The sequence below is a fragment of the Artibeus jamaicensis genome, unplaced genomic scaffold (assembly GCF_021234435.1).
Source record: "Artibeus jamaicensis isolate MK-2021 breed Jamaican fruit bat unplaced genomic scaffold, CSHL_Jam_final scaffold_369, whole genome shotgun sequence".
NCBI lineage: Eukaryota > Metazoa > Chordata > Mammalia > Chiroptera > Phyllostomidae > Artibeus > Artibeus jamaicensis.
The window spans coordinates 13,467,465-13,711,257 of NW_026522042.1; the positions used below are offsets into that span (position 1 = coordinate 13,467,465).

The 243,793-nt window shown below is 43.2% G+C and overlaps 2 protein-coding genes across 4 annotated transcripts; both read left to right on the forward strand.

The window, feature by feature from the left end:
- The first annotated feature begins 78,069 nt into the window (after positions 1 to 78,069).
- ZFR (zinc finger RNA binding protein) lies at positions 78,070 to 163,156 on the forward strand. 2 transcript variants are annotated; one of them, XM_037128957.2, is made up of 20 exons: positions 78,070 to 78,191; positions 78,489 to 78,588; positions 103,724 to 104,006; positions 108,842 to 108,986; positions 110,860 to 111,078; positions 117,064 to 117,311; positions 120,121 to 120,312; positions 121,048 to 121,339; positions 123,460 to 123,653; positions 125,281 to 125,400; positions 126,281 to 126,426; positions 130,857 to 131,019; positions 132,024 to 132,229; positions 132,939 to 133,089; positions 134,793 to 134,934; positions 139,746 to 139,843; positions 140,709 to 140,804; positions 158,034 to 158,145; positions 158,251 to 158,348; positions 161,556 to 163,156. In XM_037128957.2, exons 1-20 carry the CDS (start codon positions 78,155 to 78,157, stop codon positions 161,733 to 161,735), a joined length of 3,222 nt encoding a protein of 1,073 aa, XP_036984852.1. In that variant the 5' UTR covers positions 78,070 to 78,154; the 3' UTR covers positions 161,736 to 163,156. The 2 variants fall into 2 exon arrangements, with proteins under 2 accessions (XP_036984852.1, XP_036984853.1); XM_037128958.2 differs by lacking the exons at positions 139,746 to 139,843; positions 158,034 to 158,145; positions 158,251 to 158,348; positions 161,556 to 163,156 and having other exon boundaries at positions 140,709 to 140,795.
- Positions 163,157 to 186,037: 22,881 nt separating this feature from the next.
- On the forward strand, positions 186,038 to 241,837 carry MTMR12 (myotubularin related protein 12). Of its 2 annotated transcripts, none has more exons than XM_053657317.1 (16): positions 186,038 to 186,253; positions 204,179 to 204,239; positions 206,917 to 207,059; positions 208,005 to 208,077; positions 208,903 to 209,033; positions 210,504 to 210,597; positions 213,782 to 213,911; positions 220,293 to 220,368; positions 226,066 to 226,172; positions 226,849 to 226,973; positions 228,509 to 228,587; positions 229,759 to 229,829; positions 231,998 to 232,170; positions 234,210 to 234,377; positions 235,244 to 235,405; positions 238,608 to 241,837. In XM_053657317.1, the coding sequence occupies exons 1-16, from the start codon at positions 186,173 to 186,175 to the stop codon at positions 239,175 to 239,177; spliced, it is 2,244 nt and encodes a 747-aa protein (XP_053513292.1). In that variant the 5' UTR covers positions 186,038 to 186,172; the 3' UTR covers positions 239,178 to 241,837. The 2 variants fall into 2 exon arrangements, with proteins under 2 accessions (XP_053513292.1, XP_053513293.1); XM_053657318.1 differs by lacking the exon at positions 186,038 to 186,253 and adding an exon at positions 186,309 to 186,344.
- The last annotated feature ends 1,956 nt before the right edge of the window (positions 241,838 to 243,793 follow it).

Here is a 243,793-nt window from a genome sequence, read left to right on the forward strand (position 1 = left end):
GCGGCTCGGTGAGCTGCAGCGATGGCCAATGGAGAGAGGAAGAGGGTTCCTGCAGGTGAGAAGGATGAGGCAGCTGCCGCTCTCCCTTCCTGCCTCCCCCCGAATTCTCTCACAGAGGGGCAGGTGGAGGGGGGTCCCCCAGCCTCACAGCATGTCCCTAGCATTCCTTTGTCCTTTTAACACACAGCCAGGATTGTTGTCACATTATTATTATTGTTGTTATTGTTTATGTCTTTTTATTATTCTGGTGTGAGAAAGTCTGATTTCTGGAGCTTACACGTGGATGTCTATGATTACACACACACACACACACACACACACACACACACATTAAATTAGGAGAGCGACTGTTGCATAAACAAGGACTCAACAGGAAATGCCAATAAACTCAATAAGTATTGAATGAGTCCTATGAGCCAGATGCTCTCTGCCATTTTGAGACAGAGATTATTCATTCAAAAAATAATTAAAGTGTTAATTCGGTATGAGCTTTTTCGGGGGGTGGTAAAAATGTTCTGGAGTTAGTGATGATTGCCACGGGACTTCGTAAACATAGTAAAAACCACTGAGCGATACTTTAAAAGGGTGAATCCTATGGTGTGTGAATTATATCTCAATTTTTGACAATGCAATTAAAGAGTGGCTAGTATATACCAGACACCCTGTGCCAGGCACTGGGTGGAAAATAGCTCACCCTTTTGAGCCTCCTACTGTGTGTGGGATCCTCTGCTGTCTTTCTCACTCATTCTCATTAATCTTCATAACCTGCCCAGAGGCAGGGAGTGCTTGCAGCCCATGACACAGCTGAGGAGACAGATTTAGAAAGTCTTTTACTTAAAACCACACATCTGAAAATGCGAAACCGCCATTTTGCAGGCTACTTTTGTATTCAAATGTTAGTTTCTCACAGGTCCATCTAATACTAGCTGCATCTGTTCCATTCCCCAACTGCACGCATCAGGACGCCACTCCAGTGAGCTTGGGCAGCGAAGAGCTGTAAGACGGTGAGGGCCTAGTTCCCTGGTTGGCAGTGTGCACCAGAACAGCTTCCCATGAACGAGATACACGCTTCTACTGTGGGAAGCCACAGGTAATTCGAGTTCCACGTGGTATACAGCGCCCAGCGGTGTATCCTCATGTACCAGATCTACTGGACTTCAGAGACTGGGATCCTACCCCCGGGTAACTTGCCTTTTTCAAGTTGATTAGAACTTGGAGATAGAAACAGGTACGATGTACTAGGATACTGAAATCAAAGATGAGTTCCATGTGGAACAAAGTGAGTCATAGGGTTACTGAAAAGGAGAACACCAGAAGCAGTGGTTTAATGAAACAAGGAGCCTATTCCTCTCACAAAGCAGGAGGCCTGGAGGCCTGCAGCCAGGGCTGGAACACAGGCTTCGTGATTCCATTAGAGACCCATGATACGTTGACCCTTCCACTCTCCATCCCTAGCATGTGGCACTCTGAGAAGAAAGGGCAAGTCAGAGGACAAAGGTGCCTGCCAGTCAAATCAACCTGCTTTTTAAGAGCTTTCTCTGAAATTCCTTCCCAGAAATGACAACCTGGCAAAAACTGTCAGTGTCTGCCTACAGCTTCAAAGGAGACTGTGAAACATGATTATTTTTTAGGTCACATTTACCACCCTACAAAAATCAGAGTTCTGTTAGTAACAGAAAGTGGAAAATGAACATGAGGAAGGCAACTAGGAGGACTGTGTTCCTCCTGCAGGAAAACAACTCATCAGCGAATGTCTACGACAGGGTCAGCCAGAATTCGAACCCAGGTTTGATTGCTCCAGAGCTAGTTCTCCCACCCCCAGGCCACACTGACTTCTCCATGGACTGTGGTCTAGAAAAGCACTCACGCTGTTTACCATGATACATGGAGAGTGTGTTTCCTGTTGCTTCTACAACAAATCACCACAGACTCGGTGGCTTAAAACAACACAGTTGACTTCTCTTAAAATTTTGAATTCTCTGGGTCTGGAATCAGTCTCGCTGAGCTAAAGTTGGGCAAGGCTGCTTCCTTCTGGGGGCTCTGAGGAGGGAATCTGTTTCCTTGCCTCCTCTGTCTCTAGCTTCTAGATACAACCCACATTCCTTGGCTCATGACCTCTCTGGGAATCACTCCAACCCCTTACTTCCATCACATCTCCTAGTCTGTAGTCAAATTTCTCTCTGCCTTTCTCCTATAAGGATGCCTGTGATCACAGAACCTATCTGGATGATCCAGGAGAACCTCCTCATCTCAAGATCCTTAACTACAAAGCCCCTTTTGCCATGTACAGGTTCCAGTGATGAAAACACGGATCTCTCTGGTGGCTACTGTTTAGCCTAACACAAAAAATAACTTAGAAATTAGTAAGAGCAAGAAAAAATGGATGACAACATTTGTTTTTCGGTAAGGGACAAACCGAGAACCAGAGGGATTCAAAAGGTCAAGTGAGAAACAATGCTTGGATAGTCAGAAAGAGAAGTATATGGATTTGGACATGGAAAGATAATGCAGACATTATAGGAAACTAAGTAAAATAATCCGGGACTAAGAATAGGCTGGGTCAGAGCTGGAAGGAAGAATTTGAGCCACAGACACCTTGTTAGGTTTCTCTACAAACAAAAGGAGATTCAAGATCATTCACAAGCAGGGGGATATCTGCTTATAAGCATTTGTATCCTCCTACGGCCTTTTCAGCAGCATAAGGCAACCCCGGCCCCTCCCAAGGGTGGGGGACCTCAGGACTAGGATTAGTGTGAAGCGAGAGAGGTACCTGAGACACTCTTGGGTTGGTGGCACACTGACCCTGAACCTGCAGTCCCAAGGAGTGAGTCTGTGAATTTGTACCCTAAGCACCTCACTTTTCTCCCACTCAAGCCCCAGGCCTAGGCAACATCTAGGCCTTGAGGAATACACCAGTCTCTAAATAAGGTCAAGAAATACATTTAAGCTATATAATTCATCAGCCTTTCTGCTATCATGACCCTTTGCAAATGCTTTACTTTCTGAGTCCAGACATTTGCGATGAAGCAAGGCCTCCCTCACCCAGGGGAGACATCAAACCAAAGGCGAATATCTCCTGCCATTTGCTTTAGGTTAACTTCCCTCCAAGTTCAAGTGCCTTAGAAAAATGTAAGAGGAGGTCCCAGCTCAGTGGATTCCCCCCTGCACTTGGGCCAGCTGGACCTCACGTCAGACTCTTTGAAGACCAAGGAAGGCACATAGGCACTGGGCCACTCACTCCCTCATGTGACCTGTGGATCCTGTGGATTGCCTGTGCATGGATCAATTGTTAATTTGGTGACAAAAACAAAGCAAGTCCAGAAAGTTTGGCCAGATGGAGGCATAGGTAGAAACACTTCACTTCCTCACACAACCAAAAGAAGGATAACAACAAATTTGAAAACAAAAATCAACCAGAACTGTCAGAAAATCAAACTGCATGGAACTCCAAACCAAGGGGTTAAAGAAACATTCATCTAGACCAGAAGAAGGGCCAGACATGGGAAGCTGGGGCATAGCAAGGCGGTGGACCAAGTGGTGGCTGGGAGACGAGGCAGTTCCAAATTTGTGTGAGGATAAGCCAGGAGGAACAACTGGGGAGCAAGACAAACAACAAAACCCAAGGTTCCAGGGCAGGAAACTAAAGACTCAAAACCTCTGACTGTAAAAACCTGTAAGGGTTGCGATTGTGGGGAGAATCTCTTAGCCTCACAGGAGAGTTTGTTGGAGAGGCCCACAGGGTCCTAGAACATACACAAACACACCCACCTGGGAATCAGCACCTGAAAGGGCACAATCCAATTGTGGAAAGCGAGGCAAGTGATGGAGAGTAGGGTGAGAGCTGAGCAAGTGGTTATGTTCCCTCTCTGACTCCTCCCCCACAGGCAGCGTCACAACGCTGCTACGTGAGTTGCCCCACCCTGGTAAATACCTAAGGCTCCGCCCCTTGCAATAGAACAGGTGCGGCAAGACAAAGAAATATGACCCAAATGAAAGAACAGATCAAAACTCTAGAAAAAGAACTAAGCAACAACGAAATAGCCAACCTGTCACATGCACAGTTCAAAACACTGGTAATCAGGATGCTCACGGAACTGGTTGAGTATGGTTGCAAAATAGAGGAAGAAGTGAAGGCTATGCAAAATGAAATAAAGAAAAATATACAAGGAATCAACAGTGAAGGGAAGGAAACCAGGACTCAAAGCAATGGTTTGGACCAGAAGGAAGAAATAAACATTTGACCAGAACAGAATGAAGAAACAACATTCAAAAAAAATGAGGAGAGGCTTACGAACCTCCAGAATAAGATTAAATGTTCCAACATCTGAATCATAGGGGTGCCAGGAGAAGGACAGAAAGAGCAAGAAATTGAAAACTGGGGGAATTTCGCCAAGATGGAGGCATAGGTGGAGACGCCGTACTTTCTCACACAACCAAGTTTAGAGACAACAAAATATTAGCAACGAAAAACACAGCCAGAACACAGAAAATTGAACTTTTCAGAAGTCTGATAACAATGAATTCTTCAGCCTGACTGGTAAAAGGGGCGAAGCCAGCAGCTGGTGGAGCGGGATTGCACAAGAAAACTCGGTCAGATGGACTCAGGTGCACGGATCCCAGGTGTGGGGTTGCAACGGACGGACCCAGTAAGTGACCCAGTGAATGATCAGCGGACCCAGCAAGGGTTCAGGGAGGCGGGTTGACTGTGGTGGCACATTCCTGTGGAGCTAGACTGGTAAGGGAGTGGGCAGTGAGACGGGACCAAGCAGGCCCCAGCGGCGGGAGGCAGCAGAGGGGGCTGCCATTTCCCGACTCTGACCCCGCCCCACATACAGCGTCACAACCCAGTGACCCCGCCCTGGTGGCCCCGCCCCGCCCCTAAGGCTCTGCTCTTCGTACTTAACGGGCGCGAACAGACCAAAAATGGCTCAAGAAGATCTCAAAGCTCCAGAACCTATAAATCTAAGTGATGAAGAAATAGCAAAACTCTCAGACGCACACTTTAAAACACTGATGATCAGGATCCTCACAGAACTGGTTGATTATGGCCACAAATTAGAGAAACATATGAAGGCGAAACTAATTGAAATGAATGGAATTGCACAGGAAACCAATAGCGATGAAAAGGAAACTGGGACTCAAATCAATGGAGTGGACCAGAAGAAAGCAAATAATGGCCAAACAGAAAAGAGTGAAGAAACAAGAATTCAAAAAAATGAGGAGAGGCTTAGGAACCTCCAGGACATCTTTAAACGCTCCAACATCCAAATTATAGGGGTACAGAAGGGGGAAAGGAACAGCCACCAGTGGAAAACTTATTTGAACAAATAATAAAGGAGAATTTCCCCAATCTGGCAAAGGAAATAGACTTCCAGGAAATCCAGGAAGCTCAGAGAGACCCAAAGAAGTTGGACCCAAGAAGAAACACACCAAGGCACATCATCATTGCATTAGCCAAGATTAAAATGAAGGAGAGAATCCTAGAAGCAGCAAGAGATAAGGGGACAGTCACGTACAAAGGAGTTCCCTTCAGACTGTCAGCTGATTTCTCCAAAGAGACCTTACAGGCAAGAAAGGGCTGGAAAGAGGTATTCCAAGTCATGAAATCCAAAGACCTACAACCAAGATTGATCTCTCCAGCAAAACTTTCATTTAGAATGGAAGGGCAAATAAAGTACTTCTCAGATAAGATCAAAATCAAGGAGTTCATCATCACCAAGCCCTTATTATATGAAATGTTAAAGGGACTTATCTAAGAAAAAGAAGATAAAAAATATCAACAGTGAAAGGACGGCAAACTCACAGTTATTAACAACCACACCTAGAACAAAAGCAAACTAAAAGGACAGCTAGATCAGGAGCAGAACCACAGAAATGAAGATCTCATGGAGCGATAGCAACAGGGGAGTGGGAGGAGGAGAAGGGGGGAGAAGGTACAGAAAATAAGTAGTATAGATGGTAGGTAGAAAATAGATAGGGGGAGGGCAAGAATAGTATGGGAAATATAGAATCTAAAGAACTTGAGACACGTGGTCATAAACTAAAGAGGGGAATGGTGGGGGTAGGGGGTGCAGGGTGGAAGGGAATGAAGGGGGGAATAGAACAACTGTAATGGCATAATCAATAAAATAAAAAATAAATAAATAAGAAAAAAAAGAAATGGAAAACTTATTTGAAAAAAATAACAAAGGAGAATTTCCCCGATATAGCAAAGGAAATAGACTTCCAAGAAATCTAGGAAGCTCAGACAGTGCCAAAGAAGCTGGACTGCAGGAAGCATACACGAAGCACATTATAATTACATTACCCAACAGGAAAGATAAGGAGAGAATCTTAAAAGCAGCAAGAGAAAAGGAGACAGTTACCTACAGAGGAGTTCCCATCAGACTGTCAGCTGATTTCTCAAAAGAAACCTTACAGACAAGAAGGGGCTAGAGAGAAGTATTGCAAGTCATGAAAGCCAAGGACCTACATCCAAGATTACTCTATCCAACAAAGCTTTCATTTAGAATGGAAGGACAGATAAAGTTGGCTTTATCTGCCAACTTTAAAGTTGGCTTCTCAAATAAAATCAACTTAAAGGAGTTTATCATCCCCAAACCCTTATTGTATGAAATGTTAAAGGGGCTTATCTATGAAGAAGAAGATAAAAAATATGAACAGTGAAATGAAAACAAGCTCACAGCTATTAACAACTAAACCTAAAAAGCAAAAACTAAGCAAAGAACTAGAATAGGAACAGAAGCACAGAAATGGAAATCACATGGAGGGTTACCAGCAGGTAGAGGGAGGCGGGAGGATGGGGAAAAAGGAACAGAGAATAAGAAGCACAATTGGTAGGTACAAAATAGACAGGGGTAGGTACAAAATTAACCAAGGGGGGTTAAGAATAGCATAGAAAATGTAGAAGCCAAAGAACTTATATGTAATACCCATGGACATGAGCTAAGGGAAGGGGTAGAATGTAAGACTGTGGGGGAGGGAGGTCAAGGCAGTGAGTGATAAAGGGGAGAAAAAAATTGGGACAACTGTGATAGCATAATCAGTAAAATATACTTAAAAAAAACCAAAGCATGTCCAAAAAGACATATGGGTTAAAGGTATCAAAGTCTGAATAGGAGTATTTGTTTCATCACTTTTAAACAGCAGGCAGCGTCTCCTGAGGAGGCCATGCCAAAGAAAGGAGAAAAGGGTCCAAAATCACACGAGAAGGAAAGAAGCCAGGGATGTTAGATCATTACACTTCAAGCTCGTGTTCCCAAAGGCGGGTGGGGAGAGGGACCAGGCTAAAGAGTGCTGATTTGCCTCCGGGCAAGTTTTCTCAGCCCCCACTGGGTTGCACCTGGGGTTGCATCAGCCTTTGCTGTGAGGGGCTCACCTGTGCCTGGCAGGATGTTTGGCAGCAGCTACAACTAATAATCTTTTGTTTTTCTTTTTTAAGGTTTTATTTATTTACTTCTAGAGAGGGAGAAGAGAGGGGTAAAAAGAGGCAGAGAAACATCAATGCGTGAGACATACGTTAATCAGTTGCCTCTCACAAGCCCCCAACTGAGGACCTGGCCAGCAACCCAGCTGTGTGTCCTGGCTGGGAATTGAACCCGAGACCTTTCGGGTTGCAGACTGATGCTCAATCCTATGAGCCAGACCAGCCAGGGCCAATTAGTCATCTTTTAAAATGTATAATTCAGAGAATTTCAGAAAATCATCAGAGAGGTCATTTTTTAAGTGCCGAACTTCATATATATGTAATCTATCTATCTATAGACAGGTTCATACACAGATTACACATATATGAAATTTTATTTGCCACAGCATAGGAGTTAGCATAGGAGTAAATCATCTCTAGGTCCCAAGAAAACAGTGAACAGGTGATGCTGGTGTAGCTCCAGGTGCTTTGACACACGACATCTCACTGGACACTTACAACAAGGTGGGACCACGATTAGTGTCATTTCTTCTCTAGCTGGTCCCCATGATGGTCACAGAGATAATGGGCCCTAACTACCTCTGTCACTAGAGGACAAGCAGGGTGTCAGGAGAGAAATCGCCTGTCAGGACTGTCTCTTTCTGCAGCCTCATATCCTGTCTCCCAGCTCCTCATTCATGTTGCTCAAAAGGAGCCCAGGACTGCCATGACACCGCCTCCACACTCCAGCCCCGTCCCCTCCCCTGCTGGTTCTGCCGGCAGCGGGTGCTCTGCAGCTCTCTCCTCCCAGCACATCCACTTAAATTGCTGCAAGCCAACCTCTGAGCATCCTTAAAGCGCTTTTCCTGCAGTCTCCCGTGCAGCTGGCAGGGTGATTGGCTGGGGCATAGAACAGAGATGATCCGTCACTACCTTGACTATCTCCCCCATGAATAAAGCCTCCAGCAGTGGGAAGGCTGATATCTTGCAGACTCCCTGCAAGAGTGAGAAAAACAGACAGTAGCAGAAGGATGAATGGACAGGAAGCTACAACGGGAAAAGAGAACACGATTTTAAAAAAATTAAAAACGGTCTTTCTGAGGCAGGCTGCTATAAAGATTCCTGATGCTAGGTAGGTCAGGCCTTCAGTGTGTATTGTATTTCCTTCCGAGCCTCCTGCTGCCTCTGAGTGAGGCCACCTCTAACAGCTGCAAATATCCACCCTAATTCCTAATTACAGGCGCACGAATTCCACACATCTTTGGATCTTAGGGTAATCGTATTAGAGTTTTCCAAAGGAAACAGACTCAATAGAGGGTTTGCATGGGGCAGGGAGGAGGAGGTTGTGGGAGAGAGAGAATGGAGGAGGGCGGGCGGAGGAGGGTAGATAGAAAAAATGAGGGAGAGAGGAAGAGAGTGGGTGGAGAGATAAAAAGATTAAGAATTGGCTCCCAGGCTTGTGGGGGCTGGCGAATCTCCAAGGCAAGCTGCAGATCCAGGGAAGAGCCAGTAATTGCAGCCTTAAGTACAAAGTCTTGAACAAGTTGCAGATTGCAGACAGAATTCCCTCTTCCTTGGGGAATTGCTCTCTTTGCTCCTAAGGCCTTCAACTTATTAGATGAGGCCCACCCACATTATGAAGGGTAATCTACTTCACTCAGGGTCTACTGATTTAAATGTAAATCACAAAAAAAAATGTCTTCCTAGCAACATCTATACTGGTGTTTGACCTAGCCATAGCCTAGCCAACTTAACACATAAAACTGAACATCACTGGAGTCCTAAAATCCTACCTCAAGAAGTAGGACTGGATTCAATAGGACTTGAATCACAATTCTAAAGGACTCGAGTCAGAGCTGAGGTACCACCAACAGCCTCTAGGGAGCATCTCTGCAATGGTTGGGACTTGGAGAACCCCTGGACAGAGCAGGGGTTCTGCACCCTCACAAGCCTTCTCCAGTCCCATCCGTTTAAGCCTGCTCTGAAATTGCCCAATTTCCTTCCCAGGTGATCATAATTAATACCTGCAGAAACAATTCCTGCATGAGAGCTTGCTGGTCTTCGTCACTCATTCAACATCAGGAGAGTTGGCTAGACTACACAAGCACCCACCTAGCACGATATGTTGGATGTCCATTCAGAATGAATGAATGTCACGTCACACCCACGAGGGGGTCTACCATTAAAAACAAACAGGAGATGACAAGTGTGGGCAAGAATGTAGAAGAAATTGGAACCCTTGTACACCGTTAGCGGAAATGTAAAATAGTACAGCCCTGTGGAAACAGTATGGCAGTTCCTCAGAACATTGAAGATAGGATTGTTATAATGTGGGAAGCTTTGGAAAACCTTTGTTCACCCAAAACCCCAGGCGCTCTGGGAGAGTGATAAGGCCATCTGGGAAAAGCAAACAGCAGGATAGTCAGTAGGACTGGGACCAGCACCCCCGCTGATAGAACCAATTATCACATTCTGCTTCTGTATCCCGCTTTTGTCACATAGACAGGAAGACCCCTAAGCTATATAACCCCCCAAGAATCCTTTGTTCGGGGCTCAGAATTTGGATACTGACTCCTCTGGGCCTGTGCACGTTAATAATAAACCTCGTATTCCAGAATCCCTCAGTGTCTGGTTGGTCCATTTTCCTATAACAATTTTATGATCCAGCAATTCCACTTCTGGGTATGTACCCAAAAGAAGTGAAAGCAAAGAGGTTGTATGCCCCTATTTCTAGCAGCGTTATTCCAACAGCCGAGAGAAGGAAGAAAATCATTGTCCGTGGACAGATGAAAGGATAAACAAAAAGTGTTCTACACATACAATGGAACATTACTCAGCCTTTAAAAGGAAGGAAATCCTGACACATGCTACGACATGGATGAACTTGGGGAAATTAGGCTAAGTGAAATAAGCCAGTCACCAAAAGACAAATACTATATGATTCTACTTTATGGGATACCTAGAGAAGTCAGGTTCATAGGAGGTACAATGGTGAGGTTAGTGGTGGGGGAGAATGAGCAGTTTTTTGGTTAATGCATGTAGACCTTCAGTTTTGCAAGATAAGAGCTCTGGAGATTTGTTGCAGAACAATGCAAATGTACTTAACATTACTGAACATAAAAATGGTTAAGATAGTAAATTTTATGTTATATATATATTTTACCACAGTTTAAACAGTTTCTCAACAATGAGTATAGATACACTCAACATGAATGACCATGAATACATTAGACTACATGAACCCTGGCTGATGTGGCTCAGTGGATTGAGCACAGGCCTGCAAACCAAAAGGTCACAGGTTTGATTCCTGGTCGGGGCACATGCCTGGGTTGTGGGCTATGTCCCCAGTATGGGGTGGGAGAGAAGCAACTACACACTGATGTTTCTCTCCATCTCTTTCTCCCTTTTTCCCTCTCTCTCTAAAAATAAAGTATTGAAAAAGAAAACTATGTGAAAGGAGCCAATAACAAAAGACCACATACTGTATGATTCCATTTCTATGAAATGCTCAGAAGAGGCAATTCCATAGAGACGGAAAGCAGATCCGTGGTGTCCGTGGGTTGGGAGAGGAAGAGGAGCTGTGAATGACTGCTCATGGGTACAAGATTTCTTCGGGGGCGACGAAATCTTCTAAAATTAGATAGTAATGCTAGCTCTGTGAATACACAAAAAACTACTAAATGGTACACTTTAAGAGAGTGACTTCTATGATTTGTGAATTATATCTCAATAAGCTGTTATTTTTTTTAAAAAAAGGAATGAATGAGTAGGGTTCTAATTATATCTAGATCCTTGGGATCATTTTAATTCAGTGTCAAGTCTAACAGAAGGAAGATTTGTCATGAATAATCTGGGTCGGAAATGAGGGTACAAAGAGACCCAAATAGCACTCCTGACAAATCGAGGTCTGAGTCCCAGCAACCTCTGAAATGTTTGCTTATGGTCCCTGAGGGCTGCCGGAAGCCCTCGGGCCAGGCTTTGGCAATTGACTGCAGGGCCCCATCTCCCTGGAGCCTCAGGCTTGTCAGACCACGGAGTCTCTTTGGGGCAGTAGGACCAGAGGGAGTACATTTATTCCCCAGAAATGCCCGACTGGGAATCCAGTTTACTGCTTGCCATTATAATGATGTAATTGCAAGCTACTCATTGATAACGTGTAAAAACAATCACTTGAGAGTGTAAACAAACAGCTGGTGAGCAACTTCCTTGCAAAATGTGAAAGGCAAACTCCAAAAGATTTTTTACATCGTTTTTGCCAACCTGATGCAGTCAGTAATCTGAAGTGTGCAGCACAGCATATGTGCCTCCTCGGAAACGACAGTGACACCGTCTGTAAAATGGCACGTTGTCAGAACCACTCACAGAAGAAAAGCCCGGAAGGCAACGGTGAGCAAGAAAGTGGAATAATGATTCGCTGTCAGGCCTTCCTTCACCCCCGTCAATGACCCGAACTTCTCGTGCTCAAAAACACCTTTTGTCCCCAAATCGCACTTTCTTACAGCATGTAAATCTCAATTTGCTTCTGCCGAAATACTTTCCTCTCCCAGTGAGTGGGACCCTATAGGCCTCTTTGCTGAAGGAGCCCTTCCAAGGAAACCGGTGTGTTGCCTGGTGGTCTAATGTGAAGGGCACTGTCTTGTTCCCAAGGCCACCGACCTGCGCAAAATTTCTAAAAACCTGAATGGGCTTCTAGAATTGAATCTTTGAAAACACAGCAAAATAAATTATTTGAAAATTAAAAAGCCAACCCAGTGGCTAGAATATAAACCTATGTAAAGAATCAATGGGTAGGCCTAGAAAGAAACCATTATTGTATTGTGAGTGTAATAGGCATAGTTTTGTTAATCACTGATTGCTCTTTTTTGAGAGATGGATAAATTCTTTAAGCCCCAGCAAAGAAAGGAGGTCCTAGGTCCACCCAGGTTTGTCCTCTGAGCCCAGGTCCCTGTCTGCAGTGTCTTATGGGTTCCGACTCAGGTGCCACAGACTCTCAGCTTTTCCTAAGTTTTTACCTATCGGATGTGTATTGGATTTATTTGCTGTGGTTACTTCTTTCCTGAAAAAGTTTTAAATTGAGAAGGAATTTATACACCATAAAATTCACCCTTTTTGTGGGTTTTATGTTCCCAAGATTGTGCTACCATCACCACTAGGCGATTTCAGGACTTTTCTCCGCCCCGAGAAGAAACCCCACGCCCATTTCCTCTGTCCCCAGGCCCTGACACCCCTTATCTATCTTCTGTGTCTATAGATTTTCTTATTTTGAACATTTCCTAAGAATGGAATCATACAATACGTCGTCTTTGTGACTGCTGGGTTTCTTTCCCATTGCATACTGTTTTCGGGGTACATCCGTGCCCTGGCACATGTGAGCAGTGCATTCCTTTTATGACAGAATACTATTCCACTATAGGAATATACCATGTTTGGTTTTCCCATTCACCACCTGATGGGTGTGTGGGTTCTTTCCACTCTCGGCTGCTATATGAATAGTGCTGCTGGGCACTTCGGTGTGTGGGCTTTTGCGCAGACACTCGTCCTCCTTTGTCTTGAGTCTGTACCTAGGAATGGATTTGATGGGCCCTGTGTTTAGGCTATGGTGACGCTATGTTTGCCTAAGGTGACACTACGTTTAAACTCTTCTGCAGAGCATGCAGACTCTTTCCCTCAGCTGCCAACCAGTTTAATACCTGTGGCCGCTCCTTATGGTCGGGCCTTTTCTCGGCCCTTGCATTTTGTGCTCCTCGTTGTCCTGCCTGATCAGCAGGCCCTCTGACCACCCACTTCCAGGTGTGTTCTTGTTTGCTCCTCCCGCTTGCCTTCTCACTCAGGGAGTCCGCTCCCAAGCAGAGGGAGGGAAAAGAGAATGAAAGTGAAGTGAGGGCCAGCTGCACGCTAAGCTCTGCGCCCCACACTCTGTGTGTCTGGTTCTTTTGTTACTCACCACGTGACAGTGGGTCCCCACCTTCCCAACCAGGAGACCAAAAAGCTTCAGCTGGTTTGATTGCTCCAAGCTGCTTCCCCAGCCCACCAGACTGTGGTTCTCAAACTGTGTCCCACAGAACCCAATGGTGCTTCAGGGGTGCAAGGAAAACACAGCACTTTCTGCCGAACAACAAAACGTTAAATTCCTCAAAACTCCCCTCCTCATTTTTGTCTGTGTCATAGTTTGCAGCTGTGGGAACACCTTGTCAGTCTTATTTATGACTTAGAACCGGCGCTTAGAACAGCACCTGGCATATAGTGGTTGCTCAGTATGTTTTTATCCAGTGAACAAATTTTTCTGCTAAAAATTTGGCAAATCATGTGCTAAAGCACATGACTGGTTCCCAAACCTAACCATGTGTCAAAAACCACCCAAAAGTTTTTTTTTAAATATTGTTCACTGAGCCCTGCTGAATGAGCCTCTCGGGGTGGGCATTGAAATCATTGTTATTAAATTTGCCCAGGGGTTGCTGATGGAACTTTCTGCAGACCCTAGTTTGGGTGCCACTGCTATGAGAAGTGATATTTCTGTTTGTCTGGGCAGTGACTTCCATGGTTACCCTCCCAGGTCTTAGGGAATCTCACTCTGGTCCAGAACCACCAGTCAACAACCATATGGTCAGGGCCTCTGTCTGCATCCATTGGTGTTACAGTCCACTGATCACTGGTGGCTTTACTTCAACCACTGAGACCTTTCAATGCGACAGATCACCCATGTCTGGTAAGGATGACAGCCTGGCTTTCCCAACACTAGACCTGCTTCCTTATTATTAAGCAACAAAACTTAATGCCATGCTAGTTTGCACATCAGAAGTTCTCCAGGCTGCAGAGAAGCATCTCAACACTTTTTAAATTCTATAATTTTGGCCCTGGCTGGTGTAGCTCAGTGGATTGAATACGGGCCTGCGAACCAAAAGATCCCAGTCAAGGCACATGCCCGGGTTGCAGGCCAGTTCCCAGCAGGGGCCAGTTCCCAGCAGGGGATGCACGAGAAGCAACCATACATTGGTATTTCTCTCCCTCTCTCCTTCCCTTCCCTTCTAAAGATAAAGAAATAAAATCTAATAAATAAATAAATAAATATTTAAATTCTATAATTTTCCCACCACTTCCCAAGGGTTTAAGGGATAGATATATATTGTGATAGCAAGTCTGGGTTTCCCCTTTCTCTTCACCTGTTATAAAAGGGTAGGAGTTCCCACAGGCTTGGTTCTTCTTTCAAAGTCAAGGTTAGCATAGGAAGCTACAATATTTTCCCCCCACTCATGGCGGACTGAGAGAGAAAAAGTACTGACTTGCTTGCTTGCTCTTTACTTGCTTGCTCAAGTTTCACTTCCTCTTTTCTCCTAGGAGGAAAGACTTTACCTATTACCAAATTTAAAGATTCTCTAGAAAAGTCCAGCTATCTATCCACAGTTATGTGCCTACATGGCAGGAAGACCGGGTATGGCCGTGGAGCTGGGCAGAGGACGGGAGAGCAGAGTGAGGGTGGGAGTACCTGGTCGGTGAGGGGAAGGAGGAGGGAAGCAGAGAAGCAGAGTGAGGCTAGGGGACCACTGGGTAGAGCCCAGCCAACAGAGGCCGGTAACTAGAAGGCTGGAGCACTCTCCAACACAGTTCAAGCAAAACACCAGCATCAGAAACTCGAAAAGTCTCCCAACAGCTTCACAGGCCTGCAGAGAATCTCGGCACAGACTCTCTAGCATGTTGCCACTCACCCAACCATTCCTGAGAAATGCAGAATCTCAGGCCCCACCGCTCAACTTAATGAGACCCCATGGGACCTGAATGCCCATTTAAGTGCTCTGAACTAGCTTGGGAACTATCACAACCCAATATTAAAACCAAGTAGATAATTCAGCAATGGCTGGAATAAGATGTTCTCAAGCATTAGTGCACATGAGAATTGCCTGGAAAGATTCTGGTTCCGCAGACTTTGGGTGGGGCGCAGGAATCTTTAGTTGTAGCAAGCACACAGGTGATTCTGATTCCAGAGGCTCCAATTGGTTTAGTTCTGGCTGGATGACATACGGCTTCCTCTCTCATGTGTGTATACAATATTTGGAAGGCTTAACCAATATTTCGCATGTATTTTTCTTTTTGCCCATTCTCCATTTCCAACAGATAGCCTATTTTTATGGCATTGCCATTTGGAAAGGGTCCAAAAGGACAGAAAAGCTAAAGAGAGTGAGAACAAGAGACACAGACAGACAGACAGACAGACAGACAGACTTCTTCCTGACTGTGGCTTCCTGACTGTGGCTTCCTGACTGTGGAAGCCTAACATCCATAGTGGGAGGAGTTGACAGGACCTAATGGTTGAGAGGACAGTGGAGGGAAAGGAGTCCTTCTCCACACCAGGAAAAAAATTGTTCGTGCTCAGTGACAGGAAGGACAGGCAAAAGGACAGGTGTCACTGAGGCCTGGAGACTGAGGCTCTGTGCGGTAATTGCAGCAGAAAGAAGGTGCCCGCCTCAGGGGGGCTCCTGTGCCTTTAAGACATAAGCAAGGAATAGCACGGGAAAGGCCGCGGGACTCAGAGGCCCAGAGCAGACAGGAATGAGAGGCATCCCACGGCCCCTCGTGTGATTGGTAGGTTGGAGGGACAGCCTTGGCAGACACCCGCATGAACAGATGACCTGAAGATTAATTAAATGGTCCGTCGCTGCCTCCGTCAAGATGCCTCAGTGTTCACAAGCCCTCAGGTGAAGATTTGGATTCGGAGAAGTGGCGGGAGCCATAGAAGCAGCAGGGAAGGCCACAGTGGATAAGCTACTTTGGAATTAGTTATTATAAAAATAAAAAAAGTCAGCCTGTGGAATGAAAACCGTCTGTGTCACATGGGAAGGTCGTCAGGACCATAACTCAAGAACAGCCCCCAGGTGGTCTCTTCCAGGGGCCCCTCTCCAGGCACCTGTTGGGCAGCAGCACCTCTCACCATTACCTCCAGCTTTGCTCCTAAGAACCCTTGGCTTTGCCCCAGCAAACCTCATACTGTCTTTTTTTTTTTCCTTTCTTTTCTTTATTCTCCTCAAAAGAGCTTTAACAACCTAGAGGAACCACCTCCACCACCCTTTAAAACTGGACAGCTCGGGAGAAACAAAGATCCTTCTTTGGGCCACTTTCTCCTAGGGCAGCGATGTAGAAGACAACTCTGCGTGGCGTGGGCCCAGCCCCCAGTGGCAAACATTTACTGCAGATTAACTTCTTAAAATCCACCTAAACCTTCCAAGGACGAGTATAACTGGTTCGACCACTTTTGCCCTTTTCATTTGCAAATATCCCTCTTCTGTGATGTGATTAGCAGCATTGGTTCCTTCGTTGTCTGTAAAAGGTAACCATCTAAAGCAACCTGTTCGTAGTAAATGAGGACCATCATGTAATGTGCCAAGAAACCCAATAAAGGCCGGTCATGGCCAGGACTACGGCTTTTGCTCCCCTTGAGAGAGAAGCCATGTTATCCCTTTTCCTCCACCGGACTTGGTAGTCCATGTGAATGTCTCATTTCATCCATAATGATGTGGACACTTTTGGCCAGTGTCCGCATCACAGGGAGAAGACAATTTTTCAAAACACACTGTCCCCTTCCCTCCTTGCAGAGGTGAGTGACTCACATGTGAATTCCCACCCGGTGAGGACAGCCTCGGGCCTCCTGAGCCTGCAGAGAAAGGGACAATGACGATCATTCACAGCAAAAGAAGACAATCCCACCATTGGTGGGAACGCAGACTGGTGCAACCACTGTGGGAAGCATATGGAGTTTGCTCAAAAAATTAAAAATGAAACTGCGTTTTAACCCCGTTCTCACTTCTGGGAATATATCCTAAGAAACCTGAAACACGAATTTGAAAAAATATATGCACCCCTATGTTTACTGCAGCATTATTTACAACAGCCAAGATCTGGAAACAGCCCAAGCTCCCATCAGTAGATGAGTGGGTCAAAAAGCTGCGGTACGTGTACACGATGGGATACTACGTAGCCATACAAAAACACAAACAAGGAAATCATACATTTTGCAACTGCCTGGAGGGACCTGGAGATTATTGTGCTAAGGGAAATAAGCCAGTCGATGAAAGATAAATACCATATGATCTCATTTACATGTGGAACCTAATGAATAAAATAAACGAACAAACAAAATAGAAACAGAGGCCTGGGTACTTGGGGAAGACTGACAGCTGTCAGAGGAAGGGGGGTTGGGGAACTGGGTGAAATAAGGTGGAAGCGAAAGGTTTTCTTAGGCTCCGCCGAGGAAGAAATGCCAATCAGCCGCAAAGTTAGGCAGTATAGAGCTTTATTGGGGTTTGCACACCCAGGTGAGGTTCTCCAGTCTGCAGAGTGGGCCGGGGAAGTTGCCCCCAAGCAGGGAACATGGCGGGGTTTTATTTTGGTTGGCTGTCTTCATGGGAGCTGGGGATTGATCCCCATTAAATAAAGTGGCAATGTATCACTGGTGGCTCAGGTTGCTCTGCGGATATCTGTTTTGGCAAAGCCCGCCCTTTCGGGTCTCTGGTTTGATGTCAGCCATCGTTTCCGAGTTGTAGTCCAGCCGCCATTTTGGATTGTAGTCCAGCCGCCATTTTGTCCTACCCCACCCATCCTGACAGGAGGGATTAACCAAACAACATACACATAGCACAGAGACACAGACAACAGAAAACAGTGTGGCGATAGCTAGAGGGAAAGGGGGATGAGAGTTGGTGGAAGTGGGTAAAGGTGGGGGTGGGAAATAGGGACAGAGAGAGACTTTGCTTGGGGTGAGGGACACAAGATGCAGTGTGCAGATGATGTTTTATTGAGTTATACACTTGAAGCTTGTACGATTTTACAAACCAATGTCACCTCCATAAATTCAATTTAAAAGAGTTATAGCACCCAAAACACAAAAATAAATAAATAAAATAAAACAAGATGACCCCAGTATTCTTACCAACGTCGTTTCTGAATTTGGAGTCGAGGTGAAACGTGTTAGCACTGGGAAGAAATGCCAGGTAATAACAGCGAAGACTCTGCCCACATTTCTACCCCTCCCTCCTTCCCCAGTGATGAAGTCCAGCTTTCCTAAAGATCCAGGGTCTTTGCACCCGGAAATGTCTACCCCAGAAAGACTAATCCATATTAATATCACTTACCTTGTAATTGGTTATGAAAATGGAACTTTCAAATGAGTTCCAGGAGAAACAGTGGCCTATTAGGGGCAATAGTACCCCAACCTCCTCCTTCCTGGTGGTGAGACCAGGATAGAAGTACATATAGGCTGAGGTTAAGAGAAAATCCCACACACATTCTGCAGTCACAGTTATTTCTGTGTAGCAACTTTCCCCGCTCGATTTAAAACACCACCAGGTCCGGCCTTGCCCGGCCCTACATCCCCACACCTGCCTCCGGGGCAGCCTGCTCCCGGGGCTCCCTGGGGGCAGAGGTGCACCGCTTCTTCTTCCTCCCAACCCACCAAGGATTTAGTTCACCCTTTGCCAGGTTTAAAGAAATGGAACAAGCTGTCTCCAAGTGGGTACAGACGGCTAACTTAAGTGACTCAAATGACAACCACTGCCTCTGTCTGCCCCCACTTCCTCTTCCCTTTCAGTGTCCCTGAAAGCTACCTGTGTGCACCTCCTGCCCCCACAAGCCTCCTCCTTTGGCTGGAGGACCTACAGGAGAGTGTGGCCTCAGCACACTACAGTGAAACAGCCAAGTGTAGGGGAGCCTTTGTTATAGGGTGGCTAACTACGGTCATGCAGACAGAGAAGGAGAAAGAGGGCTGGCATTGTAAGGAAGGAACTGTGAAATGGAAAAGTGAGAGACCATCAGACAGTCCTGGCTCCTGAGAGTTCACTTCCTGCCTCTATCCTTCCAGAAGCTTGCCAGCCCCTGGGTTCCATAAAACATCACTGTGTATCAGCTGAGCCCCTTTTGTCTCCATCCAGGATACACTATTTCTTCCCTTAGACTGTCTAGTTCTCTCACAGTGATCCAGGATCTGCTGGACACCAGGAATCTCTTTTTATTCCTGTTTGTCACTACAGTCCTTGCTGGAGAAGTCTGGCAGGGAGCAAGTGATTTAAATGTTGGTTGAATGAATAAAAGAACAACTCAATTATCATGTTTATCCTTAAAGGGCATGTGTTTCATGTCCAAGATTGTTAGACATGTTTTGTGCTTTGTGTGCACACACACATACAAACATTAAACATCTTTTCTTCCGTCCACGGTTGACAGTTAAATAGAATATTCTTTCATAAATAAACACGATCATCTTCTCATCATACGCGCTTTTTAGGGCTGCCTAGAAGGAAGAGCTCCTCCGTGGCACTCATGCCTGTGGACTCTCCCTCAGGACCTTCACGAGGGCACTGCCCACCACCCCCCTCCTGCCGTACAGGTTATGAAGGCCAGACTAGCCAATTCTCAGCCTCCTCCACAGCTAGAGCTCAAGCAGGCGGCCCAGTCTGGGCCCTGGACCTGCTGTGGCTTCCGCTGAGAAGCAGGTCCTCCTTGATTAGTGAAGAGAAAGGATGGGAACACCTTCCCCTGTGGCTGTGGACCAGGCCTCCTAAAGATGTGATGCTCAGAGCCCTAAAGTGATTTTCAAACCACGAAGGGAGATGCTGCCATAACACTGAGAATCACTGAGCAGCAGCTGGTAAGAGAAAAAAAATGAAATCTTGCCATTTGTGACAACATGGATGGATACTGAGAGTACTGAGCTAAGCAAAACAAGTCAGATTGCAAATACAATGTGCTTTCATGTATGTGTGCATCTAAAAAAACAAAACAAACTAACAAGCAAAATAAACTGATGGTTTCCAGAGGGAAAGAGGGCAGTGGAGGGGAGGAAGGAAATGAAGTACAAACGTCCAGTTATAAAAATTGTCATGCAGTGTAATGCACAGCACAGGGGAGACAGTCGACAATATTGTAATAACTCCGTATGGTGCCAGTTCTAAACCCCGGAACCTGCAAATTTTACCTTATATTAAGAAAGGGACTTCATAGGTGCGATTAAGTTCAGGATTTTGAGATGAAGAGATTATCCTGGGTTATCCAGGTGGGCCCTGGGTGTCGTCACAGGTGTGGATACAAGAGGGAGGCTGAGGGAGCTTTGGTGGAAGCAAGAGAGTGGAGTAGGTTGAGGAGTGGCCACAAGCCGAGGAATGCAGAAGTCTTCCAGAGGCTAAAGGACACAAAGAAACAGATTCTCCCTGGAGCCCCAACTGATTTTCGTCCAGTGGAACCAATATTTTGGACTTCTGGTTTCCAGAACTGGAAAAGAATAAATTTGGTTGCTTTAAACCACCAAGTTGGTGGCAATTTGTCATAGCAGCAGTTTGTCAACAGTGAACTAACGTCACTACCTCTGGATTTCTTTTGAAGTGACATCACTTTTTTTAACTGCTATGTTTTAAAGCTACTTTCAGGGAGGCTTGTTACTTATAGCACAAAGCATCCTGAATAATACCTTTATTACAATTAATTAGGATGACTGGTAGAGCTGTTCAAGTTCAAGAGCTTCACCCAGAATGAGGCCTCTTCTGTCCAACATATTGGGTACATCTCCTTCATTTTCTTTTTAGCCGTGATAAATAAATAGCAATATTTTTGTTACCATAAAAGTATGTCTTAGTGCCCTGCCCTGCCTGCTGCATTATGTGGCCCTCAACCTCACCGCCCAAGGTACTTTGTCACCAAGGAAACCGAAAACCAGCTGAAAGGAAGAGGGGAAGGAGGGGCTCGATCCTGAGAGTGGCACTCACACTCACGCACATTGCTCAGGACTTGGTCACAGACCCCCGCCTACACCCCAAGAGTGCAGAAGTCTTTATTCCAAGGTGCCCACTTAGAAACTCGGAAAAAGAAAGGGAAGGCACTTGGGGGACGACAGACAATCTGTCTGATGAGTTCTGTTGACAGGTTATGCGAGCATTCGAGTTAAAATCAAGAAGGCTTCAGCATTTCGGGATAGCGGCCTAGTAATCAAGCTTACCAATGAGGCTGAACTCAGTCCAAACTACGCCTGTTTTCTTTTCTTTTTTCTGGTAGCAGCAGAACCTGCAATATGCAAGATGCCAGCCCTGACCCACGTGGCTCAGGTGGCTGGGCGTCATCCCACAAGGCAGATGGTCATCAGTTTTGTTCCCCAAGGGGGCACAAGCCTGGGTTGTGGGTTAGGTTCCCAGTCAGTGTGCGGCCCCCAGTCGGGGTGTGTATGACAGGAGACCAATCAATGTTTTTCTCCCTCTCTTTCTCCCTCCTTTTCCCTCTCTCTAAAAACAAACAAGTAGAATCTTTAAAAAAAAAAAAAGCTGTCTTTTCTTTTAAAAAAGAAAGAAAGATACCAGTAGTAGGCCCTTCCTCCTTCCCTTCCCTTCATCCCCGTGGGCACCTCTTTGGAATATCAATGGTCTGCCAGCACACTGGGAAGCAATGGGTTGCTCTAAGAGGAAGCAACACCATACTGCTAGACTGCAAACCCATACTGCTAGACAGTAGTTCTTGGGGATTCCCAACTCTTCTGAGTTTATGGTCCTGTGAGAAATCCCCCAACCCTGCGTAAAGAAGCTGGACTAGTCCTATTGCCGCACTCAGTGTTTTAGAGTTAGCGGCTGGAGGGGAAATAGAGGCTTGAGCACTCCTCTCAGCAAGTGAGAAGCCATTTTCAATTACACTCTGTAGCTCACAGTGCTGTCTGGGGCCTGAGTCAGTGCTGGTTGCCATGGCACCACTTTAAATCATGTCTGTGCTGATACTTGCACATCCTGCCCCCATAAACCAGAGCCACAGCTAGCTCTTCCTACCCTGTGTTGATTGATGCTTGAGCTCTGCACCAGGACTACAGATGGATCAGCAAGAAAGCTAATCCACGCGGTTGCCACACCTTCTGCCTAGCTATAACACTTGGAAACATTTGAACCAGGAAACAGATCTGAGTTCTGCTTGCAGTTCTCCACTGTGTGACTTTGGGCAAATCTTTTCATCCCTCTCTGCCTCGGACCCCTGACCTGCTGCACCACGAAAGAGAGGGAAGAGAATGTCTCCAAGGTCTCCTGAGCTCCTGGCGTAACAGACTCTGGTTCCTGGTGCTGGTTTGAAGCTGCAGAGGTGAGCAGAGTTCCGCGGAGGATGAACAGCGCCGCGCGAGTGAGGCAATTCCTGTAAGCTCTTGCACAGTCCTCCCACTGCTGTTTCTGAAACTCCCCTCCTGCTCCTCTGGGCCGCTGGAGATCTGTTTTGAGTCAAGTCCCTGGCAAATTGCCACTCGTCAAAAAGTCCCTTCTGATGTGCTAAGAGGACTTTTTTTCCACTTGAGTTGAGTCACTATTTGCCCTGGAAATGATTTCTTCTTGGGATAGCTCCTGCCTGGTTTGATGCTCAGGACTTGGGTCCCAAAGATTGTTATCCCCTGAAATAAAGTAAATTACAGAACTAGAGAAAGACAACACCTGGGAGGCTGGCCTTCAGCCCTGTTTTCCAGAGAGGATCTCATGGGACGGAGGGAGCTGCGAGGAGAGACCTGGCGCTTGTCTAACCAGGGTGCAGCTGTTCCACTAGCCACAGCACCGGTGAGGTCATCCTTATGCTTTTGCTGACCTTGTCCTGCCCCCAGAGCTCACCTTAATTAAGACAAAAGGATCGTTGCTTGTCCTTTCAGTGTCATGCTGGCCACCTAACCACAGACCCTCTTGGGTCCCATTAAACACAGCCCTCTTGGAGAGAGGGGACTGTTGTATAATCTTGTGAATCTATTGAAAACACTGAACTGTACGCTTTAAAAGGATGACTTTGTAAGATGCACATTATATCTCAATACAGCTGTTATTTAAAGAACAAAAAGAAGTAGCAACTTTTCCTAGGCAGTGGGTCTGAGGTACATATTTTCTGGGACCAGATTTGAAATCGGATTTACAGATGCTGAGCTTTTCTGTATTGTTTTAATAACCATTGTTTTAAATCATTTCGAAAGTTATTTTCTCTGTAGAAGAGAAAAGCCAACCTCGCCTGTCCAAGCCAGCATATAACTGCACTAAATAGCACTAAACTAAGCCCAAATGAAACCATATTCCGTCACTCTTGTTTGAGCATCCTCCAAATCCGTTCTCAGTAACATCATCAGGACCTTTTAAAATGTAAGTAAGCAATGACTTACAGATGTGTACAGCTCCTGGGCCCCTCATTGTGGTGGTGGTTGGGGGGAGGCTGGGGGAATGGGGCCCCGGGACTGGTCAGCCCCAGCTGAGTTCACCCAGCCTGCTCCACAAATGATCACTTTTTTATTATCGTGTTCTGGCTCATTTCACAACATGCTCTGCCTTACCCTGCTCCACCCCTGGCCATGTTATGTTTAGATTTTGGTTGTTGGGATAGTAAAACCAGAAGTAGGGCATGGAACAATTCCTACTGACTGGTTGGGGGGGGGGTGCGGGTACCAGGGGACTGCCTCCTAAAGACAAAGGGGGGTGGGGACTAACCTTTGTCTTAGTCCCTTAAAACAAAGGGGCTACCCTTCCTGAGGCAGAAAAGGTCAGGGCAGTGGGTTTCAGAAGTCTGTGAGGGTTGGAAATTCCACTTTTAGTTATTCTTGTTTACCTAATTGATCTCCTTGATTTTGTTTTCTAATTTAATTGAATGCCTCCCAAATTTTTTCATACCATGGCACAGTCTAACCCCTACTGCCTCTAAGTCACCACATAGAAGTACGTGCTGTTGTTACCCAGAGACCCAAGTTCGGTCATGCCTCTGGCTACCGCTAGAGCCATTTCCTCTGGATGGTGTGTTCTGAAGATCAGTTAAGCCCCACCAACGTACAGGTACATACCACAGAGCAGGCTGCAGCCCGATACTCTCCCCCGACCCCACAACAGCTCTCAGTGGCCTGGCCCAAATATCACCTCCTGCACAAATTTTTCCTTGCCTTCACCACAGTAGATGTGACAGTTTTCTTACTGTCTGTTCCCACGGTTTTAACACATGAAATAAACCCTTGGCATTCATACACTGAACGTTTCTAGTGTAGCCAGTTCAAAAGTTGCTCTGTGGAGTGAGTCTGCAAAGGGTCACCACTGGTCATTTGGGAGAGCACGGATGGGAACCATCTCCCTGCAGGGCTGTGAAATGAGCCTGAGCCACCTCCTCGGCGAAGCCTTTCCCGAGGCTCATCCCACTCAGACTCCGGCTGCGGGCCCCCTGCATCTGCTGGGATACTCACAGCCCTGCCTGCGAATCATTTCACACAGCGGAGAGTCTGAAGGCGGCCGATCCCCGGGTTTGCTTAGCTGCTCAACAACGTCAGGTCTTTGGGTCGGAGTTTTTGCAGGACTTGGCCACGTCCACAGAGACACGGCACGACAGCAGCAGCTCCCAAGAGCATCTCTTCACACAAATCTGCTCCCTTTCTCCTTCAAGCTCACTTTTTCCCAGGCAGCAAAACTTCCTCCGGGAATTCCCCCAGAGGCTTCCCCTTTGCCTTCATTGGCCAGACCTTGGTCCCATCCCCATCCCTGAACCAAATGCTGGGACAGGTAAACCAGGACCCCATGCTTGACTTAGATTAGTACATGGTCCTCAGGCCAGCGGCATCAGCATCCCCTGGTGACTAGTTAGCTTTCTGAGTCAGTGGTCTCCAACCTTTTTGGCACCAGGGACTGGTTTTGTGGAAGACAATTTTTGCGCAGAACAAGGCAGGGGGATGGTTTGGGGATGATTAAAGTTCATTACGTTTATCGTGCCCTTTATTTCTGTTGTTATTACACTGTACTATATGATGAAATAATTATATAACTCACCACGTGCCAGGGTTAGCACGTGGGCTCGCCAACACTGTGGCTGAGACAAGCGCACAGTGCAGGAAAGAAGCACAGACGGACGTGGTAAATAAAATAATGGGCGGGCCACACAGGGACTAAAACAAGTGTCGGATTCTGACTTAAAGCTGCCCCACCAGACACGGCTGTACATTGGAGTACGTGAACTCACTGGTCACTATAAAGCCTGCCACCAGATGCAGCTTAATTGCCACTTGCCACTCCCTGACAAGGGTTTTGATATGAGTCTGCAAGCAATTGATTTATTACGGTCTCTGTGCAGTCAAACCTTCCTGCTAATGCTGATCTGTACTTGCAGCTGCCCCCAGCCCTAGCATCACCGTCTCAGCTCCACCTCAGATCCTCAGGCATTAGATTCTTTTTTTTTTTTTAGATTTTATTCATTTGCCTTTAGAGGGGAAGGGAAGGAGAACGGGAGAGAAATATCACTGTGTGGTTGCCTCTCATGCATTCCCTGCTGGGAACTGGCCTGCAACCCAGGCATGTGTCCTGACTGGGAATTGAACCTTTGGTTCGCAGGCCTGTGCTCAATCCATTGAGCTACACCAGCCAGGGATAGATTCTTATAAGGACCATGCACAAATTAGATAGTGCGCAACCAAGATTTCTCAATCACAGTAGGGTTTGCGCTCCTATGAGAATCTAATGCCTCTGCTGATCTGACAGGAGGCGGAGCTCAGGTGGTAACGCCAGTGTGGGGAGCAGCTGTAAATATAGAAGCTTTGCTGGCTCACCCTCTGCTCAGCTCCTGCTGTGCAGCCTGGTTCCTAACAGGTATCGTCAGTCCATGGCCCAGGGGCTGGGGACCCCTGCTGTAGGTGATTCTGATGCATATCAAAAATTGGGCCCTCTCTGCTGTGGCTCTGTGGGTTGAGTGCTGACCTTCAAACCAAAGGGTCACTGGCTCAATTCCCAGGCAGGGCACATGCCTGGGTTGCGGGCCAGGTTCCCAGTAGGGGAGGCGCATGAGAGGCAACCACACATTGATGTTTCTCTCCCTCTCTTTCTTCCTCCCTTTCCCTCTGTCTAAAAGTAAATAAATAAAATCTTTTTTAAAAATTGGGAATCCCTGGCTAAGATCTATCATGGTTCATCCCTAGCATCTAGCTTCCTTGAGTAAAATCAGGATTCCGTGAACTAAGAAAGAAGAGGGGGATGCTGTCGGGTGGCCATCACACTTCTGTTATTTTCATTTAAAGTGTCACTAATTATATTACTTATCCATGGATTTTCTTGCCTGACTCTCACCCACCTGCAAGCTTCCCGAGAACATTAAACAAAAAAAACTTCCACAGCCTAAGCTTTTCTGAAAGGGTTTATTGAGCCAAATGCAAGCCAGAGAAGGACCAGGTCTTGAGCATGCAGTCGGAACCGCCAGCAGCTGGGCTACTTGGAAAGACCTGGTGGAAGAAAGATGTTGTTTGTTTTGAAAGAATTAACATTGGCTGCAGATGAAAAGGGTGGGAGGAGTGAAGCTGGTGAGTCTTGCAATAGGCACAGAAGCTGTGGGGAGGAAGTACTTGGTCCTTGGGACTGGTTGTGGGCAACAATCCAGAAAGTTCATGCTAGGCAAGAAGAGCGGTGTCTGATGGTTAGTGGTTCCTAGCTATTCTTTGTAGATATTTGGAAAAATTGCCATCCGGCAGTTAATTAAACATTTCAACATACACTCAGGAATGGAAGCAGTCTTTTGTTGGTTTTGCCCTGCAGTGGTGATTAACCTCTCTGTCTCTTTTTTCTACCCTCCGACCTGCTGTAATTTAATTTTAGGGCATCTCAGAAAGTTCTCCTTGTCACAAGAGCGTGAATTTTGTCTTTTAACAGTGTTTATATCCATAGCACAATGGAAGGCACCCCATCACAGTTTGCTGGACAAACAAGTAAATATTAAACTGGCCTCTCTTTTCTAATTGCTCATACCCTGCACAGCTGCTTCCTGCTTGCCTTCTCTCAAGGAACATTTTCTCACAGCAGCTCGTGTCAGTGAGCCAAGAGCTGTCTCTTCCAGGGGGTCTGAGAACAATTATTCCTTTGCACATGGTGCAAGTTGAAACTAGCTTTCGGAACATGTGCCGGACTCTTGTGCACGTTCGTTTTTGTTCCGTGTGTCCTTGGAGAGCATTGCTGTCCAATAGCACAGAGCTGAGCATGTGGATTGTTTCACTAGATCCTGGCTTCGGACTCCTGGCTGGCGGTCTTTCTCAGAGGCAGCTGTGTGCTCCCAGGCAGACGGACAGGACCTGGAAATAGCCATTGAGCTTCATCCACGGAAGGAGCAGCTCGGGGCAATGGCTGGCAGCTGCACTCACTTTGTTCCACTGGCACAGTGACCTCAACAAGGCTCCAGGACTTCCTGCAGCCACTTGTACTAGGGAGGACCCTTTTGGTTGTAAGCGACAGAAAGCCGAATGCAAAACGGTAAAAAAAAAAAAAAAAAAAAAAAGGAGAGATGACGACGTATAGGCACATGTATTTCAAAAGTTCTGGGTTTAAAAAATAAATAAATAATAAAATAAAATATAAAGTCCTCAGGTGGTATTGATACAGGATGCAGACAGGGGGGCCCCAAAAAAAGATTTGGAATGGTGTCCAGAATTCAAAGTGTATAGGAATATTGGAGAGACATATAAGATGTCCTCACCGCCCCCACCCCCCGGGGGGAAGAAACGAATGGAGCAAGGCCATTGAGAGCTGTTTTGCATAGCAACAGTTTTGGAGCTAACCTCTAGAATGGTTATTTAACATATGTATAACCTTTAACTGGTTTCATAGGTATGTTAAATAGCAGTGGCCAAGTTTAGAGCCAGGGAGAAGAGAGTTGCAGGGGACTCAAGATGGGAACTAGGGGCTGCTCTCCTGAGTGAGAAGGGCTTGGACTCAGAAGGTAACTAGGGGCTGCGCTCCGGAGTGAGAGCGCCTAGGTGAGAGCTTGGAAAAGACTGGCTCCAGGACATGAAGGGTCCCCGCTTGGCCAGATGAGAGAGAGCCACGCGGTTTCAGCAGAGTAAGGACCCCCTCTTGGTGAGGTGCAAGAGGGAGCCACGTGGTTTTGGCAGGGTGTAGACCCCCTCTTTCCCAGGTGAAAAGGGAAGAACCACGCAGCTTTGCCAGAATGGAGATCCCTGCAGCCAGGTGAAGAAGAAAGCCACATGCTTTTGGTAGAGTGCGGACTCCTGCAGCTTTGGTAGAAGAGGCCCACGCGGCTTTGGGGTGCCCCCTTTGTCCGCGGGGCCTGAAAAGCAACAGAGACTTTGACTGGAACTGGGTACAAAGGACTCTTGCCAGTGGACCATGAGCGGGTACCACGGTACTTTGGATTAACTCGAGATCTTGCACAGTGACACAGCTGATGGCACCAGCGGCCTGAAAAAGGGACGTGTGCTCTTTTCCTGATTTACGGTACCCGGAGTTGGGACAGTGGGAGAAGGGGAGCGCTGTGTGGGTGTAGGTGTACAACCTAAAGGACTTTGATATTTTAGTGGTGGCATTAGGCCTGAATAGCATTAAATAAACATTTTGTTTCCTTTTCACAAATCTCTGGCATTAAGAGATGTCTTTCCAATTGGCGGCGGACAGAAGGGCCCAGTAGATTTTATATTTTGGTTTTTTTGGGAGGGGCCCCTGTTGTACAGCAGTTTTGGGCATCCCTAGGTGGGCCAAATATTGTGTTGTCCCTCCCTCGGACCTCTTGTTGTTCGGTAACAGTATGTCAACATAAGAAATCTCCCAACCTGTAAAAATTTTTATGAGTTTATCTGAACCAAACTGATGACAATCACTGGGATGCAAAATCTCAACAGGTTGAGAAAATGTTCTGGTAAATTGCCGTTTTACCACTTATTTTCTATGTCAGAATCAAAGGAGAAATTCATTGGTGATAGATTAGGGAGGCAAGAGAAAGCAAGTGGGGAATCTCTGGAACTGGATAAAAAGTAAAACGAATAAATACATACCATTTTTACATAGTGGATAGAGGATAGTTAACAGTTAACAATGAACAGGATGATGATAGCAGTGAAGGGCTCTGGCAGGAGACTGCTCTGAGGGGACTGGAAAAAGGAAATTAGGCTGACATGCCAAAGGTATGATGTCACAGATACAAAAGACAATAGACAGTCTCAGTTAGTAAAGATCGACCTTTGTCCGGGAAGATACCAGCCTAGGACCCAACTGCCTGCCAGGACTCACTTTTAGCAAGAAGTTTTCATTTCAGACCATCCTGGGCAGTTACTTTAGTCTCTGAGTTGGTAAGACCCACCTTGCAAGCCCCCCCCCCCCGAGCTTGTGAGGTTTAGTATGTGACCCCTTTCTTGTCCGCAGATAGTATGAGTTTCAGCTGCAGCTGGAAGTGAATGCTCAATGTCCTGGGGGACGTCCTCTTCATTGCATAACTGGATGGCGTCCATATGGCTGCATTCTCAGGCGGGCTTTTGCAAAGCAAGCCAGGAGCCACTCCAGACTCCCACAGCACCCCATCCACTCAGCACCCACGGCAGAAAGCAAGCCCCCTTTTCACAAAAGGGACAGTAAGAAGTCCTGGGGCTGACTCTCACCTTCCTGAGCCAAGCCACATGGATGCCCCGGTACAATCACAGTGGCCAACGGCTTAGGTTGGTATAAGCGCCCGGCTTGGAGTAGGGCTGCCGGTTTGGGTGAGGTCCGTCTCACTGACCATGTGGACTGAGAGTGAGGAGGCTGTCCCACATGCGAAATCACCGGCTGTTATCAGAAGAGGGGGAAATGGCTGCAGAGGAGGCAAAAGCCACACGTGCTTAGCCTGCCACTGTCCCAACGCTGAGTCTCCGAGTAGCACTTCTCGAAAAAGTCACCCACATACACACACACATGCAGAGCTGGGTATCATCTTCCAAAACCAGGGGGAAAATAAAGTGCTTCCTAAAGATGGAGAGTAGAAACTCTGTTTCCCACTGGCTTGAAATACTGCCAGCACTAAGGAGCTGGGGCTAGGGGGTTGGGGAAGGGAGTGGAGGAGGGCAAGGAGGAGGGGCACCTACAACCTCGTTCTATGTAATTCAATCCTCCAGAGCATCTGCCCTGAACATTCAGCTCTGTGAACAACCCCCTCTCCTCCTAACGTTTTCTTGGCCTGCTTGACAGTCTTTTGTAATCATCAGTTAACATCTGCGTTATTTTATATGTGACAGGAAAGGGTTTTTTTTCTCCTTTGCCCTTCTTCCTCCTGGGGTTGAATACAAAATGGATTAGGATAACAAAATAAGGCAGACAGCTTTTTAACATAATGGCCTACAGATTTGTTCAGCTGGGAAGTGTCAAGGTCTGGATATGTTTCCCTCTGCCGCTCCCCGAGGGCAGACTCTTGCAAAGGCCTCTCCTGCCCACCTTTCCAGCACTTTCCTGGCCCAAAGCCCTGGATCTGTTGGCAGCAGAAGGGCACCAGAATGTTACAGGTGATTGGACTTTGGTTCAGCAACCTCGATACTTGAGTTCTGGCTAAGGAAGAACTCAGAGTCAACTATAAAAGGAAGTTTATTTAGAAAGTCATGGATTCGCGGGGCGTCCAACCTGCAGCCCGCAGGCCACACGCAGTCCAAGATGGCTATGAATGAGGCCCAACACACAATGGTATATTTACTTAAAACATTATGAGATTTTGTCTTTGTTTTGGTTAGTGTTCGTATATTTAATGTGCGGCCCAAGACAACTCTGCCTCCAGTGTGGCCCAAGTTAGAAATGCAGGAAGAGCCAGATGATCTGATCCAAGTGCCTTTATCTGATGCTGCTCTGGGTCTAGACCAACCACAGCCCTGGGGGTAGATAAAAATGGGCTTGTTTGTTTGTTTGTTTGTTTTTAAAGTGGGGTTTGTGGGGGGGATGGGGAGGGGTTAGTCTCTAGTTCATCTGGGCAGGTTGCTCAGAGTTTCAGAATATGAGTCTGGACAATGGGTTAGGTAATGGGCCGGGCTGTTCCCAGGTGCAGGAGGGTCAGTCTGACCACAGGCCATTATGTCTGGCACCAGATGTCCATTGAGTGAGGTGGGAGAGGGTTCTGATGGAGCCTCGGGCTATTAAGCGAGCCGGGACAACTGAGTCCTGAGCAGTCCAGCGGGTCGGAAAACTGGCCTGACTGGGTCATGAGCAGTCTGGGAGGCAGGGAACCCAGCCTGACCCTTTCAGCCCAGAGATGCCAAAAGGTTGGACACCCCTGTACAGAAGTAAAAGACATGAGCCATAAAAGAAAGAGGCCCAGGAAACAAGTTACAGAGGCAAAAGAAGAGCCCTTGGATCTCAGGAGAAAGAGAGAGGCAAGGAAAACAAGCCTGGGGGAGGGGTTTGGGAAAGGGGGCGGCGAAAGGCACTGGGTCCTCTGTCCTGAAGGGATTTATCTGGAGGTCTCCAGGGAGGATACCGGTAGAAGATTCTCCAGCTTTTCGGGTTCGTCCTTTCAGGATCTCGTCTCTACTGATGGGGCAGCACCAGGGCAGGGGCTCATCAGTCAGTGCAGTTGGGCCTAATGCCGGCCACGGTGTTGCTCATCTGGTTCTGCCGCTTTTCTGTACCTGGAGCTGAAATTAAAATGAGGCCATGATGTATTTGCCATGGGTGAGGACCTCAATGTCCTGGGGGCTTAACTCTGCAGAGCCACCCCCCTTACTTATTCCCCGTCTAAGGAGGTCTCACCCACATAACTAGCAATATGCCAAGGGAGGAAAGGCCAGGGGACGGTCTGAACTGCATGACCAGCGGTGTGAAAGGTCAGGGGGTCTAAACCACATGACCATTGTTATGCTAGGAGAGGAAAGGTCACCCTGAGGGCAAAGTCCCAGCCCAGTTTTCCCCATTGCCAGGTACCTGGCCCATCATCCTCACTCTGTTTATTTGTCTAACTACTTGACACAGAGTCATCTGAGGCACGATAATAAAAAGCTAGAAAAATTCCTTGGCAAGCCAAATGGGGAAACTGAGACAGATGGCTGATCATACTCGCCTCACCTCATACCCTGACTCACCTGGCTCCTTCTCCCTTGCACGACCACTCCCTTAAGCGTGAAGCCCCCAGTACAATGAGGTTCTAACCAACATTAGAGAATCGTAGAAACAAAGCCTTGAGCCTGCTAGCCACAGAGACAGAGTTTTGGTCACACTAGAGAAAACATCTAGGCCTCAGTTGTGTTTCAGCTCCAGGCCTAGAAAAGCAGCAAAAGCAGATGAACTGACACCATGGCTGGCATCATGACCAGATGTGACTTATGACTTATGACCCCCTGCCCTGTGCTGATCAATCAGTAGGGACCACAACACTGACCCTATATGCTCATTTTGATGAATAAGTGTATTGAAGGAAACACCTTGGAAAGCTGATGAATATTCTATTGAGATCTTTCCCTGAGACTTCCCCTAAAATTCTAGCCTTTAAAACCAATAAAAAACCCTTAAGACAAGGGGCCTAGTGCACTCTTTCTCTCTAGAGCCTGCCTGCACCCTCTTTCTTCAGATGTGTCTCTTGGCTTTCTTTCTCCTGTGCTCTAAGGGTCCCCACGAGATCTGCAACCAGGGAAGCAGCAGGTAGTGGCAGCTTGTCCCAGGCTCCCTCCCTGAACCTGTCTCCAAAGACTCTTCTCTTGCCTCCTTACCTTGTTTTCCAAGTCCATACAGCCCATCTGGCTTTCTTCTTCTGCCCCTATGACTTTATTTTGAAGAGGCCAAAGAAGCTTTCTGAGCAACCAACTCAATTCTTCTTTTTGAGTGTACTTTCGCTTTGCTAAAAAACAAAAATCCTCTTGTGCTAAAGCTCTTGGCTCTGAAGTCTTTGCCAAGCTCACAACACTGGTAACAAGTCCAGGAAAGAACTGATGAAGCTGAAAGACTAAATTCAAACTGAGATAGAGGGTAAGGGGGTAAGAAGAGAAAGGGCCACCATGGAGAGGTGGAGATGAGAAATCCAAGGGAGCAGGAAATGAAAGCAAAAGTCTCTTTATGTCTTCCGGTGGAGAGGGAGGGCACTGTATTTTTCCATCTGCAAGGAGACGATTTAGCTATGTGGGAGAGATAGTCTTTAAACCAATAACAAAATTAAGGACTGAGTCCCCTCCCCTACCTAGTTTTGATCAGAAGTATAAGAACTAATAAGATGGCTAAAAGGTGCATGGCAAAAGAAAGAGAGGTGATGGTGATCTGGCTCAAACAGTTCTAAACTGAGGTTCCCCACACCAGGGAGAAAAACCAACAAGACAGCTGGGAAAACAGGGCCGAGAACCCTCCCCCACGTCTCCAGGCCTCCCCTCCACTGTCCTGCCCCCTCCCATCAGCGCGGGGCATCCATCTGTGGCCTGCATCAGACAGCTACTTCCTCTCCAACACGGCTAAATCAATGGGGTCACGTGTTCATTCAGGTCGAAAGCATTCAACCGGTACATTACCAAGCATAATGCGTTTGGGGGGAAAAGTATATTTTGCTTCATCTAAATTCTTTAGTGAATTCATTTCTCAAATAAATACATTTCTTCTCCTCTATTTAAGCTATAACCTTCTACATGTGCATATTATGAGTCCTTTTCAGGGAACTCACTCTCTTCCCAGCAGTTAAGTGGAAGCTGATTGTTCTATTTATGGGTTTCTTTCTCAGGGACCCTTCTTTCCTCCCTACAGACGCCAAAGACTCATTAGGTTTTCCTCCTTTCCTCACTGCCGCTACTTTCTCTGTCATTTCTGTCTGTATTGGTCAGAGTTTGTAGGGACATGTGACAACCCTCTCTGTCTAGCCACTTTATGCAGAAATGGATTAATTAAGAGGTATTATAGGCAGCCTTATGCATTTCTAAAAGAACTAGAGATGGATCCAATCTTGGATTCAGAACCACCTCTGTAAACTCTTCTAACGATGACCTCCCTAATGCCACCTCAGGCCAATTAGCATCTCTTCTCAAGATTCTCTTTATAATCCCAGGCCATGCTGTCCAAACTGAAGACATCTTAGATTTGTTTATTACAATTTCCAGCAGATGGTGTCTTATTCTAGTATAGTAGGATACTAATGACCATTATTTTAAAGGGTGCTTTAGGTGGCATTTAGGCATCTTTTTATAATTAATACAAAGATGCTGTACAGGCTAGGAGGAACCATGCCCACGACATCAGATATTACCAATAAATAGAAACCCCACCACACTGTTCTGGAAGAACCAAAAGCCTCCACAATAGTGTTTGTTCAGAAGAGGCGGCTTCTTTGCCCTCAGCTAGGGCCTCACTTCAACCTCAAAGTCTCACCAGGGGAGTGGTCTGAGGCAGCCTAGCTGCACAGGAGTCTAGCATTTGCAGGCTTGTTCAGGCCCTGCGTACAGAAAGGTGTGGATGGTTTTCCTCGAACCAATGCACGCAGCTGATGTCTCAGATTTGCAGGGGAGCGCCACGTGCCTCTTCAGTCTTCCTTCTTTGCTGCCGCTGAAAAACGCCACTCAGCCTTTGATAAGGAAACGGTTCTGCTGATTCCGATGGTGGCTATCTGAGGAGCCATGCAGGAGGGAGAGATTTGGGAATTAGCAAAAATGTCCCTTGTTAGGGTGCATTATGCTTTGCAATTTAGTCCCTGAAAGTTGAATGATAGAAGCTACCAAAAAATCTCAAAAGCTTCCCTCTGTATTCTCGCTTCAATCTACATAGAAATGCAAATGGAGCTTCTGTTCCCATGAGTAATCTGAGCACCCACATGAATAATCTACCACCCCCAAACATGACACCCCATGGGATGACAGTACAGGCAGAGAATGGAAGGGAGGCTTGAACAGCTAAGGGATTTCGGAGGCATGAGAAGGGAGGAAGCCACTGCCTTGAATATGAGGGGAGGGTCTGGATCCCAGGAGGAAGCTCGCAGCCCCTCAGAGGGTACGAGTCAAGTGGTCAAGCTGGCCCTAAACAGACATGACTACATAGCTGGTAGGTTTACCGATTTGCTGCACTGTCTCGTGGGCAGTAAGGAAACAACCAGCCCAAACAGATGCACGTAGTTTATTATTCACAGCGTGGCAGAGGGTGTGAGCCCTAAGTTCACATCAGATTTGCTGGCCCTGCAGCCTCAGGGGCATTGCTGAGCCAGCAGGGGTGAATACTGACCGCACAGGGGTCCACCTCACTGCAGGGGAAACCCCCAGTCCCGTAAGGGAATGGCTAGCAAACCTACCCACCTGTGCCTCAGAGAACGACAGTATTTCTACTATGCTGGGCATGAAACAAAACTGTTCTTTGACCCAGAGACATATTATCTCCAGTTTCCAAGGACCTTTGTTGAGCAAAGGTTGTTTGGACAAAAGCTGTGGTAAAATGTGCAGCAGTACCATGGAGAACTGCCCCCCAACATTCTGTAGGGAAGGCAGAGGCAGGTAGAAAAGTGGGGAGGAAAGTGGGGGGGACAGTGAAAAGTCTATTGGAGGGGCAACATCTAACCATTGCTCCAGGCCCAGAAGTGGCGTGTTTAAGCTGGTGCTTTTTCACCCCCTCGAATCCCAGGACCAATGCAGGGGAATTTTCCTGATCAGTTTTAGGGCTCCTTTGGGGAGTGCTTACTGATGTCCCAGGGTGTTATGAAATGAGGATTACCCCTACAGGATAGTCAGATAGGGGCTGAGCAAAGGTTTAGGGGAAGGACAGGAGTCACTGGGTCGCAATAACATCCGTGAGGTGCTGGCTACTGTTGAAGAGCAGTTCTCAAGGCACAGCCAGCCTGGCCTGGGTGCATTTAATGACAGGTGAGCACCACTGCCCTGCAGGTACTGACTGAGCTCCCACTCATTTCCAGGTCCTTGGATAAAGCCCTTTCATGAAAAGCCCCTTATTTTTCTGTCCGGGTGGCCCCTCCAAGCCAGCCCCTATCTCACGGGGACTGCCAAACCTCTCTCCCCATTCCTCTCCCTGCTGGAGAGATGTTCACCTTTTAGAATCAAGCTAGGTGTGAAGTGAGGAGTGTTGATGCAAGAAACGCTTAAACCTGGAGGGAATACTTATGAATTTATTTGAGCCAAACTGATGAGAATTGCCAGAAAGCAAAATCTCAAGGAATGGAGAAACTGCTCTAGAGAATGGCAGTTCTGCACCTTATTTTAGACATCGCAGTCACAGGAGGAGGTGTACAGGGTTATGTGAAATCCATTGGTGAAAGATCAGGGAGGCAGGGGAAAGCAAAGCTGAGAAATCTTTGGGATTGGATAGGAAGTGAAACAAACAGGCACACACTTCTTCTACAGGTGTGGGCGCAGCATAGGTAACAGTTAACGATGAACACAGGAGCAGCGAGGGGTTTGTAGTCTCCCCTGTCTCCGGGCCCCGGAAGGGTCTGGAGGAGAGGAAGTTACTATGACATTCCAAAGGTATGTCACCAATGCAAAAAGGCAACCACAGATGGGCTCAGTCCGGGAGCAGAGTGACCTTGATCAGGAAAGATACCAGCCTAGGACGTGACTGCCAGCCATGCCTCACTTTTGGTCAGAAAGCTTTCATTCCAGACCATTCTGTGTGGTTACTTTTGTCTCTAAATCTGTGAGGCCACCACACAGGCCTCCTCTGAGCTGGTCACAGTTAGCCCGTGGCCCCTTTATCGTCCGCAGGAGGGATCAACTGTGGTTAAGAAACAAAATGTAAACCTTACCAGCCTTGACAATATGAAAGTAAAACTACAGATCTCAGAAACTGGGAAACGGAGCCGAAGACTTTAAGAGAAAAGCAAGGGGTTTTTGTTTTGTTTTGTTTAAATAAAAGGAGACGTCAAGAAGTTACTTTTTTTCTAAGTAGCATAGACGGTGGGTAGAAAATAGATAGGGGGGAGGGCAAGAATAGTATGGGAAATATAGAATCTAAAGAACTTGAGACACATGGTCATAAACTAAGGGGGGATGGTGGAGGAGGGGGTGTGCAGGGTGGAGGGGAAAGAAGGGCGGAAATAGAACAACTGTAATGGCATAATTAATAAAATACATTAAAAAAATAAGTTACTTTCTTCCCCCCTTGCATCCCTAAACCTCTGTTTTGTCATCTCTATAATGGGCACGTTTGTTGAGGGCTCTTCTGGAATAATGCTCTTGATATAGACTATTAATACAGGGAGGTCTGTGGCTCCTCAGCTAAAAACATGCCTCAAAGGTAATAGCCGTGTGATCCTCCCCACCCTCTGAACCCAAATCTTACTTTTAAAGCCCAGAATCCTTTTCAGCATGGACACTTCTGTCCCTCATGCACTAGTCTCTGAGGGGCCGGGGCAGGGAGGTGGGGGCTGGGGGCAGGGCTCCTACATGAGTTCCAGACCTTGGCTCATGGTGGCGCCACTGGCATTATGGTCTTTTTTGTCCCACCCAGTGTAATGGTGACTTCAGCCTCTCCCTGGGAAAGGCCTACTTCTTGCAGGCCCTCCAGGCAGTCAGGATACAGAAACACTCAATAGCACCCCAAAAAATAAAAATAAAAAGCACTCAGTAGTGTTCAAAAAAAGATATGGCTTAAAAATAACTGTAGAAAGATTTAAGTCCATTGCTTAATGTTGAAACGGTAACCAATAGAGGAACAAAAAATAAAGATAAACCTCTACTAGGAGTGTGAGTGAACTAAATCCTCATCATTCACAGCAGGAAGCAAGAGATAATGCCTAAAGTTGATACACCAAAAAAAAGAGCAGTGCAAGCGAAATATTTAGATACTCAGAGGTAATCACCTGAAAACCAGAATCCAGTGGCTGCCTCTGGGGACCAGAGCATACTTGCAGTAACCAGGAACAGATGTAAATGCCATACCTTTCCAGAAAGGGGGCCTGGCTCTCGGCCAGTCTGCCGAGGGCCAGCCCATCGTCTGTTGGTTCTTGACTTTGTGCAGAGAAGATTTTACTACATGAGTCCAGGTGATTTTTAGAGGATGTTAGTCAAAGTGGGGACAGTGAAACAAGGAAGGGCCTAAGGTAGAAGATGATGCGGACTCCAGCCCGCCAGGTCTGTGTGTTATGGCTGCGATGAACCAATCTGCATGGACTACAGAAGTCCTGTGGAGAAAAAGGGACGGCATGGCCACTCTCTGAGTGAGGGAGAGGGCCCTGACCCCTGCCAGGACAGGCTTTTATTGCTTTTCTGGGTGCGTTACGTCCGAGTATGGTCCTTGTTTACTATGCACAAGTTTGCTGTAGGTGATTACCTTTTACAGATAACGAAGGAAAGAATGTTCTTAATTACTTCAATGAGAAGGATGTTGTTAATTACTTCAATGAGAAGGATGTTGCAGATCAAGGGGAAAAGTGGTTGAACTGGTTACACTCCATCCTTGGGAAGTTTAGCACAGATTTTAGAAAGTTACTTTAAAGATACACAGTAAACATTTGCTGCTTCAATCCAGACGGAGGGAGTTTTAGCAAAAAGCAAGCCTCATAGCAGCCTAGGTACAATGCAAGCCTGGCTCCCCACCCGAAGACCAATCCGTGGGCCCGGTTCCTGTGTGCTGGGCCACTCCCACTGGTCTTCCCAAGTTGGGGCTGGGCTGCATTTGCCACACCATGCAGAACGGTTCCCTAAGTGACAGGAGAGGAACTAGTTAGGGAAGTGAGCCTTGGCTGAGCTGCTGTGGTTCACTCAGAAGTCAGAGACAAGGGGGTCTTGGGGACAGTTCCGGGGGATTAGCCTGCGAACAGCTGCCACTGCCCACCCATCGCTTCCTGGATGCAGGCCTCATGAAGCTCCTTAGGGTTTAGGAAATTTGTGCCTGTGGAAGGGCTTTAGGGAAAGTCTTGGGGAGGCTCTTGATAGAATATTCCTCATCTTTGTGTTGATGCACCAAAATGAGATTTATTCCTTTAACTTCATCTGTCTTTGGGCGTGGCTGGCAAAAGGCATGGACTGGATTTCCTCTGTCTCCCCAAGTAGGGTGATTGAAGCTATTTACCCTCTGGTTGAGGAGAAGTGTTTGGCTTTCCCGGGCTTAAGGAAGATAAGATTCACTAGATGGCTATAAAATATCTGCCTCAGTTTCCCTATTCTGCTTGTCCTGACTTACTAGCCTGTCTCATGCAGAGTTTAAGTTTTTTAGATCATGTGCCTATATTACTTTATTTAATACATCAAACAATTTGGGGAACTGTAAACAGGATTATGTTTGCTGCCCCTTTCCTCCTGCGTGATTCCAGACTCACCACCCAAAGGAGGAATGTCCATCTCGTTCATTTGTTTATTTAAACATTCATTCATACCTACATGCGTTCATTCAACATACATTCAGTGACTGCATGATATACGATAAACACTGTGAATTTGACCGGTTAAAACACTGCCTTCGAGGGGATTATAGTTCATTAGGAGAGAAGCCTGACTAATTAATTAGACACGTAGAGTTACTATGATACGTGCCAGGAAGTAAAAATAAAAGTACCAGGAGTCATGAGCACTAGGGGCAGGGGGCAGCTGTCAGGTAAGAGAGAAGTAAACTGCTGTTTCTGCACTTTGGGGCACTCGCAGCTCAACACGGTCTTAACTGATACACCTGTCTCGGGTACACCTCATCTACCTAGCACACATGGTGACACTGTGCTCTCTCTGGGTCTCGCCACATCCCTGCAGCTGCATCTAGGAGGAGGGACAGGGTTCCCTCTGCTCCCCGGGTTTATGTCCCCTTTACCCACTCCCATCCCCACTGAGCCCAAGGCCCCTCACTGGGTATCCATCAACCCCCGTGCACCTGTGGCATCTATTCTACCTACTGCAGTCAGAAGGGTCTTTATGGAGCCCAGAAGGCTGCAGCATTGCTTTTACATCCAGTTATTCCCTAGTCCTTTCTACTCCCTTCCACTAGACCACTTGACCTCCAAGGCTGACCTGCACGTGGAAGAGAATGGCAGAGACTTTACAGAAGACACAGGGTGGATAGATCAGCGTGACCCTGCGCTGTAGTTTTAGGGCTGACAAATCACAACTGACACTAAGTGTCTGTAAGAGTAAATATTTATTGTTGTTCTTCTCAGTTAACATTTTATATCAGGTACAGTTTACGCAATAAATAGTACATTTGATCACAATACAAGAGAAAAACCAACAGCACTTTGGTGTAAGGATGATGGCCCCATAATGGAGCCAGTATCCAGTCTAAGTCCCTCCTCCCTACCATGTGAGGTCTGGGGACAAGGAGGAGGTTGGGACCAAAACTGGAGATGACAAACGTGCCCTTTCCATCGTGCGTACGTCACTCTTTTCTGTCCGTTCTAGATTCTAATTCCCACCCCAGGTGCCAATCCCAGTAAATCCTGTTACCAATTTTTTTAAGGCACTTTCTTTAGGGTATAAAAAAGAAGATGGATGTACATTATCTGGGTCAGGGTTTTGTAACATCTTGAACAATGCGGGAAAAGCACACTTTCTTAGCACTCGGACTTATAATAACACCAAGGAGTCCACCAAGGAGCTTAGTGGTGGCTTGAAGGCGGTGGCTCCAAACCAGGGCTCTTTGCCATCCAGGGGGCATTGTGCAACATCTGAAGACATTTCTGGTTGTCACACGTGGAGGAGGGGGCACCGCTGGCACACACTGGCAGAGGCCCAGCGTGCTGCAGAGCGTCCTGCAGTGGGCGGTCCAGGCCCCCACACCCCAGCAAAGAGTCATCAGGCCCGAAAGGTCAGCAGCACTGAGACTGAGAGGTCCTGCTTTAGAATGAAAACATATTTGCATTGAAGCATATTTTAAATCAAATGTATCATGGTTAGTCTACTGTTCCATGAGTTTTTCAGTCACTTCAATGCGTGGGTGTCCAGTGTGTTTAGCAGGTGAGGACTGCTGCAGCTCTCGGCTTCTCTGTCCTGCTGGGTCTCGTGTGGTTTGCATGTTGACCCCGTGAGTCAGAGAGAGCCTTGGTCCGTGAAAGGAAAAGGAGATTTAAGAACACACCTTATAAGGAGTGACTTAATGTGAGTTTTGCCAAGTATATCGTGAGAGGGAAGGAGCTAAGTATCTGAAAGGCTTAACAGTGCCTGCCTGACACATGTAAGAAATTCATCGAATGTTGGTGCAATGTGTGAAAAACAGTGTTGGGGCTCTGGGTGGGCCACCCCAAAGTATTTCACTGTGCCGTACTGATTATTTTGAATTAAAGTTATTTGAGGAACGGCCAGTGCAAGAAGGGCACTCCGACCTCCTCTCTTTGCCCCTGAAAGCGGGAAATAAATCTCCCATGTGAAAGTTCCCTTCCTCACACCAGGAAGCAGAGAGGCATCTTCATCCCCAGAGACAGGAAATTAAGGGCCAGAAAGCCTGTGTAAACAAACCTTGTTCCGACTTTACTAACTTGCTGGCCCAAACCTCAGCTCAGCTCAGCTCAGCTCGGACTCCTCGCTCGTCCAGCACCCAAGCCCAACATTCTCTGTCCTGTCGATGCTTCTCAAATGTGTTGTTTGTCTAAAAAGCATAAAACTACCCACTTTAGTCATTTCTTTAGGTCCCATACCCATGGGGTCTCTGTACATGCAAATTATTTTTTTCTCCTGTTAATCTGTCTTGTGTCAATTTAATTATTACACCAGCCAACAGAACCACAAAAGATAGGGAGAATTTTCCTCTCTCCAACAAGAGAAACCATGTTCTGCTCAGACTGGACATGGACGATCTGTCTTTGACACACCTGCTTCCTTTATTTCATTCATCACCCAATCCTATCAAGTTTACATTTTCACCTGTTGGGAACCACTCTGCCTGGTTTCAGGAAGTGTAACTGCCCCCCACCCCGCCCCCATCTAAGGATGAGTGAGCAACCTCTGGAATGTGGACCACAAGAAGACAAAGCTGAGTAGCAAACGCTGCCTCTACTTACTCCCCTGCCCCCAATGCTTGGTCAGTTAGTTGATGACGGGTACGACCCCTCAGAGGAGGGGCAACCTAAGCCAGACATGATCACTTGGGAGGCCAACATGGAAGGACTCAAGGGGCTGTAGCAAAGAGGGAGTGATGGACCCCCACCCCCAGCTATTCTGACATAGCCCGAGTCCCCATGTTCTCTGGGAGAAGCACTTCCTGGCTCTAATCCACTTACACCTGAAAACCTGTGATGGGGGAGGCAGTGCAGCCCCTCGCCAGCTAGAGCGGGACCTGGAGTGATCTGGCTTAATAAAGACTTCCCAACAATCCTGTGAAGCCTGCTTTGCTAAGAATGCTTTTTAGTTAAATGATAAAGGCCCAAGCAGAAAATGAGTTTATTTTCCTAAAGTTTTATAGCTTTTTAGCTGATAGACCCTGACTCAGAAGAAGCCCTAATAGTTCTCTGTATGCTATCTACTGTTTACTGCCTGACAATGATTAATAAGCTGTTCCTGTAGTCCTGTGCAAAAAAACCAATAAAAGCCTGTCTAGGCAAGGGTCAGCGCACTCTCCCCTCGAGAGGGTGGCCAGGCCGTTCTGAGGCTCTCCCCCCTTGAGGGAGTAACTGTGCCGGCCCTTTTCCTCCACGGGACTGGCTAGTCCGTGTGAATTCGTCTTGACTCTGCACCCATAACGCCGAGGGCACTGCAGGCCAGTGCACGCGTCACTCACCCTCTCTTGAATCAGCCCGTTTTTTCCTCCCACACGGCCCTCATTCCAGTCACCGTTACTTGTCACTCAGAATACGAGGCAGCCCATGGCCAGGATTGCTGTAGACCTAATGGAAACAGCTTTCTCAAGCACTAGACCTACAGAGGGACGAGACCCAGGAGACAGAGAGAAGGGAGAACCCGAGGGCTTCTAGCAACCTGTGAGTGCACTACAATGAAGGCTGGACTGCGCTGTGTATCAGCCATGTCGCATGACTTCCTGCAACGATCGAAGTGTGAGCGGATCCAAGAATGGGGCTGTTTCATGTCAAAAACAGAAGGAAAAGCTCAGAGGCATTTTGAGAGGAAGAGCTCTCATTGTCTTGGATCTTCAGCGTCAGGAACGGCAGGGAAGATAGAAGCCAGAACAGAAGGCAAGGGAAGGAAGATAAAACCTGAGTTGGAAACTTAGGGCTGGGACTAACACACCCTCCAGGAAACCCTACAACCTGCGTGAATTGTAAACCACCAGAGTGGAAACGGCAGCGGCCCCTCGCACAGAAGGGCCCCCCCCTCGTGCTTAGTCAGGACTCTGCTGCCACCCCCAGGGCCCACGAGGCCCCATATGTTGTGTAGCTCCTCCCAGCAATTTACTGAATGGAACCTGAAAAGCAGAAGCTCTGAGTTATTTCATAGTTTCAGTTTCAGAGGGGGGAATAGCTCAGGAGGTGGGCATTTGGCTGCAATTCTAGCAAAGCTGACTCCTTTCCTAAAGAAAAGACTCCTTTTTTGTTGTTTTCACCTTCTCAGATGCCTGGTTTCACAGTGGGGAATGCACTAGAGGGAAGTCAGAGCAACTTGATGGCCGCCTTCCTCCCCTGCCCACCCCCCCCCCCCCCGCACCCTGCACTCTGAGGGCTTTCTGACCACACCCCCGACCCCTTTGGGGATGCAGGGAGGTGGCTCTGCACCCACACACGTGGGGTGAGGTGTGCTGGCTTGGGCAAGCCTCCAGAGGCCGCCTCCGCCAGTGAGGAACAGAGGTGGAGTGGGTTGTTCCTCACCCTCCTCCCGCCTCAGGAACAGGGGTAGTCGGGGTCAATCTCAGCGACTCCTCCCCGAGTGAGCGTCAGTTGCCCGCGGCGGACCATCGCTTGCTGACGCACACTGGATCGGCTCCCTTCGTGTCCCCATTTCAATTTTCCATCCCCCTTTTGAAGCTTCCTGGAGTTACCTCCAGAATAAACAACTTGCAGTCCAGTCTTCATTTGGGGATACTTCTGGGGGAAGCCAAAAAGAAACAAGTCATTTCATCAAAATCCAGGGCAGCCTCAAAGGGCAACATGAAAGACAAGCTGTATACGGTGCAGGGGTACTTTCTCCTCATCTGCCTCCGGGCCCGCAAACGAGAGGACAAGAGGGCAGAGGACCTGCCGGGTCAGAGGGGTCTGGGCTGCAGAATCACTGCTTCTGTTTTTGTAATGCCTCACCTTTTTAAAAGATTTTATTTATTTATTTTTAGAGAGGGGAAGGGAGGGAGAAAGAGAGAGAGAAATATCCAGGTGTGGTTGCCTCTCACATGGCCCCCACTGGGGAGCTGGCCTGCCACCCTGACTGGGAATCGAACTAGCGACCCTTTGGTTTGCAGTCCAAGCTCAATCCACTGAGCTACACCAGCCAGGGCAGAATCACTGCTTTAAAAAACAAAACCAAAACATTTTAAAAATTTATTTTTAGAGAGAGGGAAAGGGAGGGAGAAAGAGAGAGAAACATCAATGTATTATTGCCTCTCACATGCCCCCAACTGGGGACCCGGCTGGCAACTCAGACATGTGCTCTGACTAGGAATCAAACTGGCCACCTTTTGGTTCACAGGCCAGTGCTCAATGCACTGAGCCATACCAGCCAGGGCAAATTGCTGCTTTTTATACATCTAAATTGAGAGAGAGGCCTCATCTGCCTCAAGGACCTACCTCCTACCATGTAAGGAAATTAAAAAAAAAATTCTTTTAATTGATTTCTTGGGGGGGGGAGAGACAGAGAGGAACATCAATTTGTTGTCCCGCGTATTTCTGTATTCATTGTTTGATTTTTATATGTGCCCTAACCGGGTATTAAACCTACCACCTTAGTGTATTGGGACGATGCTCCAACCACCTGAGCTACCTGGCCAAGGCTGCAAGGAAATTCTCAGGATGCTGTCATTACTTCATGTTCTGCAACTGACAGAAAACCTAGGAACAAGGCTTAAACAAGCGGGAAGTTAGTTTGTGTTTCACATAGCAGATCCATGGCAGATGCTCAAAAGTTGGTATGGTACTCCTTCTAAGGTTTGCTTCACTCTGCATAAACTCCATTCCTAAAGTCTCCTCATTCTCCAAAACGACTGCTCACAGTCCAACCATCTCATGCATGTCCCAGGCAGTAGGGAAGAGGAAATGAGGAAGAAAAGCATACCCTCTCCCTTTAAGACTCCTTGGCAGATGCTGTAGATATTCTCTCCTGCCAACATCCCAATGGCCAGAATCTAGTCTCATGACTCTAAAGGTGCAAAGAAAGATGGGAAATGTAGTCATTGCTCTGGACAGCATGCATCAGCTAAAAATTAGATGTTCTTTTTCTTTTTCTTTTTTTAAGATTTTATTGATTTATCTTTAGAGGGGAAGGGAAGGAGAGAGGGAGAGAAATATCAATGCATGTTTGCCTCTCATGCGTCTCTTGCTGGGAACTGGTTTGCAACCCAGGCATGTGCCCTGACTGGGAATGGAACCTCGATCCTTTGGTTTGCAGGTGTTCTATTTCTATAGAAGAGAAGAGCAGGTGTTAGGGACAGCTAACTGTGAGCAATGCGTGAGAGACAGAGGCGGGAGGAGCCAGATGATCTGATCTAAGTGCCTTTATTTGATGCTGCTCTTAGTCTGGACTGACTGCAGCCCCTGGGGGAGGCAAGAATGGGGTTTTTAAAAGAAAAAGAGTGGGGTTTGTGGGGCAATAGGGGAGGGGTTAGTCTCTTGTTCTTCCAGGTGGGTGCCTCAGGGTTCCAGGATGTGAGTCAGGACAATGGGTGAGGTAAAGGCCAGGCTGTTCCCAGGTGCGGGAGGGTCAGTCTGACCACAGGCCATTATGTCTGGCATCAGACGTCCATTGAGTGAGGTGGGAGAGAGTTCTGATGGAGCCTCGGGCTATCAAGTGAGTCAGGACAACTGAGTCATGGGCAGGCCAGTGGGTCGGAAAACTGGTCTGACGGCGTCCGGAGCAGTCTCTTGAGCTGGGAAACTGGCCTGACCTTTTCGCTAACAATCTCCACGATTCCAGCCTCAGAGTTTCTTGGCTCCTGGTGTGGACCAGTAAGAGCAGAACAAATCCCACTTGTGTCAGAGAAGCACAGATGTGTCCAAAAAGTCACTGGCTCTGATGGGTCCCTGCAAACTGGAACGAGGTGAGCAGGTAACCACACACCAGAAGGCTATGTCAGGAGATGCCAACCCAAATAGATGATGACGGAGGTCCAGGTCCTCTCCACTATTATGGCATATGTGAGCCTCTCGGCCACCCCCATAGATGGAACCCCTGGAAAGAGAAAGACCCCAAACTGGCTTAGAACATGTTTCTATTTCTTTAGTGAAATGAGGATTATGGTGGCCAGTAGGGCTTTCTACAAATACCCATTCTTTTCTCCTCCTCCCGGGTAGATGCTTTGCATTGTTCTGCCCTCTTGAAGTTGGCTGCGCTCATCTGATATGCTTTGGCCAATGCTGTATGAGCACACGTGAGATGTATCCTGGCTAAACTGAAGGTTAAGAGCCCATAATGGCTAATTCTATGTGCCAGCTGGGTGTTGCTGTGAAAATATTTTTAGATATGATTAACATTTAAAACAGTAGGCTCTGAATAAAGCACATTATGCTCCATAATGTGGGTGGGTCTCATCCAATCAGTTAAAGGCTTTAAGAGAAAAGACGGAGGTCTCCCAAGGAAAAAGGAATTCTGCCTCCCGACTGCCTTCGGACTCTATCTATAACTTAAACTCTTCCCTGGGTTTCCAGCCCATTCTGCAGACTTTGCATTTTTCCAGCCCCCAAAATTGTGTGAGCCAGTTCTTTAAGATAAATTAATCACTCTCTCTCTCCCCCGCCCTGGGGAACCTTGACGGATGCAGAGCCTATGTGCAATTTGTCACCTTTTCTTTTTTCCCTGCCACAGTGACCTTGGTGTAGGGAAAGAGGCTTCCAGCCTGGATCCCTAGGTAAGTACCAAGTATAGTTCCTCTACCCTCCGCTGTGTTAAGCTGCTGAGATGTGGAGACTGTTGTCAGCACAACCGAGTTTATAGACCAGTAGAAGGAGGCAAACTAGATATTAGGGGGACGTGGAAACGTAAAGGAAGCTCTTTGCCTTCAATTCTGGAGTTGGCAAACTAAGATTTTATCCCTGCTACAAGCGCTCACTATTTCTGGTTTTTCCGGCAAGCACTGTCCCAGGGCTGAAGCCCTACGGGACGAGAAGCAACTCTCCGATTGTTCCCTGCTTTAACGTTCCTGGAATCAACGTCCTGTTCCCTTCACTCACGCTCCCCAGGATGGCTGTAAAACTACCTGTTCCTCTCATTCAATAAAAGTGTTTCTTTTTGTCTCAATGTAAGAGATCACAAGGGCGTATGCAACAAGAGGTAATAAGCAAACCCTCTCCAATCTGTGAATAGAAGCTTCGTTTTCCCAAGGGGATTTGCATTTGAAAAGAAGATTTAAAAAACAAAAGTCCCACACAAACGAAGCTGTAATTGGTGAAGTTCCAGGAAGCACGATTAAGTGAAGAGATTTCCAGAATCTCTGGAAGCAAGGGAGATATTAGGGGGGGCAGAAAGGGTGTTTCACAGGCTCTGCAGATGGAACCAATGTGGGGGGATATTGTGCTTTGATGTCTGGGTTCTTCTGAGTGGCAGAGAACAGGGAATCCTCAGGGGCGTTTCAGAGCAACTCCCTGTGTTGTCCAGTCATCCACATTCCTCCTTCCAGATGGCTCCCAAGGACCGTAGCCCACAGCCTCACAGCCTCACAGCCGGTCCCATCCATCCTCAGGCCGAGCGGCCAGCCCCTTTGTTTTCTATGGGCCATGTGACCTTCACTTCAGGGCAAAGTCCTTGAAATCTGATACTTATATACTCCCAGGTGCCACACCTTCCCTTTTACTTCACCCCAGGAGACTGACCTCTAATCCCAAATGCACCTTGTATTCATAAGAAATCAACTAGGGGTAAAATGCAGATTGAGAGATCCAGATGCTGATTCAGTAGGTTGGGATGAAGCTCAGAAAACTGCGTTTGTACAAGCCTTTTGTGTGTGTGTGTGTGTGGGGGGGCTCAGATTCACATGGTTGTCAGGCTGTACTTGGAGAAATAGTGCCCCAGGAAGATGGGGTGAGCTCCTAGTATGCCCCTCTGAATCTCCATCTCTGAAATAAGCCTTTTCTAGGAAGCTCTGGCATCCAACTGATGTAGCTGGGCCATCTGCTCACATCCTTAAAACAAAACAGACAAATAAAACATGGAATGTTGCTTCTAGGAATTGCTGTGCCATTTCTCTCTTTAATTTCTGTTTACAAGGGGATGTGTTTTTTTATGGGTGTGTTATTTAGCCTTTAATCACAAAAATGAGGAAAAATGATCATCTGTTCTCCTACTCAATTTTTACCATATTTGCTTAGGACTTGAAAGCAAACACAAAAGAAAGAAGCAACCAGCTGGAACAGTTCTCAAATGGAAGTGGGGATAATAAAGAGTTAAGTGAAATTCATTAATGCAGTGTCTCAATAAACGTGTTTAGAGCCAATAGCCACAGGGCAGAACCAAATGTCAAGAAGACAAATTCCAACTGGCCATTTGAAGTGTTCATTTCTATGGCCTCCGGGAAAAGAATGCAGTTCCCCACACCGGGAAGTAATTAGCCCCTCCTGGCTCCGGCCCAGCCCCAAGCTGGGTCTCTGACCGGAATGTGTGCGCCCCCTGGTGGTTTTAAGGTGAACTACAACTTACTTTTACCGGGACAGCTTCAGGTAACCAATTCTTTTCAAAGATGCGTCATCAGGGCTGTTTGATAGGTAAGTATATCCTATCTCTGGTGGCATTCTCACATTTTATTCTACAGGCCTTAAACATTCACAAATGCAGACACTTAGCAGCTCTTAAAAGCAGTTTTTGCTGGGCCCAGCCCTGTGCATTGAATCTGGCCCACTCACCAGTGCTCTTCAGAGAAAGTATTCAGTAAAAATCAAGCCCCAAGTGCATCGTGCACCTCTGGCTGCCCAGCTCTTACACTTCAATTGCAGACCCACCTGACCAGCGTCTGTGTCTGTTTTTCCAACCCAACACTCACCCCTCATTATGGACCCTGGAATACACTCCAGGGACAGGGCTTCCATTTGGCTCCCATGGCCACTCCGTCCCCACCACCCTAATTAGGGAAAAATGTCACAGCTAATCTAACTTGGAAGTAACAGAAAAAGGCCTCTGGATCCTCCAAAGGGGTTGGCTTCTAGCCAGACACTTGACTTCCACATAAGATTAAAAATAAATAAATTATACAGATACATTCTGTTGTTTAAACATCAAATACAACATACAAAAGCCATTGTTTCCAGTTTGGAGCATGTTCTTCTGGAATTTTCTATATGTATTTACTCATATAAATGTACATAGAGAAAGAGTTTTGTGAGCCCGTGGAGCTTTTTTTGAAAAGCAGATAAGATCGTATATGTACCTCTCTTCTTTTGCAGCTTGATTTTTTAAAATTAAGAATAAGCCTTTTATCAATAAATCTTTCATGTGCATACCTATGGAGCCATTTAGTTCTTTTTTAATTGCCACATACTATTTCATACTGTTGGAGGTTCAGAAAGCCAAAATAATACTCCTTTTCTTCCTATGTCTGGGACCGACGGAGAAAGAAGAGAAGATAGTAGAGAGAGGTAGATATAAATCAGAAACCGACAGAAGTTAACGAGCTGACTGGGAAACATGGCTCAGGGTACATCGTGAAGAACTTGCTATACTTCACCCCTGAATGAGTGAAAACTCTCCTGTCAGGTCACAGGCATTCCAGGACCCCCGATGTGTCCTCCGGCTTCAGAGCTTGCTACAGAGAAGTGAACAGGCTAGAATGCCCTCCCAGCAGGCACCTTGGAAGAGGGTGGTATAAGGGCTGAGCTAGGGTGTCCAGCTCCCTCTGCCTCACTCACCAATCCCACAAACCAGTCCTCTTTCCATAAGAGAAAATTCATAAATGAGCGAATGAGAGGTAGGAAAGAGGAAAGAAATGTCATCCAGAACCTAACTGAGGCCAGGGACGTGGAGATTCCCTTGAAATTTTCCAGCCTTTTGTCCTTATAAACTTTTTTAGCCCAGAATCCACAGGGGCATGGTTGACTCCCTCGTGCTCCCTGGCAGAAGAGATCAGAATGTTCCTGTCTGCTGTCTTTATCAACCTATTCCCCCAATACCAACCATTGCTCTACTGTAGGTCTGTCTTGTCTACGGGTTTTATTTTGGCCTCAGAAGACTCTAATATGGGCTCTGGCTGGTGTGGCTCAGTGGATTGCGCACTGGCCTGTCAACCAAAAGCAACTGAAAGGTCACTGTTTCAATTCCCAGTCAGGGCACATGCCTGGGTTGCAGACCAGGTCCCCAGTTGTGGGCGTGTGAGAGGCAACCAATTGATGTATCTCTTGCACATTGCTGTTCCTCTCCCCCTCTCGTCTCCTCTCTCTAAGTGAAAATAAAATCTTAAAAATAAAAGAAGAATAGATTAAGACAGTTCATTTGTTAAAGTAACTCCTAGACCTTGATGTTGCCTAAACCAAAATGTGCTCCATACTGTATTTCCATCAAAAACACACCCAATGGGGGGGGGGGGGACTTCCGCCAAGATGGAGGCGTAGGTGGGAACACTTTGCATCCTTGCACAACCAACCCACACAGAAAATCGAATACGGAGTCTGAAAACAACAAACCGCTCAGCTAAACCAGTAAGAGGGGCGAAGCCAGCAGCGGAGCGGGTCAGACAAGAAAGATCCCCCGACTGGGGCAGTGCACAGGCAGCCGGGGGTGCAGATTCCAGGTGTGGACTCCCAGGTGCTGGCTAGCTATGGGCGGACACAGGGAAGAGGCGCGGCTGGCTGTCTACAGTTGGTCGCGCATTTGCACACAGATAAAGCAGTGAAGAGGCGAGTGTTGAGACAGACTGCGCAGGCCCCGGTGGCCAGTGCAGGGTGGCGGGCTTGCACATTTGCACTCAGACAAGCAGGCGGGGGCAAGTGTTATGGGAAATGAAGCGACCAGACACGGAGGGATTCTGGAGTACGAGGTTTATTCCTTTTTACGTGCACGGGCTCAGAGGAGTCAGTCTCCAAATTCTGAGCCCTGAACAAAGGATTCTTGGGGAATATATAGATTAGGGGTCTTCCTATCTACGTGGCAAAGCAGGATACAGAAGCAGAATGCGGAAATTAGTTCTATCTTCGGGGCAGAAGCAGAGTTCAAAGGCTGAATGTGAAAATTGGTTCTACCTGCAGGGGTGCTAGCCCTAGTCCTAGTGACTATCTGGCTATCTGCTTTATCTGCTCTTCCTAGAGGGCCTTATTGTTCTCCTATGGCGCCTGGGGTCTTGGGTGAGCAAAGGTCTCCTGGGACCTCTCCCTTCATTTCCAGTTCTCACTATCCGGCCACCCGCCCTCCCAGACAGCCCCATCATTCTCTCTAGGGCGCCTGGGGTCTGGGCAAATAAAGGTTAAACAGAGGTTTTTCAAAGTTTCCCATATCACAAGCACTGAGGTAGACTGGGCAAGCAGAGAGGACCGTCATTGATCCCTGTCTGACCCCGCCCCCGCATACAGCATCACAAACCAGCAACCTGGGTGGCCCCGCCCTGGTGAACAGCTAATGCTCCGCTCCTCATACGTAACAGGTGCGGACAGACCAAAACATGGCTCAAGAACAACTCAGAGCTCCAGAGCCAATAAATCTAAGTGATGAAGAAATAGCCAAATTTTCAGATGCACAGTTCAAAACACTGGGGATCAGGATGCTCACAGAACTGGTTGATTTTAGTCAAAAATTAGAAGGCTAAACTAATTGAAATGAATGGTAATGCACAGGAAACCAATAGTAATGGAAAGGAAACTGGGACTCAAATCAAAGGAATAGACCAGAAGGAAGGAAAAAATGACCAAACAGAAAAGGATGAAGAAACAAGAATTCAAAAAAATGAGGACAGGCTTAGGAACCTCCAGGACATCTTTAAACGTTCCAACATCCAAATTATAGGGGTACCAGAAAGGGAAGAGGAACAGTTATGAGTGGAAACCTTATTTGAACAAATAATGAAAGAGAACTTCCCCATTCTAGCAAAGGAAATAGACTTCTAGGAAATCCAGGAAGCTCAGAGAGTCCCAAAGAAGTTGGACCCAAGAAGGAAAACACCAAGGCACATCATCATTACATTAGCTAATATTATAATGAAGGAGAGAATCCTAGAAGCAGCAAGAGATAAGGGGACAGTCAGTCACCTACAAAGGAGTTCCCATCAGACTGTCAGCGGATTTCTCCAAAGAGACCTTACAAGCAAGGAGGGGCTAGAAAGAAGTATTCCAAGTCATGAAAACCAAAGACCTACAACCAAGATTGATCTACCCAGCAAAACTTTCATTTAGAATGGAAGGGCAGTTAAAGTGCTTCTCAGATAAGACCAAATTCAAGGAGTTCATCATCACCAAGCCCTTATTATATGAAATGTTGAAGGGACTTACCTAAGAAAAAGAAGATAAAAAAGATGAACAGTGAAAGGACAGCAAACTCACAGTTATCAACAACCACACCTAAAACAAAAGCAAACTAAGAGGACAGCTACATCAGGAGTGAACCATAGAAATGAAGATCACATGGAGGGTTAGCAACAGGGGAGTGGGAGAAGGAGAAGGGAGGAGAAGGTACAGAAAACAAGTAACATAGACAGTAGATAGAAAATAGATAGGGGGGAGGGTAAGAATAGTATGGGAAATCTAGAATCTAAAGAACTTGAGACACGTGTTCATGAACTAAAGGGGGGATGGTGAGGGAGGGGTGTGCAGGGTGGAGGGGAACAGGGGGGAAATAGAACAAATGTAATGGCATAATCAATAAAATTTAAAAATTAAAAAAAAGATTCTAACAATGCACATTAAAATAAATTAATTACCAAAAAAAAACCCCACACCCAATCACAATGTCCAGTGTAATTCACCAAAAGTTATATAACAAGAAGATATAGTTACAGAAACCGGCCTAGGCTGTTCTGGAACAGCTGTGGGGTTTAATTTCCTGCTACCAAGAAGCATGAGTCCCAGAGCAAGAGTTTGGTGAAAAAGGAAAGGGGTTGTTTATTTCCAGTTATACAGATTCAGAATACTGGCGGACTTCTGCTGTTAAGTCTCACTCCCTTTAAAACTCTGAAAACACATAATCCTACCCGCCTTTGCCAACCCAGCTCAGTTTCAGAATACGCCAGTCAGAGGTACCATCTTTCAGAAACGCAGAAATCTGAGGCTCAGCATTGCCGGTCACAGTTTAGCATTCTAGGCATCTCCCAATAATTCAGACTTGGTTAGACAGGTACCCACACAGCTCCATCAGGTCCGCAGCCGTGTTCTCCAGATAGGTTTCCTAGCCAGTCTCCTCCTTCTTACTCCAGCTCTTAGTTCAAAACCGTGTGGCATCTTGTTTCTCCAAACCACATGGCACCTCCTTACACAGAGATGGCTGAATCCCCCTTCTTCATGGCTCCTTCCTCATGGCTGCCAGTAACTACTGACATCATGGCTGACAGGCAGCCCATCTACACCCTTTCAAACCTCATGGTTGCTACCTCACTCTTTCAGCCCTCACGGCAGACCAGCTTTTCTCTCTCAGCCTGCTCTTATCTTTAAATGCTGACCCAGAGCTTCCTACATGACTTCATATCTGTCCCCTCCTACAATATGCTTCTTTTGCCAGTTCCCCCATATCTTGTAGCCTCTATCTTTTTTTTTTTCAGCTGCCATCTTTAGTCAGAGCAAGAGTTGTCTGTGACACACAGAAATCCATACATCTGGGGTGGGCCATCTCCCCTGGCTGAGTCATGAGTCCCTGAATGCTCTCAAAGTCACTAGACCTTTTGGTGGGGCGGCAGCACAGCTCTCAACTAGCTACAGTTATGCAAACTATCTTAAGCAGTTGTATTCCCCCATGTCCCCATCCCCCAACCATAGGCTGCGGGGAATTTTTCCTATATTCTGGGGAACCCCACTTTCCACCCTGTCTCAATACGCCTTTCAAAAATGCAATATCCGTCATAATAAAGGCTATAAGGAGCACACAGCTGCCATGAAACTGAATGGTGAAAGACTGAAAACTCTTCTCTAAGATGAAGAACGAGACGAGGATGTGTGCTTTTAGCACTTCTATTCAACATAGTATTGAAAGTCCTAGCCAGAGCAGTTAGACAAACAATGAAAAATATAAGACATCCAACTCTTTCACAGTCTTGAGAAAGAAGAACAGAGCTGGAAGCATCATGCTCTGTGATTTCAAACAATATTACAAAGCTATAATAATCAAAACAGTATACTATTAGCCTAAAAACAGACACATACATCAATGAAACAAAATAGAGAGTTTATAAATAAACCAACATATGCATAGTCAATTAATTTACAACAAGGGAGTCAAGAATGTACTTGGGAGAAAGGACAGTCTCTTCAATAAATGGAGCTGGGAGAACTGGACAGCCACATGCAAAAGAATTAAAATGGACCACTATCTTACACTATACACAAAAATTAGCTCAAACCAGATTAAAGACTTGAACATAAGACTTGAAATCACAAAACTCCTTGAGGAAAAACATAGGCAGTAAGCTCCTTGGGATCGCTCTTGGCAGTGACTCTTTTAGATTTGAAACCAAAAGCAAATGCAATAAAAACAAAAACAAATAATTGGGACTCTGTCAAACCAGAAAGCTTGTACACAGCGAAGGAAACAATCAACAAAATGAAATGGCGATGTAACAAATGTGAGAAAATACTTGCAAATCATATATTGACAAGGGGTTAATATCCACAATATATAAAGAACTCATATAACTCCTTAACGACCAAAAATCCAATAAAGAATGGGTAGAGGAACTGAATAGACATTTATCCCAAGAAGACACACAAATGGCCAACAGGTACATGAAAAGGGGTTCAACATCATAATCACCAGCGGAATGCAGATCAAAATCGTGTGGGATACCACCTCACACTCGTTAGGATGTGGATCATCAAAAACAGGAAATAAAAAGCATTGCCAAGGAGGTGGAGAAAAGATGCACCCCCGCCCCCACCCCACTGCCCAACTCTGATGGATTTGGTGCGGGGTAGGACCACAGTCTGCATTTCTAACCAGCTCCCAGGGACACTCAGCTGCTGGGCTGGGACCACACACTGATGCCTGGCCCTCAGATCCCAGTCTCCTGTCACGGGGAAGTCTCTTTCATTTTGCTTCTATTCTTCCACTGCTCCAGCCTAGAGCCTATTTCTTTCTTTCTTTTTTTTAAATTAAATTTATTTATCTTTAGAGGGGAAGGGGAGGAGAGAGGGAGAAAAATATCAATGTACGGTTGCCTCTCATGCATCCCCTGCTGGGAACTGGCTTGCAACCCTGGCATGTGCCCTGAGTGGGAATCAAACCGCAATCTTCTGGTTCACAGGCCCACGCTTAATCCACTGAGCTATACCAGCCAGGCTAAAGCTTATTTTTTTCAAACTTTCACAGAAAGTTAAGTTCCTCTTTAACTCTCTCACTCCTAGACAGAGGCCTTTTAATCTCTTCTCAGCCTTTGGCTTTCTAGTAATTTTTTATTGAGCTGTTTCTCTACTTCAACCCAAGCATTTAGCATAACTGTTCATTAATAAAACACATTTCTGGTGGGGGATGTGCATAGTGTTCACTGAGCAGGTATTCCTATGATTTAAGCACTTTTTTGCATGGATGTTACATTTTAATTTTCAAAAAAGGTTAAACAGGCATCCATACCGCTGTTGAAGCTATGGTGTTTGAGTCTCTAAAACCCAAAGCCATGCCCAGAGGTTATGCCGCTGGCCAACACGGGGCTGTGACTCTGAACCCGTGGACAAGCCAAACGAATCCAAGAGGTTAGTTTCCTGCTCGGCCCTAAAAGCAGATGTAAAAGAGAGACCACCTTTCAAACTGTATTTCCAAGAGCCAAGGGCAAAAACACTCCTGGCCCTGCCCTCCCTACCGCAGCAGCAAAGCCAAACGCCAGCCGCCCTGGCTGTGCCAGACCTTACTCTCCCCATGTGCTCTTTCTGTTCTCAGGGCCAGTCCTGTTCTCCTGCCCAAGGCTTCAGGTTGGGTTTCTAGGAGGCCACTGTAGTTGTTCTTTATTCCCATTTCAAAACAGGACCAACTGGAAAACAGACAGCAGATCACAGTGTGTGCTTCCTTACTGATAAACATCGACTCGAACATGGGTTCAAATCTTTGGCTAATAATTGTCCTGGTTGGTGTAGCTCAGTGGATTGAGCGCAGGCCTGTGCACCAGAGGATCGTGGTTTGATTCCCAGTCAGGGCACATGCCTGGGTTGCAGGCCAGGTCCCAGCAGGGAGTGCATGAGAGGCAACCCCACATTAGTATTTCTCTCCCTCTTTCCATCCCTTCCTCATATTAAAGATAAATGAATAAAAGCTTAAGAAAGCTTTGGCTAATAGCATTTCTGCCAACAATTAGGGTTGAGTTACATAGGCTTCCTCACTAGGTCACAATGAGTCCCAGAGGACTTGAACCTGCCACATAGTAGGTAACTCAAGGTCAAGATGCAGTGTCCTGGAAGGTCATCAAAAAAGAGAAAAAGTAACAGACTTGGCTGAGCGGGCCTATTCTCCCTCATTCCCTGCTTCCAGACGTTCCTTCTTCCCGTCGGTAGGTGTGAGTAAGGGGACGGTGACGTGCCTCTAACTCTATTTCCTCTCATTGGAACTGTGAGACCAGAAAGAAATGGCAGTTCCCCCAACGTATAGGGTGGTTTCACCTGAGTTTAGGTCATGATTTCCCCGCTGATAGACATTTAGCTTGTTTCCTCCAATCTTCCACACAATGCACAGGCCACATGGAAGAGCCTATCTACTCGTATGTTTCACGGTGCGCACATTTTGGTTCTCCTCTAGGCTGGGTACCTGGGACTGAATATCCATACTGAATGCATAAACATTTAAAATCATAAAAAATACTGACACTCTGCTTTCTTAAAATGCTGTATGTGACTTGTGCTTGAGCCGGGATGCGTGTAAATGCCGGTTTCCCCACAACTTCATCAATGTTGGTTATAATTGGTCTTTTTAACTTTTTTTAAATATAAAAAGTGAAAAGGCCATATTTGTTTTGTTTTACTCTACATTATTCTACCACTGGGGAAAATGAGTACCTTTTTATATGTTTGCCAGCCATTTGCATTTCTGCTTCACAGGATTCTATGTTCATTTCTTCCTTTACCCATATTTCTATGAGGTGATTTTTTCCTTACTCACTTGCAGACATTCTCTATACATTTTTATTACTATTTTACCCTTTATACTTGTGATGATTATTCTTTTCAGACGTATGCTTGTTTTTTAAGTTGAATGTGTATCTTTGGTAGTATGTTCTATTTTTATGAGGTTGTCAAATTTTACTTTAAAAAAGAAAATCCTCACCCCAGGACATTTTTCATTGCTGAGAGAGAGAGAGAGAGAAATGTGAGAGACAAATATGGATTGGTTGCCTTCTTGAGGCCCTACCAGGGATCAAATCCACAACCCGGATATATTCCCTAACTGGGAACTGAACCCGCAACATTTCAGTCTATGGAAAGATGCTCCAACACCATTCCATAGACTGAAACATCAGTGCGTGGTTGCCTTTTGCACTCCCCCAACTGGGGAACCTGGCCCACAACCCAGGCATGTGCCCTGACTAGGAATCGAATCAAAGACACTTTGGTTTGCAGGATGGTGCTCAACCCACTGAGCAATACCAGCCAGGGCTGATTGCTATTTTTAAAAGGTGGTGAAATAAACACTGTTTTGGCACTTGAAGGGGAAAGTTTCCATTAAATGGAAAGATCAGTTATGCGGAACCTTGATTCTTACACTCCATTGGTGGGCTGAGAGATCATACAATTCTTAGATATGAAAAGAATAAAGCTCATTAAATGCAGAGCAAGAAAGATCTTACCCATATGTTTCTTTTCTCTTTTTCTTTTTTTATACTTCTCTCTTATCTGTATTTCTTATTATCTGTACTTTTAGACAAACCTGCAGAAGACCCCTGTGTGTCTTTTCCCGCTGACCTGGCTGCTGTGGGTGTGCAGCTGCGTGGGTGTGCGTGGCCCCTGACTGCTACAAGGTTGCAGGCTCCTGACTGCTACAAGGTTGCAGGCTCGGTGTGTCTCTTCTCTCTTGTTGCTTCCTGCCAGGTAGAAGTTCCTGCCTGGTCCTGTAACTTGAGCTTCTGCATCTCATATTTAGCCTGAGGGTAAAACTAGAAGCAGCTCAAATTTTAGCCTGAAGGGTCAAAATCAGGGATTATGTATCACAGTCCTGGCCGGTGTTATCCCATGAACCGAAAGGTCACGAGTTTGGTTCCCTGGTCAGCACACCTACCTGGGTTACCAGGTTTGGTCCCTGTCAGGGCACATACAGGAGGCAGCTGACTGATGTGTCCCTCCCTGCTTTCCCCTCTCTAAAATCAGTAAGGATGTCCTCAGGTAAGGACCTGGGTTGAGGACCAGGTCCCCAGTAGGGGGTGCATGAGAGGCAACCACACATTGATGTTTCGCTCCCCCTCTTTTTCCCTCCCTTCCCCTCTGTCAAAAAATAGATAAGTAATAAAATAAAAGGATTATGTATCACAGTAACAGTAACACAGGAACAATCTGCAGCAGCATGCCTTTACCATTGAGATTCCACTCTTCTTACTCAAGGTGTCTCCATGGTAACACACTTGTGCCTCCAAACAGCCTTGATGGCCCTGTGGGAGATGGGTTACTGCTCCTTCACCCCCCCCCCAGTAGAATGAAACACCTGCAGCCTTGGCACCTGGCTTGGCAGGGCCTCCTGCTGCGAAATGTTTTTCGAGCTCCATTGATGTTGGGTTTGACTGCGATGTATCTGTCACCTGAACAGAGATTTTAAATGTGCCTGCATAGTTTGTCTTGGTTTCCTGAGCCCCTGTCGCCTGCCATGAACAGCTTCTAGTCAGTCCCAGCATGAGGGGCATGTGCATGGGGCTGACCTGAACCAGCCCCACAGCCTGAAGCCAAACCACCCCAGTGGACTGAAGACCTGTACTGAGAAACATTGTGGTTTTAAGCCACTGAAATTTCGTTCTGTTTGTTTATCAAAATCACTGCAGGAAAACCTGCCCCATCCAGCACCCCTCTTTGGCACACGCCCCGTGTTTCCATGCAGCTCCCCTGTCATTCCAAGTCCCTCCCTCCTCACCAGACATGCCCCGTGACTTTGGCTGCATTCAAACCCTGTCTCCTCACCGACTTAAACAGCATCCCTGGGCCACATGTGAGTGCCCTCGGTGGGGTGAGTCACTCTCCTTTTAGCACACCACTGTGAAGGTGAGAAAGTGAATGTTCTCTCTCTGAAGGTGGGCTGCAGTCCAGCGGTCAGCTGTCAGTCCCAGAGGACCAGGCTTCAGGCCCTTTGAAGAAAGTAGTTCCTGGTGGCCCAGGCGGAAATTCACACGAATTGCATAGCACATACCTACGCTCTGTCTGGGATTCTAAGGACGATAAGTGGCTGGTAAATGGTATTGTCACTTTCTCAAAGCAAAGTAGGTCCATAACATACTAGTCCTGGAAGATTCATTCTTTCATTCATCCTTCAAGTACTTATTCAACCACGGTGCTAAGCACTAGAGATACAAAGGTGAGGGACAGAGTCCTGGCCTTCATGTAGCTTGCATTCTTGGGAAAAGGAGTGGAAGGGCAGAGAAAATAGGTAAACACATACATGCACCATTTAAGTAGTGACAAGTGCTATAGTAAAAAGCAGGGTAGCTTCGACCGGTATGGGTCACTGGGTTGGGTATCGTCCCACAAAACGAGAGGTCACAGATTTGATTCCTGGTTAAGGCACATGCCTGGGTTTTGGACCAGGTCCCTGATTGGGGGTGTGCAAGAAGCAACTGATCAGTGCTTCTTTCATGCATCAATGTTTCTCTCCCTCTCTTTTTCCCTCTCTTCTTCTCTCTCTAAAAATAAATAAATAAAATCTTTAAAAAAAAGTCAGGGTAAATGATTAGAAGTTGGGGCCCTGGCTGGTGTGGCTCAGTGGAATGAGTGCCAGCCTGTGAACTGAAAGGTCATGGGTTCGATTCCCAGTCACAGCACATGTCTCAGTTCCAGGCCAGGTTCCCAGCTGGGGGTGTGTGAGAGGCAACCGGTTAATGTTTCTCTCCTTGTTCTCCCTTCCCCTATATCTAAAAATAACTCAATGAAATCCTAAGAAAGAAGAGATTGGGATCTTTCACACAGGGCAGGGAGAGGGCATCTCTGAGACTTAACACTTAGGTGGACACCTGAATCAAGGTAGGGGACAAGCTACAAGGAGTTTCAAGGAAGAACAATCTGAAATAGAAAGAACAAATGTAAGGATCCTGTGGCTGGAGCAAACATTTAAAGACATTGTGGGGCTTCCACCAAGATGGAGGCGTAGGTAGAAGCACTGCACCTTCTCACACAACCAAGTTTAAAAACAACAAAGTTTTAGCAACAAAAACGCAGCCAAACCACAGAAAATTGAACTACATGGAAGTCTGACAACAACGAACCTTCAGCCAAACCGGTAAGAGGGACAGAGCCAGCAGCAGAGCAGGGTTGGGGAGAAAAGATTCACCGGACCGACCCAGGCACACAACCCAGGTGTGCCAGCAGCCGTGGGCGGATCCCAGGTGTGGAGGAGCAGGCGGACCCACTGAGGGCGCAAGGCGGTGGACCCACTGAGGGCTGATCGAGGTCACACATTCACGCACAGATAAACCAGTGAAGGAGCGATCAGTGAGACAGACCACGCAGACCCCTGTGGCAGTGACAGGAAGCAGCAGAGGGGACCGCTATTGTCCCTCTCTGACCCCACTCCCACATACAGCATCACAACCCAGCAACTGGGTTGCCCCATCCTGGTGAACAGCTAAGGCTTTGCTCCTCATACATAACAGGCATGAACAGATCAAAACACGCTCAAGAACAACTCAGAGCCCCAGAGCCGATAAATCTAAGCGATGAAGAAATAGCCAAATTTTCAGATGTACAGTTCAAAACACTGGTGATCAGGATGCTCACAGAACTGGTTGATTTTAGTCAAAAATTAGAAGAACATATGAAGGCTAAACTAAGTGAAATGAGGGGAAATACACAAGAAACCAATAGTAATGGAAAGGAAACTGGGACTCAAATCAATGGAGTGGACCAGAAGGAGGAAAAAAATGACCAAACAGAAAAGGATGAAGAAACAAGAATTCAAAAAAATGAGGAGAGGCTTAGGAACCTTCAGGACATCTTTAAACGTTCCAACATCCAAATTATAGGGGTACCAGAAGGGGAAGAGGAACAGCCACCGGTGGAAAACTTATTTGAACAAATATTAAAGGAGAACTTCCCCAATCTAGCAAAGGAAATAGACTTTCAGGAAATCCAGGAAGCTCAGAGAGTCCCAAAGAAGTTGGACCCAAGAAGGAACACACCAAGGCACATCATCATTACATTAGCCAAGATTAAAATGAAGGAGAGAATTCTAGAAGCAGCAAGAAATAAGGGGACAGTCACCTACAAAGGAGTTCCCATCAGACTGTCAGCACATTTCTCCAAAGAGACCTTACAGGCAAGAAGGGGCTGGAAAGAAGTATTCCAAGTCTTGAAATCCGAAGACCTACATCCAAGATTGCTCTCTCCAGCAAAGCTTTCATTTAGAATGGAAGAGCAGATAAAGTGCTTCTCAGATAAGATCAAATTCAAGGAGTTCATCATCACCAAGCCCTTATTATATGAAATGTTAAAGGGACTTACCTAAGAAAAAGAAGATAAAAAAGATGAACAGTGAATGGACAGCAAACTCACAGTTATTAACAACCACACCTAAAACAAAAGCAAACTAAGAGGACAGCTAGATCAGGAGCAGAACCATAGAAATGGAGATCACATGGAGGGTTAGCAACAGGGGAGTGGGAGAAGGAGAAGGGGGAGAAGGTACAGAAAATAAGTAGCATAGACGGTAGGTAGAAAATAGATGGGGGGAGGGCAAGAATAGTAGGAGAAATATAGAATCTAAAGAATTTGAGACACATGGTCATAAACTAAAGGGGAGAATGGTGGGGGAGGGGTGTGCAGGGAGGAGGGGAATGAAGGGGGAAATAGAACAACTGTAATTGCATAATTAATAAAATATATTTTTTAAAAGACATTGTGGAGGCCAGCGGCTAGAGGAGCCTAAACCCAGAGGAGTGGGGAATGGTGGATGGGCAGAGGCCAGGTCGACCTCATAGGAAATTGGAATTTTATGGAAAGCAGAAGAGAAAGCCACTAGAAAGAGTTGAGCAGGGGAGTGGCTTGTAATCTGACTAATCTTTAGAACTTAATCTTTACTAATATAAATGACAGGACAAGAAGAAGCAAGACCACTTACAAGGCCACTGCAATGGCGCGCCCTGGGACACCAGTGGAACGGACTGACGGGAGCGGTGGAGGTGGTGAGCGACAGTCAGACTTGAGGTGTGGTTTGCAGGCAGAATCAACAGGGCTTAATAAGCAATCGGATGTGAAGTGTGTAGAAAAAAGAATCAAGGACTTTCCGGAATGAGCAATGAGAGGTGGAAGGAGGTCTTGAGAAAATATTCTGAGCCCTGTTCCATAGCTTTTCCAGATTCCCCTCCACCATTTAGATGGATGGGAATGTGATGAAGACAGTTGGGTATGCAGGTCGGCAGTCAGGAGAAAGGCACAGCTTGGGGTATAAACCCCAGAATCATCAGCGTTCAGACGAGTTCAAATGAGCAGGACTGCTTGAGGGAGAATGGGAACTGGGGGCACACTGTGATCTGTCTGGAACCTCACAATTTGGAAGACGCCTTGAGAAGTGTGCACGGTTCTCCATTTGGATGTAATGGCTGGTACATGTTCTTAAGGGTGGGGTCCCTGTCTTAATCATCTTGGTGACCCTCCAGGTTTTGCAGGGCCCAGGTGTGGGCCCCTGTCTCTGTAGCAGGGAAAGTCTCCATTGAGGCTTCAGCTCTGAACTTGAGGGAACACGGCCAAGTCAGGCTGAGTTGCAGCCAGAAACCGGGAGTGAGCTACAATTACCTTTGTGTCCTGCCTGGATTCACACAAGTCTGTGGCCAGGATGCCAATTATGTTGTGTGGGAGGAGAGAAATGGGGATGGAAATTTCTTAGCATTTGAAATTTTCAACAATTTCCTTCAGCAAACCCCTAAGCTTTTAAAATAAATCTTTCACAGTTGCTGTGATAGAAATAATTGCCTGCGATTAAATTGTGCTGGCCTGATAACCTTTGACATCTTTTTATTTATGAAGAATTTCCAACTCACACCAAAGTTGACCAAATAAGATCAGTAGCTCTCTAGGCATCTACCATCTCCACCCTGTAACCATCACCTGATGACGAGCCTGACCCACCTGTACCCTGACCAGCTTCCTCTCTCCACAGATTATTTTGAAACAAATCTCAGACATAACATCATTTCATCTATAGAAATTTGAATGTTTCTTTAAAAGATCAGTTTTTAAAATATCGCCACAATACAATTGTTACAAAATAGCATCAAATGTTCTGTCAGTGTTTAAATTGCCAGTCGTCTCATAAAGGTTAGGCATTTTTCTGTTTTCATTTTGTGGTATTTTAAAAATGTGATCCAAATAATGTCCATGCTTTGCAAATGGTTACTATGATCTTAAAATTTCTTTTAGGGGTAGGTTTTCCCTCCACTTTTGTTTATAACAATTTATCTGTTGAAGAAACCAGATTGTTTTTTCTGAACAGTTTCCAACAATCATGGATTTTGCTTATTGCATTGCATAGCTTAGTAAACATGTTCCTTTGTCCTCTCTATTTTCTATAACTGGAACTTGGAATTAGATCATTCTTTTTAATATAATTTAACACATAATTTGGAAAATGCAAAAAAAGTAATAAGGGAAAGCACAATTTTACTAATTTTAATCCTCATTTTCAATAGTAAATTATAAACATTGAAGTTCTCTCTTACCCTCATGGGATCTTGTTCTTTAAGAGTAACCACGGGTAATAATTTGGGGCTTAGAGGATATAGTTCCACTTGTTACCGAACAGCAGTTGGGGACCTGCTTCCCGCCGTCACCCTTTAGGCAAAATTCCAGAGGCAAAGGATAAAGGAAAGGACTCTACTCAAAAGCTTCACAATTTTGAAAGAACAGCTTTCCAATATGCATTAGTCACTTAAGCCTATCAATTAAGGCTAAACCGTAACTCTTTCATTACAGCTTTAATCACTTAAGCTTATCGATAAGGCTAAACTCTTTTTTTAAAACTATATTTTATTGAATACGCTATTACAGTTGTGCCCTTTTTTCCCCTTTGCCCTCCTCCATCTGGTACCTCCATCTCCTCCGGCATTCCCCCTGCCTCAGTTCATGTCCATGGGTCATATACATAAGTTCTTTGGCTTCTCCATTTCCCATACTGTTCTTAACCACCCCTGTCTATTTTGTACCTACCATTTATGCTTCTTATTCCCTGTATGGTTCCCCCCCACTCTCCCCCTCCCCCCTCCCCACTGATAACCCTCCATGTGATTTCCATTTCTATGATTCTGTTCCTGTTCTAGGTGGTTGCTTAGTTTGTTTTTGTGTTTTTAAGTTCATTTGTTGATAGTTGTGAGTTTGTTGTCACTTTACACAGGGGCTCATTGGAGGCACTTAGGGGGGCCACAGAGCCAACGATGTTTTTGGAAGGGACTGTGGCCACGTGGACACAGGACCTCACAGCTGTCATGACAGAACAGGCATAAGATGCCATGACATGTAGAACAAGGGAAACTACCTTGATGACAGTAAGCGAGCTGCAAATAAATGCTGTTTGCTCTTCCTCACACACCCTCGGGTCATAGTTTCGATCTTCTTTTTCTTAGATAAGTCCCCTTAACATTTCATATAATAAGGGCTTGATGGTGATGAACTTTTTTAGCTTTACCTTATCTGGGAAGCACTTTACCTGTCCTTCCATTCTAAATGAAAGCTTTGCTGGATAGGGCAATCTTGGATGTACATCCTTGCCTTTCATGACCTGAAATACTTCCATCCAGCCCCTTCTTGCCTGTAAGCTTTCTTTTGAGAAATCAGCTGACTTATGGGCACTCCTTTGTAAATAACTGTCTCCTTTTCTCTTGCTGCTTTTTTTTAAAGATTTATTTATTTATTTATTTATTTATTTATTTATTTATCTTTAGAGGGGAAGGGAGGGAGAGAAACATCAATGTATGGTTGCCTTTCATGCATCCCCTGCTGGGAACTGGCCTGCAGGGAACTGGCCTGCAACCCCAGTATGTGCACTGACTGGGAATCGAACTGCGATTGTCTGGTTTGCAGGCCCGCGCTCAATCCACTGAGCTACACCAGCCAGGGCTCTCTTGCTGCTTTTAAGATTCTCTCCTTATCTTTAAATTTTGACATTTTAATTATGATGTGTCTTGGTGTGGCCCTCTTTGCATGCAACTTGTTTGGGACTCTCTGAGATTCCTGGATTTGTGTGTCTATTTCCTTCACCAAATTAGGGAAGTTTTCTTGCATTATTTTTTCAATTAAGTTTTCAATTTCTTGTTCTTTCTCTTCTTCTTCTGTCACCTCTATGATTCTGGTGTTGGTACATTTAAAGTTGTCCCAGAGGTCCCTAAGCTTCTCGTCATTTTTTTTTTTTAAATTCTTGTTTCTTATTTCTGTTCTGGGTGAATATTCATTTCTTCCTTTTGTTCCAAATCACTGATTTGAGTCCCAGTTTCCTTCCCTTCTCTGTTGATTCCTTGTACATTTTTCTTTATTTCACTTTGTATAGTCTTCATCTCTCTCTGTATTTTGTGGCTGTACTCAACCATATCTTTGAATATTCTACCAGTGTTTTGAACTCTGCATCTGATAGGTTGGCTCTCTCCTTGTTGCTTAGTTCTTTTTCTGGAGTTTTGATCTGTTCTTTCTTTGGGCCATATTTCTTTGTCCCCTCTATTTGACAGCTTCCCTGTGTTTCTGTGTGTTAGGTAGAGCTGCTCTGACCATGTTAGTACACCTGTTACCTTGTAAGAGGCAGAGACTTAGGCCTACTCCAGGGTGGGGCAACCCGCTTTGCAACTTGGTAGCATTGTATGTGGGGGAGGGGCCAGAGAGGGAACAATGTGGCTTGCTCAGCTTTCTCCTCATTTTCAATCACTTCCTCCACTTCACATAAGCAACTGGCACCCTTCTAGCTGCTGCTCTTGTGCTGATTTCCCAAGTGTGTGGGTTTGTGCATGTTCTAGGACCCTGTGGCCCCTTGAAACGAACTCCCTTGAGAGACCAGCAGTTTCTCCCACCACCACAGCCCTCACTGATTTTTACAGCCAAAGGTTATTCCCAGCACTGGAAACCTGGGCTGCACAGTCTAGTCTGGGGCTGGGATTGCTCGATCTCCGGTTGTCCCTCAGAGTTTTTACCCACTGAACGTGAATGTGGGACCACCCGTTCTGCCAGCTGCTGCTGTCACCTCACCATGTCTCCTCTCCACCCCTGGCCCCAGCTGCTTGTCTCTGCCCCTGCTTGTCCCATCTGGACAAATGTTTCGTCTTCAACTCCTTGGTTGTTGGACATCTATACAGTTCAGTTTTCTGGCAGTTCTTGTTGTTTTGTGTTTTATATTGGTTGTTATCCATCTTATTGTTGTACAAGGAGGTAAAGTATGTCTACCTATGCCTCCATCTTGACTGGAAGTCTAAGGCTAAACTCATTAACATCTGAGCTCTATCATTCCCCCAATAGTTTTCAATGATCTTATTTCTATAAGGTTAGTTTATAAACTAAAATAACATAAGGTACAAAACCTACACAATTTTGGAAGAATGGCTGGCTTCTACCTCAAAGCTCATCCCTCTAAAACACCCAAAAAAGAATAACCCTGCCACCCTCCACCAGGCCAGCCTGATTCTGGGTTGCACCCAGAGTTCCTTCCCATCCAAAATACTATCTGTCGTCCCTTGGGAAATGCAGGCAACTGCAGCAGAATCATGCAGACATCCTCAAGGAAAGGAGCCCGAGAACCAGAGCCAGCCCATCTGAGAGCCCTCAAGAGCCCTTTTTCTTAACAAATATTTCATTTATTTATTTTCAGAAAGACGGAAAAGGAGAAAGAAAAACATGATGTACAAGAGAAACAGCCACTGGTTGCCTCTCTCTCATGCTTCCAACTGGGGACCTGGCCTGCATCCCAGGCATGTGCCCTGACTGGAAATTGAGCCTACAACCTTTCGGTCCACAGGCCAGTACTCAGTCCACTGAGCCATACCAGCCAGCACAACCTTCTTTTATTTCAAATCTTCTTGCCCATAATCCCATGTGCTCCAGAGGCATTCAGCTTCTCGGCTAATCCCACTGTCCTAGACTGTTTACCATTGGCTCATCCTACCATCCCTCCCTACTCCTCCCCAGTGTTCTTTCTGTATCACAATTCAAAAATGAAGGAAGGTGTGATGGTTAATTTCATGTTTCACCTTAACTGAACCATGGGTACCCAGACATTTCCTCAAACCTTATTCTAGGTGTGTCTGTGAGGGTATTTTTGGATGAGATCAACATCTGAACCAATAGACTGAGTGAAACAGATTGCCCTCCCTATGTGGGTGGGCCTCATCCAATCAGTTGAAGGTCTCAATAGAACAACAGCACTGATTCTTCCTCAACTAAAATGGAACTCCTCTTACCTGATTTTTTTAAACTAGGACATTGATTTGTCTTTTGTTTGTTTTGTTTCCCAGTCTTTGGACTCACATTAAACCATTGTCTCCTCTTGGGTCTGAGCCTGCTGGCTTTTGGACTGAATTTATACCATTATCTCTCTTGGTTCCCAGGCCTTTGGACTTGATCTGGAATTATGCGTCAACTCTCCTGGGCCTCCAGCTCGCCATCTGCAGATCTTGGAACTTCTTACCCTCTGTAGTTGCATTGGCCAATTCCTTACAATAAGTACATATATATGAGATATACATATCTCCTATTTGTTCCATTTCTCTGGAGATCCCTCATTAATACAGAAGGCGAGTGGAGGAGATGGAACCTAGGTTCAAGATTGGCAGCATTTAAATGGTTAAAGACGAGAGCTAAGGGTATGCCAGGAAAGCAAAGTGGAAGCGGCTGGAAAATGAATCTGTTGTGTGGGGCTCAGTCGAGTATTGGACAGACTGCAGCTGAGACTTGGGTTTGTTGAGTCATGCAGGCCTTTGGAGGCCAGGGGAAGGGGTATGTACTCAGGCCCACAGATAAACAAGAGCTGCTGTCTACTCTTATCAAGATAAGAGTCAGGTGTCAAAGAAGTTCACATGTATATGAAAGAGCTCAAAGCAGCAGGATTTGCTGGGCAAGTTCCACTGTGGAATTCTGAAGAAGCCCAGAAAGAAGTGCAAGGTAAATGAAAGCAGTACAGAATCCTCCCCCACGAATGCTCACACCCTGACTGTTCAACCCCCGCCCCCCGGCCCCGCCCTGCTCTCAGCCCCTTAGAACTCTCGGATTCTCAACTTGTAGTGCACCTGCGCCTGTGTCACCTTGCCTTCTGGTGCAGTCTGGTTCCAGTCCTTTTTCAAAGAATCTGTTTCACGGTCTCTGTTTATCCTCCTGGCAAACATGAGAGGCAATATAGGGTGCAGTGTTTCAGCATTTCTGGAGCCATATTACCAACATTTAAATCCCAGCACTATTTTTTAAGACTTTACTTACTCGTTTTTAGAAAGAAGGGAAGAGAGGGTATGCGCCCTAACTAGGAATCGAACCTGTGACCTTCTGGTTTGCAGGCCAATGCCCAATCCACTGAGCCACACCAGCCAGGGCCCCCAGCACTATTTTTAATAGCTGTGTGACCTGGGGCAAGCAGCATCAACTGTTTGAGCCTGGTTGCTCATCTGTAAAACAAGAGTAATAGCAACTTACACAATAGAGTTATTAGGATGAAATGGGAGGGCACATGTTAAGGGCTTAGAATGGGCCTGGTGCAATAGTAATAGTTGTTTTTTTACTAAAATATATGCAAAGCACGAGGTTTTCGCTTCCACTGCTCTACCCTACTGTTGAAGTCACCAGCGGCCCTGAATTTCATCCCCTGAACTTCAGAACCGCGAGCCCCACTCTCTCGGGGATCTTCCCTGGGAACACTGGCTTTCCACACTCTTGAGGCCCCAGGCTGGTTCCTTATCCTTTGTCTGCAGCCAGTTGAGCACCTTGACTTGGAGAAGTAAGTCTCTGCTCAGCTAGGAGCCCTGAGGCACTTTCCCAGCAGGCTAAGCTCACCCTGACCAAAAAGGGAGGTGCTTTGGGACACCTGAGCCCACCACAGAAGAGATCTGGAATCCCCCAGTGGCTGTCACAGGCCTGGTATTTGCTGTATTCATGCTTCTCAAATCCCTCAGCCACAGGCCTGCCTCCCCTCCTCCTCCAAGTCTCTGGGCTCTCTCTGTGTTTCCCATTCCTGCTCCAGACCAGGAGCCTTCCTCTCAAAAAGCCTGGCTTGTGTTTGATACCCTGGCTTACTCTCTCTGGCCCAAAGGAGCTCTCCTCTGTTTTCCTCTAGAGGCTTTATTGATTTTCCTCTCATATTTAAATCTGCAGCCCATCTGAAATTGATCCTGCCTCTAGTTTGAATGTTCTGCAAAGAACTCAGCTGAAAATGGCTGGTTTTCGTTTTTGAGGCCATGGTGTCTGCTAGACTGTTTCTGCTTCCTTGCCCTCCAGAGCTGACTTTGTTTCTGCTCAAGTCCAAGCCTGATTTTCCAGCCTTCCTGTTAAGTTTGAGGCTTCTATAAAGTCCCTTATTAGTTGCATTATCCAGAATGGGTTCTATTGCCTGCAATCAAGTATCCCTAATTTTTATACCCCTAGAGAAGTGCATTGCTTGGGAGAAGGAGGAGGAGGAGGAGGAGGAGAGAGACAGAGTCCTTATAAAAGCACTAATTTCATCATGAAGGCCCGACCTTCATGACATCACCAAATACCAACACATTGGGGGTTAGGGCTTCAACATTTGAAGCTGGGGGGCGGGGGACACAAACATTCAGTCCACAACAGCTGCTCAGTAGGCAATGAACAGTATCTGCCATTCCTGCTCCGTGCGGTGACTAAGTGTTGCCAGCTTGAGGATAGTGTTGGTTGCAGAGGACACCAAAGATGTGATTATGGTACTCTCGGTAATAGTGAAATTATGTGTTTCTAGCCACTTGGGCCTCACACATTCTTCCTCACAGACCTCCAGAGCTTGAGACTTCTAGTCTGTGGGTTCTGTCCACCCCAGCAGGTGTCCTTGACCATCTCAGCCATCACGGAGCAGGCTGAGTGTGGGTGGGGCATCAATTCTGTAAGGAGGGTTGGGCTCACAGGGCAGAGGTAGTCATATAGCTTGAATTACAGGCATGATTTTTACGTATTTGTCCAGGAACATTACCCATCTCCTCTGATGCACCCTTAACTTCAGGCAAGAACAGCAGAACACCTAAATCTTCATTAAGCTGGGAGTCCAGGGAACCTCATTGGGGGCAGTTCTGCAGTGTAATGAGTGGAGAAGCCTTAAAGCCCCGAGACAGTTTATTCAAGTTGTTATGCCCATCATATTATTTTGTTGCATATAGCTCTTCAAGGGTTCCATAAGAGAGAACATTAATGACACATAGCCTAGAACTTATCCTCCACACAGATGGTTCTCGACCAAAGTGGCACCACCATCTGGGGAATATTGGAAGCTTGTGGTTGTCACAATGACACCCCTGGTATGTAATGGTCAGACACCACAAATGTTAAACTTCCTGCAATGCACAGAACAGCCCTGTACAACGAATTGTTTCACATTCTGCAAGACTGTAATATCAAACTGGGCGTTCATATATTCTCAATACATGCAAAGTGTGTTTATAATGATCTAAGTCTAGAATTTAAGTTGGCTTTGACATACAAACACAAAGTATCTTTTGCATAGTTTCAACACGCTCTAGACTTGGAAGGAGTGTCATTATCGCACAAACGGAAGAATGATTGTCTTCTGTCTGGTTTAAGACCTTAGCACAGACTGTTTACCATTTTAGGGAACCATGTCACCAGTGCCCTAGTGATTAGCTAGTACCTCACCTGATGCCGTTTGCACTTGTGACTCTCGTGTTCCTGGAGATCGTGGCACTGGCTGCACGCACCTCCTGTGCTCGCTCGGTGTCTTCCAGATCATCTGTGACCAAATATCAACACACTGAAACGCACATTTTTTTTATTATGAAGCGTTTTCCCTTTCCTTTTTTCCTTTATACTTCAACTAAGGCACTATACTGATTTTTTAAATTATAAAATTAACATTTAATTTTAAAAAGAAAAAATTATATATACATGTAGTAGGTAGAATTATCTATAACTTTCACTGTGGAAGAGTACAGAGGGTGTTATAAAACATTCTTATAAAAGGGGTGCATTTGGGTTTGATGAAGTGGAGAACCATTGCTCTGTGGGGACTAATTTTTTAAGTAATCTTACATGGACACAAAGCATGAATGGACCACTCAGTGAATTTTTATAAATCACCCATTTATTATCCAATTTATATTTATAAATAAAAGTTTTATAAGTTACCCATCTTCTCTGATGGGCCCTAATTTTGTCGGCTCACAGGACTCTCCCTCATACTTCCTCCCAGTCACTTCCCACCCACAGTCCTGACTTAGGACACCAGACATTAATTTTGCCTGTTTTTAATTAAAACTCCATGCAGAAAATTATAATTAGGTGAGGTCATGAATGTGTTAACTGACCTTACTGAGGTAAGCATTTCACAATATATGTACACAGATATCGAATTAACACACTGTTTACCTTAAAAGGTGCACAATGTAATATGACAATTATATCTCAGTAAAACTGGAAAGAAAGAAAAAGAAAATACTTTATGTAAGTGACATCATATAAACTTATTTATGTCTGGCTTTTTTTTGCTCAGTGCTATATTTGTGAGAATCATCTATGCTGCATGTATCAGTAATTCATTCATTTTCAATGATGAAAATATTCTATTATATAAATATAACAGAATTTATTTTACCCATTTGACTATTGATGGAAACTACTATATTTGAGTAGTTTCCAATTTTGGACACTATGAATAGTTGTTTCTGTGAATGCTCTTCTACCTATCTTTTCTTTCTTTTTAAAAAATATTATTTATTTTTAGAGAGAGGGGAAGGGAAGGAGAAAGAGTGGGAAACATCAATTGTGGTTGCCTCTCATGTGTCCCCTACTGGGGACCTGGCCTGCAACCCAGGCATGTGTCCTGACTGGGAATTGAACCAGCAACACTTTGCTTCTCAGGCCCATGCTCAACCCACTGAGCTACACCAGCCAGGGCTCTTCTACCTATCTTTTCCTAAGCACACACATATATCTGTCTCTGTAGGAGCACCGGGAGTACTATTGTTGGGTGATAAGTGTGCATTGGTTGAGCTTTAACTTTGTAACAGCTCTCCAAACTGGTTGAATAATTGCCACGGTCAGTGCAGCTGTGTTAGTTCCACTTGTTCCACACTCTCCTGTTTAGACATTAAATGTATCCTTCTAACCCCGCCTTATACAGAATCTTGCCTGTGTGGCTTTAAGATGTGGCTAATGAAAAATTAGGGACGTGGGAACATGGCCACCTCAGCACAGAGCCCTTTCTGAAAGTACTCAAGGTTAAGTGCCGCTAAGGCGTGTTGCTGGCAAGTGCTCTGAGAAAGGCTTTGGCTGTTACAGCCAGTCCTGCAGTCTCTGGGACTCTGGGCCTCCCGCTGCGACTTGGGGGAGGATGACTAAACTGCAAGGCCATCGGGGCAGAGAAAGCATTGTTCAAATGCTCCAGACCTCCAGCCTGGCTGGGGCTGCACAGGTGGGGAGTCTGGAGCAGGCAGAAGGGAGGGAAGTGAGGGGGCCAACAGCTAGAAAGCTGACTCAAGGTAGGTGGGCGGGAGGGGGAGGCTGGGTACAAATGACTGTATTTCCAAGATGTGTGCTGATCAGATGTAGTTAGAACTAGGTTTTTAGTTGAAAAAATTCATTCATTATGATATGGTAAAACCTTCCCCTCTCCAACCACCACAAAAGGGCATATAATGAAAAAATAAAGTCTCTTTCACCTCTTAGATCTACAGTCCTCTGGGCATCTTCCCCAGAGAGGCACAGTTCCTCCAGAGCCGGCCTGTGCTGTATCTTCAGCAGGTTATTCAGCTTCTCTGGGCTCCAGCATCCTCATCTTCAGAATGGTGAGGCTGGGCCCAATGTCCCCCAAACTCCCTTACTGATAAAATTCGCTTGGGGAGGGGGGGGGCTCGTTCACCACATGGTTTCCCAGGGCACAGGCCCTGGGATTTCAGTTTAGTGGGACTGCAACGAGCGAGATCCAGGAATTTGTATTACTGAAAGATTCCCTAGGTGACTTTTTTATTGTCAAAAAGTTGGGGAAAACACTGGAATTAGAGAGTCTTTAACATTTACATCTTTTCAAGTGCCTATAATATTCTGTCCTGTAGAAATCATAAAGTGATACTACCTTGTAGAAATGTGGAGTTTCTAAGTAATGACGAATGAAGATAAGTGTTTTCACGGCAGCACAGTAAAATAAAAAACAAAATCTCTGGGCTCTTTGTCAACAACACTGGTAAATGCTGGCTCCCCTCCTTGGTCTTGTCTGACCTTCGTACTCCCTGCCTGGGCAGCAGTTTGCCCTTGCCTCCTGTCGCATGTGCTCACTGATCCTCCATGCTGCCCCTTGAGATCTAGGCACCTCCTTTTTATGTTCTCATGGGCTTGATCTTCCCCTTCCCCTATAAACACATTCCTATCCTTTGGCTCATTGTCCGACTGTGTTAAGAATGGGTGGTAGTTAGAATAACAACCAAAGCTCATGTACGTGCCTGTAGAGAGCCCAGCACCGATCTAGGCACTTTAACATCTAGGAGATATTAAAGCCCTACCAACAATCCCCTGCTATAGGTGCTCCTTTTATCAACTCTATTTATAGAGGAGAAAAATCAGGCACAGAGAGGTTGTGGCTGAGGCGACAAGGCAGTGAGTGACAGCTGAGAGTGGAAGCCAGGTGGGTCCAGCTTCCGAGTCCACACTGTCACTCACCATGTCATACTCCTCTTGGTACAGAGTCGCTTTTATGTCCTCCTTGCTGGCTGACATAGTCATATTTTAATAAGGCCTTTCAGGATGCCAGGCCTTGACTCAAAGTTGGGACTAAGGATGACTAGATACATTTTCCCTGAGTTTAGGGGCAGGCTTTCTCTGGCTAGCTCCACCTTGTGGTTATTGGTCTGCCAATTAACATTTCCTCACTTGCCCTCAGATACTGTTGTGGCTCCTAACAATGACTGAGGCACTGGGAGTTCTTGACTGCCTTCTGAATCATTAAAGAGAGATTATGCTGTACACAGCCTGGTTCATTTACTAAGTAAGTTCTTTGTGGGGGCCTATCACCAGGCACCTTGCCTTCACCAAGCCATAGTTTGATGGCGGAAATATATGTTAAAGAACAAAATTTAATCCAGTAAACTTGAAGATCTGATTGGCTTTACTAAACTATCTGTGAATCAGGCAGCGTCCCGTCTAGCAACTAGGATGTTCCCATGAATTGTACAAAAAGGAACTTTTTTTATAGAAGGAGGATGGGACTAAGAAGTTAAAAAAGTGAATTATTTCAGACAAGGACACCTTTCCTTAGAACAGTAATTTTCAACCCGTGAGCCACAGCATACTGGAGCACCACAAGAAATTTTAAAACATGAACCACCTGAATAGTTAGGGGCTCTGACCTCTTTTTCCTTAGATTGTCAAGTTAAAAAAAAATGACAAAAGCCAACACAACAAGAGCTATCCAGCATGAATGAATCAAAACTGTATCTATTGTTTTGTCAGATCATCAGAAAAAGTTTTTTTTGGTGTGCCACAGAATTTTAGCAATCAGTGTAATTGTACCATGAGGTGAAAAAGGTTGAAAATCTGTTGCCTTAGAGAAAAGCAGGGGTCTTAGGTGGATTACCTCACTAGAGTTGATCAGAAAATTCCAGACCGGTTTAAAATTTCACTCCTGGGAGAGGCTCAAACAGCAATTAGGTAAGTTATTAACTTTTGCTTTGGTGATGTGGCTTAGCAATAGTGACTCCATTTTGGCCTGTTGTTTGCTTGTTTCTTTCTTTCAACATACATATTAACCAAATAATCACAAAGTAAAAGATTGCAACTGTGACAAAGGCAACTAAGAGGAGATGTCAGGTGTTCTGAGAGCACAATGAAAGTCTGATCCAGCAAGGGGTCCACTGAACAGAGATCTTGAAGTATGAGGGTCACCTAGGTGAGGAGAAGAACATTCCAGGTAGGGAGAACATGCAAAGCTCTCTGGTGGGTGGGGCATAGTAAACAGAAAGCCAAGGTAGCTGGACTAGAAAGAATTAAGAAGAGGCTGAAAAGGCAGGGAGGCTGGACCACGTAAGGCTTTGTGGGCCACACAAGTGAGTTTGCTTTGTCCCGAGAGGGAGGGCAAGGACAGAAAGGTTTGATCAGATTTGTGTTTTGAACCCATCACTGTAGCTGAAGTATGGAGAATGACCGTTACATGTACTTTTTTTTGTATTCTGATGCCAGCCATTCTGGACATGAAAGATGACAGATGTAACGGGTTGCTTCCAGTCAAGTCTCCCGCCCTCTGTGGCTGGTCCAGAGGACTGCATACTTCGATGTTGCCCAGACAGGGTGCACTCTGGGACCTAAAGCCTTCTGGGGCAGAGCCACCTACTTTTTGGTTTTAGGTGAGTGACATACATTCACTTACTAGAAGGTACATTTAAAAAAGATTTGCAACCGTCTAGGCTAGTTCTCTTTACATAAATATCTTGTGCTTGGTATTGTTGTACAGAGATGCTACCTCATTTAATCCATACCACAGTCCTGTGAGAGAGATGTTATTCCTGTCCTAGGTTTAAGAAGGTTAAATAATTTCATTCCACTGTGAAATGCTCAGGAAAAAGACCCGAGTCTTCTTGAAAACTCTTTTTTTACATAAGCCCAAGTCAAGGGTAAGTTGAGACCCCTTCCTACAGATTCTCTATTTGAGGAGAGCACTGTTTTAAACAATTTTCATTATGGCCACCCCTGCTCTGACCTGGAAGAACAGTTATCAAAGAGAAGAGGCACGCCTCCCTCTTTCTAGTCACTCATTGGCTCACTGGAGTGTACCAGGAGCCCTCTTCCATCCTCTAAAGGCCTGCCAAGCAACCATGCATTAAAAGTGGCCTAAAAAGAATCTTCTTATGCGGGTGATTAACACCTGTCTTTTGTCCTCCAGTTTTATTCATATAGCCTGGTAACTAATAGTGCAAATTCATCAAAGCACTTACAGTCAGTGCCTTGAAGGTTTGGTGGCTTGTGAAGTTCAAGGCAAATTACTTTTAAAATGCAGTTTCAATATCCCATGTTGAAAATATTTTTCCCTAGCAACACACTTGGAGCACAGATAACTTCAGCCTAGGGAAACATCAGTGTTCTCAAAAACAATGATGTTGATTTTTCTCAAAGGTTCTACTTTTTCTCTCTCTCTTTTTGAAATGACTAAGAGGACAAATCAGACAGGTTCTTAGAACCATCACCTTTGTAGGTGTGGTGGAGCAGGGTTGGCACAAAGAGGAATGAAGGTATTGTTTCTGCTCTGGCACAAGAAGGCGGGATAAAGCCCTCAACTTCATGAATGAGTTCTTTGCATTTCTTTTTAATGCTTATATCCAACATTGAGGAGAAACCAGCAGCAGAGGGTCTGGGGAATGGCCACGGAGAAGGTGAGGAAGAGGGGAAAGGGAGCACTTATGCACGATGGCAGTCAGGAAAGAAGGAAGGTGGGAGAAAACAGTCAATCTGAACAGGAAGTGCAAGAGGAAAGAGAATGGTTGGGAATGACCAGGGAAGAGAAAATGGTAAGAAAGCAGAGGAAAAAAAGAAACACGTCCATGGGGGAGAATATAGTTCTGTCCTTGCCACGAAAGATCTGGTACCCTTACCAAGGCCCCCTTCCGATCCGGTCTCCGATTACTCAACGCCAGCCAGACGAGCCTACCCGCTGCTCTTCAGCACTCCAGCTATAGGATCTCCACCTGCGGTCCGTCCCCCAGGTACCTAACGAGCTAGTCCCTCACTTCCTTCGAGGCTCAAGTGGCCGCCCTATCCATTCCCTCCACTATCTGTCTTTTCTTCCTGGCTTTATTTTTAAAGCTGCAATCACCACCCGACACAGTATGTATTTGGCTATTCTCTAACACCCTCTCCACTTTCCCAGAAGCTAAATTCCATGTGGGTGGGTACTTTGTTTTATTCACTGCTGTATCTCCAGAACATAGCCTGACACTTCGTGTGTGTGTGTGTGTGTGTGTGTGTGTGTGTGTGTACGCGCGTGCGCTTTGGGATGGGGAGTGAGGTGTTTCAATATACGCTGAATGAGCCAACGAGTGGCTGCAAGTCACGGAGAGTGCAAGTAGAGGTGTGTTCGGGAGGGATGTCCGGGGGTGTGCTTCCAAACCAAAGAATTGCACACTTGCCATTCTTTTTTATTTCCCCTCTCCGTCTTTTCCTCCCCAATTTAGAGGCTAGGGACAAGAATCGAGGATGCAGGAAATAAGGAGGAATCCAAATGAGTCCAGCTCAAATTCTGATGAAAATTGCACAGGCGAGAAGGACCGAAAGGTAGAGAACATACGCACACGCAATAGTGAGAAGAGTGAAAAGAAAAAGCTAACAGACGTCAAGCCTTCGGGTCACTCTCCCTGATTCCCCCACGGCGTGACCAGGCGCTCCTCCTGCGCTCCTCGGTCGCCCGGCTTGCAGCTCACTGTCACTACCACTTTGGTAGGCCTGCGCTCCACCGCCCTCGTCCCCGGTTTCGCCTCCGCTGAGGCCCCGACACGCGCCCGGGGGAGCTGCGAAGGCGGCGGGGACTACAGCCCCCAGAGTGCTGAGCGCGGCGGCGCCTGCGCAGTGAGGGGGAGGCGGCGGTCTGTTCTCGGCTGAGGAGGAGCAGGGGCTGAGGAGGGAGGCAGCGGGTGAGAGTTCAGAGTTCAGCAGCAGCAGCCCGAGCCCATGATTCCCATATGCCCTGTAGTTTCTTTCACCTATGGTGAGTATAATGTGCCCCGCCGAGGTCCCTGGCGAGCTTCTTCCTCGGCCTGGGGCGGCGGGGAGGCGCGGGGGCTGGGGCAGGCTCCGGGGAGGAGGCGGCGGCCGCCACCGGGGCGTGCGAGTGAGTGAGGGAGTGCGAGGCGGGAGGGGGAGGCGGCGCGGCTGCGGCCGCGGCCCAGGCCCGGCGAGGGCGGCTTCTCACGCGCCTCTCTCTCTCCCTTTCCCTCCCTCGGCGTCTCTGCGCCTCCGCTCCTGCCCTCCCGCCATGGGACCCGACTCTCCGTGCCCGCCGCAGTGCCCAGCCGGCTGGGGGAAGATGCCAAAATGGCGACCGGCAACTACTTTGGATTCACCCACAGCGGGGCGGCGGCGGCGGCGGCTGCGGCCCAGTATAGGTAACGGCTCCCGCCCTCCCCCCCCCTCACCCAGCTCGCTCCTCCGCCCGGATCCCGCCGCCACGACGCCCCCGCGCCGGCCCTCGCCCCCGCCGCGCCCGCGGCCCCGACTTCTGGCTGCGGGCCCTGCCCACCGCCTCTCCCTCCCCGCCCGGCGGGGCCCGCGGCGGGGAGCGGCCCCCCCGGGGGGGCGGGACGGGAGACGGCCGAGGTTGGGGACGTGGAGGGCCGCCGGAGCTTTCGGAGGCCTCGCAGCTAAAATGGCCTCCCGCGGCCCGGGAGCCCGGCAGCTGGCGGAGGCCGAGGCTCCGATCGCCCCGGCTGCCCTGCCTCCACCCCCGGTCCCCTCCCCCGGCGTCTGAGAGAGAGTGGGCGACGCGGAGTGTCCATCGCAGGGCCTGCGGCCTCTCTCCCGCGGCGCCGCCCGAGCCCCAGTCTTGCTGGTGCTCCGGCCCCCCGAGCCCAGATAACGTGTCGTTTTCCCGGGTAGCTGCTCCTGCGGCCTGTGGCTTCTCCTGGCCCTCCCCCGAGTCCTGCCAACAAACCGCGGGTATCACTCCAGCCCTCGGGTTCCTTCGGTGTTCCCTCCTAGGAGAGATGTAAACACTCCAACCACCTGTGAGTGGTGTGGTCGGTAGACTGCGAAAGAGGGTGCGAAGTTTCTGGTGTTGATAAACGAGTCCACGGCCTGCTCCTGCTTTGGAGTTTAGGCTCCACGCAGGCCAGTCGTCTCCCTTGGCGAGTCTTCCCTTGGGGAGAAGCAGGCGCGAGTGGGATTGGGCTGAGTTATTCTAGTGCATGCACCTTATGAAATTCCTATCTTAAAGGAAACGCTAATTTCTGAAGTGTTCGTAGCTCATTATCCTAAAAAAAGTAGCTTATTTGTTGTGGTCCCTGTCACTTTTGAGCCAGTTCGAGACAGTATCCTCAGATTCGGGCCGTAAGCACACGGGGCTCCTGCGGGGCTCTTAGGTGACGAGCTCTCCATAGCGAAGCGCAGAGGCTGTGTCGGGCATCTCTGTGTATCGGCCATGTCAGCTGTTGCTTAAACCCAGGTAGTTTTTTTTCATCTCATTCACTTCAGGCTGCAGCTTGTGTAGTGCAAAGGGCATCGTTGGGAACTAGGAGCTCTGGGTTGCAGTTTCTCCTGCTCTAGACTTTTTGACATTTGGGAGTATCGCTTATTTGGGATTTCTTTTTCCTCATCTATAAAATGCGGCTGTCTTTTGGGGTTAAAATTTGTAATTGTGAGAAGGTTGCCATTTTCCATGGAATTCTTAGATGCCATTTATTGTAAGGGGCATCATTTTACATTTATACATTACTAAAAAATTGCTACCATTTAAAACAGAACAGTGCTGAAGATAATTGATTTTACGAGATGTTAAAGCGTACAAATGTTTTGTCGATGAAATTGAATGCATGTGGAATTTCTTTTACAAGTTTCTTGAGTCCTATATTACAAAGATAAAAAAGACATGTAACAATTGGGGCAAAATCTTGGGGCTTTTTAAATATTAAAAAACCCTTTGCTTACAAGTTGTAAACAAGTAATAAAGTTTCAGCTACTTTGTTAAAACCTTTTAGGGCCAGCAAATTTTGTGGAGAGAGAAAAAAAACTAGCCATTTTCTTTTTCAGGGAAACAAGAAATAGCTGATCAGCATCTGTGCCATAAATTCAATGCTACCAAGTACTTTGTGTTCTAAATAAGGCTGTATTAACCATTAAAATTTTGCTCGTTTTACCCATTTTTTTAAGTAGGGGTAGAGTGATAGCTTTGGGGGTTATTAACTATTATTAAAAATGTAGTGGGTTCTTTGGGGCAGTTTTGAAACTTTTTTTCTAATGCAATCTTTCAGGTAGAAATGAGGGGAGGAAATGCCAATTTAAAGAGACTTAATCATTTTTTAAATAAAATAGTTGCGTATATGTATTTTATCCCAATATTGGAAACTATTAAGAGTTTCTGTACCTCATTATTCCTTGGCTTTGAATTTTATAGTTTTAGTGAACTGTAACAACAGTCCAGTTACTGCTTGTTTTATGTATGCCTAGTGAGAAAAGACCACTTTTTTGATGTTATACATATAACAGCAAAACTAATTATATACAAACTAATTGTATATAAATCTAGTGCATGGAAATTGTTTGCTTTTAATGGGAATAAAGCAAGCCAAATAAAGTTAATACTTTGGTTCAGCAAAGATGAACAAATAGCATTAATAATAAAGCATTTGTAAAAATGCAGTGATGCTCATTTTTCTGTCTAGAGAGCATCACAATGTAACTTTTAGACATGGAAAACAAAGGCTACTTTGCACTTTTTTTTTTTTTTCTAAATTGAAGGATCAGGGAACCCTTAGGTGTTTACATGTGGATGCTGTGAATAGTTGCCTCACCTGTCACTGGATACAAATAACTGAAAGTAACTCCTAAGTCTAGATTTAATTCTGGTTCTAAGTTTCCGTGGTTATAGCTGTGTAAGGTATTTGATTTAATTTATTTGGAACTTAGACTTTGTTGCTTGTTAATATTTGAGATTTATAATGGCATACTATTAAAAAACAAGGTTTTTAAAAAGATTTTATAAAGATTTCATAATTTCTGCTACTAATAACTTCAAGATAAATCACATTTTCATTTATATAATGCCGTATTAAATATTTTTGTGGTAAGCATTCAGTCTTTGTATTACATGTTCTATTAGCTACGGAGTGTTTTTCTCCCTGTTTTGTGTTGTTTTTTTTAAAAAATATTTTATTTATAGAGAGAGGGGAGGGGAAGGAGAAAGAGTGGGAGAGAAACATCAATGTGTGGTTGCCTCTCATGTGCCTCCTACTGGGGACCTGGCCTGCAACCCAGGCATATGCCCTGACTGGGAATCGAACCAAAGACCCTTTGTTTCACAGGCTCATGCTCAATCCACTGAGTTACACCAGCCAGGGCTGCTCTTTTTATTTTTAAAGGGCAGTGCGTAAACCTGTTATGCCATTTGCCACTCTTGCAAATGTACTCTCTTCATTTTCTGACCTTTCATTTGCTTTTTTTCCCCCCTTCTTGGAAATCAAAAAGATTTTTTTCAAGTATTTGTGTGTGTATTTGTATGTGCTCCTGATAGAATGTTAATTTGGGGTGTGTAGGACAAAGCAGCTCTCAAGCATGGTGAAAAAACAAGGATGGCTCCATGGCAGAAAGGAAATTTGGTTGGGTAGGTAAACTACTTTAGTGGGGTACTTTTTTAGTTTGGGAAGATAGACTTTTAGACAGACTAGCCTAATTTTGTTGGAAAATATTTTAATAGTTATAAGGACTTAGGATAGCAAAGAATGTGGGGAAAGATAATTCTCAATAGAAAACTTCTAATTAATAGTTTCATAGGACCAAAATCATTTATTTTTACTCTTTCATTGGTAATGATACAGAAGTTGTCATAGTTCTTCAGTTGTTGAAGGGGATTTGTGGCATATACAAATGCATGTATATGTAATATAAAATTAAGTAATTCCTTTAAATTCCTCTATTAATACAACATTACCATTTCTTTGAGTGTTCTAAACAGGCAATTTCTCTTACTCATTAGAAAAGCTTTGGACATACCAGTTCCTTGTCATCTTTCTATCTAGTCAAGATATTTGACTTGCCCCAGCTGGTTGCCTCAGTTGGTTGGATGGCCCTCCTGTACACCAAAAGGTTGCAGGTTTGATTCCTGGTCAGGGCACATAGTACCTAGGTTTGGGGTTTGAGCCAGAGTTGGGGCATGTATGGCAGGCAGCCGATTGATGTTTTTCTTACATCAGTGTTTCTCTCCCCTCTTCCCGTGCCCCCCCCCACCCCTTCATCTCTAAAATGAATAAAAACATATCCTTGGGTGAGGATTTAAAAACAAAAAAAAGATACTTATCTACTTTTACCTGAGTGATACAAATCTTTAGTTTGTGTTTAAACTACTTTTCTTTGTCCTGTATATAACTCTTACTGTATCATTGGTATCTGAATGTCATTTACCTTCAATATAGTTAGTTATTTAAAAATCATTTGGCAACATTTTTTATATCCAGTGTTTATTGAATTTGGAGACTTTAGAGATTGCAAAATAATTACTCCTGTATTTAGAGTCTTAGCAAATGTTATAAGTGATAAATGTTTAAGTGGATTTTGATTGTTTTCTGGACATTTGTTTTAAGTATTTACTAGTCAGAATAAGGCAAATCTAATGTGTCTTGAGATGTCTTTAGGACAATCTGTTCCTAAAGGAAAATAAGATAACTTGGTAGGCTGGTTGGGTAAGCTGATGGATTTTTCTCTTTTTCCACTTTCCTCTTTTTTTTTTAGCTTTTTATTTAAATGTAGTGTTAAGAACATTGTGTCTTGAAGGAAAGAATAAAAGTAACACTAGTAAGATAGGAAAGGAATAAGCACTGAGAAGGCGAAAAAACCAGGTGAACAGGTTTTTGAAACTAATCATGATGGAAATTTACTGGCTCTTAAAAAAAACTACTGCAACTACTAATTACATCAGTGCTTCCATTCTTGAATCAGAAATCTTAGCATTCATAATGCATGAAGTACTTCAAAATAAGGAAAAAATTTTTCCCCCAAAAGGATTGCTGCTGTTAAAATTGATGATAATTCATTTCAGTGTTATTAATAGCTTCAAGAGTAAGGTGAGCCAAAGTATCCCAGTATAGATTGCTTATGGTGTGTACTTGACAGTGCTTTTGTAAACTACCTTACAATATAGAATGGAAAAGGCATGAATTTGAAGCTAGTTGGACTTGACATTTGAAACCCAGCTCTATATCCCTTTAGTCACTTGGCCAAATCACTTAATCTTTCTGAGACTTAGTTTCCTTACCTAACTGGCCTTGAGGTGAATATAGAATTTTGTAACCTAGTGCCTGATTTTTAGTAGTCATTTTACCATGGCTAGTTTCTTATCGATTTGAGTACTACTATAAGGGTTTCAAAAGATTTCCTTAGTTGATGTTTATATATAGCTTCATGATCTGAAAATGAAATGTCTTAAAAATAGGTACTGCAGTATAGGTAGGCCTGAATTTCAATGTCAAAAAATCCTGTTTATATATAGCTGCAAAACCAATTAAGTAAATAGAAATAAAACTAATAGAATATGTAAAACACGTTAAAGAAAAACTATATTAGGATATAAAGGCCATAAAAAAAGACATGAATAAATTAACATGAGCTACGTTCATGGAGTGAAAAAAAATCGATACCATCAAGTTACCAGTTTTCCACTAGGTAATCCATAAAATTAATGTATTTTCAATAAAAATCTCAACAGGATTTTTTGGGTAATTTGATGGACTTTTTTTGCAGGGGGGAGAGAGGAAAGGAGAAACATTGGTTTGTTGTTCCACTTATTTATGCTTTCACTGGTTCTTTTTTTAAAAATTTTATTTTAGATTTTATTTATTTTTAGAAAGAGGAGAGGGAGGGAGAAAGATCTAGAGAGACATTGATGTGTGAGAGCTATGTCCAGTTGGTTTTCCCTCACACGCCCCCAGGGGGGACCTGGTCTGCAGCCCAGGCATGTGCCATGACTAGGAATTAAACCAGTGACATTTCGGTTCATAGGCTAGCACCCAAGCCACTGTGCCACACAGCCATGGCTAATAAAGGATTTCTAATGTTGATTTTGAGAGAATATTGGTCCAAAAGCAGTCACGACCATCTGTAAAGTATGATAAGGAAAGTCTTGTATTAACAGGGAAATGGTGGTATTAGTGCAGGATAGACAAATAGATCATTGGATTAAAATAGAGATCCTAGAGGTAGATTTATGCTTCTGGGCAGTTGGATTTGACTGTATAGCTGTTTAAGTAGAGGTATTTGTTTTAAAAAAAAACAATGAAATTATTATTCAGAAATATGCCAGCAAGTTAGTCAAGACAGTCCTTGGGCTTATAGATGTAGTAACAGCAAACAAACACTAAATTTGAAAAGGTGGGAAGTATCCTACTGGCTTGTCCATAGAGCTACCTAAGAAAAAGTTGTTCGAGACATTTTTAACTTAATTCATACTGGTAGAGCACAAATTAATGAAATAAAGGACATTGGCTTTTTTTTATTATTAGCCTTATTGTATGATATGTATGCTGAAATACATTTATAGGGAGTAACACATGATATTTAATGGACATCTACAGTATGCACAGTCCCTGCTCTTGAGTTTACACTTCTAAGGGATGAGAGTGGGAACAGGTCAGATAAACTTACAAATAACTATACCATGACAGCAGTCATAACTGAGTTTTAATGAAATAATAAAGTGAGAATTGGGGGATTCTGACTAGGAGTTTGAGGTAGGCATGGTCTTTCTCTCTGAAAAACCGGGGAATGGTATTTCAGACAAAGGAAATGTATGAGCCAAGACAGGAATCTAAGAATTGGTTACTACGATTGAGAGTGGATGGGTTCTAAAGTCAGCCTACCTGAGCTGAACCCCGGTTCCTTCTACTACGTGCCATGTAACCTCAGGCAAACGGTCACTTGGTATTTCACTCTCTTTAAATATAAACTGGAGATAATACTATTTCTTACCTCATGGGATTAAAACTTTTGAAGAATGTTGAAGTGTAATCTATAACTGCAACAGTATATATTGCTTTATATAATGTCATATACTGAATACTCATGTATAACCAGCACCCAGTTCAAAAATTAGAACATTACCAGCATTCTTGGGAGGCCTATACAGTCCCCATTGTGGTGGTTTGAGAATCCAATGAGGTTAAATTTATAATGTGCTCAGAACAGTTCCTGGCGTATATAATATCCCCATCAGTGTTAGTATTATATTCAGTAGACAGTTGGAAATTGAGCTTAGAAAAGGGATAGAGTTGGTAGTATAAATCTGGATATTCTGTATATGGTGGTGACCCACCAATAATAGCCGTATGGTTGAAAATGATGAAGTGCAGTGCCTAGCATATATCAAACATTAGTAAGCATTTTTTGAGTGAATGAGACCAGCTGGGGTAATGCCTGTGTTTAAGGTAGAGCCAGAGAAAGACACGGATACAGGGTGAGCAGAGTGCCGGGAGAATATAGTGTCCTAAAAATCAAAGAGAGGGAGGTAGTCAGGAATACTGGGTCATCAGTACTCTCGCTGAAGTATTTATGTACAGTAATTTCCCCTTACCACAGTTTTGCTCTCTGTGGTCAATTACAGTCTGAAAATATTAAAATGGGAAATTCCAGCAATAAACAATTCATAAGTTTTAAATTGCACACCATTCTGATTAATGTGATAAAATCTTGTACTGTCCTGTTCTGTTCCCTTGGGACGTAAATCATCCCTTTGTCCATGTTTCCACACTTTATACACTGCTTGCCTGTTAGTCACTTAGTACTGTGCTTGTGTTCAAATAACCTTTTTTTTTTTCTTTTTCCTTTTTTTTTTTTGATTTTATTGATTATGCCATTACAGTTGTTCTATTCCCCCCTTCATTCCCCTCTACCCTGAACCATCTGGCCCCCACCATTCCCCCCTTTAGTTTATGACCATGTGTCTCAAGTTCTTTAGATTCTATATTTCCCATACTAATCTTGCCCTTCCCCATCTATTTTCTACCTACCGTCTATGCTACTTATTTTCTGTACCTTCTCCCCTCTTCTCCTCCTTCCACTCCCCTGTTACTAACCCTCCATGAGATCTTCATTTATATGTTTCCGCTCCTGATCTAGCTGTCCTCTTAGTTTGCTTTTGTTTTAGGTGTGGTTCTTAATAACTGTGAGTTTGCTGTCCTTTCACTGTTCATCTTTTTTATCTTTTTCTTAGGTAAGTCCCTTTAACATTTCATATAATAAGGGCTTGTAATGATGAACTCCTTGAATTTGATCTTATCTGAGAAGCACTTTATCTGTCCTTCCATTCTAAATGAAAGGTTTGCTGGATAGAGTAATTTTGGTTGTAGGTCTTTGGATTTCACAACTTGGAATACTTCTTTCCAGCCCCTTCTTGCCTGTAAGGTCTCTTTGGAGAAATGTGCTGACAGTCCGATGGGAACTGCTTTGTAGGTGACTGTCCCCTTATCTCTTGCTGCTTCTAGGATTCTCTCCTTCATTTGAATCTTGGCTAATGTAATGATGATGTGCCTTGGTGTGTTCCTTCTTGGGTCCAACTTCTTTGGGACTCTGAGCTTCCTGGATTTTCTGGAAGTCTATTTCCTTTGCCAGATTGGGGAAGTTCTTGTTTATTATTTGTTCAAATAAGTTTTCCACTGGTGGCTGTTCCTTTCCCCCTTCTGGTACCCCTATAATTTGGATGTTGGAGCGTTTAAAGATGTCCTGGAGGTTCCTAAGTCTCTCCTCATTTTTTTGAATTCTTGTTTCTTCATATTTTCCTGTTTGGCCATTATTTTCTTCCTGCTGGTTCACTCCCTTGATTTGAGTCCCAGTTTCCTTTTCATCACTATTGGTTTCCTGTGCATTTCCCTTCATTTCAATTAGTTTAGCCTTCACATGTTCCTCTAATTTGTGGCTAAAATGAACCAGTTCTGTGAGCATCTTGATCACCAGTGTTTTGAACTGTGCATCTGAAAGTTTGGCTATGTCTTTGTCGCTTAGAGTTATGGGCTCTGGGGCTTTGAGATCTTCCTAAGCCATTTTTGATATGTTCGCGCCCCTTAAATATGAGGAGCGGAGCCTTAGGTGCGGGGAGGGGCCACCAGGGCAGGGGTCGTTGGGTTGTGACATTGTATGTGGGGGCGGGGTCAGAGCAGGGAAATGGCGGCCCCCTCTGCTGCCTCTCGCCACTGGGGCCTGCTTGGTCCAGTCTCACCGCCCACTCCCTCGCTGGTCTATCTGCGCACGAATGCAGGACCACAGTCAACCCGCTGCCCTGCATCTTCCCTGGGTCCGCTGATCACTCACTGGGTCGCTCACTGGATCTGCCAGTTGTAACCCCACGCCTGGGGTCCGTGCGCCTGAGTCTCTCTGACTGAGTTTTCCTGTGCAACCCCGCTCCGCCAGCTGCTGGCTTCGCCCCTTACCGGTCAAGCTGAAGAATTTGTTGTTATCAGACTTCTGAAAAATTCAATTTTCTGTGTTCTGGCTGACTTTTCTGTTGCTAATATTTTATTGTCTCTAAACTCGGTTGTGTGAGAAACCACGACGTCTCCACCTATGCTTCCATCTTGGCGAAAGTCCCAAGTAACCTTTATTTTGTTATCAATATTCTATTTACTATTCATCATCATCATCATTATTATTATTATTATTAATCTCTGCCTAATTTATAGAACTGTTACTCTCTTACTGTGACTAATTTGTAAAGCTTTATCATAGGTATGTAGAGGAAAAATATATATAGGGTTCAGTACTATCCATGGTTTCAGGCATCCACTGGGGGACTTGGAATGTATTCCATGTGGATAAGGAGGGACTTCTGGTAGACTCAGCTTTTTGGCACAGCACACTGCTTTTGGTCACAACACATTATCTGTTCATGTCTTTACCCACAAATGCCTTTTTCCATCTCAACTGAACACTTACGATGCACTGTGGCTGTAACTTTTGCAGTTTGAGGTGCAGCACCAAAAGTAGCACAAATTCCCTTTTTCCTTCACAATTTCACAGATAAATTCATTCATACTCAAGATCTTAGCAACCTCAACATATGATTTTTCTTTCTAAGTAAGTCACGAACTTCCACCTTTTCACTTAAAGCAGTTTATGGCTTCTCTTTGGCATCCACTTTGCCAGCATCAGTACTCTTGCACTTTGGGGCCATTATTAGGTAAAATAAAGGTTGCTTGAACACACTGTGACACCACAACATTTGGTCTCATAGCTGACATAGCTAGTAAGTGACTAACAGGTAGGTAGCATATACAGTGTAAATGTTGGACAAAGGGATGATTCACATTCTGGGTGGGACAGAACCGGACTGCTTGAAATTTCCTCACTCTACTCCAAATGGTGTTCAATTTAAAACATGAGTTACTTATTTTTGGAATTTTTCACTCAATGTTTTTGGATTGTCATTGACTGGTGGTAACTGAGACCACAGAGGCAAAACAGGATAAGGGGGCACTGGTGTGTGTACTGATTAAATGTATCACATTATTATAGTAGTCAGCATAAAATGGGCAAAGAACTGAAAAGAGTTGAAGAAATGAGAGTTGAAGAGAGTTGAAGAAATCTGACACTTTTCTAGGAAAAATGATGAGAAAGTCTTTTTTTTTAAAACAAGGTTAATTATTTTTCTCGTATAAAATTATGTGGTAGCCACAGCTGGAGCCTGGTCTTCTGCACAGAAACTCTGGTGTGAATCTTTACAGGATGGGCAGTGAGTTCCTGATAGGGAGACTTGAGGAACAGAGTCTGTTTCCAGAGGTTGGGGGTGAGATAGCTGTAGGTTTAGAGATGGCATCAGAGGTGGCCTTGGTCAAGTTGCCCAGTGTGGAATTGCAGCCCTTGCCTGAGATACAGCAGTCATTGATAACCAGCCATCAACAGCAGCTTCTTGGACAGAGGGGCAGAGATGATGCTAGTGCCCTTGGGGGCAGGGATGAAGCTTAACAGCACAGAGCCACAGCACCTGGTGGGGCTTGGTCTTGTTCCCCCCAAAGCCTCGCAGCACAGGGACAATAAAGAGCTTCATCAGGATGATAGCCCCATGGGTCACAGTGGCTACTTCCTTTGAGCCCTTAACACCCAGGCAAATATGTCCATTTTAGTCCCCAGTGGTGACAAATGCCTTGAACCAGGTTTCTGGCCTTCATGTGTCTGCTTTGGCAGGGGCATAATCTTCAAAACCTTGTCCATGAGGGCTGCCCCCATGAAAAAGTCAATGATCTCAGATTCCTTGATAGGCAGAGAAAAGAGATAGATCTCCTCCAGGAACTTGATTTTCATATCCTTGGCCAGGTGGACCAGCTTGGTGACAGGAATCTATTCCTTGGCCTTGTCTCCAGGAGCAGCATAGCCTCAACCCAGACCCTGACCTTGGACATGACTTCAGCCCCAGATGCTGCTGCTGCTCTGTCTTCCCATTCCAGGGCACCTGGGCCCTCTTACAGCACCAGACTCATCTGCATTTGTGTTTCCTGGGGGAAAAAACCAAAGTCTTTTAAAGAATAACCATATAAATGAGAGCAAGAATGCTGTGATTTATGAAGATGGCTTTATAGCTTCTCTCACTCCCCAAGTCCTACTCAAACCATGTTTTTACTATAAGCAGAATGGTCATTATAAAATGTAAATCAGCAGCACTCTTCTGCTTAAAAATTTTCACTTGCTATCTACTATTTTCAGAATATCTGATTATCCTAGTTTTATATTTAGAGGACTCCAGGATATTTTTTTACATGTTTATAATCCCTTACCCATATTTATGAAATACAAAAACTTCAGAAAATACTTAGTTTGTAAAAAACTTGATAGTAAAAACTCACCCGAAGTGTCAGGAAGCTATTTTCACTTATTTATATTAGTTTTCCATCATCATTTATCCCCCCATACCCTCTTTACCTCTCCTCACCACCCTTCCCCTGCAATTACCATACTGTTGTCCATGCGGGAGGCTATTTTTAGTTCTTTTTAAAAAATCTTAGTGTGAATATTCATACCTTTCCCTGAGGAAATGTTAATATGTTTGAGAAATCATAAAGGATGTGTTTTTCTTGAATATAAAAGGTTATAGGGCACTTCGGTTTAATCAACCTATGGTATCTATCAGCTTTTATTGTACCCAGTCATTTGTGAGTTTCTTTTTTGAGCAGTTCTGTTTATAAATAGTTACAAGGATTGATATTTCATGGCCTTATTTTTCTTAGAGGTTTCAACAGAACCAGTTTGTTTTAAAAAATTGAATATTTATTTTACCCTGCAATTACCCTATGGAGCCACTGGTATTTTTATAAGGTCTTAGATTTATAGTATGGGATCTTATTAGTGATCTTATTTTTTTTATGTCTTGAAGCATTTTGCTATTTTATTGTCGTAGGAATTATTTCTTTTTACTCATTTATTTCCAAAGATGCTTAAAAAAACTTAATAGGAGAATGGAAGAATGTTAGAATCACCTAGAAGGGGATGGTACAATAGTGAAATCTCTAGAGGATATTGCATTGCCCGAAGTACTGAATCGTCTTTCAAGGAGGAATGAAAGAAAGTAGAGACGCCTCCTTTATAGTTGGCTTTTAGTTTAACTTCAACACAGCTAACTATTCAGAATTGTTCAGTGTCTCTTTACACTAGCTAATAAAAGAAAGTTAACACAGGAAGATGTTTGACAATAGGATGAATGCAAAATGCAGTGCTACTTTAGACTAATGATGATGATGAAATTGTTAGAGCAAAGTCTCATACTAAGAATCTTCATATACAATGTCCTAGATTAATTTTTTCAAACTTATCAGTGAGTTAATATGTTTTTAAAGATAAAAAAGGAAATAAGCTATTCTCATCTATTTAGTAGGAAGGACTTCATTATAATAGTCTGACAAAGTTCAGACATTCCGTATCGCTAAAAGTGTGGCAGAATTTTCATATTCTGTGATGTTTGTGCACCAAAATTTATTTGATACGATTGATTAGTGGACAAATGCTGAAGGCAAGTGTATATACAAAGGTAGTTGGAAGGATATAGATGATTTAGAAATGAAAAGATTTATTACTCATTTCAAACCTCAAACTGAAAATCTTTTACAATTATGGAGCAAAGAAGATAAAATACGAGCCATCAGATGTTTCAAAAATGAAGCATTGCATTTTGACAGTTGAAGTACAGAAAGAAAAAGCAGAAGTAATAATGAGTTAGAATTCATTAGAGATAAATTTGAAATCTGGAATCAGTATTTATGAGATGGACATGTTCCCAGTTTGTGCATTAAATTTGATGAGCAGTTACGCTTAGAGAAACATGGTTCATTTTCTGTGTATACCTGTAAAAACAGGACAATGTGGACAAAAACCAGAAAAATAAAAATTGGGGTTTACTATACTTATTTAAAATTTCTAATGGTTATTTTTCATTATCCCTCATTCTTGTCAGATGGCTTCAAAACTATACAAAACAGTGTAAAAGTTTCCCTGACCTGTGTAGCTTGGTTGGGTGTCCTCCTGCAGACCAAAATGTGCTTGGTTAGATTCCCAATCAGGACATGCCCTTGTGCGGGCATACAAGGGGCAACTGATTGATACTTCTCACACATCAATGTTTCTTTTCCTCACTTTCCCTTCTCCTCTCTCTCTAAAAAAAAAAAAAAAATTACAAAGAAATGTGAAAGGTGCAGAGGACCCAGATGGTAAATGGTAATGACTATTTTTCCTGGTATATTAAGAGTTAAAAAATCCTAAGAAAACTGCAGGTATATTTTGGAGATATTCCAGTCCACAGCAATAAAGTCAGTATTGCAATAAAATGAATTTTAGTCATTTTGGTTGGTGGAGGGGCTTCAATTAAAAAAAACAAAAACAACGAAACCTCTGTGGAGTGCAATAAAGCAAAAGCACAATAAAATGAGGTATGCCTCTAAAAGCAGTTTTTATATATTTAACAATCCCTCTTCCCTGCAGTCTACTAGTCTGTTAGTTGGAGAAAATGTAGGATTGGTTATTGTGTTGGTTTTTTTTTTAAGGTTTTTAAAATTTATTTTTAGAGAAAGGGAAGGGAGGGAGGGAGAAACAGAGGAAGAGAAACATCTATGTGCAAGAGACACATTGACTAGTTGCCTCTTGTACATTCCCAACTAGGGACCTGGCCTTCAACCTGGGCATGTGCCTTGACTGGAAATAGAACCAGCAACCTTTCGGTTCTCAGGCTGACGCTTAATCCACCACGCTGCACTAGCCAGGGTGATTATTGTGTTTCAGTTTTAAGAAATGGATCTTGAATTTAAATTTCTAAAATTGTACAATGATAAAGTTATTGTTTTAATAGTTTTATAAAGGTAAGAACATGGCATTATAATATCAAGTATAAGGAATAGTTAAAGCTGGTTTGTCTTTGGGATGATTCTATGAGGTAGTTTAATTTTGCATCTTTTTACCATCATAAAATATTAAATCTGCAGAAGTAAATCTATTAGTAATGTAGGTACATAAAGTGGCATAATTTGAACTAGAAAAGCCCAACAATGTGGAGCATTAATTTGGACTAATGGAAAAGTTGGATTATGTTTTGTATGCCGCAAAAAAGAAAATATTTTCTTTATTATCTTTACCCAACATTGTAACAAATGCACACGCTGTATGTTTTCCAAGGGGAAAAAGTACGTCTAATGTAATGTAAGTGACAGAACCTATCCACATTTTTTTGATCAGAATTTTCCCCCTCATTTCTTTTTTAAATTAATTTTTAAAATATATTTTATTGATTATGCCATTACAGTTGTTCTATTTCTCCCCCTTCATTCCTCTCCACCCTGGACACCTCCCCTTCCCCCCTTTAGTTTATGACCATGTGTCTCAAGTCCTTTAGATTCTATATTTCTCCTACTATTCTTGCCCTTCCCTCTATCTATTTTCTACCTACCATCTATGCTTATTCTCTGTACCTTCTCCCCCCTTCTCCTTCTCCCACCCCTGTTGCTAACCCTCCATGAGATCTCCATTTCTGTGATTTGCTCCTGATCTAGCTGTCCTCTTAGTTTGCTTTTGTTTTGGGTGTGGTTCTTAATAACTGTGAGTTTGCTGTCCTTTCACTGTTCATCTTTTTTATCTTCTTGTTCTTAGGTAAGTCCCTTTAACATTTTATATAATAAGGGCTTGGTAATGATGAACTCCTTGAATTTGACCTTATCTGAGAAGCACTTTATCTGTCCTTCCATTCTAAATGAAAGGTTTGCTGGATAGAGTAATTTTGGTTGTAGGTCTTTGGATTTCATAACTTGGAATACTTCTTTCCAGCCCCTTCTTGCCTGTAAGGTCTCTTTGGAGAAATGTGCTGACAGTCCGATGGGAACTGCTTTGTAGGTGACTGTCCCCTTATCTCTTGCTGCTTCTAGGATTCTCTCCTTCATTTGAATCTTGGCTAATGTAATGATGATGTGCCTTGGTGTGTTCCTTCTTGGGTCCAACTTCTTTGGGTCTCTCTGAGCTTCCTGGATTTCCTGGAAGTCTATTTCCTTTACCAGATTGGGGAAGTTCTTGTTTATTATTTGTTCAAATAAGTTTTCCACTCGTGGCTGTTCCTCTTCCCCTTCTGATACCCCTATAATTCAGATGTTAGAACATTTAAAGATGTCCTGAAGGTTCCTAAGCCTCTCCTCATTTTTTTGAATTCTTGTTTCTTCATATTTTCCTGTTTGGCCATTTTTTCCTTCCTTCTGGTCCACTCCATTGATTTGAGTCCCAGTTTCCTTTTCATCACTATTGGTTTCCTGTGCATTTCCCTTCATTTCACTTAGTTTAGCCTTCATATGTTCTTCTAATTTTTGACTAAAATGAACCAGTTCTGTGAGCATCCTGATCACCAGTGTTTTGAACTGTGCACCTGAAAGTTTGGCTATGTCTTTGTCGTTTAGATTTCTGGGCTCTGGGGCTTTGAATTATTCTTCTTTGGTGGGGGGGGCTATATATTTTTGAATTCTTCTTGAGCCATAATGTTTTGCTCTGTTTGAGTGTGTTACGAATGAGGTGCAGAGCCTTAGGTGTTCACCAGGGCGGGGCCACCCAGGTCACTGGTTTGTGACACTTATGTGGGGGGGGTGAAAGGGGGGCAATGGTGGTCCCCTCTGCTGCTTCCAGGCACTGGGGCCTGCGTGGTATGTTTCATTGCTAGCTCCTTCACTGGTTTATCTGTGCATGAATGTGTGACTGCAGTCAGCCTGCTGCCTTGCGCCCTCAGTGGGTCTGCCTGCTGCTACTCCACACCTGGGATCCGCCCACGGCTGTGTGAGCGCCTGGGTCGCTTGCCTGGGTCGGTCCAGTGGGTCTTTCCTGCCCGACCCCTCTCTGCTGCTGGCTTCGCCCCTCTTACCGGTCTGGCTGAAAGATTCGTTGTTGTCAGACTTCCGTATAATTCAATTTTCTGTGGTTTGGCTGCGTTTTTGTTGCTAAAACTTTGTTTTTATTTTTTAAAATTAATTAATTAATTAATTAATTAATTAATTAATCTTTAGAGGGGAAGGAGAGAGAGAAAGAAACATCAGTGTATGGTTGCCTCTAGTACGTCCCCTGCTGGGAACTGGCCTGTAGGGAACTGGCTTGCAACCCAGGCATGTACCCTAACTGGGAATTGAACCGAGATCATCTGGTTTGCAGACCTGCATTCAATCCACTGAGCTACAGTTGTTTTTAAATGTGGTTGTGTGAGAAGGCACAGTGTTTCCACCCACGCCTCCATCTTGGTGGAAGTCAGCTCTCCCTCTCATTTCTTTTATAAGGTCAGAAATTAATCATTCTACCTCTGTCCCTTGGGGTTCCTCTAAAAGTTTAGCATGAATCTTTCACTTAATCTCAAGTTAATTATTATCTTTACTCTCCTAAACAACAGAAGGACTTAAAATTCTTTGCCCTTGTTAAATTGCCTCCTGATTTTTGCACTGTTGTACATTTTACATTTTTTAACCCCACAACCAGTCGTTGTTGAACAGTTATTATTGTTTTATGTATTCAGTGATTCTTGAAATTTACCTTCACATTTACCACTTTTTTTTTAAACTTAACATTCATTCATTCTGAGGTCATTTTCATTTTTCCTTAAGTAAATCTTTGAGAATGTCCTTTAATGTGGGTCTACTAGTAACACTTTTTTTTTTCTAATCTTAAAATGTCTTTAATTCACTCTCCTCATTCTTGGGAAACCATCATTTAAGTCTCTAGGATGTTCTCCCTGCCACCCAGGCTGCTTAGAAGTGCTTCTCTTTTACTTAGATGCATCTTGGTGAGAATTCATTTTAATTTATTACTGTTTGGAGTTTGTTAGAGCTTCTGAATCTGAGGAGTTTTATCTTTTATTCTGGAAATCTCAGGCATTCTTTTTTAGATGTTTCTTCTTTGCCCTTCTTTATCTTCATTTGCTACTCTAATTAGATAAGTTACAACTTTCTATTCTGTCCTGTGGGTCTTTTAGCCTTTCACCCTATGTGGTGGTTTCTTGTGTGAGTCCCAAAGTTTTAGGCATTGCTTTCCAATGCCTTTCATGTATCTGCTAACAGAAAGTATTTATGCAGCAGCGCAATGGGTAAACTGGGAGATCTGGAGCCCTGGATAAGGATGTTACAGCCGTAGGTAACAGACTTGGGGCCCTGGTCACTCATGTACTGCTCCTTTCGCTCCTTTTCCCTGAGAACTAACACTGTTTCCCTGTTGGTTGGCAGGGGCCATTTTGCTTAAAGATAATTATTAAAAAGCAGGAAAATGAAAGGTGACTGCTCTGTGAATTTTCTATATCATGAAGTGGCAGAACTTTTAGGTTTTAGGACACGTTTACACTTCTAATTGTTGAAGACCCCAAAGAATTTTTGTTTATATGGGTTCTATAGTCACTGTAACAAATTCAAAAAATAATATTATCAGGTCATTTTTAAATAATAATAAATCACTATATGCTAACCAAAAGTACTATGAAAAAAACCTACATTCCTACCTCCCCCAAAATAGTGAGATGAGAGGCATTGTTTTTTATTTTTACAAATCTATTTAATGTCCTAGTTATGATGGTTGGGTTCTCAAATTTGCTTCTGAATTCAGTCTGTTGTAATAAATTATTTGGAATAAAAAATGTGAAGGCAATCTGTAATTGAAAAAGAGAACCTCTTGGACCTCTGTAAGGGTCTTAGGGATCCTTAGCAGTCTTTGGATCACAGTTTGAGAACCACTGTAGTGTAGAAAAGTGTTCCTGTTACCAGAGACCACTTCTGTGGATAAACTATTTGTACACATTATTGTAATTTCAGTAGTGACTGTGAATTTAGTATAATGTAAGGCCAGATCATGGTAATGGAATTTGAAAGCATTAAAAAATGGGTCCAGAGTGGGATGATAGGTTAGGGTTGAGGCCAGAAATGTGGAAGTTAGAGTCAAGTTGGAATAACTAGAAAGTAGAGGACTTCCGGCCAAGATGGAGGTATTGGTAGACACACTGTGCCTCCTCGAACAACCAAAATAAGGACAACAACAATTCAGAAACAAAGTAACAACCAAAACTGAAAGAAAATTGAACTGTATGGAAGTCCGACTACCAAGGAGTTAAAATAGACACATTCATCCAGACCAGTGGGCGCAGTGAAGTTGGGTGGACAAGTGGAGAGGGATCGAAGCACAGGAAGCAGTGACACTGGGCATGCAAGGTGGCACCGGGCAGACCCTGGGCATGGGGTGGCAACGGGCAGACCCAGTGAGGTGGCGATTGAGAAGTGCGGGCACTGTGCGCAAGGTGGCTGGCTGATCAGGCAGCAGTCCCACATTTGCACACAGATAACTGGGGAGCGAGACAGATCAAGCAACCCAGGGTCCCAGCGCCTGGAAATAAAGCCTCAAAACACGGATTGAAAACACTTGTGGGGGTTGAGGTGCAGGGAGAGGCTCCCACCCTCACAGGAAAGTTTGTTGGAGAAACACACAGGGTCCTAGAACGCATACAGGCTCACCCACATGGGAATCAGCACCAGAAAGGCCCAGTTTGCTTGGGGGAAGTGGCGGAAGGGACTGAAGTACAACGAGAGTGGAGCAGAGTGTCATTTTTTCCCCCTCTCGGACCCCACCCCCACATACAGCATCACAACCCGGCAACTTGGTCGCCCCACCCTGGTGAACACCTAAGGGTCTGCACCTCATATGTAACAGGCACGAACAGACCAAAACACTATGGCTCAAGCAGGAAAACAGCTCAAAGCCCCAGACCCAATACTTCTAAGTGACCCAGAGATAGCCAGCCTGTCAGATGCATAGTTCAAAACACTGGTGATCAGGATGCTCACAGAACTGGTTGATTTTGGTCACAAATTAGATGAACAAATGAAGGCTAAACTAAGTGAAATGAAAGGGAATGCACAGGGAACCAATAGTGATGGGAAGGAAACTGGGACTCAAATCAATGAACCAGAAGGAAGAAAGAAACAACCAAACAGAAAAGAATGAAGAAACAAGAATTCAAAAAAATGAGAGACTTAGGAACCTCCAGGACATCTTTAAACGTTCCAACATCCGAATTATAGGGGTATCAGAAGGGGAAGAGGAACAGCCATGAGTGCAAAACTTATTTGAACAAATAATAAAGGAGAACTTCCCCATTCTGGCAAAGGAAATAGACTTCCAGAAAGTCCAGGAAGCTCAGAGAGTCCAAAGAAGTTGGACCCAAGAAGGAACACACCAAAGCACATCATCATTACATTAGCCAAGATTAAAATGAAGGAGAGAATCCTAGAAGAAGTGAGAAATAAGGGGACAATCACCTACAAATCAGTTCCCATCATCAGACTGTCAGCTGATTTCTCCAAAGAGACCTTACAGGCAAGAAGGGGCTGAAAGGAAGTATTCCAAGTCATGAAAGACAAGGACCTACATCCAAGATTGCTCTATCCAGCAAACCTTTCATTTAGAGTGGAAGGACAGATAAAGTGCTTCTCAGTTAAGGTCAAGTTGAGAGAGTTCATCATCACTGAGCCCTTATTTTATGAAATGTTAAAGGGACTTAGAAAAAGAAGATTAAAAAACATGTATACTAAAAGGATAGCAAACTCACTAATAACCACACCTAAAATAAAAACAAACTAAGGAAACAACTAGAACAGGAACAGGACCATAGAAATGAAGATCACATGGAGGGTTAGCAACAGGAATGGGAGGAGGAGTGGGGGGGAAGGCACAGAGAATAAGTAGCATAGATGGCAGGCAGAAGATAGACGGGGAGGGCAAGAATAGTTTGGGAAATGTAAAAGCTAAAGAACTTAAGACACATGGACATGAACTAAAGGGGGGGAATGTGGGAGGGAGATGGTGTGCAGGGTGGAGGGGAATGAAGGGGGAACTGGGACAATTGTAATAACAAAATATATTAAAAAAGAAAAAAATAACTAGAAAGTAGTGTTTAAATTTGAAGTTTGTTTGTTAGTCATGCAAGTTGCCAGTTTAAGAATTCTATTCCGATACCTTTATGCTTTTTTCCCACCAGAATAAATCATACAATTACAAATAAAGTAGTACAGAAAGGCTTATAATGAAAACATTTTCTTATTTTCCTTCTCCCTGTCCCCCAATTCTGCTTCCCAGAGACCCCCACCTTTTATGCATTCTGGTTTTATTTCACAAAATAATATGCTTTTCTCTATCTTGATTTGTCAGCTTTATATAATATTTTGATTTTCTACAATCATAGTTAGGAATTGTACATACCCTGTGTTGCTTCCTGTTTCTCCTCCCAAAGTCAGCGATAACAGCTGTTTTTGTTACTATAAACAATTCACTCCATTCTAGTTCCATTTTAGGAAAAGAATCTTGAAACTATTTTGCTTTATTTGACTGCTTTGTCCATCCCACCCCCAACGTAGCTAGCTACAGTTTTACTTGCGGTACCATTTACATGATGTTCTATAATCATAGTTTACCTTCTGTGATTTAGGTTGATTCTAAAACTTTAAAGCTAAATTTTTCATTATTATGACTGTGTAAGTAGTATTTACTGTGAGCCAAGTACTGTCCTATGATTGTAATTCCTAATGTGTTTCATTTTTACAACCCGGTACTGCTTAATAGAAGACTCTTTCTAGGCTCAAATTAAAAAGAATTTTTCCCCTTTTTACACCTTACTGATTTTTCAACTATGGTGTCTTTTAGCAGGATCATACCTTGTGCAGTTCGATATTTCCTGAAGTCTTTCATTACCTTTTTTCCTTTCAAATCTTGTTGGTGCCTTTATTATCTTTAAAATATTTCTAGGCTCCTACTCTTACTGTCTGTTGTACAGTCCTCTTTTCCTGAACATGTTCTTTGTCCTTCCCTTGATTCCAGTGTAAGCTGATTGCCTCTCTGGGACTGTTACACAGATGCTGAGCTGGGCTTTTATCTCACTCCTGGCTTTGGATACATGTTTGCAGGATCCCACAATTTCTTGATTGATTGATTTTTTTGTTATTGTTGAAATACATTGTCATGTAACATTCTAAGAAAATGTATGTACGAAATAAGCTTCTTCAGACCTTGAATGTCAAGAAAAATTTATGTTCTTCATTAATAGTTTATCTGGGTATGGTACCGAATTCTATATTAATAATAATTTTCTCTTGAATTTTCAAGACATTGTATTGTCTTCTAACTACTAGTGTTTTCAGTAAGAGTCTGATTAACATTTTCTTGTGTGTAGGTGACCTGTTTTTCTTCTCTCTGGGGACTTGAAGGGTTTGTGTATGTGTATGTGAGATGTTGTGAAATGCTGTATGTGTATCTCTAGGTGTGGTTCTTTCATTCTGCTTTGCACTCTGCAGGCCCTTTGAATTTGAAAATATGTGCCTCCCTTTAAGAGTAGGAAATTTTATTCCTTAATTTTCATCCGCTTTTTTCTTTTCTCTCTAGAATTTCTTCTAGTTGAATATTGGACTTCTTAGGTTTATTCTCTGTTACAGTTTTCATATCTTTATCTTGTATGTATTCCTCAACTTGATTTTTCTGACTAGTATAAAGTTCATATTTTATGAATACACATTAGAGTTTGAATTCCTGTCTGTTGCCTTGACATATTTGATTCCCACAGGGTTATTCTTGGGTTGTGTGTGTATGGGTTTGGTTTGTTTTTTGATTTTTTTTTTGCAGTTTATAGTAGACTTTCTTTAAGTTTGTGGTAATTTGGTTGGCTGTTTTGGTTAGTCTTCTGGCTGGAGTCACTTTTTGGTAAGCAGGTGTACTTAACCTTCAGGTTAAGTATAAATTTAGTGTTTTTACTCTTTAATATTAATAATTCTCTAAACATTTTCTTCTTTTTCCTTCCAGGGGAATTATCCTTCCATTATTATGTCTGATTCTTCAGTTATTTCTTTTTTGAGCCATTTTTATATGTTTGTTTCATCATTTATTACTCAGTTTTTCCCAGTTAAAAACTGAGACTAATTAGATTTAATTTATTCACAAATGATATTATCCAAATAGAAGCTTCTTCTCCACTGGATGCTTAGTGAATGAAAGTCTTCTCATTTTGCAAACGTATTTTATGGCACAAGATTTTTGTTATTTGACCCTGACTTGTATGGCTCAGTTGGCTGAGCATTGTCCCTCAAAGGAAAAGGTCGCCAGTTCAATTCCTGGTTGGGACATATACGTAGATTACAGGTTTTTTCACTGGTCAGGGTGCGTGCAAGAGGGAGCTGATCAGTGTTTCTCTCCCTCTCTTTCGCCCATCTTAATTAATTAATTAATTAATGGTATTTATATCCTGCTTTATTTAAGAGATAACTTAAAGACAGTGTTACATTTTATGAAGGGATATAATTTAACAGCTTCTATTTTAACACCAAAAAGTAGGCAGAAACCTTGATTTCAACTGTTTCCACTTAGAAAAATTTTACTTAAATGAATTTGGACTTTATTTGACCTGGATTTTATAAAATTAACTTACTTATTTAGATTTAACCACTGGATATTGAATTGAATTGGCATTGTCTAATTTGGTCATCTAACCTCACATGAAGGACAGTTTTTCTAAGGATATTTGAAACTGGGAGAGAAATTCCCAGTTAGGTCTATGACAACAACCCAGAGAATCTTTATTCTGAGTAGCAAGTAGTCAGCTACCCTGGTTTTAACCCCCTGGGAAATAGGACTGGATCATTATTTGTTTACAATGCTTTTGTTGAAGCATATGTCAGCCCAGATGATAGGTAGGGACCGGGTTATACAGAGCAGAATTAGTATAAACAGCCCTAGGGATGTATATAGTAATTGCTGAATGCACTGGCATCTTTTTTATGGTTTCTTGGAAGGGTGACTATAAAATTTATTGTTCACACTGAAACACAGGAGAGTGAAAGAAAGTGCTATTAATAATTATACTGGGAAGGTGAGCATAAACTGGAGTATATAGTCAGCCCATCTCGAGTCACATGGACTCTTAGAAAAAGTCACATTACCTGCTAGTTGACTGGACATTACTATTTTATTCCTACTCTGCCTTTTGTTCAACAGAACAAATTTGGGGGAGAAAGAAATGTGAACAGATATTTGATAAAGAGTGGTGGGATGGATGAATGGAAACAGTATAGGAATCCAAGACTATCTGAATTTTTACATAACTAAAACCCCTTCTGAGTATGCAGTGTAGTTTGGATTGTGTGAAATCTTACCAATAAATGCAAAATACAAGTTTTACAGAACCGATTATTTATATTCTAAATCTTATATGTGTGTGTGCGTGTGTGTGTATTAGTTTTAAGAACTTGGAAGAAGTAAAATATGTTATTGGCATTGTTTCTTAAGGATGTAGAATTACCCATAGAAAATGTCAATCCCAAACCAGTTTCCCATTATTCCAATGTTAACTTCCCTTTTCCTGTCGTAGAATTGGCATACATGTGGAAAGTGTTCGCTGATTTTAGTATCACAATGTAGGAAATCTCATCCAAATAGAAATTATATGAGTTTCTTTGGACTCTGTTCTGTTTTGTTTTGTTTTTTTTCCTTTTTCATATTGGGCTGAATTCTACCACCCTTCCTCCATCTGTTGATTCTAGTTCTGTTCTCTGGAGCAGCATGGAGTAAGTCTGTTCTGTTAGAAGGCAGCTATCTTCCTCAGTCGCCCTTTCTAGACTGAATGTCTGTAGGTCCTCCACTTTTTATATGAAATAATACTCATACTTATAAGCTTCATATTGGTTCCCTTTGAATAATTCCTAATTACCAGTGATTTCCATAGTACAGTTAAAAATATGAAGGCCTCAAAGTTTAAGTCTATGCTATATTTCTATGGTAGTGTGCACACCAGTGAAGACTGTCCTTTACTGTAACCCCTGAATCAGACACTCCAGTTGATTAGTGCAGCTTCAGATTATGTGTTTTTTTCCTTAGCTATTCTTAACTGTTGACTTATTAAAACTTATAATCATCTAGCCCCTGTCAGCTAAATAACTGTTGGAGCTCTCTCTCTTTTTTTTTAGAAGGCATATCTGTCTTGGTAATATACCTTTAGCACATAATATGTGTGTATCTTATTTAGAGATCATAGAACAACAAACTTATTCCTATGCCAACATTTTTAGGCCTTGGTTTTATGTGACATAGGCTCTCAATTTAAAAGTTAATTGGCTGCAAATTTTTTGATTTTCAGTTTTGGAAACTTTTTGTCCCTTTGAGGTTTAAATGGTTATGATTGCGAAACATCTGTCTTAGGTCTCCTTTTGCAACATCTGCATTTTAAAGAGAAAAACAAGTGTATAGAATGAAATTCTGCCTCTAATCTAGAGAATTTATCCAAAATAATAGAGCTTGCATTGCAGATTTTGTACCCTAGAGCAGGATTTCTGAGCCTCAGCAATGTTGACATTCTTTGCATAATTCTTTCTTGTGAGTAGCTATCCTGCGTTTTGTGGGATAAGTAACAGCAATCACAAGCCTCTACCCACTAGATGTCAGTAGCACACATCAACCACCTTCTCCGCAGTTTGACCATCATCAAAAATATCTATCTACACATGGCCAAATGTGCCGGGGAGGGGGTGTGGGTACATAGTCGCCCCTAGCTGAGAACCACTGCTCTACATAGAGCAGGCGTATTTCTTAAGTCAACTGGGTAATAGTTTCTATCTTTGGTGTTTTCCATAATTGGAGTTAAAATACAGTATTTTTCGTAACATCTCTTTGAGGAGATTTTTAAAAACTATATAGCATAATAAAGAACTTTATGTACAACAAATACTTTCTGAAATTCCAATTTTGATCAATTTTTCCCTTCCTAATATTGGTTCTTATTCCAGTTTGCCATCCCTGCTTTGTCATATGATCTGTGATCTGAAACATAATGTGTGACTATTTAATGTATTGAGATTAAGGAATGAAAATTATATAACAGTGACACATAAGGTGTTGATTGGGAAGTTCGTTAAGTTCAAATAAATGCTTGGTCTTTTCTAGTCTGTGATTAAATTACTTGAAAATGTACTTTTTATTTCAGTTGATTTAACTCCTAGATTTTAAAATTAAATTGTATTGTGTTTATTCTTCTACTCTACAATATAGCCAGCAGCCAGCTTCGGGTGTAGCCTACTCTCATCCAACTACAGTTGCTAGCTACACTGTCCATCAGGCTCCAGTAGCTGCGCACACAGTTACTGCTGCCTATGCACCAGCAGCTGCCACAGTTGCGGTTGCCAGGCCTGCCCCAGTAGCTGTTGCAGCTGCTGCAACAGCTGCTGCTTATGGAGGCTACCCCACTGCACACACAGCAACGGATTATGGTTATACCCAGAGACAACAAGAAGCACCACCACCACCACCCCCAGCTACTACACAAAACTACCAGGTAAGAAAACTATTAGTTTCAATAGCCTTAAATTACACACTTCAGTGTCCTCAGTGTATGATATAATGTTCAAGCCAATGCTTCTCAGACTTGGGTCTTTCAAATATACCTGTAATGATAGAGGAGAGGAAATGTGTATTCCCAGGTAATTGGAGGAGGAGGGCATAGTCCAAGCATTAAGTTTTCTTGCTTTCAGTTTTATATGAATAATCTCCCCCAGTCCATTTCACTATATCTGTTTGCTTTAATTTTGAAAAATTTACATTGTTTAAACATTTTAATTTTACCCCAAGGGGAAATGCCGCTAGTTTGTATTGTGGCATTATTTGTCCACTTGGAACATATTTTGAGAATCAATTTTGAGAAACATGAGCCTAAGCTGTACAGGACAAACAAATTATAGTGTCTTTTTGAAACTTAGCAAGGGTGGAATTTCTGGAGCCTATACATTCTTTCTCTCAAGATATTTTTTCTTAGTATGTAACAGAAAATGATCCTACTCTTATTTATCCAGTTGCTTTTTGTTCAGCCTTGTGGGGATGTAAAGATTTAATTATCTTTATAGTATTATGTTTATTAAGGTACTAACTTACTGTGTGCTTATTTAATTAAATTTGGTCCTAACTTCCTTTAACCTATTTTTATTGAATCTATTGGGGTGACATTGTTTAATAAAATTATATAGGCTTCAGGTGTACATCTCTATAATACATTGTCTGTATATAGTATTATGTGTTGTTCACCCCAAGTTGCCTTCTATCACCATTTATCCTCCCTTAACCCTCTTCTACCACTCCCCACCCTTTTCCCCCTCTTTCCCACTGGCAATTACTCTACTGTTGTCTGTGACATTTTGTTTGTTTTTGCTTAATCTCTTTACTTTTTTTACCCAGCCCTCCACCCAACCTTTCTCTGATAGCTTTCATTCTCTTCTCTGTATCTGAGTCTGCATCTATTTTGTTAGTTTATTTTGTTCATTAGATTCCGCAAATGAGTGAAATCATATGTGGAATCTTTCCACATGGAGCTTGTCTTTCTCTGACTGGCTTATTTCACTTAGCACAATACTCTCCAGGTCCATCCATACGGTCACAAAAGGTAAGAGTTCCTTCTTTTTCTTTTTTTTTGCAGCTGAGTAATATTCTCTTGTATAAGCGTACCACAGCTTTTTCTTATCCACTCATCTATTGATGGGCACTTGTGCTGCTTCCAAATCTTGGCAATTGTAAATAATTGACATAGGGGTGCATATACTCTTTTCAATTAGTGTTTTTGATTTTTTTGGATATATTGCCAGAAGTGGAATCACTGGATCACAAGGCAGATAGATTTTTTAATTTTTTAAAATATATATTTTATTGATTATGCCATTACAGTTGTCTCATTTCCCCCCCACTTCATTTCCCTCCACCCTGCACACCCCCTCCCCCACCATTCCCCTTTAGTTTATGTCCATGTGTCACAAGTTCTTTAGATTCTATATTTCCCATACTATTCTAGCCCTCCCCCTGTCTGTTTTCTTCTACCTACCGTCTATGCTACTTATTCTTTGTACCTTCCTCCCCCCTTCTTCTCCTCCCACTCTCCTGTTGCTAACCCTCCATGTGATCTCCATTTCTATGGTTCCACTCCTGATCTAGCTGTCCTTTTAGTTTGCTTTTGTTTTAGGTGTGGTTGTTAGTAACTGTGAGTTTGCTGTCCTTTCACTGTTCATCTTTTTTATTTTCTTAGATAAGTCCCTTCAACATTTCATATAATAAGGGCTTGGTGATGATGAACTCCTTTAACTTGACCTTATCTGAGAAGCACTTTATCTGTCCTTCCATTCTAAATGAAAGGTTTGCTGGATAGAGCAATCTTGGATGTAGGTCCTTGTCTTTCATGACTTGGAATACTTCTTTCCAGCCCCTTCTTGCCTGTAAGGTCTCTTTGGAGAAATCAGCTGACAGTCTGATGGGGACTCCTTTGTAGGTGACTGTCCCCTTATTTCTTGTTCTAGGATTCTCTCCTTCATTTTAATCTTGGCTAATGTAATTGTGATGTGCCTTGGTGTGTTCCTTCTTGGGTCCAACTTCTTTGGACTCTCTGAGCTTCCTGGACTTTCTGGAAGTCTATTTCCTTTGCCAGAATGGGGAAGTTCTCCTTTATTATTTGTTCAAATAAGTTTTGCACTCGTGGCTGTTCCTTTTCCCCTTCTGATACCCCTATAATTCGGATGTTGGAGCGTTTAAAGATGTCCTGGAGGTTCCTAAGTCTCTCATTTTTTTGAATTCTTGTTTCTTCATTCTTTTCTGTTTGGTTGTTTCTTTCTTCCTTCTGGTTCATTGATTTGAGTCCCAGTTTCCTTCCCATCACTATTGGTTCCCTGTGCATTCCCTTTCATTTCACTTAGTTTAGCCTTCATTTGTTCATCTAATTTATGACCAAAATCAACCAGTTCTGTGAGCATCCTGATCACCAGTGTTTTGAACTATGCATCTGACAGGCTGGCTATCTCTGGGTCACTTAGAAGTATTGGCTCTGGGGCTTTGAGCTGTTTTCCTGCTTGAGCCATAGTGTTTTGGTCTGTTCGTGCCTGTTACATATGAGGTGCAGAGCCTTAGGTATTCACCAGGATGGGGCGACCCAGTTGCTGGGTTGTGGTGCTGTATGAGGGGGGAGGTCAGAGAGGAGCAATGGTGTTTGTTCTGCTCTCTCTGGGATTTTGGTCCCCTGTGCTGCTTCCTGCAAGCAAATTGGGCCCTTCTGGTGCTGGTTCCCAGGTGTGTGGGCTTGTGCACCCTCCAGGACCCTGTGAGTCTCTCCGGTGAACTCTGTGTGAGCCCAGAAATTTCTCCTGGCACCTCGACCTCAAAAGTTTTTCCAGTTGGTGCTTCCAGGCTTTAATTTCTGTCGCTGGGGCCCTGGTTTGCACGGTCTGTCTCACTGCTTGCTTCTCTGCCTGATTTATCGGTCTGACTGAATGGTTCGTTGTTGTTGGACTTCCATACAGTTCAATTTTCTGTGTTTTGGTTGAGTTTTTGTTACTAAAACTTTGTTGTCTTTAAACTTGGTTATGCGAAGAGTCACAGTGTTGTTTCCACTTATGCCTCCATCTTGGCCGGAAGTCCATTTTTTAATTTTTCAGATAACTCAATACTGCTTTCCACCATCGCTGCACCAGTCTGCATTCCTACCAATAGTGTACAAGAGTTCCCTTTTCTCCACATCCTCTGCAACACTTGTTTGTTGTTGATTTCTTTTCTTTCTTTTTTTTTTAAGATTTTATTTATTTATTTTTAGAGAGAGGGGAAGGGAGGGAGAGAGGGGGAGAAGCATCAGTGTGTGGTTGCCTCTCACCTGACCCCCTACTGGGGACCTGGCCTGCAACCCAGGCATATGCCCTGAGTGGGAATTGAACTGGTGACCCTTTGGTTCACAGCCTGTGCTCAGTCCACTGAGTTACACCAGCCAGAGCTGTTGATTTCTTGATGATAGTCATTTTTACAGGTGTGAGTTGATATCTGATTGTGGTTTTGATTTGCATTTCTCTGATAATTAATGATATCGAGCATCTTTTCATATGTTTGTTAGCCATCCATATGTTCTCTTGGAGAAGTTTTTATTCAGGTCCTTTGCCCATTTTTTAATTGGGTTTTTTTTTTGGTGTTGAATTTTATTTTTTTAAAGATTTTGTTTATTTTTAGAGAGCGGGAGAAAGAGAAGGAGAGAAAAACATCAGTGTGTGGTTGCCTCTCACACATTCCCAACGAGTGACCTAGCCCACAACCTAGGCATGTGCCCCAACTGGGAATCGAACCAGTGACCCTTTAGTTTGCAGGCCAGCAGTCAATCCACTGAGCCACACCAGCCAGGGCTGGTGTTGAATTTTACACATTCTTAATGAATTTTGGGTATTATCCCCTTATCAGGTATATCATTGGTGAGTATGTTCTTCCATTCAGTGGGTTGTCTTTTCATTTTGTTGATGGTTTCTTTTGCTGTGAAAATTAACCCATTTACTTTTAGGATCTGTTTTGTAAACTTTGATCCTTCTGGACTTTTCCTAGTTTTTCTATGTTCTTTTAGTTATAGGAATTTATTTTGATTTAAAAAATTAAATGAATGAACAGAATTAGTATTTGTTGTTAATATTTGACAAGTTACTGAACAGGAAATTCCTTTTGACTTTTGTGATGTTTTCATTATGTCCAGAGATGTAATATAATAAATTCTGTTGTTTTTATTTTATTTAATAAGATGTGTGAAGCCCATCTTTTTCTCCACCCTGCCTAATTTTTAGCCTTTCTACCTTCATACCTTCCCATCCCTCACTTTATGCTGTACCAGAATTCACCAAGTTCACCTTGATCTTCATTGCCTTAGAGATTTTTATTTAATATGCCTTCTCCTTGGCACCTACCTCTGTTCCCTTTTCCTCCATCTGGAAGCTCCTATTCATCACTATGTTAATGGTAGTAGTAAATAAGGGAGAATGAAAAAGCTGGAGTAGTCACAGAGTATACAATACACAGGTGTTTTTTACTATAGGATATATCTTTCAGTTGCAAATCAGACATGAGTTTTTAGTAAAAAAAATTTTTTTTTAAAGACATTATTTATAAATGTTTTGGTAATTTTTCTGATTTTAAAAGTTAAACATGCTGCTTGAAATGGTTTTGACTTTATTAATGAAGTCCAGAATGAATCCCTTTTATAATTGAATTTGATTGACTGTTATGGTTAGTTCTAGGTATATATACTTAGTTTATTTCCTTTATTACACTTTTATCTAGCAAGATGAGGGGCATTTACTGCATCTACTAGCAAGATTTTCTTTCATTCTCTTTCCTCAGGACTCGTACTCATATGTAAGGTCCACGGCTCCTGCTGTAGCTTATGATAGTAAGCAGTACTACCAACAACCAACAGCAACTGCTGCTGCTGTAGCTGCTGCTGCCCAGCCTCAGCCTTCTGTTGCTGAAACCTACTATCAGACAGGTAGGTGGGCTTTATTAACGTACATAGTTTCATGGCAAATTATTGAAATATCCAGAGTGTTTTTAAATGAAGGTATGCTTTTTTTTTTTTTTTTTTTGAGTCCATGTATACTCATTGTATTATCTCAAAAGTTCCAGGACATGGATTCTAGCCATGTCCTTCTATTCCTCTGGTAGAATGCCTTTTGAGCCTCAAAGAGAAGGCCATGGAAGCAATGCATAATTATGCTTTTCTCTCCTGGAAATGTATTTCCTTTCTGGTCTTCAGCTTACAATTTACTTCTTACTGAAATAAGCAGTTCAAAAGCAGTTGTGGTGATAACCTTGGCCACTTTCTCATCTTTGCCAGAAATGTCCAAGACTGCTGACTGCCTTTGTGACCAGTAGAGACCCTTTGTGGTCTGTATTTTTAAATCACCTGTCTCTGATCTGTAATAACAAGTTGGTTCTATAACCAGCCACCAATATTACAGTTAGCTCAAATGCATTAAGTGTTTTATTTGCAAAGAATCCTATATATTTGTAGCCTTTAGAAGATGTTTTTCTGTAGAGGTTTGACAACTTTTAAAACAAAGGTCTCTGGGATTTGAAAAGTAGTCAACTATTTTATTTTAATTATTTTTGAAGGAACATGAGAGTATGAGTAGAGCCTTGGGTTAGGAAACTAGAACTGGCTTCTAGTACTGGCTTAACCATTAATGTGGGCAAGTGATTTTTTACCTCTTTTCATCTCTGTTCTCTTATTTGTAAATGATTTAGTTGACTCAGGTCTCTTTAGGATACTTCTGGTTCTGAGATTTTATGTGTTCCTTAAAAGTGGTTTAAAAATATTTTGAATTAGCATAACCTTGATTTTTCTTACAGCCTCATCTCAAATGATTTGTGTGTACAGCAATCTGTAGTGGACTTCCTGGTTTCTTACGAAGGTTAGATTGTGCTTGAAAGTACTGAGTTATCTAAGAGTCAAAAGAATTTGATTTAATTTCTGACATTGAGTATGTAACTTCAGTTTTCTTTTTTAAAACATCTACAAAAAGCTTAAAAACTCTAAGTGCTATTTATTTCAGGTACCTTTATGTAAATGAGCATAAAATGAGTTTGGCCCCCTGGTATTTGGGCCTTTCTAAGAAATTACATTTGTATAATTTAGTGACCATTAATTAGTGATTAAATTAGTCAGTGATTGATAATAAGGCTGATAAGATTCTTAAAGTGTACATTTGTTTTGAATATGGTCAAAGGGAACAAAGTTTAGCAGAGACTTAATGGCAGCCATTTATGAAGAGCTGCACTTAAATTATTAATAGCATTTGAAGAACTGTCAGCACCTTGTGAGTTGGAATTATGAATAAATCAGTAAAATGTGATGATGATATATGAATAAGTTCCTTATAATTTAACATTGAAATTTTTACTGTAAATTGAAATATGTATTTTGAGGCTTTCTTCTGTTCCCAGTACTAAGCATGACTCTCAAGTAGCCTTGACTGTCCTAAATAAATACACACACACACACCCCCTTCCAAAAACTTTCTATATTTATACCTGTTTTAAGTAGTACTAGTATCTCAGTTAGTTGTAAAGTTTTACAAAATACAATTTTGGAAATAATAGGATGGGAGAGTATTTTATATAGGTATCATATTTTAACTGATAATAAGAATTTTATCCCCCTTTGCCAAGAAGAAACTGTTGGCATCTAATTTACAGTTAATGTTTAACCTACTTTTTTTCTAGTTTTCCAGGATGTTGGCACAGTAACTACAGGTGTATCTTGGAGATATTGTGGGTTTTGTTCCAGATCACTGCAGTAAAGCAAGTACTGTAAGTGGTTTACCCTTCTAATTTTCTGATGTCTCTCTCTCTCAATTTAGCTCCCAAAGCAGGTTATAGCCAAGGTGCAACTCAGTATACACAAGCCCAGCAAACTCGACAAGTGACAGCCATAAAACCAGCGACACCGAGTCCAGCTACCACTACTTTCTCCATTTATCCTGTATCTTCCACCGTACAGCCAGTAGCGGCTGCAGCTACTGTGGTGCCATCCTACACCCAGAGTGCTACTTACAGTACCACGGCAGTTACTTACTCTGGTAAGACTGATAAACAGTGTTTAAATAAATAAAGCTGTATAGTCTTTTATACAGTCTTTTATAGTCTTTTCAAGCTGTATAGTTTTTGTGTGTTTTTTTTTGTTTGTTGTGTTTTTTAAGCCAGGAAATTTTAGCAGAACATGAAATGCTCTTTGGGTGTTTGAAAACGAGTCATGAGTCTTGGGCCTAGTATTGCAATTAGAAAAAATAATAGTGTTCTACTAGTACTCTATTTCCTTTCTGACTTCTTCAAATGAATTTGAAACCTCAAAGTTAACAAGGGACTACCACTGACAAATTATATTATTTATTTAAACCCTCGAGGAGCTATTTTTTCATGTTATCAGGAATAAGTAATCATGACAATATTGGTTAAGCACTTGTAAACATAAGATAATGGTTATATAATACATATCTCAGAAGGATAGTCAGTTTCCTTAAATTATCATGCATTTTTTTCTTCGAGAGGTGTAATCACTAAAACCTTAGTATGAGGTACCTGAAGCATTTTAGTTATTAAAAATCATGTTACTTTTTTTATGGACACTTAGTCTTATACTACTCGTACAGCTTATTTTGCATTTTTAAAATTTCTTAATACCCTATTTTGTTCCATGAAGGATTTGAGGTGACATGGGTAATTTCAGTTCTTTCCTCTTGATACTTTGTTGTAACTTAACTGTTAGAAGCCTACTTATTGAATTAAATGTTTCTTAATTTCTCAAGAAATTTCTCTTACCCTATGCCAAATGCTATGATGGATGCTAGGGATATGGTGATGAATTAGGTAGGCTTGGAGTATTTGGAAATGAGAGTTTGCTGTGGCTGGGATGCAGGATATATAGAATACCAGGAGACAAGGCAAAAAATGTCAGTGTGAAAAAAGCCTTGTAGGCTCTGCTGTGGTGTCTGTCTTTATCTGGAGGGTAGCCAGGGTGCTAAGAGGAGATGGTACAAAAGGGAGCGATGAGAACAGCTTGTAAGTTAACTGCAGCGGTCATGTGTAGGTGAATTGAAGTGAGGAGATGTTATTATTTCCAGATCTGCCACTCAGGATTGCTCAGATAAAACTTTTCTGCCTCTTTTTATCTGATTAACCAGTTAAATTGTAATGGAGTTATTTCAGTGAAATGTGAGTGGGTAGATTTTTTGATGTCCATATTAGTTTCAGAAAACAGTATGATAGTATGCTTTCCTCTATGTTAGATGAATACTACATTATTATTTTAACTAGAAATGATAAATTAAAAAGAAAAAAAATTAAATCACCGGACACCTACCCCTAGACACTAACTGCCATTAACATTTTACTGTATTACCTTTTTATGTCTTTCTGTACTTCTCAATTAAGAGATTTTCCATTGAATACTCTCAATTAAGAGTATTCCATGGAAATACTCATATGTAAACATCGTAGTTTCTTTATAAAAAAGAATTTATCTTATATGTACTGTTGTGTAAACTACTTCTCATTATGAATGTTCTTTCATGTTACTAAATATGAAGATGTATCATTCCTTATGTTATTCTCCAAATTTTTATTTTAGAAAATTTTCCTTCAGAAATGTTGAAAAAAAAATAGTACTGATGCCCATATACCATTTACCTGGATTAACCAATTACTAATATTTTGTCATGTTGGTTTCATCTTTCTTCTCAAAACAAATTTTCAAGTGGTTCAGCAGTATAAAAAGTTGCAGATGATATGGTGCTTTGTCCAGAATTCTTCAGCATATATTTCCTAAGAATAGGGGCTTTCTTTTACATAGTCACAATGCAAATATCATAAAAAGGAATTGAACATGGATTTTTTTATCCGATAATTCTTCTGTTTTCTACAAATGTCTCTAATGGCTCTAGGCTTTCTGTGTGTTTGTGCCTTGTTTTCAGTTCAGGATTCAGTCAAGGATCATGGATTGTATTTAGTTGTCATGTCTTATTTGAGGGTTGGTTGGTTTGTTTGTCTGCTTTTAATGTAGACTAATCCCCTATTTCCATCTTCTCTCATGACCTTGACATTTTTTTAGGAATTAGGCCAGTTGTAGAATACTGCACAATCTGGATTTCTCTGATTTTTTTAATGCTGAGATTCTGGCAGCTTTTTAGTCAGTAATGCTAAACAAATTTTCCATTTTATCATATGAGGGGCACATACTAAATAATGTCAGTTTATTTTTTATTGACGATACCAAGTATAATCACTGGTTAAAGTGATGACTATCAGATCTCTACCTTGTAAAAGTAATGTTTTTCCTTTTGTAATTTAATCAAGTAATCTGTGGGCCTGTTACCCATCTACCTTTCATTCTTATGGTGGTAGATCCTTTGGAAAATCTCTTAATTCTTATGGTGGTAGATCCTTTGGAAAATCTCTTAATTGAGGTCTTGCAGTGGTGGTTACAAAATTAGGCATTTTTCTCTTAAAGAGTTCTCTCCCCCCTTTTTTAGTATTCATTCTTTTTAATTTAATAACCCATTACTCTTGGGGAGAGGGGTTGAAGGACACATTGTCCCAAATTTGGCCAATGGAATCCTTTTTACACTAGCTCCTGACTTTTTTGGCTTTGGCATCATTAGTCTTTGAGGCACTTCGTTACTTTCTACCACAGTAAGGCGTTACAGATAAACTTCCAAGATTTTCCTGCCTTAGACTCACAACCATTTTATGAAGAGGCCACATTTTCTTATGTGATGGTAGTATAAAGAAGATCTGTTTAGAAATATATAACTTTAATGGCTGCATAATATTTTATTGTATAGATGGATTATATTTTAAAGTTTCTCTTTTGGGACATTTAATTTCATATTATGGAAAAACTAAAAACAACACTGAGTAAAATAATTCTTGTATGTAAAGATTTCTGTGCTTACCAATTGTTTCCCTAAGATAAATTCCTATGTTTGAAACTGCTAGGTCAAAAGGTATGCAGTTTTTAAAGAATTAAGGGATGCACAAAGCATGCATTTGCCATCCAGAGAGGTAATTTTTAGGGCATCTGAGTATATCAGCTATAATTTAGGTCAGCTATTCTTTTTATCTCATTAAAATGAGTTCTAGAATGTTGGTACATACTAAATGGTGACTTGTAGCATGATAGATTTATTATTGAAATGGTATGTCTTTGTTTCTGATACTATACATTTAAAAATTATATCTAAATGAAACTGTTTTAGCATTCAAAATTAAGCTTTTACTTAAATTGGAGACACACAGCCTTACATTTGTTTTTTTATAATGTTTTTTTTTATAAGAAATGTGCATGTGCCCTGGCTGGCATAGCTCAGTGGATTGAGTGTGGGCCTGCTGACCAAAGGATCACAATTCGATTCCCAGTCAGGGCACATGCCTAGGTTGCAGGCCAGTTCCCAGCAGGGGACACCCAAGAAGCAACCATACATTGATATTTCTCTTCCTCTTTCCTTCCCTTCCCCTCTAAAGATAAATAAATAAAATCTTTTTTTAAAAAAATCAACTCCCTGTGGCCAAGACCAGCTATGTACAGGGAAATTGCTCCAAAAGTATTCTACACAACCTGATGCTTTGTTAAAATTGCTTGTGCTAGAAAGGAAATAGCAATTGAATCAATTAAAAAAAAAAAGAAATGTGCATTTGTTTGCTAGTAGTCATAGAAGAATTACAGATGTTCTTTAATAGCACTCTAGGATCTCTAGCCCACTTTTCAGTTCATTCTTGATAGTTCAAAAACTAAGTAATAAGCTATAATTAAGCTTGCCTTTTACTAGTTTTAGGCCGCATGTGTGCAAATGAAGGATTATTATTTGACAGTACAAGTTTACCTGGTTGATTGTGGTTTAAGTAATTCAGCGTTTAAAGGAACTCACAATCTCTTAGCCTCAGTTTTCTCACCTATAAAAAGTAAAGATAGCAATACTGGCCTTGGAGATCTAAGACTCATTAAAATTCTTGGTCCTCCAGCATGGGAGAATGCCGTTGGCTTTATTCTGCTTTTTATTTTCTTGATACATAATTCATAAAGTGATATTAAAATGGCATATTTTTATTTAATCCTTACCCAGGGACAGTCTTACTGATTTTAGAGAGAGAGGGAGGGAGGGAGATAAACATCAGTGTGAGAGAAAACATTGATCAGCTGCCTCCTGCACATGCCTTGACAGTGGACCGAACCTACAACCCAAGCATGTGCCCTGACTGGGAAGCAAACCCCCACCTGTCAGTTTATGGGACTGTGTTCTAACCAATGTAGCCACACTGGCCAGGGCTTAGTGTGACATTTTTATAGTTTCCATACACAACAACTAGTCATTTGGAAAGTGTCTGTTTTAAAGATTTCATATGTAAATCATGGTCCTAACTGGTAATGATGTAAAAACAGCTTTGTTATTGTTAATTGGACAATTTTATGTTGGCTTTTTAAGAGCAAAATTTAAACTGTACATTGTTTTGTCTATAAATTTGAAAGCATTTGCCTGTGAGCTTAATAATATTTTTATCACACTTCAGTAATAGAGGACATTGTAGGCCTGACCAGTAAACAGTTTATTGATCTATGGAGTTTTTCTTTTAACTGGTTGTCTCATCTGATCATATGCTTATTATTGGTATGTTTACCTACTTTCTATTCTAATTTTTAGTTTTTAAAATCGTACATATAAAGACAGAATCTTTATAAGAATGTATATAATTTAATAACCTAATATAAAAGTTTGGGAAGGCTTTTCATGGTAGTTGCCCAACTACTCTCTCTCCTGGGTATGTCCAGTTTTGGACTCCTGTGATTGTGATTTGCCGTGCATCTTAACTCTCACCTTTCCAATTTATGTTTTCTTTCCTGTGTGTGTAGATATCATTGGAGTCAGTGGGTCATACGTCTTTACTTTTCATTACAGCAGTCTGCATTAGAGAAACCAAAAAGTCCAGGTTTCTTTTAAGTAGTTCTTTTGCACGCTTCTGGCAGCTAGGAATCAATCTCTCTCTCGAACTTTACATGGCTCTTTTCTAGTAAGAAATCTTACTGGAAAATATGATAAATAGGGAGTCCATTAAATTTGCCAGAGATCTTAGTTTAGAAAGGGGTAAGTTTTCCAGTTTTCGGGTAAACTTATAAATAAAATTAGTGACTTTGTCAAAGTTAAAACTTTCATAAGTCTGTAAATCACTGAATGTAAAAAACATGTACATATTATGTCAATAACTAGCTTAATGTACTTATTCATTAAAGACTTTGAACAATACAAATGGGTAGAATTCATACATTTAACCAGAAAATATAATATGGTGCTTTTTCATCTTTTAGAATATGAAATCCAGTGGTTCTTAATTACAAAAGTACCTGCTGATATCTGCAGATAAAAGTATCTGCTGTTATGTATACTCACCTGAACCCCAACTCCATATTACAGACTTCTGCTAAGTTTTGTTCACTGTGCCTCTCCTAACCAACTTCCATCAGCACCTTGCTTTTATCAGTCAGATGCACAACATGTCAATTGCTGGGATTCAGAATCTTGCTATCATTTGTGTTTTTTCCTCTTCATTCGTAGCTTTCATTTTAACCACCAAGCATATTGAAATCTTATTTTCATGCGATTCTTTTTTCCTATTTATTATCTTACTTCAACCCTTCCTCAAATCCAACACTTCCTCAATTGTATTTAGAGGAATTCTGCTTGGGGAAATAGTAAGGGTTCTGTAACCACAAAATTTACCAAATACTCTTAACACATTCGTCCAGCTGAACCACGAGCTTTTCTCGAAGACAAGGACCAAATATTATAGCTTATACTTTCTTTATACCTCCATAACACCTAATGTGTGTTGAGTAAATGCTTGATTGGCTTATGTAAAAGGAAGATAAATGTTCTCTAGGTTTGTCAGATATACATTATTTGTAAATATGTACATGTAAACCTACCTTTACTAGCAAAATTGAATTAAATTCATAACATTTAACTTGACCTTTTATAATTATGTAACATAATCTTTGTTTGATTTTTGTTTGTAAGGTACGTCTTATTCAGGTTATGAAGCAGCAGTGTATTCAGCTGCATCCTCCTACTACCAACAGCAGCAGCAGCAACAGAAGCAAGCAGCAGCAGCAGCTGCTGCTGCTGCTGCAACAGCTGCCTGGACAGGGACCACTTTTACTAAAAAAGCACCATTCCAAAATAAGCAACTGAAACCAAAACAGCCTCCCAAACCACCCCAGATTCACTATTGTGATGTTTGTAAGATCAGCTGTGCTGGACCACAGGTACTTATGTTGTATGTTTTACCACTAGTCTTCAATGATAATTTTTAATAGTTAAATATGGTTGGTATTTTACTTTTGTGCCTACAAAGAAGGTTTGTGTTTTCTGTTGGCTTTTAGCTAATTCATATGTAGTTCACTCACTAAATGGCCATTTTAAAAAAGGTATTTGTATTGAGACATTCTATTTAAAAAACTGTAAAAATTATTATAAATGTAAATGAAAAATGGGCAAATTGCCCCCCCCCTTTTTTTCCCCAAAAGGGATACTTTGCTTTAAGTAAAACTTAAATTTAGCTGAAAAGTTTCATATTCAGATTAATTGGGATTTAGGGGAAAGAATGAATTTTTATTTCTTTTTTAGCATTTATAACTTGCTCTTTTTAAAGCCTTTATACAGAGTTCTTCAACTTAAGACAGTTGGTTAGTTGATTTCCCTAGCTCTTCAAGGTCCATTTTAATTATATGTATAGAATTTTACAGCTGAAAAAGGATGACCATAGAGATCATTGTTTACATGCTTGCATTAAAGATGAAAGGATTTTGTCAAATGTATTGTTTTGTGGAGTATGTAAATAGAAAAAATTTCTTTCTAGAATTTTAAAAATTCTTAAACTATTTTAAGAATCTAGAATTTTCAGGATTGTATTTCTGATCAGACTGACTTTTATATATGCTTTATATAATATTACTTATTTCTGTATGATTTTCTTTATGAGGGAATAGGAATTCAGGGAACAAAAAAAGGTGTAAGGAAGTGTCTTTTTCAAAAAGATCAACTAATGAAGCTTGCAGAACCTTTATTCCTCCCTCTCCTATCCCCCCCCCCCGCTACACCTTAAAATATGTGATTTAGGCATGAGTCAGTTTATAAAATCTAATGAGTTCAACTCCCTTCCCAACTTTGTTTGTTAATATTATACTTGCCTTAAGAGTGTCTAGTTTTTTAAAAATTTGATAAGCAATTTGGCAAGTAATAGGCATATTATTTGATTGAGACCAGATGTTGATTCTCTCGTAGTTTCTTCCATTTATATATGTCTCCCATCGCTGCCCCATCTGTGTATGTTTTTTTCAATTTACTAGATTAGTTCTCTTTAATACTGAATTTTGGGCATATTTTCAGTTACCAGCATCCACTGAATTACTGTCAATAAAAATTGGAATATTTTAATATGTGGCTAGTTAACTAAAACATTTTTTCTCCCTGTTGTGCGTGATAGGAAATCATCTCGTTGTTATTGTATAACTGAGGGAGGGGGAAAGATGAGGAATATTTATAATGACTGGGATTAAACATGAAAGGGAACAAGGATATTGGTCTTAGTATGAGGAGTGTATCCAACTCTGTAATGGCTCTTTAGAGAGGATAATGCTGTGAGTGGCAAATGTAAACCTGAGAGATTTATCTAATATGTGGCACCCTTATAGAAGGACAGCACATGGCTGTAGGTGACAAGTTAAAAGCAGCATTTAGAATGAGTATATATAAGGCTGACCATTCACTTGCGATATCTGAATGGTTATACAAGGACAAGCCAAGGGTACTTCTGCAAGTCAGATGCAGTGCTTTCATGGATTAATGAGCCTTAGAGAAAAATATCATTGATATTGTGAGTTAGAGTCTAGGTGCGAACATAAAGAGGAAAGTAGTTGACTCAGATATAAGGGGCCATGGTTTCAGTCCTGTCTCTGCCACTAACTGTAGCCGTGAGCAAGTCAGAGACTTCAACTTCTCTTGTTTCTTCACTTCTATGATAGGGACTTGTCCTAAATAATTGAGGCTTTACCTGCTTCTTGGAGTTACTTCAGGCTGCTGCAGATGAGAAATGTCAAATGGCTGGGTCTTAGAGACCCTCTTTTGTTCAAAAACAGGAATTTTCCTTACTCGTGCATAATATTATTTATAGAAAGGATTCTCTTATTTAAAAATTAGAAAATCAGCTCTGAAATTCTATGAAGAATACATAATTTATGCTAATTATGTCAATCTTAACAATTTAAAAAATAAAATATGAAAGAGTAACTATTTGGCCCCACTCAAGAATAAACAAACCAACCAGCAGTCCATATTTACTTCCTTTCATTTTAATAAACCTACCTTCTTAATTGAAGATAATTTGTAATAATTTCACTGTATTGTTGGCTAGTACTACACTAATATTTTTCTTGCAATTAATACAGTTTTTGTTGTAATTTTTAAAAATACATAATCTTTATTATATTTTTCATTACGAGTTAGTCCCCTTATACTCCCCTCCCCCAGCAGTCACCATGCTGTTGTGTTTTAAATAGGCTTTTGTTTATGGTGGCGAGAATTTTATGTGAGAGTGCATTCTGAGTTATAAAAATCAATTTTGTAAATAAACATTTGTTTATTAAGGGTCTTGTTACCATACATTAACTTTTTTTCTTCTCATGATGTAGGTACATTCCCTCCCATCTTAATCCTATAATTAATTTCTTTGTGGAATGATCACACTCTGGTATTCTCTATTCAGCATTATACATAAACAATAAAAGATACAAATTTTGAAACTGAAAGCAGTTACCTTATATTAATTTTATAGACATGTGTGAAAGTCCTTTGTAATTCAAAGTGTTAAACAAATGTATTCTTGGTAAACAAGGTACAGACAATCACAGATGTGCTAAAGTGTATAGAGAGTACCATAAGATTTTGTTAAATTGCTTTTAAAGTTGTTTAAGCCATATTTTTAAATGAATATTAGAGATTCGAGAATTGAATAATTTAAATGATTTGCTATTTAGAAAATTAATGAAACAAAATTTATCCTTTTGTTTGAAACAGACTTACAAAGAACATTTAGAAGGACAGAAACATAAAAAGAAGGAAGCTGCCTTGAAAGCCTCACAAAATACCAGCAGCAGCAACAACTCTACTCGTGGGACTCAAAATCAGCTACGTTGTGAGCTCTGCGATGTGTCTTGTACAGGAGCAGATGCATATGCTGCCCACATTCGTGGTGCTAAGCATCAGAAAGTAGGTGTTGTTCCCGTCCCTCTCCCCACACCCGTATGTCTTACTTTGTTTTTGGTTTTTTTTTTACTTTTTCAGTGGAGAGCGGGGAATAAAGTAAAAGTGGCTCCAAAACTTTGAGTGTGTTATAAACCTTCCCCCTGCCCCCTTTTTTAAATAAATATTTTGTTTATTTTTAAAGAGAGGAGGAGGGAGGGAGAAAGAAAAAGAGGAAGAGAAACATTGATCAGTTGCCTTTTGCATGCCCTGACCTGGGGGTCTGGCCCACACCCCAGGCATGTGCCCTGAATGTATATTCGGTTTGCAGGTTGGCACTCATTCCACTGAGCCACACCAGCCAGGGCTTATAAGACTTTTTAATATGCTAATAAATATAAAAGTGACATCAAATAGTCATTGCTTAAAGAGGGAAGGGCTAGAGACCTTTCTTTAAATTGAACTAGATTATTTATTCTACAAGTTGAAAAACTATGTGTTTATTTTCCTTTTGTCATGCTTAAGTCTTGGTTGGTATGCATGTAGCCGAGTCATTTCATCTTTCTCTGCCTTAATTTCCTCACTAGTGGTAGATGAAATATGTATCCATATCTGCTTCACAGAAATTATTTTCAAAAGTGTTGTTTGTGTATGAAGATATTAACAAAAAATATAGTTTATATTTTAATTTTATAATGTCTTTTAGACAGACTTAAATATCTAGACTCTGAGTTTCCTAACAAATGTGCTTTTATTTTGTAGGTGGTTAAATTACACACAAAACTTGGTAAACCCATTCCTTCAACAGAACCAAATGTCGTTAGCCAAGCTACTTCTTCAACAGCTGTGTCTGTTTCGAAGCCGACTGCCTCTCCTTCAAGCATTGCAGCAAACAATTGTACTGTGAATACTTCATCAATTGCAACTTCCTCAATGAAAGGTCTTACAGCTACAGGAAACTCGTCTCTTAATAGCACATCCAACACTAAAGTATCAGCAGTGCCTACAAATATGGCTGCCAAGAAGACATCGACACCCAAAATAAACTTTGTTGGCAAGTACTAAAGATTCTTTACTATGTTCTTCCTAACTCTGTCAAAGTAACATTTCTCTTTCAGTTCAGGACTTACCTTCTGCTTATGTGCTTGTTCCTACTCCTCCCTTCTTTGGGACCTTGTTAAATCACATACCTCTTATTTTTTTCTTAACTTTTTAGTCTCTAAAGGTTTCTTCCCATTTCCTTTCAGCCATGCTAGTATACCTTTGTCTTCTATAGTCTTAAATTTTAAAAAGATGCTTTCTCATTTGTTAGCCTCTCAAGCTACTAATTTAATTTCTCTACTTCTCTACTTCCTATCCAGTCCTCAGTCTGTTCCAGTGTTTCCATTCTACCCTTTTCTGAAACTGCTTGCAGGAGTCACAAGAGACCCAATTGCAAAATTCAGTGGCCAATTTTTAGTTTCATTCAATTGACCTTTCTAACATTTGACACAGTTAACTGCTAAACCTTAAACCTTAAGATACGTCTTTATCTCTCTATTACCTGTCTGCTCACCTCTTTCTCAGGTATCTTTATTGGTTTTCTTGCCTTCATATTCATTAAATGGTGATGTTCCTAAGATTCCGATTCTGTTCTCATCTTAGTCTACTCACCCAGCATTCATGAGTGGTCTCATCCATTCCATTGTGTGCAGTGACTTTAAAATCTTTTGGGCAAACTCAAAACCCCTATCTGAGGCTAGAGCTATGTTTTAGCTCTTCCCTGGTCATCATATGTACAGCTTTATAGGTGCCTACCACTGTCTCATTCTAACCCACTGTCTTATCACAAAAGGACCATGCAATAATCTCATAAAATTGCTGGTTTTCCTTGGTAAACTTCACTGACATTATTTATTTATTGTCTCATAGTTTTACCTAGGTCTTTTGTTTCTATCGCTACAGTATTTCTACCCACCAAGAAAATGTCTTCACTGCCACTGCCTTGTTTCTAGGCCTTCCAAGTCTGTTCCTCAGAGCTTTGTCTCCTCCTACTGCATCCAGTCTCTAACACTTGTCAAAGTAATTTTATGAAAATACATGCCAAATTATGTTAAACTCCTGATTAGAAGTTTCCAGTGTCATTCCCCTTGCATATAGGGAGCAACTGCATTCTTTAATTATGTCATCTAAGGCCCTTCAGGTCTGGCTCCTGCCTCATATGTTGTCATCTTATCTACCATGAGTCTTCATTAAATTTACTGTAGTCTTTTTAACTCCATATTGTTGTGCTGTTTTGTACATGCTGTTTTTTCTGTTCAGACATTCTCTTCTTTCTTCCTGGCCAGTTCATACTCACTACTCTTCTTGCAAAGCCCAGCTCAAGTGTCATACCCTTGGTGAAGTCTTTTCTAACTGATGGGGTTAAAGGATAGTGACTTCTTTGCTTTACATTACCACAATACTATATTCATACTTATTACAGCTGTTATCACATATTATATTATGATACTTGTATCTTCCCTTCATTGTTGGAACCTCAAAGGCGACTGCACTGTCACTGTCTTAATATATTACCAGAACGCAGGACAGTGCCCAATTCCCTTGGCAAAGAACTAGGGATGCAAACATGAATAAGGCTTAGACCCTTCCTTTTCAAAGGGTTCTTGCTGTTCACTCAAAAAAAAAAAAGATGTATTTAATTTTTTAGACAAGGGAAGGTAGGGAGAAAGAGAGAAAAACATCAATGTCCAGTTGCCTCTCATAACCCCCCCACCCCTTCCCGGGGACCTGGCCCACAACCCAGGCATATTCCATGACTGGGAATCAAACCAGCGACCCTTTGATTTGCAGACTGGCTCTCAATCCACTGAGCCACACTAACCAGCATTTGCTGTTCACTCTTTAGGTACTTGATGTTATGAAAACTGTGGTGGGGACGGAGAGGATAGTTGGGTGTTGGGTGGAGGAGAAGGGAAAATCTAGACATGTGTTTCATCAATAGGATAAAAAAGCCAAATGGTATATGTGGTTCTTTGAATGTTTGGTCAGTTGTATGTCAAGCAGGTATTTGAGTGTTGGTAGAAAAGATAATTTTATCTGAAGTTTTTGTTGTATTAGGTTATGTATATATATATATATATATACACACACACAAAAAGTAAAAGTTACTGTATACTTTTATGTTTTTTCTAGGTGGTAATAAACTTCAATCAACAGGAAATAAAACAGAAGACTTAAAAGGACCTGAATGTGTTAAAAGTACTCCTGTCACTTCCGTACAGATTCCAGAAGTAAAGCCAGACACAGTGTCAGAACCAGTCACGCCTGCATCTCTTGCTGCTTTGCAGAGTGATGTGCAGCCAGTGGGCCATGATTATGTGGAGGAGGTATTGATTTGAGAATACCATTGGTGTAAGATTAGATAAAGGGAAAAAGTGTATCACTTTGTTGCAGGCATGCTTTAAATGTAAAATTAAATTATATTCAATTATATTTTAGATTTAGGTTATGAAGGAATATCAAAAGGATCTTTTTAAGGGTTTTTAAAAAGCATGCTGTTGACCTGGTTGGGTAGGTCAGTTGGTTGGATGGTTGGGTAGGTCAGTTGGTTAGAGCAAGGTCCCATGGACCAAAAGGTTGAGGGTTTAATTCCTAGTCAGAGCAGATACCTATCTAGGTGGTGGGTCCAATCCCCGGTTGGGGCATGTACGGGAGGCAACCAAGCGATGTCTCTGTCTCCCCTCTATTGCAGTGCCCCCCCCCACCTTCCTCTTTCTCTGAAATCAATAAATACATCCTGGGGTAAGGATTTTTTAAAAAGTATACCCAAAGAGCTCGCCTAAGTGATATCACAATATTTTTATTACCTCTTTCTCTGCTAACACCATTCTTATATCCTTTAGCTGTCCTGGACATGAACATTTTAAAAATTGTGAGCAACAAAAATTTTGACAGAGTCAGTATTTTTTTTCTGAACAATCACTTAGTTTCATGTGTAAAATTAGGGTTGTTAATTAAAAAGATCCTGTTTGATTTTTCAAGTTGATTAGAAAACTTACTGTTTTATTGAAAAATAAATTCAGTAAATGGAGGAGTGAAGGAATATCAGTCTTGATATAAGTATTTACTGTTGGTAGAAAGACTAACATAGAATGATGTAGCATTATTTATCTGTTACTGTAGAACATATATAAGTTCTCTGAACTTCAGTGTCCACATTTATAAAATTTGGCTATTCCCCAATTAAGCTATGAAGATTAAATAAACTACCTAGCATATAGTAGATTTCCTGTCAAGTTATGTTGGGTTTACAAGGTGGAAAATTGAGTTATGTAGTTTATAAGTAGTATACTTACAGTTTTAATTTAAAAGAGTCAGATTTGATTATCTAAAAAAATGCATACTGCTAGAACATCATATTTTTCAATGATAATAGTTAACTATGTAATTCTAAACTTCAGATAATTTCAATTAAAGCCAGTCTTTAAATCTTGCACTAATAACAATTTGAACGTAGCATCCATCATAAACTTCTTAATAATAGTCTACTTTACTTCTTAACTAGGTGTGCAATTAGGAAAAAATTGACACTGATTTTTTTCATGAAGTTACATGTATAAAATATTGAACTTTGTAGAAATTTGTATATCAAAACAATGTCTTTAATCATGTTTATCTTCATCTCCAACAATAGTACCTGATATTCAGTAACTAATAGAGAATGAATTTAAGGTATTTCATTGCATTACATGTAGAAAAAAGTATTGAAGTTAGTTATAAAAGCTAACATATCTTCTATGCTAGTGCTTCACTCAAAAGATTCTAACATTTAGTGTTTTTTTTTTATAGATTATCCTTTAAAAAATATATAGACATTACCTCTTTTATTCCCCTCACTTTAAACTAATTATTCACAACATTTTTTTATCAGATAATCTGGGAGGCCATATAAATGAAATCTTCAGCTGTAATGTTCTTGTTATAATTCTTGGTTTTTTTATTCCCCACATCAAGGTACGAAATGATGAAGGAAAAGTAATTCGATTCCATTGTAAATTATGTGAGTGCAGCTTTAATGATCCCAATGCTAAGGAAATGCACTTAAAAGGGCGAAGACACAGACTTCAGTATAAAGTGAGTAAAAATTTCAGTTATTTTTTCTTTTTTTTCAATGTCTTAGATTATTCTGGATGTAAAACAAAACATCTAAGTACATAACTCTCTGAGTCAATGAACTCCCACTCTAAGATTAGCATATTATGTCTCAGATTCAGATGTTTGGCTGTTACTGATTAGTTTCTTATACCTAGGTAAGATTATAACCATATTCTATCATTTTCAGTGACTGGCTAAATTGTAACATTGCTTGGATCAAGTGATCATGTAAGGGTACTTTCACATAATAAAGTGTATTGAAAGAAGAGTCAGGTCTCCATTCGCCTACTTTATTTTGGTAGAATTCCCACTAAAATGAATTTTGAGATGAGGAATTCTTCATTGAAAATACTTCAAGTGATAATTAAATTTAAATATTGTGTGTAAAATTTTTACTTAGGCTAGACTAATCTAATGCATTAGATCCATGGTTTTTCATAAATACAGAGGTGGTGAAAATGAGAATAGTCTGTTCTAAAGGGCAGCACTTTTCTGTGTAAAGAAACTTTTTAACCCCACACTCAGGTATTAAGAATCATCTATTCTTAAGAGAAAAAAAAAAAGAATCATCTATTCACAAAAAAATAAAGGAAAATTAAATGGCCGTTAGTTCTCTAAGGATCTCTTCTATTGATCACCACTGTTATTGGGCAGTTACAAAGTTTGTGGGTGAGAATTTTATTAACGTATTCTAAATCTTCTGATTCAAATTATATACTGATTTTACTCTTACATAATAGGAAATTTGTGACTAAAAGCCTCTGTGATGAAAGAATATGTGGGATTGTATGTATTTAAAAATGTGTTGATTGTTGGGGGAGGTGTGCTGGTTTTTGAAATGTCTTGTCTATATTAACAGAAAAAAGTCAATCCAGATTTGCAAGTAGAAGTAAAGCCCAGTATTCGAGCAAGAAAGATTCAGGAAGAGAAAATGAGGAAGCAAATGCAGAAAGAAGAGTATTGGCGAAGACGAGAAGAAGAAGAACGCTGGAGAATGGAAATGAGGTAGTATCTTTAACTTTTTGTAGCATGATAAGTAGTTTCAGCCTTTCTTTAAAAAAAAAAAAACTTGGCTATTCTAAGTATGTGACTTGCATTCAAAGCAATCCAGATTTATTTAATGTACATTTAAATTTTGCTTTTCAGGAAGACCCTAAGTCTAGAAAAGAAATGTATTAAGTTAATGGCTATTCTAATATTTAACCAAGGCCTTGGTATTAGGAATTGTGTGGTTGAGTGGTATCTTAGATGTATTAAATATATGAAGAAATAGTTTAATATTATAAATAAATGCCTGAGTTTAAAACAAGCAAAATAGAACATTTGGTTACATGCTAAAAATACTACATTTAAGATTTGGTGGAGTCTAGACAACTTAGTGTGTTTTTTAAAAAAGAAAGTTTATTAAAAAACTTTAGTGTGTGTGTATGTGTGTGTGTGGAAAGACTATGAGAAATGTCTGGTTTTATTAATTTAATTGCCATATCTTTAATGGTATAATTCACATACATTTACAGTTATGCAGCCATCACCACAATCAATTTTATTTTATTTTTTGTTAAGATTTAGTTCTTTATTTTTAGAGAGAGGAAGGGAGGGAGTAAGAGAAGAGGAGAAACATCATTGTATAGTTGCCTCTCGAGTTCCCCCTCCTGGGGACCCAGCCCTCAACACAGGCATGTGCCCTGACTGGGAATCAAACTGGCAACCCCCTGGTCCTCAGGCTGGTGCTCAATCCACTGGAGCCACACCAGCCAGGGCCACAATCAGTTTTAGAGCATCTTCATTACCTCCTCAAAACACCAGTTTGCAACCCATTTGCAACCACTGCCAGTTTTTCCCCCAACCCCTCCCTATACCCCTAGGCAACTGCTAATATACTACTATGTAGATTTGCCTGTTCTGGAGATTTCACATAGATGGAATCATACAATATGTGGTCTTTTTTGTTTAGCTGTTTTCACTTAGCATAATGTTTTCAAGGTTCATACATGTTATTGTTTATGTCAGTGCTTTATTCCTTTTTATGGCTCTACCACATTTTGTTCTTCAATTATTGGACATTTGTGTCGTTTTCACTTTTGGGCTATCATGAGTACTGCTCCTACGAGTATTTGTGTGTCAGTTTTGAAATACAGTCTCAAAAATATGAACAGAAGTGTAATGTATGCATATTCTGTAGCCCTTCTTTCATGACAGCATAGTATTTTCTTATATAGAGGTAAAATATTCTTTATAACAAGTTCCATATTATTAGATATTTAGATTGTTTCTGTATTTCCCTATTATAATTACATTGATCATCCTTAAGGCTATATTATTGCATAAATCATGATTAGTTGCTAATAATAAGTATCAAAAATGGAAATGTTTGATTCAAAGATACCCATACTTCAGCCTGTACCTAGATTGTATAACTTGGTGGTCTTTAAACTTTTTGGTCTCAGGACCTTTTATACTTATGTGGATTATAGCCATCAAGAGTTACTATATGAGAAATTAAATCTGAGAAGTTTAAATATTATGAATTTAATTTTAAAATGAAATTTTAACTACATTTGTTCCAGTTAGTTAAATATAACATTCAACAATTATATCATAATATTAGATTAAATATATTTCATAAATACAATATAGTGAACATTAACTATAGAATAACTATTTCTTGCCCAGAATCATCTAAATGACATTGTTTTACAGTTTTGCAAGTCTCTTTAATGTCTGGCTTAAAAGAAAACAACATAATTCTCATATGTGCTTCTATGTTCAATATGACATACTTCCATATTTTGCCTCTGGATAACTCCATTGTGTACTCGTAAGAGAATAAGAATGGAAAAGGCAAATAGTGTATGAATGTTATTATGAAAGTAATTTTGATGTCATTGATCTCCTGCAAGTGTCTCAGGGACCATCTGGGGTTTCTGGATCACACTTTGAAAATTGCTGCCAATGAGAGAGTGAAGTGTGGAAGCCATTTTTCTTTCCATTTCAATTGTTTATATTTGGGAAATTGGATTTTTATTTCATGCTTGACCACTTATCTTTCTGCTGTGGTAAATTGCCTGTTTATTTTTTTTTACTTACCTGTTGTTGATTCATATAGACACTTCTTATGCTCTAGATATTAAGCCATTATTATTATTTTTTAAGAATTTATTTATCTTTAGAGGGGAAGGGAAGGAGAGAGGGAGAGAAATATCAATGTATGGTTGCCTCTCATGCGTCCCCTGCTGGGACCTGACCTGCAACCCAGGCATGTGCCCTGACTGGGATTAAGCCATTATTAATGTGTTATTTTAAATAGTTTTTGCTCTTTATATATTGATTTTTAAAATATATTTAAATCCACTGTTCCCATCCTGTATGAAGTTTCTGCCTTTGTAATTCATTAAAAATTCTTTTGTATACCTAGATTATGCAGTTCTTTTTCTCTTCACCAGTATATATTTATTAAGCACTTCCCATGTGCCAAAAGCATGTGCTCTGACTAGGTATTGATATACAATACCGATGTGAATTGGTCAACATTGGATAACCCTGACTGGTGTAGCTCAGTTGGTTGGGTGTTGTTCTGCAAAGCATTTGATATCCAGTTGGGGCAGGTGCCTGGGTTGTGGTCCAGGTCCCCAGTAGAGGGCATGTAAGAGGTAACCACATGGATGTTTCTCTTCTCTCTCTTTCTCCCTCCCTTCCCCTCTCTCTAAGAATAAAATAAGTGAAATCTTTAAGTCTTGGCTGGTATAGCTCAGTGGATTGGGTGCAGACCTGCGAAATAAAAGGTTGCAGATTCAATTCCCAGTCAGGCCACATGCCTGGGTTATAGGCCAGGTCCCCAGTAGGGGGCATGTGAGAGGCAACCACACATTGATGTTTTTTACCCTCCTTCCCTTCCCCTTTCTCTAAAAATAAATAAATAAACTCTTTAAAAAAAACTTTAAAAAATCTTTTAAAAACATAGTTTAAAATTTTTTTCTTTAAATTTAGAAAACAGTGAATAATGGTCCTTGCCCTTATTTAAACATCTTAGGAAAACAGTAAACTATTTGAAAGTTGAATGAACATGGTTTACCAGAGCCTTGATGCTGTTTTTATTCATTTCCTCCCAAGGCCTAAATGACATGAATGTCTAGTTCCTAAGTCAGATGGCCTAAAAAAGCACTGCTCATCCCCAATTTAACAGAATTGGTAGTTTCTACAGTGCTACTTGAGAAGCATACATCTTATGTTTTATATTAAACAAATTTGTGTTGTAAAAGCTTACAGTTACAAAAATTTGCTTTAGTGACATAATTTCCTTTAGGAGTTATTGGTGTCCAAGTTTGAAGCTGCAAGTGAGGACAGAAATGAGAGTGAAATGATGAAAACAAATCAGATTCTGAAAATGCTGACTCTTAAAGCAGAGGCTATCTATTAACTGTCCATAGTCCCAAGTTCATCCCTTGGTGGTTTTATTTGGTGTACCTGGTATTTTTAATTTGGAACCAACAGTTAAAGACCAATGTCAAAGATATTTAAAAACATTAAAATCCTGGTGATTTTGAGATTACAGCATGTATTACCTCATGGCAATAATTAATTGGAGCTGAGTCAAAACTGTTGTCTTTAGCCAGAACACACTTTTAACACTCCCAAGAATGAGACAGAATGACAGTTGCCATTTATCATTGTCTTGCTCTGTTATTATTCCTTATCACAGAGAAATGTCTTTGTCTGTACCTGTGTCATAAATGGGGAAATTAAGGGTGGTCTTAAGAGGTTCTCGCTAAAAAAAAATATAGGAGAGAGCACATGTCTTTGGATACAGAAAGAAATTTCTGAACATTTGCTTTGGATCCTTTCACTCATACATTAATGGTCTGGCCACTTGAGGTAGACATTTAAGTGGGCAATCTCTTCCTTAAATAGAGAGGTTGGAAGGAACTGAGGTTTCTGATGCTTGTTCTTTCAACTTTGACTTTGGGCTAAAATTTTGTTTTGCTTTTCTCTTTGTATTCTTACCTCTTTTCATCTGCCTTCACTTCCATTTACTTCTAAATGAAAGCAAATAAGGGAAATCAGATACAGTAGGGAAAAAAGGAAGGTGTTGGCAAGGCAGAGTTGGGGTTTTTAATTGTTTTATGCCATTATTGGCATAAATGATATTTGGGATTGTATTTTTTTTTAGGTTCTTGGGTTGTATTTTTTTTTAATTTTTTAAAACTTTTATTTACTTATCTTTAGAGTGGAAGGGAAGGAGTGGGAGAGAATATCAACGTATGGTTGCCTCTTGTGGGTCCCCTGCTGGGAACTGGCCTGCAACGCAGGCATGTGTCCTGCCTGGGAATCGAACCGCAATCCTCTGGTTCACAGGCCCGCGCTCAAATCCACTGATCTACACCAGCTAGGGCGGGTTGTAGTTTTTTATAAGCTTGTAATGTTACTCTCTGTTTCAGACGTTATGAAGAGGACATGTACTGGAGAAGAATGGAGGAAGAACAGCATCATTGGGATGATCGACGCCGAATGCCTGATGGTGGCTATCCTCATGGTCCTCCAGGTCCATTAGGCCTTCTGGGAGTCCGACCGGGCATGCCTCCTCAGCCCCAGGGGCCTGCAGTGAGTGTCCACGTGGTTTGTGTGGGGGTGAAAGTGTAGAACTTGTTCAGCATTAGAAGGTAACAGTCTGGGGGCCTCAGTCTTTGACTTAAAGTATTGTAATCTTGATGTAATTTTTTTCATCTGATTTAGAATTTTTCCTCCTTTTATTATAGGTTCTCACTGGCTGTCTTTGTGTATAAGACTTCATAGAATTTCCATGAGTCTTTCTTTCATTATAAGATAAATGGGAGGAGAGCTCCTTTTGCCACATAAAAGAATTTCTTGCCTTTGTTGTTGTTTAGATTATATCAGCAGGAACTCATTTATCTTTCTATTACCAGTGGTTTAGTGTCTTTTTTCCTTCTTTAAATCCTGATAATCTAAAAGCTACTACCACTTATGACTGAGTGCAGGATAAGGGGTAGTATGTAAACAGTTCAAGGTTAACCCCAGAGTTGATGTATTAGGAAAACTGTAGGAAAGATCAGTATCTTAGAGTTTATGTCCTCTGGGATGTAGGTAAAAGGAGACCCCTTGAGTGTGAGGAACATATCATAGAAGTTTAGGCTACAGAAAAAAAGAGGATCTTTTGTTTGTGCTGTTTCCTAGATAACAGAAGAAAACAACAAATTCCTCCTTTTTAACCTATTCTCTTTTTCATTTGTCTTTACACAGAATAAGCATCTGAAAAACTATTAAAAGCAAAAAATAGTTTCAGAATCATTTGTTTTTTGAAGTTGTGCCAAAAGTGTTGTCATGACTTTAGATGGTATATATTTTAATTTTACTTGTTTCAAGGCAAAGTGTGTACATACATACATACTTTAGATAGAAGAACTTTCCATAGTTTTCATTTTTGCCTTTACTGAAATGGAAAAAAGGAAAAGGTTGTTTTAAATGAACATTTTGCATAATTGACTTTGTTGTTGAGAAGGTAAGACAACAATATGTACATTTTAAAAGTAATAGTGTGCTTTTTCTCAGGAAACATTTTTTAAGTGAAGTAACTTTTCTTTCTGTAGCCTTTACGTCGTCCTGACTCATCTGATGACCGTTACGTAATGACAAAACATGCAACCATTTACCCAACTGAAGAGGAATTACAGGCAGTTCAGAAAATTGTTTCTATTACTGAACGTGCTTTAAAACTTGTTTCAGACAGTTTGTCTGAACATGAGAAGAGCAAGAGCAAGGAGGGAGATGATAAGAAAGAGGGAGGTAAAGACAGGTATGTTTTCAGAGTTACCTACTTTGTATATTTTTGTTTTTCCTCACTGTGGACTTACTTGAAATAAAAGTTACCAAGACTGAAAACTCTGGTTTGAGTCTACATGTCTTACCATACTTGGGTTAGATACCTGCTTTTGCTAAAATGTGAAACACACAATTTGATACAATCTCTAACCTTGTAAATTTATGCAGTTTATTTAAATTTATATAAAGCTATTTGAGTCTATTTTTAAATCTACCTTTTTTATTTATTTGTTGTGTTTGTCCTATATTCAGTCTTTGTCTTAGCAACTTTTTCTTTTACGCATTGAACATAAAGTGTGAATAAGCCCAAGCTTTAGCAACATCTTCATATTCAGTTTTGTATTGTGGTCTATAACTTTTCATGCTCCCTTAATTTGGAAATATTTTAGACATGACTGTAATTTAATTTGTAAATGCAGCACAAAATATATTAGAAATGACTGGTTTTAATTTGTAAATGTGACAAAGAAGCGTTAATATTCTTTGCTTTTCAGTTGTCCCTGTAAGAACCTAACTCTTTATGTATTTATCTGTCTTACCTAAATGAAGAATACTTCTAAAAATATTGAATCTTTTTTACTATAGTTGAAAATTTTGTAGGAGTTATTAATTTACTGTTGTGTGTTAGAGACTATCATGGTTCTGGTTGAGAAGACAAATATCATAATTTGATTTTACTGCAGAGCTTTAAAAGGAGTTTTGCGAGTGGGAGTATTGGCAAAAGGACTACTTCTCCGAGGAGATAGAAATGTCAACCTTGTTTTGCTGTGCTCAGAGAAACCTTCAAAGACATTATTAAGTCGTATTGCAGAAAAACTACCCAAACAGCTTGCTGTAAGTGTAATGGAAGTGTTCATTTTTACCCCTTGTCTGATTCTGAAGTTTTTGGCAGGACTGCCTGTGCTTCAGCTTAAAGTTGAAATAGCCTTTAAAATTTTGGCTTGACTTTCCATATTGTTTTATTTTTATTCTTGGTTGTGCAAATTGGTATGGCCATTTTCCACTTTGTCTTTTTAGGTTTTATAGTGCTGCTATTTGGTACAAAACCATCTTACAAATTTATTTTAAAATATAAAATTACATGTTTTCTTCCTGTTCTTTTTTTGAGATTTGAATCATCAGAGCGAAAGCGCAATTCAGAACAGAAAATGACTTTTTTGAAACAAAGCCCATGTATGGCAAGCTTAAATTTTTTTAAAGTCATGAACTTCTTGCCAGTTTAATTGAATACATGTCTTTAATAAAATAAAGTCTTTCTGAGTCAGATTTTCCCAGTTTTCTGTGTTATCATGGTAGGAATCACTTCTTTGGTATCCATTTGGCAAATTGTGGCAATGAACAATTAATGTCTCCTTTTGTTGTGCAAAAGCAATTTTTTAAAGTTTTGCTATATATTAGCCTGACAGAATCTCAGATTGAGATTTAAGTAAAGATTCTTTCAGTAATTTAATGTGTGGAACTTATTTCCAACCTTGCAATTAATGAGGCATTTTAAAAAATATTTTATTTACTTTTCAAGAAAGCGGAAGGGGGGGAGAGAGGGAAAGAAGCATCAGTGTGTAGTTGCCTCCAGCATTTCCCCTACTGGGGACCTGGCCTGCAACCCAGGCATATGCCCTGACTGGGAATTGAACCACCAATCCTTGGTTCACAGGAAGGTAGGTGCTCAATTCACTGAGCCACACCAGTCAGGGCTAATTAGGCAATTTTAAATACAGTGGTGATTGACATTTTAATGGTAGTAGGTATTCTATAGTAATGAGTCAGAATAAGTAGTACCTGACCACAGCAGAGCAACTAGCGACAAAGGAATAACTAAGCACACTATTGAGCTTAAGTTCTGACAACTATGGCACTTACTGTTGTTTGCTTGGTATTACCATTGTTCAAACTATGAAGTTTCTGATTGTGGGTAAATCTTACTAAGTATTAAGAGTCAGCAGAATGGGGATTATCTACTTTTACCCCTCTGTTGAGGCTGCAAGAGCAATGAGGAGAGGAAAGCAGAAGTTTGAGGACCTTGAAAGAATCCCCTTTTTGCAAATTTGTAAATTTGCAAAAAAAACATCTTGATCCCAATCATGGTGCTTAGTACAACCACAAAACCAGAAATGTTATATCCTAACTAACAGTTAAATAAGGGAAATGCAGAATATTCTTTCCAAATCAGTCTGTACTTACTGTACGTACAAGTGAATAAGCAAGAGAAATAGAATTCTTCTACATTATCATCATAATTAACATTTATATAGCACTTATACATCAGGCAGGCACTATTTTAAGTGCTTTGTATAGTTGATTCACTTAATCCTTTAACAGTCCTATAGGATAGAATTACTGTCCCTGTTTTACAGAAACAGATATTAGAGAGTTCAGTGATAGTCACATTTATTGCAAGGCCTCTCAAAGGGAGTAGTATTATGATCTTGTCCTTATAAAATGGTTATGATAGTGAAAAAATGAAAGAGTCACAATGAAACTGCTTTGTCTGATAATATAAAAAATCTAACTAATTTCTTGTACTCTTCGTTATGTAGGTTATAAGTCCTGAGAAGTATGACATAAAATGCGCTGTTTCTGAAGCGGCGATAATTTTGAATTCATGTGTGGAACCCAAAATGCAAGTCACTATCACCCTAACGTCTCCAATTATTCGAGAAGAGAACATGAGGGAAGGAGGTTGGGAAGCCATTAAACGTTCTACTTTTCCTCTTAACTTTTTTCATTTGCCTACTCTTTAAGATGGCATTGAGCCCTAGAAGGCAACATGCTGGCATTACATCTGAATTCGATGGATTTAACTTATATAGCAACTAGTTTTACTTAAGATCATTTCTCAGAAAGTAAATGTTCTTTTTAGTTATGTATTTTTATATAAAACACTCATGGTATTATTGATTTTCTTGATTTTTTTCTTTTCTCACTAACCTCAGATTTCTGGAAAAAAAAAGTTCAAAATCATTCTTACCAGCATAGTCGTGGCACATAAAAAAATTAAGTGTTGCTAGTAAGGGGCCACAAAATTGAACTTCTTTTTCTTGCCTTGTCTTACACAAAGACGAGAGTTTCAGAAATAAAATTGGTTAAATACTCCTAAGGTATATTTTTAGAGGCATTGTTACATATGTAATCATGAATTTGGCTTGTCCTGTGGTAAAAGTATTTCTAGTTCTCTGAGGTTTTTCTTTGGTTTGGAGCGCTTTCATAAATGCAGAATATTCTAATGCACATAGATTGGGGCATTTGACCCCACTGTTGTACTAGAGATACAGAAAAATAAATAGCATAGGTGTAGTTAGTGAGTTAGTACAATTCAGGATTTACTTTACAATTGTAGAATATGAAATCCTGCTGGTGCCAGCAATGTTGCTTTAAGGACTGTTCTGTAACATTTTCAAAGCTTCAAAAGCTTAAGCCGAAAAGCATGGTTAGTGTCTGCCATATGTTGGTTCTGTTTTATGGGTCAGATAAAATTTACTTTGTTTCCTTTCATGTTGTTTTTGTACATCTTAACTTGATGATTATGGAGTTACAGACTACTCTAATATTTGTGATATATAGGAGTAAGGAGTAACATTGAATATTAAAATTTTTCTAAAATAGCATCAGTAGGTTTTCAGTTACTGTCACTTTAAACTTGTTTTCTTACAGCAAAGCAATTTTTTTTACGGCACTGGGCTTTCTACAACCCAGGAAAAGAACATTTCATTAAAAACGTCATTGGGAGACTTGTCTAATTTTGCGTACTTTGTATATACACCATATCAGGACTTGTATGTTCCGTGAGCTTTGCGTCTTACAGATAAATGGGTTTTGTGTAAAGGATCTTTTATATGAACATGAATTTTCATTCAAGGTTTGGCTGTGGATATTGCTGGAAAAAACAGTTCCTGAGTCAATTCATAATCAGCATGTGACTCTTAGGATTTGGAAAAAATTTTCAAATGTGATATACTAGAAATAAAAGTTGCCATATTTACGATGAAATTATACTTGTATAACCAATTAACTTTATTTCAGAGCATATTTTGCCCAATTATATTTAGGCTGTTTAATCTGTGCAGTATCAAGTCATTTTATGTTGCAAAAGTCTAAAGTCAATGGTATCATATTTGTAGTAGAGTTTTAATAACCCATCCCTTCTAAAGGAAACAAAATTATATTTTTGTCTGACCCAACTTGATATAGAATTATTGTTCTGAATTTCATAAATATTATGTTGAGAGAAATGATCAGTCCAAATTTTGAAAGATTTTACTTGAAGACACTGAGCTGAAAAGTTGGATGTGCAAAAAGTGTAGAAACACTGATAGGACACTCCTTGCTGCAGATAACTGCAGTAAACCATGTCTTTAGCTTCATTATGAAGATTGCTTCTTTCTTGCTGCAGAATAACGGTATGTATTCTCTCTCACTGCAGCTCACAATGCTCTGTGTCTTAAAATCATTTAAAGCCTATAGCTTGCTTTGGGGAGTTAGTTCAGGGGGTAAGGAAGGCTTTGCCGGAAGAGTGATTGTCAATCACTAGACTTGAGACTTGCGCATAGTGTGGTAGCCTCTTTAATGCGTAACAGTCCTATTTAATACCAAAAATTATTTACAGGAAATGATTAAATTGTCCAAATAACTGTTAAACGCATGACAGATCTATTTTATGGTACTGTGTTTGACAGTTACATATTAAGTAAATGTTTAATTGACTTGAAGCTTGAAATGTTCAAAATGCTCTAACCCTTGCTCCAGAGTGTTTTCTGCAGCAAGTCAAGTATTGTATGTGTTTTTTTCCACCTGTAGCTTATCAGGCCCGGTCCAAAGCCTTCTAGCAGAGGGGATTGATTCCTGTCAGGGGTTGCTGCCAAGACATCGGAAGGATTTTTGACCAAGGTTTTCAAAAGCTCAGTGTCACACCTGCCATTTGACTAAGAAGGGATTTTGGATGCAGAGCCTGGCATTTATTTGTCCTTTGTGTGGCTGTTCTGTTTTGTCATTGTCTCTTCTAGAATTGAGCAGTGTTCACACTAGTTTTTAAATGGTTGGGTGGATTATATATTTTACATAACCATGTTAATTTCAATTAATATATTCCCATTAACTTTTAATCATAAAATAGTGTGGACACAGCATGTTTTCTAACTGGTGATTAACCCCTTAAAGTTTACGAAAGACATTCATGTAGTGTAAGAATTTACTTTTTTTATTTTTTACAATAAATTAACTGATTTTTGTTTTGTTTTAACTGGGTAGTAGGAAACAAGAATGATTTTAGTACAGCATATCTAAGGGGTTAATCCACTTGAAATATAAAATGGGTGCAAAAATCCACACTCTAAATTTAACAGAAATTTTCTAGCTCTTAATTTGTTTTTAAATTGCAATAGGTGTCTTGACATTTTAAAATTGTATTAATAATTAAATTTTTCAAAGTTATGGATGCTTATTTGTAAAATAAAATTCCTTACATAATGGAGGAAATTTTAACATTCTGAATTAACATTAGAAACTGAGAAACATTTTTAGAAAGAAATTGCACATTGTCACCTATTTGCATTTTGGCTGAAGCAAATATAAATAAGTAGGGGCATGGAAAGAGCGTCTTCCAGCATGTTCTGTAACCCTGCTTTGGGAAGTGGGGGGTTTTTTGGTGGTGTTTCTTTTCCTTTCTTTTTTACTTCCTTAGTTGGCTGTGCTTTCCTGTGTTCCTTTTTCTTATTTCAGAGTACTTCATTTCTCATGTTCAATATATTTCTAGATTTAGTAGTTGGTCTTGTAGGTTTTAAGATTGTTTGTTTATTGCTTTTTAAAAATAACTAATATTTTTATCTCAATAGTTTCTTTTGAGTACCCCGATTCTTCTGAGTGTTTATTCTCAGAATACTGCACTCTTTGATTATCTGTTAAATCTCCCTTCAAAGATGTCTTCTGAAAAATCAGTGCCATCTGATTATTTAGGGAGTAAGAACTTACAGTAAAATGTCCAGCCAGGGCCTAGAATTCTTCATCACTTTAAAATACACGTTTTTATATGTTACCTACTCAAAATATGGACAAGTGTCTCTTAAGATTTCTCTGTGGTCATATAAAATGTACAGTTGCTCTGGCCAGGTGGCTGAGTTGGTTGGAGTATCATTCTGTAAATTGCAAAGTCGCTGGTTTGATTTCCAGTGATAGCGTATGCCTGGGTCGCAGGTTGGTCCCAGTCCAGGTGTGTGTAAGAGAGGGAGGGAACCAATCGGTATTTCTCTCTCACTTAATGATTCTCTCCCTCTCTCTTTTCCTCCCTCCCTTCCTCTCTCTCTAAAAATCAGTAAACATGTCCCCAGGTGAGGATTAAAAAAACAATAAGTAACTTGCCCATAATTACAATAGAACTCTTAAAATAAGATCATCTTTAACTTTTTATCATACATTTTTTCTTTTTCCCTCATCCATTTGGTGCCCTCAGTAATGTATTAAATTATAATCCTAACTGCCCCATAGTTTTTCTGCTCTTTAGCCAGAAGACTGTTAAATTCCATAGATTACCTGCCTGGCATATAATTTCTCTATATTTAGAAAATATCTATACTCTAAACATCACAAAGAGTTGTGAAATTGATGGACTTACTTGCTATTTACTTGTGAATAGTTCCATTAGCAACTTCACTGTTACATTTAAACACATTTTACAGATATATTTAGGTGAATATGTTAACTTTTTGCCCTGGTTTAGGTTCAGATTTTCTTCTCAAGTTTTATGTTGCTCATTTATGTTTTAATATAATAATATGTTTAAATTCAGTATATAAACCTTGGACCCTACATATGATCAAAGCATTCGTTTACTTCATCTTTTCTATTTCTATACTTACTCTGTTTAACCATGCTAGTTCCTTTTGCCCTTTTCTACATTACTCATTGTTTCTCTTCACTTATTCTTTAGAACACTTTATGGGAACTTTGGATTTTAAAGGGCATTTCATATTCCCTTTCAACTAAAAAGCTCCTTGTGGAAGAGAAAGTGTTGATTGAACTCATAGCAATGCCAGTTTTTGCTGCTTTATTTTTCTATGGTTATTACTGTGTTGTCATTCCATATTTATCATTAATTCTTTGCTATATTAGCCCCAGAATAACTTATGACCATTTACAATACTGAACAAACTCAGTAGTTTATTGTACATTCTCATTTATTAAGGTGGATTTTTGTGTTCCCTCTTGTCTTGTCATCTTTGTGCTGGTGCACTGTGTCCAGTAATCCTTCCTTTTGGATTTATTTTGGTGGGTAGGGCTTATATTTGCAGAAATTATTATATTTTTAAAATAAGAGTTCAGTTCTTTTGATGGTCCTGTTGGATTATGTAAATTTATTGAAAATAGTCTTCTGGGTACATTAAAGTACTGATACACTCTCAAATGGCTTGTGTGACACTGATGCTACTTTAAGGAAGTGTCTTGCTCACCTGGTCAAACACCCATTCCTCACTGCATTTTGCCAATTCAATCCATTTTAGATGTAACCTCGGGTATGGTGAAAGACCCACCGGACGTCTTGGACAGGCAAAAATGCCTTGACGCTCTGGCTGCTCTACGCCACGCTAAGTGGTTCCAGGTTCGGAACATCATTTTACTTTTTTATTGTAGCCTTATGAGAGAGTAGTTCAGTTCAACATGTTTAACTGTGTTTAAACATTGCAAAAGATTACCCAAGCAACACTATTTTAAATGAAATTTCAGGAAATATGTTAACATAGAAAGCTGGGTTTGACGATCTGCATATTGCAGTTACTATTAATTTGACAATGAATTTAGAAGTTTTGAGGGTGTTTTGTAGTTTGGGTTTTTTATTTTTATTTTTTAGTAGCTATATTTAAAGTAGACTTGTTTAGGAACATCACATGTTTGTGTATATATTTTATATTCCATAAGGCTGCAGATTAACTTTGCTTTAAATAATGGAATATGTGTTTAAAGCTTTGTGTATAGTTTTAAGATTTTTCCCCCTCTTTCTCTAAGTTAATAAGTGTAGGGAGTGAAAGGTGAGGAAGCAGCTGTTTGGTTTAGTGACTTTGCAGTCATGCAAAGGCACAGAAGGGAAACCAGACAGATTTCCTTAACCTTTCAGTCCCTAGACAAACTTTTTAGCTCTTTACTTTTTCTTTTATTTCTACTGTAGGCAGATTTTTTTTTAAGTTTACTGATTTAAATGATTACAGGTCAAGGTTCACAGGGTATCAAGAAATATTATTCTTGTATAATCTGTTTACTTTGACCTAAAATACCAGCTTTTAAATACTAACCCTGGCATAAAATATTGCTGTAAATGGCAGCTCATTGAATCCAATTCCAAGTGTGATTATTTTTGTTTTATTTTTATCTGAGCTTCCATTGAACAGTGGTATTTTAACTTTTTTTCATCAAGGGATATTTTCAATATTTCTAAGATTAATTCAATTGGTTTTTGTGTTGCTCTCAAGGCTAGAGCTAATGGTCTGCAGTCCTGTGTGATTATCATACGTATTCTTCGGGACCTTTGTCAGCGAGTTCCAACTTGGTCTGATTTTCCAAGCTGGGTAAGTAGTGTGTAACTATATGGTGTCAAAAATGAGTATTTAGGAAATATTTCTACAGTTTTTATAGTCTGATCTTGTATTTAAGTTTATTTTCATTTCCTAGAGATAGTTTCTTTCCTCTTCTAGTGAGAAATCTGGAGGTATTAGGGTTTTTAGTTGTCTGAGAATTTAGTATTTAAAGAACTGTACTTGGTGTTTCATTTTGTATTTTCCTTGTCTCACGGTGTTAATCAGTTAAATTAACAGCATTTATTAATTGACTTTTACATACATAATGGATCCGAAGACTAGAAGTGAGAGCTATTAATCTTCTTTGCGGGGTTCTGTTGACATTTTTTTTGAAGATGATGGATAAGGTTAGGAATTTTTTAATTTAGAAATATACATTACTCAGAAATAATGGTCCTGGCTGGTGTAGCTCAGTGGTTTGAGTGCAGGCCTGTGAACCAGAGGATTGAGGTTCGATTTCCACTCAGGGCATATGCCTGAGTTGCAGGCCAGTTCCCAGCAGGGGATGCATGAGAGGCACCCATACATTGATATTTCTCCCCTTCTCTCCTTCCCTTCCTCTCTAAAGATAAATAAGTAAATAAATCTTTTTAAAAAAGAAATAATGTATAGTGGTGGGACATTCAAATAATGCAGAAAGATGCAAAATAGGAAGCAAAAACCTTATCAATTAAAGCAGATTATATCTTAACAGTTTGTTGTGATTTCTTTCATGAAAAACAGGTGTGCGTATACATCATATATATTCTTTTTTTAAATAAGAGATACATTTTATTTTATTATTTTTTAAATATATTTTATTGATCATGGTATTACTTACAGTTGTCCCATTTTGCCCCTTCACTCCCCTCCACCCTGCACACCCCCTCCCATCCACATTCCACCTTTAGTTCATGCCCATGTGTCGTATATGTTATATTTTTATACATGTACAAGTATCCGTTTGATATTTTAACCTTTTTGGATCTTGAATAGAACAAATTCAGATAAAAAGAAATTCATTCAGAAATATAATTGAACCCTTTGATTCCAGAGTTGGGTTGGATTCTTAAGAATTGTATAACCAGGGTTACCTTAAGTCTTCCTCCCTCCCTGTCTCCCCTCCCCCCATCCTCCTCCTCCTCCTTTCCCCTCCCTCCCTCCCTCCCTCCCTCCCTCCCTCCTTCCCTCCCTCCCTCCCTCCAGGAGTGATCATGCTATTTGTATTATTTGCATTAGTCTTATCAAAATGCATCTTGGACCTCTTTGAGAAGAGCACAGTCAGGTCTGCCTTATTCCTTGCATTTTCTACATGGTATTCCCTTTGTATGGACATGCTTTATTTTATTAACTTGTATCTATTTGATGACATTTGGGTTGTATGTAGTGTTTTGCTATTAAATTTTCATATAGTTGTCAAACTCTTTTGAGTATTATACATGTGATAAATTACTAGGACTGTGATTCGAAGCTCAAAGAACATGTAATTGTTCACCAGAAAGTTGGATCATTTAAAACTTCCAAAAACTATGCTGGGTGGAGAAGGGCTAAGGCGGGGGGCGGGGGGGAGATTGGGACAACTCTAATAGCATAAATAATAAAATATAATAAAAATAATTTCCAAAAGTTGTTGGAGTGATCCTTCATACCCTCACTAACTGTGGGATATTATCATACTTCTTAACAATATAATAAGTAAAAAATGGTGTTTCATTTTTGTTTTGGGTTTTTTTTAAAATAAAGAATTACTTATTGATTTGTGAGAGAGATTTATTGCTCCACTTATTTATGTATTTATTGGTTGCTTCTTGTGTGTGCCCTGACCAGGGACTGAACCTCTACTACCTTGGTGCCTTGGAACAATGCTCCAACCAACTGAGCTACCCAGCCAGGGCTCATTTTATAATTTCTATTTCTTTGAGTGATTGATGACATTTGTAATTTTTCTCTTTAACTGCCATTTCCTTTGTTAATCATCATTTTCTTAATAATTTATGTTCTTTCTTATAAGAAGTTGCCTCTTCCCTGTATTAAAAATAAAATTTTTTGATTTTTTATTTGCTTTTCAACTTTACGCGATTTTCACTATATGAAAGCTTTAAAATTTTTACAAATTCTAATTCATTAACCTTTTATGGCTTCTAGGTTTTGTATTCTACTTACAAAATCCTTGTGTATTTTAGGTTATAAATCAGTTCACATATGCTTTCTTCTAGAGTTTTTTCCCCTCATCAAATTATATTTTCTGCAAGTGCATATACATATTTTAATGCCTTGCTAAAGCTCCTAGGAGGATGTATTTCAACTTACTTGTTTCTGAGTAGTGGGAGGAATGGATGTTTGGTTTTTACTAGGATAAAATATACATCTGTTGCTTGTAAAATTAAAGATTAATTTAAAAATTATAAACAAATTAAAGATGGATCCAGCTGTATGTTTCACCAGACCAATTGCCAATTATTCCAGTACCATTAAACTGTTTAATAATGATTATGTGTTCTCCCAACCCCCACTTTGAAATATCATCATTATTATAAACCATTGGTTCTCAAGCAGGAGCAGTTTTGTTCTCGAGGGGACATTGGCAAAGTATGGAGACATTTTTAATTGTCAGAAATGGTCTTCAATAGCACCGAAGTTGAGAAACCTATCATAAGCCAAAGTTCCTTTATTGTGGTCCTGTTTCTGTGGTTGTCTTTATTCCTCAGTCCACTTTCTTCTCTCATAATAAACTCTTAATTATTGAAGAGCTTATTGAAGCTTCATAGTGTGTTTTCAAGTGCTGACTGAGTTCTTCATGACATTCCTCCCTCTCCATTTTCTGCCTCCCATTGTAAACACCATTTGCACAGAAGAAATTCTTTGGCTCTTGTATGCTTCTTCCAAATGAACTTGACTACCATTTTGTTCATTTTCTCCAAAGTTGTAGTAATGTTTTTCTAAGTAGGACTGCATTGAATTAATAGATTAATTTGGTGAATATTATCATTATCACTTCTATAATATTAGCTGTTCTTAGCCAAGGGTATGGGACATCCTACTTACGGAAATTAATTTTATGTACCTATTTAGATTTGAATAGGATGTACATGTTATTTGGTGGGGGGGGTTGTGCCTGATTATTTCAGGTTTTTTCCCCCTCACATTGTATTTTCTGGTTATTGTTTATGTATATAAAAGTTACTAGCTTTGGATATTAATTTTGTGACCCACCACCTGACTGTGTTCCTTTCTTTGTAATAGTTTTTATTCATGAGATTCTTTTGGGTTTTCTAGTCTTAGAATCATATGTAAAAGTGGTATTTTGCCTTCCCAATATTTTCCTCTTTTTCTAATTTAATCGATGCAGTATTTCTACAACAAATATAGAATTAAAGAAGCAATACTTTCCTGGCCATGTTATGTTTCTTATTGTATTGAAAATACTAATGTGTTAAGTGTAATGTAGACTTTTACTTGAGATTTTTACTTTATCATATTAGAAGTATCAATCTTTTCCCAGTTTGCCAAGTAATTTTGAATTAGGAATGGAAATTGAACTTGATTGGATAAATTTTCAAGGTTTATTGACATGAATGCATAGCTGTTTTTTCTTTAATCTGTTAATATATATTATACAAATAGATGTTTTCATATTTAGTTACATTTGCATTCCAGAGTTGAGTCACATATAGTAGTGACCAATCTTAATGAACTGTTAACTTCTGTTTGCTGATAGGAATTTAGGAATTTTGTAGTGATAGACAACAAATTTTTTAAATATTTCATTGATTATGCCATTACAGTTGTCCCATTTCCCCCCTTCATTCCCCCCCTTCATTCCCCTCCATCCTGCACACATTTCCCCCCCACACCCCTCTTTAGTTCATGTCCATGTGTCATAAGTTTTTTTAGCTTCTACATTTCCCATACTACTCTTGCCCTCCCCTTGTATATTTTCTCCCCACTGTCTATGCTACTTACTTTTTATACCTTCTTCCCCACTCCTGTCCTCCCACTCCCCTGTTGCTAATCCTCCATGTGATCTCCATTTCTGTGGTTCCACCCCTGATCTAGCTGTCCTCTTGGTTTGCTTTTGTTTTAGGTGTGGTTGTTAATAACTGTGAGTTTGCTGTCCTTTCACTGTTCATATTTTTCATTTTTTTCTTAGATAAGGCCCTTCAGCATTTCATATAATAAGGGCTTGGTGATGATGAACTCCTTGAACTTGATCTTATCTGAGAAGCGCTTTATCTGCCCTTCCATTCTAAATGAAAGCTTTGCTGGATAAAGCAATCTTGGATGTAGGTCCTTGTGTTTCATGACTTGGAATACTTCTTTCCAGCCCCTTCTTGCCTGGAAGGTCTCTTTTGAGAAATCAGCTGACAGTCCGATGGGAGCTGCTTTGTAGGTGACTGTCCCCTTATCTCTTGCTGCTTCTAGGATTCTCTCCTTCATTTGAATCTTGGCTAATGTAATGATGATGTGCCTTGGTGTGTTCCTTCTTGGGTCCAACTTCTTTGGGACTCTCTGAGCTTCCTGGACTTCCTGGAAGTCTATTTCCTTTGCCAGACTGGGGAAGTTCTTTTTTATTATTTGTTCAAATAAGTTTTCCACTTGTTGCTCTTCCTCTTCCCCCTTCTGGTAGCCCTATAATTCGGATGTTGGAATGTTTAAAGATATCCTGGAGGTTCCTAAAGCTTTTCCTCATTTTTTTGAATTCTTGTTTCTTCATTCTTTTCTGTTTGGTTGTTTCTTTCTTCCTTCTGGTCCACTCCATTGATTTGCATCCCAGTTTTCTTTCCATCACTATTGGTTCCCTGTGCATTTTCTTTCATTTCACTTAGTGTAGCCTTCATTTTTTTTAATCTAATTTGTGACCAGAATCAACCAGTTCTGTGAGCATCCTGATCACCAGTGCTTTGAACTGTGCATCTGATAGCTTGGCTGTCTCTTGGTCACTTGAAAGTATTGGCTCTGGGGCTTTTATCTGTTCTTCCATTTGAGCCAGAGTTTTTTGGTCAGGTCATGCCTGTTATCTATGGGGGTAGAGCCTTAGGTGTTCACCAAGGCAGGGCAACCCAGTTTCTGGGTTGTGATGCTGTATGTGAGGGCGAGGTCAGAGAGGGAGCAATGGTGCTTGCTCTGCTGTCTCTCAGATTTCAGTTCCCTCTGCTGCTTCCCACAAGCAAATTGGGCCCTTCTGGTGCTGGTTCCCGGGTTGGGTGGGTTTGTGTATGTTCTAAGACCCTGTGGGTCTGTCCAACAAACTCTCCTGTGAGGCTGGGTGTAGTTTTATTTGTGTCCTCTTGGTCAGACTTTAAATCAGTAATAAACTAATTATAAAAACAGTCTCGAAGCTGTGGTCTTTCTTTAGACTTTAGACTCTGAAACTGTTTTAGTGGTATCAAAACCAACCATTTATTTATAATTTATAAAATTTATGTGATGACATTATTTTTGAATTTTTTAAAGATGTGTTTTAAACTTTTTTTATTTTTACTTTTTAAAATTATTGTTGTTCAAGTACAGTTGTCTGCATTTACTTCCACCACTCCCCCCCCCATAAATTCTTTCTATTGTGATTAATTAATCCAATTTTTCTCTCTCCTGGTGTTAATGTTCATAACTTTTACTTTCCTAGAAAAGCGGTTCAGCCAGATATCTCAAAGTTTTGCTAACTTACGGTTTTGTTAATATATTACAGCGTATTTATTTATTTATTGTTTTAATTCTTTCTTTCTTTCTTTTTTTTTTTTTTTAATTTTATTTATTTATCCTCTAGAGGGGAAGGGAAGGAGAGAGGGAGAGAAACATCAATGTATGGCTGCCTCGCACATTCCCTGCTGGGAACTGGTCTGTAGAGAACCAGCCTGCAACCCAGGCATGTGCCCTGACCGGGAATCGAACCACGACTGTCTGGTTCGCAGGCCCGCGCTCAATCCACTGAGCTACACCAGCCAGGGCTAATTATTTCTTGATTGATTAGACAGACCAGTAATAGCAATTGCTTTATAGGAGCAAAGTAACAAATGGATATTTCAGTGTTTATTTGTGATCAGAATTCACAAAATTCTTACTAGATGTTTATTTTTAGCTGTCAAGGCAGTGTTTTATTTATTTTTAATTATGTTTTATTCATTATGCTGTTACAGTTGGCCTGCTTTCCCCCTCCCTCTTTGCCCCTCCTCCACAGAGCATCCTCCACTCCCTCAGGCACTAGTACCCCTACCATTCATGTCCATGGCTCATGTGTGTAAGTGCTTTGGCTATACTGTTTCCTGTACTGTTCTTCTACATTCCCATGACTGTTCTGTAACTACCTAGTTGTAGTTCTTACTTTCCTTACCTCTTCATTTATTCCCCCACACCCGGCTCCCATGTGGCAACCAACAAAATGTTCTCTGTATCCATGAGTCTGTCCCTGTTCTTGCTTGCTTAAATTTGTTTTTTAGATTTGGTTTGGCATTTTAATTATGATGTCTTGGAGTGGGCCTCTTTGCATCCATCTTATTTGGGACTCTGTGCTCCCTGGACTTGCATGTCTATTTCCTTCACCAAGTTAGGGAGATTTTCTTTTCATTACTTTTTCAAGTAGATTTCCAATGTCTTCCTCTTTCTTTTCTTCTGATACCGAATGTTGGACTTCTTGAAGTTGTCTCAGAAGCTGCTTTATACTAATTTTTTTTGGATTCTTTCTTGTTCCAATTGGTCAGTTTTTGTTTTCCTTTTGTTCCAAATTGCTGATTTGGTTGTCGGCTTCATCCACTCTACTGTTGTTTTCCTGTTAATTGTTCTTTATTTCAGTTAGTGACTGAGTCCTTTTTATGCTGCTGAGGTCCTCGCTTAGTTTCTTGAGCATCCTTATAACCAATGTTTTGAACTCTGCATCTGAGAGGTTGATAATCTCCATTTTGTCTAGATCTTTTTCTGGAGTTTTGATCTGTTCTTTCATTTGGGTCATGTTTCTTTGTCTCCTCATTTTGGCAGCCTCCCTGTGAGTTCCTGGTAGAGCTTCTTTGACTCTGCATCTTGGTAGTGTGGCCTAATGTAGTAGGTGTCCTTCAAGGTCCAGTGGCACAGCCTCCCCTACCACCCAAGCTGGGTACTTGAGGTGCGCCCTTGTATGTGCTGAGTAAACCCTCCTCTTGTAGTTGAGCCTTGATTGCTGTTGTTAGGTCAATGGAAAGGATTTACCCAGGCCAGTCAGTTGCAAGGACTGGCTGTGACCACTGACCACCACCCTCTGCCCTCTGTGGAGGATCAGCTGTGCAAGGGCATAGTGCTAGAGCTCTGATGTGGTCTGTAGCTGTCCATTGGGCATGCTAGCCTTGGAGTTTCCTGGGTGGTCAAGGCAAGGCCAGCCCTACCTGTGTTTTGCTGGGGCCACCTTGCCTGGTCTATAAAGCAGTCTGAGATGGCTGCTACTTGTGCTGGGCTTGAAGATTCCATGGGGAAGCCAAGCTGTGAGTCTAGGCTGGCTGCTGCTAATGTCACACCTGGGGCTTACGGAGGCCAGCTGTTGCTTGTTTGAGAGGATTCAGGAAGTTGTAAAGCATGAGCCAAGACCACCCTTCCATATGGAAAATCAGCCTTGGCTGGTCTATAAGTTGGGTAGAGTGGAATGGAATCTCAGGGCATCTCTAGAGCTGGGCAAACAGTGTTAGCCAGGTGGATGGATATGGTGCCAGCTTGCTGGCTCTGTGGGGGGATAGGTTCAGAAAAGGGACAACAGTGGCTTCTGCTCTCCTTCATGCCAGGCACTTCAGTTTTGTCCGTGTGTGCCATGCGTACCTCTCAAGCTGCTACTCCAGTGCTCAGGCTCACAGGGAGCGAGTCTGAGTAGATGAGTCCTGTGTGAGTTCTTGAAGAGGAATTGTTTGGGGTTCCCAGTGTTTTTTTCCACCAACTCAATTCCCACTGGTTTTTGCAGCCAGAAGTTATGGGGCTTCTATTCCTGGCACTGGAACCCTGTTGGGTCTCAGGGCGTGGCAGAGACTCCTTACTCCCAAGATATCCCTCCTGAGTTTTTATCTAGCACATGTGGGTGTGGGACCTGCCTGTTCAGTGTCTATGCCCCTTCTACCAGTCTGGATGGATGTGGTTTCTCTAATTCCTAGTGTCAGGCTTGATTTCTGCTGGTTCTGAGTGATGGTTGTTCTATATTTTAGTTGTAATTTTGATTTCAATGTGCGAAGGTGTGAGCCATGTCCACCTACACCTCCATCTTGACTGGAAGTTGTCTTAATAGCTTTTAAATATAAAAGTTATAAGCATGGCCCTAGCCAGTATAGCTCAGTGGATTGAGTGAGGGCCTGTGAACCAAACGGTCACCAGTTCAATTCCCAGTCAGGGCACATACCTAGGTTGTAGGCCAGGTCCCCAGTGGGGGACCCATGAGAGGCAAGCACACGTTGATGTTTTTCTTCCTCCCTTCCTTCTCTCTGAAAATGAATAAATAAAATCTTTTAAAAAGTTATAAGCATAATAACTTTAACTGTTAAAATTTTATTAAAATGTAAGCATAATGATCTTCATTCTACTTCCTGCTTCCTTCAGCTTCAGTCCTCTCATTCTAGGTGCCTTTGAGGCCATTTCTGTTGTAAGTTCAGGTTTTAGTACTTGTGAGAATGGTCTGTTAGGCCACTCTTTCTGAGCCATTGTGGAGGAGTCTGGAAGTGTAGTGTGTGCAGATCGCCCTTGCTGTCCTACACCATATTTTTCCTATTTATGAGAGACAGCCACAGGGTACTCTCTGCTTTAGGGAAGCAGAATTATAAGAACTACATAGGAAAAAAGGAGTACGCAGGTGAAAGGAATTATGGGGGTGTGGGCTATGGCAGGGTAATGCTGGGGGAGTCAGAAGATAAGCAGAGCTCCTGGATGATCTTTGAAATCATGTATTATAGTAATATATTTATAGCATGAAATACACCAAAATTTTAGTTGAAAACACACCAAAATAATCAGTATTTTGACATTTTTTTTTATTATTCCTAGTATTGTATTTTTTTATGCAGTGATTTATCTTATTTTATTTCTTCTCCCCAAAGAGTCAGCTCTTTGGATTTATCTGTGAGAGCTACCATTTTCCTCTTTAATAGGTCAGTAGTTTCTGATTTCTGTTTGTCTTACTTTAATTGTTGTTATTCTTTTACAAGCTTCTTGAGTTGGATACTTGTTTTATTCACTCACACTTTAATTATGTAGAGGTTTTAAAGCCTAACATAGTTTTTGGCTAAATATGTAGTATTTTTCTTTTTATTTTCTATGCCATTTGAAATGTTTTAATATTGTCTTTAAGAGTGGTTTGGAGGGAATTTTTTAAATTTACATGATTGAAGAAGGGTGGCTTTTGTTTTTGTAATTAATTTCTGGTTTTTATAGCAGTGTGATCTAATGTATTCTGTTTGCAGTTTTTTTAATTTAAACTTTTTCTTTGTGATCTAATATGTATAGTTTTTATAAACTGGGCACTTAGAAGATGTATTCTCAACAACGTATAGTGTGTAAATATATCTCTTAGTGGGACTTCATTAGTCATTTTTTTGTACCTTCTATATTCTTTCCTTACATATTTTTTTGTTTACTTCATTTGTTCATAGACTGAATAAAGTGAGTTAAAATTTTCTACTTCTGTTGTATTTCCTACAGTTTCTGCTTTATTATTTTGTTGCAGTGATTTTTTTTTTTTTTTTTTAGAAATTAAACACTTAGGATGGTTATGTTGTAATTGAACACCTTGCCATTGTAAAGTGCCTGTCATTCAACACTTTCTTCCATGAGTTAATAAGAATTATTCATGCATTAATATCAAAACTCTAGCTTTCCTTTTGTCAGTTTGTTTGGTATGATTTTGTTCACTTTTGTTTTCTGTCCTTTGCCATAATTCTTCTTTTCCTTGTTCTTGTTTATGAATGGGTTTTCTTCTGATTGTTTAGACATCTAGTTGTTGCCCTTCTGTTTTCACTTGGTATTCTCATTCATTTGTTTAACAGTTTTAATTAATGCTCATCAACCTCTTGTGTATAAAAACTAAGAGAATTATAACATACTTCTTTCGGTCTTTTCATCCTTTGGGGTTTTTGTTTTTTCTTTCATTTCTTTAAGTAAAGTATCTAAACTTATTTCTTAATTTATCCTAATATGTGCTGATTCCACACTATTTTTAAACCTTTAAAGTATAGAAATAACTATATATTTATCTTCTGTAGACTTACTCTTTATGATTATTTAATGTTCTGTATTTAAATTGTTTAGTGCCAATCACTAGGTTTTTTTTACTGGGGTTTCTCCTTTTCATTTCGTGACTCATTATGTTTTATCATCAAATGGTTTTTATCAAAGAATGTTTATGTTTTTTTAATTTCATGTTTGAAAACCTGCCAGTTGACCATTACATTGTTAGGTCAGTTTTCCCTGTCCATTTCTAGTATCACTCCATTATCTTCCAGCACTTAGCATTGCTAAGTCCAAGTTTAGCCTAATTATTTTGTCCTTTTTCCTTTTTTATTCTGAATTGAGGTAATTTAGCCAAATTATGTCCTGTAATATGTTGTTCGCTAAGGTTTTTTTGTCCTGTAGATTTGAATTATTTTCTTTATAAGCTCTGCAGTCTTTTCATCTCAATCTTGAGCTCTTAATTTTATTGGCTTTTGTATTCATTGAGTTTTTAAAAAATACATTGATTATGCTCTTACAATTTTCCCACTTTTCCCCCTTTATCCCCCCTCTGCCCTGTACACCCCAACCCTCCAGTATTTCCCTCCACTTAATTCATGTCCATGGGTTGTACACGTTAGTTCTTTGAATTCTCTGTTTTCTGTACCGTTCCTAACCTCTCCCCATCTATTTTACGTCTATCAATTATGCTTCTTATTCCCTGTACCCTATTTCTCCCTCATTCTTCCCCACCTCCCCACTGAAAACCCTCCATGTGATCTCCATTTTTCTGATTCTGTTCCTGTTCTATTGTTTGCTTAGTTTTTGTTTTTCTTTTTGTTTTTTTGGTTCAGTTGTTGTTTGTTGTCATTTTACTGTTCATAGTTTTTGATCTTCTTTAACTTCTTGGATAAGTCCCTTTAACATTTCATATAATAAGGGCTTGGTGATGATGAACATCTTTAACTTGACCTTATCTAGGAAGCACTTTTTCTGCCCTTCCATTCTAAATGAAAGTTTTCTGGGTAGGGTAATGTTGGATGTAGGTGCTTGCCTTTCATGACTTCAAATACTTCTTGCCTGTAAGATTTCTTTTGAGAAATTAGCTAATATTCCTCTGGGAACTGCTTTGTAGGTAACTCTTTACTTTTCTATTGCAGCTTTTAAGATTCTCTCCTTATCTTTAATTATGCATAACTTAATGATGATGTGCCTTAGTGTGTTCCTCTTTGGGTCCAAATTCCTTGGGATTCTCTGGGCTTCCTCGGCTTTCTGGAAGTCTATTTTCTTCCCCATATCAGGGAAGTTTTCCTTCATTATTTGTTCAGATAAGTTTTCAACTTCTTGCTCTTCCTCTTCTCCTTCTGGCACCCCTATGATTTGGATTTTGGAACGTTTAAAGTTGCCCCAACGTTCCTAGGCAACCCTCTTTCCTGAGTTGTGGCGCTCTCTTTGGGGGAGAAGCCAGACAGGGAACAGTGGAACTCGCTTGCTAGGCTCTAGCCCCTCTTTCCAACTAACTCTTGCATGAGACTGGGAGTTTCTCCCACTGTGGCAGCCCCCACCATAGTTTACAGTTAGCTTTGAGTCTTAGTTTCCCATTCAGCCAGCTGGCCTTACTCCCAGGATTTGCCACCTTGCCACTGGACCTCTCAGCCAGCCCTGCTCACACGATCTTCCGCCTTGCTGGGTCTTCTCTGCCCGCCCAGTTGCCTATCTTTTTCCTACCAGTTTGGGTGAATACATCTTTAACTCCTTTGTTGTCAGAGTTCCAGGCAGTTTGATTTTCTGGCACTTCTGGTTCAGTTTTAGATTGGTTGTTACCCTCCTTTTAGTTGTACGTGGAAACAAAGGGTTTCTGCCTATGCCTGCATCTTGGCTGGAACTCTTTATCAGGTTTTTTTATAACTGAAAATGTTAGATTATATCTTTATATTCCCTTAAATTCGAATTTTCCAGAGTGGGGTTTTTAGAGGTGTTGATTTGTTGTTGTTCTGTCCATTTATGTATTCATTGGTTGCTTGTATGTGCCCTGACCAGAGATCAGACCGACAATCTTGATATGTCAGGGTGATACTCTAACCAACTGAGCTACCCGGCCAGGACCAGAATGGATTTATTTTTTTTAATTGACATTAATTTTTAGATCAGTTTTGACTCATAGCAAAACTGAGTGAAAAACAATACAAACAGTTCCCACATACTCTGTGCCACATGCAGCCTCCCCCATCAACATTTCGCAGTAGAGCAGTACATTTGTCAACAAGTGATGAACTTATATTAACCCATTGTTATCACTGAGAGTTAATAGAAAATGGATTTTTTGTCTATTTTTCATGCTATGTTTCACCCAAATACAAAGATACCATGCCTGATTTGTTTTTTGTTTTTCATCTCATTAGTTTTTAGCATCATCAGTTCTATTACAAAGTCAGCTTTTTGTGCTGAGACATTCCAACAAGAATTGCTTTGAATATATGCACACGTTTTTAAATACCTCTCCTTTTTCTCACTTGTGAGCTCTGCTTGGAGGGTTACTTATGGAAAGAAGTAGGGTTTGGTTGCATACAGCCTTGTTAGAGACATGGGTTGTGCTTTCTCCTGTCTTGATCAGATGCTCTGTAGGTGGGTTCCATTGCCACATCTTTAGACTTCAGGTTTCAAACTCAGGATGGGCTCATAGAGTCTTTGCCTATGCAGAATTCTCTGTGTTTGTATTTGTTTTCGTCTCAGCAACAACTTATACTTTTCTGAGCCAAGAGGGGTTTGATGGCATGTTAAAGTCACTTCGGCAGACTTGTTGAGAGTTCACAGCCATCTTTGATATATCACTTTTTCCCTAACCCTTACTCCTGTGGAAGATACTACCTCATTTATTTTTTTTTATCTGCATGTTAGGCAAATGTCTGTTGTTAGAGATAATTAGATGTGGATAATTAGGATTCTTCTACTTTTCCTCACTTTCACAGAGATCCTTTAAATTTTATTCATTCATTCATTCATTTATTCCTAGAGAGGAATAAATTCTATTTCTCCCCTTTTTTCTCCCTTCCCTTCTCTCTAAAAATAAATAAATAAATAAAATCTTTTTAAAAAGATTTGGCAGTTTTTAATAAGAATTATTGACTATAAAATAAGGTACTGTGTTTACATATAATACACAACATTCTGCAAATAGATTTAAAAATGGAAGTCTCACACACATAGCAACATTACCTATGGCAACTGGAATACAGAAATGGCTTTTGTATATACAGTTACTTGTAATAGTATTCATAAAGTTCTATTTTAGTAACATAAACTCTTTGTTTGTAAAATGGGGATAGTAGTCATATCTGTCTCCTCACAGTGATTGTAATGATCAAATGATCAAAATTGAATAATTGAATAATGTATGTAAACATTCTTGGAACAGTGCTTTAGTGTATCAGTTATAATGATGAAGAGGATAACTGCTACTATTACTATTAATATAACCAGAATTCCTAGTGTTAGATATTTCAGTTTTTCCCAGTCATTACAGATAGATAAACATCTTCACTGAATATTTTTTTTGTGCTTTCATTTAAATATAATAGCCCTATTTAAATCTTTAGTAACAAAAGCAGGATTAGAGTCTAACACATCTGGGTTAGAAATCCTAGTCTTTTTACTTTGTAATTGTATCATGTTAGACAGGCTACTTAACCTATTTAAGTTTTCTTTTTTTAACCTTTAAAATTGTCTCAGCATCTAGGCTAAGACAATTAAATGAATGAGTGATAATTAAATGAAACTTCACTTAAAGCATTTAGCATGGTGCCTGCCACTTAGTAAGTGCCGGTGTTATTAGTACTGCTGGACATGTTGCCCAGTTGATTAGAGTATCGTCCTGATCCGCCAAGGTTGTGGGTTTGATCCCTGGTCAGGGAACATGCAAGAGTGGAATAACAGGTTGATGTTAAAATAAATATTGCAGTCATTTCTTTCAAATCATTTAATGTGGATAGCTTTTCTTCTGAAGTAACTTAAGTCCCCAAGATCCTTTACATTACAGCCTAAATATCATTTCTCTAATTTGTTTCTTCATCTTTGATATTGTTCTTTTACTTCTGAATGCATGTATGCATATTTCAGAGTTTGTAAACTACATGTATTCTACTTTTGTTGCTTTCCTAACTGTAGATATCTGTTTAGAGAATAACCACGTTCTGTAGAAAATGAATATTTTTAATTCTTGCTTTACAGCAAATGATCTTAGAAGTTCAGATAGTTGACTTAGTTTCATTGTGTGTGTGTGTTTAAATATATTAACGTACTGTTTTCCACAAATCATTTCTTTCTTGGTTTTTAATTAGTTTTTATCTACCTTTATATGCAAGTATAAGTCACAAATTCCTACTTTATAAGGTCAGTCAATAAGCAGATTTAGAAAAAGCTTTGAATTACTTGAAACACATTTTTTATCTTGACATACAGATTATAGATAATTATTTAATACTTATTTTTTTAACATTCTGTAAGGGAACTTAGTAAAAGTTTGAGGTATTTATGGCAAGTTGAATATTTTATGACTTCAGTTTTATATTTTTAGCACAAAATCAGTAAGCAATTTGCTTATTACCTTGGCTCTTTTTATAAGAAGGATTATTTTCACATTCTTTCCTGGAATAATTCTGTTTCACAAATATTTGCTGAGTGTTTTCTATATGCTGAGTATTTTCATTTATGCTAGGCCTCGTATTCAAAATATATGACATTGACCTATCCTTCAGGATTTCACAGTCTGTTGGATGTCTTCATAGATTTGTCTTGAAAACTGAAGCTAATTCCTTAACATACTAAAATTTTTTAGTGAAAATTCTTTTAAAATGTTTTGAACAACATCTGTGTTCTTAAACTGGGTAAATTGAACCATCTTGATTTTTTTAGTTGTGATTTACATTTATCATTATGAACATTTTTTATTTTTTTCTAGTTTCTCATGCTACTGTCACTTTTTTTTCTTTAATTTGATTTTAGAGGGGTGGGGCAGAGAGAGAAAAACATTGATTTGCCATTTCACCCATTTATGCATTAATTGGTTGATTCCTATTTGTGACCTATTTGGACAAGAGAGCAAACCCACAACCTTGTTGTATGGGTATGATGGTCCAGACATACCCAGCCAGGGCCTATTCTTTTTGCTTGAATGACCAGTAAAAGCTGTCATTTTTTTTAAAGATTTTATTTATTTTTAGAGAGAGGGGAAGGGAAGGAGAAAGGGAGAGAAACATCAATGTGTGGTTGCCTTTCTCGTGCCCCCTACTGGGGACCTGGCCTGCAACCCAGGTGTGTGCCCTGAGTGGGAATTGAACTGGTGACCCTTTAGTTCATAGGCCGGTACTCAATCCACTGAGCCACACCAGCTGGGGCAAAAGCTGTCGTTTTTTTACTGCCATTAATGTGTACTGTTTTCTTTAAGTTCCCATCTCTCTTACAGTCTCATTCTTCACATGTCCAAACATCTTAGAATTCTTATTTTAAAAAACTGAGTAATGGCTTTGGAGTGAATAGCTTGACATAATTTTTACCTCCGATTCAATCTGAGCTTTTTAAGCAGGCAACTAAAAATGGATTCTTACTAAGGTATTTTCAGTTTCAGTATTATTTTAGGGATTTTGTTATATTTCTAGTCTATTTAATTTATTTGAATTGTCATTGGTGGTTTTGTCTAAAATATAAGTTACTGGTAAAAGCCACAACATGGGTGACCTTTAAACATTATGCTAAGTGAAGAAAACCAGACATAGAAAATCACATTTTACATAGTTTCATTAGTGAAATGTCCAGAATAGGCAAATCTATAGACGTAGAAAGTAATTTAGTCATTGCCAGGGGAGTGGAGGAAATGGAGCATGGAGAATGACTACTAATGGGTGTGGAGTTCCTTTGAGGAGTGATGAATGTGTCGTGGCATTAGATAGTGGTTGTGGTCGAACAACTTTGTAAGTACACTGAAAGCCACTGCATTTTAGCCCTGACAGTTGTGGCTCAGTTGGTTGGGTATAGTACTGCAAAGCAAAAGGTCAGTGGTTTGATTCCCAGTTGGTATGTGCCTGGGTTGCAGGCTAGGTCCCCAGTAGGGCATGTGTAAGAGGCAACCATACATTGATATTTCTCTTCCTCTCTCTCTAAAAATAAATAAAGTTTTTCAAAAAGTAAACTTTAGAATGAATGTTATCATGGGAATCATATTTCAATCTTTAAAATCTAAATGAAAACAATTTTTTTCATAGGCCCCTCAAAATATGTCATTGGGTGGACTGCTTTCTAAATTGGTACTTTTATTTTTGTATTCTATTCATTGGTTTAGATTTTGAGTCTCTCAAAAGTAATTTACTATGAAAGTATAATTTGTATTTTCCTTAGGGATAGTACAAGTTCAGTTATACATTAAGTGAAAATTTAGATAGTATACATTGTAAAGAAAAAAACCAAAAGTCTTCTCTACTTAGAAGACTGGACTCCTGCCCTGGCTGGTATGGTTCAGTAAATTGAGTGCCAGCCTGCAAACCAAAGGGTGTAACTGGTTCTATTCCCAGACTGGGGCACAAGCCTGGGTTGTGGGCCAGGTCCCCAGTAGGGGGCGTGCAACAGGCAACCACACATTGATATTTCTCTTTTGTCGTGCCTTCTCCTCTCTAAAAATAAGTAAAATGTTTTTTTAAAAAGATTGGCCTCATATAACTCCCTAGTAAGTATCATTAGTCTGTAGTTATTAAAAAACAAATGTATGTGAGCTTCTAAATATCTAAAGAATTTTAAGGACTGTCCTATTTTAGTAGGAAAGGATAGCAATAATTTAAACCATTAAGAAAAACTCTTAATCTATTTGTTTTTCTTCATTGAGAATAAATTATAAAATCTTTTTAAAATGTAAATTTTGTGTTGTCTTACAAGTTTTGTTTTCATCGTTTTATAGTTAACTTTGTTTTTATATTACACGCAATCTTCTGTTTTTGCTATTTGTTCTATGTAACTTTTTTAATCTTTAAGATTTTTAATTTTCATTAAGTAGTTTGTCGTTTTCCTGTTTGGTCTATAATCTGTTAAACACATTTCTTATGTTTTTTTCTTTAGGCTATGGAGTTACTAGTAGAGAAAGCAATCAGCAGTGCTTCTAGTCCTCAGAGCCCTGGAGATGCACTGAGAAGAGTTTTTGAGTGCATTTCGTCAGGGATTATTCTTAAAGGTAAGTTTGACTTTACTTTCAATGTTTGTGTTTGATAATTGAATAAGAACTCTTCTTTCTCATACATAAAGCTAATTTTGTTTCTCACTATTGTGATGGCTGTAGGTAGTCCTGGACTTTTGGATCCTTGTGAGAAGGATCCCTTTGATACCTTGGCAACAATGACTGACCAGCAGCGTGAGGACATCACATCCAGTGCACAGGTAAAAGTGTGCTCCTAATCCCAAAGTTTTGCTGAGTCACTGCCTTAGGGTTCTGTTTTTGTATAGTTGTCCTTTAGAAGAAATACTGTGTGGAATTCATTTTTCTGCTTCTTTAATAAGTAGTAAGTCCTTAAAGGGGATTGTAGTTTAAACTAGTTTTCACTAATACGGTCTGAAATTGTATTATTTTTATTATGTGTATGTCTAGTTGAGTATATTATATAAATATTTTAAAAAGTATTTTCAGTTCCTCATTGAATCTGAATATTCGATTATACATCAAAAATACTTAGGAGTTTTGTTTTCACTGTTTTTTTTTTTTTTTAAATTTATCTTTAGAGGGGAAGGAGAGAGGGGGAGAAACATCAATGTATGGTTGCCTCTCGTGCGTCCCCTGCTGGGGACTGGCCTGCAGGGAACTGGCCTGCAACCCAGGCATGTGCCCTGACTGGGAATTGAACCGCGATCCTCTGGTTCACAGGCCTGCGCTCAATCCACTGAGCTACACCAGCCAGGGCTGTTTTCACTGTTTTATAGTTAACTTTGTTTTTATGTTACACGCAGTCTTCTGTTTTTGCTGTTTGTTCTATGTAACTTTTCCAATCTTTAAGGTTTTTAATTTTCATTAAGTAGTTTATCTTTTTCCTGTTTGGTCTGTAAGCTGTTAAACACATTAATATACTCAATTATGCATATGTCTAGTTGAGTATATTATATAAATATAAAAATAAAGTATTTTCAGTCCCTCACCGAATCTGAATATTCAATTACACATCAATATCAGTAGAGAAACTATCATCTGGTGTACAGAAGTGATGTGCTTTATGGTAATTATTGCTATAATTTGTAGAGGACTGGTTTGGTTTGGTCTGCCAAATGTGACTCAGGTCTGTATGGAAAACCTACAGAAGCGAAGTAGTTGGCAGGAGCCAGACCTTCAAACTATGTTTTCCCGTGGGAATCAGGCCTAGAAAATGCATACAGACTGTTATGGCTTGCTTTTGCTAAAACTCCATTGCCCTGGTCTAAAACAACAAATGTGTATTGTCTATCTTCAAGGTAATTTCTAAAGCCTGTCTGTATGAGTTCTCCCAAGGACAGAGCTAATCAGCTCATCGCCATTCCCCTCTGCATGTTATTTTCATTTTCTTGATTATACCTAAAATGTAGACAATAATATTCTACATAATAGGTAATAAATCTTTCTCTGATGTAGGACCCCAGGAAAACAATAAAAGCCTGTCTGGGCAAGGGTCGGGGCGCTCCCCTCTTGAGGGAGTGGCCAAGGCATCCATAGGCACTGTCCCCTTGATAGAGTAGCAGTGCTGTCCCCCATTTCTCCACAGGATTGCTGTTGCACCTGTGCATTCATTCTTGTTGTCAGCCACAACAGGCGGAATCTGCTGGCCAGAGTCTGCCACAATAATTTAGCCTCTCCTGCCTCTAGCTGTGTAATGCAGAGATTAAAAGTGCACTCAGGGGTCATGACTGCCATTTCATCTGTAAAATGGGAATGACACCATTATTTGGCTCAAGTTGGACGGATTAAATGCATTAATATGTATAATTATAAAGTGTATGTTATGTGGTATTGTGTTGGCTCTGATTCCTGGTGACCGAATGAATGAGTCGTGTCCACGAGGTCCTGTCCTCAACAGTCCTCCTTAGCTCCTGTGGCCTCATGCCTGTGGCTTTAAAGAATCAGTCTATATCTTATTTGATCTTTCTCTTTTCCTGCTGCCTTTTCATAATATGCCCAAAGTAGGACAGCTTCACTTTTGTCATTTTTTATTCCAATGATAGTTTTAGCCTTAATTTGCTCCGGGACGAACTTAATTTGTCTTTACGGTGGTCTGAGGTATCTGGGGAGTTCTCCTCCAACACCGTATTTCCAGTGACTCATTTTTTCCTGTTAGCCTTCACTGTCCAGCTTTTATCTTGTCTATCATTATCAGTTATTGATCCTGGTAGAAGAGTTATGGAAAAGGAAAAAATATGTGAACCTAAAGAATGAATAAAAAAATCGATCAATTTAAAAACTGCTATAGCTTTCCATTTTTTTGATTCCAGAAATGTACTAAATGTACTATATCAGCTGAATAAAAGGGTTAGAAATAGTCTAAACAGCAGCCATTAGGGAAAAATAGTTTGATTCCTAGGTATATAACCAATAGAACTGAAAATATGTCTTCATAAAAACTTGTACATCAGTGTACATAATGGCATTATGCTGAGAAGTGGAAATGTCCCAGTGTCTGTTGAGGAGTGGGTGGATAAGCAAATACAGTACATCCACACACTGTAATATTATTCGGTCATTAAAAGGATGTACTGGTATACACTGCAATATGAATGAGCCTTGAAAATCTTTGCTAAGTGAAAGAAGCCAGGCACAAAATGCCATATGACTCTATGTAAAATGTCCATAGTAGGCAAATCTGTAGAGACAGAAAAGTAGATTAGTGGTTGTCAGGGAAGTTGAATCTTATGTGACCTATGTCTAAAAATGTGGTCTAAACAATTACTTTGAGGTTCATAACCATATAGTTAAAGTTGCCATTTAATCAAATGACTAAAATCTGCATAAGTTAGTTTAAGAGATACATGTTTCAGAAATTTGAGGGATAGATTAAATTATATCTCAGAAGTCCCTCTAGTTTCAAGATTTCATGGTGTCTTGTGCCATCAGTGGCTAACATATTCCTATGTGTACATAGCCATGTAGTGAAAATCGTTTTCACTTGTGAAGTAATAAGTTGAAGAAGCGTGATCCTCTGGTTGTAAACCCCGGGGAAGTGTCTGTATGTATGTACACTATGTGTGCGTGTGCTGCTGGTACTGAGCGTGCGTCTACGGGTATCACAGTGAGAAAACAGATGACTGGGACCCAAAGAGGGTTCACTCGGTGAATGAGACACTTGTCTTTTGCTGTATATAATTTCATGGTGTTTTTTTAAATAATCATAATACTAAATTGTTTAAAAACTTATTTTTTAACTTAGGTTTAAAAAAACAAATTAGCATGCACACAGAAAAACCTGAAAATAAAAACAGCAGAACATAGGGAGTATTTCAGTTATGAAACTAATATTGTTTAAGGTATTGCTTTCATTAAACAGACTTCTTTGTGTATGGGGGAGTAAACCTAATAATTATTATTTTGGTTTTTTTTTAATTAACTCTAAATTCTGACTCTTTTTGTTGCAGTTTGCATTGAGACTCCTTGCATTCCGCCAGATACACAAAGTTCTAGGCATGGACCCATTACCCCAAATGAGCCAACGTTTTAACATCCACAACAACAGGAAGCGAAGAAGGGATAGTGATGGAGTTGACGGATTTGAAGCTGAAGGGAAAAAAGACAAAAAGGATTATGATAACTTTTAAAAAGTTTCTGTGAATCTGCAGTGTTAAAATAATAGGTGCCCATCTGTAGGCTGTTTTTCATTCATAATAATGTGTACTTCAAAAAAATGTATCAAGAATTTCATAGAAGAACTAAGTTTTTCTGTGACATTAAAATCTTCATGTACAGTGTTAGGTATTACATGGATGGAAAGACAACCCCCCAGAATTGTGTTCCAGCTAGGGGGGGAACAGTGATTCGGATGTTTTCCATTATTTTGGTTTTATTTACTGGTTGCCCTAGTTCCCCTACTTTTGTGTCTTTTATTAATTTGTCTTATTAAATCTTGACTGTATTTAATGCAGTATTTGTGCTTCAGTTGCTATGTGTATTTGAGATTTTTATTTAGAGGTTTTGTTTTTTGACACTAGTTCTTTGTGTTATAGACGATATCCTTTACTCTTTAATATTTTACAGCAGTACATTATTTTTTGTAACGTAAGACTGCAGAATTTGTTTTATTATTCTGTATGTGATGGATTACAACACAAAAAGTTATCCTGCCATTTAAGTGCTCAGACTGAATATTTCTGCAGATCTTGTGACATTTGTCTCTCTAGTGTGATATATAAAGGTGTAATTAAGACAGATTTCTGTTAATCTAATCAAGTTTGCTGTTAGTTGTGCATTAGCAGTATAAAAGCTAATATATACTATATGGTCTTGCAACAGTTTTAAAGCCTCTGCATAATTGATAAAAATGCATGACACTTTTGTTTTTATAGACTTTTAAAATTATAATTTTAGGTTTGACAGGTAGATCTTTGTACAGTTGACTTTTTGACATAGCAAGGCCAAAAATAACTTTCTGAATATTTTTTTCTTCTGCGTATGTGGAGAGGGCATTTTTCATACTACAAGTGGGCTAACCAATCTTTTGGAAAGAACTTTATCATTGTGCAACTAACAACAGTAACTAGCCCTTAATTATGATGACAGTTCCTTATTGGTGTGTGTGAGATTACTCTTAACTATTATTACAGTATAACGCAATTGAATGATTCCTTCCCCCATCCCCATACCCTATCACCCAGATAATTTACAGTTCTATTAACAGTGAGGTTGATAAAGTATTACTGATAAAAAATTAAGATTATCTAAGGGGAAAAAAACCAGAAAATTATTTGGTGTGGCCATCTTACATGCTTATATGTCCTACAAAAAGCTAAATATTCTAGCAATGGTGTAATAAAAAGTCACATCTTACTGTTGATGTGTGTATGCTCTGGTACACAGATGTCATTTTGTTGTCACAGCACTACAGTGAAATACACAAATAAAAACTTAAATTCATATAATGACTTAAATGTATTATATGTCAGAATTGACATCATAAACTACTTTTGCTTTGAAATGACTTATGCTTTAGTAAAACTATATTCAAAAGTATTGAGTACTTAAATCTTGTTATTCTTGATGAGTTTGTCGCCTGAGCACATAATTTCCAGAAATTTTGAATAACATACTGGTTCGGTTTCTTTCTTGGGTGGGCTGGAACCTTCCCCTGGACTGTTAGAGGGTCTGCAGACTGCGGGAGACGGCCGTCGGGGAGCTAGGACAGGCAGCTCGGGCTTTGTCCCACATTTGTCACACGCTGTGTCTGTCGGGCAAGCCTTTTTCTTTTTTTAACTTTAGTATTTCTGGGTCTCATTTTATTCTTTTGAGTAATAAGTCACCCAGTAAAATTTTGGAAACTTTTTTTCATAGTTCTGCGTAACAGAGAAGAACTGAAAAGTATCACACTAATGACAGACTTCATGCTTGGTGGTATTACACATTTTCCTTTTTAAAACTATCATAACAGTAAGAATAAGTGAAGGTGTTCATATTTCTTATTTTTCGGATGAGGTCATTGAAGTCCAGTGTGGTTACCCTAAAGATCGTACATCAATTGAAGTGACGTAGTTGAAATTGAGAGATTTCGGCGTTTACACTCAGCACTTTGCCAGGCAGCTCCCTTTATCTTGCAATTAGATTTCAAAAATGTTTTCATCCCGTTTCAAAATTTTATGTTTGGTTTAGGTTGTCTTCATCCATATATACAAGTGGCACCATTTACATTTATTTACTAAAATAATTATTTCAGTATTTCCATGGCTAAATTATTTTCATAGCTGTGGATAGACCCACATTAACCATCTTGTGTGAAATGACATGAACATATTTTAGTATCTTATTTGACAATTAAAGAAAATTTATTTTAATCCTCACCCAGGGATATATTTTTACTGATTTTAGAGAGGAAGGGGGAGAGAGAGAGGAAACATCTATTGGGTGCCACTGGGGATGGAACCCATAACCTACAGATATCACCTGACTGGAGATCAAACCCACAATCTCTGTGTACGGTACTAGGTTCCAACCAATTGAGTCACCCAGCCAGGGCTGCTTTGGCAACTTTTAAATTAAACTGAGATCTCTAGTCAAAAGCAGCATTGGTTATCACCCTGCTGATGCATTCTAGAACCAATTGTTTGGGCAACTGATTTATTTACATGTTATTGCCTGCATCTTTTAGTGCATGCTCATGTTACAGTCAATTTAATGATACAAAAGAAAGAAAACAGCCCTGGCTGGTGTGGCTCAGTGGATTGAGCACTGGCCTGCAAACTAAAAGGTCACCTGTTCAATTCCCAATCAAGGTATATGCCTGGGTTGCAGGCCAGGGCTCAAGTAGGGGTGTGGGAGAGGCAACCAATCAATGTATCTTTCACACATCAGTGTTTCCCTCCCTTCCCCTCTCTCTAAAAGTAAATAAACTCTTTAAAACAAATTGAATTCTCTCACTCATCCCCAGTTATATAATGCATTACAAATTAGTTTTGTCTTCACCACTTTTTTCTATTTCTTTGAAAGCTAGAATTAAAATGTAAAATTAATGATGTAGCAAATCATACTTGATTTTTTAAGTCAACATTTTAAATAATTTTTCTGCTTGATAAAAAGCATAAACTTTAAAAATATATATATATATATATTGATTACACTCTTAAGAGTTCTGATTTTTCCCATGTCCTCATTTCCCCAGCATTCTGTACACCCTCAGGCAATCCCCATATCATTGTTCCGTCCAAATTCTTTAGTTGCTACATTTCCTATACTTTATATCCCCATGACTATTCTGCGACGACCTATTTGTGCTTCTTACACCCTTCACCTCTTCACCCACTTCCCTGTCATTTCTGGCAACCATTAATTTTCTCAAGTCCCTTTAACATTTCATATAATAATTAATGGCTGGGTGATGAAGTTTAGGTTTTTTCTTGGCTAGGAAGCTCTTTATCTGTTCTTCAGTTCTACACGAAAGCTGTGCTGGGTAGAACGATCTTGGCTGTAGGTCCCTGGTTTTCATCACTTTTAATACTTCTTGCCAGTGCCTTCTTGCCTGCAGTTTCTTTTGAGAAGTCAGCTGACAGTCTGATGGGAACTCCCCTGTGGGCAACTTAACTGCTTTTCTCTTACTGCTTTTAAGATTTTTCTCTTTATCTTTAACCTTTGGCATTTTAATTATGATGTCTTGGAGTGGGCCTCTTTGCATCCCTCTTGTTTGGGACTCTGTGCTCCCTGGACTTGCATGTCTATTTCCTTCAGCAAATTAGGGACGTTTTCTTTCATTACTTTTTCAAGTAGATTCCCAATTTCTTGCTCTTTCTCTTCTGGCACCTCTATGATGCAAATGTTGGACCTCTTGAATTGTTCCAGAGGCTGCTTATACTATCCTATTTTTTTTGGATTCTTTCTTGTTTTGGTTGTATTTTTTGTTTTTGTTTTGGGTTTTTTGTTGTTTGTTTTTCTGTTTTTGTGGGGTTTTTTTTTTGCTTCCTTGTGTTCCAAATTGCTGGTTTGATTCTGCTGTTGTTTTTCATCCACTTCATCCACTCTGCTGTTGTTTTTCTGTGAATTGCTCTTTATTTCAGCTAGTGTATCCATTTTTGTTTTTGTTTTGTTTGTTTGTTTTTTAACTGTCCTTTTTATGCTGCTGAGGTCCTTGCTAAGTTCCTTGAGCATCCTTATAAGTGTTTTGAACTCTGCATCTGAAAGGCTGATAATCTCCATTTCGTTTAGCTTTTTCTCTGGAGTTTTAATCTGTTCTTTCATTTGGGCCATGTTTGTCTCCTCATTTTGGCAGCCTCCCTTTGAGTTCCTGTGTATTAGTAGAGCTGCTTTAACTCTGTCTTGGTAGTGTGGCCTAATGTAGTAGGTGTCCTTCAAGGTCCAATGGCACAGCCTCCCCTATCACCCAAGTTGGGTACTTGAGGTGCGCCCTTCATGTACCCTGAGAAACCTTCTTCTTGCAGTGGAGCCTTGATTGCTCTTGGCAATCAAGGTCAGTGGAAGGGATTTACCCAGGCCAGTCAGTTGCAAGGACTGGCTGTGACCACTGACCACCACCTTCTGCCCTCTGTGGAGGATCAGCTGTGCAGAGGCAGGATGGTGGGGCTCTGAGATTGTCTGTAGCTCTCCACTGAGTGTGGAAGCTCTGGGATTTCTCTAGTGGTACAGGTCAAAGTCAGCCCCTACTTGTGTTTTGCCTGGGGCACCCTGCCTGAGAGAGACAGCTGCTACTTTTGCTGGACTTGGAGGTTCCCAGGCCAGCATTTAGTCTGGCTGCTGCTTGTGCGGGTCAGGGTCTCACTGAGGCCAGCTGTTGGCTTGAGAGGATTTAGGAAGTATAAAGCATGAGCCAAGACCAGCCATTCACATGGAAAAGCAGCATGGCGTGGGCCCCAAGTTGGGGTGGGGTGGAGTCTCTGGGGATCTTTAAGGTGGGTCAAACAGGGTTAGCCAGGTTGATGGATATGGCGCCAGCTTGCTGGCTCTGTGGGGGGATAGGTTCAGAAAAGGGACAACAGTGGCTTCTGCTCTCCTTCATGCCAGGCACTTCAGTTTTGTCCGTGTGCGCCACGCGTACCTCTCAAGCTGCTACTCCAGTGCTCAGGCTCACAGGGAGCGAGTCTGAGTAGATGAGTCCTGTGTGAGTTCTTGAAGAGGAATTGTTTGGGGCTCCCAATGTTTTTTTCCACCAACTCAATTCCCACTGGTTTTTGCAGCCAGAAGTTATGGGGCTTCTCTTCCTGGCACTGGAACCTTGGGCTGGGGTCTCTGGTGTGGGGTGGGACTCCTCAGTCCCAAGATTCCTCTCCTGAGTTTTTATCTAGCACATGTGGGTGTGGGACCTGCCTGTTCAGTGTCTATGCCCCTTCTACCAGTCTGGATGGATGTGGTTTCTCTAATTCCTAGTGTCAGGCTTCCATTCGACTTGATTTCTGCTGGTTCTGAGTGATGGTTGTTCTATATTTTAGTTGTAATTTTGATGTGGTGTCGGGATGTGGCAATTGACATCTGCCTATGCCACTGTAGTGACCAGAAGTCCACTTAAACGGTTGTTCTGGGTGGCCATGCTATTATGGTCTCACCATGCTATTATGGTCTCACCATGCTATTATGGTCTCAATATATATTGGATTGGCCAAAAAGTTCATTCTGTTTTTTTCATGGTTATAGTAGTGCTTGGTTGTATTTAACTTCATTTGAAATAATTTTGTTCAACTGTATTTTGTGACAACTGTCATATCAGTGTGCATTTAAAAAACATTAAAATTGGTGAGTTTTTGTGTAGCCATTTTAATATTGAAGATGGAAGAAAATATGCAACTTTTTGGCATATTATGCTTTATTATTTCAAGGAAGGTAAAAATGCATTGAAATGGAAAAGATTTGTGCAGTGTGTGGAGAAGGTGCTGTGACTGATAGAACGTCTCAAAAGTTGTTTGTCAAGTTTCATGCTGGGATTTCTTGTTAGACGATGCTCCACAGTCAGGTAGACTAGACAGCGATCAAATCAAGACCTTAATTGACAGCCATCAGTGTTCTACCATGTGGAAGACAGCCAACATACTCAAAATACCCAAATCAATATAGTTATTGCTGAAAATGAAAATTGTCTTGTATGAAAAAAATAAATGAACTAATTGGCTAACCCAATATTATGAAGTTACGTTATGAACAGATCATTTAATAGTGTTCATTTTTATACTGAATTTGACAGAACTCATTTTTTAAAGTGTTCCCAAGAAAGGGAAAACTTCATAGTGCCATAGAAAGGTAATGTTCATAGCAGAGGTCTCCAATTTGATTGTTTTATAAGAGTTCTCTGAAGAACATTCTAAAAATTAAGATTTCTAACCTCTAATTCCAAAGATTCTGACTGCGGAGGGCCAGAATGAGCCTGAGGATGGGCATTTTAAGATGGTTTTCTCTTAGGTATTAATTTGAATGGATGGTTTATTCACATGTTGAAAAGGTACAAAGGTGTGTTATGGCACAGAAGGTCTCCTGCCTCCTCTTGCCGCTTCCCAGAGGCAGTCCCCGTTACCTGTTTGTGCATCCTTTCCTACATGGTCTCTGCTCTGCCCTGTGATGTGCCTTCTCGCCTTGTGTTACCGGGTATCTTGGAGTCTTGCAGTTCGTTCCATGTGGGTCCACACAGGGAAACTGCCTCTAACAAAGCACTGAAGGACCGTTCCAAGTTAGGCTTTTTCTCTAGTCGTAGATGGTTCTAATGCAAATGGTACGTGGATCATGTGTTAATGAACATGCTTTATGCCAATGACCATAATACACAGTCCCAAACCAGTATTTTTAATTTAATATTAAAGGTGTTTTCTTATCAGCCATATAATATATGTAGCAATAAGTAATTGAAACATTCAACAAATCATAAAATCCCCATTCTCTGAGCAATTTTAGTCTTCCTTAACTGTGTGCTTAGTGTAATATTTGATGTAAAATAAAATTTGAAAATAGGAAACAATTCTATAACATAACGAGTGAATATTTTTGAACAATACTTAAACTGGTTTCATGTTAAAGTTATGTTCACCTTCTATTTACCTTATCCTAATATAATCCCAAGTAAGACTAGATAATTAAATGGATCTCAGTTGATTAATCACTCAAAATACATGGATGTTTAAAAGAGTTCAGAAGTAGAAAGGGAAAGTAGCAGAGAACATACTTCTGGGTTGGATCGATGTGGGCCCTGTATTTAAAGATACATATGATAATGCAGTACGACGGATTCATGATGAGAAAAAGTTCAGGGTGTTGTAGTTTATGTCGAGTTTTGCTCTGAGCTGTAGAGGGACTACAATGCAGTTTAGGGGGCAATACAAGGCAGATAAAAACGGATGGGCTGCCTTTTGTTAATGCATAGTGTGGGGCGTTGGAGAGAAGCTGAAAACTACACTAGCAATCACATTACCCTTAGAGAGCATTGGGACCCTTTTAACAGGAGCTTCCTTGTGTCCTTTATCTGAATGATACCCAAAATGAGAGACAGCAGTTCTGCCACCCCCTCATCCATGGTTTCACTTTCCACCGTTCTTTATCCACGGTCAACTGTGGTCCAAAAATAGTAAGTGGAAAATTCTAGACATAACTCTTAAGTTTTAAATTGTGTGCTGTTCTGAGCAGCATGATGGTATTTCAAATCATCCCACTGCTTTACCAGGGACGCGAGATGTCCCTTTGGCGAGTCCACACCGCATGCGCTACTGGCCTGTCACTCACCTGGCTTTGGGTTGGAGCGGTTATCAGAGAGACGCTACATCCACGTAACTTTTATTTTACTATATTACTATAGTGGTTCTATTTCATTATTAATCTCACTGCGCCTACTTTATAAATGAAAATTTATCGTAGGTATGTATATATAGGGTTTGGTAACACCTAATTTCAGGCATCCAACGAGGGCTTGTGGAACGTATTCCCCACGATTAAGGGAAACCACTGCATCTAGTTCTACACTTGGCGTTAGTCACGTCGCATCTGCAGTATGGTGTTCAGTTCTGGGCATTAGTTCTTAAGTGATACAGGAACATGACTGATGCAAGTGAGTTTGTTTGAAACCATATCATGTATAGTTGGAAATACAGAGCAGTAGGAACAAGAGATGATGTGGGAGAGAGAGAGTGTATCTTCTAATATATGAATGTGGGAAAAATATCCATTGAAGAAACTGCTTTTAAAATGTTAACTGCCACAATAACATGGAGGGCACCTGCAAAGAAGTTGTTGCCCACGTGCATAATTATAACCAACCACCTGTGTAAGATTTTGGTTAAGGTCTGGCATTTGGTATGAAAGTATATAAGATGACCGATCTTCTCCATGTTTAAAATACTATTATACTATTAGTCCAGGTACTTATTAGAGGTCATTTGAACAGGATTCAAATGGCCAATTGCCTCAACATTGATAAGAATTATTTCATGGCATGCAAAATAAGATTTTGGAAAAGTAGGTGCTGGTTTTGCCATACCTGCTTAACTGCTTCCTGTTTTTCCATAGCACTGAAGTTTCTAAGCACTTTTTCTCTTACCTCTCAACATTTTTCTGCATCTGCTGCTTCCTGGGTTGTTGTCAGCATCTTCTGTGTATGTACATGCTATTGATTATCTCATTCACCTTCCCAGTGAGATACTCCCTTTGTTAAAATTAGTTCCAAATCCTATCTATCCAAACTCCAGTCTTGCTTTTTTCCTTTCTGCCTCTGGTATGTACACTATTTATTCAGCCTGCAGCCCCCAGATTACATCTCTGTAGCATCTGTTCGATCATGTTACTGCTACTCAAAAGACCTTCAAGCAACTCCACATCACTGTGTTAAAACAGTGTGTAGCCCTGGCCAGGTAGTTCAGTTGGAACGTCATCCCAATACACCAAGGTTACGGGTTCAATCCCCAGTCAGGGCTCATACAAGAATCAACCAGTGAATGCATAAAGAAGTGGAACAACAAATTGATGTTTCTCTACCCCTTTCTCTCAACCTAAAATAATAATAATAAATTTTAAAAAACAGTACATATTATTTCAACCTCACAACATTACTACATGGTAGGTATTAATTACACATGAGCAAACCAGGGTTTGGGGATAAGTAACTTGCTGTAATAAAAAGTCATTAGAATGATACAGCCCTTTGAATTGGGTTAGATCGTCAGAAAGCTACTTTGGAGAGTTCTTCTGACTTGAAAACCTGAGTGTTTGATCTTTATGCCATATACCTCTTATGGATGTGTTTTCGGCCAACCCTCTTTCTGTAGAACTTAAATGCTGAAGACATGGCGTGCAAATGGGTTTTAGGTATCCCAATTTTGGTCTGCTGTGAAAGCTTGCACATCAGCCTTTTCCATCCCTCCTTATCTTAAAGAACTTACAAAGCTATGTCTCTTTCTAAGGCCAATGGTTAACTGAGGATGGGAAAGTAAAGGGAATCCCATTTCCTTGGCTCAGCATTTTAACCTTTACCTGAGCCAGAAGTCACAACAGATGTCTTACGTACGATATCCAGGGTAAGCTATAGCTGTGCGTTATTTGGCCAAGACACAGTTAGAAACCCTGAGCGAACATTCATATTAAAGATTTCACACAGAAATCTTCACTTGACTTCTCTTAAAAAATTGGAAGAGCTGATGACACAGGGCATGTGTTCCTCCCTGGTAATAATTAGCTGACACTGAGCATAATGGCCACTTCCCGCAGAGGGTAAATTTGAGACAAAGCCTCTTCTGGACAGCTTACCTCAGCCTTCTCTGTTCCCTGTTTTGCCTCCTAGGCTGGCCCTGTGGCCATTCGGTTGTTATATGACATCAGAGATACCAGCCATTTTGCCTGCAGCCTCTCCCCATCTTTACGTGCAATCGCATCTGTTAAACCGAGGCATTGAGAATCTCTAACATTACTTTCAGTTCCAAAATTCTTCAGTTCTGTGATCATGTGATCAGTGCACTTGTTGTCACCACATTTAATGTAAAGGACAGTCATAAAGAAATGCCCCCACTTCCTTCATTGATTGTTTCCAGAAAGATGCCAGAAAGGAGGCCTGAAATGTAAGCAAGTTATAGCCTGAAGGGAATCCTTTTTTTTGGAGTAGAGACTAAAATCTATCTCCTGACAACCTCGTGGTAACGTTGGAACCGCCTGCCTGCCTTCCTGTCTGCTCGTTGGCGGGGCCAAGAGAAAGATGGAGAAGCAAAGGGCATTGAGAAGAACAAAGACTGGCCACAAGAAGACTTTCTAGGTGGCAAAATTCTTAATGAAATATGTTTTTACATTTTTCGTTTTTATGAAATCTTAGTGTACATCAAAGGAGATGAAGAGGAGAGGGCTCAGTAAAGTGGAAAGAGATATGCGATGAAATTATTCATTGAAACCCAATTTATGAGCTTTCAGCTCTGGATGAGATGAAGTAAACACACTCTTCTCTTTCTTGCCCACTGAATGTGACTATAAAATCTGGATAAAATGCTGAGAGCACCAGTCTGAGGACTCTGAAACAGAACTAGTGGCAGGCAGATTGGAGAAGACCACACATGAAGTATCATCAAACTGGTGTGACAGCTTGCCGTGATTCTCCTTCCAGAAGTAAACTCACTGCTTAGCTTTGGACATGAGCAGAGTCATAGGGGAGTATGGCAGGGCGTGGTCATCAAAGCCCCAGATTTCTGGTAAGAGGATGAAGAAGGAGAGTCCTGGGGACCTGGAACGTGCTGGGCAGGTTGGGATGAGGGAGGAGCTAGGGTAAGTGAGTGACTTCATAATAATATTTATGAATAATTTTATAATAACTTTTCCAGGTCTCTACCGCAAGTTATTTTGTGAGGCCAACATTACTCTGGTACAAAAACCAGATAAAAACATACAGCCACCCTTGCAATGTGACTTGGTTGGTTGGATTGTCATCCTGACATGCCAAGGTTGTGGGTTCAATCCCCAGTCAGGGCACATACGAGAATTAACCAATGAATGCATAAATAGGCGGAACAACAAATCGGTGTTTCGCTTTCTCTGTGTGTCTCAAAATCAGTAAATTAAAAAAAAAATACATAAAAACTTATCAGAACCATTCAGGTCTCCAGTTGGGGGTGTGCTAGAGGCAACAGATCAGTGTTTCTCTCCTCTTTCTCCCTCCCTTCCCGTCTATCTAAAAATAAATAAATAAAATCTTTGAAAAACAAACCACAACCATTCGGACTTTGCCTTTGGAATGCAAGGCTGGTTCAATATGTAAAAACTAACGAAAATATGAATTTTACTACTAAAAATATAAAACAAACTGTATCCTAGAATAAGTGAAACTTAAAGAGAGAACTGGGAAGGTCATGGCAGTATATAATATACCCTAGAGCTGATATTGATGAAGACGTTCAAATCATTTGAATGTGATTCCACTAAGAAAAGAACTGGACCCAGCCATAACGAATTCCTACCTAAACGGTCAAGAACTGGGGAAACAGGACATCCATCCAGGGGGTCACCACAAAGAGTGATGCAGTATTGTCAGCAAGCTGAGCTGCTCCCAAATACCGTGCGTAAAACCAGCATCTGTGTCAGAACCCAGCTTTGCAATACATGCGTCCACTTTTGTGCACACGTACATAGAAAAAGTCCTAACTCCAAACTACTGACATCAGTTATCTCTGGGTTATGAGGTCTTGGATGACTTATTGAACTGATTCGATGTTTTGACAATGAACATGCATTGCTTTGTTAATAAGAAGAAGATAAAACCTTTTTTTTTTTTTTGGTACTTTTATTAGCATTAATCTTAGGCTGAATTTACTCCTGGGCCGTAAGTTTTTATTTCTTCAGTTTCTTCTGGGACATCTTTGTCTGCTGTGCAGCCTGCTCTTCTGGTTTGGGAACAGTCTGCTGTTTCTCAGTAGGAGTAGCCTCCCCTCCCAGTGTGGGAGGGAGGGCTCCTGGGTGGGCTGCCGGGCCCAGGAGCTCGACATTCTGTGCCACGTCTTGGGAGGTTTGTTCACTTGAGTGTGTTCGATGACCAGAGAATCTACATCTAAACATTTAATTTCAATTTTACTCTCAGTATTTTAAAACTTGTGCAGCAAAAATTCAGCACTCTGGGACCACTGACCCTGCATGCAAGCCCTACTGCTTGGTCTGAGCACACCTACAGACTTGACCATTGTAACAGCAGAATGGCACACTTTGCTTCTGTAAAGTGACATCCCTCAGATACTTGATGGCTTTCGGATACACATACCCTTGGTGGCCTGGGCAGCTTCTCAAGTGACCTCAGAGTGAACATGAAGATTTGAACCTCTTGATTCACATGATTTAGTGGGTTTTTCTCTGGGCCAAGTGGATAGTGAACATTTTCAGAGGTCACCTCAAGCTGCATACAGGAAGAGGAGGAAAAACACTTTCTTTAAAAGAATAAATGAGCAATGTACATGGGTGGACAATTCTCAAAAGAAGTATATATTCTCAGGAGAACTACAAATGGCCAATAGCCATATGAAAAATTTTCAACCTTACTAGTAATCAAATACATACAGATAAAAAAAAATAAAGGCAATAGACTTTTTGTCAACCAGATTGACAAAGGGTATAAAGAATGAAAATCGCCTGGTCTGGTCTGAGCTAGTAAGATCGCAGAGGCAAAAGGCAAGGGGCCTAGTTCGGTCAACACTGGGATGATCTTTCTTTCCTTTTCGACTTTTAACTATTACATATATTTGCACACACACACACAGATAAAGAGGGAGAATCTATGACCCAGCAACTGAACTTCAAAGACTTTACCTTGAAGAATTAAATCTAATCAGATAAGTATACAAAACTATAAATTCAAATATTTTAACTGAAGCACTATTGGCAAGCACTATTGGGTAGAAACTGTTGAAATGTCTAATACGTACTGCCGGGGTCCAGCCTCTGCAGGTCTCGGGGTCCCCGAAGGATGAACGGCGCAGGTGACGAATGAAGAATCAGACATTTGATTGGATGCTGGAGAACAGCCAGCCTCTGTGGGTCTGACCGAACTCACAGAATTTGATTTAGGCTTTATTTTTATAAAGATTGTTGTATAACCTTAAAGGAACAGGTGCATGGCACGATCAGTTAAGCAGAAAAAATCAATACAGAGGTAACCAGGAAAAGTACAGGAAATTCCATAGATTCAGTTATGTTAGACAAATGTTCTTTTGACCAGGAGAGCCATTAATCAGACAATTAGAAATAGCTGTATGTACAGAGTTTTAAATGTCTTACTGTTTATTAAAGTTCTTAGAATTTGGCATGGGTCAAAAGGATATGCTAGACTGAACAATGGTTATAGGAAATTTATTACAAGGCCTTTGTAGTGTCTAACTTAGCTATCTTTCTGTCTAAAATGTTTCTTTGTGTACTTTGGACTCTAACTCCTTGGTAATTGTTTCTACGTGCTTAGTTTGTAATAGTTAACCAGCTTCTCCTGCTTCTTTACCTGCCTAATTTCATTAATATATATTCCTGTCCAAGGTAGAGGAGGGGTTGTTACTCCATCAACATTTAGATGTTCAGGGGCTACCCCATCAGGGGGGACTTTTGTTCTATGGCCAAGAAACCATTTTGTACAACCTCATTGGAATTCTGCGCATCATTGGACCTGAAATACAGGTGTCTAAAAATCCCACCACCTATTAATCTCAGCAACAAACATGCAAGGGAGAGATAGACAGGACGTCCAGCCGCAGCTGCCTCTGCTGTGCAGATGCATCTCATCCATCCCGACTGTGTCAAGGGATGGCTGCTGGTCGGCTTCCGACAATGTGCTTTATGGAAATAGAGCTCATTTATTACTAAATGATAGTATAGACCAGTCATTCTAAAGGGAAGCGTCGCCTTCTTAAAATCCTCAGTATTCAATCCCCGTGACTCATGAGAGAGTTTCAGCTCCCTCAGGAGTGTCAGGTTGGAAAAAAGTTGAAAACAACTACGTGGACCCTGGCAGGTAGCTCAATCGGTTAGAGTCGCCCTGCTATGCCAAGGTTGCAGGTTCATTCCCCAATCAGGGCACACACGAGAAGCAACCAAGAAATGCATAAATAAGTAGAACAAGAAATTGGTGTTTCTCTCTCTCAAATCAATAATAAATAGAAAAGGAAAAGAACTATATAGTAGAATAACACACGAAGACATTTACTTTGTAATGTTTAGTGAAACAATCAGATTGTAAAACCACCATGTGTAAAGTATCGTCCCTTTTTGTCTTAATAGGCGTGTACGCTCCACCAACTCTCCAAATATTTCCAGTGGGCACCTCTGTGCATTATCATTACGCTTGTTCAGTCTGGGGCTTTTATTTCTATCTCATTAGGAGGTTTTGCTAATATCTGTTTCTATAATAATGTTTACCATGTAGTAATATATAACTACCTATTCATTCTTAAATAATTACTACATAATAACTCTTTGAAAATAAACATGGTGTGAAAACCTTCCAATATCTCCACATGCCTTAAGGATAGATTCCAAAAGCCTCAGCATGGCAGCCAGGGCCCCATAAACGGTGGTTCTAACCTGTTCTTCCAGCCTCTTCCCGCCCCTCCCGGTCCCGGTCCCTGCAGCGTCAGTCCCAGAGAAGAGTGTGTTGGGTGCTGGCCAGCAACTGTCCCTTGACAAGGTCGGGACGGTTGAGATGCATCTGCAAGGCAGAGGCAACTGTAGCTGGATTTCCTGCCTATCTCTCCTTACATGTTTGTTTTGGTGATCAAAAGGTGCTGGGATTGTTAGACACTTGAATTTCAGGTTCATTGACTAGTGTAATTCCAATGAAGTTGTACAAAATAATTTTTTGACCAGAGAACAAAGTCCCTGTATGTCTAATAGTCGTTAGAGTAATAGCCCCTCCTTTACCTTGAATAGGAATATATATCAATTAGACAGGCAAAGAAATAACAAAACCTGGCCAGTTATTACAAACTAAACATGTAGAAACAGTTACTAAAGAGTCAGAGTTTCTAGTACACAGAGAAACATTTTAGACAGAAAAGGATAGATAGCTAAGTTAGATATCACAAAGGCCTTATAATAAATCTCCTATTACCTCTACTCAATCTAGCATATCCTTTTGCCTCATGACAAATTCTGAGAAACTTTAATATATAGTAAGACATTCAAATTCTGTACATACAGCTATTTCTAATTGTCTGATTTATGGCTCTCCTGGTCAAAATAATCTTTGTTCATTATAACTGAATCTATGGGAACTTTTGTATTTTTCCTGGTTACCTTTGTATTATTTTTTTCTGCTTAACTGATCATGCTATACACCTGCAAATGTTAATCACTACCTAAAATGAAAATATAAAAACCTGCTTGTACTTGCAATAAACGGAACAGAGCTTCACTGTCCTTTGAGGCATGTTGTCGTCTATTACCCATCGCTGACACCTTACCCACCTTTTGGGAATCCCTGGACCCTGCCGAGGCTGGTCCACGGCAGGTGGCGCCCGGGACAGGGACAAGAAGGTAAGACCCCTAAACATATTTTCGGTAAGGATAGGGCTCTCCCCGTTGGGTGCTGCAGACCCCCCGTTGGGTGCTGCAGACCCCTCAGCACGATAGGCTAAGTACGAAAAGGGTGAGTAATCATGGGACATACGGAGTCCAAGGAAAGAGGATTGTTTATTGATATTACTAAGCATATGCTCCATAAGAGAGGCATAAATGTATCAGGAAAGCAACTTAGGGAATTTTTTCATTTTGTACAAGAATGTGCCCCATGGTTCCTGGAGGAAGGAACCTTAAATCTAGACCTGGCAGAGGCTAGGGAAAGACATGAAAACGTATTATTCACTACAAGGACCTGAAAAGGTCCCAATAGATGCCTTTTCATTATGGAATGTCTTAAAAGACAGCCTTGATCCTACCTATGAGGCTGTCTGCTTGGCTAAACAAGTCACAGAGGAGCTCATATCCCTGTGCACAGGAATTAAGAAAACAAGAAGTTATGCTGGAATTTCAGCCTCTGACCCTCAAGCAGCAGCTGAGAACGTAGAAGACTCAGAGGAGTCTGATGAGGAAGAAGAAAAGGAGGACGTGTTGCCTCCTGACAATCAGGCTGAACTAGATGAAGCCTCAGCACGTTATCACAAAGGTGATTTTAATCCCTTTAATTTCAATATAAGAGCTACTGCTCCCCCTCCCCCTAAAAAGGCAACAAAGAAAAGGGAAAGAAGGGTACCAACCAAGGTTGGTTTTTTAGGAGCCGTGAAGGAAGCAAGAGAATGGGGAGAAAATTTGGGGTGTTTTCCTGTCATCCTAGGATCCTCCCCTGATGGTCTCCCTGTATGGAAACCTCGGACCCTGCAGCGGCTGGTCCGCGGCAAGAGTGCTTGCTCTCACCTCTCTGCTGGGCGCATGCCCGCTCCCTCTGAGGTCAGAGGCCTATGTAGGACGCCTGTTTATTGACCGAGAGAGACAGACAGAGCCTTCCCTTTCGTCGGGGGAAGGTGCTGCCCTAGTCTACCCTGGAGACTAGGAAAAAAGTAAATCGAGAGACTTTTTTTCCTAAAAATTAATCAATTACTTCTCCGACCTTACATTGTGGTTCCAAATGAAGAGTCTCTTAGTAGTTTCCCTTCAGTTGACATTGTCTCACATGGGGCGAGAGTAAGAATAGGTCCCCCCATGGCTGCCTTTCTTGCTGGGCCCCCAGTGGAGCTGAGCTGTAAAACTTCTTCTTAGACTTCTTAAACCTGCATAAGATATTTGCAGAGTCTGAGATGGACTTACTTGGTGCTTTACTTGGCTGCCCTCAGGATCCGTTCCAGAGACCAGGTGAATGAATGGTGAATAGACACCAGTGTTCTGGAGGGAAGGCGGGAAATGGCGGGTCAGGACCGGAGCTCCAGGGAAGTTCCTCTGTGAAAAACACTGAGACGTTTCTTTGCCGCTCAGCCTTTTCCATTCCCTGCATTCTCGTTTTGCCTTTGGACAGAGGATTTTAAAAAACAATTTTGCATACATTTTAACCTTGGGGCAGACGGCTATTTCAAACATGAGACAGTAGGCCTTTCACAGCCTCTGTGTTTATTCTTTTACAGCCACCTGAACAATGAGCCTTTCAGGTTTTCAGTGAGTGGGAAGGGGTAGCCGAGCTCCGAGCGGGCGTGACCGCACTGAGCAAAGATCCCGTGTCCCGGTGGGGAGGCTTGCTTGGCCTGATTTTATCTGAGAAGGTTCTCCCGGCCCTTGTGACAGCAACCGCTTCCTTCTTCCCCCTCTGAGATCATCATTAGGCTCCAGACACTGCGGAAAAGAGGTGTCCTGCCGCGGTTGTGCGGCATTTTCTGACCAGATCCAGCCCCAGGCAAAACTCGAAGGAAGAGAAGATTCTCTCAGTGCCATTTCCCTTCGACAGCCAGGATGCCAGGTCCCTAACTTTTCCCCAACCAGCTTGGTGGCACCAGAAACTCTAGGAGTTAAACAGCATACTTTGATCTGAGTAAACATTCAAGAAGGAAGAGCACATTGTTTTCATTTTGCGATAGGCAGCCTTCAGGTGATTGAATGGCATGTAAAGCATTGAGTGACAGCAGGCGTAACAATTTGAGACCTCAAACAGCCGCCTTCATTCCTCTCTCCTGGAGACCATCTGGGAATCAGATGCCAGATCTGTACTGCTGTTATCCTGGAATGCGTCAGGAGAAATTAGAAATGGAGAGCCAAGCAAAATAACAGGTTTTCAGCTCACTGGTTACTCCCTCCCACGGTCTGTCCCACTCCACACACACACACACACACACACACACACACACACACACACACACACACACGGCTCTGAACTGGCAGAGTGAGAAGCAGGCAGTGTTGCTGTACTGAGCGCCTGCCTCACAGCTATCCTATTGCTTGCAGGACCTGGGATGCGTGAGCCTGAGTCCAACACCCTGTTCAGGGCTTTTGGAGGGTGGTAGCCCTGCGGACACCCTGCCCGCCTTTGCTCCTAGGCAGAGAGCACTGGAAACGGCAGCATGGTCTTCTCCAGGGGCTGCAGAAGCCCCTTGATTGCTCTGTGTCTCCCAAGAGGTTTGGAAATGATCCACAGTTTTCTAGGGCCCCTGAGTGAGACCTAGAAGGTAATTAGGAGGGAGAGCCCAGGCGCTACTGGGAGGCTGCCTAGCGGAGGAAAGGCACGGACCAGCCCAGGGATGAGGGCTTTGCTGCATCTCCAAGGAGCCACCATGCTGGCCAGCTGCACAGGGGCAGGACAGAGTGACTGCAGGCCCCCAGTGGCACCTTCCCTGCCCAGGAACACACAGGACAAGCAGCAAGACTGAGTCAGGGGCATGGCCACCTGGCCCCACTCCCATGCCGGCCCTGGCCAGGGCTTCGTGCCAGCCCAGAGAATGAGGGAACAAACACGGAAGGGAGTTCTGAAATAGACTGTGACTGCCTTGGAAGACTTGAAGTGACAGTGACAATGCTCAGAAATAACCAGATTAGGTCAGACCACTGTGGATTAGAATTCAGATTCGGAAATCAGACTACGTCACAGGAATAAGTCTCAGGGCTGCACCAAGCAGCAGTGTAATCTTGGATGAGTTGTTTTACTTCTCTGGGCCTTGAGACGTCCCTACTCCCTGGCTCTTCAAAGTGAATTTGGGTCCAGCTCTGGAAGGAGTTCCAGGGCCTCCAGGGGTGGCCCAGCACTGACTCTAGCCAAGTTTCTAGTGCACGCTTCATGTAATTGTTGGCCCAGTCAGTGTGTGCAAAGGAGGCCTGAGGGAGTCAGCGTGTGCAAAGGAGGACAGAAAGGACACTCCCGGCCTCCTCTTTTATTATTTTTCTGTGTCCTGTACCCTGGGTGAGGGAATTCCTTAACCTGTGTTTGAGAATACCTTTCTGGCTCACCACTTCCTAAAATGTCCTGTAGAGGGCGCAGTTTCCTTATCCCAGAGGCTTCCAGGGTTCAGGCGGGTCAATGACTCAATCAAGTTTGAAGGCTTCTCTGTCCATTACATAATCTCTTCAAAGCACGGAGGACAATGGTGCAGGGAATATCAAGAAGCACAGGAGGGCCTCCTGTGACAGTGGGAAGCTCTGGGCAGTGAGTAAGGCTGGACGTATGGCGTTTTACATGTACAAATGGATCTGTAGGATACATTTTTAGAATTTCTGATACAATCTTGATGGATATTGCAAAACTGCCCATCCACCTGCCCCATCAATTTACCCCCTCCTCTGGTAACGACGAGAGTCCTGGTTTCTCCCGTCCTCACTGAGGGCTCACTTAATGTTGCAGCCGTAAAGCATGGGAAGGTCCTAGTCACAGAGGAGACCCACCATTCTGCTCTCAGGAACTTGCAGTCTTGCTGAGAGAGGCTGAGAGAAGAGTCGAACGGACCATCCGTAGGTCTTTATTTGATAAATAAATCTATCAGGTCACGAACTTGTGTTTTGAAGGAGACAGAATACAGATTACACAGAGTGGGCTCATTAAGCCCCCTACCATGTGGCCAACTTAGATTGTGTGTGTTATGGGGGAAAAAAATCACAGGAAGTCCTTGTTTATAATCGGCCAGTCTCTGCAACAGGTCCTCATATCCTGGCACCACGAGACTGACACCAGTCTAAAGGCTTCTGAAGTCAGGTTTATTCCTCATCATCTTCAGAGGAGGGTTGAGAGACCCATGGATGCAGCAAGAGGCTAAGGAACTTTCTGTTTTCAGTGAAAGAGGAGGGCAAGCCTCCACATCCGGACCACTGGCTAAAATCGAAGTCTGGCAAGTGGCCATTAACCAACACATGCACTTTAGTCCTTGACTATTTGATATCCACATACCATATGTAAATAATATGTGATATAGAAAAAGGGTGATAGTTATATATTATAGAATATATTTATTTATAATTATAAATAAGAACCTATCATATATCACATATAAATGTATTGTATATGTCATATATAATAACATATACTTTTATTTATTTAGTTTAAAATATATTTTATTGATTATGCTATTACAGTTGTCCCATTTTCCCTTTTCACTCCCCTCTTCACTGTATAACACCTCCAACCCACATCCCCCCTTCAGTTCATGTCCCTGTGTCATAAGTTCTTTGCCTTCTACATTTCCCATACTATTCTTACCCTCCCCCTGTCTATTTTCTACCTACCATCTATGCTACTTATTCTCTGTACCTTTTCCCCCTCTCTTCTCCTCCCACTTCCCTGTTGCTAACCCTCCATGTGATCTCCATTTCTGTGGTTCTGTTCCTGTTCTAGTTGTTTGCTTAGTTTATGTTTGTTTTTGTTTTAGGTGTGGTTGTTAATAGTTGTAAATTTTCTGTTATTTTACTACACATGTTTTTTATCTTCTTTTTCTTAGATAAGTCTTCTTAACATTTCATATAATAAAGGCTTGGTGATGATGAACTCAGATCAGGCTTGACCTTATCTGAGAAGCACTTTATCTGCCCTTCCATTCTAAATGAAAGCTTTGCTATTTGTATCCAAGGGATTTAAAAGTGCAGACTCTAATGTGGATGCTAGAGTCTGAACTCTCGCTTCTTCTGTTTACTAATCAATCACTCCCCAGGCTGCTTTTCATCTCGTACCATTTCTCTCACCGAGGTGCAAATATTTACTGAATTTCTACTATGTGCCTGGCACCTGTTAGACAAAGATGATTAACACATACCAGGAGGCTGCTTCACAGGACTCCACGTGGGAGAAAATGGGAATGGCTGGGCTTGATTATGGGTCGGAAGAATGTGTCTCCCCATCTGGGAGCTTGCGTGGGAAGAAACACACGCCCCCGGTCTGGCACTCACCGCGTGCTAGCAAAGAGCTGAGACTTGACTGGTGCCTATTTATAGCTCTCCAAGAAAGCCTGGGCAGCGTTAGGAGAAAAGAGTGACCTTAAACTGTTGCGCATAAATTAAAATGTTTCAAAGTCTAAGGGCTACCATCTGTGTTTATTAATAGATGGAGATGTTTGACCTCAGCATGACAGGAATTTTTCAATCAGTCGGGAGACTCTTCCAAGGAGATTTGACCCACACCCTAAATATTAAGCAAAAATACGCTGGTAGCTGGAGAACTTGACAGCGAGATGGAGACAGATGTGAGCCTGCTCTCCATCCTCATTGTCTTCTTGCTTTTTACTGAAGGTCCAGGTGCTCATGACTGACTTCAAATTACCCCTGGAAGCAGCTGGCCTTTCAGTCTTTAAAAACATTCCTCTGCCTTGGCCAGGTAGCTCAGTTGGTTAGAGCCTCATCCTGATACACCAAAGTTGCAGATTCAATCCCCAGTCAGGACACATACAAGAATCAGCCAATGAATGCATAAATAAGTGGGACAACAAATCAGTGTTTCTCTCTCTCTCTCAAATCAGTAAATAAAAATTAAAACAACTTTCTTCACTCATTGTCTCCAGTTTTCTGAGCATGTATATACAGGGAGTGGTAGTATGAAATTTCCAGACTGATCACATTGTAAAACAACCGGATGCTGAAGAGCAGGATAAAGTCATTATTATAAAGGCAGAATGGTTTGAAGGGGGAGGAAAGTTGGTATGACAGATTAGAAATAAAAGCCATTATCTCTAGTCCAAGGATTGGGGCAGAAGTTAAAAACAAAACGAGCAAACAAACAAAACCTCTTTGCTTAACAAAGTCCCGGAGCTGATGATTGGGAGAAGTCATTTTGCTCCTCTTTCTACAGTCTGGGAGGAGTAAGTTATGTCCTGCTTGGTGGGATTGTGCTGAAGACAGGCAGCACCTACTTAGTTCTTGCTGACTACTAGGCATCACCTGGATACTTTGTTTAATCTTCAAAACAATCCCTAGCCACAAGGTAATTATTATAGTTGCTCCTATCATCCTAGATAGAAATAGAGGCAGAGAGAAGTGAAGTAACTTGTCCAAGGGCACAGATAAAAGGTATAGGCAAGGCCAGCCACATGATTTGCAGGGCCCGGTGCAAAATGAAAGTGTGGGGTCCTGTCCCAGGGCAGAGAACTCAGTTCCCGCCCCACAGGATATGGGTGACTCTATCCTGAGAGAGTGGAGCCTATGTGCCTGGCCACACTAAGTATCTGGATGGGGGTGGCCAAGAGGCTCTGGCAGTCGCCATGGGGCGGCCAGCCTAGGGCAGGGATGGCTGCTTATCTCACTCAGAGATACGGGAATGAATTGGGGGACTGTATCCAACCCAGACCATCTCCTAGTTGCCCAAGCACTCAGGGCGCTCAGAATGGATGGTGATAGAAGAACATGAGATTCCTCCCTCATGCCTCTTGGGGAATGGGGCCTGGACGCCACCCTCAGAGAGGCTGGCAGCAGACTAGGTTTGGCCGGGGAGGACCAGGGTGCCAGGGCCTGGTGGGCACCTGAGAGGAGGTGGGGGAAGGACGGTAAGTGGCACTTTGCAGGAGCTGAGGCTTCCGGCCCCTAGGCTTGCTCCGTTGTCCCATAACATTTCATTCAAAAACCATGAATTCAGAGATAAAATGATTCAGAATTTCAAGGCTGCAACCATGGAGCATTAAACACCAAGCCCTTCTAAGTGTGGGTCTTTTGTGGCCAAACTAGTTTCCTACCCAAGACACCAGTCCTGACCGTAGGTACCTACGCTAACACACTGACTACGGTGGAGAATCGTGGAAACTCAGAGTCCTTTGAAAAGGAAGTAAACATTTGCTCAGGGTGTGAAAATCTGCCCTGCCATTTCACTCTGACAAGTAAAAACTCTTATGAAATATAAAGTGGGACATGATTAGTTCTGACAAATAATTTCATTCTTCAACACCTCCTTAAGGAGTGTCTTTCTTCACGAAGCTTGACTTGGGCTTCGCACGTAGAATCCACACTTTCATTGTGATCCTTCCTAATTTGGGTAATTATAATGTTGAGAACATGGGCTTTGGGCTCAGACAACCCTGGGATGGAATCCAGCTCTGTGAGTAACTAGCCGTGTGACCTGGGCAAATTATTGGCATCTGTTTCTCATTTTAAACTGGGATAATGCAGTTCGGCAGCGGCTACAGTACTGAAAACTGGATAGACTTAACGATGGCAAAGTAGTTGGAAATGAGGCCAGGACAATGTAGGGATAGTGTGGGACTTCGTCTTGACAGAATGAACTTCATCTTAGAGGCTATGTCTCCTTGCTTGCAACAAAATTCCATAGTTAAAATTAACCTAGCCACATCCTTAAAGGAAAGAATATGTAAGGCTAACATCCTTCCTTAACATCATGTCATGCAGCATAGTTGTTTTGTCAATTAAATAGTAACTAGAGTATTTGCACAAGCATCATTTTACAGGCCCTTCGGGTGGTCCACTGACTACAGAAAACATCTTGTGACCACCCCAGGTTCAACTGCCGCCATATGACAGTCTAGGAACAACTGACCCACCTCATCCTCATTCCCAAGCCATACACCCTCCTCAAGGCCCTGATATAAGCCATTCACAATAAACTATCTGCTTGATCTTGTACTGAGTCCAGTGCTCATTTCTATGGCATTGAGATTCAAGAACTTGGCATTCAAGGTCCGGTAACAAAGCTACAGGACTTGTTCTGAAACTGTGTTTGCAAAATCAAGTTCATTCTTTATCACTTAGGTTTCATGTTTATTTGGAGCTGTTTGGGAGGAACAGTGGGGGGGGACACTCATGGGAATGAGAAGCATAAGAGTATTAGTCCCTGACACAAAAAAAATAACTGCAAATACTGATTAGCGTTTTCCACAAGACTGAATTTCTTGAAAGCTGTGTCCTGTATTATTCATCTGTATCTAACAATGCTTGGGCCATGTGTTATTTAAATTAACTTTTTTGCAATCTTCACTAAAAATAGGGTTTTATCGGTGACCTAGGAGAGTGGGTAAGAGAAGTCTCTTAAGGGTTTTTTATAATTGTCAGAAACACAAAGAAACAAAAACTTGGAGAATGAAATAGACAAGGTCCTTTATAATCAAACATCAGGCACTATTACTAAGTGCTTGTTAACACTTCGTTTATCTTATTTTTTTCTACATTTAAAATAATAAAGCTGAATGTCATTAATGTGGTTTTGGAACTCATAGGGGGAGAGTCGGCATATCATACTTCTGGGAAGTTTTATTCTAAAACGACAAGGAAAGAACAAACGCCTTGACCACTGCTCACAACTTAGTTACTGCAGGATCATTGGACGACAGAGGCAAACGTGCTATCCAATCGCCGAGGAGTCCGGAGGAAACGCTCTCTAGATTGGCAGAGACCACATCTCTCCAGGTTCATTCAAGAAGAGGCATGGCCAATCAGAGAACGCAGGAGGGGCGGGCTTTTCCGCAGAAGGGTGAAATAGAGCCTATCTCAAACAGCGAATCTCCGCCTCTGAGACTCGCCAGTCGCGAGTGGAGGGGGCGTGGCCCCCAGCCACTGTCTCCCAACGCGCGAGAGTGGGCGGAGCGATTGGTGTCAGCGGCGGAGCCGGATGCGGGCGGTGCCGCGGCCGTCGCGGCCCTGGGGGGATGGGCGGAGCCCCAGCCGCCTGTGCTGGTGGCCGCCGCTGCTGCCGTAGTCCGAACGGCCACCTCTGTTCCGGCGCGTCGCTGCTTCCCAGGGCGGTGGTATGCTGGGGAAGGCGGTAGTCAGCGCTGGCGGCGGCATCAAGGCGCTGAAACCCTCCTTCGTGTCGTACGTGCGCCCCGAGGTGAGGGGACGCCGCACGGACGGGGCCGCCGCACGGACAGGGCGTCCGGCTTGAGTGGCCCGGGCAAGGGATGCCTGGAGCCCCTTCCCGGGTGCGGAGAGGGTGGCGGCTGTGTGCGGGAGGGGAACTGGGAGGGGTGAAGTCCTTAGAGGCTCTCTGGGGCCTCCGGTGGGTCTGGGTGGGGATCCCCCGGCGCAGGCAGGCAGGTGCGGAGCGCAGGGCCCGGCTCCTGTTGACCAGGTGAAGGGGCCCGAGCGCGGAAGGTTCTGCGGCTCGGGACGCCCCTGGGTAACCCTGTGGAGGTGCTGGAGTTCTGGGCAGTGCGGGGCGGTAAGGGCTGGGTGGCCCAGACTCCAGTGGGGCCTTCCCAGAGTCTGCCGCCCTGGTGGGTCTACCCTGTGCTTGGAATTTTTCGTGAGTCTTGAGAGCTTTCCTTTCTCCGCTGTCTGCTCCGAAGAGTGCTGTTTGATGTCGCTGGCGGGATACTGTGCACCGGCTCTCCCCTCCCATTTGCACTGCAGGGAGAAACCCTGTGTCGCCCCCACCTCAGCCAGTCTTTACCTCTCCCTGGTGAATTCCTTTTTGTCACTTTCCTCTTCTTTCATTTCACCCATTCACCGACACCCTTTCCACCCCTTCTTGCTTTCCTCCTGGATTTTTACTGTCAAGTTCATTCATTCATTCAGAAAATATTTCTTTAGTTCCCATTTTGTGCCAGGCACTGTTCTAAACGCTTGGGGTATATAGATCAGTGAACAAAACAAATATCTGCTCTCCTGGAGCTTCTTGGGGGGAGAGGAGTAAACAATAGACAAAATAGATATAAGTAAATTATATGTGTATTGGAAGGTGCTAAGTATCGTGGGAAAAAGTGTTACTTTTTTTTCTCTTTGCAAGGATGACATTTGAGCAAAGACTTGAAGGATGCTTGGGATCTGAGGGGACAGTAGTTCTGGCAGAGGAAAGAGTCTGGAGTGTAGGAGGAGGGACAGAGAGGCCAGCCCAGTGGCTGAGGGGGACAGTCAGGGGGAGGGGGTTGTAGAGATTACAGCTTGTAGACCAGGCTGTGGGCTTCTTGAGCAATGGCACCCAATCCAAATGCCTAATTAGACACGTTCTCATTTTTGGATTACTGAAGTTGTTCTCTGCTCCTCTCTGCAGCACTTTATCAGCAATGTGCAGAAGCTGTCTAACCGTGTCTCCCCACCTCTGTGAAGAAAAGGCAGGTGGGCTGCGGATGCGGGGGGTTGATCTGGAAATGTGTCTGTAAGACCCCCCTGTAGGTATCTTCAAATTCAAAATGTGTTTGTGTGTGTTTTTTTTTCCAGTGCAGAGTACTCTTGAAATAGGTCTTATTGTTAGTCCTAATTTTAAAATAAAATAAAAACCACTTCCTCTTCCTCTGTAAGTGCTTGATAAGGAGTCAGGGTCATTTTGAATTTTCAGCTGGCTTCCCTTTTAGTATCATGGACAATACTGTGGTCAGTTAATTTCTCTTTCTACCTTTTTTGGTAGAACCCTGGTTGAAGTGCAACCGATCTTTAATCTTTCCTCGTCAGTGAGGTTAAACTGCAAGTGGAAAGTCTTCTGAAATGTGGCCAGAGTTCAAGAATGTTCGCATTTTTCATCTACCAAGTGCACATGTTGTAATTGGACTTGTTTTCTCTCTTTGCCCGGAGCGCCTGTTACAGTTCTTTTGAGGGATAATTAGGGTAGGGGAGTGGTTTAGAACCACAGTGAGCCTGAAGTGGCCACATTTTTCAGGTCCCCATAGTTGGCCGTTTTGTTTTCTTGCAATAAAATAGTGCTGTGTAGACTCTATGCATCTTTGTTATAATCTGAGGACAAGGCACTGATGCGAATTGTGGATGGTGTTTACAGGATAAGTGAATGCGGGGGTGAGAAGGCACCTGGTGTTTAAGGACCCATGCAGCTTTTGCTAGTTATCACATTATTGGAAACGCATGAGAGCAGCTTGGAGGCTCAGCTCAGCGCCTCTGAGAGCACCAGCTCTGGTGACAAGCTCTTGCTCACTCAGTAGGAGGAGTTCCTCACAACACCCTCTGGAAGACTCATTCTTGCTATTTCGACTCCTTTCCCTTGTATCGCCTTCATCTTTATTGCCTTTGATGTATGTCTTCCTATCACTTCTTTGTATGCACTTTGCTTTTGTTAGCTGGGAAATCACAGTTTCTCAGCACACCTCTTTGCTGGTATGTCACTGAGCTGCCTGAACAACCTTCATGTCTTATGATATAATGATACCTGTGCCTGGTGATGAACTTGTTCTTGGCTGATCAGATCTTGGGAGGTTCAATGGTGACTGCCTTTGATATGCCAGGGAATCTGTAAGAAGTTAACATTTTGTGTTAAGACTGTTTCACTGGATAATGTATTTGAATTGAAGATGACACTTTTAAATATTGTGGCTTATTTTTTTGTTCTTGAGATCAGAAAGGTTGGCATTGGACAGCCTAAAATGAGGGCTGGTAGTTAGCTCCAACTTTTAAAATTGGATCTCTGCCAGAGTGACTTGAGCTCTTCTGTTACTGATCCTCTTAAATCAATGACTGTGGAAGTCGAAATCCTGAACTGTAATTAGGACCTTTGGTCAGTTTTGTAAGCGCTGCCCAGAGGGCTGCAAATCGGCAAAGCTCGTAAGTGGCAAGTTGAGGGGAACAGAAGGAGAGATCTGGACTTACCTTGGTGAGACTTGATGGCTGGAACCGGAAACATGTCAGCATCCCCCCTGCTCAGCCCCAGGGTGTCTGTGTCTGGGAACCCCAGCCTGAGCTCTGCTTCTTGGAGACATCTGTTGATGGCGTGGGTGCCAGATCTATTTTCCTTGTTTGATAAGACAGCTGTTTGAATTCTTTCAGGAGGTGTAAGTGTTCATTGTAGAAAAATAAGAAAATATAGATACACAAACATATTTTAGAGAAAAGTCACTAAGCTTATTTTTTTAAAAAGATGTTTCTCTATTTATTTTTAGAGAGAAGGGAAGGGAGGGAGAGGGTGAGGGAGAGAAACATCAGTGTGTGGTTGCCTCTTGTACACCCTACTGGGGACCTGGCCTGCAACCTAAGCACGTGTCCTGACTGGGAATTGAAGAGGACTTCTTGGTTTATAGGCCACTGAGCCACACCAGCCAGGGCTAATAAGCTTATTAACAACTTGGTTTATATCCTATTAAATGTGTGTAGGCATATGCATACATTTTTTATCAAAATAGGATTGATATTGCTGATCATGTTATTTTGTAATCTGCCTTTCTTACCAGAAATGTATATTGTAAGTGTCTTTCCATGTCAGTTGTTAACTGGTCATTTTAATTTGACCCCTTTTCCTCAACAGAGACATACAGAGTTTGGGGAGATGTTAGGTAGCAGAAAGAACCAGAAAAAGTAGTATGATTGTTAAGTATTTTTCCAGTTAAGTCACCTTCTCTGGTGGTGAGTAACAGTTCTGATTCATCTGAACTGTCAGCTCTCTGCTCAGTAACCTTGCAGTTATAAGCACCGGTTTGGTAATTAATAGTGATTAGAAATGCTTAGTGTCAGTACCCAGAAGTTTGTAAGTAAAGAACCATTAAGTGGTCCTAAGAGAAAGTCCTGATTTAATAAGTCTGTTCCATTGTGATAAGGAAGTTGAATAAAAACTCCAGGGTACTCGTGTGTTGGTCCCTGAAACCAAGACCGGGAGAAATTCAGCTTTTAGAGTCCACTGTACCTGTGCCCATATTTGTGCAGTATTCCAAATACAGTTAAGATGTATTTTTTAAGTAGGCCAGTGTTTGACTTGAATGTACTAATAAGTTATCGGTTTCTTACTTGTGGAGTTTGAGATTTGGAAGAGAATTTGAAGGTAATCTAGATGTGTCCTGACGGGTTGGACTCGGTTGGGCGTCTTGCCCCAGAGTGGAGGGTTGCTGATTTGGTTCTGGGTCAGGGCACATGTGTGGGTTGCGGGTTCGGTCCCCTGTTGGGATGTGTGGCGAGAGGCAGCCTATCGATATTTCTCTTGTACACCAATGTTTCTCTCCCTCTCTTTCTCCCCCTGCCCCCCCCTCTAAAAAGATAAACAAATGAAATCTTCAGCGATAATCTAGATGATGGGGCCCTGCGGGGTTAAACGCCCTCCCTGGGCCACAGCAGTGCGGCAGAACAGTTAAGGACTGTCTCCCGAGAGCCGGCAGAGCCGCACGGCCAGAGCCGGGTTCACAGGTGCTCAGGAAAGGTTTAATGAAGGCGTGGGGAGGAAAGGCCAGAAGAGAGATGACGATTGAGAAGGGCCAAAAAAAAAAAAAGGAATTCAGACTTAATTGCTGATTTTTCTTTTCCATTTATCCCTCAAGGAAGAGAATCCATTTGATTGCCTAGTCCTCGTTTAATGCTATTTCTTTTGTTGGGGAGAGGCAAACGTATTCTTCCCAGGGATATGGCTGTGGGTATATGTCAAAATAAAAACCCCAAATAATTACTAATATTTACTAGGTACTTCTGTGTCTTAGAACTGCACTTAGCCCATTTCATCCTTTCAACTGTCTTATGCAGTGAACAAGAACTACTGTTACCTCTCTTTTTTGTGTTTAGATGTGGGAAGTGAGACCCAAAGAAGTGAAGTATTCGGGGTCCCGGCTGGCAGAGGGCGGTGCCAGGATGTAAGCCAGGGCAGTCTGACTCCAGGGCTGTTCTCTTATGCCTGAAGTTTATGAACGCAGGGCATGTGAGTGGTGAAATGTGCTTACAGCCCTGGTCGGTGTTTGCACCGCAGAGCACTTCCGCGTCTGTGTTCTCCAGTAGCGGTTTCTTTCCTGGCTTTTGTTAGGTTGTCCAGCAGGTAACTGAGTGGATATGGGCCCCATGGAGATACAGTTCATTCATTAAACAGATATTTACTCAGCACCTTCTAGTACCAGGCACTGTTCTGGATGTTGGGGATACAAGCAGGTTGAGATTATTTTGTGGTGGAATACCGCTGTATTGGACCACTAATTCTGATGACTTTGATGGATTAGTGACAAGAAGAGATTGGCTTACCCTAAAATGGCCCTACTTCCCCACTCCTAGCAATAAAAATTAACTTTAAAAACAAGATCTAGATCCATTACCTTTTTTGTTTAAGACTATTTCAGACTAATTTTTTAATGGCAGAATTATTTCCTTAAGTTTATTGGGGTCATTGATAACGATTTACCAGGCCATTAAAGGACATTAAAAGTTCTTCCTAAAATGATCACTTTCTTAGCTGTGGCTTTAGCCTGATGATCTGTCCAAAGCTTCCGCTTTTCCTTTCCTGCTTGTGCTTCCTGCGGCATCTCCCTGGGTCAGAGCCAGCACCACGCAACTTCTGCAGATGGAGCTTCTGCAGATGGAGCGTCAGAAGATGCCGGGACCCTCTGTCCAGCAGCACTTCCTGATGGAACAGCTGCCTCGCAGGTAGCTGCCGCGCGGGGCTGGGCGCTCTTTTGGTGCCCTGCTTCTGTCTCCTGGGCTGTGGGGAACCCATACTTAGAAATTGAAAGTTCTGGATTTTTCTCTGAATAACCTCAACGGGATATTTGATGTTCCTGGAGTACTTCCGTGTTAAGCCATCCTATATAATAACATACTTCAGGGAAAACTCGATTTTTAGGAGCCACACTTTTTTTTACCACTGTAAAAGATGTATACCCTATTTTTATGATAAAAACAACGTAATGAAGTTGCAGACTTTGGAAGTTAGAAAAATGAAGTCACCCTTTGTTTTGCTGCCCTAACCAGAGCAGTCATTTCTGTTTTTAGGATGTCCAGGCTTTGTTCATGTGTGTGTCTTACCTGGCTGCAACATAACATGAGTAAAAGTCTGCGACCTGCGTGTGCTTGTCAGGTTAGACAAAGGTACCGCTCACCTGTGTCCGTAGAGCTTATACTTTGAGTTTGAGCAAGGAAACACCCTTAGTTTCTCATCATGCTGTGCTTGTGACTTCTGACATGCTCTTTTTTAAGACCATGAGAACAGTGGGTTTGCAGTTGAGCAAATCACTTAAAATACACTCCTTAAGACAGGTTGAGAAGTAGGACTGAACTGGAATAATTCTTATTACCGCTGATCTTCTGTTGCTCTGGGAGGAAGAAGAGGGGAGGTGAAAGTGGGTGGCACCCCAGGAGGGCACGAGGCCGTGTGAAGGAAGCGGCCCCCCTTCCTGGAGCCCCTCTGTGCACCCGCAGTGCCCGAGCTCTGGGGGAAGCAAATGCTCGTCAGCGGCCCTCCCTTGCCAGCTGTGAGTGAGCCTCCGTTCTGCTTCTCAGTGAAAAATGGGAGTAAATAATACCTCTCTTATCGGAGAGGTACATATGAGTATTTAGGAACGTTAAATGTGATTATGCAGGCAAAACCCTGAGCAGAGTTCTTGGCTCTCCGTTAGCCTCCAGTAGATGTGGGCCGTGGTCATTGCTCTTCAGAAGCAGTTGGTCAGGGCCACTCAGACGGTTCCAGGAAGTGCGTGACCATTATAATCTTAGAATACAGAAACCTTAGGGTACAGAGTTAACAAAAGTGGAGTTCTAGTTGTTGCCATGCATGTCAGGAAAGGTCGCTGGGTGGTAACTTTTCCTTAGAATATGTTTTACTATCTCTAAAAGTTTCTTTTCCTCTTTTCTTTGTTCCTTTATACATTTGAGAATGATTTGGTTATATTTAAAATTCCAACTAATGCAAACACTTAGTAGTTGACTTTTCACTGTTAACTTTTCATGGCCTTTGACACTTTGCTGGCTTCATTCTGTGCACCTGTTTTTCTCTCTCTTCCCTCATTTCTAACAAGTCTGTGTCATGGGGCGAATTTGTCCATTTATTCCATCTGTTCAGTGGCTCACTTAAGATCTGAGGATCTTAAGACCATACGACAACAGTGTGGTTGTGAGGCCATACTGCTCTGATTTCACATGTAAATGCTTTCCCTGAAATGACAGTTGCTTTCCCCCTCTCTGCCCCTGTGCTTTCTTGTTCCTTCTAGACCTGGCTGGTGGGCCGCCTTTCCGAGGTGGTGGCTAGGTCCTCAGTTGTTGCTCATAGGGGAGGGAGAGGCTTCAGCCACGAGAAAATCTGGGCGGCAGTGGTGAAAGGCTAGGAGCCTGCCTTTCCTGGGGACAGATTGCTGGCCCCTGTTGCTGGCCCCTGTTGCAGACGGTGGTCCTGAGCTGCTGGGCTTTGGCTTTTGTCTTTGCTAGGGGGGGTTTTAAAGTTCCTGAGAAAACACAACGGAATGAGCCCAGTTTTTTGGATGAAAAGTCTCATTGTTCCTACCTTTTCTCCAGACAGAAAATCAAGTTCCTGTTTTGTTTTAATCCCTTGAGATCCATTTCCTATTGTGACTTCAGCTGTCTTTGACTTCCTGACCTCACCTGTAACAGTGGGTGACCATCTGCCCTGCAGGCAGAGTTTGAGTGTGAGAAGAAACACCCCATTTACCCAGCTCAGGACCTGACACAGGGCAGATACTCAACAAATGCTAGATGCTGTTATTAACAGTAACTTGAATTGGAGGAGTTACTCATTGCACACCTACCATTTGCTAAGCACTGTGTCAGAATTAGGAATGCAAAAAAACCAGCCTGTGCACTCAGGTTGTTCATATTCTGATGACGAGATGGCAAGCCAGCAGATGGCTCAGACACACGGGGGTGGGCGCTGCCTGCCTGGGGGAGGAGGGCACAGAAGGCTCTGGGAACAGGAGGAGGGCCCGCTGCAGAGCCTGCTGCCACACCAGCCTCGGAGGGAGGCTGTGCGGGACTTGGAAAGGGCAGGGTTACAGTGGTCTCCGGTATTGGGGGCGGGGCTCTTTAGCTGGCAGGCCAGAGGGACGACTGGGAAGACTGATAGGCACGATGGGGCCAGGTGGCTGAAGCGTCTGTCCTCTTCCCTTATATAAGACACGTGTGTGAGGGTGCAAGTGAGAGAAGTGCTGAAGAGTGGCAGCCCCCTGGGCGCCGGTAGGGTGGGCCGGCTTGTTTCTTCCCCTCTTCGGATGCTGGCTCCCCATTAGGTTGGTGTGGGCCTCTGAGCCTGCAGGCACCTTCTCATTGACCCCTGATTCCTCCTGCGCCAAGGCCTTGGAGAAGCTTCCACTTCAAGGCTTTCAGCTCCTCAGCTGACCTATTATTTATATAGCAGTCCCGGAGTGGGAGGAGCGGGGGAGGCACAGAGGCACCGCCATGTGTTTCTGCAGCTGCTGTCAGTCACATCAGTTCGCTTAGATTCTAAGACTGACAGCCCCATAAATGCCACCCGGCGTTTGAACACATCCCAGTGCTGCCTCTGTAAATGTAACGTGGTGGCTGAGAATGTGGCTTTGGAATTAGAGCTCTGCAGCTTGCTAGCTGTGTGGGTTCGGGCTGGGTATTTAACTCTCTGAGCCTCAGTTTCCTGACCTGTGGAATGGAAATTAAGATAATAATAATAGGTAGCCCGTAAGGTTGTTGTTAGTCTTCAGTGAGGCAATCCATAGAAAGTCACTGACGTAGTACCTGGCATACAGCAAACACTAATTAAATGTTCATCGTGGTGGTTACTGCTCTCCTCCCCAAAAGCTGTGGCTCTGTGTGTGTCCGCATGTCTGTGTGTTTCCATGTGCTCTGTGGGCCACCATCGCAGGTTCCGAGAGTGGCAAGACTTGACCTACATCCGCTTCCAGCGTTGCTCCTTCCTTGCACTCACGGAGCTCATGTCTAGAGCCGGTGCCATCATCTGGTGAGACTGCCACACTCACAGTGGGCACCCTCCCCATCGACCTGGAGGGCCTCCTGCCCGCCCAGGTTCCTTTTGCAGTGAGCTCTTTCACGGATTCCTTCTCTGTCCCCCTGGAACAGTGTTTTCCCTCGTCTCAAGGGCTTCCAAGAGGACCTGTGAGTGGCCCCTTCTTTCTCCGGTCACTGTACTCCAAACCGGGCGTGGCTCCCAGGGTGCCCTTTGGGAGGGTCTCTGGGGTGGTCTGTCTTCATTTCCATTGCCAGCCCCTCAGCTGGCATCCCGTGCCTGGGACTACGGACCACAACTGCTGAGCCGGTGTCCCCACTGACCACTGCTCCCTCCGGCAGCACCCCGAGTCACCTGTACACCACGGCCAGGCCCCCGGACTGCAGCCTTCATGGCTCACTTTCCTGTTCTGTGTTCTCCACTCCTTGCGCCCCTTCCGCTGGTCTAAATCTTGACTGGTGCCCAGGCTCACTGCAGATCCTGCCTGTTTTGTTAAAAGAGTGTTCTTTTGACTTGAGCAGGCCTGGGCTGTGGCCATTTCTTTTCTGCATGGCTTTCATTTCCTGATTTATAGAGTTGGATTAGGGGAGTGTTTGTAAAATTCTTTTGTGCAGGGAACTTTAAAAAAAAAAGGTTAAAAAATTTATTTTTAGAGAGAAGGGAAGGGAGGGAGAAACAGGGACAGAAACATTGATGTGAGACAGAAACATCTATTGCTTGCTTCTTGCACGCACCCCGACTGGGGACCAGGCTGCATCCCAGGCACGTGCCCTGACCAGGAATCAGACTGGCGACGCTGCGCTTTGTGGGACGATGCCCAGCCGACCACTGCAGAGTGATGTGGGTAGCTGAGGTGCAGAACTGCCTGAGGCCCGCAGTGTGATTGCTGAGTCTACTCTCCATCTTTATGCCCAAGACTCAGCTTTGGCATGAGGTGCTTTTCCCTGCATTATTCCTTCTAGCTGTCACCATTGGCTCATAGTTTGTTAAACCAGTGACTTGGCATGGGTGCGTAAGGCCTCGTCTCTGGGGTTCCTTTGCTTCCTCAGCAGCTTCATATTCCATTAAGTGGGCAACCCTCTTTGTTGGAATTGAGCCAGCTAACTATTTGGTGAGGTCAGATCTGTGGGTTCAGGGGCTTACATTGGAATTTGGGTCTTAACATTTATTTCTTAGCTTGTGTGTCTTCCTAGGGAGAGTTTGATAAGGCGTTTGAATTGTTTAGAGGCCTGGGGAATGCCCGGTAAGAGTGATCCTTGCTAAGAAGCTTTGAATGAGTGATACTTTCACTGCTCTTCAGAAATTGCTGAGCTGCTAGCCCTGGCCACTGTGGCTCAGTTGGTTGGGCGTCATCCTGCAAAGTCAAAGGTCGCCAGTTCCATTACCGGTCAGGGCGCGTGTCTGGGTTGCAGGTTCGGTCCTCGGTTAGGATGTGTTCGAGAAGCAACCGGCAGTGTTTCTCGAATCGATGTTTTTCTTCCTCTCTTTCTCCCTCCCTTCCCTTCTCTCTAAAAATAAATTAATAAAATAAAAAAAGAACAAAACACAAAGCATTTAAATCATTAAAAAAATACTGAGCTGTCAAAACAGAGTGAAGGCTTTAGTTTGGGCCTTAGCGGTTACTTCCTTTTAAAAAAAATCATCTGAGATAAGGGGAGAAACGCAGTCCAAATGTGAAAGAAAGGATTTAGAGCGGACACATGGGGAAGAAGTATCTCTCAGCTGTTGGGGTAGCGCACCGTCAAAAGGTGTTGCCTATTTCTCTGTCCTGCAGACTTAGTACAGTCTGCAGGACTGTTCGACGGTATTGTTTTGTAGTAGGAAAAGGGTTAAGATTGGTAGTTGCCCAGGGCTGGGGGCTGGGATGGGGGCGGATAGGAAGAATGAGGGGATGAGTGCTAACGGCTACAGGGTTTCTTTCTTTCTTTTAAAAAAAAATTTTATTTATTTTTTAGAGAAGGTTAGGGAGGGAAAAGAAAGGGAGAGAAACATCAATGTGTGGTTGTGTCTTGTGCACCCCATACTGGGGACCTGGCCTGTAACTGGCCTGCAAACCAGCCATGTACCCTGACTGGGAATTGAACCAGTGACCCTTTGGTTTGCAGGCTGGTGTTCAATCCACTGAGCCACACCAGCCAGGGATGGTACAGGGTTCCTTTTACACATGATGAAGTGTTCTAAAACCCACTGTGGTAATGGTTGTACAACTCTGGGAATATACTAAATACCATTGAATCGTACACTTTAAATAGGTGAATTACCTCTTAATAAAGCTTGTACAAAAACAGAATTAGAATCAAAAGTACCAAACTTGGTGTCACAACTCCTGAGAATGGGTTCTGGTCACCAGCTAGTTGGCGACGTCAGCCCAGGCACGTCATTCAGTCTCCTGGAGCATCATCGGCCTTACCCCTGAAGTGGGGAAGGAGATACCTCCCAGGATTGTTGTGAAGATAAATGGCAGAGGACATGTGACAGTAGACGTAGTGAAACCTCCAACAAATGACATCTTTCTGTGTTTAAGTTAGACATATATTGTTGTGGATAATAAATGCTTAGTCTGAACTGCTCTGGAGAGGTCCCAGCTAACCCTGTGAAATGAACACTTATGGAGGCTGAGAGCTGATTTGCATGCTGAGTAAATAGCAGAGCCTTAAAGACCAGGTACCCACACAGCTCTGTCTGTGGTCTGGTACCTGGAGTGCAGACGGAGGTTGTCCGTTTGCCTCTTACTGCATGTCTGCTTCCCTGCCTTCAGATCCTGTTTTCTCAGTTTATCGTCAGAGTAATTTTTGCTTGTAATCACCAGGAACTGTGTGGAGTTAGTGGAGTGGAGCTGGTCATGCTCTCTGAGGGGGGTGAGCCTGCTGCCCAGGCTGGGTGGGAAGGGAGCGAAGCCCTCTGGCTAGGAGCAGGGAACCGGCAGCCCTGCATTCAGCTCCAGAAAGCAAGTCCTGTTGTGAGGTCTAGCCTCCTAGAACTGGACAGTGGCAGAATCATTGAGTCTCTGGTCTGCGCCCTCGGTGGTTTAGAGTCCGGTTGTGAGGGTGCCCCTGCCCTGTCGGGGAGACTGGAGTGCGTTTCAGGAAGCCAGCTCATCATGGACTCGGGTAGTAATTCTTAGTAGAGTTCTTTCTTTATCTCTCAAGACCTGTTAAGGATTAAAGACCATTACCAGGTTCAAAAGTTATTTGTCTCCTTGTATGTTTCAATTTAAACATTCTTTCAGTAGACTATTAATCACAATTTACTGTCTGTCAAGGATTATATACTAAGTTGAGGCTAAAAATACACAAAGGTACAGCTCCAGCCCTCAGTTGGCATCGTGGGTTGGGGAGATGAGGAAAGGTATTACTGTAATACAGGAGGGTGGTTGGCCTTTGTGGAGAAAGCTTTGCAGAGGATTTGAACTGTGTGGGCTATGGATTGGATGGTGAATTGGGTGGGGGACAGAGGATTGGGTGGGGGACCTTGAGTCAGGTGGGCCTGGTGGGTGCACTGGGGTCTGGACATATGCCGTGCAGCTGTCATCGTAGAGCATGCAAGCTGAGAGAGGACGGTGGCCTCAGGTGAGGGAGCAGCAGCAGGGATGGGCAGACTGGACAGGTTCTGGAGCCGTTAAGGAAGCAGAGCGGACCATGTGAAAGGCAGGGGGTAGTGAGGATGACTCCTGAATGGCCTGGTCAGTGGGCGGAGGGTGGGGCCATCTGAGCCAGAGTCCGGAGGAGGACGAGCTGGTTTGGTGAGGTGCAAGGGGGAAGTGATGAGTTGATTTTGAAATGTGAATTTTTAGGGTCTGAGAGACATTCTAGTGCAGGTGACCTGGAAGCTGTTTGGGTGTCCAGGTCTAGAGCTCAGATCTGTAGGGAAGAGCCATTTGGGGGTCATCAGCATATATGGTTGGCACTGATGTAAGAGGGGGGCTCATCCTGGGAGCACAGGCCTTGTGAGGAGGGAAGAGGACCCTGGTGGCATGAGGAAGGGCAGCTGGAGAGAGCGTTGGGTGTTTGGGACTCATTCCTGCTGATTTTCAGGTCTCAGTGTAAATGACACGTCCCCGGGGTAGCAGTCTTCTCGGTCCTTCTTTGAACGCGGTGAGGGGTTTCTGCGGTTCCATCATAGCCTGCCCTTTCCCGAGCGCGGCACCTCGCACACGTCTGGGTTCTTGCTTTGCCGTGGCTGCTCCCATGCACTCTGGGCAGGTGGGGCTCTGTGTCGTGTTCACTCCTGCGTTTGCAGGGCTGGATCAGAGCAGGCGCATGAGAAATAACAGTTCAGTCCGTGAATGTGCGAGCAAGGCAAGGGGGAGGAGACAGCGCCCTGGGGAAGGATGGGGCCTGCAGGGGCGGCAGGTTGTATTGTAGGAAGAGCGTGACTGGTCAGGTAAACCGAGGCTCCAGTCCCACTTCACCTAACCTTGGTCAGCTTCCTTTTCCTCGTCTCTAAAATGAGGACAATGAGGGCAGTTAACAACATTTTGAGGATTAGATGGGACTGTGAATAGAGGTATAATCCTTTGCAGGCTCTAGTAGTTACTGCCCTGATTACCCAGTGTTCTAGTTATTGTTTTTTATTTGTCTGTCTGAGCTTCTTGATGGCAGAAGTCAATTCTTATTCGTCTTTTTATCCTCAGCATTTGATATTTAGGATATTTGGGAGCTGTTTGTTGAAATGAACGGGTCTGTATTAGAGATTGGTCATCTTGCAGCTTTGAGTGTGACCAGACGTACATTGTGAGTGCTGGCTCACTGGTTTAGCTCCCCAGCTCACTGGAGCCTGTGCTTTGGGCCAGTGCTTCTGGAAACACGATTCTTTGATGCTGGGCCAGCTGTATGCAGTGGGTTCCAGTAGGCGCGGTCCTTCGGCCACACCCTTGCTAAGGGCGGGTGGGGCTGTCACCTCTTGTTTGGGCGCACACGGGCTCTGGCTCAGCACCCGGCAGGCTCTCGGGGAACCTGGGGGCAGCGGTGGCTATGGGGCCCCGGGAGTTTTTGATGTTCCGAGTGGGAGCACGAACAGACATAGGGCCTTTGGATCTGTGGGGCAAGGTGTGCAGAAACCGGAAGACTTGTTATTCATGGCCTTAGTCTCTTTTTTAATTAAAACAAACAAAAGGGGCATCCATAACATTTCAGGTAAATGTGGAAATTAAGTAAAACCGCCAACCCCAATCCTACCACTCTGGCAGAACTTTCCACTTATGTTTATGCTGCTGTTGTAGCTGAATCCAGGCCACTGGGACATCCTGGTTTTGAAAACGTGGGCATTCTCTGACCAGCGCCAGTAGACTTTGCTGTTCTTTTGTGCCATAGTAGTGAGCTTTGTCCAAACTCTGATGAAATGGCAAGAAATGCCCTGCACAAAGCACATGGGCCGTGTTTCATGGACACATTTGTTGAAAATTGGCATTACTTTCAAATGAGTTAATTTTCAGGCATCTCAATAAAGAAGTCTGTGTAACTAGTATGATGAGTTCTGCTTGATTATTAAGGATCCCTGCCTTTCCGCTTCTCTTCCCCGCACATTGAACATGATAGTTAACTGGGTAAGGTACTCAGATCACATTCCACAGTTTCTAGAAATAAGATTGTCATCATTTGCTGGTTAGGCAGCGTGGTCAGGAGTGTCAGAGTTGAAGGTTAGTGGGATAGAAGGAGGAGAAGGTTAAGGGGGACTCTGGACCCTTCACTGAAACCGGGTGGCAGTTTGGGAAGTTCCCAGCGCCCCAGGGATAGGACAGAAGCAGCTGTCACTGGACATTGGTTGAGTTGGTTGCAAGATCCTGGAATGAGGCCAGATCCATTCACGGCTGTTGCGCCTCTGCAGTTTTTACTGGACGGGCTTCACGCCGCTAGTCTTTCTGGATGGACACTGTGTATGGGGCGCCGGCTGGTGGAATGCAGCCTTCCCCCAGGTCGAGCGTGTGGTCATGCCGGCGCACTGATGGCCAAGCCCTGGTAGTGGACCCAAGCCTCCATGTGTTTCTCTGGGCCCTGCTGGGGTGTTTTAAAAAACTCTCACCATTTAAAGTCATTATTAATTAAATTATTCAACAAAATCTTTTGAGCCTTGATTGTGTGCAAGGGCTTTATTAGGTTCTCTGGCTATTTGGTGATTAAAAAAAAACAAAAACAAAAACGAACCACAAAAACAAAAACAGACAGAATGCCAGTCCTCAAAGACTTTATAGGTTGGTGGTGAGATAGACTTAAATAATTACATAAACAGATGCAAAATTGCATTTGTGACCAGGCTAGGAGGAAGAGGTCCAAGGGGCCGTGAGAGCCTCGTAACAGAGACACTTCCCTTGTCCTGAGGTTGGACAGAAACCCCACGTTCACAGGGCGGAGAGGGGAAGGGGAAGGGGAAGCATTCGGAGCAGAAGGAGCTTCCTGGGGGAACCTCTCAGGACGGGAAGGAGCAGGGCAGGTGTGGGAGGGCGGCAGCGGGCAGGTGGACGTGGGCGGGGCTGGGCCAAGGCCTCGTCTTTCCCCTGCCAGTAACGCCAAGCACGGCAAAGCACAGCGTGCTCTGAGAAGTCCACGGCTGCTGCAGGAGCAGAGGGAGAACAGCCACAGGTAGGCAGGCCGGAAAGCTGCCGTGGTGCTCCAGGTGGGAGGTGATGGTCGCTTGGTCCAGGGTGCTGCGGGGGAAGAGAAGAGAGCAACGTGGAGACTAGATCTCTTTACTAGGCGATATTGATAGGATCTGGAGACAGATCGGGTGCCGAGGGTGAAGGAGGAGGTGTGAGAGGGGAGCAGCGGCGTCCCCTCTGGACTGCCTGCACAGAGCAGCCCTGGCTAGCGCCTTTCCTGGGGGGTGGGGGGTCAGAAGTTCCCCTTGGACTCTGGAGCATCAGTTGGGGTGTCAGCCAGGTGTCTGTCTTGGAGGACCCAGGGGAGGAAGTCTTCAGAGGCGACTCTCGCCGAGGGGGTCGAAGAAGCCCCAGAGTTTCCCCACGCAGCCAGCTGTTACTCCGGGCGCCAGGTGGTTTTCGTTTCTTGGTGTTTTCCCTTCAGCCTCCTTTTGCCTCTCGGGGCACTTTCTCTGGGCACTCTCGGTGATGTCTGCTTTGGCCTGGTTCTGGTGGGTCTAGCTGGTATATTCACCCATCTTTCTGTCCTGGTGTTCCTTTTTTCCTCCATTACCATTTCATGGTAATAAGAGACAGGATGCTTGTTCGTATAAGAGGTAGTATGGTGTCATGTAAGAACATAGACTGAACCAACTGCCGGGTTCGGCTTCCACCCCCACCACGCGCTGCCTGGGCACCATCGTCTGCAAAATGGAGACCACAGTGGGCACGGCAGCCCTGCTCCGAAGGCTCACCGTCAGGGTTTGGCGAGTGAGTGAGTGTAAAGCCCTCTAAACGGTGCCTGGCACAGAGGGCTCAAGAAAAGTTTATCCCCCTGACTGGGTAGGACGGAATCCTAAAAGGTGTCTCCTGATGGCTAAAGAGGAATTCCACTAACCAGTTCAAGAATCGCTATAGATGGTTTTGGGTAGTGTAGATGCTTTATCATCGGAAGATGGTGGGCGCTCCTGGGGACATAACAGCAGGCTGGCCCTCTCCACGCCGGCGTGGGCGTCAGGGCTGAATTCCACGCACTAGTCAAGATGATTGCCAGAGTTTTCTAACAGCTGATTGAATTTAATGAACAGCTTTGCTCTCTCCTCAGAGAAAGACGATAGACCTGTCAAAAATAATTGTGCTTTAATGTAGTGTGTTGCTGAAGACAGATGAAAACTCTCCATGAGAATTTCTAAATTACCATATTTTGCTGAGTACAATGCACACTTTTTGCCCAAATCCTGTGTATAGCGCACACAGAAACGTGGGTGTGCACCACACCCGGCCAAGTCCGGTGTGAAAACACTGGTTCCTTAAGTTTGTTAAGGCCTGAGAGTCCATCCCCAGGTAGCCTGGCGCCCTCCTGGCTGCGAAGCACTGCCTCGGACGGACTTGATTCCATCCTGGAATGGAGTCGTGCTGTCTCTGAACCAGACCTTGCTCAAACGGTTCCTGAAACAGCCATGACTTTGTTCTTTGGCCTCAGGATGGGCTGTCTGACCTCTTCCCGCCTCAGCTGTGCCCACGTTGCTTCCAATGCCGTATTTCAGGTGGAGTCAACAACTTCAGAAAATTCCTACCACTTGGGGCCTTCTGCCCCCCAAATACAAATAAATAAAATCCAATCTTATTTGTTGACAAAACTGGTTGCGTCTTGTACAATTTTCCAGAGTCAGGCTTTGCCTGCTTGTGTCCCCAGGGTGTCATTTAACATGTTTCTCTGTCCCAGTGTTTCTTATATTGGTAGAGTGACGCAGACACCCCAGCAGACTGAGCTTAGCTAGTCTGGCAGGAATACTTCATGGGTGGTAGGTTGCATTAGCGGCCCTCTGTGCCCTCTTCTTGTTTGGTTAACAGCCACTTACGACTGTTCGGTGAGCACTGCTGATCATCTTCAATACTCAATAAACACCAAACCTGTCAGGGAGGCATGCGAAGATGTTTTCATTGGGAAACAGTGACACAGAACCTGGCCTTAATTCCTCCTTAGAAACGACTGTGTCCCATGGCACTGTCTTGGGATCTTAGGTGTCTCAGAAGGGGCCAAGGACGGTCTGAGCTGTCTTTATCGGGTCCTAGTATACTACAGGGTAGATGGATCAATCCTGACTTTTTAATATTTTTTATTATTTTTATTACTTAATTTTTTAAATAGGGTATTGACTTGATCCATTCACATTTTCCTGTTCTTACCTTTAAGTCCTTTGCATGAGTCCCTTTTCTCCCTATAACCCATGGCCTTCGCCTTTAACCCTCACCCCTCACTGGAGGGAGTGGGGAGTCGTTCTGTGGGGTGTCTTCCCTTGGCTTCCTCACTTCCAGCTGCCTCGCTTTGCTGTGTGACATTTGACCTTTGAGATAGTGCCAACCCCTTTCTCCATGCTTGGGATAATGAATAGTTGTTGGTCCTGAATAATTAGTTTAATATTGAACTAATTTGTTGGAATTTTCTGTCTCCCTTTAGTTAAATACTTTTTAAAACAAATTGTAACTAGCTTGTCAAAGAAAAGACCCTTGAGGGTTTCTGTTTTTGTGTGTATTCTGGAAGCATGGCTTAAAGTTACTCATTTCGAGCCCTTAAACAAAGAAAAATGTTACCCTTTGTTTTTCTCTTTTAGGAAATTCACACAAACGAAAAGGAAGTAACAGAGAAGGAAGTAACTCTTCACTTGTTGCCAGGTAACAGTCATCATGCTAGCATCATGTGCAGCTCAAAGCCAGTGTTAATTACGTCATTCCTGCTGTGGCTGTATAGCCTTTGTTTTCATCCAGACAATATGTAACAGTAATGAACGGGACAAAGTATCAAGGTCTTTAGTTCAGTAATTACACACCTGGGTCTGAGTATTACAACACCTGCAAAGAATTTTTCTTCTTTTCCTCTCCCCAGGCAGTTGAAAATAAACCTGGGAAATTGTCACCGCTTTCACAAGCAAACGGAACCTTTTTCGGGTTACCTCCCTTGGCCCCGTCCAGTATTCTGGTCCTCAGTCAGGAAAATCCTGGTCCCCACAAAGCCCCACACCCCACACTCTCTTCCTGCTGCCCAGGTGCAGCTGCCGGTGACGAGCGCTGCTTCCCAGGCTTCCCACCTGTTGTCTGTGCCTGTGCATCTGAGCGCCAGTGCCAGGTGGGCTGCGGCCCCCAGCCCCGTCCCAGGGCCGCCTGGGCCTTGCCCTGTGGTCATCACCAAGGAGCCGGGTGGCTCGGGTGTTTTTCGGACAGGGAAGAGTGACGCTGTAGCTCGAGTCCAGCCTTAGTCATGTCTGAATTCAGAATAGAAACTGGCCACGCGTGTCCTCCTCATCTGTGGGGCTGGGAGCTGCGCACTCCGTTCTTGCATTTTTTTCTAATCCCAAATAGCTTTTTAAAATAAGTTTTTAAAGGCACATTTTCCCCAAACAATAAGGGCTTGTTCTGGTACTTATTATTTTATTTCACTTTATTGGGAGGATACGTGTAAGCACAGATTTCTGGCTGATCCACCTTATTTGGTAAATATGTTGGAATCCTTAAGTATTTATTTATCCTCACCTGAGGACATGCTCATTGATCTTAGAGGGAGGGCAAGGGAGGAAGGGAGGGAGAGAGAGAGGGAGAGAAACATCAATGTGAGAGAGAGACACCCATCAGTTGTCCCTCGCACAACAAACCGCAGCCTAGGCATGAGCCCTGACTGGGAATTGAACCCGTGACCCTTCAGTCCATGTGATGACGCTTCAACCAACTGAGTCACACAAGCCAGGCCTGTGAGGTTTTTTTCTTTTTAAAGAGATTTTTAAGTTTGAAAGGCTTTTTCCTATAGTAAAGACCTAAACCTTAGTCCTATTGTCTTTCCTTTTCCTGGGTTATAGGTTCTGGGAATAACTATTTTTAGCTCAGTGTTGTATACATTTCCTCGCCTTCTGGGTTACTTGATGGTCTCGCCTGGGTGTGTGGCTGTGAGCTCACAGCTGACTTCTCTGAGCCCCAGTTTCCGAGACTAGAGCAAGACCTTCTCCAGCTCCCGTGAGTCGAGACTCTGCACACGCAGGGCGAAGACCGTGGCACTGCAGCAGCCGCCGCATGCCCCTGTCCCGTCTCCAGTGCGTGGCGCAGGCCGGGCATGGCTTGCCGGGCATGGCTTGCCGGGTGGTGGGGAGAGGACTTGCTGTTAAAAGCTGTTCACGGGAGTTGAAAGCACAGGAAGCCTTGTTCACATGTCTTCCACCTTGGACTCAGCTGAGGCACTTTTTCTGGGACTGTTTTAAACCTTAATGAGGCCCTGAGTCCATTGTTTTCTTCAAGTCCTGTGGTCTCTCTAGAGGATGACCTAGTGACTGAGCCACCTTTCAGTATTTCCGTAGTAATTAACCCCTTGGAAGATGACAGCTGCACATACTGTGTGTCCCTTGGTAGTCTTAGTATCTGTGACTTTTCACATATTGAAGGTTAGACTAAATGAATTTCAAGCCAAACAGTAAATTTGAAGACATCAAAGGAAATACCCAGAGGGAGATTCTGAGGGAACAGTGGCTGTTTGTTGGAGGAGAAGAAGTTACTTTTCTTTTTTGTTGCAAAGTATTTACACTTAATGTTTCGTTTCCCCGTAACCTTCTCTGCTCCTGCCCTGACCCAGACGGCCAGGCCCGAGGCGCTGCTCTGTGGGAGGGAGCAGAGAGGGCTCGTCTGTCCCCACCACCTGGTCTTCTGACTGTGGAGAGGTTACTCCGTCTCCAGGAAGCGCGGCTTCGCCCGAGGGCTGGGTGCCTGCAGATGGGGCAGGAAAGGCGACCCGCCGAGAGGAAACAGTCTTTTCCCCCACGCAGACCTCTGGCCTCCCTTTTCCTCCCGCCCTTGTCTGCAGAGCCAGTGTCAGTGTGGTCACGTTGCAGCCTCAGCATCTGAGGAGGTGGCCAGGGAGACACCCCTCGCCCCTGAGCAGTTCCAGATGAGAAGTGGCCCACTCCCACCGGAGGCGGGCCTGAGACCTGCATTGCAGAGCGGGCCGGCGAGCCTTTCTGCCTTCGCCTATTTAGGGTATTGCTTCTATGGGGCATCCCTGGGGTCCAAGTAATAAAAACACTTGTAGCTGAGATCATTTCCCCCTCTTTGGAAACTTCTGTTACTCAGCGAGAAGATGGAGGGTGCTCCGTGGGAAGGTGTATCTGAGTCATTTATCTCATTTGCCAGCGGTCCCCACTCTACCTCATCTCCGACTTCAAGTCTGGCAGCGTCGCCCTGTTGGAAAGTGTGAGCTGAGTGCTGCATTGTGTTGTGTGTTGGTCCTCATGGGAGTGCCGCCCGGAGGCTCTCGCTGTTCGCATGCTGTGGGCTCCCTGAGGCTCTAAAGCGGGTTTGTTTTGGTTTCGCCCAGGTGAGCAGCTGCTTTGCGAAGCCAGCACCGTCCTGAAGTATGTCCAGGAAGATTCCTGTCAGCGTGGGATCTGTGGGAGACTCGTCTGTACAGACTTCAAGATCGCGTTCTTGGGCAGTGACGAGTCTGCACTGGAGAACGATGTACGTCTGAGCAGGCTTGGCTGAGTCTGGGGGAGCAGTGCCGCTGTGGCCCCGCTGTCCTGCACCCCAACACACACAAGCACAAAGGCCAAGTCTGCTCTCCGTCCTTCAGGGTCCCCTTCTAGTGCAGGACATTCTAGAACGTTCCTCCCATGCCTCCTGTCACTCTGGCTTGCATTTGCCTTCATAGAGCGACACTTCTTATTTTCCTCTGTGTTTCATTGCAGCGTATACCACTCATTGGAATGACATCTCCCCAAATACACTGGTTCCCCTGTTTTTTGTGTACTAAACTGTTCCTTAAATTTGGGAACTAAGTTCAGTTATGAAACTGATGCTGAATACAGTACTTGAATCCGGGTTACTCTGCACTGGGTGGTGGTGGTGTTGTAAGACTTGTCCTTGCTTCTGAAGAGTGAGCAGTGCAGTGAGGGGAGAACTGGCCACATCACTCGGAGGGCACCGCACATTAATGGAAACGCAGCCATCCCGGCCCACCCTTGCTTCTTAAACAGCAGCGCCCTTGCTGTCTCAGAGCGTGGTCTTCGGGCTGCTGGCCACCATAGCAGCTTGCTTCCCAGTCCTGTAAAAGGCAGCGTTACAGCCACTTGAGTCCCCGGGTGCTCTTCTTCCTCCGTGGCTGTCACTCTCCTACTTGCATTTGTGTGGAGAAGCCATAAGCTGCGCGCCACTCCCCAGCACCTCTGGAAGCGGTCGTGCGGGGCATGGGATGTTCGTCTAGGAGCAGCCGGGAATGGCGTGTCCTGCCTGGGTTCCGCCAGCCAGTGACCACAGCTTCCTCGCACCCTTCCCCGTCCCCCTCCCAGGCACGTGGCTGCGTTCCTGCTCTCCAGTGTGCACGTGGAGAATGGGGGTGTGCTCGGTCTGTGAGTGTGTAACAGTGCGTAGCAAGGAGTTACAGTTGTTCCCTTTTGAATCTTTTAGGAAACCCAATTTAAGAATAAGGTCATAGGAGAAAATGACATTACGCTCCACTGTGTCGATCAGATTTACGGAGGTGAGTGTCTCTTTTCCCCTGGGGTGTTGCAGGCTTTTGTAACTGATAATGTTTTTATGGTCTTTCATAGTTTACTAAAATTTCTCCTTATATTAATCTTGTTTACATCCATTTTATGGATGATAAAGTTGATATCTGAAGTGGCTTGTTGGTGGTCACTTAGCTGGAGGAGCGGGGACTTGAACTTAGAACCTTTTTTCCTGGTACTCCACGATGCCACTGTGGATTAGAGTTGATCACACATTTGCTGTCGGTGGTAGCTGCGTCGGTTTTACTTTGGAGGTGAATCCGATAAAGGTCTGTTGTACTGCGTTGGGTGTCTCTTCTGCCGTCAGGCGTCTGTCTGCTCTGCTCCTCTATTTTTGTAAAGAGGACTTTTCAGAAACCAGTCAGTGGTCATGCATGATGTTTCTAATGCCAGGAGGTGTTGCCTGGTCCCAACTCTGGGACAGGGACGGAGGTGGCAGGAGCGGCCCCTGGCCGTAAACTCGGAGTCCACTGTCCCTAGTTGTCCCCGCTCCATCCTTTGTCATCCCAGCTGTGGGAGCCGGTTTGTGCAGGTCAGTGGAGTCAGTTCTCCGGCAGCGGCCAGTCCTTTTCCGTCCAGTGCTTCCTGAGAGGAGCGCAGAGCCCGAGTGTCCTCCGAGAGCCGGGGCCCTGCACTGGGACTGGGCCTGGGGGACAGAGACTTAGAAGGAAGCACCGTACCTCTCGCTTCCGAGAGGTCTCCTTAGAAGTTAACAGTACACCTTTTTTCTTGAGGGTTAATTTGTTGACTTATAACATAATTTCCCTTCCTGACCTTATCATTTATCATATGTGCAGTGTTTGATGAGAAAAAAAAAACTCTCTTCGGACAATTGAAGAAGTACCCGGAGAAACTCATCATCCACTGCAAAGACCTCCGGGTCTTCCACTTCTGTCTGCGGTACACAAAGGAAGAGGAAGTCAAAAGGGTAACTAGTGACATGTGTTTTAGGTTTTATTTCCCATCGGGTTTTCCCCACTGACTTTAGCTTACACTGTATGTAGATTGAGGGGAGCCTTTTACTTTGAAAAGGTGGAATTGGTTGTGATCCCATATGCTTTGACTAGAATTGAGAGAAATTTGGTACAGCATGCCTGTGTATTATCTTGGTGCTTGCTACCTTTAATTCATCAGTCCCTAGTGTTCCTATTTCTGGAGCCTCTGAAGGGTGGCGGATGGAAAGGCAGGGTCAGCAGGCGGTCGGAGAGGGGGAAGGATGAAGCAGCCAGGAGCAGCCCTCCTGCCTTGCCCCTGGCAGCCTTGCCAAGAGCCAGCAGCAATGACTCCCCGGCTCCTGGATGAATGGGCTTATATCTGGGGAGCAGTGGGAGGGTGTGGAAGGAGCAGGAGGCACACAGGTCAGAGGGGCAAAACCGAGTCAGCAGACGAGCCTGTGCTTTTGGACACTTTAGAAAACTTAATCCGGAGCCCTGGCTGGTGTAGCTCAGTGGATTGAGCGAGGGCCTACGAACCAGGCAATCGCGGTTCGATTCCCAGTCAGGGCACATGCCTGGGTTGCAGGCCGGTTCCCAGCAGGGGACGCATGAAAGACAACCATACATTGATGTTTCTCTACCTCTCTCCTTCCCTTCCCCTCTAAAGATGAATAAATAAAATCTTAAAAAAAGAAAACTTAATCCGGTAGCCACAGCAAATTAAGATGCATAGCTGGGTGAACTGGCTGTAGTGGTCATTGTGACTTCGAAGGTTTCTCTTACTGAAGTTCTGAAGGTCCCAAACAGGCCACTCTCGTGATAAAGCACAGGGGGAAAGCAGGCGAGAGGCCAGTTCCTCTGTTGTCTTGGCTGCACTGACAGGCAAGTCCATGGTTTCCTTTCAGGTGGTGTGGAGGTCAGGTAGAGTGATGAACATGACCTCAGTTGTCTGTTCTGAGCAGAAGAGTGAGTGATGTAGGTGTGGAAAATTCCCAGAAACTGCATTTTGAACAATGGTCTTAGTCATCTGTCCAAACACACTTTGGTTTGGCACCTCAGACAAAAGCATAAAGGGTTGATTTCGTTTCTCATCTTCTAGAAGAAGGTCCTGCAGGCCGCAAATGGATCAGACGGTTCCGTTAGCATCTGGTATCAGCTGTGTGTCTCCGGTGGTAGACTTTTGGGGTGTCTGAATGTGGCACTCGAGGGGTTTTAGCACCTAGTTTTTGAGCAGCTAGACTATGCTTCACACATTTTCCCAGAAATCCCAAACTCTTGGGAAACCCGACAGAATGGTTGGCCTTCGTGCGTTTGTCACTCTTCTGAGAGGTGCCATCACAGGCGCAGGTCTCCAGGAGAGTTTTCTCCACTGCCCCTGGGAACGGGTTCACGGGGCTGAAAACTGGATGCCTCTGTGCTTACTGCCCAAACATGACTCTCTCTACTGCTTGGTTCTTTTCTAGATCGTCAGCGGCATAATTCATCACACCCTGGCTCCCAAACTGCTTAAGCGATTGTTTCTCTTTTCCTACGCAGCTGCTATACAAAACAGCACAGGTAAGTGTCTCCGGGTTGTGATTCGTGAGTAGGCAGACCTTCCAGTTTCTGCCTGAAACCAGCGGGAGAAAAGCCGGGCACTGAGCTGTCTCTCTGCTTCTCTAGCAATGGGTCCCCTTTGCTTGGGTGACACAGGTTTCTTTTAAAAAAAGTTTCTATTTTTGTTCCTGTGACCTTTGTTGCATTTTACTTATCTTTTCGGTTTGTTGTCTTTTTGTGAGGAGTTATTGGTTTGATTGTTTTGCATGAAAGGTGAGAGTTGTACTTGAGAGAACACATTGGGCGGGAAGCAGATGTTTTGCGGAAGAGCTTGAGAGGCAGTGTGTGCCCAGGAGCCGGAGGCCTGGGTTGAATCCCAAGTCCACCAGGGTCAGCTGTGTGGCCTTGAGCAAGTTACTTAAATTTCCTGCGTCACAGTTTCTTCATCTGTGAAATGAAGATAGTAATGATACCTGCCTCTCTGGGATATTGGGAAGATTAGATTAGGGAATATACATAAAGTACTTGGAAGAGTACATGGCCCGTAGTAAACCCTAAGGGTTTACAGTTAGCATTATTTGAAAAAAGAACACATCAGAAAACCAGCTTGGTTAGAAAACTTAGGATTGCAAATATTTTCCATTCAGTTCACTGAAAAAGAGAGCAGGCTTTCAGCTAAGAACCTCTGATCATCTGAAGTAGCTGGTAATGGTGCCTGCATTGCGCGTGTTTCTGCAGGGTCTGTCTGCTTCCTTCTCTAGGTCTCTCTCCTCTGTCGGATCCCTCGCTCTACCCATTACCCCCAACGGGAGGTTGGTGTTTGGGGGCGCTGTGTGCTGTGTGCTTTTCATCCGGGAAGTGGCATGTCAGTTTAAGGGCACGTGTCAGGCTTTCTGGAGTGCAGCGTTGCTTTATCTTGTGCAGCTCACTGAGTAAATGCGTGTCGAATGCTCGCTGTGGGTCAGGCTCTGGGGGTACGGAGGTGAGCAGGACTAAGCCCCTGCGCTCCGAGAGCATCACAGCAAGGCAGCCGAGTGACGGTTCCTCTGCTGGAAGAGGCCGTGGGAGCAGGAGGAGGAGGCGCCTGCCCATCCCGGGGCAGGAAGACGGGGCTGTCGGAGGGCGAAGGCTGTGCACGAGCCGGCAGGGAGGGCGTGGGAGTCTCCGGTGGGCACAGAGGCGTATTTTCAGCGGAGGCGGAGATAATCTGAGAGAGCAGGTTGCAGTTTGGGAACTGTGGGGATTTAGCGGCATGAATTTCGGGGCCTGCCCCACTTGAGGTCAGGTCCTTGCTCAGTTCTTAGTAGCTGTGTGGTCTTGGGGCCTCTGTTTCCTTGTTTTAAAAAATTATAGTGTTAACGCTTCCTTTAAAGTGTTGTGAAGGTTATAAATGATTAAACGTATGACCCAGAGGGTACAGTCAATAATTGAGGGTTAACAGAGAGTGTAACTGCATGTCATTGAGGACGTGTTATGTTCAGAGAATCATGCTGACGTAGGGTGTAGTTAGCACTGCCAGTAGGCCGAACCTAAATGGGTTTCTGAATTCAGGAAGCTCGTTTCTGTGAATGACAGATCTCTCTGCTGTGGGTAAGTGTACAGGTGCTGACTGGGTCCTGGCTCACAGCAGCTCCTTGCAGCGTGAGACACACTGTCGGCCACTGTCATGTGCATCAACACGTGTTGGTTACATTTGAAAAGCCCCTGTATTTTCTAGGAGTTCTGCTTTTTCCTCACATGATTCTTGATCCGGACCCAGCGTAGGACAGTTGCTCAGCCGGCCAACATGTCGGTCTGGGTTCGGAAGCCCTTCCCTTGACGGACCTGGCAGTTTCATTACCTTGTGGTGGCTTTTCGTGCCTCAGGGCCCAGCATGTGAGACAGCTGGTTGCTAGTTTAGTCCCACCCTTCTTTTCTCCTCTTAATCCCCAATTGTTGACAATTATGGTTACTGTAGATAATTCTGAACTGACCAGTTGGCTTTGTCACTGCGCAGGGGTTTGTAGTGCTGGCTGCATTGCAATCTGAACATCTTTAATTATTCTCAGACTTAATAATTCAGAGATGTGCTTTGGCTGAAAGGTCCTAAACGCTTACGTCCATAGGGATATTTTTTGCAGTTATTACTGTATAGACATTTTCTTTATAGCTGCCTAGGTTTTAATTCCAGTTCTGCCATTGCCTGGCTCTGTGATCTTGGGCAACTCATCTCCCCTTTCCATGCCACGTCCGTCAAATGGGGGAAATGGTACCACCTGACCTGTGGGGTTGTGAGGATTGAGTTCAACACACTCAGAACAGTGCCCAGCACACACGCAGTGGTATAAGGTCATATAAGCTTAACTACTGTCTTTATTTTATTGTTATTCTTATTATCATCCCTTGTAAAATGACCTGGTTTTATTAAAAAGAGTGGATGGAAGTTTTATCAATCACTTAATTTTTCCCAGAATGCTTGTTTTTTTAGATACGCAAAGGCTTGAACTAACCAACCTGTATAAATACCCAAAACTATTGTGGCGCATGTCACCCCCAGCAAGCAGTGGTGTGGCCTGGGAGAGGGTCCGGAACACGCCAGTGGGGCAGAGCAGTGCCCCTGGGCGTTTCCTTCTGGCAGGCGGTAGCAGGGCCGGGGCGGGGGTGGGGGCACCTGCGCGTGCTGCAGCCGTGGGCCCGCAGGCTCCGCCTTCCTGGAGGCTCTCCTGTGCTCGTGGCCTTCAGGAACCAGGCGTCACGCTGGGAACTCCACTTGCTGGCAGTGTGTCTTCCAACTGAAGGGGGATTCACACTCAGGAATCCTGCATGCTGTTCAGATGAGTTTGCCATCCTGTGCACTTGCTGGTGGGGCTAGAAATATTCTTGGAACGTTTGTGCTCAGCCCGTCCTTTAGCGCCTCTCAGGATCTTTTTATATTATAGAAATTATCTCAAGGTCAGATGACTGAAAATGGACCTATAATTACTTTTGCAAGGAGTGGAGCTAAAACAGCCCCTTTCCTCCTGTATAAAACAATAGAGCCTCAGTTATAATTTTGGATTAATGACAAAAAAGAGGAGCCAGGTTAGGAGTAAGTGGGGGACTCATCCTGCTTGGATGGAAATGGGTGCAGTAAAGGGGACCGGGGCCTGTGGACTCACTTGGACGTCGTTAAAAGACCAGGGCTTCATGACGAGGTTCTATTGTCCTTTTAAATTTATTTTGCTAGCCACCAATCCCAAGAGCCATACTGTGATGTTTGACACACTTGAGGACTGGTGTTGGGAGTTGGAGCGGACCCGAGGCAGCGTGAAGTACAAAGCAGTGAGTGTCAACGAAGGCTACAGAGTCTGCGAAAGGTGAGCTGTCTGTGTGCCTTAAAGCAGCAGGATGGAGAGTCCACTCACATGCCATACGTTTCACCCAGTTGAGCTACCCTGTGTTTTGTGCAACAATTACTGTAGTCAATTTTGTAACATTTTCATCATCCCCCAAAGAAACTTCATGCCCATTAGGAATCTCTCCCCATGTTCCCAGAACACCCCCAGCGCTAGGCAACCACTCGTCTAGTTTCTAGCTCTGTCAGTTTACCTCTTCTGGACATTTTCTAGAAAGGGAATCATACAATATGTGGTCTCGATGCCTGGCTTCTTTCATTCAGCGTAATGTTATGACATTGAGGCTCGTGCATGTTGTAGCACGTACCAGAACGTCATTCTTTTCTGTCACTGAAGGATACCGCACAGCATGGGTATTTGTATATACCATATATCTGTTCATCAGTCGATGGACATTGGGTTGTGTTCACTTTCTGGCCGTTAGTACTAATGCCCCGTCACACATTTGAGTACGAGGTTTTGTGTGGATGCACATTTTCATTTCTCGTAGGTAGATACCTAGGAGTGGAGTTGCTAGGCCATGTGGTTACTTTGCCTTTAACATTTGGACGAGTTGCCAGACTGTTTTCCACAGCAACTGCTCTGCTTAACATTCCCATCAGAAGGGTCCCCTTTCTCCACATTAGTTAAAGTATCCTTTAGAACATTCAGAAGTGGATTTGTGTTTCATTTCCCATTATGTATCTGTAATCTAAGTGTAAAAATGTTAGAGGCATTTCTGAATTTATTCTGTGTGTTTGCTTTCCTCTTACCAAACACTTTGTTTATTCATGCAGTAAAAATCTCTGAGTGCCTGCTCTGTGCTAAACAGTGTCCTAGCTACTCAAGGTCCAGCAGCAGCAGCAGAGTCTAAAAATGCTGCCCTCCCGGGGCTGTCTCTGCAGTGGGAGGCAGTGAGGATAGAGTAAGTGAGCACTTACCGTGTGTTAGAAGGTGGTAAGTGCTACAGAGAAAAGTAGATCGGGGAGGGGGTGGGGTGTGCTGGGGCTGTTGGTGGGGAGGGTTGGTCAGGCAGAGGCAGCGGCAGGAACCAAGGCCCTGAGGTGCATTCTCGTCCGGCTGTGTGAGGAGCAACTAGGAGCCCAGGGGCTGGAGAGGAGCGAGCAGGGGGGGGCGTGGTGGGAGGTGAGGTCGGGGAGAAGAGGGGCGGCTGGCTGGTGGCTGGCTGGGAGGCTTTCAGCGGAATTTATAGGTGAGTGAGGAGGAGTTTGAGCAGAAGCGTAATGTGTTCTGACCTACATTTTAAAGGTTGACTTTGCATAATTCTCTTTTAGAAACTTGAATCTTACCATTTTGGAACATAACGCCCCAGTGCTCTGTTAGCTGTTTCATAAAATTTGTACAGTAGTCTTCCTTTATCCATGGTTTTGCTTTCTGTAGTTTTAATCATCTGTGGTCAACTGCAGTCCTAAAACATTAAATGGGAAACTCCAGAAATAAACAGTTCACCAACGGGGTGCTGGTTGAGTAGCACGGTGAAGTCTTGTGCTGCTCCGCTGCGGCCCACCTGGGGTGGGTCACAGCGCCCTCTGTCCAGCACGCCCCTGCTGTGGACACACCTGCCCGCTTACTGCCACCTTGCTTGTCAGATTGAGTGTCGTGGGGTCACAGTGCTTGTGTTCAGGTAACCCTTATTTTACTCAAAAATGGCCATAAAAGATGGCCATAAAGTGCGAGAGCAGTGAGCTATGCGGCAGTTCAGGTCTGCCACAGCACAGCTGTGAAGAGCTTCCTTCCAGAGAGAAGGTGAATGCAGTACAGTGAGATATTTTGAGAGAGGGAAAAACCGTATTCACATACTTTTATTATAGTGTTTTGTTATAATTGTCCTATTTTACTAGTAAGTATTGTCATTCTCTTACTGTGCCGCATGTATAAATTAAGCTTCACCATAGGTGTGTGCGTGCGGGAACGAACACAGTGTGCTGTGTGGTGCTGTGTTTTGCCGTGTGTTGCCATGTGCTTCCATGTGCAGCGCGCACCCATAGTTTTGGCCCAAACTTTCAGGGCAAAAAATCTTTCATTTTAGTTTTGTAATTCAAATTTTATTTATATTTAGAAACAAAACCAATTATTGTATTTCAGGGTATTATTTTGCATATGGCTATCATTATTGCTTTCTAGAGTAATACTTTTAATATATAAGCATAAATAAAAGAATTAAAAACATTCACATAGGTAGAGAATTAGTACTACCCATGTGTAATGCACATCCTTATTTTTCCCTCAAAAATTTGGGCAAAAAAGTGTGCATTATACATGGCAAAATACAGCCTACAGGAGTCAGTACTGTCCGTGGTCTCAGGCATCCACTGGGGTTCGGAACAAATCCCTATGGTTAAGTGTGACCACTGTATTTTTGTAGAGCATTTTGAATTCGTGGTTCTGACAGCAGGTGAGTTTCGATGTCGACCAGTCTCAAACATTTATGGTTAACCTTCCAGTCACAGGGGAACTGGGGTGGCAGTGGGAGGGGCCTGCAGGGTGAGGGTTGTATCACACCCCCCAGCCCCCACTGAGCTCCTCCTCCCCTTTACAGTCACAAAGCTCGAAAAACCAAAGTTAGCACTACTCAGAAAGAGGGTGAAACCCCTGCTCCTTGGAGGCGGTAGTTCGTCAGGTGACATTGGGACTGACAGAAGGCAGTCCCACTCCCAGAACTGCTCGGAAAAGGGCTTGCTGCGTGCTGATGACATCCACTCGAGTTTGCATAGATGTCAGCACCTCGGAAATGCATCCGGTAGGGAAGGTAGCTCTGGGACACTGTTTTTGTTCATCGTTACAGGGCGTGGCAAAAGAGGTTTACAGTTTCTATGAAAAGTCATACAATAACTAATAGATATTAATACAAGAGTGAACTATTTCGTGTGCTTACAATTATTAACCCATTTTTGCTCCCCACTCTCTCCTCTGAACCAAGTGTAGTGCCTGGATTTATGAGGCACTTGAGAAATAGGAGGTGGGGCGCATAAATCAATGAAAGCCCATCGGTAGTCAGAGGGGACTCCAGTCACTCTGGATAAGAATAAAGAACTGAGCTTCTACATCACCCTCCTTTAAGGTGCGAGCTGGCTCTTCCTGTACCACAGTCTGTTCCTTCTCCTGACAAGCCTTTCTCCTGTCCCGCCTCCCTAGGAAGGTGTGAGAGGGCCTTACCACTGTAGGGTGTGAGGGGCAGAGGAACCTGCGAGTAGACCGACTGGCGCCATGGGTGGACGTCGCCGCTCTGGTGGTGTCGCCCCGTGGGTTCCCGCACCCTGACTTAAGGCTGTGCCCGAGCAGGTCATACAGCTTCCCGTGAATCAAGTCGTCCTGTGTTTGAAGGAGCTGTTTACTTTCTGTTCTAAACTCATCCTAATAACTAAAATGACTGCTGTCCCAGGAGGGAGGGTCATCGCAGAGACTCCATAGAGCCAGCTGCCTGTGGTTCCGTGGGGCAGGACAGGCGATCTCCCACCGCCCACGCTGGTGCAGAGCCGTCCATCTCTGCTGCCCCCTCCCTTCTGCCCGCCTGCCTGCCTTCCTTCCTTTTTTAAAAATATTTGTGTGAGTTTTGTTGAGCCAAACTGGCAACAGTTGTTGGGAAGCAAAAATCTCAATGGATTGAGAACATGCTCCCAGCCTTCTTTCTTGAGTGACTAGTACATATGCTGATCCACTTGATTCTGATAGTTTCTTCTCCCTTAGATGAGAGACATAAAAAATAAACTAGTTAACCAACACTGAAAGACATGCGAATGTTTTAAAGCAATATGACCCCACCCTGGCTTCGTAGAGCAAGCCTCCGGGGAAGGCGCTGGGAATCTGGCTTAAACAAACCCCAGGTACAGAGTCTCCTGTACAAGTGGAGAAACAGCCTCTGTAGGTTGCCATCTAGAACGCTGCTTCCTCTCACAGTTTCCTGTCTGGCTAAGTCTCCTGGGAGCTCATTCAAATGCAGACCTCAATTCTGTAAGGCTGGGCTTGGGCTTGAGAGCCTGCATTCCTTACGAGTAAGTATCCAGGTCATGCTATTGCATATGGTTTGAGGTATCTTAGCCTTGACCAGTGATTCCCAAACCTAGTTTTACGTCACAATATTACAGGAACTTTTTTCTTTTTAATTACCTTTAAGGTATTTCTCAAGGTAAATTTCAAGAGCGTAAAAGAAAAGCGAATATGATGAATTCCCTTTTCTCCATCACCCGGCCTCAACAATTACTAATGCATGGCTCCCTGGATTATTTTGAAAAAAATCCCAGAGCTCATCACATTTCATTCATGAATATTTCTGTTTACATCTCTAAGTATTCAGGACTCTTTATTTACTTTTAAGATTTTTATTCATTTCATTTTTAGAGAGAGGGGAGGGGAAGGAGAAAGAGCGGGAGAGAAACATTGATGTGAGAGAGAAACATGGATCCGTTGCCTCTCACACGCCCCCAACTGGCCCCTAACCTGCAACCCAGGCCTGTGCCCTGACCTGGAATCCAGCTGACAACCTTCCGCTTTGTGGGATGTCCCCAACCAACTGAGCCACACTGGTTGGGCAATGGCTCTTTTTTATAAGCATAACCATAAAACCATTATCAAAACTTTCAAGTTTAACATTAGCTCCTTAATATCATTCATTCCCAGTATTCAATTTTCCCTATTGTTTCATAAATTTTAAAACAATTTATCTTTCATCTTTTTACATGTTTTATCATTAATCAGGATCGAGCAAGATTTGATATTTTGCAATTGATAGGTTTTCGATGTTGCAATCTATAGATTCACTCACCACCATTTTCTTCTTATAATTTATTTGAAGAAAGCAGGCCATTTATCTGATAGTTTCCCAGAGTCTGGATTTTGATGAGCACATCCCCATGGTGATGCTTAAAATGTTGCTCCATGCCCCCTGACTTGATTTGGTCCACTTGCTTGATCACACTCAAATTCAGATCTTTTCCACTTGGAAAATTAATCTTTCCCATGACCTAATGTTGATATTTAAGAGCTTTACTTCACACATGCAGCGTGCAAACACCACCTGAGTAGTTTCGGTGTAGTTCTTACAACACAGGCACCTTCTTGTCTCGGTGAGGCTTTGCTTCAGGCTCTTTGAGTGAAAGATCCTCACCGCCTTGCAGTGGTCAAACCTGGGCGACCTTCTTATCAAAGAAACCTGCGTCAGCCAACTAGAGGTGCAGATGGTGGTGGGGTGGTGTCCCCGTGTATCCCTGACCTGTGCAGCTCTGAAAATCTGTCTGTCTGTCCCACGTCCCTTCTTAACAGGTGTGTTATTTTTACAACCTAAGTTTTCTCACGTGGAGACTGAAGTCATTACTCCTCGGGGTAAAGTCCCAGTCTCACTAAAGCTCACCAGTTGTGTAACCTGGGAAGGGCCTTGGTGGTGCTGTGCCTCAGTTTCTTTATCCGTCAAAGGGGAGTTCTAACAGTGCATGCCACGTAGTGATGTTGGGGAGTTTAAATGAATAATTCATATGAATAATTAGGACGGAGTCTGGCCTATATTCATAGTAACACTTAAGTGTTGTTAAATCACTTGATAAAATGGGCAGTGGCCGTATTAGTCTGACTGAGAGCAGCACAAGTACTTCCGTTGTCACTGTATGGTGACACAGATCACTCCCAGTTTTGGAATTCATATCCTTTTAGATGTCACATATCCCACTGCCCTCATTCTGTGGATGAGAGAACTGACCCAGAGAAGTGGAGAAATTTATCTGTAGTTGCCAGAATCAGAGGCATAGCTAGGATTTGAACTCAGATTCTCTTTTTTTTTAAAAATTTGTATCCACTATTTTTAAAATAATTTTTATTTAGTTATTTTTCAAGTACAGTTTTCTGTTTATTTCTCCCATCCCACCCCACCCCTCCCCCATGCACCCCACCTCCCTCCCATTTCTACCCCTCTTAGTTATTGTCCCTGTGTCCTTTATACTTGTTCCTCTAAATCCCTCCTCCCATTTTTTCCTCTTAAATTCCCTCCCCTCTCCCTTCTGGTCGCTTGTCCCCCTGTTCTCTATTTCAGTGTATTTGTTTTTATTCTGCTTGCTTGTCTGTTCTGTTGTTCAGCTTCCTGTTAAAGGTGAGATCATATGGTATTTGTCTTTCAACCCCTGGCCTATTTCACTCAGCATAATGCTTTCCAGTTCCATCCATGCTGTTGCAAAGGGTAGTATGAACTCAGACTCTCTTATTTGGCTGGAGAGAGTTCACCTGTGCTGGTCCTTAACAGGGTGATATGGTCCATTTCCTACCACTCCGCTTAGCTTCCTGCATTCATTAAAATTGAGCTTTCATGCTTGGTGAAGTTGCTCCACTACTGAAACTGATGGCCTCTCTTTCTTCCAGGTTGCCAGCATACTTTGTTGTCCCCACCCCTCTTCCTGAAGAGAATGTGTCACGCTTTCAGGGTCACGGCATACCAGTAAGTGCATCTGGAAACCCTAACAGCCTCGGGCTGCTGCACCGGCCCATCTTGGCGAATTGTTCTACTTAAATCCCTTGGCTTTGGGACTAAAGATTTTCTCCTTAGTCCAAGAGTATCCAAAAATATCTTGGAGACTCCCTGGAGAAGTCTCTTAGACACAGGCTCCTGGGGACAGGGTTCTGAGGTTTTCATGGATGCAGTGGCATTAGCAGAGACATCTTTGAAAAGCTTTCAGAGGATTACAGTCTGTCTGGTGTTGAAAGCCAGCCTGATTTAACACCTAAATAATTTTGAGGCTGACCATGCTAAGGGTAGTAGGGTTTAAGATTCTTTTCGGCCCTCACCATTAATCTTTGGGCGTGGCCGTGTTTTTTCCCAGAGAGGACAGAAAGAGCTTACTGAGTTTCACAGAATAGACTGGGATGGGAGCCATATTTAATGTGTCACTGATCAAAGAAAGCAAGACTCTGGCAGTTACTCCAGTTTCTAATGGGTGGTTGGGAGTTGCCAAGCCTGCAGGAATTCAGTGAGGAATGAGAGCTACAAATAAATGCTATGCTGTGCACATGGCTGGTTTGCCAGAGAGGTCACTCTGTATAGGAGGCGAGATGTGAAAGCAGGGTCACAAGCCCAGGAGCACATGCAGGCCAGGCAAGTAATGAGCGTGGCCCTTACAGTGAACCAGGGTGGCTTCCCTCTGTGGCAGCAGGTTTGTGCTCTGTGGGAATATGGGGCCAGTCTTGCCAGATTTCTCTGGAGAAGCCTCAGATACGGATTCTTATGTGAGTTTTCTTGATTTCTAAATGTATGCATTGAATCCAAAAGTTTAAAAACCAAGTCTTTGGGCCTGCGTTGGCTCATGTCCCCACTGGTTTGTAACTTTCAGTTTAGGGCAGTGGTTCTCACACTTCCTGGTCTCCAAACCTTTTACACTCTTAAAGATGATTGAGGATCTCAAAGAGTTTTTGTTATGGGGTTGTATCTACTGCTGTTTGCATATTAAAATTAAAACTGAAACACTTAAAATTGTCTTAGTGATAAACGCATAACCTGCTAATTAATGTAAATAACATATTTCTATGAAAAGTAACTATGTTGTCCAAAATTTGAAAAAACAGAATAGCACTGTTTTACACTTTTGAAAGTAGAAGACAGGTGGATACTTCTATATACTTCGTTCATTTAGTCTGTTGTGGTGTGTTGTTAGGCTTTGGATGAAGTACATGAAGAAAAGTCCAGCCTAACAGATATGTATTTGGGGAAAGAAGAACTATTTAATAGCCTTTTCCAATAATTGAGAATATTATTTTTTGATGGTACACCAAAAAACTGATCAGTAGTAGTTTGATAAAGGTTAATTGCAGTTAGGAATCTGAAGACATAATCAACAAATTTTTCATTCTCTGCTAAGTTAAAATCCATTGGTTTACCTTATACCTTGAATGGATTTCAAAACTCGAATAATTTTATAACATTATACATTGATCATCTGGAAAATATTGGTTCACTAGGTAATACAGATTGTCCAGACATTGACATTTCCTTACATAATATAAAAATCAAGCCCTGGCCAAGTAGCTCAGTTGGTTAGAGCAGTGTCCTGATATGCCGAGGTTGCGGGTTCAGTCCCCAGTCAGGGCACACACAAGAATCGACCAATGTCTCTCTCTCTCTCTCAAAATAGTAAAAAAAAATTTTTTAAATTACTTTCATTTATATCACTCCATCTCATCAGGAAAATCATTAAATATTGGGAAGCAGTCCAGCCAAAAGGGCAAAGACTAATTTTCCAAAATTCCAATTTTTACTTGAAAATTCAATTCTTATCTTTGGTGGCAATTTGTCAGGTGTTTTCCATGAAGTGATAGGCTCACTTTATTCATTTTTTTTAAAGAATGACCGCTAGTTACTAAAGTCTGAACAACCATAATTTGTTAGTCACTTATTTTTTCAATTCCATGAAAAAACAGTCGGCTCAGTTCTCAACTCAGCTACTACATGAGCTCTTTTTCCTTGAGGCAAATGTTGTGCTTTGGTGCTTACCTCCCATTTCATCACCCAGAATATTAAAAAGACACGTAGTGGTCAAGATTAATACAATTAGTAATTGTTAGTCCCTCAACAAGGGACCGTGAAGTGAAACCGAGCATGTTTTCTACACGTGTGCGGCAGTGGGGAATTCTGGGGCAGGCGGTGCCACCCACCACCCGGGCAGATGTCAACACAGTGGAAAGGACAGGTCACATCTCGGTATTCTTCTCAGGACACCCGAAAGGGTCTCAGGCTTCCCATCTTGGATCCGTAGACTACACTCTGAGAATCCCCGTTTCAGAACATGAAAACCAGGGTGTCGCCCTTCAGCCTTTTGGAGCTGCGTCTAGGAGAGGCGGGTGTGCTCTGTGGGAAGGAACAGAGATGAGTCGTCTCTGCAGGTGGCACGGGCTGCCTCCATCGCGTAGTCTGGAGCTTCGGTGCTCTGTGCTCTAGCCAGGCTCCGGGCGGAGAAGCAGGCGCCGTGCTAAGCCCTGAGTGAGGAGTCGGCAGCATGGCTGATAGGAACTGTAGGGAGGTGTTCCCACTGTATTAGGTCATCAGCCTTAATCGTGTGACCTGGAAGTCATTAGTGGAATTTATATGAATGAACGGCAGAAAAATATTACACAAGATGGACTTTGTACACTTATTCAGGGAACACAGAACTCTCGATAATGCATACGACGTAAAATTTACCACTAGTGACGTTAAGTATATTCACAGTCTTGTGCAGCTGTGACCACTGCCTAGTTCCAGAACATTCCTCATCTCCATGCCTTTTGCCTTTTCACCTGGTTGCCTTTCCTGCCTTCAGGTCCTCTTCAGGGAAGCCTCCATCGTTGGTAATTCCAGTCGTGCACTCGCTGCTGTTGTGGGGTCTTTGGCCTCCAGCCTGGAGGCTTTTTTTTTTTTGCTGTGGGGCTAATGAATGTGGCTGTAGATCACGTCCTCCGAAGAGCACCGCATACTTCATGGGGTGTGTGGACACTGTTAGCTCGTCTTGGTGGGGTCCTCGTTCAGCTCAGCCGTCTAGCCTGTTGTTCAGCTCCTTTGGGGGCCTGTGCCATTCTTCCCGGGGCTGCCGCAGACGTTTTTCATTCTCTTTCCATTCGCAGTTCTCTTCTGAACTCTCTTACTCTCAGAGACTAACTTCCCCACCCTGTAGTGGGATTGCGGACAGCAGCCAGGAGACCCCCTCACCCTCCTTCTTCCCACCCCCTGTTATCTCTCTCCTTCATCTCGAATCCAAACCTCTGCCTGGGCTCTTGCTCCCATCTGCCCTTCTGTCCGGAACCCGCGTCCGTCAGGCTGCCCGTCCCACGTGCGTCTTTCCACATGGTCCCCTCCTCTTGAAGACTTCCTCAGCTCTCCCCTAACCTGAAGAAGCCCTTCCTTAAGAGTAAAGCTACTGTGGTGTTCTCCTCCTTTGCTGCCAAACGGATTTAAAGAGTCTGAACCCATTTTCTCTGCTTGCTTCCCTACTGCCCTCCCTCTGCTGACTGGCCCCCCACAAAGCAGAGCCTGCGCGGCCCCAGTGCCCCTGCCGTCGCCACGGTTTGACACTGCTACACCCTCCCTCTGGTCTTTTAAGTTCCTGTCTTGGCTTCAGAAGCACTGTAGTGTCTTGGTTCTCTCACTTCCGTAATAGTTCTTTTCCTTACACTGCTTTCTAGCCGCCAGTTGTACATGTTCCCCTAACACTCTGTCTTTGGCTCTATTAGGAGAGACACTGTAAGATGTATGAGATAATGAATAATGTTCCCCCTTCCTTTTCTTAGGTAAACAGGATTAACAGTGATTCTTTTCTGTTGTCAAGTCTTTCACACTATGAACCCTGTGGCCCTTTCCCAGACAGAAATAGTACCTACTACAATAGGAGAGGACATGTGCTTTTGCTAAATTCCTGTGAGCAGTCTCTCTCTAACAGGAGTTTTGCTGGTTTCCTACTTTACTGTTTCAAAGGGAGGATAGTCAGGAATTGCCCCTCGGCTCCTCTGCTGAGCTGAGACAGTTACTTACGGTTGTGCCTCAAATGGAAAACGGGCCATGGTTTTGATACGGCCAAGAACCAGCCTTTCTGTTCCAGGAAAGGAGATTAAAGGGTTAAAATCGCTCAGTTGCCTAGACCCTGTCACGCAGTCATGGTAAAGAGCATCTCCCCCTTAATCAGAATGAACTGTGCCAAGTAGGGGCGCAGGACCGCTCAGGCATTCGGGATGTTGCGCCTTTGGCAGAGAACTGGAGCCGTGGTGGTTTCTGCACGCTGCTCCGCGTAACCTTGGAAGAGGGACTAGAGGACAGCAGAGAGCCCTTTGGGCTGTCTCAGTGTTCTAACGCTCTGCCTTGCTGTGAATCCTGAAGAACCACAGTACCGGCAGTTTTGTGTCCCTTTGCTTTACTTCTCATGTGGGCTCATGTCTCTTCCACGTGAGCTGGGAGTCAGCTCCCGTGCCCAGAGCTCAGTCCTGCCTTCCTCTCCCAAGCTCAGAACCCTCAGCTTAGGTGCCTCCTGAATGTCGGTGCACGGATGTCCTACTGGCACTGGACGCCCAATATGCCGAACACTGATTGTGCCGCTGTGTCACCTTCCCCCGGAGCCCCAAACTGGTTCCTCTCTATTAGATTTTTCTAAGTGTAGTGCATAGTATCCCGTGGATTGACCTGATCTCTGGTCTCCCGGCCCCGGCTGCTGCTAACATATTCAAAGTATTGTTTGTACATCGCAGAAGAACAGCAACAAGGTGCCCCTCTAGGCTGCTAGAATCCTGTAGGTTTACCTTTGAGCCAGGGCCCGACGGCTTGGTCAGCAGAATGGGGACTGAGCTTTCGCCACTCTCGAACCCTTAGCCAGGCCGTTATACCAGGCACAAAGCCCATGGATGGACTTGAGTGCCCCAACCAGCCTCGCCGTCTCCTCCACTCCAGGCTCTGCTGGGCAGATTACTTTGCCCCAGGATCAGTTCTGATCTTTTGTTCCTCCAAACAGAGCAAACACAAAAATGCCCACTGTATCCAGAAAAACACCGGAACCTTTCACTTGGGATCTTCACATGAGTTCTTCCTCCTTTGCCCTCCCTTTGTTGTTCCTTGAAATTCTCGTCCGCTGCGGTTTAGCACATTCTGCTTCATCAGACTGCTAAGCGCCTTTCCCTTTTAGGGCGTCAGCTCCTTGAACATAGACACAGTGCCTTCGTCCCCTTCGCACCCTCTCACAACCTAATTCAGTGCCGTGCAGGCAGAGGGCGCCCTTTGAGTCAGACTGTGGCAGCCGGTCTCTGAGCCTCGGTTTCTGGTTGGTAATGGGGCTAATAATCACGCCTGTCTTAGAGTGGGAATTAAATGAGCTAATTCATGTAAAATTATGACATGATAAGGCAGCACTCCAGCGATAGCCGCTACCCCAATAGTAATACTATTGTTATCTGCACCCACGTTCCCAGCACTAGAGAGCGTGTCTACCTAGACCTGTTTTGTTTTTTAAGACTAAATCAATCTTCATTGTAACTGTTGCTTAGCTTAGCAAAGTTTAATGTATCCAGCCACTTCACATTGAACTTATAAATTTCCCTGTATCAATTTAAGTGGTAAGCTCACCTGTTCCCTGTTGGGTTGTGTATATTATATTTGGAAATTTATCTCTCTCTGCATATCTCTCTGCAGATATGGTGTTGGTCCTACCACAATGGATGTGCCCTTTTGAAAATGTCAGCCCTACCCAAAGAACAGGATGACAGCGTTTTACAGCTGCAGAAGAGCTTCTTGGATGGGTCAGTGCTGTTCAGCATTTTGTTATCGCCCAGCTGTGTTCTTACTTTCTGAGAAGCAGGGAATAGCTCTTGGTAGTATGTCCATTTCTGTTCACCTCTAATAGCTTAGTGCTTGGGATGCAACTAAGAGTGGTTGCTTTTAGCTGCTTCCGAAGGCGTGTGACGTAGTCACCAGGAGTGGAGCTGCACTGTCTCTAGAGACGCACACCGATGCATTTGGGGGCGCGTGGCGAGATAGCTGTAGTGTTACCCACTGTCCACCTGTGCCGTGGTGCGTGCCACTGCGCTGCTCTTTCCGACTTTTCCGCATGCTTGAAAATTTTCAAAATGAAAAAAAACCCCAAGTGCATGAATGAAAAACCCAAAATGCATGAATGAAAAACATTATGGAGTTAAATTGCTTGAGGTCAAGTCAAGGTGCGATCCGTTTATAAACTGCATAGGCTCGGGCCAGGAAGGCTCTCCACACACCTCCACTTCCACGTGCGCTGGCTGTCGCCGGTGGGCCTGTCGCCGGTGGGCCGGTGGGGCGTACGTCATGGGAGAGGGTTCAGTGGGAGGGCGTTTGCAAAGCTCTGCACACAGATCTTGCCATGTAGTAAGTGCTCAGGAGAAATAAGCTATTCCTAGTTCACATCTGCCCTTGTAATCTCTCTCATTACTTTTTGATGCCTAGAATTTACAGGATCATCCACAGGCCACCCTATGAAATTGTCAAAACCGAAGACCTATCGAGCAACTTCGTGTCCCTGCAGGATATCCAGACTGCATACGCGAAGTTTAAACAGCTGTTTCTGATAGGTGAGGAGAAGGCCAAGTTAAATGGGGAAGGACACACTGTGTGGCCCCAGTGGAAGTCGGGGCCTTTCCCTGGGCTCCGCGTGGTGGTGCGCAGAGGTCATGCGGTGGAGGGGCTGGCAGCCAGGGGGCGGCGGCCTGTGCCGTGCTCCCCTCCATTTTCCTTCAGGCTCTTCCCCTTCCTAGGGCAGGGAGCACAGAGCCACGCATTCCCTTCTCTCCTTTCCTCAGCACATCGATGCCCAGTGGTGAGCGTTGGCGCTTCTCTGGGTGAGAGTGGTGGGACTGTGCAGTACCGGTGCTCGCGGGCTGGCTTGACGGGCGCACCAGGGGAGTGATTGGTGTGGTGTTCTTAGTGCCGTGTTGAAGGGGCGCACTCCGCCCACCCAAGTGGAATGGTTTTACTTTTTGTCTGATGGGATGTACACACACACACACACACACACACACACACACACACACACACACAGGTATCTCTAGGTATATGTGTATATATATCAGTGTGAAAATTTTCAGTTACTCAGAAATGTGCAAAGCAGAAAGTGAGATATGCCCGTCCCAGCCACTCTCAGTTCCCTGCCTAGGCTGCCCACTGTGAACAGTTTAGAACTTGAATCATATTTAATCGAGCTCAGTTGGCTATTAATTCTTTTTATTCTTGAATGAGTCTTTACCCTGAGATTTGTCACACAGGTAACTTTTCCCAACTTGGACCTCTTAGCCTAGCAAAGTGTCACTAATTTAGGATTCATTGATTTATTCAGCTGATGTTTATTGAAGTTCATTATGTACAAACTGTGACATTCATTTTTATCTCCAGTGCCTCGCACAGTTTGTACACGAGGCACTGGAGATAAAAATGAATGTGATGCCAAGGGAACCGGCAGTGGACGCCTCTAACTGAAACACATAGTGACTCGTGTTGTAAAGTTGATTGATAAAAGTAGGAACCTGGCGAAGGGAGTAAGAAATTTTACGAGTGGGTACAGGACTGATTCTCCACTTTTGTCTTCATCATCCAGGGGGTATCTGCCTTTGATTCAAATCTGCCACCCTGAAGGGGTAGGCTTCTATAAAATGCAGGGCTCTCTGGGTCAGGCGGTAGGGGAATGGTGCAGCGACGTGCAGGGTGACTGTGCATGTGTTCTTAGGGCTTCAACAGAAGCCAGGTCTGCCCCTGAGGCCTCGGCAGCGTCTGGATGTATTCTGTTGCCTTTCCACTTCCAGGAGCAGCAACCTGGATGTTCACAGTCTCTGCCTGAAGCGGGTCACTCTCAGTGTTGAGTTACAGGGCCGACCGTGGCTCCAATTCCGCATCGTAGGCACTTTTTACTTGTGCAGTGAAAAGCCGTTTTTGACTACCACGGCCTTCCAGGGCTTTGCAGTGGGCATGCGTTTCACCTGGTGTTTGGACGCCCCCTTTACTTAGAATGGGGACTGGTGCCTGGCTTGCACTTGCGTGGCGTGGTTGAGCAGCACAGGTGTTCGTGGCGGGTGTGGGAGCGGGCCACCTGACTCTGCCTTCTTTTTCCCCCCAGATAACAGTGCTGAATTTTGGGACACAGATATAAAATGGTTTTCTCTGTTGGAAAGTAGCAGCTGGCTTGACATAATCAGGTATTTCAATCCATCGATTTCTCATGATTGTTATAGTCCTCTAATTCAAAGTAGAAAAGCAAATTGACAAATAATTTAAGTGTTTTCTATTTCACAGTTAACTATTCTTACATCATGTCTTCTATTCAGGGCTCATGAGTTTACATTTGTTATCTATTGTGTGTGCACATTTGATCAGAATTTTTTAGAAGAATTCAGTATCTTATAAGTGTATTACCTAGTAAAAATTTTTTTAAATCATGCTTAATGTCAACTTGTCATTTTAGGTTTTAGAATTAGGTTGAGATTCCCAGAGGACAGAAGTATATTCACTTTCGTACTTTGAATCGCTCCTCCCTGTTGCCGGGGAGTAGAGGGAGGGCAAAGGCAGGGGCAGCACAGAACGGAAGTGACGACTGAGGGGAGAGAACAGTCTCGATCAGGGAAAGATGTGAGGAAAGAGAGGGATTTCCCCTTGTGCCTCGCCTGGCATTCTCTTGTCTCTCAGCTGAGCCCTCTGCACGTACTAATCAATATGTTTTAAAGAGCATGGCTTATAGTTTGAATATGTTACGCAAACAGTGATAAGTGTCGTAAAACAGCCTCTCCTTTTGTGAGGCGGAGGGGTCGAAAGTCCTTAACCAGGCCAAGAGTCGGGGGCAGGGGTGGCGCCAGTGCCGGCAGAGAGCGGCGTGGCAGGCCCTCCTCGTTGTGAGTCAGAGCTGCCAGTCGTGGCCGCAGTCCCAGAGGGAACGGTGCATCTGGAGAGGGACCCGCAGGACTTCTGGGTGTGTTGGATCTTGGTGGCCACACTGACCGAAGTCAAGGTGACCTCGAGTGAAGCAGCATGGACACGCAGCGCGCTCTGTAGATGCACGCCTCTGCGGGCCTCCCTGGGACTCGCACCAGACTCTGGTCTGAGTCCTCACGAAGAGGTTCTAGTTCAGAAATCATCTGGGAGCGTTTTTATATCAATTTCGGGATTCCCTTCTGAAAATTTTGAGTTCCCTTCTGCAAAATGAGTGTCTTGCAGTATCTGAATAGTATAAATGGTGATGTGTTTCTTTTGGAGGCTTTTAGCAAAAGTAAGATAGTAAACTGAAGATCAAGTCAGACTGTCGTCTGAAATTCTTATTGTTGCAGTACCAAGCTCAACTCCTAATGCACTTTTCTCTGTCCCTTTTCCATTTAGACGTTGCCTGAAAAAAGCAATAGAGATCATAGAATGTCTGGAAGCACAGAGCATGAACGTTCTTCTTTTAGGTAATGCATTTACAGCCCCCGCTGTGGCTTCCATTGTCCTTCCCTGGAGGTCGTTCTGCAGACACTGCTCTGTGTGATGGGGATCACCTTGAACAAGGGATGAACGGGCGTAGGAATCCTTCCCAGTCCCTCCTACCCTGACCTTGGAATTTTATTTGTGTTGGATTTCAGTGTTAAAAATAAATTATTTCACTTGGAACTTGGCAGATCTGTTCACAGCCCAAGAAGGAATTGTTTGGTATCTTTACCAAAACTCACATTTCCTAATGTTTTGGGTTTCATTTTGTATGAACTCAGCTTGGTTAAAGTTATAATCTTTGATAATCCCTGTTCTAGAGACTCATGGATGGTTTAATTGTTATTTTTATGTGTTTGTGTTCGGCAACCTCATGCAGTTGCCATAGAAACTTTGTGGTCCATGACTTCCTTTTCCTCAGTGGGCTTAGCCTGCCGTACGGGAGGATGAGTGCAGACATCTGTGTGAAAGCAGGTGCGAGCTGCCACACAACAAAGGTGCAGCTGGAACTGGGTCGGCGTGAGCTAGGGAGAGGTCTGCTGTGGAGAACATTTTAGGTTCTTGGAGCCCCGCACTTCAGGTTGGGTGGATCGTCTCACGCTGTCATACCCTAGAGCTCTTGTCATTTCTCCGACGTGCTCCGTGGCTGTGAGGTGTTGCTTTTATGAGCAGATTGTAAAAGGTATCTGCCTACAGCTTCTGTAGCATCTGATGGGTCACTGGCTTAGCTTTTAGTACTGAGCACCTATCATGTGCAGAGCTTCATACTTCTGCCTTCTAGAAGTTCACAGCCTAATGGGAGAGTTGGCCTAAGTATGTTACTGAAAAAGACCTGTGCAGCAACAACAGAATAGAGTTCTAGCTGGTGAAAGGGGGGTGGGGTAAAGATTGGGGTCTGAGAGGTGGAAGGCCCAGGGCCCACCTGCGCTGATCATGCAGTTACATAAAATGAAATGCAGACCTTGTGGCCAAAGGGCTGGGATGTCACTTGCTCCTAGATGGACTGCTGAGTTGTCTCGAGTCTGAAATCTCATTTCCTAGGCCCTCTTTCTAGTACCCATGGGTGTGCTGCCAGCACCCAGCAGGTGCAAGGAGGCAAAGCCCCTTAAAAGGTGAGACTTGTTTTCAACACTGATAGCACTAGGAAGTCAAAAGTGAAAATGTTTTTTTTTACCCTGTGCGTGTGTGTAGCTCAGGCTTGTTTCCTGCAGGAGAAAAAGAAGAGCGTGAGGAAGCCTGGCCTTGTAGCAAGCACTTCGTGGTTCTGAGGCCACAGAGAGAGTTTGAATGGCATAAACACCTCACTGCTCACAGCCCAGTCTTAGTTTCTCTGACCCCAGTAAGACCAGCACCATTGTCCTCATGGACATTTTAAAATAGCAACTCGAATTGCACTTCTTCATTTTGTAAAGAGGGAACTCTGGGGATGTCACACCCTGACTTTTAGGATCTTAAAACTCAAGACAGAAATGCATGCATGTAGATGTATGTTTTTGTTTGCTACGAGTCATGAATGTTAAACGAGGTTTGAAGGGCGTCATCACTAAATGGGTTTTGTGCGGTGACTCCAGGGTGGGCGTGTGGAAGTAGGCCACGGAGCACTTGGGCTCCTCGTTCAGAAACAGGAAGAGCTGTGGAGCGGGGAACAGGAGCATTTAGGTGCGGCCCAGAAACAGAGCGAGTGGGGGGAGAGCCGGGAGATGAGTCCAGAAAGTGGCCGAGCCTCGGACCCGTGGGTTCAGTGGTGGAGACTTGGACACACCCGCCCGAAGGGTTTTGAGCTTGGTCTGGGGAGCTGGCAGGTTGCTGGTAGGTGGGTGCCCGCCTTCGGTGTGCGACCTGTGTGGATGCCCACACGTGGGCAATGGGTTTGCAGCGCTGCACCCATCCACTCAGCACGCCGGTCCACGTTTACTGCTAGTGTGTGCCGGGCCCCTGCTAGGCTGGCTCACAGCAGTTGGTCTCTCGGTCTGAAAACACTGCCCTTTTTTATTGTTGGCCCGTTTGTAGAGAATTGGTGCTTGACTGTCAATAGCAGGCCTTGGCGTTGGCGACCCTGCTGTTAGCTGTGCCAGTGAGTGTGCGTGCTCTCTGTGGGTGTTTAACATTTCATATCCTCCTTCCTCTTTGTGCTGCTCCCGGCCCCTCCCAGAGGAGAATGCTTCCGACCTCTGCTGCCTCGTTTCCTCCCTGGTGCAAGTGATGATGGACCCCCACTGCAGAACTAGCGCTGGCTTCCAGAGCCTCATCCAGAAGGAGTGGGTCATGGGCGGGCACTGTTTCCTGGACCGCTGCAACCATCTCCGGCAGAGTGACAAGGAGGAGGTGAGTGTCCTCATGGCAGGCAGTGCCGGTCGTGGGAGAAGGGCCCGGGCTCTTGACCCCGTCTTCCCACGCAGGGCACCGTGTGCAGAGTGTGCACTGTGCATCGCAGTAGGAGGCTGTGATCGGTTCACCGTTTGAGGACTTTGAGTCTTTAAACAATGTTGAAACCCTTGCCAGAGGAAAGAGATACTAAGTGTGTTCAGAATATTTCCTTCTTAATTGTGTACAGCAAAGGTGTACACCTATTTCATGGTGGGAGTAATAGGGATTTGTAAAACTTAAATAAAAACTAACTCAGAGAGACTCTTAGAATTTCCGCTTAGTTTTTGCAAAAAAAAATGGACATTTAGGATATAGTTTTTCTGTGGAAAATACGTGACATGAAATGACTTTTCCTTGAACATAAACTTTTTCAAAATAAAGTGACAGTACCATCGCCCGTCGTCAGGGCCCTCGTGCCGTGTCCGTGAGAGTGCGCATGGCCTCCCCCGCCGCTGGCGCCGTGAGCTGCTCTGGGCCTGGGCCACCCTCCCAGGTTGAGCACAGCGGTGTCAGCATTGCAGTTGGTTGGTGAGGATGTGCCCCCCACATCATGGTGCTCTGCTCGTCTTGGCTGCAGCTGTACAGACTCCCGGGACTGGGTCAGTACCGATTGTGGAAGGAAAAATGAGAACAGCACTGTGTGTAATTAAGTCGCCTGCAGAGCTCCCATGTGCTAGTGGTGTGACTCGTGGTTCTTCTTACTGCGGATAATAAGCATGTCTGTCTGCGGTGCCGAACGGCCTGGCACACGTGCTGTGGGACTAGAGAGCGTGGCTCTTGCCCTTACAGCCCTGGCATGTTCCTGGGAGACTCCTTTCAGGCCCGACCTGTTCTTATCCGTACCTCCCTGAGCTGAATGGAAATCACCGCCTTCCGTTCACAGACTGGACTTCTCCTTTCTGGGAAGTCAGTGTGAAAGCTTATGGACTCAAATAACATGATGGGCAGACAGAGCTGATAAGTGTGTGGGGGAGAGCATGTTTTCACATCTGAGGACATGGGGCTGACAGGCATCACGTCTATCAGGGAAGAGGCTGAGAACTTCTGATGCGCTACTCAGCCAGCCTTGGAGAGGTCGCCCTTGCTTTCCCAGCCCATTTTCCTGACTGTGCCAAGAGGTTCAGATATTTTTCTCTCTTTAATGGGATTGAGCGTAAAATGAGGTATGAAGTAAAATTGTAATGCAAATGTTTCTTAGCATCCGCATGGACATAACAGAATTTCGAAGGAAAATTTGGTGGCCTGTTCTGTGATATAAATGATGCAGCACTGGACTTTGAGTCAGGAGTTGGATTCCAAACCCGTGTCTCTCTTGTGAGCCGTGTGCGAGATTCCCTTTGTGAGAGAGAGGCTGTCACCTGCAGGGTCACTAGGAGATAAGCACCGCAAAGGACAAAGCCCCTTAGAAAACTACTATCTCTACTAACATATGGCTTGCCTCTCAGTAGCTAGTAAAGGGGGCCAGCAGTTAAAAAACACACTTGTGAAAAATATTAGAAAAAAATTTTTTTGCTGCATGTACCTTCTCTCCTGTCTTCTCTCTTCTGGGCTCTCATTTGGGGGGTGAAGAAGTGGGTATTAACAAAATTCAAAATAATCAAATATTTTTTTTTTGGTAATAAAATCTACTTAGAAGAACGGAATTCTTTTGGGGGAAATAACATTTCACTTAATTGGGGTTCAAAGTTAGTGTTTCTGATCAAAGTCAACTACAAACACTCATCTGTTAATGCTGGTTGGTAGTGAGATTTGACACAGTTTACCTTTGAAATGCCGCAGGGGTAGGTGCTGCCGAGCATTGGTGCTAACCCGTGAGCACGTGGCTCCAGCTGAGCATGCTCGCCGCTCGGAGTGGCACGCAGTTGGCTGTGCTGTCCGGAGTCTGCGGCGTGCAGCAGTGGTTGTCCCGCAGCGGCGAGGTGGCTGCCCCGAGCTTGGGACGGCTGGCGTTGGACCCTGAGTGCCCGCTCAGTGACGTGTATCTTGTTTTCACACAGGTGCCTGTGTTCCTACTTTTCTTAGACTGCGTCTGGCAGCTGGTGCACCAGCATCCCCCAGCATTTGAGTTCACGGAGACTTACCTGACCGTTTTGTCAGATAGCCTGTACATACCTATTTTTAGCACCTTCTTCTTCAACTCGCCTCATCAGAAAGAAACCAACATGGTAAGAGTCCCTCTTAGGAACCTGTGTCCTGCAAGTAGGATGCAGTGAGGTTGATGATAGAAGTGAACTTGATTTAACAGTGATAATGTACGAGGCCCTATTTGGAGTGCCTTCTGAGTGTTGGTATTTAACCCTCACAGCACCCTGCGGGCCTGTGTCATTATTATTATTATTATTATTATTATTATTACCCCTCAGGAGCTGAGGCTCAGAGAGGATAACTAACTCGCCCTCGGTCACACAGCTCACACTGGAGCTGGGGGCAAATGTCGAAGTTGGGGGACTGAACAGAACTTAAACGCCCTTTGTAAAGGCGGTCAGACCGATGCCTTTTCTTCCTTTGCCTGATAGTGGGGTTACTCTTGGTAGAACGGCGATGAGGCAGAGCAGGGCGGCCAGGCTGGCACTTCCCTCAGACTGTGCTGCGGGGGTTTAACTCTCACCGGCCTTGGAGCACAGCCGGTCTTCTGGGAGGGAGTTTGCCACACCCCACGGTGGGTGGGGAGCACAGGCGCTGGGCCTTTGGGCCCACAGCCCAGTGTCAGGTCCTGCCACCCACCAGCTCCCATCAGACAGCTCACTTCAGTTTTCTGAGCCTCAGTTTCCTCAGATGTAGAATCGTAAAAACAATAGTGACTCTACAGGTGGTCATGGAAGTGCCCAGGACTGGCTGGCTTGTGACCGGCTGGAAAAGAATGTGTCCTTCTTCCCTCCCTCCTCCCCCGCCCAAGCCTGGTGAACAAGCCTTTGAAAGTGAAGTGCCGTGAGTGGTCCAGGGCGGAGCGCCTTCCTGGTGCCCGTCTCTGATGCGTGTGTTTGCTGTCTCGGCCCCTGGAGGCTGGTGTGACCTGTGCTTGTCTTGGCAGGGCAGGGAAGGCCCGGACGCACAAGGCAAGCCTTTGAGCCTGCTCACCGTGTGGGACTGGTCCGTGCAGTTCGAGCCCAAAGCCCAGACGCTGCTCAGAAACCCTCTGTATGTGGAAAAGCCGAAACTGGACAAAGGCCAGCGGAAAGGAATGCGCTTCAAAGTAAGATGTCTGTGTGCCCAACCCCCTTCACCTTCCCCCCATGTATGTAAGGCTGAAAGTCACACATGGATTCTGGAAGCAGCCTGCAGAGTTGAGATTTGTGGTGGGCAAACTGTCAGGGTCCAAGAGAATCCCCTGTTTTCTGCAGTTCATCCTTTGCCCCGATGAGACGTGGCCCTGTCTGTGCTGCATGTGCTGGGGACGCTGCTGCCAAAAAGCGTGTGTTGCATGGAGTCCTGCATCTCCCTGAGCATGTGGCTGGGGGAGCAAAGGAACGTGACTGTGGGGGCTTTACTCTGTACCCATCTGTGTCTGTAATGGCCAGACCTTTCTGCATGAGATGCACCTAAAACTTTCCCATCACAGCCTGTGGGGTGTCTGGCACAGCTCCCCCGCTCTGTTGTCATAGCACAAAAGCAGCCACAGACTGCCCCTGAGCCAGTGGGTGTGGCTGTGTTCCAATATTTGCAAATAGGGGCCCAGCCCACGTTTGGCCCTGAGCTGTCAGCTTCAAGTGTCAAGTTACTTGGGTTTCACGTATTTGTTCCTGACTTTACTGGTTAGTAAATCCTCAAAGTTCCCTAGACACATGATGTACATGGCATTTCCTGGCTCTGTGCCCTGGCCCGGGATTTCTCCCCCACAGACCCCACAAAGGGAAGAGCAGGAAGGCGAATCCTGAGTCAGTGCTCGTCACCGCCTTCTCCTGGCCAGGCCGTACTTCTGATCCTGCCTGCCCGCGGGGGCTCCAGGAAGCCTGGCTGGCTCTGGTGCGGGAGGTGGCTGCATTCTAAAGAGGCTTGGGGACCCAGATGAGCCAAAACCAGTGCTCGCAGAGGTGCCACCTGCCAACCTAGAGCTGCTGCTTTGCCCTTTAGAGGGTCCTCAGGCCCAGAGTGGATGTTCCCCAACAGATTTAACCTCTTTCCTGCCAGCTGGACCAGAACTCCTCAAGCTCCGGAACAGCTTGGCCAGAGGTCAGTTTTCTTCATGTGCTCTGCCCCCTGGTGGCTGCATGCACACTTCTCGTGATGGCCTGGTTAGGGTCCCAGAGCTGCCCCAGGCCAGCGGGTGAGGGACCTCAGAGGTGGCAAGGCCTAGCTCTTATTTCTGCACTGGAGGAAGCTAAGGCTCTGTCTTGCGACTGGATTGCATTTCTCCGCCCAGATGGAGTTTTTTAAGCATCCCTTCGCCTTGCGAGCAGGGGCACATAGCATAGCCTCCAGGAGCTGACTGGTGGGAGGGGTTTGAGCCAAAGGGTTGTCCAGTGGTAGATGAGGTGCACTTGGGGCTGGGAACTTTGAAGCCTTTGGGTTGAGAGATCAGGTGTCAGGTTTGGAGCCCCTCCTTGGGTGGAGGGACGGCCGTGGAGACTGAAGAGGCTGTGGTGGGAAGTGCTGCCTGTGAATGACTGTGGGGGGCCAGGGGCCTGCTCAGGCGTGGGGTCTCGGCCGCAGCCTCAGCCCTGACAGGGTCCAGGCGCGTGGCGCCGCGCCCACCCAGCTCATCTTGAACACTCTGCTCCCTTTGGGCAGCAGTTTCCGATCTTTTCATCTCACGGCACGCAGAAACTCTGCAGCACACCAAAAATATGGGGGGGGGGGTTGCCATTGGAACAAAAAATAGGTAGACTTTTGATTCATTCAAACCAAATGGCTATTGTTGTGTTGGCTGTTGTCATTTTTTTTTAATTTCATAGTCTAAGGGCAAAGAGGTCAGAGTCCCCACTAAATAGTCACGTACTGCATGTTTAAAAACTCTTGTGTCATGCCAGTTGAAAATCCCTGACTTGGGGTTTGGAGAGAAGGGGCTTTAAGGACAAGTAGAGTTCTATTAGGCGCCCACACTCTGCAGCCAGACTGTCCGTGAGTGAAATGGACACTTGGTATTTGGCGTCTGGGGCCTTGGCTCGTTATTTAACCTCTGTGCCTTAGTTTCCTCACTCGTGAGATGGAGCGCTAATAGTGACTTTGAGGACTGGATAAGTTGTTGTGCACAAGCCACTGAGCACAGAGCCTGGTGGCAGTCAACACTCAGTGGCTGTTAGGTCCGCCCGCCTTCCCTACTCCCTGCCCACTCTGGCTCCCCGACTGCGGGGAGGAGAGAGGCCGGCTGCGGCCCCCGCCCTCGGCTGCCTGTCCTTGGCCAGAAAGTCAGAAATCCCAGTCAGCTTCGAGGTGGGGTTTTGTGGATGGTTTGGCTTTCTTCTTTTACTTTAATTGTTATTCCATATTCTATAATAAGGAAATATTCCCTTTATAGTAAAGAAAACTTTTTTGCAAGGAAGAACCACTCACAGAAGTAGGTTAGAGAGTTGTTTTAAGTCTAGTCTGAGAATAAAGCTTTTGTCTGCTCTTATTTCAAGTGGATACCTCAAGAGCAAAAGAGTTGGGGAGAAACAGCTTCCCGCTTTTCTGCCTTCTCCTTTGGCCACTGGAGATCCCCCATGACCTTCTGGCCACTGTTGCCCCTTCACAGCCCTTCCCAGTGCACCCCCAGTGAAGCGCCCTGCCTCGGCACCCGTGAGAGCTCTCACTTCGTCTCCTCCTTGCAGCTTGGCAGGCAAGAGCGTCCGGCCGGTTTTGTCAGCTCCTCAGAGTGCTTCCCCCCACCCCACCCCCGCCACTTGTTGTCTAAGCAAACTTTCTGACTTAGGCTTGAACTCCTATTGGATGCCTGATGACCTCCAAGATTATTTCATTGGAGGGGTAGGATCTTCAGGTAGTCAGTACTGCTTCCCGGCAGGTGTTCAGAATACTACAGAAGCTCAGTGTTCTCAAAAGGGATATATGTTGTTCCCTACAGAAAATGAGTAGACATCGCAAACTCCCCTAAATCGCCATCCTGTCTTAAGTTAATCTTATTCTTCATAAGTACCCAGTGCTCTTTGGCGCCCCGTGACCGTGCGGAAGGCGGTGGGCAGCTTCCCCGTGCGTGCCAGCTTGCCTTTCTGCGCTGCTCCAGATCACCCAGTTCCCCCTGTGGGTGTACACGTAGTACACTAACACCTGCATCACCAACTAGACAAGAAGCCCTGCCCTCTCTGGATGTTACAGCGTTTTAGTGAGTTTGCATTTTCTTAGCAACTCTGATGGCTCATGACTTGTAAACGCAGGATATGCCCCTTTCTTTGATGGGAACAACGGTACCCATGTTGTCGTCAGGCTAACCAGCGATTTTTTATTTGTATTTTCTCTCCAAGCATCAACGACAGCTTTCTCTGCCACTCACCCAATCCAAGTCATCTCCCAAAAGAGGATTTTTGAGGGAAGAAACAGATCATTTAATTAAAAACCTTCTGGGCAAGAGAATTAGCAAACTAATCAATTCTTCTGATGAGCTGCAAGACACCTTTCGAGAGTTCTATGACAGCTGGCACAGCAAGCCCACTGACTACCACGGCCTGCTGCTGCCCTGCCTCGAGGGGCCCGGCGTCAGAGTCTGGGCTCAGCGCTACTTGCGTTGGATTCCAGAAGCTCAAATTCTGGGGGGTGGCACGGTGGCCACCATGAGCAAACTCTTGGAAATGATGGAGGAAGTACAGAGCCTCCAGGAAAAAATCAACGAGGGACAGCGCCCCCAGGAGGCCCTCCAGGCAGAGACCCCCTCCCTGCCGAGGAACTCTACCCGCCTCTCCTCTTTGTTTCCTTTTGCTTTGCTGCAGCGACCGTCCTCCAAGCCTGTCTTGCCCACCAGTGGTTGGAAAGCTTTGGGAGATGAAGAAGATCTGGCCAAACGGGAAGACGAGTTTGTGGATCTAGGGGATGTGTGACCTCTCTGCTCAGTGGTTGTGAAAGGGGAATTTTGAAGGTTGGGACAGGAGGCCAACACCCTGACCTCTGGATGGGTGTGTCACGCTGGCGCTTACTGCTGGGGGAGAGGGCCATTAGCCCAGAGCTCTGTAGGAGGAGACCTGGGCCTTCCGGAAAAGAGCTGGTACTCGTTTCTTTAGTGGTCCTGAACGACTATGCAATTAAAACCTTGTCTCTAGTATTATTCATTGAAAGGAATTACTACTTGACCCATAATAGAACTGCAGCTCTTATCTGATGCATGAGTGTTATACAGAATCTGCAGTAGCGGATTTACTACTAAAAAGGGCTTTAGTAAGATATTCTTGGACTCAATTCTTTCTTCAGATCCCTTCCGTGCCAAGATTACGTATCCAGTCCCTGGGAACAGTCGGCGTCTCTGGCCTGTCTCAGCTCGGAGCAAGTTCGGCCTTATGTGATGTGTGTATGGCGAATGGAGAGGTTGGGATGGTGGCATTGAGAGCTGTGGCATTGACTTCAACCATCCACAGCATTTTTCCTTTCTGCATCCTCTTGCCTGTAGAAGAGCTGGAGAAAGCCCACCCGTGTCACCCATCCTGACGTTTCTGACCACCCTGCCCCCTGCATCGACTGTGTCACTTTGTAGGGGTGCCGACAATCTAACCACATGACTCTCTTTCGTGGGCCGATGACTCCGGGTCCCTCCCTGCCTGCCGCATCGGGCTTGTCACTCTCCCTCCATGCCGTGCCACTTGCTCTGGTGCACAGGGCCCCAGGGTCTTGCTTTGAAACCCGTCGGTTTAACTGCAGGGCTCCCTTTGGTCTGCCCAGAGGAGCTTTCATCCTTCCAGAAACTCCCACTGTTTGCAAGTACTGTGTACCTCAGTACTCGTCGTCAGTTCATTCCGAGGGGTGGCTGTGAGTGACGACTGGTGAAGCATTTTCTCTTGCGGGGTGGCATTGTGACTCATTCGAGTTCCAGCGAGTGTGATGAGTGCTGAGCAAGCACTGAAACGTCTTTCTCATCAGTCGATGAGGACCAGGTTGACGAGCTCCAAAGCTGACGCGTACCGAGGTGCCACTGTAATTGTTTTTGCCTTTGTCTAGCAGCATGCTGAGGCCTCGGGTCATGTGGGACCATGGTCCCCTGCAGGAGCCCCTCCGATGGTTTTCCGCATTGTCTGTCACCTGATAGACTGATGGGGATCATTTCTGAATGGAGCTTTTGTAGGGAAGCAGTGCAACATTAACGTCAGAAGTGATGCTTATCATATAGTACCTCAGCAATTTAAAAAGCCATAGAAGAAACTTAACTGTGTCTGGTCATCTTGCATCTGCTGTCTGGATGGTCTGTATTTATAAATGCAGGAAAACACACTGTACGAAGATGAGTTTTTCATTCTCAGTGGAACCGTATTAAATCCCACTAAAGGAAGAGGGGAATCTAATGTTAGAATGTTTCAAATGGAATGTTTGCCTTTTGTATATATATACATCTGTTCTCCGCTATAGATCCCAAATTAAATATTACATGTTTAGAAAAGCTTTCAGTTGCTCAAGGGCAAGAAGAAGTATTGAAACTATTGACCAAGAAGAGTTTCTCGGTTTGCACTGAATTGTCTTTTGTATACACCAGAAACTGCTTTGCCCTTCTCCCACTGTATGGCCATACACAAGCCAGGGTCATCTGTCTGGATGGCCAGAGGTTGAGGGGAGGGCGGGGTCCTGAATGGGGGCCACGCACGTGTCCAGTCTCAGTTGCCTTAAGATCCTCACTAGGAGGTTGGTGTTAGGCTGCCATGGGGGTTGTGAAAGCACACCGGTTCCCTGGCCCCCTTCCCCTGCTCTCTGGGGGCCTTCTTAAACTGGCACTCCCCCGCGCTTCTCTGCCTCACGGTGCCCCAGCACACCGTGCAGCTGTTTTTGTTACCACGGTGTAACGTGAGTATTTACACAGCGGCCTCTTCAGTCTTAGGGTCTTAGTAATTTTCATTCCAGAAATGCCCGGTGTGATGCTTTTACACTTCACAACGACGGTTTAAAGATACAAGGTCATGGCCCTTGTCATAGCAGTTGAATGTGCATTGAAATATTTTTCTATGATTTAAAAAAATTGCAATAGGAAAATAAGCTGTTATAACAAGGAAGGTCATGACAATTGGTGTATTTATATTTGAAATCAGATTTCTATAAACTTGTATTTGTGTACAGGATTCTCAGTGGGTTTATATATTGTGACATTTTTATTCAAGATCGAAATGTGGGTTATGCTGAACAGTTAAAGCTGAAACGAGACCATTTCCTTGTTTAAAACGCTGCACTGTGCACGTTTGGAAATGTACATTAATTTACTGTATATGATGTCTCGAGTTTGTTTATACCTCTGAGTTTTTACACTGAAGATGAATTAGCTTTAATTACATTTAAAACTTTTTTTAATGGAATAAGCTGTTGGGCTAAATCTGTATAAATGTGCTTTTTATTTTCTGGATGTACAATGAAAGTTTATACTTGTATCTCACTGCATCGTATCTGATTGCAGAAATTAAAGCACAACTTCCCAGCGGTCCCGTGTTCGGTGTGGTGGATGAAACGGGGATGGTTACCTTCACTCATTCTGTGTGCGTGCGCGTGTGTGGTCGGTTGGCTGGTTGGAGGTGGCGGAACATCAACAGCCAAATAAATATTTAAAATTTGAAGTAGTAATAAATACTGCAGTGGAAAATCGGGCTGGCGGACTGTTGGGGTGACTAGAGGCGGCAGGGTTGGGAGCCCTGGGATGAGACATTACTGCCCGTCTTCTCCGTGGGCCGTGTGAAAGGAGGACAGCCCTCCGTCGCCGGGAGAGTGCCGAGCTCAGTGAAACTGTGGGGGTGAGGCGCTGTTTTTCCTCCCAGAGAAGAGCGTGCTGCACCGAGGGGTGCTGTGGGAGAGCAGGAGGCTTGCTGGTTCTTCCGTCTGACACCTGCCCATCTGGGATCTGTCCCTCGTGTGTGTTGGGAGAAGTTCCATGTGTTTGGCCTTTCCTGCCTGCAGCCCTTTCCCTTTGAGTGCCCCCCACTCCCACCCCCGCACTTGCCCCTCCTTATGTCACGAAGGCTCTGGAGACCTCCCTGGAACCAGTAAGCCCTCCTTGGTGCCACACGGTTCTCACAAGCGCCACTTCCTTAATATTTGCATTGAACTTCCAAGTGGTAATCAGCACCCTGTTGACTAGCAGGTTCTTTTCCGATTTTCCACACTGGTAGAGCACCCCTGTGGGGGGGCTCCCCCCTCAGAGCCCCCCATCCACCACAGATGAGAATAAGTCTACCAAGACAAGATTTGCCTGGGGAGGAAAGGTGGCCAGTCTCTCAAAGAAGGACCAGGAGCCTGTTCCTCAATGGGATTTTACTGGGTTCATTTTGCACAGGAATACAGGTAAAGCTCATCAATCATCGTCAGGCAGTAAGGATCAAGCAACAGATAACATTCCAGGAACTCTGACGGTTTATTTTGAGTCAAGGTCAGATAGCTAAAGGGCCATAAAACTTTGGGGAACAAACTCATTCTATGCTTGGACCCTTATTATTTGAATTGAGGGTATTAGCAGGTTTCACAGGATTTTATGTGTTCTTTCTTAGGCCTGATGACTCAGGGAACCAGCTCTTTCCAGCACAGGGCCACACCCTGTTGTTTCAGGCTTAAATTGGGCAGGGGAAGTAAGGCAGCCAAGAGATTAGGAGACTTCTTAAGACATAATGAGGACTCAGGTCATGTCAAAGCCAAGGGGCAAGGGTCCATCACCCCCTTTTTCTATAGCCCCCCAAGTCCTTCCCTGAGAGCCTCCTCATGACCATGCCTGTCTTAGATTGTCTGTCCTTTGAGAAATCTTACTCAAAGATTTCTTTGAGTAAGATTTCTTAGTCATCTGCCCGGGGCCAAGCAGGATGAGGTGAAAGGGGCAGAGGCGGTTCCCCTATACAGAAGATAAGCTTTGTCTCCTAAGCTTTGTCTTGTGATCCCAAGGTCTTTTTACTCAGCTTTAGCCATGGGGCTACAGCTACAGCTTCTGAAACCAGGCAGGGTGGTTCCCAACACCCCTGGATATGTGCGTGCCGGCTGTGTCTCTCCTGAGTTTGCTTGTTCCTTGGTTTCCAGGGCAGGGCAGGGCAGGACTGAGGGGGCGCAAAGAGTGGAGCATTTCCCTTCTAATGTGAAACAGGGTGGCTGGGGCGGGGCTCCCACCGAGAGCAGATGCCTGGCTCTTACGCCATCCCGTGTCCCCTCCTGTACTGGGTGGGGACGTAGGGCAGAGGAGGCCTGGGCCGCAGCCTGTTTTCCGAGCCCCTGCTGTGGTTGTTTGAGTTGTTCTACAGGCGGAAACTCCTCCTTGCTGCTCTGGACATCTGTATATCAGCCCTGGGGCAGGGCGGGTGGACACTGAGCACCCAGCACCTCCTGCCCTTATGCAGGGACCAGGTCTGTAGTGACCCTGTGTCACAGATGGGCACAGGTAACCAGGTTCTTGGTGATCGGGACAAAGATTTGAACTGAACACCAAACATGGGAGCAGGCCAACTCCAAACAGAGATTGACCTCATGGGCTGGAGGGACTCTATTCTTATAGGGCGGA

Excerpts from the sequence above, each read along its gene's own strand:
- MTMR12 (XM_053657317.1), top strand. The coding sequence starts at position 186,173 with ATGCTGGGGAAGGCGGTAGTCAGCGCTGGCGGCGGCATCAAGGCGCTG. Across the intron at positions 207,060-208,004 it reads AGTCTGCACTGGAGAACGAT|GAAACCCAATTTAAGAATAA; the intron begins GTACGTCTGAGC and ends TGAATCTTTTAG. Across the intron at positions 234,378-235,243 it reads ATCAGAAAGAAACCAACATG|GGCAGGGAAGGCCCGGACGC; the intron begins GTAAGAGTCCCT and ends TTGTCTTGGCAG.
- ZFR (XM_037128957.2), top strand. The coding sequence starts at position 78,155 with ATGATTCCCATATGCCCTGTAGTTTCTTTCACCTATG. Across the intron at positions 108,987-110,859 it reads TGAAACCTACTATCAGACAG|CTCCCAAAGCAGGTTATAGC; the intron begins GTAGGTGGGCTT and ends CTCTCAATTTAG. Across the intron at positions 158,349-161,555 it reads ACATCACATCCAGTGCACAG|TTTGCATTGAGACTCCTTGC; the intron begins GTAAAAGTGTGC and ends TTTTTGTTGCAG.